The following is a 288,358-nucleotide window of genomic DNA, read 5'->3' as shown; positions in this document are numbered from 1 at the left end:
GCTAGCTTACATTCACCGTCAAAACAGCCGTTCCGACTGTTTTTACGGCTGGGGCCAAGTATGGCCGTATTTATGATAACATTCTGCAGGTGATTGTGAAGATCATTTGTTGATGCTTCTCCAGGATCTCTTTTGACTGCGGTTATTCCGGCATCCATTTCCCCATTATAGATGTTGCGGAAGGCTGTGTTGTGGATGGCTTCAGTGTTAACTCTAACCTAATTGTCAGAGAGGATTCTGGGTGGTGTTCTTCTTCGAGCTCGGAGCACCATTCCAACGAAATAGTGATCCGAGTCTATATTGACATTCATCATGGCTGAGAGGTGGCAGCGTTCGATCAACATGTGGTCAATTTGTTTGAAAGTGGTATGGTCTGGGGTGGCCCACGTATGTCTGTGGACCGCTTTCTGCGCAAACCAGGTGCTTCCACCAACCATTTCGTGTGCTAATTGAATAATCCGCAGTCCTATATCATTTGCATTTTGATGTAAGCTATGGGAGCCAACGTATCGCCTGAATACCGGCTCCGTCCCTACTTGGCTGCTAAAATCCCCAAGTATGATTTTGCTATCATTTCTGGAACAGGCTTCGAGGATTTGTTCTACTGCCTCGTAAAAAGCACGAACCCACGTTTCGCCCTGCGACCTATCCTACCCTTTGACCACCACTACTTACTTACTTACTTACTTTGATGTATCACTCACTGTATGCGTGGGATATCATAGTTCCCATATGTCCACCAAATTTCGTTCGGATCGCTTTAGCGGTTTTATGCGCGTGGCAGACAGACTGTGATTCGATTTTATTAAGGTTTTGTTTTACTTATAAGGTCGGAAATAGGAAGCTCAGTGCTCCAGCTATGAAAGGTTTTGTTTGTTTCTTGTGTAAGTACATTTGAGAGCAGAATTATTCCATTTCTGTGTAGCCCGTAATGTAATGTTGATATTTAGTATTTTGGGTTGCATCAATTTTCCAAAACTATAGTCACATAATGTAGTTTCTGAGAATGGGTCCGTTAAAGAAATCATCATTTTCGACCCCCGCATTCCTCGCCCCTCCAACAAATGTCAAAACTAAGACCGACTTCGAAAAGTACTAATCGAGATCTTTCATTTGATTCCCAGCATGGCTATATTCGACGAGAAAAATGTTACACCCCCTCTTGCATCTATGGGAAACCCCATAGACTCGACATAGAAAAATGTAACTTACTGTATGTGTGGGCGATCCAATTTTCACACCAAATTTCGTGTCAATCGGTACAGTCGTTTCTGAAAAAACGCGTTTGACAGTCAAACAGACATTGCACCGTTTTTTATAAGGTTTTGCTTTATAAACAATTGGGGGAAAGGAATTGAAATGTACTTTTTATATAATAATCGAGCCAACCAAAAGAATGAGGGGGATCGCCTGTAAGAAATGTGGAAGCTGCAGGTTCATTGGTCCTAACTCGTAATTGAAAAAGTCGGGGCTTTTGCGACTTCTTTAATGCAAACGATAATGTATGAACGTCTATGCTTGGTGAGATAATTTGTAAAACTTTCAAAATTCATACTATAGTCCAAGTCTGACTTAGAATAAGAATTATTTCTGCTACTTTCTGCGCTTAAAATTTCTAGTCTGAAAATATATTCAGTATGAAAGAATTTAGACTATTTTGAGGATTACGTGATACCTACCACGTTTCAATAAAATATGAAGCATCATTAGATCTGATGCCTTTCAAATTCACTTTGAATAGGAATATATGTAATCTAACCCAGCACGAACTAACCTTTTCAATGGATTCTACTCTTAGCGATCTCACATTTGGCCAGTTTTCATATGTAGTTCTAAAAATAAAATAGGAGAATCAAATGCAATATACACGCCCTTGGTTTTAACAGTCCTCCCCAACGAACTTCTAACTCATGCTTATCACGAAAGGCATGCCTCCATTGAAACGTTTCAACTTACCTCCGGGTCGATTTCTTGTATTTCGCGAAACTTATTCCGCAAAAGCTGTTTCTACTGAACATAGGAGTAACATATGTCATTGCTAAACCAGCTTCTTAGGGTCGATATGAGGTAATTGTTTAAGGGTTGCCGCAAGCAACCGCGAAGCTGAATTCAACCCCATGTTAGAAACGAACATTTAACGTCTTTCTTCGCGATTTTACACGTTAGCCTCCCGTTTTACCCCCAATCACAATTTCAAAACAATTGCGAACAGCCCGCAAACAACCCTATTAGCGATACCAGTTGCGATTTATATTTCAGTTAGAAATCGTGAACGGAAAAGACATAACGGCGACTAGAGAAGCTTTGAATGGCAGCAAAAGGGCGCAAAAATAGCTCTTTTGATGTGCGGTAATTGGATTGAGCGGAATATAGTGTGGAGTTTAAATTATATTTTTATCCTATGTAATATTATATTTTGTGTTTTAGATAAGTATGCCTTTTCCAAAAACGTGAATATGAGAAATGTGTTCGGTGCACTTTGTTTTAGAGTTAAGCAGGTTCTTACTACTCTCATTTAAAGTTGGTGAAAACACAATTATGAAAAATATTCGTGACTAACAATTTAAAAAGGTGTTTAATTAATTGAACCGTAAAAGAGGATACTATAATTCGCCTCCAGTTCACCTGGAATATATGAATGCCCTACAAATGAATTTCTATTTTCATCAATGAAATATCAACACAGCATACAACAAAACTTTTCAATTACTCGCTATCGACAACCATAATTCAAATGACTCCGGTGAATCAAGTATAAACTTATGAATTCCTAAAATTGCAGTGAAATTTAGTGACACATAGCATGATAACTGACAGAATTGTAGTTTTCAAAGCAGATAGAATTATGTTCCATCGCAAATTTATTTTCAAGTTAGTTTAATACATTATAGTGGAATTTGATATTTAAAAGAAAGTAGCATGAAAGCAACTATAACTATAAGGTAAGTATTTTCCAACTAGAAACTCAAGGTTAACTAAAAGAGTGAAAAAGAGTTAGCAAAAAACGAGTTTTACTTTATAAGTTAAGAAAAAATCGTTTTCATTACAAATCGGCCTACCAAGCAGTATTCTCAGTGAAAATCAGCAATAGTCTAAGAACTGATTCACTATCTGGCTCAAATTTTGGAAATAAATATGTGGTCAATTAACTGTCCTGCAAGATTTAAATTAAGATAAGCATACTTAAAGTAATGAATTTCGGTCAGTCAGGTCTGCTGGCACTTAGGTGCAGCTCCATTGCAGTTCTCATCGGCACGCAAAACCTTACATCTACCCTACAATTCAAGAAGACAAGGCATACATATAGAGGCCACATGCGTATGCGCTTTATACCAGGATGGGCAATACGACGTAACCAATACTGCGTCAAAAGATGGAAACAACCATCTCAAATACATGCACCACGATCGAGGGAGAAATATCTTCGACAAATTTCATGATCATTTGATGCGTCTTTCTACCTGTGATACTCCTGAGACGCAACCTATCCACCGTGCCCTAATATTTTATGGCCTATTTAATTTGAAGTATCCCTTTCCATATTAGAAGCCCACAGAAAATTAGAACTTGAATTCTATTTATTTCAAATCTTCAATTAAAAACCATTATCGCGATAGCCCGAAATTTATTCAAAGCCAAAATAAAAAAATTGTAATATTGTTAATCTAAAATGATAGGATAAATCGCTCAAACAAAATATCTAAAAGCTAAAAGCTTTATATTCAAAAAGCCCACGGACCCTCTTCCCGCCCAACCGGACCGAGGGGCGACCAACCTAAGGATGGGCTGAAGGCAACATCCAAAGGCCCGCATCACAGCGATGATGCGTTTTAACGCAAAGTGTGTGCGACTATGCGAAAGTGTATTGCTACATCCCGATTGTCGCAAACACTTCAGCCAATGACGCGGAGGTCCTACACTACAGAGACATGGATCTTATATTGAAGACAGTGCGGATCAAGACTGAACCCCATTAGGTCAGATTGTTACCGGACAGGACTCTTCGGACTATAGCACAGGTTGCAAGGATAACTGCTTTTTGCATCTCCATGTATAGTCCAGCCCTAAGATCGAGCGTTTTCAGCGCTTTATGTAAGTTCTGCGGGACTAATCCCGTCGCTGAAATTATTACTGGGACTACTTGGATCTTTTGTAGTCTCCAAGTCTGCTTCATATCGTCTGCCAAGGGTCCGTAGTTCCGGATTTTTTCGTACTGTTTTTCAACAGTGTTCCGATCCAACGGTACGGCTACATCGATTATAAAGCACGCTCGTTCTTCCTTCAGAAGCAGAACTAGATCGGGTCTGTTATGATTAACACTGTGGTCGGTGGCAATAGTGTGGTCCCACAGTAGTTTGACCCGATCATTTTCCAAGATTCTCTGCGGAGTATGCTTATAGTAATGATGGTAGGTTGCCACTAAGTTATACTTCAACGTAAGGTTTTGATGGAGAATCTTGCAGACGGAGTTATGACGATTGGTGTACTCGGTACCGCTCAACATCCTGCACGCAGATGTTATGTGCTGGATGGTCTCCTCTTCACAGTTGCATAACCTACAACTGGAGTTGGTGATTCAGGAGTCGTGAAGAATGTACCGTTTATAATTTTTTGTTGGGAGCGAAGCATCCTGAATTGAAGTTAGGAATGCTTCGGTCTCATAGAAAAGTACACCATTTGTCAACCATTTGTTGGAGGCTTCGATGTCAATGCCTGACAACAACAAATTTTTTATATGACCTCCGTGAATGGGTTTTTCTTTCCACATGTCGATCTTCTGTTGGACTGAAGTAACATTCGACATGGGATCCCATTCTCTACTTCTCAAGTTCAAAGGAGATAATTTATTATCTGCCATGACGGTAGCCTGATGTATTTGGCTAGAGGATTGTTTCTCATAGAAAAACTCACGAAGAGAATGCACTTGATTGTAGTGCATCGTTTTTAAATCAAGTACCCCCCTTCCTCCCTGATGACGTGGGATAGTGATCCTCAATTTTTCGGCAGCTCTATTGTGCATGTTGTTGTTTGCAAGAACTACCCTTACCCGTCTATTGACAGATTCTAAATCAGTATTACTCCACTGTATCACACCGAAAGTGTATAGAAGGACGGGAATGGCAAAGGTGTTGATTGCCATGATTTTATTTTTCCCGTACAGCTCAGTTTTAAGGACAAGATCCAGACGCCGCTCAAATTCCCCCAGCAACTTAGATTTAATTATTGCCACAGCAGGTGTTGTTGCTTGCAATATGCCGAGGTATTTGTAGACGTCGTCCGAATCCATGCTCTCAATTCGGATGTTATTTTGGCTGCATCCTTCGTTGTCGGTGTGTTTTCCCCGAACAATTGTTTTTATGCGACATTTCTCCAAATCCAACTGCATGCCGATATCCCTGCTGAACTGGATGGTGATATCCAGCAAGGAGCGAAGTTGGTTCTCGTCTTTGGCATACAATTTGATGTCGTCAATGTACATTAAATGGCTTAATCTACATTTCGACAATATGCCATGCTTGACTTGGAACCCGTATTTGCTTTCATGCAAAAGATGGGATAGCGGATTCAAAGCCAAACAAAACCACAGTGGGCTTAGAGAGTCGCCTTGGAAAATGCCACGCCTGATTGGTATCTCTCCTGATGTTTGCGAAGATACCGATAGCTTCGTGCTCCAATTCTTCATTACTGTTCTCAGTAGAAGAACAACATTCGGGTTGATTTTATACAAACGTAACACTTGTAGTAACCACAAATGTGATATGGAGTCAAAGGCTGATTTATAATCGATGTATGCTATCGAGATGTTTCGTTTTTGGTGGACAGCCTGCTTTACAGCTACCGTATCGATTATAAGCTGTTCTTTGCAGCCTCGGGAGCCTTTTGCGCATCCTTTTTGCTCCTCAGCTATCAATTTATGAACATCAAGATGTTTTGAGATGTTCGCGCACAGAACTGAAGTGAAGACCATGTAGATGGTAGGAAGACAAGTAATTGGTCGACATTTTGAAGGGCAAGAGACACCCTGTTCCTTGGGGATGAGGAAAGTTATCCCCTTGGTGAAAAATGGTGGAACTAAATCAGGATCGGAAATCATCTGATTAAATTGATTTGCCAATATCCTGTGAGTGCTCTTGAACCGCTTCAGCCAGAAGTTGTGAATCTTGTCAACTCCTGGCGCCTTCCAGTAACCTGCCTTGTCAAGGACTGCTTTAACGTCGACTTCAGTTACGTCAGGCATGGTCATTTCGGGGAGGGCCTCGCATGAACGCATAAGGTGTGGGAGCCACGCTGCTTCTAAATTGCAACGACTGGATTCGCTCCAAACACTTCTCCAGAAGTCTTCTGCCTGATCCAGATTGAGGTTACTTTTCCTACCTGAGTTGATGAGATTTTTGTAGAATCCCCGTTGGTTCTGGAAGAACAAGGTGTTTTCTGTCCTTCGCTGAAAGCTTTTCTGATACCTACGGATGCGATTGGAGCATACCGCAAGTTTCTGCTTCAGCACCTCGAGGATTTCTTCGATTGGCATATCATTGGACAGATGGTAGTTTCCAATGATGTTCGCAACGCATCTGTGCACTCTTGGTGATGGATTTCCAAGGAGTGCTTGCGTCACACGACCAATTTCCTTTCTCAACTTTTCGACTCTTTTGTTGTTGTTGCCTAGTTGGTAAGGCAACTCGGTTGTTATTCACGATCACTCGGTACTGGTTGACGACGTTCTGTTCCGGAACATGACTTAGCTCCGGAAATCGGGTTATGAACGCGTCATGTAGTCGATGTCTGTACCCTGATGGATTCCGTTCCAAATCTGTGACACGGTAATAGGCGCGGACGATAAATTCGTTGAGTTGGTTCGTCCAAACCATACGACGCCTAGGTCTCCCGTCCCTGGTGGTTGACGGCATAACCACCAAAACATCCAAGGGCGAAGAGCCGCTCTGATGTTGTTGAACGACCCTTAACCGTGTTAGGTACTGTCTTCGTGTCCCTGGGGTCCCATTTAAAGAATTTAAACCAAAGTCCCCAATTTTATTCCCACGAGTAATGGGGAACGAGTCAGCCCTGCAACAGAGCTCCAATGTTGCAATGCCCCATGGTTACCTCCAAAGGTAGGGAAGGTATTTGGAGGGGAGCCGCTGAAATACAGTGTAACGTCACTGCAATTCATCCGATAGGCGCGTCGATCCCTTCACCCCGGATTACGGATTTGTTAAGGAGGTTTACTCCCCCTGAACGGGAAGAATCGGTAAGGGAGGACGAACACAAAGGGAAACGTTCTGCTTGTCCGCGGCTACTTATTTACAAGATTAACTTGCGATATTCGTACCTGACCCGGTGGGTCATGTCATTATCCGCAACCCATGACACGCGCCTGGTCGCATACAGCTCTGCGTTTGCAACTCAGGTGAGGATAAACCTGGTACGCCAGGAAAGCTTTATATATATATATATGTCTGTTGAGGTGGTGAATTCAGTTATTCAATCAAATCTTTTCTATCATACACTATTTTTAAGTAATCTTTGCATCATCATTTCTGACTTCTAATAGTAAAATTTAACCACGGAGTGGGGATATATAGTATAAAATGCCAACTGTTTTCAAATTAGAATGTTGCAAGCTACATGGGTTCAAGAATTTGTTGCTCTACACCCTTTTATATTAATTAAGGTTTCTTCTTATGAGATTGTTCTCCAATGAAATATCTAGCGGTGATCAGCACTCAAATTGGAATTCCGACAACCTCCCTCCCAATGCCAATACCCTAACATCTTCTTGGAAATACTGATGTTGTTCATTCTTACTGCATCTAAAATTCCCAAAGCAAAAGTTTCAGAGAGAATCTAAAAAGTACCCCAGCATAATTTCTTTCAGATTTTTCTTTTGGGTAGTTTCTGAGGTCTTTCACACCCCGCATTCCTCCCCTTTGCAATCAATGTCAAAACTAATATCTGTTTCCAAAAGTACTAATTAAAATTTTTCATTTGATACCCACATGGATATATTCGGTGAAAAAAAATGTTGCACCCCTCTTTTAGTTGGGACCCTGGTGAGGGTAGGACTCTCACCCCAGCAGTTCAACGTGGAACAATGTAATTCGCAGGATGACCGTTCTACGAAATTTAATGTCAAGAGGTGTATCCAATTCTGAGAAAAGTGCATGTGACTGAAAGGCAAACGGACGAAAGGGCAGCAAACCGATTTTAATTTGGGTTTGTTTCCCATAAAAACTTAAAAAGGTCATACATATCTAACCAGAACGGGAAACGGGAACCGGGATGTCTCAAATATAAAACGTTTTGTGTATTTCTTATATGAAGCGCTTTATTTTCTAGTGCTTTATTTGAATTTTTCCATCCATAACTTCTTTAAAAAAAGTAGGATTTCCACAAAATTTACAGTATCGCAAGAAAAATAAAAAAATAAAATGTGAAATATGAAAATAAATCAACTATGTTGTTAATTGGAAAAGACAAAAAATTAAAAAATAAAACCCCTTTCCATGGATTAAGCATTTCCAATAACATCCAAATTTGGCAGAATTGACAAAATTTCACCTAAATACTATTTGATCGAGAAGTTCCCATAATTTATACGAGATTAAATTATTAACCAGATTTGACTAAGGTCCTCATTCACAGCTGAGTCAGATCCGACATTTAGTCAGGTTACAACTCCCTTTACCACCACTGAGATTTAAATCGGGGTCTTTCGCAATGACAGCCTAGCTCACTAACCGTGTATGTTAATGATGACAACAATTTCCCGAGCGTCCAGTTTATCGTAAATATTTTTGTAATGGTCCGCTCGAGTGATAACGAGTGCTTTCTTTGCTTCCCGGTTGGCATTCTTATAAATTTGCCAACTAGCCAGTGTTTTATCGTCGAAAAATTTGTGGTAGAGTCATTTCTTTTCACGGACTTACATTTCAACATCGTCATTCCAAAGCCAAGTATTTCGGTTGATATACCTGGCTTGCCGACTCCTAGAGTTGTAGATCGTGTCTTTCATTTGCTCCCACGATTCTCCCATATTCGTAATAGTTGGTAATCGCATAAGTGAGATCATTTCTTCTTTCTTTTCACGTGATCGACACCATTTAATGCGCGGTGGGCAATTGCGTTCCTTACGCTGTTTTATCGGTGACATATATTAAGAGAATCATTACTAACCATGAATTACTGGGCAAACCCTCTAGAAACCTGCTCACGTGAAGTTGATTTATTAACCAATGTAATATTTGCCAAATGTATACACACATGACTTAATGGCATATAACATTACATAGTATAACATCACATTAAATTACATTATCAATTGTTAAATAAGCCTCGAAAGCGGAAGCTAAACGCGTCAGGTATGAAAGGTTTTGTGTATTGCTTACATAAGCATATTTGAATGGGAATTTGTCCCATTTGTACCTAACTCGTAATGTTTATACATTTAATCTGTCAGACCATTCATGATACTATGATACTGGCATTTAAAGTCTTAGAATGCAAGAAATTTTCACAAAAGTTGCAAATTTGACCTATTATACGTTGACTCTTTTAGTAGTATTACTATTTCCACCAAACTTGGTAGTATCATGCTCTACAGTATAGTCTTTATTAATGCATGATGATTCTACGATTAGGGTCGTCCCCAGTCAATTTCCAAAAAATATACTTCTAATGAATATGGTAACATACTATTATTAACTTTAATTAAACAGGTGTCGTAGTGCTAATCGAGACCTTTCATTTGAGACCCAAAAGACTATACTCAGCGAAAACTCAACATAAAACTATGTTACTCACTACATGTAATGGTATTCATAGTATAGTAGCCGAAAATCTGGTGCGACCTCCGAATTCTTTCAGTCAAGATCGATTTAGTGGAGCCTTTTCTGTTACAATAAAATTGGAGATTTTTGAAATAAATGAATGAAATAAAATATGAATTTATAATATATTATATCTAAAAAGCAACATCAGTATCTTCAATTTATAACATACCTATACCCAAATAAATTATAACATTGAAAGTATTGGAAAGCAAAAGCTGAACTTGGGGAGTCCAAGCGTATAAAGCATGCTTGCATAATAAAAATTAAAATATTCATATTTTGTGCCGGATTTCAAGAAACTAATTTTAATAATATCAATTCCAAGTGAATGCAGTAATAAAAACTTGTTTCTTTTTCGTTGGTGTGGGTATTTATTCTTGCAAACACCGATATTTCGGGAACCACTTGTTCCATTCATCAGTGCTAACAAGTTACCTACTTAAAAACTAAAGGTAGGTCAGTGGGAGAATCCGTCGAGTACTCCCCGCAACATCGAGCACGTATGCAGAATGGTGTACTTCTGCATGGTTTGAACCAGACTGTGCGAAAGTCCCAGGACATCAAGGGAAGCTGTGAGGGATTTAGGTACAATACCTGTAGCTGACAATATTATGGGAACTACAACCACCCGCTCGAGATGCCAAATTTCTTTGATTTCCCAAGCCAATGGCTCATAGTTCACCTTCGTCTCCACGTATTTCCGTTCAATGCTGCTATTATGGGGGATAGCAACATCAATAATATACGCGGAGCAACCCGTCTTGTCAACTAACTAACTAAGTGCAAAGGGTTTAGAGGAAACCCCAGCCATCCCCAGTGAGACACCAGTAATTGAAATTCTAAAGCAGAAACTTTCTGTCGTGTGCAGTTCGTAACCGGTATAGCGAAAGTCACTCCAGACGTGTTTAGAATGCAATGTACGCGAGGAGCCAGATCTTTCAACGAATCCCCACAGAGTGTCCAGACAGCACAGTTTTCGACAACAGAAGCAAAAGAATACTGGGGTGGACCTTGGGGGTTACTCGCCCAGCATGCTGAGTAGATTACTATCTAAGGCACCCGCCATGCCAATACGTCTAACATGAATTTTACGGACGTTACCGAAGAGAAAGTTCAAAAAGCCATTAACAACTCGAAGAATTGGAGGGGCCGTGGTCTGGATCGAGCGCATAATTTCTAGGTCGACCGGACGAATTTCCACCCTTCCTCATTGCGAGGATTACCTACCTTATCTCTAAGAAGGACACGGTGCAGGCACAACACCGTTTACTTGCTTCCCAAACCTCTACAAATTCATAACGTCCATTATTAATGGAAGAGTCAATGCGCACGTTGAGACCAGCAAGACTAATAAAATTTTTGGCGACAGTTGTACCACCTTATCAGTGCGTTCATTTGAGAGTGCTAATACCTCAGAGCCGCATCTTCCAGGGGAATTCGTTGAGTCCCCATGGTTTTTCATAGCACTGAACCCACTTTCATGGCTACTGAATGATGTTAGAGGGCATGGTTTCGCAATAAAATATGGCCTACGTGCCAAGTGTGAGCTGGCACACTTGATGAACTTAGATGACGAATGTCGCAAGTGTCGAATCCAAGCCACCCGCAAAAGTCATCACGAGCCGCATGCACATCCAACGTATGACTGATACAGACTTCTACATACACATACAGTATCTAGGAAGTCTTCAAGGAACCCATGCTCAAGTCGCTAATTTGAAGGATGCTCTGCTGTCCGAATTTCTCCGACGTGCAAAACTGATGCTGAAAAACGTCCAGCGGATACGGACAATAAATTCTGAATGTTTTCAAAAGGTTCCATACCCCAACTACAGAAATCTTCCGACGTATTCTGCCAAGTAATGCATACTCACAGACCGATCGCTGCTTTGATAATTTCAATCAATAAAACTGACTAGGTTGAAATATATCTCCTTCAACGTTCTTATGACTCTGAAATTTTAATTAAATTTAGTCCAATTTCTAAGCAAGTTAATATCTTAAAAAATTTTGTTTTCCAGCTAGTCTGAAATAAATAATTCAAAAAATTTCTAATTACATAAGTATCGCTATAGTTCGAACTAAAATTATTATTTTATATTGAAATATAACAGAATGCGTGCTCTTTTGTGAACTATTCAAAAAATTTCCTGTTTTAACTTATTTAGACAAAATTGTAAGTTAAGATTAATATTTTTTTATAATTCTACATACATACAAAATAGTTTTTACTGCATTGCAAAGGCCATTTTGCCGAAATCAACAACGCTAGGTAAACAAGTTTTTTTCTAGAAAAACTTAAGTAAAATGGACTTGTAATTGATCAGCAATATCAGACACCCACACAATTCCAGAATTATATTACCAAAATTACAGGGAAAATACGCAAAGTATGTGTATTTATTCTCGTAAAATTTCAGTCGGAATACCCGAAGCTCGCGCTTCAGGTATGAAATAGACGCTACCCGCAAACTTCATTAGCACGTTCATACACACATAAGTCGGTATGTAATAATCGATGTTGATAAATGACTGAAAAACTAAAACAAAATGTTTCTTTGCGATTCCCCATTCATATGAGCTCACTTTGTTATGATATTGATGAATTGATATGTAATGATGACGTCATTCACGCTGTAGAATAAACGAAATTCACAAAAGTGGAAAAATTTCACCTTCGTTAATGATATTTGGATTTCTTCAAACTGACCCAATTGTGCTTTATGTTATGCCTTATACTAATACCAAATTTCATACTTCTTGGATGAACTTAAAGGCGTTGCCGGGTTCATTTCAAAAATATGGAAATATACTATTATGAACTTTATTGGATGTATTTTGAGGGCCTAAATTTCATAGAGATGCACTACTGTGTGGAGAGATTCTGTGAACGAAACTTTTTTTTCTTTACTTTTTGAGCCCTCACTCCTTCCTGTTTCACCCAACATCAGAAACAAGATCATTTTCGAAAAGTACTAATCTTTCATTCGTTTGATACTCCACATGAGCATATTTGGGAAAAAAAATTTACGACACTAAATGGCGCCATTGGCTATATCTAAAGGGATTCATAGACCGCATTTTCTCACCGAATTTCGTGACAATCGGTTCAGCCGTTTTCGAGCAAATCGAGTGTGACAGACAGACATTCAATCGATTTTAATAAGGTTTTGTTTTACATAAAACCTTAAAAAGCTGTTCCTAAGAGCTACCAAGGACCCGTTACAAATAGGCAAACATAAGAATCAAGTACACCTATTTTGATGTGCCCTACACAGTCGGCCAAATTAAAATCGGTTTTATCAACCAATTCTACAATCAAAGCATCTATTCTCATCCTGTCATAGTAGAAACTTCATCCAATGTCATCGAGTTTGGTGACACTTTCAGCACCAGCAAAGCTACCTAGATATACAAATTGATTGACAATCTCAATATTCTGGTCATTAATATAAATAGGAACAGCCTGATGAGCTGTCGGGCTGAGAACATTAGTTTTGTTGGCGTTTATTTTCAATCCGGCACCATCCTTGGTTCCCGATAGTGACATGTATTAAGGAGGGATATATTAGGTTGTTGGACAAGAAATGGGCGATTTGGTACTAAAATTTGAAACGACTGTAAAGCTTACAAAAATTTGTTTAATTAATTAAAATGGGTGCCAGTTGGTTCAAAACACTTCTCCCAGCCAGTTTCATAGAAGTCCAATTTTCGGGTGTTGATAAACTCGTCGAAGGCAATTTTGATGGCCTCTTCATTCCTGAATTGTTTTTCCGCCAAAAAATGATCCAAATGCTGAAAAAAAATAATAGTCGATTGGCGAAAGGTCCGGTGAACATGGTGGATGAGGCAGAGCCTCATACTGCATGTCATTCAACTTTTGAACCGTTGTTCTGGATACATGAGGTCGTACATTATCGCGAAAGAGAATGACACCATCTCTGTTAACTAATTTCGGCCCTTGAATACTAAATTTCTGGTGCATTTCCTCGAGTTGGGCACAGTATTTGGATTAGATGTATTTCTGCACATTTATCGTTTCTCCAGGTGCTAAAAAAAAATAGTGGATAACTCCAGCTATAGATCACCAAGCAGTCCCCATTACCTTCTTCGAATGGAGGCTCGGTTTCGGCATATGCTTCGGTGCCTCATCAGCATCTATCCAATGTGCTGATAGGCGACAATTGTCGTATAATATCCGCTTTTCATCACATGTTACTATTCTTTGCGAAAAGGGATCGCTTCTATTGCGGGAGATTAAAGAACTGCAAATTTCCATTCGAAGCGCCATGTTTTACTCCGTAAGGGCATGCGGATCCCATTTGTCGGGCTTTTTCACCTTCCAAGTTGTTGCAAGTGCTGGGAAACTATCGAATAGTGTACGCCCAGTCTCTCGGCAATGTCTCTTACAGACTGACGTGTGTCGGATTCGACTAGCAAATGCAGTTGGTCGTTGTCAATCGATGGTCCCGGATATCCACGTGGCTCACTTTGAAGGTTTACGTCTCCTGGCCGGAATTTTTCGAACCACCACCATGTGGTTCGTTCGCTTACCGTATCAGTTCTAAATACGCTGGTAATGTTCCTGGTCGCCTTCGCTGCTTTATGACCGAGTTTGAACTTATACAAAAAAGTATACGTTCTTGGCCCTTTTCCATCCTTTTTCCGTTTTTATTCACTGCTATCACAACGATGGTCAAAACTGAAAACTTCATTATCCGAAACCAACAGCGCCAACTGGTGGTGGTTTGATATAGCAAAATCGCAACTAACTTCACTTGTTTGCCAAATCGGCCATTTCATGTGCAACAACCTAATACTTGCAAACTGCAACCAATTTTCAAGATTTTTTTTTCTTCTTAGTCTTAATTAGGTTTACTTAAAGCAAATATTTCATTTTCGCTTTACTCTTTTAAAAATAAAATAGCGGCAAAATTTTCACTTCAAAGGTCACTATCGGAATGCCAAATCGGTGTTCAACCTCTTCAGTGGATTAGATGTTTGCCACCGATCAGTGGAGACTTAAACGATTTCTTGGCAAGTGCTGCCACTAACCAGGAGGAGAAAGTTCGACAAATTTTCGATCATTTTCGACAGACGACAGACGACAGACGACAGACGGCAGACGACAGACGACAGACGACAGACGACAGACGACAGACGACAGACGACAGACGACAGACGACAGACGACAGACGACAGACGACAGACGACAGACGACAGACGACAGACGACAGACGACAGACGACAGACGACAGACGACAGACGACAGACGACAGACGACAGACGACAGACGACAGACGACAGACGACAGACGACAGACGACAGACGACAGACGACAGACGACAGACGACAGACGACAGACGACAGACGACAGACGACAGACGACAGACGACAGACGACAGACGACAGACGACAGACGACAGACGACAGACGACAGACGACAGACGACAGACGACAGACGACAGACGACAGACGACAGACGACAGACGACAGACGACAGACGACAGACGACAGACGACAGACGACAGACGACAGACGACAGACGACAGACGACAGACGACAGACGACAGACGACAAACGACAGACGACAGACGACAGACGACAGACGACAGACGACAGACGGCAGACGACAGACGACAGACGACAAACGACAGACGACAGACGACAGACGACAGACGACAGACGAACCTATCCTAATTTCATCTTAAGGAAATTTCTCCCGAACTGGCCTTTACCTATCATAGTTTAATATTTCTCTCACACGATAGCTTTTACTGGTGTGTAACATTGTAAATATTATTAAGCACCTCTTTACCCTGGAAAATTTTTGTTATGGAAAAAAAGAACGTAGACAACCAAGAACTATTCAAGTGCACTGAAAAGCAATAGAATTTAGGAATGTCCGTGATACATATTGGTCCACCCCTATAGATTTATTTTTTTAAATATTATATCGCTTTTCCTTTTCAGAAGGTTCCTTTGAAAACTATCCTCTTGCAATAGTTGACTGCGTTTACAATAAGTTGTCTAAATATGCTGAAACGGTTTCTAATTAGTTTCCTCTTTTCTTCTTTGAGTAGCTTTATAATTGAACGTACTATATCCATAAGTCATAGTCGAATATCTTTGAACGATGGATCTATGCATGCATGTAAGCTTTGCCATTTATTCATGAATGCACAGAGTCCAATGCGGAAAAAGTATTAGAAGTGATTAACGCGTGGATATATTGATATTTTCCTACTCCCACTCAATACACATATATTGGTATTGTAAGGCAAATATTTTTGCTGAAAAGAATCGGATTAAAATCGCGGTCACTCGATTTTCAAGTTCAGGTACACGAGTTTATATGTTCCGGAATTCATATGCATACATATATTCACCACATATGGAATGTATATTGAAAAGAAGGTTCACACTGGCACACCGCTTTTTAAACTTTTCTTGATATTGGTAAATCCCAATATTTAGCACTCCAAAGATACGTTATGACACTTTGCTTGAACTAATGCATATTATGAAACGAAGAATCTGTTTATTTCCTTAAATGCTTTCAACAGACGCATTTATTTGGGTTTTAGTTGCACGTAAAGTGTATATTCCGCTGGCCTTGACTCGTAGGAACTGATTATTGTCGTCTGCTCATAATATCTTCCACTTGAGTAAGCTGGAAAATATAATATTATCGGTTTACTAATTAGGCAGAAAAATTTGTTGGTTTTATTTAAATCTGTGCTTTGCCAAGTGGAATATCGACTTTGCAATATATTATGCTACAGATAAGAGCATGCATTGCGTACTTAAAATTTATGTGCAATCATTTGAAAATAGTCTGATTTCGCAAAGGTTGCGCAAGGACAATTGATGAGAGAAGCAAAAGCTGTCACAAATAGCAACAATTCCATCAATGTATCCGTATACCCCATTTCGAAAAGGGTTGTAACCGCTTCCATCCACGACGATGAGTAGCTACAACTCTGAAGAAAGTCTAAAGCGGTGCCGGCCACGGTTGCGTCTTGTCACCGATAGTTTTTTTTCTTGTTATCGGGGGAGTTCTTCATGTTGTCTAGCCTGAAGAATATAAAGGGGTTTAATGAACTATGTCCGTCTTCTTTCCTCAAATACCTTAACCCAGCCAGGGATATCTGTTTGACCTCTCGCCCAGTGATGAACTTGGAGAAGGAGGCAAGTAGAATCGACCTGAACGACAAACAACCGGTATCCGGTCTAGGACTGCTTTAATAACAAACTCCAGACATCCCGGTTTAACGCCGAGGTCCACCAATTCGATATCCCTAAAAGCTCCCTGGCATCCTGGCCTACCCCATCCTTCCATCTCAGGCAGGGTCTGGCACGTCGTCTTTTTCTACCATACATATTGCCCTTATAGACTTTTCGGGCTGGATCAATCTCATCCATACGGATTAAGTGAACCACCCACCACAACCTAAGACATCGGTGGCGCCGAATGATTTGTAAATCTAGATGGCGGTGTGTCTACTAATGGAGGCACCGAACTTACTGTTACTCGACACTTAGTTAGCAGTAAATCATATTTTATCTAAAATTTGGAATTGAAACTACCTCATAACAACATCAACGAAAAGATGAAAAGCAAGAAAGTTTCAGGCTTTCACGTCTTCGTCGTCTCATCGGAATATTCAGCACTGACACAACAACAAGCGAAAGTCGGAGTGGAAGTGGTAGTAGATAAGTCGCACATTAAGGAAGGGCGAGAACTCCATTGCAGGTTAGCCATGCAAGTAAACCCACTATCCAGGATGTCCGACCTAGATAAGTTCCATACAATTCACGAGAAATTACGGGGATGTTGAAATACATTGCCCAGAACTAATCCAGTCATTAAAGCTTTCAACCTCCGAATACTTTCAGTCAGGACCGATTGACATGAAATTTGGGTTGGGGGTAGAGGGTGACATATGTAGCGCCGATGTGCGCTTCAAAAGTTCAGGTTATCACATTATTTTTATCGTAGCTCCGTTATCGTTTATCTTACTGACTTCTATCATACCTTATTTTAAAGGCTCTTTCAAGGACTTTAAAGGACCTTTAGGTCAATTTCCACGTAAAGTTACTGATTTTGTGTTATTTCACCTTGAAACTATTAATTTTTTTAGACATTATGAATTTACTTAACTCTGGCCAAATTCTATCTACAAAAACATAAACATAAACATATTTAATATGGTTTGTTTCTGCGTAACGTGATTTCTACATAAAGTGCATGGTTTTCGAGTTATTTGCGAAAAATCGGTGAAAAACATGCATCTTCCCATGTTTGAACATGAATAACTCGAAAACTACTCCTTGTACGAAACATTTTTGCTCAAAATCGACCATTTAATCGATTTCTGTGGTTATTTCGAAAAAAAATCCACTTCATTGGGGGATGCCACACACCTTCGGGTGGGAAGCGTAAACCGTCGCTATCTAACTTTTGTTTCTCCCTCTACCCCCACCAGAAAATTTCATATCAATCGTTTTTGACTGAAAGAATTCGGAAGTCGCACACGATTTTCAGCTTTAATGACTGGATTAAACTGGCAGCAATGGCGCATAAAAGGTTTATGGCAACCGTATACAACGGACAAAGGGCATGCCAAGTGACTTCTAATGAGATTCTAACCAAAGGACAGAAAGTATTTTTTTTCTCCGATTTTTTAACCCTTTAGCTACCACGGGCATTAAAATTAAAGAACAAAATTACTAAGTTAACAATAATTCAAAACCTATGGTAATTAGGGCATTGGAATAATCGCCGCATCGTAACTAATAATTCACTCTAAAATATGCGTATAAATTTATATAAGTGAAGTGAACTGTTTGGAAGTAATAAATTTCTAAATGCCAAAATTATGTTTTTCTCTTCAAAAATTTTGCTGTTCAACACAATTTTTCTCGAATTTTAACAGGACAATGTACTAATTTTTCTGAAAAACAATTAATTTATTCTAGCAAAATCATGTTTACATCATTTTATCGTAAATCATAAACAGGAAAAAAATTCAAAATCCAGAATATAGGAGCGAAGAAATGTGCTCTTAACAGGCGAAAAAGAACCTGGCTAATATTTTGATGATATAGTTGTGTTCTGAATGCTCTTTTTAAAAATGCTAAAGTTCCGCACCCTCCATTAACAAACAATAGAAGGCTCTCTTGCGAAACCTACGTATGCCTCTGATAACATTCCTGTTGATATGTTTGCAGTAACATTAGTGCTTTTAGAAGAAACAGATACCCTTACATTCCCTATATGAGTAAACCATTCAAGTATCAAGTATCCCGGCAGAAAGTAGTCCAGCGCTAATAAATTGAACAGAACCTCCGCAAAGAAAAATGTACGCCCTTCATATCTTAATCAGTTTGGAAGAATAAAAGGTTCGGTAAGTTGGTCTCCAATAATTCCTCCCCAAGCTCCTGAATTCCATCAGTTTTGATAATATGCTCCACGTTTCAGTCCATCTCTTACAACCGCGATAATAGAAAGTCCGTTTTGGGCAAAAAGACTTTCCTCTGGAAAATAACAAAAAGGAATCATGTGAATTATCTTACAGTTGTTGTTTTACCTATTTTGTATCTTTGAGTTCAGATATTTGGGGTATTTTTTCCATGAGTGGGTTTCCATTTAACCTATTTAACTACTACAAAGTCAGTACTGACTTGTTAGCACTGATGAAGGGAACAAGTGGTTCCCGAAATATTGGTATTTGCAAAATAAAAATCAACTATAGCGAATAGGAAAAACAATTTTTATTATTTCAAAAAATAATGTTATCAAAATTTCATTACAGTAAAGCAGAAATCCATTTTTTGTAAGAAAATTAATACATTGGATATGTTAAAATTTTATATAGAACAATTTGGTTAAGTAGCAATATTTTGGGAGAGAAAAACAAAATTTTTGCATTTGGAAATTTACTACTTCCAAACGACACTTCATTTATTTAAATTTGCAATCATATTAGAACGAACTCTTAGCTACGATGCAGCGTTTTTTTCTATACACCACCTATCAAAATCCTTGAGTTATTGCGAATGATTTTCTTTGAAATTAATATGGCCATGGCTAAATCGAGAAAAAAAATTATATTTTTGCTGAGAAATCACCGTCATTGTTTGTCCGGTTGTTTTGAAAAGTCCAGTATACAATAAGCATGAACATCTATCAGCATAACAACATAGAAACATTGGTCGATTTGTGTCTGCATCATAGTTATTTTCCATTGAAAATGTCAGCTTAAGAACAAAATTTACGTTATTTACGGGGATTCTAGTTTTCTACTTCAATATGGAAAAATGTGCGGCTAAAACTCATCTTTTTCAAACGCATATAATAAACTCATTATTAGCACACCAAACTTTTGTTGTCAAAGACCGACATAGCGATGAAAGGTAAAGATTTGCACCAGGACATGATCATCTTATGTGAGCAACTCTCTATGCACTTTTCCCATTAGTACATAGCTAAAAATGCAAAATATTCCGTCATATATTTTGACAAGCAAAATATACGTAGATACGTACAAATTAAAGGCGTAAAAATGATGCCCAAAATTTCATTGCCTCCAGTAACTGATACTAATATCCAAATAACTCAAAAAGCCAAAAAGAAAAGTGAAAGTGACTCCAGCAACCCTGTCGTTCATATAAGTTCACTTTATACAACTGGTAATGACGTTATACACGTCCTAGAATGCGATAAAGTTAAGTGAAATGCAATACTTTGACTTTGAGTTTTAAAAACTTTGTTAATATTAGTTGGATTGCGTTTAAACGCTCCGAAGTTATTTCCTATATCATCGACTAAAAATGGTAATATGCTATTATTAACTTTGTTTGTGGAGATTTTAGACTTGGTAGAGATGCATCACTGTGATTTTTTCAGATTGTTTGGTTGGATAATTTCTGAGAACAAGACCTGGTTCACTTTTTATCGCACACATGTTGACCCCACTCCCCTACGTTTCACCAATCGTCAAAAATAAGATCAGTTTTAAAAAGGAGTAATCGAGACCTTTTGAATACCATTTCAAAACGGGTCAAAAACACAGAAATGATTCAAAGCATGGAAATTGGGAATGACCCAAGTTAAAGCTAAGAAAAGTTGATATTTTCATTACTTTTCTTGCTTACAGCTACTTGAACGGTAAAGCCAGAAAGAATTTCTAGATCGCATTAAAACTCGCCATAAAAATTGCGCAATTAATTACCATGAAACCAATCTCTCCCTTCTTATATCAGTTTCGCTGACTCTACTGCCAACTCCCCCCAGCATAGAATCTACAACAAAAGTCTAGATGAATGCTATTTTCCCCGCCTCTGGAAAGAGGCCCTTATCATCCCTATCCTCAAGAGCGGAGACCCTTCTCTGCTTTGAACTACCGCCCCATTTCTCTTCTCTCCTCTTGCTCTAAAATCCTCGAAAGATACGTCAACGACTGGTTAACCGCGCACAGCGGTCACCTCATTGTCAAAGAGCAGCATAGTTTCGTGAAACAAACATCTACGGCTTCAAACCTTCTGGTCTTTACCAACTTTGTTGCTAAATGCTTGAGTTCACGACAGGAGGTACATGCTATTTATACTGATTTCTCCAAAGCCTTTAATACCGTTGAACATAACATCCTCCTCTCTAAACTTTCATTACTAGACTTCCCTCCCTCAGTCATCTCCTGGCTTTCCTCCTATCTCTCATACCGTTCCTGCAAAGTTGCGGATTTTGATATCATACTTGGGACAGGCTTCGAAGGTGCGCTCAACCGCCTCATAGAAGGTACCCTTCTCCGACTCTGAGTCTCTCTCGAGTCACCTCTGCAGGGGGGTGAACGTTAATGAGGCTTATATTTCTCAACTTGCCTCGCAAGCGCAGAGTGCATAGCCGTTCACTTATGTTTTCAAAGCCGATAACAGCAGGTTTCATTTTTTGGCTGACTAAGGAACCTACTCCGAGCACATGGTTTACAGGATGGTCACTATAATATATGATGTAGCGGCTCTTCTCCAGGAAACCGGTCCCTGTCCAGCGCATCTCTTGCTACGCTGTTGCATCAGCCCTATTTTGGGACAGGATATCGGCTAACTGCTCAACAGCTGTACAGAGAGCGCACGTTCCATGAGAAAATGCGCAAATTATTATTCCGTTGTCGTTGCCGGTTTCGTCCAAGGCTTCTTCCATGGCTTCGTAACTTTGGTTTTCCGTGTAGGGTTGTCAACCCCCAACCTGGAGGACCAGTTGGTACATTTTGTTCCATTTTTATGCGCCTGCATCCTCCTCCGTCCGCAGTTTCTCATAAAGAAAGAACTCTCAGCGATCACCATGTGGAAGTGGAGATAGGGTTCGGTAGTAGTACTACCCTTTGACCGCCATACATAAGTATGTACATGTACATAGTGTGCTAATCCTAAATAAACAAAAGTTGCTCATCCAAATTGATCTAACGGATCTTCACACATTTCATTTCCACTTGCACAAAAGCATGCATATATGTACTTAAAGTAAATAACCCTGGTACACACATGTCTATCCTAGTGGACACCAATTGCAAACTTAATTGGCACAAACATACACTTATCTGTCCCGACTAATTCATACTGATATATAAATAACTAAAAAAAGGCTAGAAAAGGAAAACCAAAGTGCCCCCATGGACCCCACCGTGCATATAACTTTACTTTATATGATGATGAGGTTATACACCTCTTACGAGTGCAAGATTCCTTTCATGAAATGCAAAAGGGGGTTTTCGGGTAAATTTATAAAATTTAGTGATATGCTATTATTAACTTTAATTGACCAAATATCGGAGTGAGATATATTTTTAGGCCTAGTTTTCGTAAAGAAAGAGCATAGAGATACTGTTACCTTTTTTCAGATTCTTCTATTGGATAAGTTCTGAGAACAAGCCATGCTTCACTTTTTGGGGCACACATTTTGAGTCCCCACCCCCTGCTTTTCACCCAATATAAGAAAGAAGATCATTTTCTACTAATCGAGCCCTTTCATATTATACCCCACATGACTATATTCTGTGAAAAAAGATTGCTCCCTTTGCATATATAGGGGGCCTCCTCAAATTCTACACAAAATGGCGCCACTTGCTATATGTAAAGGGACTCATACACCACATCATCTCACCAAAATTCGTGACAACTAGTTCAACCGTTTCCGAGTAAATCGGATGTTACAGACAGTCAGCCATTGAATCAATTTTAATGACGTTTTGTTTCACTCTAAACCTTAAAAAAATATACCAGCTTTACCAGTTTTCTCTGTTGTCAATTCAATAACGGGCACAATCTTTTCATCGACGATCAGTGCGGAATACCGACAGTCGACAGCCTCTTTCCTCCTTAAGAAGCACAGATTCAGCGTCAACGTTATACTCCTTGAATATAGGACCTTCTCTAGAGCCTTATTTCTAGTTTACCAGATGCCAGCAGTGTGGACGCCACTTCAGTCTACAATCTGATAGTAACAATTTGCTTGCGTCCGTATGCTGTCCTTCATTCCCTCATGGCGGACTTATGCTCAGATACTCAAAGATATCTTCCTTCGTCATCAATATTTTTACATTGTATGACAACCTCCTTCGTTTTGGTGCTACTTGAACCTCTTTCCCTAAAAACATCTCCACCTTGCTCAGCTTTAGCATTAAATCTCCGCTTTGGGAAAGTCTGATTTGAATAACGTTTTTTTTCGAGGTCAATCAAATCCTGGTCGATTTAACCTTACTTTTCTTTTGTGTGTTGCTTTCTACTTCGCGCCAACAATGATCTATGGCAGCTGTCGTTTGTTTTCCTTGTGCATTTTTCGTCTCTAGTAATTCTGACCATGTTTATATTCGCCTGGTGCACATTATACCTATATTTGTCCTATATCAATTTTAATAACTTTATTATTTTCCTTTCAGTCAGAGGGTCAGAACCATATTGAGGCACTGCGCCTCTCCCGGGTTTTGTATTCCTATTAATGATTTCTCCCAACTTCCACTTTCTACCGATTTTGTCATCGGAGGAAATCACAGGTTCGACGAGCGATTTCTCCCGGCTAAGTAGAGCCCTTTGAACTGAAGAATGACTTCCTCTTGAATTTTGGAGTGTAGTTGGATTTATGGGGACTTATTCTCAGTTAGATTCAACGTCATAATCATTACACTTAACGCTGAAATCATCATCAACGGCGCAACAACCGGTATCCGGTCTAGGCCTGCCTTAATAAGCACATCCAGACATCTCGGCTTTGCGCCGAGGTTCACCAATTCGATATCCCTAAAAGCTTTCTGCCGTCCTGGCCTACGCCATCGCTCCGTCTTAGGCAGGGTCTCCCCCGTCTTCTTTTTCTATCATAGATATCGCCCTTATAGACTTTCCGGGTGGGATTATTCTCATCCATACGGATTAAGTGACCCGCCCACCGTAGCCTATTGAGCCGAATTTTATCCACGGCCAGCGGACGGCCATGGTATCGCTCATAGATTTCGTCGTTATGTAGGCTATGAAATCGTCCATCCTCATGTAGGGGACCAAACATTCTTTGGAGGATTCTTCTCTCGAACGTTCATCATCATTGTACAATAAGAGCTTTGATCCTACGGTGGGACGCTTCGAGCGGAACAGTTTTTGTAAGTTCAAATAGGCGCTGCTGACTGACAACAACCGTGCGCGGATTTCATCATCGTAGCTGTTATCGGTTGTGATTTTCGACCCTAGATAAGAGAAATTGTCAACGTTCTCAAAGTTATATTCTCCTATCCTTATTCTTCCTTGACCAGTGCGGTTTAATGTTGTTGGTTGGTTTGTCTTCGGTGCTGACGTTGCCACTATATATTTTGTCTTGCCTTCATTGATGTGCAGCCGAAGATCTCGCGCCAATTGTCGCCTGCTCGATCTGGATGAAGGCAGTTTGTACGTCTCGAGTGGTTCTTCCCATAATGTCGATATCGTCAGCATAGGCCAGTAGTTGGGTGAACTTAAAGAGGATCGTACCTCTTGCATTTACCTCAGCATCACGGATCACTTTCTCGAGGGCCAGGTTAAAGAGGACGCATGATAGGGCATCCCCTTGTCGTAGACCGTTGTTGATGTCGAATGGTCTTGAGAGTGATCCTGCTGCTTTTATCTGGCCTCGCATATTCGTCATAGGCGGCTTTAAAGTCAATGAACAGATGGTGCAACTGTTGTCCATATTCCAACAGTTTTTCCATCGCTTGCCGCACTGAGGGAATCTGATCTGTTGCTGATTTGCCTGGAATGAAGCCTCTTCGGTATGGGCCAGTGATGTTCTGGGCGTATGGGGCTATCCGGCCTAGCAAGATCTTATAGATGGTACTCAGCAACGTGATACCTCTATAATTGCTGCACTGTGTGATATTCCCTTTTTATGTATGAGACAGATAATGTCTCGTTGCCAATCGTCAGGCATTGATTCGCTGTCCCATACCTAGAGCACAAGTTGATGAACCACTTGGTGTAACTGGTCGCCTCCATATTTAACCAATTCGGCTGTAATTCCATCGGCTCCTGGCGACTTATGATTTTTTAGCCGATGAATTGCACGGATGGTTTCTCCCAAACTTATTGGTGGCAGTATTTCTCCGTCGTATTCAGTTGGCGGGACCTGAAACTCGCCGATGTTCTAGTTGTTCAGTAGCTCATCAAATTATTCAACCCATCGCTCCAACATGCCTATTCTGTCGGAAATCGGATTTCCCTCTTTATCTCGACGGGACGAGCATCGAGGTGTATAAGGCTTCATCCTGTTGAATTGTTGGTAAAACTTCCGAGCCTGGTGCGTTTGCTCAATGTACTTTTCGAGTTCACAGACTTGTTGGTTCACCCAGGCTTCCTTTTTCCATCTGTGAAAGCGCTTCTCCGCTCGACGGAGTTCGTGATAAATCTCTGCGCATGCCCGCGTTCTTTGAGAATGCTACATTACTCGGTATGTGGCATTCTTCCGTTCCGTTACTAGCTTATATTCATCGTCAAACCAGCCGTTCCGACTCCTTTTGCAGCTGGGGCCAAGCATGTTTGTGGCCGTATCCATGATAACGTTCTTCAGGTGATTGTGAAGACCATTTGTTGATGCTGTATCTCCAGGTCTTCTGTTGACTGCGGTTATTGCGGCATCCATTTCCTTCTTATAGGTGTCGCGGAGGACTGTGTTGTGGATGGCTTCAGTGTTCACTCTCACCTAATTGTCAGAGGGGATTCTAGGTGATATTGTTATGCGAGCTCGGAGCACCATGCCAACGAGATAGTGATCCGAGTCTATATTGCCCCCCCCCTCCCCATAAATGTTCTGACATTCATCGAGGCTGAGAAGTGGCGGCATTCGATCAACACGTGGTCAATATGGTTGAAATTGGTCCCTTCTGGAGAGGCCCACGTATGTTTGTGGACCGCTTTCCGCGCAAACCAGGTACTTCTAACAACCATTTCGTGTGACCCTGCTAATTGAATAATCCGCAGTCCTATATCATTTGCATTTTGATGTAAGCTATGGGAGCTAACGTATCGCCTGAATACCGGCTCCGTCCCTACTTGGCTGCTAAAATCCCCAAGTATGATTTTGATATCATATCTGGAACAGGCTTCGAGGGTTCTTTCTACTGCCTCGTAGAAGGTATCCTTCTCCGACTCTGCAGTCTCCTCTGTAGGCGCGTGAACGTTAATGAGGCTTATATTTATCAACTTTCCTCGCAAGCGCAGAGTGCATAGCCGTTCACTTATGTTTTCAAAGCCGATAACAGCAGGTTTCATTTTTTGGCTGACTAAGAAACCTACTCCGAGCACATGGTTTACTGGATATATAATATATGGTGTATCGGCTCTTCTCCAGGAAACCGGTCCCAGTCCAACGCATCTCCTGTAACGCTGTTACATCAGCCCTATATTGGGACAGGGTATCGGCTAGCTGCTCAGCAGCATTCGGTCTGTACAGGGAGCGCACGTTCCTTGAGAAAATGCGCAAATCGCTAATCCGTTGTCGTTGCCGGATTCGTCGTTGTAAGATCCCTCCTGTCCGAGGCTCCTTTCGTGGCTTCTTAACATCGGTTTTCCATGTAGGGTTGTCAGTCCTACCCAACCCCCTACCAGTTGGTACATTTTGTCCCATTTTTAGGCGCGGGAGACTCGCCTTCATCCTTCTCCGTCTGCAGTTTTTCATAAAGAAAGAACTCCCAGCGATCACCACGTGGAGGTGGAGATAGGGTTTGGTAGTAGAGCTGTTGTTGTTGGTTCAGCAGGCGTTTCCCAGATTTGATGCTCCATTGTGGGTACCAATCTACGTTTTGCCCTGGGACCTATACTACCCTTTGACCGCACTTCGCCACGCTGTAGATCTTAAAATAGTAGCGAAGGGACTGATGTCCTTCTCAAAAACTGCCTAACCCACCCAAACAAAGTTCAAAGGATGGAACAAAAACAGTAACATAAACCATAACAAAAAGCATGATACTAAAAAGGTTTCTGAAAATCGAACTATTGCTTACAATACATAGACACATTAGGTCAAATTTGTCTGTTTAGATTATAAATTGGCTGTAACCCGACAGGTAGAATGCCAATATCAGAATAGAATCAACAGCCTGATGTACTGAATGCATATACATTATGAGCTACATGCAATTTAAACCATCATGTATCAACATATTTTACTTATTATATTCTGTATCTGGAACATCAAGCTCGCGGTTTCCGACTTTATCTTAAGTCCTTGAGTCCGTATCTACTCTTTTCCCGGTTTCTTCATGGTGTACGCTTCTCCTCATCAATCGTGGTGTATGTGTCTGAAGTGTCCAAAAGACCTAACCTGCATTCTTAAATCGGTTAACGTGGACATACTCAAGCATGCTGGGACTTGAATGGTCGAACCTAGCCACTTTGTCAGGTTGTTCGTTAGATTTTCACTTGGGAATAACAACAGCCAATTCGGTTAGTAGTTTGTACCATTCCCAAGCATCCAATTCATTTAGCATCTTTCATTTCCTTTACATCAGAAGGAAAATTTTGACAGAGTAAGCTTATTCCTAAATTTAGCATTTATAGTTATTATGAAAAACTTCTTCGTCTCCATTTTCTAACTAACCCTCCAAAGAGGAAACTCCGTAAGTAGGTAATAAAAGGTGCTCGAAATTTTATAGCTAATTTACGTACGGTCGCGTGCCCAACTCCAGAATGGTCATACATAAACTTCAGCGCTAACCTTGATTTTGAACTCAAAGTTTCTTTAGCTATAACTTTCGGTTGAGTTCTTACGGAAACGGCCTAGGAAAAGTCAACCCTTCCGGACGCCGATGCGACAGTTTTATAAGGACATAAATTCGGAATTTACCATTTGTTTTAGAAACTAGAATGTGCCCATAGGCAATAAGGAAATCGCTTTTTTCAAGTAAATGGAGTCAGTAATCTATTGTGCAATGTGCAATAAAATCTTTGATAAATCCTGATGATAGGTTGAACAAATACATTCATCATTTGATTCTTTTAGGATTCGATTATTTTACTCTCCGTACTTTACAAAAAACTATTGCATATATATGTATGCACATGTTCTTGTTCGAAATTATCAAACCAATTGGATATATGCATATAAGTTTCCCTCTTATTTATTTTATCCAATATTGCATTTTTGCGTCATTATTTACATTGTTCTCTACTCGTTATCCTTTCATTATTATAGAAAATCCTTATTTGTTATAATAACAACATTAAGAAGAAGTATCATTTTCAAACGTAACCACAGGGTTTTTCCTACAGTAATAATAATAATGAATTATTCGAACTCGACTCTTATATATGTACATATGTATATGTGTCATGAATACTTCAAACGCTTTACTGAACCTCATTAATTACTGCAGTGCCTGCAACGCCTTATTGCTCAGCTAGTAATTGAGATAAGCCACAATTTGCATTTTAAAAGGACTTTATGAGAAAATGATTGCATGGTTTCAAGTATGAAAACGCTCAAATTCAGATACCGTCTATTGTAAGGCCTTTGATTCAGCTTAGCCTTAAGAAATTCCCTGACAAATTGCGTGTTGTAGTGCTGCTCATATCGTAACGGATTAGAATAATGCGGCAGGAATTATAATTAACAGTTGCAATGAAATTTACACGATTAAAAATGCTAACCGCACCGCAAATTCATCAAAAATACCACCAATATCGGTTAATCGGTAGTAAATGCAAATTTTTTCATCCTTAACGATTAGCACTTTTTGAAAATGTGTTTTCGATCAAAACTACATAAAAGGACTAATACATTGAGCCCATAATGCAAGTATGTATGTTTTACAATAAATAGACCCATACAACTACAGTGAAGTTTTTATTTCTTTCAGCATTAATCCTGCGTTTGATCCTTATGACTAATTCATTTTTAACAATTACCAGGTGGCAAAATCACGTGATAAAATTTCATTACCGCCTTTTCAAGGGCAAGGTGTTCCATTGCAGGACTTGAGAAGTAATTTCAACGGAATGGTCAGTAGGAACTTCTTAATAGTAGAGCGTAGAATTAATGGAAGTGAACAATGCAATCCATTCATGAAGCAACTTAATTTCTTTCCGTTCTTATACGTATATTGTTTACATAGGCAAAGTCGTGCGCAAAAACAACCTCGTTTCATTTTCTATTTCAAATTATATGATTTTTACATGGCGTTTTGAGTTTGTAAAGAAATTCATTTGTCTAAGTCTGCTCATTTTTCTGTCAGATATGCAAGGATTGTCTGATGAATAGTGGCACAAATTGTTTAACACATATAAAAAGTAATACAAATTTTCAGCACCAAAGCTTATATAGGATGGAACATAATGCTCAAGTTCACCGTAGCAATAATATCAGCCCAGGCAGACAAGATAGACAAGTGTACTTGTACATTTTGTAATTGTTTTCTTCACCAATATAGGAACCATTGATTTCTTTTTTTGAGTAAACGTGAAACAAGTCAGAATACTGGAAGCTGGGCGGTTCAGATATAAAAACTTTCTCATCATTTTATGTGTGAAACTTATTATGCACGTTTTTCGCTTCGCAGATAGCTACAAATTCTAAATATTTCTTCTTCTTTTTTAGGGTTTTGTGAAAACCAAAACCTTATTAAAATCGGTTTGCTGTCTGTCTATTTGTCTGTCACAAATTTTCACAGAAACGGTTATAGTTATGACACCAAATTTGATAAAAAACGTGGGAACTGTGAACAATTACGCATACAGTGAGTTACATCATTCTACGTGGAATTTAAGGGGGTTCCCATACATGCAAAAGGGAGTTGCAAATTTTTTTACCAAATATAGTCACTTTCCGAAGCCGGTGTTAGTGTTGACATTTGTTGGAAAGATGGGAAGTGCGGAGGGTGGAAAGTGATCATTTCTTTCACGGACCCATTCTCAGAAACTACCTAACCGACAAATGATGTCTGGGCTCCAAAATACCCTCCATACCGATATTTATTCAAATAAAGTTAAAAATAGTATATTAGTATAATTTTTAGTAATTGACTACAAAATCCTCTTTAAGTTCATCCTAGAATCCCGAAATTTCGCACCAATGTAGACTATGACATAGATCATGGACCTATCAAGTTTTGTCAGTATCACGCAGAAATGAATTATCTCACAGAATATATGCATATATTATGTGCGAGGGAACAGGCGGGAGGACAGATGTTCACTCAAATCCTTTTACAGAAGAAATACAAGAAACCTTTCGTACCTGAAACGTCCAGCTTCCAGTTTCCCGACTTGTTTAGCCTTTGTCCTGTTCAGATGCGAGGTCGCTCGTCGTGATCGATTGTGCCATTTTATTTTAACAAATGCTCGATCTGAATGTACTCCCAAGGACTTCAAATCACCATGAACCCACCTTGTTTGTGGCCGACCTATTGGTCGCTTAGCATCGACTTCGATAATCAGACCAATCTTCACAATTCAATTGTCATTAGCACGAATTACCCACCATCGAAGACGGCTCTGTCGCAATTTTTCCACGATCGGTGCAACCTCATATCGATTACAGATGCTCCCATTCGGATACGCTCAAGGTCACGCCACTTGCCTCCCGCAACATGCTCTTCTCCATTACCGCAAAACAACGTTTATTGTCTTTCGTATCTGGGCAACAGTCAAAACCATAGAGGGCGACAGGGCGGACGACATTGCACCAATTTTGGATCCGAGACGCTCGTTGATACGTCGATCACAAAGAGCACCAGTTGTGGAACGCCAATTTATCCAGGTGGGGTTAATGCGTGAAGTAATTTCGAACCATAGTTCTTCACTGGTTGGTAGCATTGAGCTAAAATATTTAAACCGCCATGATAATGTCTATTTCATCGGGATCCGTTGTCAAAAATTCAGTTTTATTCACAATCTGAAACCGTGTTGCATGAGGCCATCATTTCACGTTTGGACCAATTGCTCGAGATCAGTTTTTGCTATAAAACGTCAGGAAAACATTATCTGCAGTAGCAGCAGTGTATAGAGTGCGAGACGTTGGATGTCTCATGCGATGGTGTTCATAACAAGAACAAAGAGGAATGGTGAGAGGACGCTTCCTCGAGGAACACTAACAGAGACACGAGGCAGTTTTAATAAACCCACAACACTTCAAACTTTACTTTTCGGATCGTGATAGATCAGTTGAACCCAGCGTACGAGTTCCTCTGGTACTAGGTGTTGTCGTAGATGACCAAATACAAGAGAGTTCATGAGGCACGTGGTCAAACGCTTTCTCTAGATCCAGAAATGCAAAATAACGGGGGCGATGTTTCTAACGGTGTTTCTCCATGAGTAATGGCGCCGCGTATATTGCCTCAGCGGTTCCGCCAGCTTGATTCACGGTTATTATACTAAATTATTCCTAATCCGTAAGATGATCAACGGTCGATGTTGCCTTGCAGCCAGTGATGGTGGTAAAATGTCTTATGAAAATGTAGTCAATTTGCGCTACACTGTTCCCACTATAAAAGGAAAAGAAGATGAGACAATCGTTTGATGAACCATCTTCATAATTACAAAGTCATGGGAGTCTGCAAAAGAGACTACACGCTCACCACCCTCATTGCGCGCTCCAATAGGATAGTCACCCTCTGAATTCTTTCAGTCAAGAACGGCATAAAAAACAAAAGTTATAAAGTCCGATGTGCGATGTGTGATCTATCCCAAAAAATATTTTAATATTTCCGAAAAACTTACTGTTCTTAAATATCTTAAAAAATAAAGACGATAGTGAAAAACAGCTTACTTAATAAAAGAAGAAGAACAGAATTACTCACGGTTCCATCCGGTTTAATCTTTTAGCGAGAAAATGGCCATATTTTTGTACTTTAGCGCTTTTTTACTATCTTTTTGATTTTTTTTAGATATTTTAAAACAAATAATAAGAGAAGCAGTGAGATTTGCATTGTAATTTGATGTCGGATACCAGTCGACTCAGCTGTGAATAAGTACCTGAGTCAAATCAGGGTAATAATCTCGGGCGTGTACTGTAGTGTACCGTTGCGGTCTTAAATGAAGTGCTTTAATATACTTCAAGGCCCTCATCCAACGCGCGCCAACGATTATTATTTCCGAGTTATCACAGTCTCGGCAGATGCCGGATTTTACCTAATACTAGCACTAAGTGCCAAGCATTTAGGCTCGGACGATCCTACCTACTTAAAAACCGAAGGGGCGCTGGTGGTGGTGGCCGGTGGTAGGTCAGTGGGAGAATCCGTCGAGTACCCCCCGCAACATTGAGCACGTATGCAGAATGGTGTATTTCTGCATGGTTTGAACCAGACTGTGCGAAAGTCCCAGGACATCAAGGGAAGCCGTGAGGGATTTAGGTACAATACCTGTAGCTGACAATATTATGGGAACTACAACCACCCGCTCGAGATGCCAAATTTCTTTGATTTCCCGAGCCAATGGCTCATAGTTCACCTTCTTCTCCACGTATTTCCGTTAAATGTTGCTATTATGGGGGATAGCAACATCAATAATATACGCGGAGCGACCCGTCTTGTCAACTAGCAGTACGTCAGGCTTGTTGTGTGCGGTATGGCGATCAGTCAGAACTTGCCGGTCCCAATACATGCTGTAAGCAGAACTATCAAGTACTGCTTGCGGCTCATATCGGTAAACCGGACATGTTCCCGTGATCAGCCCATGCTTATATGCAAGGTTTTGATGGATAACCTTACATACAGCATTATGTCTGGTGATGTATTGCACCGGTGCCATAACAGTACAGCCAGAAATGAGATGGTCCAACGTCTCTAACGCCGAACCACACATTCTGCACTGGTCGTTCTCCACCCGTTCTTTCATGATGAGCTTTTTATAAGCTCGGGTGGCGACCATGCCATCCTGAATGGCACACATGAACCCCTCCGTCTCAGCAAAGAGCTCCCCAGCACACAGCCATCTGTTCGACAGATGGAAATCGACAAATGGCTGCCAAAGACAATTCACGTGTTTACCGTGCATTGCCTTCGACTTCCATTCATCGATCCGCTCTTGGTACGACTTCACCCCACTCAGAGGATTGAAGGATCGATCCTTCAAGTTAAGTGAAGTCAGTCCCCAGTCTGCCTTACAGTCAGCCGCATGCAAGGGACTCGCCTGCTCTTTGCTGTAAAAATAAGCGCGCAGCGAGTCGACTTGGCGATGATGTTGTACCGCCACGTCAACCACGCCTCTACCTCCGATGTCACGAGGCAGGTTCATCCGCTCCACGCAGACTTTGGGTGATGCATTCGGAATTTGGACATAGTTGTCCGTATCCGCCGCTGGACGTTTTCCAGATCGGTCTTCGTCCACGGCAATATTCCGAATGCATAAGCCAGTGAAGGGATGGTGATTTCAGCACCAGCTTTACACGTCGCAGGAATATTATATTTTTACCCTTTAGCAATTCTTATCCCGACTTCATATTGCAAAAAAATGTTAACGTATTTTCAATATTACTGTATAAATGATCATTTTAATTGCCTTTTGAAATTTTTATCATAAAAAGTTTTGTTTAAAACCAGCATACTAATTGTTTTTCCAATATTTACATAAATATTCTGTTAAGGGAAAGTCGCACCGCGTCCTTAAAGAACTATTGTCTAATATAAATATAGTATATATATCTGGCATATACCTTTCAAAATACATGAAGGAGCGGCTGATCGCACCCTACGTCCATGATTATTGTGGGTGTGCAGGCGATGACTTGTAAATTATAATAAAAGTACCGCTGAAGCTTTCTTTGAGTTTTGAGTTTTAGCGGATGAAAAGTGCACCGAAGATTTCACTTTTAATGCGCCGTGATTGATTGATTGTTAGGGGGAATTAGGATACTTTATCACTTCCAACAAGCCGCCTTGGTTGTACATAAAGTGAATTTCCAGACGAATGTCAAATTAAGAACAAGAGATAAAAGTGTTCACGTATAAGTTGGGGAACCCATTAGGACGCTTACTTGAATAGTTTAGTTTAGTATGGTAATTAGACAATTGAAGGATATTTCGCACGATAGTAACATTTCCCGGACGTCACTCGCAAGCGAAAAGCAGAGTTGCACCTCAAACTTTGGAAAACTCTCGAACTATTTTTGATCACAGCATATATCTTCCGTAGTCATGAGGTCCTAATTCGATCGATTGTGCGGATTAGAGGCTATCGGACGACAGTTTCGTCTCACACGACAGGCACGAAACAAACCAGTTGTCCAAGTCGTTAAATGAAGAATGGAACACCAAGAAAATTTGGACGCATTTATGCACTATATACAATTTAGATTTGCTGTTTAGGTGAGTTGAAAGATTTTCTTTTCTGAAAATACGAAACTTTGCAGTTTGGTGTCATGGAAAGGTGTCGAAATTGAAGATAAGAAGAAAGGAGACAAAGAAAAAATACTTATTCGTTACCAGACAAATATTGCCAGAAGATTTAAACAAAACGGTATTCATTTAACTAGTTTCTGCTGATATTTCTAACAGAACTCTAAAAGAAACACGTATTTTAATGTCCAACAGTTCTTCAACAACTAAGAGAGAGCATTGTACATATACATATATTATCATATATCATAGCATAGCATGATACGCTCTGTAGTCATTCGAGAACCTCTACCTGTGTCAAACAAAACCTTATGAGAATCGAGTCGATATATACGGATGGAAAAATGTGCGTAGAAATTTTTCACATAGCAAAATCCTTTATACCCGAAATACCAGCTTCCGGTATTCCGACTTGTTTATATTTTCGCGTTGTCACAATACTGAATTTAGTTGCAGCAGCAACATATCAGCATACATTCAAGACACAATCTCATCATTAATTTGATCTTTAGAATTCGTTCTCGGCAAAGACCGACAAAGACGGCATCAGCGAGTACTGAAACTGTTGCCCGCAGTAACATGTACCTGCCCCAGCCGTTGTTATTTCGTAGTAGGAGCGAATGGTAAAGAGGTTCTTTTCCTTCGTCCACTTCATGCGCTGCCCGTGCATACCTGAGGATTATAGTGGAACAGCTAAAGCAGGTGGAGCCTGGTAGTCGTGACGTCAAGAAGTCAAGCCGCATTATCTATTACGACAGACGACTTCTGTCGGTTATCCGTACCAGACCTTGAATTTCTCCTTCTCCTCACTTGACAAATTGGCATTTGATACTTTAATGCCAGGTGTAGTGAGAGCTTCCTCAGTGAGTTGTCTGGAAAACTACAATTTCCTCATCGACCCCCTAAGACGCTACGGTGACGTAGAGCCATTCAGTTATCTACGGTGGATTATTTATTATTTTATTCTTATTTCTCAAACTTATTTCACTTTTATTTTATTTTTGTTTTCGTTTTTTAAGGTTTTGCAAACAAAACCTTATTAAAATCGGTTCAATGTCTGTCTGTCTGTATGTCTGTCACACGAAACTTTTCTCAGAAACGGTTATATCGTTTGACACGAAATTTGGTGAGAAGGTGGGAACTGTGAACGCCCAGACAAGCAGTCAGTGATATCTTTCTACTTTGAGATTTAAGGGGGGGGGGGGGGGGGGGGGCGGGGGGTGGAGGAGGTCATACATGTGAAAAAGGGATGAAAATTTTTTTTTCACCGAATATAATCATCAAATGAAAGGTCTCGATTAGTACTTTTCGAAGCCGGTCTTAGATTTGAGATTTGTTCAAAAGGCGAGGAGTGGGAGTGGTGGAAAATGATGATTTCTTTAACGGACCCATTCTCAGAAACTCCAAAACCGAAAAATCTTAAAAAAATTCATGAAGCTGCCTTTATATGGTGCCCCGGCCACAAAATACTCTCCATACTCCATACTCTCCCGTTCCAATTAAGTTAATAATGGTATATTACCATATTTTTCGGAAAATTGAGTAAAACCCCCCTTAAGTTTACCCCAGGGTTATAAAAGTTGGTAGTAGTGTAAAATATAATACGAATAAAAATAAAATTAGGTAGCTTCCTCCTACTACAATGTATTTTAATAGTTAGTAAATACGTGGGTAGCTTAAGTACTGAGGAAGAGAGTAAGTAGCTCTCGAAATACTTATTTACTAACTATTAAAATACATTGTAGTAGGAGAAAGCTACCTAGTTTTATTTTTATTTAGAAGAGCTACAAGCATCGGAACGATAACTATTTTTATAATATGAAGCTTATTATCGCCAAGTTTGATCAAAATCATACTATTACTAACAGAGTTACAGTAGTTCAAAGTTGACTTTACCGTGTAAATTTACTGCAACTAAATTTCAATATCACACTCAAGGGGGTAGCCAGACATACTAAATGCATATACATAACGGGCTACGTACATGGAATAATTCTACACACAAATATACTCACAGAAGAAGCAAACAAGACCTTTCATACCTGAAGCGCCCAGCTTCCGGTTTCTCGACTTGTTTACCTTGCTTTTATTTCGCTCTGCGGCATTCAAGTCTCGAGTTTTCCGTCCCCAGGAACGTCGTCGAACCGGTATCTTTCTATTTTCAATTTTGGACTTCGGCATTCACAATAATTGCATAATCTCATGCGATATCATTGTGTTTATTATGTTCTTTTCCGGCCCTAGTATTGTGATGTCTAAAAGGACCTCCTCCCCCGATTCAAAGCTAATTTCACCATCTCTTTGGGTTTTCCAGTTCTCAGTTAATGTTAGTCGTCTTGAATGGTCTTTCGACAATCGCACAATCCAATAAGTCATACCCATGTATACTATATTTTACGAAACTGATCCCATTCCTAACTTGCTTACTTTTATCTTCTAAAGGAGAGAGCTAAACTATCTACTACCTTCAGACGATCACAAACATCTATACTTATTACCGGAAATTGATACCAGAGCAAGAGATCAAAATCACAAACCTAATATTTCAGCTAGCCAGACCATTGCATCCTCATTAATGTGGCTTACTAACAGCGGATTTATCCACAGTTGCATTTTCACACCTTTATTGTGGAAAATTATGAATTTTATGCACTAGCCTCTCGATCTCGTTAAGCCAGATTTGAATCCCTGTATTCAAGGACATTTGTGATCGTGTTTGTATTGTCAGGTTTATCAGCTGCCTAGCATTAAATTAAAATAAATGTGATTATAATGAAAGTAAAGGAAAATCCATTGAAAGCTCTGAATGTGTGAGCGTCCTATTCGCCAAAAATGAGTAAACAGGAAACACAGATGTATATTATTAAGAGCTGTTTGGTCACCCCATAATAATCTGTTAATCTACCGTTGGTTGACAAGCTATAATAAAATCGCCACCTTCGTTTATTCCACAGGACTGCCCGTACGCTAGTTGATCGCGGGGTAGTATTAGCTACTAACCGTGGTTAAATTAACTTATTACGTCAAATTCCTCCTTTCCTCAGCATATTGTGTATCGCTTTCATGGATTTTGCCACCGCACTCCAAATTGTATCTTAGACTAGCATGGTCCACAATATTCGACGGTGACAACAGCGCCCCAGCTCAGTTTCCACCTTCGGCCCGAACTGTCTAAATAACGGTAACATAATCCATTTCCTCTGCAATCATCTCACAGGTAAGATGATAAGAGGTCGCCATGGCCGAAGCGATAAAGGTATACTCGAAACCCTCCGTGCTGCCTTATGAATTAAATTACGTCGTAGATAGTACTTTAAAACCTTCGGGATAATTCTGAAGACCCAGCGTTCATTTGATGAATGCACTCCAAAATGGAATCAGTCCCTGTTATCTACCGACAATGAATATGGGACTCGCCGATTAGATATGTTGGGTCACAGACGCGTGTCGACGAACAAGAGTCGTCTTGTTGTCGAAAATGTCTATAGGAGTGATACCTGTCATTACAGAATCTGCGTCGTCTATTGTTCTACAGTAGACTAATAACCGCAATGTGCTTAATCGATATGGAGATCCATTTTTTCCTATTTGTTTTTTCTCCAGTGCCAGCACCCATAAAGCAAAGTAGAGCTGGTAACATTCAAGATAAGAAGCTGACCACTTTACCTATAATTGACAACAGAGAGGCGATAGCATTGTACTCACTCCAGATACTGCTTGTTCTGTTGTCATGATGTGGCTTGAAATTTAGTATGTGGTCAATCATGACTCTTAGTTATTTGAGAACTAGCTGGGAAAATATGACTTCTTCGTTTTGCGATTAGAACTACTTCGGTTTTCTACTTAGCGAGGACGAGAAAAAGGTTTTGAAGCTAAGACTCCAATTAGGCTCCAATTAGGTAGCTGCCTAACATCTCATGCCAGAATAGTCGCCCCACCCTCATCCCCACACTGCGCATATTGTCCGAATCAATCAATCAAAAATCCTCACCAAAATTATAATGATATGCCCCAGATATTTGGAATTGAAGGCATTCCTCTTATCCAGAGTAATCACCACGAAGATTTATTGCCCTCTATTGGTGTCTCCGCAACTTCAACAAACAAATTGTATTAACTGGAGTTCTCACCTATCTGGGAAATCAGCCAGTCCAATGGCGTTTAAGAATCGCCCAGAGGCTTATTTGACTTCGGAGTCCTTATATCTTACACGTAATCGCCTGCATGGTCACTAACAAAGCTTTATTTGGGATTCCATCTTAGTTCGTTCTTTATCCTCAGTAATTTTCTTCACAGCAACAAAGACTTCTCCGTCGGAAACTTCATGGGAATCTTCTAGAAGAGTGGGTAGGTTTGCTTCATTCGGGGCTTACAAGAAAAAATGCTGATAATATCCCACAACAAACCAGGGATGACACGACCGCCGCAAAATTGTTTTTAACCGAATATATGTTTAGTATCAAATGAAAGGACTCGAATAGTACTTTCCAAAGAAAGTCTTAGTTTTGACGTATATCGGAAAGGCGGGAAGTGTGGGGTTTGGAAAATGGTCATCTCTTTAATGAGCCCGTTCTTAGAAACTACTCGACCGAAAAATTTGAAAAAAAAATCATGAAGCAGGTTTTGTACGGAATCCAGCCTCCAAAGTCCTCAACATATCAATACCTATCAATACCTACACAAATTAAGTTAATAATAGTGTAGTAAAGTGTATTACTATCTTTCTGACTAAAAACTCCCCTTAAATTTATATAGACTACACTATGAAGCATGACATCCCCAATAATAATAATCGTTGGCGCAACAATCCATATTGGATCAGGGCCTTGAAGTGTGTTAGAGCACTTCATTCAAGACCATTACGGTACATTGTAGGAGGCAATGTGGTCAGCATTGGGCTCGCCCGAAATTATTACCCTGATGTGACTCAGGTACTCATTCACAGCTGAGTCGACTGGTATCCGACATACAGCCATGATAACAAATCTCCCTGCCACTAGTGAGGTCTGAACCGCCACCTTCTGCTACGACAGCCCAACGCTCTAACCACTTGCGCCATTCGGACACCCCCAAGTTTGATCAAAATTGTTCTACTATTGATAAAGCCAAAGTAGCTCAAATTATTTTTTCGTTGCTAAATGTCAATACCACACTGAAGTGAATAGTCTGACATGCTCGTGCATCGTTCTACTTGAAACTTAAGGGGGTCTCCATACGTGCCAAAGGAGTATACATTTTTTTTCACCGAATATAGTCAGGGGTATCAACTGAAAGCTCTCGATTCGTACTTTTCAAAGCTGGTCTCACTTCTGGCTTTCATGGCGCAAGAATGAAATGCGGGGCTGAAAAATGGTCATTTCTTTCACGGTTTCATTCTACTCAACCGAAAAATCTAAAAAAGAAAATCACAAAGCTGCCAATATATAGTGCTGGATTCCAAAATACCCTCCTTACCGATATCTCTTCAAATAGAGTTGATAATAGTATATCCTGACATAAATATACGCGTGCACATTTGGTTTTCCGACTTGTTCGTGTCTTAATTAGGTTATCTGCTCCCCACACCATTATCTATTCAAATGAAGTTAATACTAATATACTGCTCTATTTTGGAAATTTTGACATACAAACTGTTCGAGTGCATCTCAATATCTCAAAAAAGCAACTACTAACAGTAGTTAATACATACGCACTACGAGCTCTATCGAACACTTAAATATTCTTACATAAAAAATCTACAACATTTTTCATACTTGAAGCATGGAACTTCCGGTTTCTGTTTTTAAGATTTTGTGTAGAACAAAACCTTATTAGAATCGAGTTGGTGTCTGTCTGTCTGCCTGTCTTTTTTTTGTTTTTGTTTTTTCTTTTGTTTTTTGAGGAAGTGGAAATCTTCAAAAGACATTGGTCTGGACACACCAGCGTATGGGATTTTTTCACTAAAACCACCCCCGACTCCCTTCCTGCCCCGCGGAACTACCATAAGGTATTACATCACGGGGCGGAGTCAACTCACTTTAGCTTAGCCACCTTACTTCTATACGCGGCGCACGTGACCGCATTTTTATCTTCTCCTCTGCTTTTCGCAGTTTAGTTTGGATAGATGCGATTGACCGCAGTTGACCGCATCCCAATTCTCTTGATGTGCTAGCATTTTCGGCACAATGTTTTCTGGTACCAGCACTTCTCCTAGAGTCTCCTCTAGATTCCTACTTTCTTTCACAAATCTCGGACGCTGGAAGAATACATGCTCTGGGTCCTCTGGGACTCCATCGCAATTTGGACAGTCGGGTGAGGTCTCCAATTTAAACCTGTGAAGGTATTGGAGATATCCTCCATGCCCAGTGAGAAACTGGGTGAGATTATAATTAATCTCACCGTGTCGTCTCTCCAACCACTCCTTGATGGCAGGAATGAGCCTGTGAGTCCACCGACCCTTTCCCGAGCGTTCCCACCGCTCTTGCCATCTATTTATGGATCTCTCCCTTTCAGTCTTCTTCATCCGCGATGAGGAAGAGGTTGGCTTCGTATTGTATGTGTTCGCCATCTCATCTGCCAAGATGTCAATCGACATCATTCCAGAGATGACATGCAGCATCATCTGAGACATTCTGAGGTATTCCGACTTGTTTTTGGTTAAAATGAGCCAAGAACTTTTCGCAACGACTTTACTTTATTTTTCACTTTCCCACACTGTCTTCAATATTTGCTTCATATGTGAACTTGCTGGAGATTGTCTTCTTTGTGAATATGCTTCATTATATCAGAAATCATTCTTACGTCTCTGGAAGTACATATGGATGTATATGTTCGTTTGCCACAAATACGAATGAACAAATCAAACTTTTGTGTTTTTTTGTCTTGAATATTATTCACTCAGGTGATGATGAGTGTCGTATTGCAATGTAAGTTTTCCGCGTCAGCAAAGAAGATATAAAAGAAATAAATATCATACATTTTCAAGCACTGGGGAAGCCCATCATAGACTTTCGTCTATCATAATTTATTGGAACCAACCTTTATTTTCTTTTCGACGAATATTTCTTCAGGAATATTATGGATTCTCTTTTGTCTTCTTTATTTCCACATTATCACATTTTCTATTAAATATTTGGATTTCTCTGAGGATATTGTGAGCATTTTTTTCACTCGTATTGTTAGCTTTGATACTCACCTTGTTTACCGTGGTCGGAATGACCCGTCTCATCTTTTGCAACTCGACGACCCTTTGGTTTACTTGCAATATTTCTCTTATTCTTACGTTTTGCAATTGACCACCACACTTACTGGGAACTTAACTTGTAAGGTAACTGCGTGTTATGTGATCCAACTTAGCATTTTTTTTCTAGAGTCTAGTATAGTGTATTTTTAACAATTCCTATGACCTATGCGGTTAGAAAAAAAACCAACCAGAATTATGGAAAGCCATGGTTAAAACACAATCCTCTTCATAGCAACTCCTTCATACCTTAAATAAATATCGCCCACTTTTAACAATCGCAGCAGCTCAAATTTATAGGGTAATTGCCGCTTAATTAACGACACGCTTTCATATTTTCAGCCTACTGTTCTTCCTGCTTAATATGAATTTCACGTCAACAATGTCGCAGCAACGTAACTCATCTTTGGACTATGAAACTGATGAAGGATACGAAAAAAACCAACGACCCAGTAAGTATTAGATCTCAGTAGGCAAACACGGTATTATATCCACCCATATACTTATGTACACATCTAGTAGGTATCTATATGTATACCAAGCAAGTTCATTACAACTATCACATTCATTTTCCGTGCTTCACCCCTATTCATCCTTTCACGATTTCTGCTCGTGAAGGAAGTATTGAAAGGTGAGTGGGAAAAGGAAACGATAGAAAGGCTGGAATGACGTTAAATAGAAAGGTCAGTATCATGTTGTGACGTACAGTTGGGATAGTGTAAACGGAAATTGGTTTTATTGAAGAAATTAACTTGATAACCATTTCATGGCCGCGATGGCCAGTTCCGCTGTATTGAAATCTATAAATATTTATGGTGCAAAGGGTAAGGATAAAGCTGCATGAAGCACTTCTTCAAGGTGCAGTCTTATGGGTTTTTGACACTTGACTTCCATTGTATTTATCGAAAATGCATTACAAAAAAAAGATGCAGCGGCAATCTGTATCCCTTAAGTGATTGCCAAAATCTTTTCTTTATTATGAAAGAAGTAAAAACTCCTCTTGACACTAGTTCCGAAGATTTCAATCCTACAATAGCTAAGAAAGACAGTAAGTATCCAACTGCAACTCGAATATCTTAGAAGGTGAACTTTCAAATCAACGCTGGTGTTAGTATGCCCACGTTTTGAATCTCACAATAATTAGAAATGTCCCTCGATAGAAAATTGGCGCAAATTGCTCCACGCTGCTTATAAAGTCTTTTCAAATGGTTTCTGTTCTGCATTTTCTCAAGACTAGATACTAAAATCTTCCTCCTACCATTCATGTGCATATGAAGGCACTTGTCATACTTGAAAATCCGTTCAGCCCTGACCTCGATCTAAATGATATACTCGTACATATTTCTGCCCCTTAACATGAACACAAAGCTCATTGAGTTAATTTCCATTTGACAAATTGAGAAGGGAATACTCAGCAAAACTAAAGTCTGCCAAACGAACTTTTCAGTGTTCTCTGATACAGAAATGTCAGTAACGATTTTCCGGCGGTATCCAGACGTACACAGCAGAAGGATTATCGTGCGAGCATTCCATGTCTATACCAGCATGAAACTGATAAAAGTACTGTAGAGCAAACAACTTACCATGTACTGAGTAATAACTTTTGTGAAATGCACGTACCGAATCTCTCTAATGGGCCACACCTAAGCAATTTCACAACAGCCAAGCCTCTCATCCTTTCGCAATAGTGGATTTTGCTATTTTCGGGATAGAATGAATCATAAATGGACGTACATGTTACCGCCGTAGTCTTCTGTCAGGAGAGCTAGGACTAGTTTTTTGGGAGTATGTTGGTTAGTGGGTAATGATTGATCAAGGTAAATGGACGTATCGAATTTCCAAAGTCATTGATTACCAATTAGATGTAAGCATCGATTAAGGGTTCAACGTATCGTGACCTTTGTTCAAGCGCCAGGCATGACTGTACGATTGTCGCACAATGCTTCCAACGGATGTCGAATTAAGGACAACAAAAAGATTGAAAGAAGGTTACTACAATATATGAAATACTATCAAAAATCGAAATGGCGCGCTTAAATTTGTCTCCAATATATAAAGAATGTGGGAAAAATAAGTTCCCAAACTAAATATCAGAATAGACCTAGAGATATTTCATTTTGGAGAGAATATTTGTGAATTAGTTTCTTCATTTCAAAGGAGGAGGAACTTTCTATGCACGTTTTTCTTTCCGTACATAACCAAAACTTTAAAATAAATGTTACGTCCATTCTAAACATTATCTATTACCGTATTCTGATGTGTTATGCGAACATACCTATCTAAATTTAAATATTTCCTCTTTACTTTATCCGCCAAAGCGTACTTTGTACATATACGTATAAGTACAAACTCCTATATTATCACTTATACGGATTCCAAGTTTTCAACTTCTGGGACAAATTTAGAGTTGGATTTGCATATAAGTCTCTAAATCATAGTAAGATGCTATTATTTACTTGATTTGAACAGATATTGGCATGGGATGTATCTTGAGGCCTAGATGTCATATACCTAAACGCATCATTCTGACTTTTTTCAGATTTTTCGGTTAGATAGGTCCTGTGAACGAAACCTGTTTCACTTTTCGGGGCACAGATTTTGAGTCGTCACTCCCCTATGTTTCACACAATATGAAAAATAAAATCATATTACTTGCGACAACTATATTAGAGCTAACGTTCTAAAGCGTGATCCCCTACATCACTGTCAACACGCTTACCAGGCAGGACGGTCAACTGAAACTGCTCTGTATCAGCTGACAGAAGTACTACAGGATACCATAGAAACAACAGAAATTGCACTGTACGCGTTTTTGGATATCGAAGGAGCATTCGACAACACATCGCACACAGAGATACAAGATGCCCTGAGCCGCAGGGAAGTGGGAAACACCCTAGCATTATGGATAGGCAAAATGCTAGAAAGCAGGCAAATAGAAGTACCGACAGGTACAAATTCTATTGACATGAACACCATTCAAGGCTGTCCACAGGGTGGGGTACTATCGCCGCTGATGTGGAGTATGGTAGTGGATGAACTCCTGAACGTGTTAACAAATACTGAAATACAAATCCAGGGTTACGCGGGCGACATTGTTTTAATCTGTAGGGGCAAATATGAAGGTACCCTATGTGATAGAATCCAATCTGGACTGCCTGGAATGCCTGGTGCAAGAAGCTGTAGGTGTAGTACCATTCACTAGGAGGCGCACGCTTAATCACCTGAGAGCCATAAGATTACATGATATGGAGATGAAACGAAAAACGGAGGTCAAATATTTGAGAATTACGCTACACCAAAAATTACTCTGGAAGAGTCATGTCGGAAACACTTGTCGGAAAACCACGAGGGCTTTGATGACCTGTAAATCCATAGCAGGGAAAAATGGGCTTGCAGCTCGAAGATACTACTTTGGATATTTACTGCAATAGCAAGCTCCAAAGGCTGGCTTGCGTGTGTATCAGTGAGGCAATGAGGACATGCCCAACGGTATCCCTGGAAATCTTTTTGGGGTTAACCCCTCTCCACCTGCACATACAAATGCAGGCAAGGAGGGCAGGATGGCCGGTAGTATCAGTGCGGCGGGAAGCTGCCTAAATGGAAGGAAGATTGATATTCTTTCTAGGCGGTATCCCGAATTGCTGATACCAAGGGATAACATGACAACGAGGTTTCACTTCGATAAGAAGTTTGAAACACGTTGGAGTAACAAGGCAAACTGGAACAGCGTGGTTGCGACATACAGCTTAAACCAGCAACTGATTACTTGGTACACTGACGGATCCCTCACAGCAGAGAGAGCGAATGCCGGTGTCATTGGTCCAAGGAAAATGTACTTTGAGCCAATGGGCAGGTACACTAGCATATTCCAGGCGGAAATATACGCCATAGACAAATGTGCCTCCTTTAATCTCCAACGGAACTACACGGGGCAGAACATAGCTATCACCGACAGCCAAGCAGCGATCAAGGCACTTAGGTCCAACCAGGTGGTATGGGAATCCAACAAGGTCTGAATACTTTGGGACCCAGGCCATACTGGGTTGGAAGGCAACGAGGCAGCGGACGAACTAGCCAAGAAGGGGGCAGGGACACCTTTACACGGGCCAAAACCGTTCTGTGGAATCGGAAACGGTTTCATGGCTATGACTCTAAAAAATAAAGAGGAATCGTTGAGGGAACTTTATTGGGCGGGCCTACCAGGGATGGAGCAGTCCAGGGTGCTCATTGGGGCATACGAACCCATGCGCACAAAGGATTACTTAAACCTCACCAAAAAGAACCTCCAAATCATAGTGGGAATTCTCACTGGTCATTGTCGGCTGAACTATCACCTGCGGATGCTAGGGATATTTACGGACACTGCCTGCAAGTTTTGTGGGGATTATGACGAAACCTCTATACACGTTCTGGGACAGTGTCCGGCACTTGTGCAAAGTAGGTCGAGACATCTGGGAGAACACTTAATACCAGATGCATAGCTGAAAGATCTGGGAGTGGGGAACATACCAAAATTGCTGACGGTTATTAGCCTGCTTGAGATACTATGATCAATAGGTACACTATAACCAGTAAAAGGGACACAATAGTTCTTTAAGGACCCGGTGTAACTTTCCCTTAACAGAATAATAATAATAATAATAATACTTGGGGTTTCGTCCAGGGCAGAGGCAACTCATCAGACGCTGTCTCATCTCCCTAGGAGCAGAAGAGTGACCGAAGTGCTTACAAGGTGGCATTTGCTCCCTTATATTAATTCAAAAAAACGGCATATGTATGAATTATATTAAACACAAAACCGCCTTGTAAAATTTTACACCTAAGCCGGCTAAACTAAAATTTTATTTGAGGATTCAGGGATTCCTAATTCCGCCATGAACATAAAGGCGGACCGGACCAGTTGAAAAGCAATATGCTTTCTCGGTTGCGGTCCACGGAACCCTTGGGCAAGCAGCGAAGTTACTAAATATATGAATTGCGGTTTCCCTTGGTTTCACACAATGTGAAAAATAAAGTCAGGTTTGAAAATTACTAATTGAACTCTTTCATTTCATAGCCCACATTACTATATTCGGGGAAAAAATACTTCATCCTGCTGCTTGTCACTCCCAACCAATGATGTTACTCGTTGCATGTGAATGGACACACAAACCATATTTCATCACCATCAACGGCGCAACAACCGGTATCCGGTCTAGGCCTGCCTTAATAAGGAACTCCAGACAACCCGGTTTTGCGCCGAGGTCCACCAATTTGATATCCCTAAAAGCTATCTGGCATCCTGACCTACGCCATCGCTCCATCTTAGGCAAGGTCTGCCTCGTCTTCTTTTTCTACCATAGATTTGCCCTTATCGACTTTCCGGGTGAGATCATCCTCATCGTGATTTGACGCCGGATACCAGTCGACTCAGCTGTGTCAAATCAGGGTAATAATCTCGGGCGAGCGCAATGCTGACCACATTGCCTCCTAGTGCACCGTTACGGTCTTGAAGGAAGTGCTCTAACTCACTTCAAGGCCCTGATCCAACATGGATTGTTCCGCCAACGATTATTATTATTATCATCCTCATCAATACGGATTAAGTGACCCGCCCACCGTAACCTATTGAGCCGGATTTTATCCACAACCGGACGATCATGGTATCGCTCATAGATTTCGTCATTGTGTAGGCTACGGAATCGTCCATCCTCATGCAGGGGGCAAAAAAACCTTCGGAAGATTCTTCTCTCGAACGCGGCCAAGAGTTCGCAATTTTTCTTGCTAAGAACCCAAGTCTCCGAGGAATACATGAGGACTGGCAAGATCATAGTCTTGTACAGTAAGAGCTTTGACCCTATGGTGAGACGTTCCGAGCGGAACAGTTTTTGTAAGCTGAAATAGGCTCTGTTGGCTGACAACAACCGTGCGCGGATTTCATCATCGTAGCTGTTATCAGTTGTGATTTTCGACCCTAGATAAGAGAAATTGTCAACGGTCTCCAAGTTGTATTCTCCTACCCTTATTCTTCCATTTTGACCAGTGCGGTTTGATGTTGTTGGTTGATTCGTCTTCGGTGCTGACGTTGCCACCATATATTTTGTCTTGCCTTCATTGATATGCAGCCGAAGATCTCGCACCGCCTGCTCGATCTGGATGAAGGCAGTTTGTACGTCTCGCAACAACAGAAACCACATTTGCTCACCAAATTTCGTGACAATAGGTTTAGCCGTTTCAAAGGAAATCCGGTGTGATCGAATGACGGACAGACAGACACTGATTTTGTCTCACACATAACCTTAAAAACTAACAAAAAATAAATTCATATTCTATTGTTGTCGAAGGTTGATAATAATATGTGATGAAAGCATGTTACCAAATTATTCAAGATCCACCCTGTCTACTTCAAAGCGGCACTTTCATTTATCGATCCTACACTGCGTCCACCAAATTTGCCACTTTTCCACACAGATTCTCATATTTGATACTCTTCTATAGAAGTAGCAATTTTAAACGTTGTCTTCGGGACTTTGAAGAGCCTTTTTAAGGTTTTGTGTGAAACAAAACCTTATTAGAATCGAGACGGTGTCTGTCTGTCCGTCTGTCCGTCTGTCTGTCTGTCTGTCTGTCTGTCTGTCTGTCACATCCGATTTATTCGGAAACGGCTGGATCGATTGTCACGAAAATTGATAAAAGTATGTAATCTGGTGTTCCCTTTACATGCAGTAAGTGGCGCCATCTTGTGTTAAGTTTAAGGGGGGGCTCCCCATACATGTGAATGGAGGGTACAAATTTTTTTTTCACATAATGTAGCCGTGTAGGGTATCAAATGAAAGGTCTCAATTAGTACTTTTCGAAACTGGTTCAACATTTGATGTTGGGTGAAACGTAGGGGAGTGACGGCTCAGAATATGACCCCCAAAAAGTGTAACAGGCCTCGTTCTCAGAATCTATCCAACCGAAAAATCTGAAAAAAATCACAGTGGTGCATCTCTACGAAATCTAGGCCTCAAAATATATCCGGTTCCGATATCTGCACAAATAAAGTTAATAATAGTATATTTCCACATTTTAGAAATTTACCCGGCACCCCCCTTATGTTCATCCCAGAAGTACAAAATTTGGCATGCGTGTAGAGAAGAACATAATGCACAGTTTGGTCAAGTTTGAAAAAAATCCAACCATTACTAACAAAGTTATAGGGGGTGAAAATTTACAAGTTTTTGTGAATTTCGTGCACTCTACAACCTGCATGACGTCATCATCACATATCAATTCGTCAATACCACAACGAAATGAGTTCTTATGAATTGGGTCGCAGAGAATTATTTAGTTTTAGTTTTTTAGTTATTTGTCAACCAGACATGTGTGTGTAGGTATATAATATATGCGTGCTAGTGAACTTTGCGGGTAGTGCCTAATTCAAATAGATATAAGAAGTAGATCGGAAATATGGGTACGATCAATTTATATACGTGCATATATGTGTACAGTATTCGGAAATAGGCAGTTTGTTTGTTTAGGGTGAGCGTAATATCTATGGATGTAATATGTACGTATGTCTCGTAGTTTGGAAAAATATGAAGGATTATGTTGGATTTGTAGCTATATACGGATAGAAAAATTTGCGTTGAAATTTCTTACATAAGATGAACACAAAACCTTTATATCCGAAGCGCGAGCTTCCGGTATTCCGACTTGTTTTAAATATAAACACAATTAATAGATTTATTAGTAGGTAAAATAAATTTGTATAGCACTCCTTCCTCACCAACATAAATCATGCGCCAGTCATCGGTTGATCAATCCGTGGTACTTTCTTTCAAAATTGTCTGGGCTTCAAAGCCTACTTTTAATATAACTACATTTGTTTTGAAAGTTTTGTGGTGAACAAAACACCTTATTCAAATCAGTTCACTGCTCGCCTGTCTGTCTTTATTTCTTGTCGTTGAAAGATAGAAAGGTCGAAAGCCCGCCTACAGCTTTTGTCATCCTATTATGTGCGACTTCTACTCACCAAACCAGCGGCCCTCTCGCTGGTTTACCCAGCGGCACTGGCATTTCGGTATTTCGTGAAGCAGAATCAGTTATAAGCTGCGACTCGTGTTGTTATTTGCCAATTTCCCCCGAAGCCCCCAAAGCCACATCCTCAGCGTATTATGAATCCATCCATTAATTTTTCCACCGCCCATCAAACTGTCTCAGAAACCAGCATGTGATCCACGATATTCTCGGATACAAAAGCGTCCCGGAGACAATTTTCAACTCCGCCCTGTTCACGGCGAATTTCGGACAGTTAAATACATGTTCCATATCCTCCGAAATCATCTCAAATCTCGGACAATACGTCAAGTCGTCAAGCGCCAAGCGGTAAAGATATGCACAACACCCCTTGTCTACTTGGATTTGGGTTCTATCGTAGCAAACTCCTGAATCTACTTCTTTCTCTTTAGCCTTTTCCCGTTCGGCTCGTCTTGATCGGTTTTTTCATTTTTCTCTGTCTTTGCTCTGACCTGGATGCGAGACATTCTAACCCCCATCCAGCGTATGAAGCTATCGTTGCTTCAGGCGGCCTTTTTGTTTTTCCCATCGACTTCGATCTTCAGACAAGGCAAGTGAATTGTCGTTAGCATGAAAAACGTGACCATACCATTGGTCGATACAACCCCATATCGAATATCCTCATTTTGGATGTGATCAAGCCGTGTAACGCCAGTAGTCCAACTTAACATCTTCGTTTCCATTACCACCAAACGCCGTTCCCCATCTTCATAAAGTAATGTATAGGGCGCTCCATAACAAGAACAAAGAAGAGTAGTGAGAGTACGCTTCCTTTATGAACTCCAACGAAGACGCGAAGCGGTTTTGATAACTTTGCCCGTCACACTTAGAACTTTACTTTTCCGATGGTGGTAGAGGAATGTACCCTAGCATATTGGCACTAGGGGTTGTCGCAGAGCATACCAGATGAGTTCGTGTGGTACACTCTCAAACACCTTCACTAGATTATAAAATGTAACGTAAGGAGAAAAATCCGGTTTGATTCACTGTTATTTGAGCGATGTCCCGAATTAGGTTGCCAAGAAAAAGTTCAAAAATCTTTATTTCATGGAACAGTAATGGGATCGGACAGTAACTTAAAGATTCCGCTTCTTTCTCCATAAGGGAACGGCGGTGATTTCTTGCCCTTCCAATAGTGTTCTACCTTCCTGAATAACCCGATTGAAGAAGTCATTAAGTCAGTCTAGCTTTTACTTTTCAGAGCTCAGATGCGATGTCATCAGTTCCTGTTGCTTTCCCCGATTTCATTCCTTTTATTGCTCCAAATGTCGGCAGTACTTGTGGTATTGGAAGATGAATAAATTCTTCAGTTGAAATCTGCTCGAAATATTCTCGCCATCTACTTGTCGCTGCTCGTCGACCAGCAAGCAAAATACCACTCCTACATTAATGCGTTCGATATCCTGTATGCGTTGGTATCTGCTTTTGAAAAGTCGATATAAATCTCTCTCTACATCCCGAGTGACCAATTTATCATAAAGATCTTTGTTATGGATCGGGTAACAGCGATCTCTTTCTTTACTTCCCGGTTGGTATTCTTGTAATTTTGCCAATTGGCTAGTGTTCGTCGAGAAGCTTGTCGGGGAGGCGTTTCTTTTCAGGGACCTTCATTTGGAGATCATCATTCCAAAGCGAAGCATCTCGATTGATGAATCGCTTACCTGGCTTGGAGTGTTGCATAGGCCGCTTGATGGATCGTTTGATGAGCCATGTGTTCATAATTACAAGGTCATGGGTGTCCCCAAAATCGATTATACACTCGTCACCCCCATTGCGCGCTCCAAACCCTTTTCCCCATGGAACCTGTTGCCGTATGCCTTTCCACTCACATGACCATTGAGGTCGCCTGCAATGCCGAAATGGTGATCAGCAGGCCCGTTCCTGCCCCCGTTCCCTTTCTCGGCATTAGGTCGACCTAGATGTGGTATGTATGTGGTGAAGAAATTAATAGTGCGATTCACTTTCATCAGTCATCAAATCGCTCGACTTTTCTAATGGCATCAAGGAAGCCCTCCAAGATGACAATGCCAGCACCGTATTGAGTGTGCGGGCTACCGCAATAGAGAAGTTTATAGCCATTTTTACTACGTTTGCGTTCTACATACGACACAACGTTTCTTGAAGAGCGCAAATATCGACGGACCTTTTCTTAATCGCTCTTGTGAGTTTGTCAATCTTTCCAGCTGTATTTGTTTTGTTCGGACCAATTTACTTACGTCCTGATCCCATCCATGTGTCAAAAACCTTTACCCATTTCTTGACAAGTCCGGGGCCGTCTTGCCACGTCGACTGAGCGTTTCTCTGAGGCTTATGATCTCTTATCATTTTATTTTTAACAACATTGGATGCACTGTCACCAAGAGAAATCAAATACGATTTAGCATTGTGGAATAACTCCAACTATACTTGATTTATCTCTTTCACTGATCTAAGCATTTTATTTTTGTTTTACTGAAGATAGTACAAGGTAAGTTGCTTCAAACCCTCCTGCTTTATCTAACCTTGGGACCAGCATGCTATATAAATAACATGGCCACCTCTATGCGGCAACATTTTAATTAACAATGTGGCTCCTCTAAATGTTTGTGTTACTGTAGCATGAGGTTTTCTTTTTGGTCAGTCATCACTACCAGATATTTGAGTACGGTATAGTTTGTTCATCATCATCATCAACGGCGCAACAACCGGTATCCGGTCTAGGCCTGCCTTAATAAGGAACTCCAGACATCCCGGTTTTGCGCCGAGGTCCACCAATTCGATATCCCTAAAAGCTGTCTGGTATCCTGGCCTACGCCATCGTTTCATCTCAAGAGGAGTCTGGCACATCTTCTTTTTCTACCATATATATTGTCCTCATAAACTTTCCAGGCTGGATCATCCTCATCTATACGACCGATAATCACCGACAATGATTTTATAATGTTACCTACTTCTAAGTATTTCAACCCGGCATCTGTTATGAAGTGTTTTCCAAGGTGCCTCAACCTACTTTACACAAGTATTGGATATTGTCCTAAACATGTGGGGAAGTTTCATCTTTCCTCATAGAATGTACAGTGTCCATAGATATTCCTAGCATCGTCAGGTGATAGTTTAGTTTGCAGTGACCAGCAAGTATTCCCACTATGATTCGGAAGCTCTTCTTGATGGGGTTTGGACAATCTTTCGAGCGTTGGACTCGTATCCCCCCATGAGTACCTTGGACTGTTCTACTCCTGGTAAGTTCGCTCAGTGCAGTTCCCGTTGGACCGAATGAAAACATCTCATTCTTCATCATCAACGGCGCAACAACCAGTTTTTTGGTCTAAGCCTGCCTTAATAAGGAACTCCTGATATTCCGGTTTTGCGCCAAGGTCCACCAATTCGATATCCCTAAAAGTTGTCTTGCGCCTACGCCATCGCTCCATCTTAGGCAGGGTCTGCCTCGTTTTCTTTTTCTACCATAGATATTGCCCTTATAGACTTTCCGGGCTGGATCACCCTCATCCATATGGATTAAGTACCACCGTAACTTATTGAGCCAGATTTTATCCACAACCAGACGGTCATGGTATCGCTCATAGATTTTTTCGTTATGTAGGCTAAGAAATCGTCCATCCTCATGTGGAGGGCCAAAAATTCTTCGGAGGATTCTTCTCTCGAACGCGGCCAAGAGTTCGCAATTCTTCTTGCTAAGAACCCAAGTCTCCGAGGAATACATGAGGACTGGCAAGATCATAGTCTTGTACAGTAAGAGCTTTGGTGAGACGTTAGTTTTGTAAGCTGAAATAGGCTCTGCTGGCTGTCAACAACCGTGCGCATATTTCATCATCGTAGCTGTTATCGGTTGTGATTTTCGATTCTAGATAAGAGAAATTATCAACGGTCTCAAAGTTGTAGTCTCCTATCTTAATTCTTCCCGTTTGACCATTGCGGTTTTATGTTGCTGGTTGGTCGGTTTTCGATGCTGACGTTGCCACCATATATCAGCAGATCAGCATTTTCATGCCAAGATTTTATTTCTCAAATTGTTTAGTTTGAGTGAATCTTAATCCCCTTAATATATTGTACCACGATAGTCACTTCATTATTTTTCAGAGGAGAGGACCGAGGTCCAATCTCCACTGATTGTGCAACACGTTTTAGTACAGCAGCCTCTCCAAGACAAGTTCTATAATGATGCACACCAGATATGCTGATAATTTAACTGCAGGGTGAATTGCTTTTCACCATCTCGCATAATTGATGGCTTTCTTCAAATCGAGAATAATGTTACCGTACTGATCGCAGCAGCTATAGATCTTACCTTTCGGAATCCGAAATCCTATTTGGGCGACCATCCTCCCTTCCTCCGACTGACATAAGCCGCTCTGATTGTCATCGCACTCTCCCTATCTACATTAATGAGCAGAGTATCGAAGGCGTCGACCAATTTGTATATCTATGAAGCATGGTTTCTGCCTACGGTGGCACTGAACTGGATGTCGTCCGATGCATCAATAGTGCTCCATCCTCTTTCGCTGCCCTGTCCAAAATCTGGCAATGTAATTTTCTCAACATCAAGATCAAGTTGAGACTGTTTTATGCTATTGTTCCTTCTCTCTTTCTATACGGGAGTGGCACATGGAAAGTGAACCCCACTGTTACCCAAAAGCTCACCTCATACAAGAACCGTGGGTTGTTGGTGGGGCAGTCAGGGGCCTAAACTTCCAACATGCTGACCCATTGTATGCCAATGGAAGCGATCGACCCCGCACCTGCATGGTAGTCTCCAAAGACTTCCAGGCTAACCTGGTTAACGACCTATGTGATGGCGACACCACAAGCTAACCATAAAAAGTCAACAGGGGGATAAAGAGATACTATGGTGCTCTGCATATTTCCCCTACGACGCAGAAAACGCTCCCAGTGGAACATCCATCAGAGCTATCCAATATGCCAAAAGTAGAGGCATGGGGTAATAGCAGGATGTGATGTCAACGCTCACCACATATGCTGGGGAAGTTCGAACATCAATGCAAGAGGATCGAGACTACTGGAGTATCTAGTAGGAACCGATTTGCAGATCTTAAATGTAATGTAATGTAAATGTAATGAACCCACTTTCTTCAACGTGGTCAGGCGAGAGGTCATCGACATCACGGTGGCATCTCCTGACATCGTGGCTCTGTTCGGAGAGTAGCGAGTATCAAACGATATCACACTCTCGGATCACAGACGCATTGATTTCGTTATGGACATGGATCTACCTCCACCCACTCCATTTCGGAATCCGAGGAAGACAGATTGGGTAATGTATCAAACAGAATTGAGCGCCCGAGTCACGATCCCTGGGAAGCGCATCAAATCCATTGCTGGAATTGAGAAGACAACCCAGATGATCAAAACTAGCATGAGAGAAGCTTTCGAAGAAAGCTGTTCACTCAAGATCCCAAAGAAGAGTAAAACACCATGGTGGAACTCGGATTTGGCAAAACAGAGGAGAACGACAAGGATGCTCCTTAATCGTGCTCTGAAGGGTGAATGAAGCACTAGCTGGAATCGCTATAAAGAGGCACAGAAGGCTCTAAAGGAGAGTATAAGATCGGCTAAACGATCATCTTGGAGACGCTTTTGCGAAGAGACTAACTCTCTTGAGGCAACCTCAAACCTGAAGCGGATTCTGATCAAAGAACGTAGCCAGAAACTGGGTTGTTTACGTTTACGGAATGGAAAGTACACAGAAAGCAATGAAGAAACGGCAAACCATTTGCTTGAAGTGCACTTCCCAGACAGCATCCAAAATCTAATCTCGGGGCCAACAGGTGCATACAGCCTTAAACGAGAGACTGGAATCTGGCATGCAAAGTAGTATCACTGGAGCGAGTGAAATGGGCATTTAACTCGTTCCATAGATACAAGTCTGCAGGTCCGGATGGCATCATCCCTGCATGCCTAGCACACGGTTATATTCCAATTAAATGGCGGGATGTGAAGGTGTTGTTCATTCCCAAACCAGGAAAACCCACCTACACAGACGCAAAAAGCTTTCGACCGATCAGCCTAACGTCCTTTCTGCTAAAAGGACTAGAAAGATTAGTAGATCGGTTCATAAGGGATACACACATTCCTAAATAGCCACTTCACCATAGGCAACACGCCTAACAGAAAGGCAAATCCACGGAGACAGCACTCCATGAACTTACGGCAAAAATTGAAAAGGCGATGTCTGATAAAGAATACGCTTTAGGCGCATTCATGGACATCGAAGGTGCCTTCAATTATGCCTCATTTGCGGCAATTTGTGATGCGGCAAGACAGCATGGAATCAAACCGCTGCTAATCAGTTGGATCCTTCACATGCTAGAGTGGAGAAAAATCCACATATCGGTCGGCCAGAAGTCTATTGAAGTTGAATGGCTCAGGGGCTGCCCACAGGGAGGGGTTCTCTCTCCACTGTTATGGCTCTTGGTGATGGATACCCTGCTGTGGCTCCTGGAGGACAAAAAAGTCTTCGCGCAAGCATTTGCGGACGACCTAGCCGTAATAATTACCGGCAAGTTTGCGGACACAGTATGTGACCGCTTGAATGCAACTCTGCATGTAATCCACAGCTGGTGCCTCCGCAATAGACTCACGGTGAACGCTAGGAAGACTGGACTAGTTATGTTCACTAGGAACGTCAGGTAGGGCAGCTATACGCTACCCACCTTAGCAGGGGCGGAAATCCGGCTGGCACAAACAGTCAAGTACTTAGGAGTACATTTCGACTCCAAGTTAACGTGGAAGCATCATATCCAGGAACAATGCCAGAAATCCTGCAGATTGCTCTGGTGCTGTAGGAATGCGATAGGTAGGGATATATTGGATGTATACATCCATAATAAAACCCATTTTAATGTATGCATTCATCGTCTGGTGGCCAAGACTGAACTTTGCTAACAGCAGGAAGCTGCTAACGCAGATTCAGAGACTTGGTTGCCTAAGTATTACTGGAGCAATGAGCACAACGCCGACTGCGGCACTTGAAGCTATCCTAAATTTACCCCCCATTCACTTGAAAGTGAAACGGAAAGCAGCCAACGACGCATATAGGCTCGATACCATTGGGGCGTGAAAAGGCGGCCAATCCAACGGGCATACGTCTATCTGGAAATTCCTTGAAAAACATGCGGTAGCCCTGATGCCGACCGATCATATGGTTTCCAGATTCATCTTTGAAAAGACATACACTGTCGTAATCACCGAAAGAGAAGAATGGTCGACAAGTGGCCATGAGCTTTTCAGATTACAGACCTAATAATCTTCACCGACGTGTCAGTCACGGAGGATGGATCGGGTGCAGGTGTGTTCTCGGAGAATCCGATTATAGAACTGGCCCGACCCCTCGGAAAAATGACGACCATATTCCAGGCGGAGATATATGCCATTTCATTGGCAGCAGAAGAATGTCTGCGACAAAAATGGAGGGGTCGCACCATTCGAATCTGTTCCGACAGTCGGGCGGAATTATCAGCAATAAATGGCAACAACATATCAAGCCAGTTGGTGTTGGTGTTAGAGTTGTCATCAGGTGCTGCTGAAACTTGGCCGACTGAACGAAACATTCCTGATGTGGGTGCCGGGGCACTCTAACATCGCCGGTAATGAGGGGGCTGATAGACTGGCTCGCCGAGGGTCTGGATCCACAATGGTGGGACCAGAACCAGCTCTTGGAATCCGACCATCTACTGTCAAGTCTACTCAGAAGGGTGAAATTGCAAGGATTCACGCAACCGGAGAAATTTGGACTCTTGCCGGCAGGCGAAAATCCTTGTGAAGGAGCCTAGGGCCACTAGAGCGCCATTTTTGTTGTCCTTTAAGAAGTGGGACATGAAAACCCTAGTAGGGCTTTTGACGGGACACTGCCCCTTAAACTACCATATGGAAAAGATTGGGGTAGTGGTTTCGACTGTGTGCAGCCAATGTGAGGAGGAGGAGGAGACAGCCCTGCACTTTTTATTCAGCTGCCCGGCATCCTCAGATCTCAGACGAAGATCTGCACACTCTCTGCCTCTTGAGAATGTTCTCAGATTCGCTAAAGCCTGCGAACACCGTAGGCGGGAAGCCATTGAGTAGGCAACTTACGGGGATAGTACAATGGGCCTAATAATGGCCTGAGCGCTCGGAGCTGCGGCTCCCCCCATTTAACTAAACTAAACTAACTACCCAAAAGCTCCATGTTTTCGTGAACATCATCGGAGTGCACTGACTTGACACTATCTCAAACGAACAATTTGGATTTCGTAAAGGCCTGTCACTCGTACGTACTGGGATCGGAAATCGGAAGTAGCAGTGGATAGGTCACACATAAAAGAGAGGTGACAATTCCATTTCCATTCCACTCTCCCAAGATGATTGACGAATGGGTCGCGCCAATGGCACTTGCCTTAGCAGAGTAGGGGAAGACTGCGAACATCTCGGGAAGCCGGGGGGAACTGAAGGGCATTTCGGGCAACCGAGAACGATGGCGCGTAGGTGTGGTTTATGTGCTACACCCCACCAAAGGGTGAATGGCAACCATATTATATTAATAATTTCAGAATTTCACTTGGACCACCTTTTATGCAAACTGTGCACTTCAAAATGCCATCTTTTGTTTCGAACTGGTAATTTGAATAATATTATTCTGAAAGTGTTATTATTTTCTTTGTATACATACATATCTATATTTATATATATTATTTCCACTGTTTTAAGCACAAAAACGATTTTTAAATTGATACATTTCGTCATATTTGCGCATAATATCCAACCTCGCTACTTTATGCATATTTCTCCTATATACATAATATATATAATACATATCTATGATAGATAAATGCCTTCTCTCACATGGTGGCAACAAGTTTAATACTAAATATATCTTCCCCCAATAAGCTCCAGCAATAATGCACGGCAGGATTTCTCTGTTTATTTTTTCTTTCTTTGTTATATTGCACGTACGTGATATTTCGGCTACCCTAGACGCTGTCTCGTGTTTCTATGAACCAAATTACGCTTCCACGTCTAAACAACAACTATCGATTAAACAATCTCATAAAAATGTCGCATGCTTACAATTTCCCCTCGATATTTTTCGCAATCAACCTGGAAATGCCATTTCTATTACTTTTCCACGTTTTCAAACTTCCTAATTGCCAACCACCCATATTCCAAGCAATCAAAGCAAGGAAGCTCAATTAGAAGAGTTCTCTTATTGGCTTGTGGTGTTACACTTCCAATGACTTACCAATCTTCTATGAAAGATGTCTGGCAATTCAAAGCAACATACCCTCTCCCGATTTCAATCCTGCACAAAAGTGTGTGCCCTTGCTGGCAAGAATGCCAAATTCTAAATTTCCTTTTAATGAAAACTGAAAGGCGTGTAGAGCTGGAAAGCATTCACAAACGTTAATGTATCACAATTAGTATAATGGAATCAAGAAATCTGGCTAGGAAATCTTGTGTTAGCACGCATGGGGTGCAAAGGGGGAAAAGTTGGAAAGTCCCAAGCCAAGACCCACCCTAAGATTTCTATTCATAGATAACTGCTGAGGTCAAATTCGGATAATAGAATGTATCGCGAAAATGGGTTAGGCAGGTCACGGGTTAACAATGGCTAATCGATATTAATCAAAAGATTTGTTGGTATATCTTAAATTACAGGCCTTCAGGTTACGATGCACGTAATAGTAATGCAGGGGAAAAATATGCCTGTTCACATTCAACCGACTAAAAAAATTGTAATTAAGACGGGAGATGGGTAACAATAAGAAATCAAATCAAAATAAAATGTCCCCAAATTATCCCTTCTTTGATTAAGGATGTAAGGTTTCTCATCTCCTCCAGCAAATGAAACAGATGAAAATGTTGTCGATCCATTATATGTATTATAGAACATTGACTGAATGTAACGGTTGTAATAATAGGTTAATTAGGTTTTGGAATCCAACTAACTTAACTAGCCGTAACAAGGTTGCTTCTAGTATCCTACTTCCGACTATTTCTCAAAGGCTGGTTGTTACGTATCCATTGATATATGTAGCTTTCTACTTGCCTCCTTGATGTATAGCGGTTCCCTGATTCTGACATAATACCACATATTAATGGGGGTATTTCCTCTTTCACGCGGTGACACCAGAATGTGTTAGGCTACATAAAAACACCAAGAGAAATGAGAAAAGGCTTTTTGGAATACCCATGGCAAGGCTGCTAATTTCAATATGAACTGTTCTATTATGCTGGACATATTGATATTTAATTCCACGTGATTTGAGGCAGTCCCAAAGTGGTAGATCGAAGATATTGTCAGGGAACAAGCCTAAACTAATGTCTAAATCAGGCGAGATTAAACAGTGTCTGATTTCATAAAACACTGGCCCTTTTCGACCAATTCCTTGCGCACTTTTGAGAAGATCCACCAACCACCCACCCTCCTACCCTATTCGGTGACTCGTACTCGTAAGCATGCCATAAGTAATACCAAGCATAATCCGGCATTCGGCCTGGTTGTTAAGGTAAGCTCACAACAGCTACGGTCGCGTCTAAAAAACCTACCACACGCTAAAATATCATTGAAGCATGCTGCTCTGAACCGAATTTTACGGAATCTACATCTCAAGCCGAGGAGAGTGCCCCAGTACAATCTTGTTTGAGATTTTAGTAGTAAATCCGCCATTCACTTGTTAGCGGGCCGTCCCCTTAGGGGAGAAATATTCTACGGATTACAACTAGCGGCGTCGTTCAAGGCTGAGGCAGTTCATCCGGAGCAGTGCTACTGGAGTAACTACAAGCTTGTATTTGCTCCCTTCTATAAATTCCTTAACACAATATATATACACATATATACATGGTTCCCATTTACCCTTTAGGGGGATATGGCCACACCTATGTGGCATTGTTCGCGGTTACTTGAAATGCTCTTCAGGACCCCCACGACTTCCTGACACGCTCGCACTCATCCTCTACTGTTCTACACCAAGTACCATTGGGGCGACCCATTCGTCAACGATTTTAGGAGAGTGGATTTCACTGCATGGTGTATGAATGTCAGGCCTGTGAGCCGACCAAGTTTTTCGGTTGAGATAGTGTCAGGACAACATAGTCCGATGACACGACGCAGACTGGTATACTCCCATATAGTAACACAGAACAGTCTCAAATTGATCTTGATGTTGAGATAACTGCGGTTCCATATTTTACACAGGCCAGCGAACGCAGACCAGCGCTTTAATGCGACTGGCAACATCCAATTCGGTGCCACCGTCAGCAGATGCCATGCCCACCAATAAAATCAAGATTCGATTAATTTGTATATTTTCTAGATAAACAGATTGATCGACGTCTTCGATGCTCTGCCCATGAATGCAGATAGGGCGAGTGCGATGACCCGTCAAACTGAGAACCTTGATTTTATAGGTGTTATCTTCAGTACTTGCCTCTATTTTCAAATCCACAGGCATTTGGTCAAGGTCCATGGCCCTTCCAAAAGCTCTGCGATGCCGGCAGAGACCATGCTATTGATGAAACTTTAATAAAGTGGATCTGTGCAATGCTATCACAGAGATTACTGTGTGCTGAAGTGGGTGCTGATCGACACTTAACAACGGAAGCAACGAAAGGCTGCCCTCAAAGAGGTGTGCTATCGCCACTTCTGTGGAGTATGCTGATCCACTCACTACTATGCGAACTGCAAAATCTGTCAATACACGTTCAAGCGAGTCATGGATGTGCAAGTTGTTGGTGGCGATCTTAGAACGGTGTGTAAAAATACGCAACGCGTCGTTGATTTAATTAATAGTACATGCTTAAGGTATGGACTCGCAGTAAATCCAAATACAACCACAATAGTACTATTTACAAAAAGAGGAAACTGAATGGTCTTTGCATTCCAGAGATGAGGGGTACAATTCTTGAACTCTCCGAGAAAGCGAAATATTTGGGAGTTATTCTAAGCAGGAAGGTTTTTGGAACAATACAGAAATAAAGATGAAACGAGTTTCCACAGCGTACTGCCACACTGCGGCTAGTTGTTACCAACAAATATCCACATTACTACTATAAGTCCCCATGTCGAGACTAAGTTCCGCCTACACAGTCCATAATGTAAACACAGAAGATCTCTCTCCGGACAACATTGTCTAGGAGATATTGAGGAGTGCTGACAAGTGGTCTCGTTGCTAAGAAGGTAGAGCTCGCCCAGTGAAATAGCCGGATGGCAGGGGGTTCCATGAACTCACAGTTCCCTTCCTCCTCTCCCTTCTCGTTGGTGAAGGGAATTCCCTGATTTGAAAGCTCCGCAAGGTGGGAGTTCGGGGACTAGCCCGAAGTAATGCGACAAACGGTTCCAGGCAAGCTCTCTGACGATGGAGAGGTGTTTAGTTGGTAGTCCGACGATGTACCGAACCGGGAGTCCACCTACCCTACTCAAAAAAAAAGACCCGGTGAAAAAGCAAACAAATGTCATCAGCTTAGTTAAGATGTTTGAGGAAAGAAGTTTGAGGAGAATGGAATTTACGACCATCGAAAGATTTGCGAATTCATGCCAGCTCTTTCGTGATATGGTATACATTTCTGAAATCATTTCGAACTGTGGCATCTCTCGCTTCCCGTATTAGCAAATTTTCTCTTGCCACGGCGTTCATTACGCTGAATTTCTCAGGATTGCGATCGTTATCGGAGTTCGAGCAGCGGTCAGTAGAGCCTTCAACGCTTTTTGTTCATCGATCTGTTCCACGATTCCGCCAGAGTCAGGTGGATCTTTTGACTCGCCTTCGGGACGTGGCGGACGACCTCTGTACCACCAGAAAAAAAGTCATTTTCGATAGCAGCCCAATGCTCGTAGATGCTCTCAGGCGTGTTACTCAAGATATCTGCTGTCCGATCTGCGAGATAACTCTCCCACTATCGAACGACAACTGGATCATACAAGCGGTTGATGTTGAACTTAGAGGGTCGCAGCTCCCTAACCCTGCGAGAAGTGACGGCCGTAACACGCAAACGAAAGTAAGCGACCATCAAATGTTGATGTTGATCAATTGAAACCCAACTGACCTTTTAGCAGGCTCTGGGCTCCAAAAATGTGCCACCACTGATGAAACGGTGGATCACAATGTTACATTTAGGAAGCCTCGCCCGCGTTTATTTGCTTGTAGGATGCATCCTTATTTACTATATTGGAAGTTTCCGTTGGTCGTAACATTGTACTATTGCACTATTCCTTAACCTGGACTGGAATCTTGCAGTTTGAAGTGGGGCAGAAATCAGTTCCCAGCTCAAGGCGGCGTGCCTTGCGGTGACCGTCTGAAACAACCCGACACCGGATCCGCCTCTACTACCACTAGACTTCCTGAGTACAAAAACACATTGCCACAAGAAGATCAGCTTATGTCGCAGGAATTCCTGCGCAAGTTGGAAAAAGTGAGCATTCTGTGGACCATCGCAATTGTTGTCGAGGAGCCGACGCATATTTTAGGTTGTTGCCCTGGGGTCAGTTTTAGTCGCCTCTTACGACAGGGGAGACTTTGAGGGTATTCTTAAGCTCCAACTCACAGGGTTATCGCGTAAACGCAACATAAGTATGGAGTATAACCATTCATCTTGTGTAAGAAACTTTCTGTGCAGATTTTTCCATTCGTAAACAACTCATATGAATTCATTTTGCATGATGATGGCGTCATATGCCCCTTAGATTACGATACATTCACGTAAAATACATTATGACCTTCTATAACTTTATTAATAATAGCCGCATTGCCTTCTAACTTATGTGTTACATTATAAAATTTATAAATTTTGTACTTCTACGGTGGACTTAAGGGGGGTTTTCCAGTAAATTTCTAAAATATGGTAATATGCTGTAATTAATTTTATTTATGCAGATATCGGGATGGGATGTATTTTGAGGCCTAGCTTTTGTATGTGCTATATGTACAGGCATTCACAGACCGTATATTCTCACCAAATTTTGTCACAATAGCTTCAGCCTTTTCCGAATAAATCGGGTATGACAGACAAACCGACAGACAGACATTGAATCGATAGTAAAGTAAACTCCTAGTTGCATATTGTCCTCAGAGGATAAAGCAAGTAAGTGACTTATCTTACACTTAAAACTAAGAAAGGAAACAGGCCCCACGTTGTAGTGCATTGTAGGACCGACACAGTCTTAGGATCGGGGAGTGAAAGCAGATGTCGAGTTCCGAGAAAGTTGAGTGGAGAGAGTTTTGAGAGGTGAATATTGTGGTCGGCAGCATTAAAGACTTTGGCGAAATCGGTATAAATAGCATGTACCTCTTGTCGTGAATTAAGGCCCTCAACAATGAAGCTGGTAATGACCAAAAGTTTGCGGATCGATCTTTCACAAAATCATGATGTTTTTTCGATGTGACCGAAGGGCAAAATCAACCAATAGTTGACGTATCTTTCGAGGATTATGGAGCAAGTGGAGAGAAGAGAAATGAGGCGGTAGTTAACAACTACTGAAGGGTCTCCGCTCTAATGGTTCCAAAAATGAGGAAAGGATGATTCAACTTTTGTTGAAAATTATACACAGAGAGAGGGAAATGTGTTGTTTGCAGTTAACAAGGAAGAGAGTTGATGGGGTGCCAAGAAGTTCTTGAAAGTGTTGAAAATCGGGACACAACAAGTGGTGATGAAAGAAGAGAGTAGAAGGGAAAGTGGAAGAGGTTGTTGGAGGGAATAAAAAGGCTAGGATGATTAGGCCTGCTGAGGACAGGGAGTTTAAAATTTCCGCTTGGGAAAAAAGGCGCAAAGAAAGCTAACAGTAAGGAGCTCCGACATGCCATCAAAAAATTATTCGTACATGTGAGAACAAGCACAGGGAGCGTATATACATATAATAAACGGGAGGGAGTTAGGCGGGGAAACGCGGGGGGTAAGACAATCATATGGTGAGCCAGAGGAGGAATAAACGGGTTCCGCCTAGAGTTGATATTTTATTGTAATCAGAATTCAACCGCCAGTGGACTTACATGACACAGCCTCCTGTCCCTATCGCAGCGGAAAATGATGGGTTCAGAAATGGTGTTGCTGAGCTAGCGCGGATAAATTGAAGGCTGGTTTTTCAGCTCCTTACATTTCGATAAAACAAGCGCACAGTAAACACGGAGTTACATGTTAATAATTGAGGGAGTCCTAGACTTCAACAATTAGGAAGCAACTGTCATTAACTTTTTAAAGTATAAACCCACCCGAACCAAACACATGCAAGAATCCCACTCTGCATTGGTGATGTCCAGTATCATGAAACATCTAAATAACCTGGGAGCAGTTCTTCGCCATCCCTTCGATAACCGCCACGAGAATACCTCTGGAAAATGTCTAAATGGTAAGAAAATGAATTTTGAGCTTCTCACGCTACTTTGTTTTCCTTGTAATTAAGTTCGAACTGCATTAAGCAAGCGCACGGGAGTTTGTTGTACTGATAGTTAAAAGAGTAATCTCATTTTATCCCCTCCTACTCCAGATCACCGTATTACCTTGGTATTTTTTTCTTCTGTCGCACTTCCTTTCATTATGTGGTGTATATATTTCTCACCCCCTTGATATCTGTACCACGAGTTTTTTGGCACACTATCTGAAATACTAAGTGATATGTTCTCCTCTGTTCTCTGCATGCTTTATAGGGATTTCAACCCAATCATGCTCAACTGACCTAATGATCCTGGCTTTCTACTCCTTTGTAACAAGTCCTCCTACTCCCGCCTTCCCCACATTCTTAAATGCTTGTTACATTCACATGCACAAAATCATATTAACCTACGTCTGTCTGTCCGTCTGTCGCATGAGATCTACTTCGAAACGGCTGGAGCTATTGTCACAAAATTTTGCCAGATTGTTTGTTTCCGTGAACCGCTTCAGGGCAGAAGTGAGGCAGCATCTGATGAGTTGCCTCTGCCCTGGACGAAACCGTCAGTCAACTTTTTCGATCAATTGAAGTAGCCTACATTGTGCTCTTTTGTACCAAGAATGCAGTGAATCTAGAGCACTTGAGGATTATTGAAAACCATCCGGTTACGGCGTATATGAGTAGCATATTTGGGGAATAATTAAAGCCCGAGAAATTGTGTAATTTGTGTAAGTTTCAATAAAGTTTACCATTTACTAGTTGCGCCAATTATACATTTAGGAAATGTATATCCGCTTAATTTAATATATGTTACAGTAACTTACATTTATAAAGTTGATAATGAATTAATGAAGTTGGTGTTGTTCTAGCCATCTCGCAGGATAGCGTCGGTCCTCCAGTTTATTTAGGTTTCCCCCATTATATTGGAAGCAGCAGGGAGCGAACGATTAGGTTGGAGTGGGCTACCGCAGGGCCATCTTATTTCTCTTTCGGTGGTATCACTCCGCCTCGAGACCTCACGTCTCTAATAAAGTAGTTTATCCAGGGGGGTTTAGTTTTATTGAACCCTGAGTCAAGGCTAACTAAGTGATTAAGTCTCTGTGTACTGGCAGGCAGATAATCTGTGGGAACGAAGAACCCTGACCCACATCTCAACGAACTGCTAGCATTCGGGTTAGCTCCAGCACGTGCCATCCGGTTCCATATATTATCTCGCGCAGTCGGTGCTCACGACTGGCAAGCCTATTAGGGAAGATTGGTTGCTTTACAGCCTTGGTTAACGAGTTGGTGCCAAGGTGCCAATATAGTCAAAATGAATTTGCTAGTGCACAACAGGCACAGTATGTATAGAGGGGACATGCAATTTGTTGGTAAAACAATAACAAAACAGGTTAAAGATCCATTCCGGATATTTGGAAATTTCACTATTAAAACTGACAGGTGGGAGGGTTTTGTGATAAAAATTTAACTGATCATGTGTATATTGCTATTTAAATTACGTGTTTTCCTGTAATAAGAAGTCGAAATAGGAATTAAAAATTTAAAATGAAGAGAATAGAGATGCTAAAGGCCGCTAAATAGTAAGAAAAGGAAAACGTAAATGGATCTTCTCGTCAACTCCTTAATAATATAATAATAATCGTTGGCGCAACAATCCATATTGGATCAGGGCCTTGAAGTGTGTTAGAGCACTTCATTCAAGACCGTAACGGTACACTAGGAGGCAATGTGGTCAGCATTGCGCTCGCCCGAGATTATTACCCTGATTTGACTTAGGTACTCATTCACAGCTGAGTCGACTGGTATCCGACGTCAAATCACGATGCAAATTCCACTGCCACCAATGAGATTTGAACCGCGACCTTCCGTATGACAGCCTAGTGCTCTAACCACTGAGCTATCCGGACACACGTCAACTCCTTGCCGAACAAAAACATAACGAAATGATTTACACGCTGCAAACCACAGATACTACAAACTAATCTGGCTAATTTACATCCGCGTTATTCCTTCATTTATACACATAGGTATACACTTGAAAATGTATATTTGGACCCAGTATTTAGTTATAGACAGGACGATCTAGGGTAACGTGCTTCTGATCCTCGGAACTCGATTAAAAGAAAACTTTCTTAAACGATGACATTATTGGTAGTGGATACTCGAAAAAATTGTATTCCTAATCAATTGATTAGACAATATCAACATGAATGGTTTACGGGAACTAATTGCTTTCCATTTCAGCCTTACAGACCAACGTATCCATCGGGCTTTATATTAACAGGATATCAGCGGTAGATGAAAACAAGGAAGTATGGTCTTAAGAACTTTTATTTCCTCGGTAGCAAAATTTCGCTAAAAATATCTTTTCCCAATAGGAAATATCGTTTGATGTATTCCTCCAAGTGATATGGGAAGATCGACGAATACGGCCGCGAATAGATGAGAATCGCACGACTACAAAGTACGTTGAGCTTAAAATTGACGAGAGACATAAAATCTGGGTACCTGATCTTTACATTAGACAACTTCGTGAAATGAAAGTCCTTAGTCTATTTGAAGAAATTTCGAGTCTTCGTTTGTATAAAAATAGTACGGTTGCTCTTAGTATAGGGTAAGTAAAGTCCATATTCCTTAAATCCGGTTAATCCTTTTTGCACTTTGAATTTGAGTAACTGCAATTCTTTCTTTCTTTTTAACTTTCAGTGCTACAATAATTATAAAATGTGATATGGACTTCGTACTGTATCCGTTAGATGTACAAAAATGTCCAGTAGATTTTAGTAGTTGTGAGTATTATGCCATAACACATAAATCATGTTTCCAGACAATATTGACAATAATGAATATTTATACCCCTGCAAGAAGAACTCAACATTCCTCAACGCAATAATTATTTCTTCAGCTGACCTTCCTTATTAGTTTCAAATTAGTAAACAAAACTACTTCCATCTCTTCCCTCCTCAATTATGGAACTATTTTTTTCTCGTTTGCTTGACCTGGCGAAAATGAAAAGCCTTTGTTTCCTTATTTCCATTCCTGACTTCCATTACATGCAAAAGCTTCATTGGCTTGAAAGAATCTGAAAAGAATGTCACGAATCTGTTTACTACGTGGTCAACTCTATAAAGAAAATCAATGACCTTTCCGAAGAGGGAAACAAGAATTGGACGAGTAATAAATTTCACGTTAGCTTAACCTTGAAAGTCGCTGAACTTGTATCCGTAGCTCCTTCTTAGCTCCTCATTTTTTGCTGCTTGTTCCTTGAGAACCCACCAACTATGTGGTAAGGCATGCACTACTGTTTTCGATTTTAGTTTCTATAGAATTTATTTATAGGGGAAATAGTATAGAGTTAGAGAAATCAAGATTTTTTAGGTGGTAAAGCTCACGTTACGTCAAATCCACTAGTAAGGGATTAAATGCACAAAAAAGCAAAATGTTTTTCAGTTTTGGCTAAAGAAGAATTTATTTTAGAATTGCGCATTAAAATCGCTATTCCACTATTTTCTCCAACGTAGAACTTAATTGTTTCATTCATGCTAATAACATCTCTTTTAGATATTGCCAAAATGACGCTACATCTATGTAGAAAAAGACAAGGAAATTGGAATCGAATATACCGATTCTACTGCAAGAAAGCCTTCTCAATCTAATTGGTCACCGCACTTCTCTTGAATTTATATATCTATCTTCCTAATATGACATTATATCACTCAAAAGAAAACGAGCGTTAAATCTGGTCTCACTATCTTTCACAAAATCTATTCTTCAACACATCAAATTGAAGTTTTTCCGCCCTAGTAAAGTAAACGCCAAACAAAATAGTACAAACGGAGTGTTGGCTTCCTAGGAAATCTTTGAGAGAGCCAAGGCACATTAACAGAATTAAATTAATTGAAAATTAATTGAAAACCTGAATGTCTACCATAGTCGAAGAACGCTCAAGCTTAGATATAAAAGAAAGGAAAGAAGTGAAAAACAGAGCAACATGCAACGGATGTGAATGAATTTCAGCAGATAAATCAATTCGTTTGAAGAAATACCAACTTTAACGTAGATGGTCGTCCATATGAATACATTGGGGAAATCGACTCTGCGAGCCTATCACTATCACAATATTAAGTGTGATAACAAAGACGGACGATATTGCGGTAAATTTAAGATTTGAGATGTTCGTTGATACGTCGATCACAAAGAACACCAATTGTGCAACGCAGGTCACTGCCACTGACAGTGTGCCTGTTTCATGGGAATCGGTTGTCAAAAACTCAGTTTTATTCAGATTTAATTTGAGACCGTGTTGCATGAGGCGATCATTCCATTTTTGGACAAATTGCTCGAGATCATTTTTGTTATTGGACGCTAGGAAAACATCATCTACATAAAGCAGCGTATAGGGCGCTGGGCGTTGGATGTCCCGCGTGGCAGTGCCCATAACAAGAACAAAGAGGAGTGGTGAGAGAGAGCTTCCTTGATGAACACCGACAGCGACAAGAAGCAGTTTTGATACACCCGCCACACTCCGAACTTTACTTTTCGGATCGTGGTAGAGCAATTGAACCCAGCGCATGAGTTCTTCTGGCACAAGTGTTGTCGTAGATCATTCCAGATTAGTTCGTGTGGCACACGGTCAAACACTTTCTCCAGATCCAGAAATGTAATGTAAAGAGAGCGCAGTTTCTCACGGTGTTTTTCCATGAATAACCGCGCCGCGTGTATTGCATCAGTAGTTCCGCAGTTCTTGACAAATCTGGCTTAATTCACGGTTATTTAAAAGATTTCGCGAATACTGTTATCGAGAATTCTTTCAAAACTCTTCATGATATGGGAAAGTAACCGCTCTGCTGGTCTACCTTTTTTTTCATATTGGAACTGTGGTACTTTTTTGCCTTTCAGATGGTGTGAATTCTCTGAGCCACAGTGTTGGGTCCCAGCTCCTGTCGCTTTCCTTAATTTCATTCGTTTTATTGCTTCCCCGACTTCAGTTGCGCTGACAGGTGGAACTGCTCCTACTGAAGATGACGGAGAAATGATGCTATCACCAAGCATGCATCCGGGCAATCCACCGGCTTAAAATTCATAAGTCGTAAGGAGCCGATGGTCTTAGAGCCGAATTGGTTAACCCATTCAACACGGCAGCCATTTTGGTGGCTTCATTCTGGAACTGCATTTTTTTTCGGACTTTCTTAGCCGACGGTAAATTTTTTACTACGGGATCGGCATTGTTAGGCCAAGTTAGTAGCAGTAAAAATAGTTAAAAAATCATTGATAATTAATTTAACATCAGAAAATTTAACATCAGAAAACGTCCGTCTGGTCCGAGCCTAAAAAATTCACGGCAAAGATTTTACATTAATATAAATTACGAATTAATATTATAGAAAAAAGTAAAATAATAAACAGCCTATTAAAACTTACCACAGACGGAAATTTCTCTAAAAAATATTGTGCTGCACGGATTTCGAAACGGCCAACGGCACAAGGTCACCCAAGAACTTCTCTAACCACTGGGATGAAACTGAAAGCTTTCGTCAAACCCTGTTCACTCTACAAACGTTTAAACGAAACTAAAGGAGGACGCGTTTGTGAGCGCTCCGTGGCTGAGTAGGGGAGGGGATCCGCTCGAGCGCGCTCTCAGTGTCTCGAAATGGACTCCATGACGCGTCAGTGCGCTCGCCGTGTGGAATGGGTTAAATTTGGAGCCCACCAATTACACCAAGCGGTTAATCAACTCGCTCCTTGTACAGAGATGAAACTGCTGAGCAGCTAACCGATACCCTGTCCCAATATAGGGGGAACGGGACAAATTGTATCAACTAGTCCTCCAGGTTGGGGGTTGGGTAAGGCTGACAACCCTACACGGAAAACAATTTGTTACGAAGTCACATCAGGAGCCTCGCACTGAAAGGATTGCACAACGACAAAGGAATAACGATTTGCGCATGGAACGTGCGCTCCTTGTACAGAGGTGAAGCTGCTGAACAGCTAGCCGATACCCTGTCCCAATATAGGAATGGAAAAGTCTATAAGGGTAATATCTATGGTAAAAAAAGAAGACGAGGCAGACCCTACCTAAGATGGAACGACCACGTAGGTCAGGCCGCCAGACAGCTTTTAGGGATATCGAATTGGTGGACCTCGCCACAAAACCGGGATGTCTGGAGTTCCTTATCAAGGCAGGCCTGGACTGGATACCGGTTGTTGCGCCGTTGATGATGATGGTGAAGTACCGTCAGTAAGAAATTCTCTGCTATCTTGCTTAGCGGGATAGCCCCGTCATTGGGCCATACCAAAAAGACTTCACTCCAGGCAAATCAGCAACAGATTAGATTTTCTCTCTGCGGCAAGCGATGGAAAAACTGTTGCAATATGGTTGTCTATCCAGCCATCTTTTCATCAACATCAAGGCCGCCTTTGATAGTATCGCCAGGGTAAAACTGTACACGGCTATGAGAGAATTCAGTACCCTGAATAAATTGATAAGACTAACTTAGCTGATCCTAACAAATGTGCGAGGCCCGATAAAAGCAGCAGGATCACTCTCGAGACCATTCAATATTAACAGCGGTCTACGACAAGGAGATATCCTATCATGCGTCGTCTTTAACCTGGCCCCGGAAGTCCACCCAACGCTTGACCTATGCTGAGGATATCGACATCATAGGAAAAACAACCTGAGATGTACAATCTACCTTCATCCAGATCGAGCAGGTGAGGCGGAATCTTTGGCGGCACATTAATAAATGCAAGACGAAGTACCTGGTGGCAACGTCAGCACCAAAAAAGAACATAAAAGTTGCGATGATGAAATATGCGCATGGTTATTAGCAACCAACAGAGCCTATTTCAGCTTACAAACTGTTTCGCTCGAAACTCGCATCATAGGGTCAAATTTCTTACTGTACTAGAAAATGATTTTTCCAGTGCTTATGTACTCCACGAAACATTGGGAACCCTTGGCCTCATTCTAGAGAAGAATTCTCCGAAGAATTTTTGGCCCCCTACTTAGGATGGACAATTTTGTAGCCTACATAACGGCGAAATTTATGAGTGATACCATGATCGTCTGGTTGTGGATAAAATCCGGCAAAGCAGCTTGCGGTGAACGGGTCATTTAATCCGCATGGGTAAGGATGTTCTAATACAAAAAGTTTATAAAGGCAATATCTATGGTAAAAAAAGAAGAAGTGGCGGAGTGGTATTGACGAATAGATAAGTTATGATGACGTCATACACGTTTTAAGATGCACAAAATTCACATAAAATTGAAAATTTTCTATAATTTTGTTAGTAATAGTTGGATTTCCTTCAAACTTCCCAGAGTTATTCCTTATGTTATCCCTTATACTACTGCCACTTTATTCTTCTAGATTGAACTTTTCTAAAATATACTAATATACTATTATTAACTTTATTTGTGCAGATATCGGAACATTATGATTTCGTTTAGATACACCACTGTAATTTTTTTCAGATTTTTCGGTTGGATAGGTTCTGAGGCTTTTGAGGCTCATATTTTGAGCCCCCATTCCCCTATGTTTCCTTCCCCCTCCCCCTTTCCCTGATATCAAATATGGGATCAGTTTCGAGAAGTACTAATTAAACCCTTTTATTTAATACCTCGTATGACCATATTCTGTGAAAACTCAAAACAAAATGGCGTGTGACAATCGGTGCAGTCGTTTTCACAAAACCTTAAAAAGTGGCGTGATAGAATTTTCCCAATTAGTGACTTTCATTAGTAGGAACTCGTATAATAAGAAAATAAATATGACACCAAAGTATAAAAAAAAGTTAAAATTTTTAAACTAGTGTCATTATTTCTTTGTAATCTTAGTAAATTTAATTTTCTATTACAGATAAGTATTCCAAAAAAGATATGATTTTCAACTGGAAACAAGGAAATCCGATATCATACCCCAATGACTTCGGTGACGGGTTCTTCCGGCTACCTAAATACGTAGTTTCATTCGCAACCAAACCGGAACCTCATATCGTCAATTATAGAGATTGTATGAAACATTCTTAAACAAATAAGACTAATTTCCTAACTGATTGAAAAATGCAAAATACTTAATAATTTCAATAAATCATGTTTTGCCACATTCGAAAATAAGTTGGCGGCTTTCGGTGGTGTTTTCACTGACTGCTTACGCTTCCCATAAACACTTTTCCTACATAAATTTCGACTACTAAGTTTGAAAGGTACACAAGTATAATTGCATCATAATCTCTTAGGAAATGGTCGCCAACAGTCGTTATTACTATAATTACCATTAACAGCCCCTCAATCATCGTTACAGCGGATCACGCCTCAGCCAGACTGGAAATAACATTGTCACGTGAAGTCAAAAGCTATCTCCTGGAGAATTATTTGCCTTCCACATTGTTCGTCTCAATGTCATGGGGCAGCTTCGTAGTGGTGCCTGAGGTCGTCCCAGGACGTATGGTGCTCCTCGTGACCACCCTCCTGTCGCTGATTACAATGTTCGACACGGTCCGCAATAATTCTCCGGATGCACTCGAGCTAAAGTGCATTGAGGTAAGTTACTTCATTACATGCATTCACAACTTATGAAAGAACGTTCGTCTGTATAAATGTACTCATAAATGCAGTCTGTACTAAAGGAGAGCTGAGGTTCACCCCTTAGTTTCCAGGCGAACCTGAGTTCGCAAAATCCCAGTGAGTAATTTTTATTGAAACGGAAGCAATGCAACTAAAATTAACTTCTCATGTCGTGAGCTCCAGCTCATCCAAACCGTAGTATAATTTTAGCACAGATTGCATGTCTGCATGTGTCCGCTGAATGTGCAGGTGATTCTCACCCTCATCCCAGCCATTTCACCATAATTAATATTAACAATGTTACAATGTTCGCCACTCCATTCGGGCGAGCATTTTCACAAGCCAACTGCTGCCAACGATTGTACAAGTCGTTTTCTCCGCGTTCTTTTCCTCTTTCTAGGTGTGGCTAATATCCTGTACGATATTTGTATTTCTAGCGCTAATGGAATACTTTATTGTGCTTTTTGGTATTCGTTACGATAAACACTGGCGCAGCGCGAAACGGAGGATTTCGTCGTTATCACCACCGCCGACAATCAATTTAGCCGCCAGCGGTATGAGCTCTGAGACGCCAACGGTAAGGAATTGAAAAGACTTTTTCATGGAACTCTCGATTTGATCTGGTTATTTTAGTCCTTGCCCAGACTGGCGTCAGTAAATAAGTTTCCACTTAGCATTCATGGAAGAACCGTTTCAAGTCAGAATTTCCACTTTTGATAAATTTGATTTAAATTTCAGGAATCAACTTCGTTACGTCTATTTTGCGATTATGATAATCATCAGGTAAACACCTACTTTTTCCTAATCAAAACGTATTTAGAGCCAAACGTGCATAAACAACCAGCTAGACCCGATAATAGTGTTAATTTCCTGATTATATTGAACCTTTACTAAGGATTACCTTTTAGAATTTTCCTATATCCAAACTGCAACATATTCAAACATTTCGAAGCTGACTTCTACGGTCAACCCCAGTAGCTCCATTAATTGGCTTACATGGAAACTTATTTATTTCAATTAGTTTACTGATTCCATATCCTTTATATAAAAAAAGAGCCAAGGAAATTAGCATGCTAATTAATATTGAATTTTTCCGATAGGTGACGGTTGTTCAAACACAAAGAAAGAACGGTGTTGAGCATGGAGCTCGCGTTTTCAACTTCAACAAAGTTAATCCGGAAAACTCGCCCAAAGCGCTTCAGTCTGACATGAAACAGGATCCAAACCGATTACAGGTGCCGCCACTACAATCACCTGACGATTCGGGTGATGAGCGAACGCCAACATCATCAATGCACCGGAAAAGGTAGGGAACCATTGGCGAAATGTGTTTTCATAGCATAAGAATTACTGAAAGGACCAAAAAACACTACTTCTCATATGGTATTAGTTGGAAAGTCAGAAGTTAGTGACTTGTTATTGCCAGACACTTAAGTTATAATAAATCTGCAAGCAAAAAATTGCATTCAAAGAAACTTGAAATCCTACCAGGCTACAAAAATAATTTGAATGAAGATTTACATTTGTAAATATGCATTACGAAGTTCATTCATCATAGAATCATTAAAAACCAGCAAGGACATACGATAAGCTGTTTACATGCTATTTATTCATAAAACTTACACCTTCGGACCTTTATGAAATCTCCAAATGAAATGAGGGTCTTTTACATAACCAAGTCACCGCTAGAAAATTAGAAAAAAAATGTTGAGCAATTTTATTATTTTTTTCCTAGCGTTCCTAGCGTTTGCAAATAAAAGTCCGCGACTACATTTTAAAAGAATTTCATGCATAATTAATAATCCATATGTACTTATTGGAAGAATTTATAATGCATAAAATAATGAGATTAGGAAGTGAAGAAATTATTGGCTTTGAATTGCCTTTTGCTAGCTTTTGCATACTACGGTTTTGTCTCTAATATTTTATAAAGCAACAATTTTGGACACTGGTGGCTTATCCAAGCTAAACAAACCATTAATCATCATCAATGGCGCAACAACCGGTATTCGGTCTAGGCCTGCCTTAATAAGGAACTCCAGACATCCCGCTTTTGTGCCGAGGTCCACCAATTCGATATCCCTAAAAGCTGTCTGGCGTCCTGGCCTAAGCCATAGATAGGAGAAATTATCAACGGTCTCAAAGTTGTATTCTCTTCTCTTTATCCTTCCCGTTTGACGGGTGCGGTTTGATGTTGGTGGTTATTTCGTCTTCGGTGCTGACGTTGCCACCATATATTTTGTCTTACCTTCATTGATGTGCAGCCCAAGATCTCGCGCCAATTGTCGCCTGCTCGATCTGGATGAAGGCAGTTTGTACGTCTCGGGTGGTTCTTCCCATGATGTTGATATCGTCAACATAGGCCAGTAGTTGGGTGGACTTAAAGAGGATCGTACCTCTTGCATTTATCCCAGCATCACGGATCACTTTCTCGAGTGCCAGGTTAAAGAGGACGCATTATAAGGCATCCCCTTGTCGTAGCCCGTTGTTGATATCAAATGGTCTTGAGAGTGATCCTGCTGCTTTTATCTGGCCTCGTCGGGATACCGAATTCTCTCATGGCCGTGCACAGTTTTATCCTGGCTATACTATCATAGGCGGCTTTATAGGCGATGAATAAATGATGCAACTGTTGTCCGTATTCCAACAGTTTTTCCATCGCTTGCCGCACAGAGAAAATCTGATCTGTTGTTGATTTGCCTGGAGTGAAGCCTCTTTGGTATGGGGCAATGTTCCGGGCGTATGGGGCTATCCGGTCTAGCAAGATAGAGGAGAATATCTATAGATGGTACTCAGCAACGTGATACCTATATAATTGCTGCACTGTGTGATATCTCCCTTTTTATGTATGAGACAGGTAATGCCTCGTTGCCAACCGTCAGACATTGATTTGCTGTCCCATACCTTGAGCACAAGTTGATGAACCACTTGGTGTAACCAGTCACCTCCATATTTAACTAATTCGGTTGTAATTCCATCGGCTCCTGGCGACTTATGATTTTTAAGCCAATGAATTACGCGCACTGTTTTTTCTATACTTGGTGGTGACAGTATCTGTCTGTCGTCTTCAGTTGGCGGATGGCTTCAGTGTTAACTCTCACCTGATTGTCAGGGGGGATTCTAGGTGGTGCTGTTATTCGAGCTCGGAGCACCATGCCAACGGGATAGTGATCCGAGTCTATATTGGCCCCCCTATATATTCTGACACTCATCAAGCCTGAGAGGTGGTCGCGTTCGCTCAACACGTGGTCAATTTGGTTGAAAGTGGTTCCATCTGAGGAGGCCCATGTATGTTTGTGAACCACTTTCCGCGCAAACCAGGTACTTACAACAACCATTTCGTGTAACACTACTAATTGAATAGTCCGCAGTCCGTTATCATTTGTATTTTGGTGTAAGCTATGGGAGCCAACGTATCGTCTGAATACGGGCTCCTTCCCTACTTGGCTGTTAAAATTATCAAGTACGATTTTGATATCATCAAACAAACCATTGGTAAAATTAATTGACTCTGCATGGGAGACCCGTATTTTCATTATGTCGTCGTTGAAATCGCAGCGTAGTCGATGAATTTAGCTTTTAGCCAATAATGTCATCATCCTATATTTCAACCCATATTGTGCTATTGGGAAAACTTATGATAAACCTGTATAAGCATTAGAATAGCAAGTGCAATTTTGTCTTCCTCTCAAAAGTCACTTCTCTGCGCCTTATTAACGACAGTACTACAGGCACAGTGATCCAGACATTCTTCCAACACGACTGCAGTGCTGCCAGACAAACTGAATCCCAAGCGGACTTTAGAAACAGTATAACTTTACAAATAACTTTCTCCAGCGGCGGAGGTCAAAACGGATCCAGTGCTAATCAGCCAACAATACTGGAAGAAGGACTCAGCCACATAGCGTCCTGACTTATTACGAACCTCTGTTGTTGGACTCGGGACGGCGCCTGACTTCGGGTTCGAACCCTAGGCCGTGAGGCTTTGTCTGGATTTAGTGTTTGAGGTAACGTTTTTCAACGGCTGTGTGATCAATAACGGGGCACGAAATTTTAAACACTGGATCCACACCAAAATTCCACCTCGGAAAAAGATTCCTGACCTTCACATCGGAATCAATGGCCTCGTCAATGGACAAATTGCGATTTTCCTGTGCGTGAAGTGTCGCAAATGTGAACATCGGAAAATTCATCGAAGCTCTTAGGATAGGCAGAGCCGCCCTGAAGGATACTTCGGGAGGTAGTAGCATTGCAGCCGCTATTGTCGTAAATGCGGCTATGGTAAGGACAGCCCACGAGTGTTTTATGCCCTGGGGACACCTCCTATTACAGACCTGCAGAAATTGTAATTAGCTTCGCTCTTTTGTATAAACACAAAACCATATTAAAATCGGTTTACTGTCTGTCTGTTTTTTTTTTCTGAGGAGGTAGAAATCTTCAAAAGACACTGGTCTGCACACACCAGCGTGTGGTATTTTTACCCACTAAAACCACCCCCAAACTTCCTCCCTGCCCCGTGGAACCACCATAAAATATTACATCACGGGGTGCATGTGACCGCGTTTTTCTCCTCTCCTCTGTCTTTCGCAGTTTATTTTAGATAGATGCGATCATGCAGTTGACCGCATCCCAATTTACTTGATGTGCTAGCATTTTCGGCACCGCATTTTCTGGTACCGGCACTTCTCCTAGAGTCTCCTCTAGATTCCTCCTTTCTTCCACAAATCTCGAACAATGGAAGAATACATGCTCTGGATCCTCTGGGACTCCATCGTAATTTGGACAGTCGGGTGAGGTCTCCAATTTAAAGCTGTGAAGGTATTGGAGATAGCCTCCATGCCCCGTGAGAAACTAGGTGAGATTATAATTAATCTCATCGTGTCGTCTCTCCAACCACTCCTTGATGGCAGGAATGAGCCTGGGAGTCCACCGACCCTTTCCCGAGCGCTTCTACCGCTCTTGCCATCTATTTATGGATCTCTCCCTCTCAGTCTTCTTCGTCCGCGATGAGGAAGAAATTGGCTTCGCATTGTATATGTTCGCCATCTCATCTGCCAAGATGTCAATCAGAATCATTCCTGAGATGACGAATGCTGCATCATCTGAGACAGTCCTGAAGGCAGAGCATACCCTCAGGGCTGTCCTCCTGTAGACTGAACTCATTTTGATAGCATTCTCTGACATCCGCAACGCCTCCCTCCAAAGTGGGGTTGCATAGAGCATGATCGAGGTCACCACCCTGGCTATAAGCAACCTAGAGATATGCCGTGGCCCTTCCACGTTCGGCATCATCCTTGCCAGGGCCATATTTGCAGTTGATGATTTGTCGCAAACATACCGCACATGTTGCTTATAGCTAAACTTCATGTCTATCACCACCGCCAAGTATTTGATGGTCGGCTTGGAAGTGATGACATGATTCCCGATTCTAATACAGGTGTAACTTCTCTTCCGGCGCTTAGTGATGAGGACCGCTTCCGTTTTTTCCTCCGCAGGTGTCAGACCTGAGCTCTTTAGCCAACTTTTAACAGCATTGATTGCCTCGCTTGAGTGTAACTCAGCATTTTGGAGATGCTTTGCGACAACAACCAGCGCTAAGTAGTCAGCGTAACCCATCACTTTGGCTTCCCTCGGAAGGGGAAGATTAAGTAAATCGTTGTACATGATGTTCCACAGTAGTGAGCCCAATACGGAACCCTATAGGATATCCGCGGAAACAACATATTCCTGGGGTTCGTCATTGGTGTCATACCAGAGCCTCCTTTCTCTTTTATGTTATGTTCTCTCCGTCTGTGCGTCATACGCATTTTTCTCGGAGACGATTACAGCGATTGACACCAAATTTGGTAGAAAGATGGGAACTGTGGACGCTCACACATAGAGTGAGCTACATCCTTTTACGTTGAATTTAAGGGGGGGGGTCCCCATACATCGAAAAGGGGGTGTACATTTTTTTTTTCATCAAATATAGTCATTTGGGGTTTCGAAGCCGAACTTAGTTTTGACATTTGTTAGAAACGTGGGGAGTGCGGGAGTTGAAAGTGATCATTTCTTTAAGGGGGCGATTCTCAGAAACTACCCAACCCAAAAATCTGAAAAAAATCAGGAGGCTGCCACTATATGGTGCCTGGGCTCCGAGATACCTTTCATAGCGATATCTGTTCAAATAAAGTTAATATTAGTATATTACTGTATTTTTTATAATTGGCTGGAAACTCTCCCTTAAGTTCATCCTACCACCAATTTTGCAGTGATGTAGGCTATATAGAGCACGATGTTACCAAGTTTGGTGGAAATCGCACTATTACTAACAAAGTTATAATACGTCAAAGTTGTTGCTTGTTTGAAAATTGGAGGCTATGAATGTCAATATAACCCGAAAGTGGATACTCTCACATAATATATGAATATACTACGTGCTACGTACTACGAAATAGACAAAACCTTTCGTACCTTCCAGCTTCTGGTTTCCCGACTTGTTTTAAACTGGAACTCGTCGGGCCCGCAAGAGTCGGCACTACCTCTTTCTTTTTAAGAAATATTATAGGACCGTTGTCTGTTTTCCTTCTCCTCCGCTGTTTCGCTTCTTTCTTTCTCGAACTCCACTAGTACCACTTGCGCGTTCTTTCTCTTGGGTTGTTCGCTTCCGCTAAACGATGTCTTCCGGAATAAAGGCAAGTCCTGCTAGGTGCCCGTGAGCCAAGCCCATTGCTGTGTGAAATGAACCAATTGGGTGGTGACCAAATCGGCTACAGTCTTTGGGGCTGCAGAGGCTTTCGGAGGGCACACACGCGGATTCAGGGTCTGTGGATACGTTAACCGTCATGGCGGATAAAATCTATAAGGTCCGCGTGCAACCCATGGTTGGTGAGATGTCCCGCGATAATTTAGGACAGGCGTCTCACTTGCAGCAGACAGTAACCGATCGCTTAGTAGGTCGCGGGGACCTTCGTTAAGTACTGGGACATGCTAGTACCATCGTAGAAAAGACTAAAAAATAAACAAACAAATCAGACTTGCCGAGAGTTCTCGTGACCACGTCGCCTCACAATCTACGACCCTTTGAGCCGACGCAACTGCCTGGTCGATACACGCGCTGAAGTTTCGGTTCTTCCCGTGTCCCGGCATCATAATTTAACACCGCAGTTTTAGAACTCGCTGCAACAAATTCCTCGTCGATCCGCACATATGGCTACAAGCAAGTAGACTTGAGTTTAGGACTTAGACGAACGTTTTCTTGGCGTTTCATTATCGCGGACATGAACATTCCTATCTTAGGCGCGGATTTTTTGTGCCAGTATGGATTGCTAGTGGATATACATAATAGGTCTCTCATTAACCTCACAAGGTTCATTAAGTCATCAGGAAAAATCTTATCCTACTCACCCAGCCCTCTTCTTCTTCTCCCACCTTAAACTCCACCTAAATTTACTTTACTCGCCGTATGCGTGGAATTTCATAGTTCCCATCTGTCCATCAAATTTCGTTCGGAGTTTAGCCGTTTTGGAGAAAAGTGCGTGTGACAGACAGACATACAGTGAATCGATTTTAATAAGGTTTTGTTTTACACAAAACCTTAAAAAGATTGAAAAGAATACATTTCTTCTTATTATCAAAAAAACTCTACAAGATTAAAATATCAAATCCCAGAAAGGAAAACATCCTTAAGGGCCATGCGAACAAGTCTAAATATATATCCACATAATCTTGATATAACGTTACTTTTACTAGGAACATACACCAATATCTCTTAAGTCTTGATTAAACGGGGAAGTATGCACTCTAGGAACGTCGATGCTATTACGAAGAAACTTGTGACATTCTCAAAGATGCTTGTCCTGACACAACTAAAAAAGTCGAAACTACTTGCGGACATTTACGAATGGGTGGAAATGTTAAGGAAATTCAGCGAGTTGTTTGCTTCTATTTGTGTATATTTATTATCAATCATTCTCATCGCATCGAGACTATTTCTTGCGTCGTGATCTTATCGGAATTCTCAGCAGTTTGAATGAAACGATATTTTCTTCCCACTCAACGATCATTCGGAAATATGTTACTAGCTACTAATTAATCCTAGTTAATATCGTGTCCGGATAGCTGAGTGGTTAGAGCACCAGGCTATCGTATCGAAGGTCGCGGTTCAAATCTCACTGATGGGTGTGGAATTTGTATCTTGATTTGACCTCGGATACCAGCCGACTCAGCTGTGAATGAGTAACTGAGTCAAATCAGGATAATAATCTCGGGCGTGTACTGTAGTGTACCGTTACGGTCTTGAATGCAGTGCTCTAACACACTTCAAGGCCCTGATCCAATATAACAATCCATATTGGATCAGCATTATTATTATTAAGATTAGATTATTATTAGCATTTTTTCCGAGTTATCACAATCTCGGCGGATGCCGGATTTTACCTAATGTGTCAAGCATTTAGGCTCGGACGATCTTACCTGCTTAAAAACTAAACAGGCGCTGGTGGTGTAGGCCGGTGGTAGGTTAATGAGAAAATCCGTCGACAACTCCCCGCAACATCGACCACGTATGCAGAATGGTATACTTCTGCATAGTCTGAACCCAGGACATCAAGGGAAGCCGTGAGGGATTTCGGTACAATACCTGTAGCTGACAATATTATGGGAACTACAACCACCCGCTCGAGACGCCAAATTTCCTTGATTTTCCGAGCCAATGGCTCATAGTTCACCTTCTTCTCCACGTATTTCCGTTCAATGTTGCTATTATGAGGGATAACAACATCAATAATATACGCGGAGCGACCCGCCTTGTCAACTAACAGTACGTCAGGATTGTTGTGTGGAGTATGGCGATCAGTCAGAACTTGCCGGTCCAATACATGCTGTAAGCAGAACTATCAAGTACTGCTTGTGGCTCATATCGGTAAACCGGGCCTGTTCCCGTGATCATCCCATGCTTGTATGCAAGGTTTTGATGGATAACCTTACATACAGCATTATGCCTGATGATGTATTGCACCGGTGTCATAACAGTACAGCCAGAAATGAGATGGTCCAACGTCTCTAACGCCGAACCACACATTCTGCACTGGTCGTTCTCCACCCGTTCTTTCATGATGAGCTTTTTATAAGCTCGGGTGGCGACCACGCCGTCCTGAATGGCACACATGAACCCCTCCGTCTCAGCAAAGAGCTCTCCAGCACACAGCCATCTGTTCGACAAATGGCTGCCAAAGACAATTCATGTGTTTACCGTGCATTGCCTAAGACGATCGATCCTTCAAGTTAAGTGGAGTCAGTCCACAGTCTGCCTTACAGACAACCGCATGCAAGGGATTCGCCTGCTCTTTACTGTAAAAATAAGCGCGCAGCGCGAGAGATGCGATTTCAGCACCAGCTTTGCACGTCGCAGGAATTCGGACAGCAGAGCATCCTTCAGATCACCAACTCGAGCATGGGTTCCTTGCAGAATTCCTAGGTACTTGTAGAAGTCTGTCTCGGTCATAGCTTCGATATGGAGGTCACCAATGCTATGTCCGCCATGCGGCACGTGATGACCTTTGCGGATGGCTTGGACTCGACACTTGTCTAATCCAAACTCCATCCGAATATCAGGGCTTAGCTTGTCTATTATTCGCAACAGACTTCTAAGATCGTCGTCAGTCCCAGCATGTAGCTTGATCTCATCTAAGTACAACAAGTGTGTCAGTTCGCACTTAGCACGTAGGCCACAGTTTATTGCAAAATCATGCCCTCTAGCATCATTCAGTAGCCATGAAAGGGGGTTCAGTGCCATACAAAACCAAAAGGGACTCAACAAATCCCCCTGGAAGATGCCCACCCGTATACGAATGGGCTCTGAGGTATTAGCACCCTCAAATGTACGCACTGATAAGGTGGTATGCCAGCCTTCCATGACTGCCGCCAAAAACTTTATTAGTTTCGGATCAATACGATACAGATGTAGGATATCGACTAGCCAGGTATGCGGAACGCTATCGAAAACCTTGGCATAATCGATATAGCAACTAAAGAGGTTTCTTGCTTGTCCTATAACTACCGAGTCGATAATGAGTTGCTCTTTGCAACCCCTTGACCCAACTCGGCAGCCTTTCTGCTCCTCGTACAGAATCTTGTTGGTCTCGAGGTGCGCATGGATCCTTCCACTAATAATGGACGTGATGAATTTGTAGAGGGTTGGTAAGCAACTATCCGCCCTGTGTCTGCGGGGTCCTGCACCGTGCCCTTCTTAGGGATAAGGTAGGTAATCCCTGCATTGAGGAAGGGTGGAAATTCCTCCGGCCGACTCATGACCTTATTTATACTGTGAGCCAACCGACTGTGTACGCTAGTAAATTTCTTATACCAGAAATGCTGCACCCGATCCACACCTGGGCCTCCCCAGTTCTTCAAGCTGTTTATGTCGAACTTCCTCTTCGGTAACATCCGCAAAATGCCAGGCGTATTGGCATGGCGAGTGCCTTCGGCGGTGATCCACTCAGCATGCCGGGCGGGTAACCCCCAAAGTCCACCCCAATACTCTTTCGCTTCCGTCACCGAAAACTGCACTGTCTGGACGCTCTGTTGGGATTCGTTGAGAGATCTGAAAAAGCTCCGCTGGTTCCTTGCGTATGTTGCTTTCTGGACACGTCTGGAATAACTTCCGCCATTCCGTCGTAACCGACTGCATATTACAGAAAGTTTCTGCTTTAGTGTGTCCAGAATTTCAACTACGGGTGTCTCACTGGGGATGGCATAGTTCCGGTAAACCCTCTGCACTTTATTTCTCATCCTTCTGATAGCATTGTCCTGCCTTAGTGAGTTCCGCCGAAGCTCCAGACGAATTTTCCAGGGTGGATCCCTTTTGTCACTCAAACCAATAACACGAAAGTGAATCTTCTGACCGTGCAATCTGATAGCCGCAACTGCACCACAATACACAAGTGATTGTAGTTGCAGCAGCGACATATCAGCACACATCCAAGATGCAATCTCATCATTGATTTGAGATAGAATTCCCGGAGTTGCTGGAGATGCATAGAGCCTAGGAATACCTGGTATATGTAAAGGATCCATATCCGAGAATTCTATACATGCTCTTTGGAATTCGTCCCGAATCTCAGCTGGACGGTAAAGAAGAGTGCTTCGGCGAGTACTGAAACTGTTACCCGCAGTGCGGCGTGGTGTTGTTGATGCCGCCGCCTCTGTCTCCATCGACTCTCGGTCACGTTTCCCCGATGACCTCAAGTCAAGTACGCTCCCTGACGGTGGGGATTGTGTCGCTGCGAGTAATAAAGCGGTACTGGGACTCGCTGCACAGTCACGTGCGCGAATTGCGGGACACGCTCGACGAATCTAATCTAATCTATTAATATAGTAATAGTGTACAGTCGTAGTACACAGAATTCATTCTATTATAAATTATCTAAAAGCCTATTAAACCTGGAATTCCGCGGAACACCACAATTTTCTTATAACATGGCGCAAAATATCTTCTATATGACTATATTAATATAAAATCCATTAACAAATGAAGAAAAAAATATTATTTTACGAGGCTGATATGAGAATACATTTGGCTAGTTAAGTTAATATACTAGAATAATCCTTTCTTTTTTATAGGTTCCGCAACGTAGCCGAGTACGCCCTACTCTATGCCGGATCACAGCGTGGAAAACTTGACCAAATATCACTCATAGTTTTCCCATTAACCTTTTTTATATTCGCCGTTGTATATTGGATCCTATATTTAAGCGAATCACGGAAGAAAATATGATACAATGCATTAGAAAGTTGGTATGAAATTCTTTTTATCTCTAGATTCTAAGTAGTTTTTAGGCTATATTAACTCTTCATCAAAACCAAAAGTGTCTTCTGCTGAAAATACGGTAGCTTATATAGTGATCCTTCCAGAACATATCACGTCCAATCAAAATACAATTCAGAGAAATTCTAAGTGATAACAGACCAAGTCAATAGAAAATATGCATATTTTGGCAAACTAGTGCACTTCAAGGCAATTGGTAAAAATATACAAATGCCTGTATATATCATATATTTTTTATCCAATGCGAACGTGCAATTGAGTTCCAAACTCAACGCCTTAGTTTCTTGTTTGAAACGGGAGATCCCCAAGCGCATCTTAATAATAGTAATAAGACAAGAAATCAATACAAATAGTTTTACGATCATGCCACGTTTCAGTTTGTATTAAAAACTCAATTCAGCAGGCCAGCATTTTTTTTTTGTTTCCACAATAATATTGGGTTGGAGGAAAAGTAATATCGTATTTGTGGTCGAAATTTGGCGCTTTATTTAACATATTTAGAATTATCCGATTTAAGTCAAATATGCGCCGTTTTGTTTGCAAATTTGTTGCCATTTAGAAGGCAACTTCGTTATCCCCCCCCCCCTTCTTATTTGCAAAAAACTCAGACAGCCAGTTTTCGCAAGCCTCTTTTGAGGCCAACTTAGTAGGACCAAGAGTGTTTTGCATGGCCCGGAAGCGATCGTAATCACTTGGCCCGGACTGTACGATGGGTGCGATAGGGCATCCCATCCGAGCTCCCGTAGCTTCTGGCAGGTCATCAAAGATGTGTGAGCCCGAGCGTTGTCCTGGTGAACACAACACCATTCCTATTGACCAATTCTGGCCGCTTCTGGTCAATCGCCTGCTTCAAACGGTCGAGTTGCTCACAGTAGAGGACCAAATTGAGGGTCTGGCCATAGTTGAGCAGCTCATAGTGGATGATTCCTTTCCAATCCCACCAAACACACATCAAAACCTTCTTGGCCGTCAATCCGGGCTTGGCGATAGGTTGGGCCGACACGCCGCGCTTCGACCACGCCGTAGGATAACGTAGGTTATCCTACGGGATCCACTTTTCATCACCAGTCACTATTCGCTTCAAAAATGGGTCGAATTCGTTCCGTTTCAGCAGTGCATCGCAGGCGTTGATGCGGTCCAAGAGATTTTTTTGCATCAACTCGTGTGGCACCCAGACGTCCAGCTTTTTTTGGAATCCAACCTTTTGCAAATGGTTCCCAACGGTTTTATGGTCTATACCCAGTTCCTGGCCAATTGGCTAATCGAGCGAATGCTCACATGCCGGTCTACTTGGATGATTTCGATGATTTTATCGGTGTCTACGACGATTGGCCTACCAGTACGGGGACTATCTTTGACATCCACTACACGAGAACGAAATCGATCGAACCAACGCTGTGCTGTGCGAATTATTACAGCATCGGGCCCATAATCTTTACAAATTGTTTCGGCCGCCTTCGTTGCATTTTTACCTCTCAGGGAATAAAAACGTAAAATATGACGAATTTCTTGCCTGATGGACTCCATCTTTGACGCGCTATAACTTGAGGCTGAAACGTACGATCACAGCACTGTCAAAGAGACACTTGTAGCACAGATTGTCGTCTTCAAATCGCCGTATAGTATGAACCGATGCGATAAGTACACCATGTTTAAGTGTCGCCATCTATTGACAAAATACGACATTTCTTTTTCCCGAATCCAATAGAATGTCCTAAAACAAATTACTGAAATATTAAAGCAGCAGCACCTACCACCATGTCTTATTATCTCAGAAACTAGAATTAAACACGCCTTCGAGTTGCCTTTTACTTTTGAATTTTATTCAATAAATTTAAAATATATATTTCTATATATAAAGTTACGATATATCGTTTATATCTTTTTGTCTGTAAATATATGAAATTCAAATAAAAATATATGCATTTATTTTTAATAAAAAATTAACAAAAAAAGTTTGTTTCCTTTCTTCTCGGCATCATCTATTCACATAAATTTGTAAGCATAAGTGGAATTGGACACATTTCCTGCTTCAGCTACGCATGTAGGTACTAGACATTTGATAAGCAAGCTAGAATCCATCTAATTTTACAATCGTCTAAATACCTAGCTATTATGTTGCTTAAACATTTTGGCTTGAATAAATCGTCTGAGTCGATTTTTGAAAGTAATTATAACATAAACTTGTATAAAATCAACAAAAAAGTACAAATGGCCGCAATCATCTTTGATTTAGCTTTTTTCCTTCCAAAGCGAAGATTACCTTTTGGGGTTGCCCGTCTTATTCGCAACTATTGACAAATCCGAGTTGATGAGTTTGTATTTCCTCAAGGAGCCTATTTACCGCCCCAATAGCAAATTTTCCCATTTTCAAATGCTAGATTGATTCGTGGTTGAGGCAAAAGCTTTCCAATTTTGATCACTTCAACATCTTCGTCTTCGAAGTACTGTAAAGAAATTTAATAGTTTTAAATAATACCCCGAATGAAAAAATATAAGAAATATTGTTTTGCTTAAAAGTATTAAATCGTATCATAAACCGACTTCAACTAGTAGAAACCCAGTCTTAACGGGAAAAGTTAAGTGCAATGTGCTTCAACAAAACCATCGTCATGATTGGTTGGCGTCCTAAACAGTGTTCCCCTTCTTGTCGAACCCATTTTTTCCTTCCATACTTCCTTTTATGAGCTATATTACTCTACATATTTCTCCATGTATATTTCCCTTACACGATGGTCCTATGCTCACCTGACCTACCGTTCACTTTCTTTATGCACCTTCATGAACACATGTGCTGCCTTTCAATTCAACCTCAGTGTCCTGCGCTTGATTTCGCTAATCGATTGTCTAACGTCCTATGTTGGACATAAGCGAATTAAGTTCAACTTGCGACGGACCAATTTCCATAACACGACCAAGGCCTCCACTGGCTGCCTATAATTGCATGATTCACCGACTGATCACATACCCTCTTTCAGAATACGGTTTCAATAAGGAACGACAGTATATTATTGACACCGCTATTAAGAATGGGTATAATTCTCAGACCATTGAGAAATTGATTGGAAGGAAAGTCAAGCAACACAATAGGCATGCCTATACAATGCTATTTTCCCAGCAGGAGGTAACCACTACACAAATAAGTATCCCATATCATTCAACGCGAAAATCTTGAACTCTTGCGGCATACTAACCGAACGACAACCTTGGACCTTCGGGAAAGCCTAGAAATTCTGAGAGAAGATGCGACGCGGTTATTAAACACAGATTCCGGTAATTGCCCCTAAAATTAATAAGAGTTGCCGCAGTAATTAACAGATAATTAGGTTAATAATTTAATATTTTTTTTGTTAAAAAGTAAGTAGAATCGCAATTGTTTTTAGTAGCTTTGTACTGTTCAAGGGAGTAAGTTGCTCCCGAAATATATATATACATAATAAAATAAAATTGTAGTTTGGAGTAAGCTACTGGTCTATCAATTTTAGACTTAACTACAAATAGAAGACAATTTCTAACGTTTTAGGAAAGTTGATGTTCTAAAACTATCTTGTTCATTTACTCCGGACCAATAATTAAGTATCACGCCCTTTCCTCACCAGTTTCCTCCTGAGAAGCTTCAAAACAGAAGGGTTTAAATGAATGTTTCAAGAATGTCCAAAATCAATAGAAATTTATGGCAAATTCTGCTAGTTAAGGTCAATTTCTTTAAGCACGTCATTATTGTTCTCTTCGCTTTGTTTCTAGCTCGAATAAACTCCACTATTGATGATCCGAAGCTCATTTTAAAGAGAGGTAAACCCTAGACGTCTTAATATGTAGGTGGGTTCAACCTCAGCTGCTAATAGCATTTACTTTTTCTTCTTCTATTTTTTACATTGGCTTAAAATACGCTAAAACATACCCAGATTCATAATCAATAACGTTTTGTATAAGAACAACTTAGACACATTCTTAAAACAGAGGAAATCCTAAGAAGAAAACTTCATCCAAGCCGCTAAGTACTCACTTTCCGTATGGCAATGAAACTCGACGGAGCATTGACCGAAAAAGAGTTGGGGGAATGAGACATGGCTAGGAAAGATCAATTGTATGCCACTGGTATAGCAGACTGAAGTTGAAAAGGTAATCGCGGATCATATTATAATAGACATTCCGAAAAATCCTGAAAAGAAACCTTTTTTAGTTGTTTCAAAACAATATAACAATAACAATATAAGGGGAGCAGATACCCAGCTAAGGTATATGAGCTGTAGATTCAAAATCAGCTCGAAGTATTCCCTGCTTGTCGTGAAGGGCGAATAAAAGGTATAGAGATTTGTAGGCTAGTAAGTTGCAAGTCTTAAATTACGTTTATGCCGCAGAATCAGTAGACACACCTCAGAGGCGGACTGATTTGTTGGCAGCGACCTTTCATTTTCGTCAACGGCATGATTGAATTTTGGAATGTGCAAGCACTCTTCGACGCCCAGAATATACGTTTTTTACGCGATTGTAATCATAGTCGCAGGCCATAATTACGATTGTAATCATGTAATCGTAATCACAGTAATCATAATCATTCAATTATATGAAGTCATGAGCAGTGCCTTTTGTGCTTTACGAATCAGCTTGCTTAGTTACTGCGTAGTTAACCTTTAAACTAAACAAATTTGTGGATGAATTGATTTTTGGTTCTACTTATATATAGCTCTAGTGCATACACGTTGAATATATCTGCTATTCAATTCTATGTGGTACTGACATTTTATCTCGTGGGGAGCAGTAATTTAATGCAAAGCAACTTCGACCTACTGTAACTTTGTTATTAATAGCAGAATTTCCAGGAAACTTGCCAGTATCATGCTTTTTACTGCAATTTAACGGCGAGTATTCTGAGGCCTAGATAACATGTGCACGGATCACCATGATTTCTTTTCAGATTTTTAGTTTAGATATTTTCTGAGAACAAGTCCTTGAAATTTGACCCCTTCCGGACCCAGCACCCCACCTCTTTGCAGCCAATATCAAAACTAATATTTGCTTCGAAAAGTGCTAATCGAAACCTTTCATTTGATACTCCAGATGACCACATTCAGTGGAAAAAAAATTACACCCCCCCCCCCTTCCTTTTGCATGTATGGCCTCCCCCTTAAACTCAACGTAGAACAATACTACTCACTGCATGTATGAGGGTAGACAGCTCCCACCTTTGCGTCATTTCGAATACATAGGAGTAACTGTTTCTGAGGAAATGGATGTAACAGACTGACAGACAGCAAACCGATTGTTTTCAACTAAGACTGGAGAGAAGTCAATTCTTCACAAAACGAACTTTAATATTTCGCTCGAATGTCAATTATTCTCGTTAATTATGACATCAGCACCTTATTTGCAAGGTCGGGATGGGACATAATTTGAGGACTAGATTTTATATAAGCACATCGCTCTGATTTTTTCCGATTTTTGGATTGGGTCGTTTTCGAAAATGAGCCCTTTCTCACTTTAAATGTGTACATTTTGTCTACTTATCTGCACATTTTGCAATTTACATCAAATCTAATAGTTTCAGGAAGTACGAATCGAGACCTTTCATTTCAGACATCACATGACTATATTTGATAAAACAAAATTTTAGATCCCCCCTTTGAATGTATGGGGAGTCTCCTTTAAACTCCACGTAAATTTCGTTTAGGAGAAAATGCGTGTGACATCTATGTATTTTATAAGTGGTTTGACTAGCGTTAGTTAAATTTATTACAATTTTTATAGTGAAATATGTGGAAATCGGAAGCCGTACGGAAATTAATCATAGATGCGCAGAGAAAGGGTGAATCATATGGAAACATAGCGAAAAATATTCGTCTTTTAACAAGATAATGACTCCAAGCACACATCTCGCGTTGCCATGCAGTACTTTAACCTAAACTTAATAGAAAACTTGATTGGCCAGCTCAATCTCCAGATTTAAATCGGATTGAGAATATATGTTCAATATTGCAGAGCAAAATACCCATGGCAAGCCGAACAAACCTTCCAACTTTCTGGAATGAAATATAGCGGCAATGGAGGGATATTCTCCAACATATTGTTGAAAATCTAGTAGGCAGAATGAATAGGTATCTTCGAGCTGTTATAGAAAATAAGGGGGTAAGACTAGATATTAACAGCAATACTGCCATTTTTCCCCACTAAGTACTTTTTTCAATACAGAAAAAGATCGTAAACTTCCATTTGTCGGTTTGTTATTTTGAATAATTGGTTTTTTTTTCAATGAAATTTATTTTTTTTTTATTTTTAAGACAAAAAATTATTTTTATTACTTGTTTTCGTTTTACCTCTCTTACATGTAAGCTATGAAAATTAATTTCAAAATAATAACATTAAGCAAAATCGTAAACTCTCTTTTGTCGCCCAGTGTACATATACGTTTTTTAATGGGAAAAGTTGCAACTTGCCCCTAGTTGACGCTCCACTGGATCAACTTATAGAACTGTCGACCAATCGTCATGACAAACAATGACTGTGATTGATGGGACGTCAAATTCTGAAACTGATTGAAATTTCCACTCAAAAAATCGAACATTGAAAGATCATCCAGACATACACGGCAACTGCCAGCCAGTGGAGCTGCTTGAATATCTGAAAGACGAGACTCGCGAATGGAAACAGAACGAATCAGAGTCTCTACTTCAAGAGCTGCTGAAACATGGAATGAGAAATAGCAACGCCGAAATTATGACTAGATCAGAACTTCTACTTCAAGATCTTTTGGAACGTTAGAAAAGCGAGATATATAAATTGATAACCTGTGAGTTTGAACTTCCACTTTGAATTCACAGCTGCTGCAATTCCCGAAGAGCAAGGCACGCGAAGTAAAGCTGAACGCTCACGATCAAAAATCGATCCCAATAAGGCAATTCTTAATTAAAATGAAGACTGCGATTACCAAGTCAATCGAAATATCCTCAGTAACCTAACTGCTTGTACTTACATTTTCATTTTGAAGTTTCAGTAAGAAAAACCTAGGATCTATTATTTCACTGGCAAAATCAATTTGTCACCACGGACTGAATCGCCAGAGCCATTTCTAACTCATATTGCTGGAGCTACTCAAGAATCCGAACACTTTTCACAGCATATGCGGAAATACAATGCACGTTTTCAAATTGTATCGTTTAGAGCGATATTCAACGTTCCGATGATTTCACTCCCACATTCAAAGCGAAAAGACAAGTGTCTTATCAGATTGTTTCTTTTCTTCCAATAGCTGAATAAAATCCGCAGTTTTTGCAAATACGCACAGTCAAAGCAAGATCTGCCAGGTTCAGCTAGTACATATATACGCGTATTTCGTAACTGGCAATTGCTTATATGTACGTACTATGTGAGTGGCGAAGTATAATCCAGATGGAAACATTTGTCTGACTCAGATACACACATCTGTCTGGTGTCCGCGGTAGACATAGGCATTTGCCTCGTAATTACGAGAGAGCCATTATTATTACAATTATGCAATCATGAAATTCGTAATCATAATCACGCAATCACGATTATGAGTTCTCCCAACTCTGCTCTTTTAAGCCTACCGGCAGTAAAGATGCGCTTGTGAACCTGCCAAAAAAGTCATCGGCTGCGAGTGTGATCATCACTTGAAGGCTGTTTCCCCTTGCTTATGTTGTCCGCAGATGAGTTCAACAAGATCCGATGTTCTCACCAAGCTGTCGTTCGTGGTAGTAGAACTATCTTTCTTAACGAACTGCTAAATAATGATGAATGTTGGTCCGCTAGTAAAAGCATTCTTTTCTTTGAAACAAATCAAGTTGTCATTGATGTCCGGAAGGGATGCTATAAAGTCTGACTGACTGCGGAAACATAGATTCGGATTGACGATCATTAGGAGCCGACTGCTCTTATTCCCGCTCCACCATGACAAAAGGTAGTTCAGTATTGTGCTCATTATAGAAGCAGAAGTTGCAACAAATAATAATGCAACCGTACAAATATATGGATCATTCCTAAATACTGGGAATCCGAGATCTTTCCTAGAAATTGGTAGAGGATGTCCGTTAAGTAAGTTGAAAGTATGGTCGAGTAAGTTGGTTTCCACCGGATCCGTATGACAAGTTCAGATCCCCTATATTCTTTAACAGCTTCAAGAAAGCTTTCAACAGCGTGAAAACGAAAAGCATTCTGGACTAACTAATGATTAGCTACAGCGACGTATGGCAACGCAAAATAGCACGTACTGCATTGATCTAAATAAAACCTCTGGAGAATTTGAAGTTCGCCAAGTTGCATGCTGTCACCTGTTTGTTATCGGTGACGTTCTTCATGCTACATTGTTCGTATGGAAGGTTTTTCCCAAAAACCTTCACTACGCTAATGATACACGTTTGTTTCCAAACCCTCTCGACCCTTGGTCAAATGCCTTCCCCCAAATCCCATGTAGCCACAAAAAATTGTATCATCATTGAAGAGCCAAATGCAGAAGTATTCCATCTCCCTTCCTGCGTCCACAACTAGTTATGCATCGACTATCATTGTATCATTCTTGTAAATAGAATAATTTGAAATTGCTAGTAGTAATTATTGCATCGATTTGCCATACAGACAGAGATAAGAAAACACAACCCCATATAATAGCCAATATGTTAGAATCGCATAGAAATAGAATCAATTCTGCCAATCCAAAATAACAGATTAATAAAGTATATGCGTTTGTTTCGTTGACAGCAAAAACTTCTCGCAATAGAATATTATAACGATGTATGGCCTCTATCTAGTATTATTCAAATTATGACCCTGGCTTCTTAATTATATAGCCAAGCAACTGTTGTTTTACCGGAGCAAGCCACATCAAAATACCAAGAACATTTCTACTTACCAAACATTGCTTAACAAATCGCAAAAATTTATTATTCATCTCTGCATTAATCGAAGAGAGTCTTTCCAAACTGAAATCGAAATCAAAATAAATATTTCCAAAATGAATCTAGAGCAAAATACTTACTTCTCCTCCGAGCATAATTTCCTAACAATATATTCACATATTCTCGTATTACAGTCTACATCGAAAAGTGGAATACCGAAATTGACGTCGAGCAATGTCCATTCTTCGCCGTAATATTCATGCTTGGGCGATTCACACACCGTGTCCTCATCCTCATTTGCCGAACCAATTTCCAATGGAATCTCAACCGACGCTTGTGACACTAATTCTTTCGTTCCTTTTTCGTCTTCTTTATCAGGCGAGACACTATCTAATCGCGCTAGTTCCGATGCTAAGAGTTCATTGCAGTCGTCACTGCGAAACACATTCGAAGGTGATGAGCTTTGTGGAGTCACTGCAAAATAGTCCTCATCGGGCGTTTTAAGATGATCAGCTTTCGTCTTTACTGCATTGAATGTGGAAACTTCAGAAGCGTTCATGTCTGGTCCATTGGATGCTGATGGATGGGATTCACTTGCCGACGACCTAGTTAGGTTTGCATTATCGAGAACACCGACCCCCGGAGCACTCTTTTTTCGTTTGGCTTGTGGTCGTTGTAGGCAAACGTCGATCTCATAACTTTCACATCCAATATCTGGAACACCGCTTTTAACGAAAGTGACATAGCCGCACGTTTCTGTTAAATTTAAATGCTCTCGGAGCTTTTCGACCGCTCTGTGACTTGCCCACTTACTCTTCGCTGAATCATTCATGTCGAAAGGAAACGCTTCATAGCAAACTTCAGCTGATTGTCGAATACCGTACCCTTGCACGAGTACGCATCCATTCTTCAGTTGTTCATTTAGCGAACGGAAATTCTCCGAACAAATTACATATGAATCTGTGTGCATGAGGGTCACTAGCAATTTCCCGTAGCCCAGAAAGAGGCGTGGTAACGTTTTCAGGACGGTTCCTTTCGCGAGCAAAAGAGCTGGCAATCCGTATCCTGATATGTGATAATAAAACATTTTCGACCATATATGCGAGTTATCCGAGCTTCGGTAAAATTGACCAAAAAATGGAATGCTGAAGGTATGTGTGAGCGGACTTGTTATTGGGGACGCTGATATGATAAATCTGAGGGAATTAGTTAAATGGTTAATATCGGAAATAATGAAGGATGTTTGTTGGAGGGTAAGTGAAAAAGGCAAATGCTTACTTGTACTTCTTTTCTAAGAGGCGATCGCGAGTTTTACAATCCAAACTCTCCAAGCATTCCAGCCGCAACAAGTCTAGACCAGCTGGCAAAATATTCCTCAGTGCGATAATGGTTGAGCGCAATATTATCTAGATTATGTAAATCATAGCACACTACATTTATAAAAATAACTTAAAGCCTTACCGCATGCGCAAAATATCTGCTAACTTCTCCTTCACCCTCAGCATCTAATAAAGAAACCTTCTCCAATTCAGCAAGGAATGCGTCAATACTTTCATCACATAACTTCCCCACCTCGAACATGGTTACTGCGTGATTTTTCAACCCCGGCGATAGGTTTCCCATCATAAGAAATGCCGTCAGAGTTGAGTCGAATAGAAACCCTACTCTTTTTCCACTTTTGAGTGTCGTATCTACTAGCCTAACAGGTTTCACTTCATTCGTAAGGTCTTCGATTTCCGAATTAGGCTCGTTTTCAGTGCTTTTCGGCTTACCCTCGTTTTCTGATGGTATCGTAATATTCGTGAATGAAAAATCACTCGCATTGCCATCTGACGATATCCCCTCGACAGAATTTGAACTTTTCAATTGTTTTGGACTGGGGGTCGTCTGATCAATCAAACCAGTGCCGCCTTCATTTACAAGCAAGGAATGGTAGTTTAATGGCGTAATTTGTGGCTGTTCACCGCTCGACGTTTCGCGAGCTTCCCACGATGCATGCACTGGAGAAGCGTCGCTTTCACTTTCCTTCTTCTTGGCAAATCCTAATCGACAGAAAAGGGAAACGGCTTGTTTGACGGCATTCAATTCAATTTGTAACATTTGTGCTAATTCAGACATGGTCATATGTTCATCCGTGCTGACAAAAACTTTATACAAAAGATTCTCGAAATAGTCACCGCTAACACGATTCATTACGAAATTTCGAAGAGGTGGAATGCAAATTTTATCTTCGCCGCTAATCGGCACATCTAGATATATCAAGCCCTTTCTGCAAATAAGGAAACATTACAAATTCCATTCCAACTCATCTGAATACAATTTGGACAAACCTATAAAGGCTGTGAATCACATTATAGTCGCACTTTCCTGCAATTTGGGATCCAAAATCAATCAAGTCGTCAATTAGGCTACGCTCGTTCTCATTAACATACTGAAACCAAGGAAAATACGTAAATCCAATCATTGGTTGCAGAGAAACTAAATTTGAACACTCACTTTTATATCACTTTCCAAAACATAGCCAACTTCAACTTTCCACCACGGCTCAATATTAATTTTCACAGGGAATTTTGGCAAAAATTGAAGTGGGTTTGGGCGGCGGAACAATTTTGATGAGTTCGTTTTCAACTCACTGATTAAAGCTAAATACTCATTCCTTCCAATTCCAAGGACTCGCAAGCCTAAGAACAACCACATTTTTTAAAAAGATCTATGCAGACACATTTTAAGGACTCACAATCAGCTGCAGTAAAATTAGGTAACGTATCGTAGCTTTTATCATTTTTTAAAAGAGTGCTTATCACATCGATATAATAATTGAACGGCGTTACGCGTAATCCTTTCGTGACGATATCGGCTAAATGATAGGGGAACAAGCAAAGATCTTCGATACTTTTCTCCACCAGCAGTTCGTAATAGCGCTGCTCATTTTTGAATACCTTACGTACTGAAACAGAATTAAATGGTAAAGCTCCAACTCAATAACACATATCGTCACCAAATTAAATTTACCTAAATTGCCACGGTATCGTAATTGGTTTCTTAAACTGTAGTCATATACATGTCGGTCGTAGTGTAGCGGTGTGTTCCTTAGTATCTGAAAATTAAACGAAATTCTTACATGTTAATTTTAAGAACGAAAAAGTTGACTCGTTTTGCATGTTGAACTTAATCGATCAACTTTGTTACCATCATCAACACTGTATGTTGTACCCCAGGGTTCTGAGAACCTGAATAGAGAGACTCATCGGCGACAGGAAATTGAGGCTGCGATAAATTTCAACACATTGCCCGTCAAGAACTTAAGTTCTTAATTAATTATGAATCAGATGAGTTCCATTTGTTTGATTGATACCTCAACTACATGATGTTTTTTTCCAAAAATGATTACAAAAATTGGAAAAGGTAAAAATGAGAAGGATAACTAAAATGCTAAGTGTTAAGATATTTAGATAGGATGTTGTGATTGTGTAAATGTTTTCAGATCGACTCGTAGTTATGAGTTATCAGGGATTGCCGAATCAGGGTCGTATATGTTATAGAAGATTTGATGATACTGCACGTCCTTGTATTGAATGATGGAGATCAGTACTTGAACTGGGTTCCGTAATAAGCGTTGGTGTCTCCTTTGACTTCTTGATTTCCTCTTCGTTGTCGGTGTGGAACGAAGACTGCTCGGATATTTCAGGGTATGGTATTGATGAAGGGCAAAAATTAGTGACTGCTCGTTTTGTAACGCGTCCTTTCAGTTTTATTGCTGCAACACGAACTATTCCGTCTACGCCGGAATGAAATTCTAATAGTCTAGTAGTTTTCCAGAAACCCCCAACGATTCGATTGATTAGCTGCCACCGGTCATTAGCGGAAAGGGTTTCGCTAGAGGTCCCTTGAGAGAAAGTCATTAGAGGGTAACCAGTCAGGAAATGTCCCGGAGCATCTTCATCATTAATGTCGTTGCTGATCGGGGTTAATGGACGGCTGTTAAGGGAAGCTTCAATTTGGACTAACGGATTCAACACCAGCCTCCCATAGACCTCCAAAACAAGCCCTGAAAGGTGATTTGTTCGTTGGCTAAATACGCACTTGTTTATCAAACTGGTCCTTTAATTCTAGATTTGCTCCGATGAAATTGGTTGCACAATCGCTATATAGATTCCGACAAAGACCACCTATTCTATTGACGGCACAATGGTTGAGCGGGTAGAGCGTTAGCCTCCCAATCTCGTTTCCCTGGTTTCGAATCCCAGTCGTCATGAATATCTGTGTTCATCTTGTGTTTGTCTCGCTGCTGTGAGCTTATCACTTGCACAGCGTTAAAAGTGATGACCGTGCAACTGAAGCACAATCTTACTGTGTGGATGTCCCAAACTTCATCAAGGAGTGAACGGGAAACACCGGGGATACACAATCCAATGTTGCAAAGTTCAACTACTGTAGACAACCACAGATTGTGATCGATAATGCGATGACACTAGCCCCCGCAAAGCGCAGTATGCCGGATTGTATTTAGATTCCACGTACCTCCAATGGTTTGCATCGCTTCTTCCATTTATTAGGATGATGGTCAAGTCATCCCAATACTGCTGAAGAATCTGTCTAGAATACCTTCTCAACATCTTGTTGCAAGCTTGTTGTTTCTAAGATTTGTTTCATTAATCGAGTCAATAGTTCTGCTCCGCAAAGTCTTGGAATACTTTGTACCTTTCAAGGGCTGACACTTGATTTTGATGTCAGTAGCTACACCTGTGCTTCGCCGATTCGATTTATAATTTTCAATTATATCAAATCGGCGTAGGCATCCATGGAGGCAGAAGCTGCGTATCTCAATAACGCTGTCTCAGGTGGTACCTAGGTAGCGAGTTATATTTAGTTTCTCAAACTGGTAACAGACACTAATATATGTTCGCCAATCTTTGCTTATAACATTTGGAAACTCCTTGTCCCAATCTGCTTTTTAGTGAGGATGAGGATTGATGGCTGCAACCACCCGATTAGATCAAATAATCTAACATGCTAGAAAAGATTGGCCTCTTGGTTGGCTTTTGCCCTTTGATCTCTGGTAAGGATACTTGGAACGTAAAAACATCCAGTTGGGAGTTCCAATAAACACCCAGTGTGTTAAAGGTTCATCAAGGTTGATTTGAATGTTATCCGATGAAGCGCGATATTCTTGAGATATTGCTTGTAGAACCACGGGGTCATTGGAGGCCCACTTCTTATACGAAAACCACCAGCAGTAAATAAGTCTGTGGTTTCTTTGTAAAGAAAAATAGCTTACTTGCTGTCGTGAGCAGATCGTCGACGTAGAAATCCTTGCATACAACTTTTGAGACAGTTACGTGTGCAAATGGTTCATCGATTGCAAACTTTTGTAATATTTTGATTGATTGACAAGATATGCATCCCAGTCCCATATGTTACGGTAGTCAAGCGGTAATGTTTGACGGGGCCTAGGTTCATGGGCCTTCGAACGATTCGGAGAAAATCACGATCTCTAGGATCTACCTCAATTTTCCAGTGCATTTTTTTAATGTCCCCGGCTATTGGGATTTTGTGTATACGCCATCGTAGCAGTATTGCAAAAAGACTGCTTTGGATGGAGCATTAGCAAATCGTTCAGCGAATGATGAAGTTTGTTGGGAAGCGTTAAAAACTACCCTGGCGGAGGTAATGCGCATTAAGTTATCTTCAGCGTAATTGGAGAGGTTGCCTGCACCTGTTCTAGCTTCGCAATCTCGTCCAAAAATGTTGTGGAATTTTTGACAAAGTTGGAATTTTGTTGCCTTGTTAATGCGCACTATGTGTTCTGTGTTAGACGAGGGAGGCGAGTACAATGGGCCAACACGGCCTGAGTGCTCAGAAGCTGTAGCTTCTCCCCCACCATACACACACACACATGTGTTCTGTGATATTGAGACGTTCGTCTCAAGTTTTCCTGGCTTCCAGAATTACGAGCCGCTAATTTGTTTTTTCGCTTGTTTCTGTAGGAGCATGTCAACAAACCACTAATAAATTTCTGCCATAAGTATAAGTTTCAGTGTTCAACTTCTCCTGCAACAGATACAGAAGGGCAATATCAAACTACTTGACACCCAGCTCATTAATGTTATTCAGGACTTCGTTGTATTGAGCATATTTTTTATGTAATTGGCTTAATTTCCCACAACGACTTCATAATTACGTTGGTTATTAGGCGCTTATCAAACCGCTCGCATATAAGCTTCGATGCATAATTATCTTCCATGGTGTTAATATGGTTCCCACTTTGCTTTGCTTGCCCCGTAACAGATACTGAATCTTTTAAACAGGACTTAGTCGAGTATTTTCATGAACCATGACTGTGAACAGATCACTGAACTTGGCAATCCTTATTTGTTCCGAGTAATTTGCGGATTCAGTCGCCCGAGCAGTTGCACATAAACCTGCCCCAGACGCAGAAGCTCCTTCTATCCGGTAAATTCGAAAATTAGCCTTGAATTTCGTCGTTAGCTCTTCAAATGCTAGTTTTGCTGACTACACCAAGTGCCCTTGGGGGAAACCAACCCGTCGGTCATTTTGGGCCATTAGATTCCACTGCAAGCCTTTGCGCCGACCATGTCCTTCGTTTGGCCGGCGTACTCCGATGATACGACACAGACAGGTGTTCACAAAAGCTTGGAGCTTACTGGTGACAATAGGGTTCACTTTCCATGTGATACTCCCACATAGCAACACAGAATGGATATTAGCACAGAACAGTCCCAACTTGATCTTGATGTTGAGATAGCCACATTTCTAGATTTTTAACAAGGCAGCAAAAGCGGATCTAGCACTGTTAATATGTCGGGCATTATCCAGTTCGGTGCCACCGTCAGCAGAAACCACATTTGCTAGATATACAAATTGATCGGCGCCTTCTATGCTCTGCCCATTAGTGCAGATAAAGAGAGTGGGTTGACCCGTCAGACAGAGAACCTTAGTTTTGTTGGTGTTTATCTTCAGTCCAACTTTACTTTGGCTTTCTTTCGAAATCCAGAGCCATTTTATCAGGGTCCATGACCCGGCAACATGAAGAACGTTAACGATAACAAGAAGGAATAATATCGGTGATGCAACCCTGGCAAACTCCGCTTTGGTCCTAATTTTACCTCGGTGAAGCTCGTGATATTTTGCGCCATCTTATATCGCTCTAAAAATAGCTATCATTCGCTAGTTATTCCTCCTGCGTAGAGCCCGCCATATACACTCCCTGTTCACACTGTCGAGAGCCTTCCCGAAATCGCCGAAAAGCAGATGAAGTGAAGATTTAAACTTCGCGACTGTTCCAAGATTATCCACAGGGTGCTGATGTGATCAATACAGAAGCATCCAGAGCAGAAACCAGCCTGCTCTCTGGCGATCAAGCGTACTAGATGTTCTTTGCTGCATTCCGATATTATTTTGGACATTCTTTGCGAATACAAGGAAGCACGCAGATACCCCTCGAATTGTGACGTTCGAAACGGGTGTCTTTCTTTGGAAGCTTCCCAAGGTTTCCCTACGGATGCAAGGAGCAGATCAGGAGTCAACCGCTAACATTTTCCACAGTACCATCGAAAAATGTGTCTTTCGTAATACGGTATACACTTTTGAAATAATTGCGTTTTGCATCATCTGTCGCTTTCCTGACAGCGCAATAGCAAATTCTCCCTTGTCATGGGGTACAATACGCTAAACTTCTCGTGATTTGGCTCGGTACCGGAGTTCGAGCGCGTTCATCAATCCGCTTCCACCATTCAGCAGTTAGTCAGATCTTACGACATAGCCGACGTCCTGCGCAACACCCGAGAATGATGTGATGGCAGCCCAATGCTCCTTTATTGTCAGGCGGGTTACTCAATATACCTGCCATCCGATCAACAAGATAGCTCTCCCACTGTCTCCAATCCTGCGAAAGTGACAGGCACAACACGCAAGCGAATGTAAGCGACCATCAGATGGTGATCCCTTTTAAGGCCAATGTCAGCGTGTCTCGTGACAAGCATATCCAGAAGACAACTCTTAACTCTACCACTGGTCGCATAGTGGTAGATCGAATTGCCCGTACAGTCGTTCCCCAACCCAACTGGTCTTATGGCAATGTGTCATCATCCGATCCCCTTCCACGATTCCGTAGGCAGCCAGTCTTATGACGCCCCTTCAAGACGTGGCCAACGACCTGCGCAGCACCCGAGGAAAGAACATTTTTGATGGCAGCATCTATATGCTCAGGCGAGTTACTCAGTATATCTTCCATCTGATCAGCAAGAAACATCTGCAACTGTCGCAGCGGAAAACGACCTGCCGATCCTTTACTAGAAAGACGATTCAGTAATTAATCCCTGAACGGGATAATAAGCTTGGAAAACGCTTGAGAACACAGTAAATTTCGGATAGGAATTGAACGGATGACTGTAACGGCGCGGTCTAAAGCGAACGCATACCTCACGGTTGTGTAGTGGTTCAGGCATACTTCGGTATGAGTTTAACGGTGGCGTAGGACTCAGGGAGTTGTCGTGTTACATAAGTCAACTGCTAGTGCTGCACCTCCGGTGAAGGTTCGGTAAAGGCGCATCCTCCGAGAAATGCTCCATCTGGTCCGCCAGTAAATTGCTATTCCTTCGGATGGGAACTGCAGCCGAAATTTTTAGATATTCCTAATGGCAAGCGAAGTAGACACTGACTACCTGCTCCGCATGGACATCTTGAGCGTTTATAGCCTCCCTTGAAACTCCGGGTGTCCTATCAAAAAGTGCTGCGACTATTTGATCTTCTTCTTGAATGGTTCGATTTTGAACTTCGAAATATAACCATTTTGAAGACCCAGCCAACAACACCAATGCGACCAGTAATTGCCGAAGTTGTCTCTCAATCATGGTTTCTAGGTCCAATCTTAGCCCCGTTCATGCATTTTTATATTGAAGGATTATTTATTACTTGGCCTATTGTTGGAAGCTTACCAATTGGTTCTTAATTACACGAGGGAAGACTATGTGGGTGCATAGTAATCAGCAAAACAGTGGAAATAAGCGCCAAACCCACCTTGTTATGCCAGAAGACTAAGATTCAAAATATTGGATTGGACTCATCTCCACACTTGTCCTGTCCAATGGATCACATCATGCTGTTTTATATGTATCCAGAATGTGCCATATAAATCGTCGAATTTAGCGCTTTTCGAGGCAATGAAACTGCTGAGCGTCCACTTCTCAGGAGCGGGGTTAACATGGCTACACCAGCAGCAGATCAGTCGTCGGATGCCATAAAGCTGTGGCTGAAGGCATCGACAGCCGAAAAAGTTGCTTGCACTATTTCTAGTTGTTTACACGCACTCGCTACGCAGATGTGTGACCTTAATAGTCACCTGCCATGCATTGGATTGCGACAATGTCAACAGACTGGAATAGTGACCGATGCTGCAACAAACGAGTACGCGCTCGGGGTTCGCACGCACATCTAAATCCTCTAAATTACTTTTATAAGAAAAATGTCGCAATACGGAGAAAACAAACATTAATGCCGCGGGAAGGGGTGGATTGCATGAGAATCTGCAAGCGTTATCTCTCAAGACGGAATGGCCTTCGGGTAGGTGATAAGACGACCGACTCCAAAGAACAGGAAGCGGCGCAGATTTCTTACCACGAATCAGTCAACCAGCGAAGCACACCCTGTGTCGCTGACTACTAATCGGATTTAGCCCTTAGCAGCGGACTCACCTGTTTCAAATGGATCGGAAGGTTCTGCCAAGTCGTGTTGTTGCGGATGCACTCCTCAATCTCGGCGACTATTTTGCCACTCATCGCGCTCGTATTGTCGCCGGCAAGTCTCTGGATTTTCACTAAACACTGCTCAGTCAAACTCAGAGGAGCAATCCAACATTTTCCGAACAAATAATTCCACACATGTCACTTGTCACACATTCATTCAATCTTGAATGTTTTCAATTTTCATTTCACCCACTCCTTGCATCTTTTGACATTTCCCTTGGATGTTTTCATTTGCCACATGACGTTTGCAACGGGGGGTGATAGTTGTCTCTTTTCCGCGCTGTTATCAATTCGCAATTCCCCAGATTTAGGGGTTTAGTAATAGATTCGGAAACGTACTAATGGAATCATATGATTGATGCGGGAAAATTTAAAAGGAAATAAACCAGTTAATTTATTGCATATGTAAAATTTATTTTAATTTTCGAAAAAAGGCTATGCTCATCGCACCGAAATGAAGCAAAATGCTTCTAGTGAAATTAAATACATTTGCAAACATCGTCCCTTCCACTAGACAAGTATCTTTTATCTTGAAAATGGCAATTTTTCGCGAATTACTTCTTCCCATCTTCAGTGCAAGGAGCCGTTGCCTAACGATGAAAAATGTGCATATGGTAAAATAATCTTTGGTCGTGTTATAGCTTTAAATTTGCATGTACATTCGGCGACAATACTATCCAAATTTTTCAAAATTAAAGGAGCCGGCTTTTATGATTTCATATATTTTCACTAATTGTGCATAATCAAATGTTCTGACAAATTCCCTTGGACGAAATCGGAAGCGGTTTATGTCTTTTAATAACCTGATACGAGCTCAAAGAGTAGAGAAAAAGAAAAAAATGGGGATCACGTTTTTTCCCAGTTGTTCCGGCCCGACTTAAAGTGGTGGATGGTGGTCCAAGACACCTCATATCTTAAACAAGAAATGTATATTGTTTTATGCTGGTATTTAGGAATTAAAAGATTGTAGCTGGTTCAATGGATGCCGCAATAACCGCAGTCAACAGAGGACCTGGAGATGAGGCATCAACAAACGATCTTCACAATCACCTGAAAAACGTTATCATGGATACGGCCACAAATATACTTGGCCCCAGCCGCAAAAGGAGTCGGAACGGCTGGTTTGACGATGAATGTAAGCTAGCAACGGAACGGAAGAATGCCGTATATCGATTAATGTTGCATTCTCAAAGAACGCGGACACGCGCAGAGACTTATCACGAACTCTGTCGAGCGGAGAAGCGAGTTCACAGACGGAAAAAGGAAGCATGGGAGAACCAACAAGTCTGTGAACTAGAAAATTACAGGGAGCAACCGAGCCAGGCTCGGAAGTTTTACCAACAAGTCAGCAGGATGAATCATTATACACCTCGATGCTCATCCTGCCGCGACAAAGAAGGAAATCTGATTTCCGACAGAATGGGCATATTGGAGCGATGGGTTGAGTACTTTAATGAGCTACTGAACAACCAGAACATACGCAAGTTGGAGGTCCCGCCAACTGAAAACGACGGACAAATACTGACACCACCAAGTTTAGGAGAAACAGTCCATGCAATTCATGAGCTAAAAAATCATAAGTCGCCAGGAGCCGATGGAATTACAGCCGAATTGGTTAAATATGGAGGCGACCAGTTACACCAAGGAGAAAAGGGAGATATCACACAGTGCAGCAATTATAGAGGTATCACGTTGCTGAGTACCATCTATAAGATATTCTCCGCTGTCTTGCTAGGCCGGATAGTCCCATAACCTCAGAACATCATTGGCCCATACCAAAGAGGCTTCACTCCAGGCAAATCAGCAACAGATCAGATTTTCTCTCTGCGGCAAACGATGGAAAAACTGTTGGAATATGGACAACAGTTGCATCATCTTTTCATCGACTTTAAAGCCACCTATGATAGCATAGCCAGGGTAAAACTGTACACGGCCATGAGAGAATTCGGTATCCCGACGAAACTAATAAGACTGACTAGGCTGACCCTGACCAATGTGCGAGGCCAGATAAAAGTAGCAGGATCACTCTCAAGACCATTCGACATCAATAACGGTCTACGACAAGGGGATGCCCTATTATGCGTCCTCTTTAACCTCAGTCAGAACTTGCCGGTCCCAATACATGCTGTAAGCAGAACTATCAAGTACTGCTTCCGGCTCATATCGGTAAACCGGACATGTTCCCATGATCAGCCCATGCTTATATGCAAGGTTTTGATGGATAGCCTTACATACAGCATTATGCCTGGTGATGTATTGCACCGGTGCCATAACAGTACAGCCAGAAATGAGATGGTCCAACGTCTCTAACGCCGAACCACACATTCTGCAATGGTCGTTCTCCACCCGTTCTTTCATGATGAGCTTTTTATAAGCTCGGGTGGCGACCTCGCCATCCTGAATGGCACACATTAACCCCTCCGTCTCAGCAAAGAGCTCCCCAGCGCACAGCCGTCTGTTCGACAGATGCAAATCGACAAATGGCTGCCAAAGACAATTCACGTGTTTACCGTGCATTGCTTTCGACTTCCATTCATCGATCCACTCCTGGTCCGACTTCACCCCCTTCAGAGGATTGAAAGATCGATCCTTCAAGTTAAGTGGAGTCAGTCCACAGTCTACCTTACAGACAGCCGCATGCAAAGGGCTGTAAAAATAAGCGCGCAGCGGGTCGACTTGGCGATGATGTTGTGCCGCCACGTCAACCACGCCCCTACCTCCGATGTCACGAGGCAGGATCATCCGCTCCACGGCAGACTTTGGGTGACGCATTCGGAATTTGGACATATTTGTCCGTATCCGCCGCTGGACGTTTTCCAGGTCGGTCTTCGTCCACGGCAATATTCCGAATGCATAAGTCAGTGAAGGGATAGCGAACACATTCAACGCGCTTATTTTATTCTTCCCCGAGAGATGCGATTTCAGTACCAGCTTTACACGTCGTAGGAATTCGGACAGCAGAGCTTCCTTCAGATCACCAACTCGAGCATGGGTTCCTTGCAGAATTCCTAGGTACTTGTAGAAGTCTGTCTCGGTCATAGCTTCGATGTGGATGTCATCAATGCTATGTCCGACATGCGGCTCGTGATGACCTTTGCGGATGGCCTGGTTTCGACATTTGTCTAATCCAAACTCCATCCGAATATCACGGCTGAACATGTCTATTATTCGCAACAGACTTCTAAGATGGTTGTCAGTACCAGCATACAGCTTGATGTCATCTAGGTACATCAAGTGTGTCAGTTCGCACTTAGCACGTAGGCCATATTTTATTGCAAAACCATGCCCTCTAGCATCATTCAGTAGCCATGAAAGGGGGTTCAGTGCCATACAAAACCAAAGGGGACTCAACGAATCCCCCTGGAAGATGCCCCTCCGTATACGGATGGGCTCTGAGGTATTAGCACCCTCAGATGTACGCACCGATAAGGTGGTATGCCATCCTTCCATGACTGTCGCCAAAAACTTTATTAGTTTCGGATCAATGCGATACAGATGTAGGATCTCGATTAGCCAGGTATGCGGAACGCTATCAAAAGCCTTGGCATAATCGATATAGCAACTGAAGAGGTTTCTTTGGCCTACAACTACCGAGTCGATAATGAGTTGCTCTTTACAACCCCTTGACTCAACTCGGCAGCCCTTCTGCTCCTCGCACAGAATGTTGTTGGTCTCGGGGTGCGTATTGATCCTTCCACTAATAATGGACGTGATGAATTTGTAGAGGGTTGGTAAGCAAGTGATCGGTCTTGTGTCTGCGGGGTCCTGCAACGTGTCCTTCTTAGGGATAAGGTAGGTAATCCCCGCAGTGAGGAAAGGTGGAAATTCCTCCGGCCGACTCATGACCTCATTTATACTGCGTGCCAACCGACTGGGCCCCTCCAGTTCTTCGAGATGTTTATGACACGTCGAACTTCCTCTTCGGTAACATCCGCAAAATTCATGCCAGGTGTATTGGTATGGCGGGTAACCCCCAAAGTCCACCCAAATACTCTTTCGCTTCCGTCACCGAGCACTGTATTGTCTGGGCGCTCTGTTGGGATTCGTTGTGAGATCTGAAAAAGCTCCGCTGATTCCTCGCATATTTTGCATTCTGGACACGTCTGGAATAGCTTTCGCCATACCGTCTTAACCGACTGCATATGACAGAATGTTTCTGTTTTAGTATGTCCAGAATTTCAACTACGGGTGTCTCACAGGGGATGGCATAGTTCCGGTAAACCCTCTGCACTTTATTTCTCAACCGTCGGCTGGCACTGCCAGTGCTGATCTGAATTAGTCTAGCAATGTCCTGCCTTAGTGTCGCTGCGAGTAATAAAGCGGTACTGGTCTGTGACTCGCTGCACAGTGACGTGCGCAAATTTCGGGAAACGCTCGACGAATCTCTGGTGCAACAAGGGGCGGTAAGGTGTTGTACCCGCCCCCGCCGTTATTTCGTAGTAGGAGCGGATGATGAAGAGGTTCATTTCTGCAGTCCATTTCATCCGCTTCCTACGCGAACTTGCTGAAGTGGTCGCCACAGATTGTGGCGAAACAGCTGCAGCAGACGGAGCTGTGCTGCTGGTCGTCCTGGCGCCTAGACGTTGAACCGCCCCAGGACTAGCGGTTTCGATGCCGTGCTGTCCATTACGAGAGCCCGACCCAGTCACCAAGTCAGACGACTCCCGCCGGTTATCCGTACCGGACCTCGAATTCCTCCTTCTTCTCATTAAATGAATTTGCATTTTATACCTAACTGTCAGGTGTGAGGATAGCTTCCTCAGTGAGTAATCTGCAGGACTGCAAAGTTCCTACACTTTCCTCACCTACCCCTTGAGATGCTGCGGTGGCGTACAGCCATTCAGACTGAAGCTATCCATCTCTCTTCCTTTCACAACCGGACTTGGGATCGGCTTCGGCGTGTTTTATTATTATTATAATGGGAACATTGAACCGCCAATATTGGAAGAAATAGAGTCAGCAATCAAATGTCAAAAAGTGACTAAGACGCCTGGTATAGATGACGGGTGATGCGGGGAACTGAACTCATAAAATCAGGCGATCCCATGGACCATGAAAGCTATCCATAATTAGGTTCTCTTCCTCAGGAACCACGAATTGGTCAAAAAGTGTGATATGCCCTATCCAAAAAAATGGTGATAAGTTAACATGTGACAATTACAGAGGCAACTCGCTACTTTGTTTGTCCTATAAAATTCTAGAGAGAAGAACTAGACTGTACACCGGTAAGATGATTGGCGAATACCAAGGAGGTTTTTGGACTGGGAGATCGAAAAAATTGCTGCGAACAATATCGATGTCCAATATCGATGTACTGTACAAAGTAATGCTTGACTGAAGAGTTCCTGCAAAAATAGTAAGCCTTACCAGAATGACAATGTCCCACATGATACCGCAGGTCAGGGTCAATGATGGCCTGACAGCTGCGTTTGACACAAACGTCGGATTAAAGCTGGTGCATTTACTGTTCAATCTAGCGCAGGAGCAGGTTATACGCAGGTTGCCTGTTGACACAAAAGGAACGCTGCTCTGTAAGTTCTACCAAATGCGGACAATATGAACATAATAGCGCGATCTTTCACATAAGCAAAGGAATTCTTTATCAACTTCGACAAAATGGCAAACGAAGTTGCATACACAGGAAAGCAAAGCTCCGAGTATATAAAGCGACAGTAAGACCTGTGCTATGTCACGCATGTGAAACATGGACCCTAACACAAACTTTCGAAAAACTGGTCAATACATAAGAGATTAGGGTCCTGAGGAGAATAATAGGAAGTAAAGCAGAGGACGACCAATGGCGCCATGAGTTGTACCAAATATTTGACGACGCTTAAATCTCCAAATTCATAAAACTTCGTTGTAACGGCTTGACCATGTTCAACGTATGGGCGACACTCGAATACTTAAAAGAGAATCGGAAAGAAGAGCAGAAGGACATAGACCGGTAGGAAAACTCCGAAAGCGTTGGGGAAATTCTGTTGACAAAGAGAACGCATCGCTGCTCGGATTTGAGGACGCGATGGATGGATCAAGATGGTTGGAGGAAGGACATCCTGAAGGGCAAGGCCCGAAAATAAATAATAAAATAAATTCAATAAATAAAATCTAATTTATTTGTTTTGTCCTGCCTGTTACCACCCCCTGCAAAATAAAGGTATTACGCGAAAGAGAGCTCCCGCGGCATCAAAATACATATATAAAACGGCAAGTCTGGTTAGGTAATAAATTTTGTATCTAAAAGAACCATAAATCTTTCATACCTGGAACTGGCAGCTTCCGATCGCTTACGATTCTGTGATTCTTACTGCAAAAAAACCTTCGGTCCACTAAGTTTAAGCCGGCAGTAACGATTTAGCTATTTTGCAAGTTGACCAAACTCGTGGGTGGTTTTCATTGAATTATTTTACCACAAAGCGGTTATTGCAAAATAAAATCGGTCAAAACTGCTATAACATCACTCATGTTTTATAAATGTTATGAAAATGGGTACTAATACATAAAAAAAACGGATCGACCATTTTCAATGGTGCTGGTGGTGCAAACTCAGGTCATATTACATATCCTCACATTTGTTTTCAACCGAGACCATGCAGCAAATTGAAAAAATGAAAAATGAATGATAAAATTAGGAATTCAATCTCTTGAAATTAAATCCAGTCTTTTCCCATTGTATCTTGCTCAACTTTAGCACTATTTACTTTTTATGTTTTGCAAATTAAAGCATCTCAAGACATGAAGGTTCTTTGTATTCATCTTGAGTGTGTCGGGAGATCTAACAAGATTACGTAGAACATTCGTCAGCACCAAACTAGACCAGATGTCCAGATACCAGGTGAACTCAATCTTAATCTTTCCGCAATTAACGACAACACTATCTAAATTTAATTACCAATTAGTTTGATTCTGTGCTCATCAGACCGTCCCATGCTAATGGAGTCACAGCGCCAAACAATGAGGTTGTGGAAGACTAGAAAGAATGGAGTAAGAACTCAAGCCCGAAGCAAAAACATCAAGAGCTCGGGCTATTGTATTCAACTTAACCTGGACGACGAAAACAAATTAAAGCTGAAACTTTGCGCAGATACGAAGGTAGGACTGGTTGGCTCTAGAATGCTAATTTCAAGCCTTCATCTGAACGACACAATATGTTCACATATGAATGGGTGAATGTAGCCCAAGACTGACTCCGAATCGAATCTGAAATGTTGGGAATGGGCATACTAATGCTTCGTTACTGCGACAAAGCCACTCCTAGCTATAATCCTGCACTGGAATGACTTAATTACAATAGAGCCTAACGCGATGGTGGCATTGAAAGTTCATTTACTTTCATTTGTTCCGTGTTGAGAAGGTCCCCACCTTGATAAGGCTAATGCATACTTGCTACCCCAATTGCTAGACGAGGAGTGATATTGATAAGAATTATCATATCTCCCAAATGGGAGAATTACCTTCAATACAGCTAAAGGATGGGATCCAACTTGCAAGAAAATTCCATTTGATGTACGTATTTCTTCCAATAAACAAATCACTGACTCATCTTAATTGGAACTTCTGAATGTTCGTTTCCTTATTAAAAGTGTGATCGGAGCTCAATGTACTATAATATATACGCAATAATAATAACGGACAAATAACCTCAACTCGACGGTGACCTATTTTAGGCGAATTCGGGTTTTATGCAGTTTCACCGGAAAAAATTAACTTGGCCGATTTTACGCAAATCACCACACTCAGAAATTTTGCCTATAAACTCATCTATTTCGGTCTCCTGGTGCCATCTTGGCATTCGAGAGAAGTTGTCTGTAATATTGCACTTGGGAATAACTATAGTCGCCATTTAGTGTGCCTTTTGGATGACCTAGAGAAAGTTTCGTCATCCATTCAGAGGCGACTCGCTAGATTTGTATATTTGGTATGATGAGGTGGACTGAAATTTATTAATCAAATTTCTGAACAGAATCTCAAGATGCTTCCATACTTCGCCGGCTGATGAGATCACTCTGATGGAACCCACCGTGCATATCAAAAGTTTAAAGATCTCATTATTGAAACGGCTGAACGGTCTGGAAGAATAGCGTGAATAGTGGGTCTGGGTCTGAAATCTGCCATCATTTCGTTTTCTTTTGGTCGGTCCATAGCTAGTTCAAGTGATCTCTTATGGCTGCGCTTGTTGTATCTAAAACAGTTAATATTCTCCTTTGAATGAATTTGGCAGGTCATTTACATCACTGCAATTAAAAGTTGCTGAATGTCGGTAATGTAGCCACATAAAGATGGAAGTCTATCTTCAATTGTCAATAATACGCACTAAATTATTATTTCATTAATACGACTTTTGGGCATATATTATTTTTTCGTTTGCTTCTTTATGGATGGAGGTGGGCCCCACTAAAATAACATCTATTTTTTCGGCCCATATTTCCTGGGATAATACTTCGTAGGGAGACCTCTGGACCACACCAGCACGTTCAAGTCACTCATCCTTCGTGCTTCCGAGCTCGATCGAGTTACGGAAGCTTCCTTTGTATTGCGGTTATTGTAGCATTTGCTGCGTTCAAATTTACTTCCCCCTTTAGCTTCTCTTCTACGAGAATATGGAATCCGATAACTATTTTGAGGACGTCACTGCTCTATGAACCTTGAACAATGAAACACAACATACTTGGGGTACATTCTGGACAACCCAGGAACTCATCCAATATGAAGCGATGCAAATGTTTCCTATAACGACCATGCCAAGGAACTGTGTTAGTTGGTAATTCAACTCTCTGTGTTTTTGATCCACTTATATCTCAATACACGGGATCAGTGTATTACTTCAATGGCTTTTTTCGAATTATCCCATCGTTGCTACCGCCTAGAGCACCTTCCTAGTGGCATTTTAGAAATTACTTCGTACTAAATCGCCTTCTTTCTCTTGTGGAGGCAGAGTGCCTCATTTATTAGAAGATCCAAGGGAATGATTCCCGCGATGACATATCACACTGACCGCAGACCACTATAAAAAAGATATTAAAAGAAAATTAAATAAAACTCAATATATTTAAAGTATGACAAGGCAAGATTTAAGTGTAATTTTTATATACTAATTTAAAAACTGAAGCCATTAAAATATACATCATTATCGATCATCAGCATCAACGGCGAAACAACCGGTCTAAGGTTTCTTTAGTAAGGAACTCCAGATATCGCGGTCTTGTGGTGAGGCAGGGTCTGCCACGTATTTCTCTTCTTTTTTTCCTATAGATATTGCCCTTATATACTTTCCGGGCAGGATTAACCTCACACATCCGGATTAACCTGTCACCCCAATTTCATCTTGAACCGGATGCTCGTGGTAACGCTCATAAATTTCGACGTTATATAGGCCACAGAATAGTCCTTCCTCTTGCAGGAAGCCTAATATTCTTTGGAGGGTTATGCTCTCGAACGTAGCTTAGGATTCGCTATTTTTCTTGATAAGAACCTAAATATGAGAGGAATACATGACTGGCTAGCTCATCAACTTGTAGAGTAAGAGCTTTGACCCTGCGAGCGGAATAGTTTTTGTAAGGTGTAAGCCCCTATACTCCGTTCGCAGCCAACATCCTTGCGCGGATTTTGCCGTCGTAACCGTTAGAGCAAATTAACAAGGATTTTTCAGTTGTATTTTCCTATCTTCATTCTTATTATTTGACCAGTGCCATTTGATGCTATTGGGCTTTTGATTTTTGATGCTGATGTTGTCGCCATGTACGTCGTCTTCATTAATGTGCAATCCAAAATATTGCGCCGCCTTGCCCATCTGGATGAACGTAGATTGTGCATCTCTGGTTGTTCTTCCCATAATGTCAAAATCGTCAGCATGGGCCATTATTTGAATTTGATTAAGAAGGTGCGTTTCGCATTTACATCAGCAGCAAAGGATGCATGATAGCATATCCCCTTCTCTTACACTGTTGCTGATGGTGAATGGTCTTGGGAGTGATCCTGCTATTTTTGACCAGATCAGCCTAGCCAGTTTTATCATTTTGGCTGGTATCGAATTTTCTCTTTCTTTGTTTTCAACAAAACCTTACTAAAATCGGTTTACCTTAAAAAAACATTGGCCTGGACACGCCAGTATATGAGATTTTTACCCACTGAAATTGTACTTAATCTTCCCATGTTTTCTCGCCAGTCACTCCCTGATATTAGGGATCAACCTGTGTATCCCACGACCCTTGTTTGAGTGGTCCCATCGCTGTTGCCATCTAATTATAGATATCTCCTTTTCGGTTTTTTTTTCGCTTCCGATAAAGGAAAAATGGACTAGATGTTATATTGTATATGTTCGTCATCTCATCTGCCAAGGTTCCAATCGGCACCATTCCTGAGATGACGAACGACGCATTACCCAAGACAGTCCGGAAAGCAGAACGCACCCTGAGGGCTGCTGTTACGTAGACTTAGTTTATGTGCCAAACTGAGACTGCATAGAGCAAGATAAAATTCACCACCTTGGTTATAAGCAGCTTGCAAGCATGCTGCGGACTTCCTACATACGCCATCATTCTTCCCAGAGCCATACTGGCGGTGGTTCCTTTTCGCAAATATACTCCATGCGCTGTTAAAACTGATCTTTACATCTGTCATCACTCCCCCCCCCCCCCCCCCCCTCATTAGTTGATTGCACGCTTGTAACCCTCTCCACTAGTTGCATTTGCGCCCAAGACATTAACTAATTTGACGGCACCAATGGTTGATCTGGCTTTACCAATGACCGGGAACAATCTTTCTAATCTAATTTCACGGACCTCCGGCATTTTTTTCACTGTAGAAACAACAAATTCAGACTAACTATACTTTTAAAAAAAAATCAATTCATTAAGTGTGTTGTGTCCAATGAGACTAAGCAATCTTCCAGATTCGAAATAGCTTCCTTTCTAGGAATACTGGGGAATAGTACCGTTACGTCGTAAGAAACCATTACTTGGTCGTCCTGTAATTCTATATTCTTAAGTTTATTGACCACTTCGTTAGAATTCTGCACTGAAGTTTCGCTGTAGATGTTTCGTAGTTTGTTGATTTTTTTCAATTACCCGTTTTACGATGTTGTTTTTTATGAGGGTGAGTTGAAGTCGACAATAATTTCCCTGGTTTCATTGCCTGATTTATGGATTTTTTATGGATCCCTATAAATGCAGCTACTTCGAACCTAGAAGATTGGTTAGTCTCACTGGACACGACACACGAAAGGTTAAACGAGGCGGGAAACCGGAAGCTGGATGCTTCAAGGATGATAGGTTTTGTGTACTTCCTATAAATTTAATATAATAGCATTTGAGTGGACATTTGTCCCATTAGTACCTATTGTATATATTATGTCAAAATATTCACTTTCGCGTAAGGCTGATATTCAAAGTTTTAGAATTTGCACTGAAGCGATAACTTTGGCATATTATAACTTTGTTAGTATTGGTGCAATTCCCATCAAACTTGGTAAGATTATTCCTTATATTATATCCTATATTACTCATGATTGTAGGATGAACTTAAAGGGGTTTTGCTTTCAATTACTAAAAATTATAGTAATGCACGATTATTAAGGGGAGACCAGTGTGGCGGTGCAGCGGAGGCGCGAACCTGGGCGCCATTGTGGATTCGCCTCCGCCGCTGTATTAATGATCGCGTATCTTCAACAAATGGTCTGGCATCGGCTGAGGGATAAATGTCATGAATGACATTTTTGGACAGAGAAATGTGAGGAACTCATAAGGAGTCTTGTCGGGCGGCCAACAGTTTAGTCGCTATTTTCAAATAATATAATAATTAAGAATAAACAAGTCGGAATACCGGAAGCTCGTGCTTCGGATATAAAGGTTTTGTGTTCATCTTATGTAAGAAATTTCAACGCACATTTCTCTATCCGTATATAGCTACAAATCCAACATAATCCTTTATATTTTTCCAAACTACGAGACATACGTACATATTATGCTCACCCTAAACCAACAAACTGCTTATTTCCGAATACTGTACACATATATGCTCGTATATCAATTGATCGTACCCATATTTCCGATTTACTTCTTATATCTATCTGAATTAGGTGCTACCCGCAAAGTTCATTAGCACGCATATACAATATACCTAAATACACACATGGGTGGTTGGAGTAATTGATATTCACATACAAATGATTAAAAAACTAAAACAAAATAATTCTTTGCGACCCCATCCCTAACAACTCATTTCGTTGTGGTATTGACGAAATTATATGTGATGATGACGTCATGCGGGTTGTAGAGTGCACGAAATTCACGAAAAATGGTAAAGTTTTACCCCCTATAACTTTGTTAATAATAGTTTGATTTTCTTCAAACTTGACGAAACTGTGCATTATGTTCTTCATTATATGCATGCCAAATTTTGTCCTTCTGCGATTAACATAAGGGGGGTGTCGGGTAAATTTCTAAAATGTGGAAATATACTATTATTAACTTTATTTGTGCAGATATCGGAACCGGATATATTTTGAGGCCTAGATTTCGTAGAGATGCATCACTGTGATTTTTTTCAGATTTTTCGGTTGGATAGCTTCTGAGAACGAGACCTGTTACACTTTTTGGGGGTCATATTTTGAGCCCTCACTCCCCTATGTTTCACTCAATATCAAATATTGAACCAGTTTCGAAAAGTACTAATTAAGACCTTTCATTTGATATGCCACATGACTACATTCTGTGAAAAAAAAATTTGCACCCTCCATTCACATGTATGGGGAGCCCCCCTTAGACTTAACACAAGATGGCGCCACTAACTGCATGTAAAGGGAACACCAGATTACATACTCTCACCAATTTTCGTGATAATCGGTCTGGCCGTTTCCGAATAAATCGGGTGTGACAGACAGACAGACAGACAGACAGACAGACAGACAGACAGACAGACAGACCTGTGAGGAGTGGCCAGATCTCCCATCAGGCGCGACCCCAGCTGGCGGATAGGGGCATACCTATTGATGTGTAAATATGTGTTCATGCACTTTTCTTTTTTGATTGTGCATGGGCTAGTGTTTGCTCATCTCTGGTGCGCGGACCAAAATGGCTATGGGAAGGATACCCAGAACATAAAACCACCATGGAAGACGAGAGAAGGAGGAAACTTACGGTGCAGGGACTCGGAACCCCAGTACCGGCGGCTTTTGGGAGTGAGCAAGCGGGCTCCCGGTCGTCGATATCCCTCGACCGCAGTGCCTCGGTGGTGGACAACTTGGCCACCTTGGCATATAATGCTACAAGTGATTTGGATCTGGAGAAGGAAGTATTCAAGCGAAGTACGACTTTACCGAGAACACCAATAACAAGACCAAACAAAAATGAACTAAAAGCAGCTTTTTGGACAACAAAAACCGTGACAACACCCACCGCACACGTTCAAGATGTTCGACAGCAGGAGGTGCTCCAGGAACAAGGAAGAGATCCATTCAAAAGAAGCTCATCAACTTTGAGATCTCCACCAATGCCAAAGACGATGAAGGACAAAGTACAGGCAAGGTCAACAAACGCCAAAAGTGAAGGACCGTGTAAAAGGGGTAACCCTGCCGGGACTTATAGGGAACAGAGTCCTGATCTGGAGGAATTACCCTTCACCCAGCTTGGGGCAAAAATAGTTGAGCTGTCCGAGTTTATCAAGGACAAGCACAACGTGCACCAGGCCATAAAGAATATGGTGAGGGCTATTAGAGTTCTCTATAATAGATCACAGATGGAGGAAAAGAACGATAAGAACACGCCGAACCACGCTGTGCCAACAGTATCACAAGCGACCCAAGTGACGCCTAACCGTACTACCATCGAATCCCAGCGAAATAAGCGAGTACGTGAAAAAGAGGGGGATCCTTTAAGTAATCAGCAGGCGCCTAAGAGAAAAAAAGGCGGAGAGGACATCCGGAAAACCAACACCAACAGGTCAGAAGGAGGAAACCGTACAGCGAATCTAGGAAACTCGACCAGCGTTGCGAAGCCTAAGACCAGCGAAAACGATGGATGGACTAAAGTTACCAACAAAAAAGCGGAACGAAAGGCAAAAGTGCGAACTCGTCCAGATGTAATTGTTATCTCCAGTAAGGGCAATCTGTCCTACGCGGAGATACTCAAAAAGGTCAAAGCGGATCCCGGCCTAAAAGATCTGAGCGGAAATGTAAACCGAATCCGAAGAACCCAGAAAGGGGATCTCATGTTCGAGCTGAAAAGATCCAGCGTGGGCAAAACTGATGACTTTCGCACTCAAGTGAAAAACTCACTTGGGGAGAATGCCGCAGTGCGTGCCCAAAAACATGAGATCTACCTTCAATGTAAGGATCTCGATGAAGTAACATCGAAAGAAGAAATTTGTATTGCTCTGAAGGAGCAATTCAAGTTGAAAGAACTCACCGAGGAGTCTATTGTGGGCTTACGAAAAGCCTATGGTGGTACTCAAACAGCCACAATACGAGTACCAGCGGAGGCAGCACAGATGTTATTGGCTGCCGGAAGGGTTCGGATTGGATGGGTTGTCTGCCGTTTAAGGGAACAAATTTCACTGAAGAGGTGCTTTAAATGCCTCATGTTTGGACACTTCGCGAAGGCATGCACCAGCAGCATTGATCGATCCGATCGATGCAGAAGGTGTGGGGAGAAAGGCCATATTGCCAGAGAGTGCAATAGGGACCCCAAGTGCCTATTGTGCGAAGTAAAAGAGGGACAGGATAACCGGCATATTGCTGGGAGTGGTAAATGTCCAGAATTTAGGAAGGCGCTCACTGCAATGAGAAAATGAGGTTTATTCAAATAAACCTCAATCATTGCAGGGTCGCTCAGGATTTACTTGAGCAGGCCACGTTCGAATCTGAGATGGAAATCGCCATCATAAGCGAACCGTATAGACACCGTCACGGTGGCATATGGGTCAAAGATTCGACTGGTGGAGCGGCGATATGGGCTTGCGGTCGACAGGCCATACAATGTACTGCAAGTCAGGCAGGCAGTGGCTTCGTGTGGGCGAAAATAAGTGGTGTATATGTTTACAGCTGCTACGCCCCGCCAAGTTTGACACTGTCTGAATTCGAGCAAATGCTTGATAATCTTGTTCTCGACGCGAAGGGACGAAGTCCAAAGGTGATTGCTGGTGATTTCAATGCTTGGGCCCTAGAGTGGGGTAGTAGGGAATCAAATGCTAGGGGGCGCAGTTTATTAGAAGCTTTCGCGCAGATGGACATAGTTTTGGCTAACGAAGGTGCTGTAAACACCTTCCAGAAAGGGGGATCAGGCTCGGTTGTAGACCTGACCTTTGTCAGCCCTTCGCTGGCGCGTGGTATGTCCTGGTGCGTCAGTGAACGCTACACCCACAGCGATCACCAGGCAGTTTTCTTTGAGACATGTGTCGAACCTCAAGGCAAAGAGCTATCATGCCCGAAACCGAAAAAGATTTCAGGCTGGTCTGCAAAATCTTTGGATGAGCAGAGCTTCTTAGAGGTGTGGTTGGATCAACCTGATATAGCAGGCGCCTCTACGGAAAGAGCTGTCCATCTGGCTCAATGCATCGCCAAAGCATGTGATGCGTCCATGCCTAGGAGGTGCGCATTCCCCCGTAGAAGACCAAACTACTGGTGGAATGATGAACTGACCGGCCTTCGATCAGCCTGCCACCGAGCGAGAAGAGCGGCTCAGAGGGCGGTAGGTAGAGTAGATCATGGGCAGAAAGAGTGCGCCTACAAGGCAGCCCGCAAAACCCTCAAGCTCGCCATCCAGCGAAGCAAGAGGAAATGCTTTAGGGAGCTCTGCTCAGAAGCGGACGTAAATCCGTGGGGAAGAGCTTATGGAATCGTGATGGGACGATTTAGAGGCCGTTCGTCTCCGCAGATCACGTGCCCCGCCCTCTTGTTGAAAATCATCCAGGGGTTATTCCCCCAGCAAGAGGAGAACACCGACACATTCCAACCACCTCTGAATGTGACGGCAATCCCGCCAGTCACCAGAGACGAGCTCCTCGAGATCTGCGGCAGAATAGGAGACAATAAAGCACCGGGTCTGGACGGAGTACCGAATAAGGCCCTTAAGCTTGCCGTGAAATCCAGGCCGGACATGTTTGCTGAGTTGTTCGAAGCGTGCATGTCCGAGGGAATATTTCCAGCGGTATGGAAGCGGCAGAAGTTGGTGCTTCTGCCTAAGCCTGGTAAACCACCAGGTGAACCATCCTCATACCGACCCATATGTCTTTTGGACACGGTGGGGAAAATGCTAGAGCGGGTAATCTATAATAGATTACTCCCAGTAGTTGAGAGCCAAGGCGGCCTTTCACATCGGCAGTATGGATTCCGTAAAGCCAGATCAACCATTGATGCCATCAAATTGGTTACTGGCTTGGCCGAAGATGCAATCCACGGAAAGGGTAGTACCAGCAAATATTGCGTGGTAGTAACCCTGGACGTGAAAAATGCATTCAATTCGGCCAATTGGAATCTAATCCGGAAATCCCTAGCGAAGGTTGGTATTCCCGCCTACCTCGCCGCAATTGTCGATAGTTATTTAACTGAAAGGAGACTCTGGTACGACACTGATGACGGACCGCAGGAGTACGTCGTTTCCGCGGGTGTCCCGCAGGGCTCCGTATTGGGCCCACTACTGTGGAACATCATGTACAACGATGTACTTAATCTTCCCCTTCCGGAGGAAGCCACAGTGGTGGGTTACGCTGACGACATTGCACTGGTTGTTGTCGCAAAGCATCTCGAAGATGCTGAGTTATACTCAAGCGAGGCAATCAGTGCTGTCAAATGCTGGTTAGAGAGCTCTGGTCTGACGCTTGCGGAGGAAAAAACGGAAGCGGTCCTCATCACGAAGCGCCGGAAGAGAAATTACGCCTGTGTTAGAGTCGGGAATCATATCATCACTTCCAAGCCGACCATCAAATACTTGGGGGTGGTGATAGACAGGAAGCTCAGCTATAAGCAACACGTACAGTATGTTTGTGATAAATCATCCACTGCCAGTATGGCCCTGGCCAGGATGATGCCGAACGTGGGAGGGCCACGGCATACCTCTAGGTTGCTTATAGCCAGGGTGGTGACCTCAATTATGCTCTATGCGACCCCAGTTTGGAGCGAGGCGTTGCGGACGTCAGTTAACACTAGCAAACTGAATGCAGTCTACAGGAGGACAGCTCTGAGGGTATGCTCTGCCTTCAGGACTGTCTCAGATGATGCAGCATTCGTCATCTCTGGAATGATGCCCATTGACATCTTGGCAGATGAGATGGCGAATATATACCATGCGAAGCCAATCTCTCCCTTATTGCAGACGAAGAAGGCTGAGAGGGAGAGATCCATAAATAGATGGCAAGAGCGGTGGGAATGCTCGGGAAAGGGTCGGTGGACTCACAGGCTCATTCCTGCCATCAGGGAGTGGTTGGAGAGACGACACGGTGAGGTTAATTATAATCTCACCCAGTTTCTCACGGGACATGGAGGATATCTCCAATACCTTCACAGGTTTAAATTGGAGACCTCACCCGACTGTCCAAATTGCGATGGAGTCCCAGAGGACCCAGAGCATGTATTCTTCCACTGTCCGAGATTTGTGGAAGAAAGGAGGAACCTAGAGGAGACTCTAGGAGAGGTGCTGGTACCAGAAAATCTGGTGCCGAAAATGCTAGCACATCAAGAGAATTGGGATGCGGTCAACTCCATGATCGCATCGATTCAAGATAAGTTGCGAAAGGCAGAGGAAAGCAGAAAAGCGCGGTCACGTGCGCCGCGTATAGAAGAAATGGGATTAAGCTAGAGTGAGCTGACTCCGCCCCGTGATGTAATACCTTATGGTGGTGCCGCGGGGCAGGGAGGGAGTCGGGGGTGGTTTTAGTGGGTAAAAATCCCACACGCTGGTGTGTCCAGACCAGTGTCTTTTGAAGATTTCCACCTCCTCAAAAAAAAAAAAAAAAAAAAAAAAAAAAAAGACAGACAGACAGACGGACAGACGGACAGACAGACACCGTCTCGATTCTAATAAGGTTTTGTTTCACACAAAACCTTAAAAAGAAAGGTGTTTTCTTTTAACTGCCTCCAGCTAAATTACATCAACTTTAGGGGTCGCTTCTTCAAAATAACCAAAGGAACTGCCAAAAGCTATCACCTCTGATAAGTGAGATATTTAAGGCTAATCTAGAGAAGAAATTGGGAATCAATAACATAATGCCTAGGGTACGGATACGGTAAGTGGACGATGTACTTGCTATAGTTAAAGATAGCGAAAAGGAAATAGTTCCACAGTAGGAAAATCAGATACATCATCATCAACCGCGCAACAACCGGTATCCGATCTAGGCCTGTCTTAATAAGGAACCCCAGACATCCCGGTTTTGCGCCGAGGTCCACCAATTCGATATCGCTAAAAGCTGTCTGGCGTCCTGACCTACGCCATCGTTGCATTTCAGGCAGGGTCTGGCTCATCTCCTTTTTCTACTATAAATATTGCCCTTATAGACTTTCCGGGTGGGATCATCCTCATCCATACGGATTAAGTCACCCACCCACGGTAACCTATTGAGCCGGATTTTATCCACAACCTGACGGTCATGGTATCGCTTATAGATTTCGTCCTTATGTAGGCTATGGAATCGTCCATCCTCATGTAGGGGGCCAACAATTTTTCGGAGGATTCTTCTCTCGAACGCGGCCAAGAGTTCGCAATTCTTCTTGCTAAGAACCCAAGTCTCCGAGGAACTGGCAAAATCATTGCCTCGTACAGTAAGAACTTTGACCCTATGGTGAGACGTTTCGAGCGGAACAGTTTTTGTAAGCTGAAATAGGCTCTGTTGGCTGACAACAACCGTGCGCGGATTTCGTCGTAACTGTTATCGGTTTTGATTTTCGACCCTAGGTAGGAGAAATTATCAACGGTCTCAAAGTTGTAGTCACCTATCTTTATTCTTCCTGTTTGATCAGTGTGTTTTGATGTTGTTGGTTAGTGGGTTTTCGGTGCTGACGTAGCCACCATATATTTTGTCTTGCCTTCATTGATGTGCAGCCGAAGATCTCGCGCCACCTGCTCGATCTAGGTGAAGACAGTTTGTACGTCTCGGGTGGTTCTTCCCATGATGTCGATATCGTCAGCGTAGGCCAGTAGTTGGGTGGACTTAAAGAGAATCGTTCCCCTCACATTTACCTCAGCATCACGGATCACTTTCCCGAGGGCCAGGTTAAAGAGGACGCATGATAGGGCATCCCCTTGTCGTAGACGAATGGTCTTGAGAGTAATCCTGCTGCTTTTATCTGGCCTCGCACATTGGTCAGGGTCAGATTAGTCAGTCTTATTAATTTCGTCGGGATACCGACTTCTCTCACGGCCGTGTACAGTAGCAAGATGGTACTCAGCAACGTGATACCTCTATAATTGCTGCACTGTGTGATATCTCCCTTTTAATGTATGAGACAGATAATTCCTCGTTGCCAATCGTCAGGCATTGATTCGCTGTCCCATATCTTGAGCACAAGTTGATGAACCATTTGGTGTAACTGATCGGCTCCATATTTAACCAATTCGGCTGTAATTTATGACTTATGATTTTTAAGCCGATGAATTACACGGACTGTTTCTCCTCCTTGGTGGTGGCAGTATTTGTCCGTCGTCTTCAGTTGGCGGGAGTTCCAACTCGCCGATGTTCTGGTTGTTCAGTAGCTCATCAAAGTACTGAAAGTACTCAACGCAGCGGAAATCAGATTTCCCTCTTTGTCTCGGCAGGATGAGCATCGAGGTGTATAATGATTCATCCTGCTGACTTGTTGGTAAAACTTGCGCGCCTGGTGCGGTTGCTCCCTATACATTTCTAGTTCACAGACTTGTTGGTTCTGCCAGGCTTCCTTTTTCCGTCTGTGAAGTCGCTTCATGGCTCGACGGAGTTCGTGATAAGTCTCTGCGCGTGCCCGCGTTCTTTGAGAATGCAACATTACTCGGTATGCGGCATTCTTCCGTTCCGTTACTAGCTTACATTCATCGTCAAACCAGCCGTTCCGACTCTTTTTGCGGCTGGGGCCAAGTATGTTTGTGGCCGTATCCATGATAACGTTCTTCAGGTGATTGTGAAGATCATTTGTTGATGCTTCATCTCCAGATCCTCTGTTGACTGCGGTTATTGCGGCATCCATTTCCCTCTTATAGGTGTCGCGGAGGGTTGTGTTGTGGATGGCTTCAGTGTTCACTCTTACCTGATTGTCAGAGGGGATTCTAGGTGGTATTGTTATTCGACCCCGGAGCACCATGCCAACGAGATGGTGATCCGAATCTATATTGGCCCCCCTATATGTTCTGATATTCATGAAAGCTGAGAGGTGGCGGCGTTCGAGCAACACGTGGTCAATTTGGTTGAAAGTGATCCCGTCTGGAGAGGCCCACGTATGTTTGTGGACCGCTTTCCGCGCAAACCAGGTACTTCCAACAACCACTTCGTGTGACCCTGCTAATTGAATAATCCGCAGTCCGTTATCATTTGTTTTTTCGTGTAAGCTATGGGAGCCGACGTATCGCCTGAATACGGGCTCCTTCCCTAATTGGCTGTTAAAATCCCCAAGTATGACTTTGATATCATATCTGGGGCAGGCTTCGAAGGTTCTACTGCCTCGTAGAAGGTATCCTTCTCCGACTCTACAGTCTCCTCTGTAGGGGCGTGAACGTTAATGAGGCTTATATTTCTAAACTTGCCTTGCAAGCGCAGAGTGCATACAACCTGCATGCAACCTGGAGGACCAGTTGGTACAGTTTGTCCTGTTTTTAGGCGCGGGAGACTCGTCTTCATCCTTCGCCGTCTGCGGTTTTTCGTTCCGAAAGAGCTCCCAGCGGTCACCACGTGGAGGTGGAGATAGGGTTTGGTATTATAGCTGTTGGTGTTGGTTCAGCAGGCATTTCCCAGGTTTTATGCTTCATCGTGGGTACCAATCCACGTTTCGCCCTGGGACCTATTCTACCCTTTGACCATACTACCCTTGTAATTTATAACAAGAATAAAAGAGAATTTGATATCTTTAGGAAAGATAGCTCTACACAAAGGACTATCATAAGTACATCGAACCACTCATATCAACATAATGATCAATGATACACCATCTCTTAACAATACCCCTAATCAATGAAAAATTCAACAAAGAAAGGATATTCATCAGAGATACTGCAACCAAAAACGGATTTAACCCCTGGATGATAGATCAAATAATAAAGAAAAGCAAACAGCAAGGGTAATCGAGATACAACTACACCCTGTATGAACGAGAGAAAAGCAAAAGTGAAGCATATAGGATAGGTATCACCTACTCCAAGGAATTTTTCAACGATACATCTTGGTCCTTCAGCTCCCAACAACCTTAAATTATTCACTTTTAGAGTGCTTTAAAAGACACAGCGTTTATATAAGAGGTTTGTCTGTGAAACGAGACTTCGTTAAAACATACCGCGAAAAGCTAGAAGGCGAAAGGAAGTCTTCAAGGCTATATAGAGTTCTTGAAAGTGGGTGTTGATCACTGCCTGACAACAGAAGCAATAAAAGGTTGTCCCAAGGAGGTGTGCTATCGCTACTTCTGAAGTGTGTTAGTCGACTTACTGCAATAAGAACTGCAATATTTGACACTATACGCCTAAGCTAATGTTGAGGACATGATGATGGAGATGTCGGAATGAGGTGTAGAAAGATACATATACCGTTGATTTGTTTGACATTTGGTAGACACGGACTTTCAGTGAACCCAAATAAGAACAGAATAGTACTATTTATTTGCTTTTCAGATAAGAAATTTCTTTGGAATAAACATGGAGAGGTAATGATGAAACGAACTCTCGCAACCTACGGGCTGTGCAGACGGACCTTTACCTTGGCAAGGCGGCTTAGGCCTTATGTAGTAATGGGCGTATACATACACTGCTATCACTATCCTCATATATTCATCGTAATCTTGGGTTCTTTGCAAGAAAAATTGCGCATTTCAGCGAATAATTCTTTAAATAGTTTTTGGCCTTCCGCAAGATGATGAACGATTTTGTAATCAAAAGATTTATGAACGATACTATGGCCGATTGGTTGTTGATAAAATCCGGCACAGCAGACTGCGGTGGGCGAGTCACTTAATCGATACGGGTGAAGATTATCCAGCCTGGAGGTTTCCAAACAAACTAATATGGTATTATCAACTTAATTTGAGTAGATATCGGTATTGAGGGTATTTTGTGGGTAGTTTCATGATTTCTTCAGATTTTTTAGTGGGCAGTTTTTGAGAATGGGTTCGTTAAAGAAATGGTTAATTAAGATTGGCTTCCAAAAATACTAATCGAGTCCTCTCATTTGATATCCAGTGTGGCGGAACGAGAAACATGCGTGTCGGACACAAGTATGAATCGTGGCGGCCATGACATCAAAAAACAATTTTTGACAGCGGAAGGTTGTGCGGAAGGTCACGGTTCAAATTGCACTGGTGGCAGTGGCATTTGTAACATGATTTGACGTCGAATACTAGTTGACCCAGCTGTGAACGAGCACCTGAGTCAAATCAGGATAATACTCTTAGTCGAGCGCGATGCTGATCACATTGCCTCCTATAGGCTACTGTAATCCTGTAGTGTACCGTTGCGCCCTAACACACTTCAAGGCCCTGATCCAATTGGATTGTTGTTTCAATGATTATTATTATTAATCTTATTTATCCCATAATTGGTAACCCCGCTCATGAAACTACAGAAGCGGACGGTTCGTGCCAAGGCACGTATGCAGTGAAGTGTTTTTCGGAAGGTTTTGTGCAACAAAGCAGGAATAATCCAAATTTGAAACAAGCTGACGGAAAACGGAATCCTTGGATCGATTGCTCGTGCAGTGAAAGGGAGAAAAGTACAAGTGAATTTTCACAACTACTGCATTTCCCGAAATAATATGAACGGCCTGCCTTCAATATTTAATTGCGAAGTACGCGACCAGTAACTCACGATCATAAGTCCTGTAGTTCCGTTGAGCGGGATTGAGTTTTTTGGAGAAGAAGCATCAACGAACGCGGCTACACCAGGGGAACTACACAATCAGACGGGAATCTCTGGTTTTCCGCGTTAAGGGTGGATTGATGGTGGACAGTCTTAGGCAAGACGATAGAAGTTTAACCTGTCCAAAACCCTTCTCAGATCCTCAACAGTTTTTGGAAGCGAGAAGCTCAAAATCGCTTGCACCTTGACTGAGTCCGGTTCAATGCCTTCAGAGGTAATCAAGTGGTCGTGGATTCTCACCTGCGATTATAGAAATTTGAACTTTTCAACGTCAAGTACTAGATTGGCCTCAAGGAGACGTTGAAAAATGTACTCAAGGAGCTCTAAATCCTCGGAATCAGAAGAAGACGCGACCAGATTATCATCCAAATATATAAAACAGAAGTTGACGTTTCGCAGCACAGAGTGGATGAATCTCTAAAAGGTTTGCGCCGCGTTATATAGTCCAAAAGTAATCCTAGTGAACTTGAAGAGTCCGAAAAGGGGTGCATATTACCGTTTTCGGAATATCTTCTACAGGTATCTGATGGTATGCCCTGACTAAGTCCACGGTCGAGAAAACACGATAGTTTGCGTTAGAGTGTGCAAAATCGTGGATGAGTGGGATGGGGTAACGGTCTGGAATCGTCTGTGCATTTCAACGTCTGTAGCCGCCACAAGGTTTCCCTTCGCAATTGGATTTAGGGCCATTGTGAAGTGGCGAAAGCAAACAACTGTCTGAAGGTCTGCAAATACCCTGCTTAAGAAGTTCTTCGAAATCCTTCCGCGAAACTGCGAGCTTCTGCGGTGGTGATGGACGTACTTTAGAGAAAAATGGGGAGCCAGTAGTGTTGATGTGATATTGAACATCATGCTTAACGACTCAGAGAAATTACGATCGGTAGTGATGTTGCGGTATTTTTGAAGAAGTGCACGAATACGTGCGTCGGCAACGTCTTCAAAAACGATGGAAAGAGTGCTGGGTGAGCGGGAAGAGGTTTTTCCTGATGACTTAAGGAAAGTTGTGGGGTCAATCAGGGAACTATTATATATGTCCACTAGAAATCCATAGTGGCATAAGAAATCTACGCCTATGATTGGAATGCTTCTGTCCGCGATAATGAAACGCCAAGAAAACTTTCGTCGAAGTCCTAAACTCAAGTCAACCTGCTTGTAGCCATACGTGCGGATCAATGCGTAACAGACAGGCAGACATATCATATATTGAGCCGTTTTTAATAAGCTGCTTTTAATAAGGTTTTGTTTATGAAAAGAAGACGCGGCAAACCCCGCCTCAGAGGCGATGATGGCGTAGGTCAGATAGCCGCTAGATATAATAAATTATGGGAAATCAGTTCGGTTCCTTATAATACTCGATCTAAGCAGTGCACTGGTTGTTGTGCCGTTGATAGTGATGATATGTAATCTCTCTGTTCGTTATCGCCTGGCCAATTCGCGATTCGAAATGGTGTTTACCCAGAATACTATCTTAGTCAGCGGGTTGTAAGTGATTGTTGATGGAAGCAGTGTCGAAGTGGGGGAGAGAATATAACAGAATATAAACTCAAGCCTTAGCTGGAACGCTACCCAGACTTATTAATTTCTCCCTCAGAAGAATATCTCTGTGTGATCTCACTACAATTAATACTGTCTACTAATTAGTTTCACCTGCGTTTCGTGATCACAAAAACTTTACTAATTGAGCCAAAGTCTATTATATTTCCACTATATTTGTCGTAAATCAAAACATCTTTTCTGGATATAAATTAGATAAAATTGAGGTAACTCTCGATCTGTACGAGACCTTGTGGGGCAGGGGTTTAAACGCTTTGTAACTATCTATGCACCACATAATCTCATATTAATTTAATTTTTTATTGGGCGTAGCTTCAAGAAAACTCCCATAGTAATAGTGGAAAATTTGCATGGAATTAAACACAAATCATTAAGCAAAGCGCGTTATGTTCATCACACCTAAAAGTGCTTAATCACACTCGCATCAAAACATTGTGATGCACATTTTCGACACAAATTTGAAGTGGGTTAATGCAACTCATAAACATAAATTTTTCCTACATTTCTTCATGAAATAATCCATGATTAGTGCAACCAAATGGTTCGAAGCTGACCAATATTCATAATGAGATTTGAAAAAACTTTCGCGGCTTTTTGGTAGTAAAACCGCTTAGAAATTAATGCTAAATTCAGGAATATGCTTTATCATTCTTTTTCGCAGTCACCTGGTATGAGGCTTCTTAATTGCTACTAGAAAGCAATGAAAATTTGTAAGACCAGATGAAACGATGGCGGCAGAGGCAGATCGGATCTATGGATGCAACTACAGTCGATAGAGGAGTACCCAGACGAATCGAATCATATCAAATTGCTGATGATGAATACACCATATTATGTGCAATACCTCAACGGCAGCTGCATATATGATTAAATGAATGAAATATGGTAAAACGCGTGAAAGGTTTGTTCTAAATATAGAAATCGTGGGAATTGATTCAAATGCTCCATAAGTAAGCGCCAAAAAAATCGGACCAAATGAAATTCTTATATTATATGATATGAAATGTAAATGTACCATTTTCCTTTCAATGGATTAATATGAATAAGTGAATTTTGAATAAACAATTTCGTGCTCCTGTAAAATTACGCGAGTAGCATGAATTGATAGTTTCATTGAATTCCAAATTTCGATACGTGTTGAAACTGCAAAATTGGAAAACCCATTCCTACATTGGTCTAGCACTGGATAATTCCGCAGATGTACTGCTGAGATTACATAGTCTTAGCCTACCTGAAATCAAACTATCATATTCTCTTGACTTGGTTAAAGCAGGTCAACGTTGTTCACACATCTCGGCGCTGACGATTGTTATTAAGTTGCTTTTGTTCTTGTTCAATTATTCTATGAATTTAATCCGTTCAGATTTAGGTTTCTGGTGTTCTGAAGATGATCTGCGCCAACTCAACCATAATTCAAGATTACCCATTTATTTTGGATAGATCTGTTTGCTTCGGTTGAAGATATATTTATTAAAATATTCTGTTAAATGTTTGTAGCTTCGTAATTTTTCAATAAACTTGAATAGGTTTTATTTATAGACAATTGAAAATTTTCCAAGATGATAGCCTAATGGCAAATTTATGTCTTCCGGATTCTCAAAACATCTGTACCATCTGTTTAAATGGTAAGAAGTCGGAATACTGGAAGCTGGACGCCTCCGATATAAAGGTTTTCTTTTCTTATGGTTCTGTGAGGAACATTCTACGCACATTTTTCTTTTTGTAGATAATTAAAAATCGAAAATATTGGTTCAAATATTCCTAAAATTTCAGATATATGTACATATTGAAAACGTAAATGTTATGCTCATCCTAAGGGAGCAATCATTGCCTATTACCACATGCTGATGTTCTAAGACCATAAGACCGAGAGCTTATGTCCTGACATAAGACAGTTCTGTTCCCAGGACTTAGTTACGGTCATCCTGAAATATCAGATTAGTGGCGAGAGGAGAAACATCATAGCTGCCTCCGCTTATTTACCGTATTATTTTTTGTATCCTCCACCGAAACAAGAACTTAGGGATCTGGTAACGTATGCAGAATCAAATGGTATCGAACTCTTAATAGGTTGCGATGCGAATCCTCTACATATTTGTGGGGCAGTAGCAAATGCAATCCAAGAGGATTTCATCGCTTCAGCTGGTGTCATCACTGCGAACGTAGGGTGCTCCCCTACGTCCTTGGGACCAAGGAGAAACGAAGTAATTGACCTAACAATCTGTACCTGAAAAGTGATCAGATCACCGATACCTTGAATTCAATCTGACTATTGCGGTCAAACGGTCTGCAGTACAAAGACGGAACCCTAGGAAAATGGATTGGACAAAGTTCTGTGAACTTCTTGGCAATACAGAACAATTCCCTAAGCGACTAAGGACTCCTTTGGCACTGGAAGACGAATTGGAAACTCTAAACTGCATACTTTTGAAGTGCTATGAGGAGGATTGTCCTATTTATCGAGACCAAAGCGGTAAAACCGTTTCTTGATGGAACCCGGAACTATAAAAACTCAGGGAATCAATCGGGTGACTTCTGAACCGAGCTTGAAAAGTAATAAGAACGCAGACCGGTTTAATTTCAGGAAATCACAGCGTGAATATAAGGGACTCTTTAGGTGTCCAAAACGAAACTCTTTTAGAGCGTACTGTGAGGAACTGGATGGCGAAAGAGAGACTTCAAGACTGTGCAGAATCCTTAAAAGGGACCCGATGGTACTTTCATGAGCTCCAGACTTGAATCCTGGAAGTACACTACCCGAGAGAACGAGTGAGAGAAGTGGTAGGGGGAGAGTTGACGGTTCTTGCAATCCCTTCAACATGCAAGTGCTGCAAGGGAAACTGGAACACTACGAAAGAGGCTCCCACCTATGAAAAGATGAGAGCTGTCACACTGTCCTTTGGACACTTCAAAACACCTGGCATGGATGGCATCTATCCAGCAGTGCTAAAGGAGATATGGAGCACTTAGATCAACCTCTAAGAAATATTTTTCGAGGATGTCTTGTTTTGTGGAGTATGCTGATCGACTCAATACTATGCGAACTGCAAAATTTGCCATTACACGCTCAAGCTTATGATGATGACGTGGCTGTGCTTGCTGTTGATCGGGATCTTGGAAAGGTGTGTAGAAATGTGCCTCAGACATGTTCTTTCAGTTAATCCAAATAAAAACCCAATGGTATTAATCACAAAAAGGAGAAAACTAAATGGACTTTGACTCCCTGAGATGAGGGGTACTACCCTTCAAGTGAAATATCTGGGAGTCACTCTAGATAAAAAGCTTCTTTTGAACAAACATGTAGAGGTAAAGATGAAACGCCTCATGTGGTAATGTGGATATACGTTGCTTTCATTAGGCCAATGTTCGCTTATGCATCCGTAGGGTGGTGGGTTAAGGTGAGACAAAAGGGTTTTCACCGTAAACCAGCCGCACTGCAAAGAACGACATCCGGCGCAGCTCGAAATTTACTATTCAATTTGCAGCACCTGAATATGTTTATTCAAAGCACTGCAATGAGAGCAGCTTTTAGAATAATTCGATTAGATCTATGGGGAACAACGAATGTGGGGGGCACAGAGCATTGGAAGAATTACTGGAAGTACTGAATCCAATTCTTACAATGCCTTCCGATTCTCGTGTTCCCTTACATCCGTTTTAGAAGAAGATATGAAGCTACCCTGAAGCCTAGAGAGAACTGGGAAGTCCTAGAGGAATGCGTGGCGGGATATACGGAAGTCTTCTACACCGATGGCTCAAAAACAGAACAGGGTGCCTCTCGAATAAAAACGAGAAGTGGGCTTTTCCTTTGGGACAATATGCAACGGTTTTTCAAGCCGAAATTCATGCGATCCTAAGGGCGGCAAACTGGGTGATTGACGAGCGGTTGAAGGGCAGGCGCATCGTAATCTGCAGTGATAGCCAAGCTGCATTGAGCGCGTTGAGTAGCCCTTTGATCACTTCGAAAATCGTTCAGGAATGCAGAAACCGCTTGAACTCTATTTCTAGATTCAATACGGTAGAACTACTCCGGGTACCTGGTCACTTTGGCGTAGAGGGAAATAAAATCTCGGATACTTTAGCAAAAGAGGGGTCAATCTCCTCCATGCCGGGACTGGAACCAGCAATTGGAGTACCAGTAGCATTGGCTAAGGCTGTCTTCAAAAACTGTTAAGAAGCTTCCCACAATGACAGGTGGCAGAGCCTAAATGCTGCTAGAAACATTAAAGTTTTCCTGCCAGGACCGAACATGCGTACCGCAAAGTTTATTCTGTCGAAAAGCAGGAGGACTTGCAGGTGTATTGTGGGCATTCTGACAGGCCATAATTCACTAGCTGGACATATGTCCAGAATAGGAATTACTCAAGATGATACGTGTCCCTTCTGTAATGAGGAAGCGAAATTCACGGAGCATTTCCTATGTGAATGCTCCGCCTATGGACGCATCAGGCATCAGATCGTTGGTGCCGATTTTCTCCAGTTGCGACGGGTAGCATCACATCCACTAACGGAAATCCTGCGATACGTTAACGACTCCTTCCTTAGATGGGGGATTCGAAGTTTCGAAGATAATAAACTCAAGACTAAAATTGAACTATCAGTTGTTCACTAACTGAACTTAGTTGGATTGGAGGTCTATATTTAAATGATTAAGAACAAAAGATGCATTTTGCATGTAGAATGATCTACTGATTAGCTATGCAGTTGTGAACAAAGATTATTGGTTACCCATACTTGATTTGAAGTTAGAATGTTTACTTTATCCGAGGATGTTTATGAAGGTATTATATTACTTTAGAAGATATGAGAAATAGTGATAATTATTACAATTGTTGACAATGTTGTGATTACTTTTTCTATTTGCATCCATAATAATTTATTTTCAATATGTTTGGAATATTGATTATTATATAGTACAGTACGTTTTATATTGATTTGATTTAAAGTTCAAAATTGTTATTGGCTACTTGTCTAACATAGTATGATAATAATGGATTTTCTATTGAATCAAAGTATTTAATGGTTTTGTCTTTAAAGTCTACTATGACTAGAGTTTAATGTAAATTAAGTACGTGTACTGGGAATATAATTAGGTCGCATGGAAATACGTTGACTTTTTTAGTCCAATTGCTAATTGATGAATATCTGTTTTATAGAAGACGGGGTATGAAAAATGTGTTCATACAATATACCCTAGGTAAGTCAACAGAATGTTGACTTCTTCCGGTTATAAGATTTAGATAGAAATTTATTCTTCGGTCATTAAGCCAATTGTTTTCCTTTAAGGTATTAATGTAACTTTGAGTAATTTTAAGTTTGAATTTTTCGATTAGAGTGTCACTTGGAGATCCGTTATTCAATCCGATCCGTCAAAGGTTTATATATTTCTACACAATCTTTTGGTTGTTTCTTTTTTTCAAGGGGTTTGTTTGCAAAACAAAACCTTATCAAAATCGGTTCAATGTCTATCTGTCTGTTTGTCTGTCTGTCTGCCTGTCGGTCTGTCTGTCGGTCTGTTTGTCGGTCTGTCTGTCTGTCTTTTTTTTAAGGAGGTGGCAATCTTTAAAAGACTTTGTCCTGGACACGCCAGAGTGTGGAATTTTTGCCCACTAAAACCACCCCCGACTCGCCCCCCCACCCCGTGGAACCACCATTAGGTATTACATCACGGGGCGGAGTTAGCTTACTTTAGCTAGGTCTCCTTCCATCTTCCTGCGGGGTTCTTAACCGCGTCTTCCTCACTTCTTCTGCTTTTCGCAGTTTCTCCTGGGTTACTGCGATCATGGAATTGATCGCATCCCAGTCTTCCTGGCAAGCTACCATTCTTCGGACAAAATTTTCCGGTGATAGCACTTCATCTAGAGTTTTCTCTAGGTTCCTTCTTTCTTCCACGAACCTAGGACATTGGAAGAATACGTGTGCTGGGTCCTCTGGGATCCCGTCGCAGTTTGGACAATTAGGTCCGGTGTCCTCCTCCTCGGACACCACCTTGTCGTGGTGGGGGAGCCTGTAGTAGTTTGCTACTACACTAAGGGTGTCCAAAAATATGAATATGGAAACGATGGATTTAAACTCTCCAAGTGGTAAGAAGTCACAGACTTCGAATCCACCCGCGACCATGAGCAATCATGTCGCGGCCGAGGCGCGGATTTTGGAGGCTTCACCACATTTATACTCGCCTACAGATCAATCTGTAGAAGGCTTGCTTTCCGACTCAGTGGAAAGTTTGCACTTGGTGCCTACGGCGAAGCTAGCCAGAAAGGAGAAACTGGAAATCCGACTACGGCTGAATTCTGCCTGTCAGAACCTTCTCCTTCATCCTTACCAGGAAGAGCGTAAGAACGGGAAGCTGGTGACGTGGACACTACTGGTTTAACGACGGTGTGTGGAAATGGATCCAAGCGGTCCGGACACCGTGAACCTGGAAAGGCCCGAAGCCGACGGCAAGGAAGATGAAGCACCTTGGGAATGAGGACATGGACGTGGCTGTACCACTAGGCGCGGTAACGCCCAGAGAAATCGGACACAAGGAAGCGGAATCTCCGGCGGAAGGTGGAGACAAACTGGAAACCCCGGTAAGATCAACACTGGACGCACCAGACTCTTCTGTCAGCGACAATAGACTAAGTTTATGTCGAAAAACATAAAGATTGGTCAAATCAACCTGCAGCATGCCAAAGCTCCCTCCTACCTGTTGGCAGCGAGAATGACAAAGCTGCAGGATTTCCCCTATATCTTTCTGGTGCAAGAACCGTGGGTTCGATTTAACAGAATCTGTGGCATTGGATCAGTAAAGGGGGCTAGGATCTTCTACGACGAAAGATCCATAAGACCGAGAGCTTGCGTCCTGATGTCAACACGGTTAGAGGCAACTATGCTGAGACAATATTGTTCCCAGGATTTAGCTACGGTCATCATACAATACCAAATAAATGGCGAGAGGAAAAACATCATAGTTGCCTCCGCTTATTTACCCTATGATTCTTTGTATCCTCCACCGACGCAAGAACTTAGGGATCTGGTGGCGTATGCAGAATCAAGTAGTCTCGAACTCTTAATAGGTTGCGATGCGAATGCTCAACATATTTGTTGGGGCAGTAGCAAATGCAATCCAAGAGGAGAGAAGCTATTTAATTTCATCACTTCAGCTGGTCTTATGACTGCAAACGAAGGGTGTGCCCCTACGTTCGTGGGACCGAGAAGAAGCGAAGTAATTGACCTAACAATCTGTACCCCAAAATTGTTAGAGTTGATTACACACTGGCGAGTGCTAGACGAGGTCTCACTGTCAGATCACCGATATTTAGAATTCAATCTGACTATTGCGGGCGAACAGTCTGCAGTACAAAGACGGAACCCTAGGAAAACGGATTGGGCAAAGTTCAATGAACTTCTTGGCAATAAAGTACAGTTCCCTAGGCGACTAAGGACTCCTTTGGTGCTGGAAGATGAATTGAAAGCTCTGAACGGCACACTTTTAGAGTGCTATGAAGAGGCTTGTCCTATTTCCCGAGGCCACAGCGGTAAAACGGTTCCTTGGTGGAACCGAGAACTGCAAAAATTCAGGAAATCAACCAGGCGACTTCTAAATCGTGCTTGCAAAAGTAACAAGGACGAAGACTGGTTAAATTTCAGGAACTCACAACGTGAATATAAGAGGCTCGTGAGGTGCTCGAAACGAGACTCCTTTAGAGCTGTGCAGAGTCCTCAAAAGGGATGAGTCGGCCAAGTTGGATTCTCTTAGAAAACCCGACGGTACTTTCACGAGCTCCAGACTGGACTCAGTACAGACCCTCCTGGAAATACACCACCCGGGAGAACGGGTGAGAGAAGTGGTAGGGGGAGAGTTGACGGTTCTTGCAACCCCTTCAACACGCAAGCGTTGCAAGGGGAACTGGAACACTGCGAAAGCGGTTGTTACCCATGAAAAGGTGAGAGCTGCCATACTGTCCTTTGAACATTTCAAAGCACCTGGCATGGATGGCATCTATCCGGCAATGCTAAAGGAGGGTATGGAGCATTTAGAGCGACCTCTAAGAAATATTTTTCGAGGATGTCTTGCTCTGGGCTACCTGCCTTCTTCTTGACAACAGGTTAAGGTAGTTTTCATACCGAAACCTGGGAAAGATGACTATTCTAATCCAAAGAACTTCAGACAGATCAGCTTGACTTCATTCTTGCTAAAAGGTTTGGAGAGACTGGTGGAGCGTCACATTCGTGGAAACGCACTTAGGTCACACCCACTTAGTGAAAAGCAACATGCTTACCAACGTAGAAAGTCCTGTGAGTTTGCTCTTCATTCTTTGGTCACAAAGATAGAGGATGCAACTTTGAATGGTGAGTACGCGATGGGGGTGTTCGTGGACATTGAAGGGGCTTTTGACTGTGCGCCTTTTCAAAAACTTTGTGATGCCGCCAGAGCGCATGGTGTTGATGATGCTTTAATTAAGTGGATCCATGCTATGCTAACGCAAAGATAGTTGTGCGCTGAGGTAGGGGTCGATCCCTACCTGACTACGGAAGCGACGAAGGGCTGCCCCCAAGGAGGTGTGCTTTCGCCGCTTCTGTGGAGTATGCTGATCGACTCATTGCTTTGCGAAGTTCAAAATTTGCCAATACACGCTCAAGCTTATGCTGATGACGAGGTTGTACTTGCTGTTGATCGGGATCTTGGAACGGTGTGTAGAAACACACAGCGTGCCGTTAATTTGATAGACAGCTGGTGCCTTAGACATGGTTTGTCAGTTAATCCAAATAAAACCACAATGGTTTTACTCACAAAAAGGAGAAAACTGGATGGACTTTCTCTCCCTGAGATGAGGGGTACTACCCTTCAACTCTCTGAAGAAGTGAAATATCTGGGGGTCACTCTAGATAAAAAACTTCTTTGGAACAACCATGTAGAGGTAAAGATGAAACGAGCTCTCACAGCTTATGGGCTGTGCAGACGGACCTTTGCCTCGACATGGGGACTCAGGCCTCATGTGGTAATGTGGATATACGTTGCCATCATTAGGCCGATTCGTATATGCATCCGTAGTGTGGTGGGTTAAAGTGAGACAAAAAGGTTTTCACCGTAAACTAGCCGCACTGCAAACAACTGTTTGTCTGGATATCACTGGTGCCACGACATCCGGCGCAGCTCTGAATGCACTACTCAATTTGCAGCCCCTGGATATATTTATTCAAAGCACTGCAATGAGAGCAGCTCATAGGCTAATTCGATTAGATCTATGGGAAAACAACGGATGTGGGGGGCACAGAGCATTGGAAGAGTTATTGGGAGGACTAAATCCAGTTCTTACAATGCCTTCCGATTCTCGTGTCCCCATACATCTGTTTGGTAGAAGATATGTAGTTACCCTGAAGCGTAGTAGCCCTGAAGGACTGGGAAGACCCAGAGGAATGCGTGGCGGGATATACGGAAGTCTTCTACACCGATGGCTCAAAAACAGAAGAGGGTTCTGGAGCCAGAGTCTACCTCTCGAATAAAAACGAGAAGTGGGCTTTTCCTTTGGGACAATATGCAACGGTTTTTCAAGCCGAAGTTTATGCGATCCTAAGGGTGGCAAACTGGGTGATTGACGAGCGGTTGAAGGGCAGGCGCATCGCAATCTGCAGTGACAGTCAAGCTGCACTGAAGGCATTGAGCAGTCCTTTGATCACCTCGAAAATCCTTCAGGAATGCAGAAACCGTTTGAACTCTATGTCTAGATTCAATACGGTGGAACTACTCTGGGTACCTGGTCACTGTGGCATAGAGGGAAATGAAATCTCTGACGCTTTAGCGAAAGAGGGGTCAATCTCCCCTATGCCGAGACCGGAGCCAGCAATTGGGGTATCAGTAGCATTGGCTAAATCTGTTTTCAAAAACTGGGAACAAGTTTCCCATAACGACAGGTGGCAGAGCTTAAATGCTGCTCGACACACCAAACTTTTCCTGCCAGAACCCAACATACGTACCACAAAGTTTATCCTGTCGAAAAGCAGGAGGACTTGCAGGTGTATTGTGGGCATTCTGACAGGCCATAATTCACTAGCTGGGCATATGTTCAGAATAGGAATTACCGAAGATGATACGTGTCCCTCCTGTAATGAGGAAGCGGAATCCACGGAGCATTTCCTATGTGAATGCCCCGCCTATGGACGCATCAGGCATCAGATCTTTGGTGCCGATGTCCTCCAATTGCGACGGGTAGCATCACATCCACTAACGGAAATCCTGCGATACGTTAACGAATCCGGAATATTCCGTTAGACGGGGGAGGCGAGTACAATGGGCCAACACGGCCTAAGTGCTCAGAAGCTGTAGCTTCTCCTCCACCATACACACACACATACAGGTCCGGTGTCCAATTTAAACCCGTACAGGTATTGACGGTATCTTCCATGGCCGGTGAAAAACTGGGTGAGATTATAATTGAGATCCCCATGTTTTCTCTCCAGCCACTCCCTGATGGAAGGGATCAACCTGTAAGTCCAGTGACCCTTTTCTGGCTGTTGCTATCTGCTTATGGATCTCTCTCTTTCGGCTTTTTTCACTTGCGATAAGAGAGAGATGAATCTGGTGTTATAAATGTTCATCATTTCGATTGCCAGGATGTCAATTGGCATCATTCCTGAGATGACAAACGCCGCATCGTCTGAGACAGTCCTCAAGGCAGAACACACCCTTAAGGCTGTTCTTCTGTAAACCGTACTCAGTTTATATGCATTTTCTAAAACCTGCAGCGCGTTACCCAAACTAGAACTGCATACAGCATGATAGAACTCACCGAGATGCTCGAGATGCTTTGCAACTACAACCAGTGCTATGTCATCGGCGTAACCCACCACCGTGCCGGAAGGTTAAGCACATCATTGTACATGATGTTCCACAGTGGTGGGCCCAGTACAGAGCCCTGTGGGACACCCGCGGAGACAACGTGCTCCTTGGGTCCACCATCGGTATTTATACCACAGTGTTCGCTCATGCAAATAGCTATCTATAATAGCGGCGAGGTAGGTGGGAACACCAATCGTCGCCAGAGACTTTCGTATAAGGTTCCAATTGGCCGAGTTGAATGCATTCCTCACATCCAGGGTCACCATCACACACCATTTGCTGGTGCAACCCCTTCTGTGAATTGTATTTTCGGCCAAGCCAGTAACCATTTTGATGGCATCAATGGTTGATCTGGCTTTACGGAACCCATACTGTCTGTCTGTCACAGGCACTTTTCTCAGAAACGGCTATACCGATTGACACGAAATTTGGTGAGAAGATGGGACCTGTGGACCCCCAGACATGCAGTGAGTAATATCTATATACATGTAATAGGGGGGGTAATAGGGGGGTGTAAAATTTTTTTTCACCAAATATAGTCATGTGGGGTATCAAATGAAAGGCCTTAATTAGTACTTTTTGAAGTTTTGAGATTTGTTAAAAAGGCGGGGAGTGGGAGGGGTGGAAAGCGACGATTTGTTTAGCGGACCCATTCTCAAAAACTACTCAACCGACAAATCTGAAATCATGAAGCTGCCCCTATATGTTGCCCAGGCCTCAAAATACTCTCCATATCGATATCTTGTCAAATTAAGTTAATAATAGTATCATATATTACCATATTTTTGGGAAAATTGAGTAAAACCTCCCTTAAGTTTATCTCAGAGTTATAATAGTTGGCAGTAGTTTATATATATATTATCTCCAAGTTTGATCAAAATCATGCTATTAGTAACGAAGTTACAGCAGCTCAAAGTTGTCTTTATCGTGTAAATTTACGAAGTACTAAATCTGACATGCTAAATGCATATTCTTATCGGGTTACGTACTAATGGGATAGTTCTACACTCAAATATGCTCACAAAAGAAGCAAACAAAACCTTCCATATCTGAAGAGCCCAGCTTCCGGTTTCCTGACTTGTTATGCGTTACATACGTTCTGAACGGATAGAATTTTATTTTTCAATATATTTTTTATATCTAATATTTTTTCGTTATTATTTTTTTTTTTGTAATATGTTCCTTGCGATAGTTTGGTTGTTCCTTATTTCTCTAGCTAGTGTAATTTTTAATGAAGATTTTATTATGGGGTATATCCTGTGGTTCCTATCTATTTTTATTACCATAATCAATCCATTTAGTTTTTCAGTTTTCCATATTTTACATATATAAAATATTTGATTACTTTTGTTGTTATTTCTAAGGGCTTATATCCAGTTCTAGAATTTATATAGTATTATTATAATATTTTGTAGCTCTGAGAGTTCTTTCACGCATATTTAATTCAGGATTGGTGAGTGTTAAAACTCGAATTTGTTCGATGAGTGTTCTATGACAATAACTCATGTCTGAATTTCCAGTGTGAGAATTTAGAGATGTGAAATTAATTTCCATGTTTTCATTTCGAAGGTAATCTTTAATGTTGATTAAGTTAAACTCATTTTCTGCGATAATTTTTAATGGTTTACACAAGTTTGCTATCTTTCATGAATTAAGTTGATAAAAGTTACTGCGTTTTTATTCATAGTTTTCTTTATATAATATATAGGTGTTTATCAATATTGGTGAAGAATAGTTTTTTGCTAATAAAGAATATATTAATGGGAAGGATTTTATTCATATGAAATGGGGTTTCTGTGTGATGAAATTTGGGTTTTACAGGATTTCTGTCATATTTCTCCAGGTTACAGATTTCACAATTGTTAATATATTTAGTGACAAATTTTAATATATTATGAAAGTAGTATTGGTTTCTGATTTCTCTAAAGTTTTCAGTTATTCCACGATGGTCACCATTCTCGGTATTTATTTTATTATTTGGTTCTGTTAGTGAGCTTTATGAATTTTAGATTCTCGTTGTTAGAGTATAGATTCACGATTTTTAATTGTACTTTATTCCAAAGATGGTCGCATAGTGCGCAATATATTCCAATGTTTCTTTTTCAGGGATGTAAAGTGGAAGTATATCCGTTATTGCGTTTTCGCTATTAATGTCGCTCAAATCAATAAATTTTTGTAGACAAATTGACTTTCATTTTGTTTTTCTCAACAATAATTGTTTGTGTTTTATAAATGATGGCGATTTCCTCTTTAAGAGATACGAAGTTATTTTGATTTTGATCTTTCCCGAGTGAACGGTTCAATTCAACGTTTTTTACGTTTGTTTCGTATTTGCCAACGTTTCTTCTACTAGGAATGTCTGTGACTCGGTTTTCCCTTGTGTCGGATCCGAGGAATCGATTCTTTTGGCATCAATTGTATCTAGATATAGTGTAGAATATATTAGTAAAATAATTTGTTGATATTCGGAGTCGTTCAGAAATTACAGTGTTAAACAGGTAAAATGTCGCATGCCACGTTTATGTTGATCGCCGTAAAAAAGCGCGTATTTATCGGTCCGAATGACGTTCGAATGACTTCGCTAAAATCATAACAATTGAAATCAAGGCTTTACATGTGTTTTTTCAAGAAACTTCTGGTTTATGAACTAGATATAACAGATTAATGGTCAGTTAAAATTTTATGGTTAAAAATCGCATTCTGTTTTTTAAATGCGTTTTTCTCGAAACCGCATGTTGAAAATCTGCTGCCACCATAGTCCAAAATCTATCCAACGAAATTCTTTGAAATTTTGAGGACTTGTTAAGAATATATTTCTACGGTCCACAAACTAGAATAATTACGATTCATTCAGTAGTTTTTTATGCATTAAAAAAGCCTTGAAATAACATCAAAATTCAAAAAAAAAGGTTAACAGGGCATAAAAATTGACCTTTCAATATTTTTTGATAATCCTATTTTGCGGACTGAGTTAAGTCCGCACGTTAAAATCCCGTTTACATTTTTTCTTTAAGGTGATCACAGCGCCCTCTAGCGTGGCAGCAGAAAAACACATTTTTTCGAGATGGGTGTATAGGTTGCTCTGTTTTTCAATCATGAACTATGTTGTTGGGCTGGATGAATTACTACACATGTTCAAGATATTAATAAATATTTGGTCAAAAATTCGTATTTGTGCCTTCATCCGGTTCTTCACAAAAAATTTCTAAAAAAGGCGAAAAAAACCGCCTTCACACGGGATGACCCCTTAACCAAACAGGGGTCGTGACCTGGTTTTATATTAAACTTTACTCCGTATAAGTATGGTTTAAAATATTTAGTTACTCAAATTGCGAGATCCAAAGTTGTAAAACATTGGGCTTTGTCCAATTTTTCGAAGATTAGTTCAATATTTGGTATTGTGTCTTTATTGAGTTTACGGTAATCGATAACGATTCTCCATTTTGTTTTTCCCGTATTGTCTATTTTTTTAGTGACAATCCCTATCGGTGAATTGTACGGTGAAGAAGGAGCTCTATTTATACCTTGTTTTAACATTTCAGATATTTGATTTTTGACTTCAGTTGCATCTATCTGTGAAAATCTATATATTTTTGAATAAAGTGGTTTATTTGACTTGGGTGAGTGTTTTGTTTGAGTAGTAAATGTGAGATTGGTACCCTCTTTGTAGAAGAGATCCTTATTTGCTTTAAAGATCCGACTTAATGCGCTTATTTGCTCAGTGTTAAGAGCTTCAAACAATTTTTGTTCAGGATTTATTTCTGGAATAATTTCTATTCGCTGATTAGTACAGCGTACGAGAAAAATAAATTTTCGTTATTAATTTCTAGGTTGCCCTCACCAATGTTGAATATTGCATTCTAAGGATATAATAGATTTTGACCTATTGCTGCCTTGAATGTTTTGTTTTGAAAGTCCATTTCGTTGCAAAGGATTTTATATGAATCCAGAAGTTTGAACTCAGACGACGTTCCGGTTTTAATTTTAGTTTTAATGAGAAATGTTCCTCCTAATCCACTTATTGAGATGGGGATTTCTAATTTTATTTTAATTTGTGGAAAGCAATTTTTGTCAATTCCGGAAGTGGATGCTTCGTCGTCTAAGGCGACTATAATTTGGTTATCAATTTTTAAATTGATTATTGGAAGGCAGTTTCCGAGGCTGTTGCTAGAAAATTTGTATTCGTATGTTCTGTCGACGAAATCCGGTTTCTTTGCGGTCGGGCTCATATTGTTAATAATATACGTCTGGATTATAGAATTAGAATTTTGTGTCACTATCATTCATTTTTCATGTTTCAGTAGAAAGTAGATCTTGCGAATTTTATGCAGTTCTCATTAGACGAGATCCTACTTTCAAAACCTCAGAAAAGTTCATCCTGAGAAAATTCAACCTGCAGCTGCGAAATTGCAGAGGAAGGAGAAGATGAATGAGCTTAATTCAAATTAAGTTAGAAGAGATAAGAATATTCAACCTGACCAAGGTTCGAATACCGCTCAGCGTAAATCTAGACAGATATTAATCAACATTGCAACACTATTATGCTACTTAGTATAATTAATATGTGGTAAACAAAATATTGAACTGTTTTTTTTACACCAACCACTCTCCCCGGACAGCAGTGCCTCAGTGGTGGATTACTTAGGCACCGTTGAGTCGAAAACTGCAAGTAGCCCGGAAAAAGAGGCATTAAAAAGGAGTACATCATTTCCGAGAACGTCTGTCCCAAAACATGGAAAGATGTTTTACACATTCTTCAGCTCACAGCTCACCTGGTCAGTAGATCTCGCAGAAATTAGTGCGTGGGGAAGCTTGGAAAATCGGGGAAGTTCCCAGAAAGCTAATAAATACGGAAATGCACAGTGGAAAAACCATACAGAGGAATAGTGTCAGAATATGGACGAAACATCGTTCGCCCTACTCGGAGGAAAAATAACAGAGCTTTTCAAATAAACGACAAACTTAATGTGTGCCAGGCCATCAAAAACATGGTCAGAGCCATTTGTATACTATACAATGTTCCAAAGTCGGAAAAACTGCTTTGGAAAAAAGTAAGCATCATTTAGGCAACTCAGGTGAAGCCCCTCAAAATCCATAGGGCGGTAAGCCCGAAAGGAGGAGTAGAGGAGGAGCGAACGACTCTTTTGGATCTTTGCAGGGCACGAAAAACCAAAGTGCCCCACACCGGAAGAGAATGTGACCAAAATCGTGGAAACAGTGGCGTCATCGGCTTCAATCGACCCAAGAGAGGTAAAGCCCCAAAAAGGAGCACGCAACATCCTCAGGCAGAAAATTTCTTCGGCAAGGTGGAAAAGTTTCTAGGGGAACAGGCGATTGTGATACAATGTAAAGACATTGATGAAATTGCGATCAAAGAGGATATCCATGAGGTCCTAGAAAAACAGTTCGGGCTGCTCGGTTTGCAAGATTCTGCAATCAGAGCACTGACGAACAGCATGTGAACGACAACTATAAATTAAACAGCTGAAGCTACATTCAAAGTGCTGGCAGCTGCTTAAGTAGCAGATGTCTTTGCAGTCCTGCTTAAGATGCTCCGCCATATGGCGGAGAAATGCGCTAGTGGCTTTGACAGGTCAAAAGGTGAAGAAAATGTAGGGGAAAAGGTCAAAGGTCATATGTACAGGGAATGGAAAGCTAACTCTAAATGTATGCTTTGCAAGGGGAGAAAGGATGTCGACTGTCGGCACGTTGTAGGCATAGTAGTTGCTCATGTTTAGCAGCGCCTTGAATGCAGTGAAGAAGCTAGGTTAATACCAATCACACATTGGCGAGGAAAATGGTCTAGTTTGTCAGTGAGCACTTCACTCATAGCAACCAGGTAGTTTCCCACAAAATGGAATATGGGCCGGGTAGGGATGTAGAGCTTGAAATCAGGACTGCTCCCTGAACAAGTTTGAAGAGAATGCATTCATCGAGGTGCTATTGTGAGGCCACAATCCCGGTGTTGGGGCTTCCGAAACGGTAGCGGAAATAATGAGACGCATAATGAGAGCACGCGATGAAGCCATGCCATCTAGAAGAAGATCAGACTTCGACAAGAACCAGCTAGTATATGCGGACCTTCGAGGTATGCTTAAGTAGCTATACGGACCAGCAAACAAGATTGCTTAAGGAACTTTGCAGACCTAAACCCCTTGGTAATAGCGCACGGGTTGGTTATGGAGAAGATGAGAGGGTGAAAAACACAACTGATCTGTCGCATCTTCTGCTCGACATTGTGATGGTCCCGGATAAAGGGGAGCACGAAAAACATAAACAAGCATTAGGCATCTATACCATACTTGAAGAGGAACTTTGCCGGAGAATCGGTGATAATGAAGCTCCTGGTTTGGATGCTGTTCCCAACAGAGCTCTTAAACTCGCTGTTATGACCAAATCCGACTGGTTTATCAGAGTATTTGAAACAAGTATGGTAGAAGGAGGTGGAAGAGGCAAAAACTAGTTTTGCTCCCGAAGTCCAATAAGCAATCACGACATCATCGTTATACCGCCCGATTTGCTTTATCGACACGGTAAAAAAGATGCTCCAATGGACCATCTACAATATGCTTCTTCCTATCATAGAATATAAGCACGGTTCATCGAAGCGGGAATTTAGATTTCGACAAGCCCACCCAACGATCGATGCCGTGGACGTGGCTTTGAAACTGGCTCAAGACGCGATGTCGTCTAATAAATGATGTGGACGTGAATAAACAAGTCAGGAAACCGGAAGCTGGGCACTTCAGGTATAAAAGGTTTTGTTTGCTTCTCCTATGAGTATATTTGAGTGTAGAACTATCCCATTTGCACGTAGCCCGTTAAGAATATGCGTTTAGCATATCAGATTTAATACTTCGGGTTGTAAATTTACACGGCAAAGACAACTTTGAGCTACTGTAACTTTCTTACTAATGGTATGATTTTGATCAGATAATATGCTTCATATTATATGTCATACTACTACCAACTTTTATAACTCTGAGATACACTCAAGGGGGTTTTACTCAATTTTTCCAATAATATGATAATATACTACTATTACCTTAATTTGAACAGGTATCGATATGGAGAGTGTTTTGAGGCCTGGGCACTGTATAGAAGCAGCTTCATGATTTTTTCCAGATTTTTCGGTTGGGTAGTTTCTGAGAATGGCTCCGTTAAAGAAATCATCACTTTGCACCGCTCCCACTCCCCGCCTTTTTAATAAATCTCAAAACAAAGTCCGGCTTCGAAAAGTGAGACCTTTCACATGACTATATTTGGTGAAAAAAAATTGTACACTCCCCTTTTACATGTATGGGGATCCCCCCTAAATCTCAACGTAGGAGGACATCACTCACTGCATGTCCGGGGGTTCACAGTTCCCACCTTCTCACCAAATTTCGTGGTATATCGGTATAGCCGTTTCTGAGAAAAGTTCCTGTGACAGACAGACAGACAGACATTGAACCGATTTTAATAAACAAAACCTTAAAAACTCACTGGCTAAAATGGGTGTACCTAGTTATTTGACTAAGCTTCTGGAAAGTTGCCTCTCGGAAAAGACACTTTGGCACGATAGGGATGAGGGACCCAAGCCGTACACTGTCACATGGCTGTGTTGGTTCCTCTCTTGTGAGGTACAATGGGGTTCTTGTTTCTCCCGTGTCAAAGGATCTGGTGCAGCAGCGTCTTTTTAAGATTTCCATTCAATCTAAAAAGGACAGACGGACAGACAGACATTGAATTGATTTGATTAAGGCTTTGTTTCATGCAGTTGTTTCAGTTTTCTTTGCACTTAAGGAACCACATTAGAAGGCCTTTTTTCACGTACTTTTTTGACAGTTTTTTTAGTGCGGAAAATTATTCGGAATTCAATCAAATTTGGCATTATATTAATCATATTTTCAGCATCTTTTGAGAATTTTCTCGAAAAGTTCAGGCTAAAAATAAAAGGGTTACGCGACAATATTCGAATGAATGTCGTAATTGCAGTTCTACAACTTCAGGCGTGTAGCGACTGCGATTTTAACTGAAACTAAATTTTTTTAATTTTACATCAATAACTTATTTTCTAAAAATGTGAACCTTAATGCAGTTGAAAATAATCTAATTCAAAAATGTTGCAAGTTCTCAAAACAAAAATTCCGATTTTCACCTTTTTAAGGTTTTGTGTAAACACAAAACCTTATTAAAATCGGTTTACTGTCTGTCTGTCCGTCTGTCTGTCTGTCTGTCTGTCCGTCACACGCATTTTTCTCGGAGACGGTTATAGCGATTGACACCAAATTTGGTAGAAGGGTGGGAACTGTGAACGCTCACGCATACAGTGAATTACATCCTTTTACGTCGAAATTAAGGAGGGGGTCCCCATACATGCAAAAGGGGGGTGTAAAATTTTTTTTCATCAAATGGTCATGTGGGGTATCAAATTAAAGGTCTCGATTAGTACTTTTCAAAGCCGATCTTAGTTTTGACATTCGTTGGAAGGGTGGGGAGCGCGGGGAGTTGAAAGTGATCACTTCTTTAAGGGGGCCATTCTCAGAAACTACCAAACCGAAAAATCTGAAAAAAATCAGGAGGCTATATGGTGCCTGGGCTCCGAAATACCTTCCATGCCGATATCTGTTTAAATAAAGTTAATAATATTTTTTTTTGTAATTGGTTAGAAACCCCCCTTAAGTTCATCTTAGTACCATGAAACTTTGTAGTGATATAGGCTATAATATAGAGCATGATCTTACCAAGTTTGGTGGAAATCGCACTATTATTAACAAAGTTATGATACCTCAAATTTGTTGCTTCTTTGACAATTGAAGACTATGAATGTCAATATCTCCCGAAAGTGGATACTCTCACATAATATATGGATATATTACGTGCTACATACTAAGAAATACACAAAACCTTTCTTACCTGAAGCGTCCAGCTTCCGGTTTCCCGACTTGTTTGACTAATTATACAAAAAAGGCACCCTTAAAAATATGATTTCATCCCAAATATTGGTTTATATCTACATAAATAATAAATACGTTTAAACAATAATTGCTTCAAAAATCCCCTTTCGGGTACAAAGACAACACCCTTACATAATTACGAACAAAATGCAGTTACAAAAAAAATTGTACTCGTACAAGGGGCTGATGCCTGATGTCTTTATAAATATATTATTTACATAATACTACCAGATTTCGTAAGGACGTGAGTTGGTGGTTAAGAATGCATTCAAAGAATTCCCTAGTTGTCGTGACAGGTGACTAAAAGAAAAAAAACTTTGTGGGCAAGCAACCTGCAAATTTTCGAACTTTCGACATTTCCGCACAATCATGCGCCGAGGCTCCACGCTTTGGAGTTCCTGACAAAGTCATTACTGACCAGGGAATGCAGTTTGAGTCAGAGTTAGACAAACTCCCAGGCTTCAAACGCTAACGCCGCCGGTTGCGTACCGCCCGTTGGTATAGGACGCAGAAGGCCATTATAAGGGCACATGATGACTCTTCGTGGTTGCAAGTCTTGCCTTTCTTTCTACTTGGCCTCCGAATAGTCCATCGTGAAGAATTTGCCGCCAGCTCCATCTAGTATACGGCCAGAACTTTCCTCCCCTGGGCTTTTGTGCTTGCTCTGGGACACGGAGCCAAGCTAAAATTAAACCCTAAAGCCCTTTTCCAACTGCTTTCAGTGATAACCAGGCATCAAGTTCCTTGTCAGTAAGCTTTTTGTCGAAATTCAGTCCTTTCATCAATGTGCGTCTTTGTGGTCCAACAAATATCTCTTCTTTGAGATTTGCTTCACTTAACTTTGAATTAAATATAAAACTCTATCTCCCTCCCTATTCATAGCCTTGACAAAATTTTTACTCAAATCAGGTTTTATGTGGAGTGACGGTATAATGACATTTTTGGGATCTATTAACAGTGCATGTTTCACATTAGATTTTCCGCAAATAAGCTCTGACCGTTCGGCCACACTTTGGTAGTATAGTGCTCTTCAGTATCCCACATATAAAGAAAACAACAATATTTAGTAAATCCACACTGTATTCCGAGCTATAATAACTGTGACTTTGAGATGAGCGCATACTTTCCAGCAGAAATATTTATATTTTGAGTCTTCGTTGGCTCTTCTGAAATCGATTTCATTTTTGATGGGAGGTAAAGGAGGAGGCGTTTCTTCACTGTGAGGTACTGGTTTCGACATTGGGGAATGTCAGGATACTCATTTGATTTTCTCTGTAAAACCACTTATATCAGCCATGCAAAAGTGAATGCTAGGTTAACGCCACAAAGCTGGTACGGCAAATAGCATGGACGTCTTGGTCCCTTAAAACCAAGATATGAGAGTAGCTTAACACAAGACACAAAAAACTGTAGTATCCATGGTTTATCTTGATTAATAGTACGTCCATCCACTTCTCACTTCTTCGGAAGCATTTTTTTTATTTCACAATATATTGTCCACAAACGTGACAAGACTTAGTTGCGACGGCCACTAAGTTCAGTAGTTATGTTGGATTTTCAAATAAATATGTACAAAAATATCGACGTTATCAAATAGAAACTGTTTGCAAACAAAACAAAACAATAAATATAATATAATACAATAAATACACCAACTGTGTCTTATACGCCTAAAGTGAGGGTAGTTGAAATAATGATTAACATGTACCTCGAAAACTAGACGTGCTGGATACCACATATATTTGAAACTTTTCATCTATGACTTATAACCTATTCATTCCAGCTATCAGTTAAGTGGGTACCAAATTCGGGTAATGTAGTAATATTATAACATATTTGAACCAAATTAATAAGATCAGCCTTTTGGTACACTGAAAAAATTACGCTTTTCCTCCAGTCGTCAGGTATTTATTCTGTTGGCCAAATTCTGCTGATTAGTTTGTAGAGTCCACTGGTGAGTTCTGTTCCCCATTCTGTTAAGAGCTCTGCTGGGATACTATCGATTCCCGGAGCTCTATATGATTTTAATTTAAATAAAGCTGCCTCTACTTCGTACTAAGTAGAGAGTTTGAGCACTTTTGAGTTCTTTGTTTAGGTCATCTGAAATGACAAAGGGTTGAAAAAGTGTCGTCTTTGGGTTCAAGAGATCTTGAAAATACTGAATCCATCTTGCTTTTATTTCAGTCGGGTCGCTGATGATATTGTCATTCTGCGGTTTAAAACCTATCTTCATCCGTTTCACTGTCCTAAATGTTACTGGTACCACATTCTTCTTCAAGCTGTGGTCAAGTATTAACATTTTGTTGTTATTGATCTTACGTTGTTCTTGTCTTCAGATCCTCTTAGCGTATCGCGTTAGTTCGTGACACTTGTCTTCTCTGACTCGGGTTCGTCATTCGATTAATAGTCGGTATTCTTCGTTTTTCCTGGCAGGCATGTTTAAACGGTTCGTTACGGTTCCTCCGTTCTACAATCCCAAGGGCTTTTAGCTGCACTTTGGATACAATCCTTAATTTTTCGCCACATTTCGTCATTAATTTCGTCAGGACCAGCATGAGGTGATGTTTCGAACTATCCCTTGATTATAGACATGTAAGCCACTTTGATCGTGTTATTTTTCAAGTTTTCGACTTTGATTTTAAGAGTGCAGCTACTAAGGATGCTTTTGGTTATTCGACAACGGTACTTCCCTCTAATCAGGAAAATGTCCGAGTCACAGTTAGCACCTCGTAGCGTCCTCATATTAGTAATACTTTTGTAATTCATCAATTATTGTCTGAACAAGTCGGGAAACCGGAAGATACACGTTTCAGGTATGAAAGGTTTGGTGTATTTCTTTTATAAGACTTTTGTTCAATTAGTACTCTGATCTATTATAACTTTGTTAGTAATAGTGAGATTTTCACCAAAAACGCCGCCATGCTACGCCCCCATGTTAACATAGTATGCTGGTCCCAGGACCCAGGTAAAGGAGGAGGGTTTGAGGAAACGTACTCTGTACTATCCTCAGTAAAACAAAAATGAAATGCTGAGATCAGGGAAAGAGATAAATAGAGTAAAGTTGGAGTTACTCCACTATGCTAAATCCAACCTGATTTCTCTTGGTGACAGGTCCCGCGACAAGCAAGAAAATGCAGACAATGTCGTTACAAACATGATGATCGGATTGAGTCACAAGCCTCGGAGAAATGCTAGGGCATCCACCTCAGTCGACGCGGCAGGATGGGCCCCGGTGCTGTCGAGAAATGGGTTCTTGACGCATGGATGGCCTAAGAATGTATGCATGTTAGTCCGAACAAAACGAACAAAACAAATACGTGTCTGCACGCTAACGTTGGTACCGTAACTGGAAGGACCGAGGAACTCGCAAAAACCCTTCGGAAAAGCGCATTGATATCTGCCCTCTCCAAGAAACCCGATGGTTTGGTGCCAAAAGCTGCGACATTGAACGTGAACGCGATAAAAATGGATATAAACTTCTCTATTTTGGTAACCCACATACTCAATATGGTGTTGGCATCGCCATCTCAGAGAGTTTCTGTGATACCATTAAAGAAGTCGAACGATTTGATGATCGGCTAATGAAGCTCACCATTATATCAGCTGATTGCACTATTCACTTCTTCACCGCGTGCGCACCACAGACAGGTCGACCTGATACCGGACCTGATGTCACGTGCCTGCTGTCGACTATATTATTATTGCCGGCGACCTTAAGGGTCATGTGGGTGAAAAGGCAGACGGTAACAGGTGTCATGGGGGAAAGGGGTTCGGAGCGCGCAATGAGGGTTGCGAACGTATAATCGATTTTGCGGACACCCATGACCTTGTACTTATGAATACATGGTTCATTAAACGATTGTCTCATCTTCCTATATTTTATATTGGGAACAGTAAAACGTAAATCGACTATATTCTCATAAGACGCAAAGTCGTTCCCTATGAGACCATCGCACCTCGACATCGGCCGTTTATTGTCGTCCTGCGAATTAAGCAACCGATAAAACAGCGTGAGGAAAACACTGGCCCGCCGCGCATTAAATGGTGGCGATTTGGTGAGAAGAAAGAAGAAACGATCTCACTCATACGAATACCGACCATTACGAATGTGGAAGAATCGTGGAACCAAATGAAAGACACCATCCGCAAAGCGGCCTCTGCAACCCTCGGGATCACCAAGCCGGGTAAGCGGCGGTACATCAACCGAGATACTTGGCTTCGGAATGATGATGTTGAAACGAAGGTCAGTGAAAAGAAACGCCTCTACCACAAATTTCTCTACGATAAAACGCTTGCTAATTGGCAAATTTGTAAGAATACCAACCGTGAAGCAAAGAAAGCGGTCGCTGTCAGCCGAGCGAACCATTACAAAAATCTTTACAATAAAGTGGACACTCGGGATGGCGAGAGAGATCTGTATCGACTTGCTAAAAGCCGTAACGAACGTACACAGGATATCGTACACTTCTGTTGCTTTAATGAAAAGAACGGTACTTTTCTTACCAAGCGTCGAGCCGCAACGGATAGATGGTGAGAATATTTCGAGCAGATTTCAACTGAAGAATTTGCTCATCCTCCATTTCTTCAATCATTGCCGACATTTGGAGCAGTTCCAGCGCAACTGAAGTCGAGAGCGCAATCAAACGAATGAAATCGGGGATAGCCACAGGACTTGACATCGAGTCTGAGCTCTGGAAAGCGAAGAGCTGGGACCCAACATTGTGGCTCAGTGAATGCTTTAACCGGGTTATTCAGGAAGGAAGAACACCATCTGACTGGTAAGAAAGTACCACTTTCCAATATGGAAAAAGAAAGGTAGTATAGCAGAATGTTCAAATTACCGTCCGATCCGGTTACTTTCCGATACCATGAAAATTTTTGAACGCATTCTTGACAACCTTATTCACGAAATCGATGAAATAACCGTGAATCAAACCGGATTTGTCAAAAACTGCGGAACCAATGACGCAATACACGCTGCGTGGTTACTTATGGAGGAACACCGTCAGAAGCATCGCCCTCTTTACATTGCATTTCTTGATCTAGAGAAAGCGTTTGACCGTGTGCCATACGAACTCATCTGGTATGCTTTACGACAACACTTAGTGCCAGAAGAACTGGCGTGTTGGGTTCAATTGCTCTACCACGATCAGAAAAGTAAAGTTCAAAGTATGGCGGGTGTATCTAAACCGCTTCGTGTCTCTGTTGGTGTTCATCAAGGAAACGCCCTCTCACAACTCCTCTTTGTTTTTGTTATGGACACAGTCACACGGGATATCCCTACACACTGCTTTATGCAGATGATGTTTTCTTAGCATCTGATAGCAAAAATGATCTCGAGCAACTTGTCCAAAAATGGAATGATCGCCTCATGCAACACGGTCTCAGATTGAATCTAAAAAAAACTGAATTTTTGACGGCCGATCCCCATGAAACAGGCACAATTACTGTCAGCGGCAGTGATCTGCCCAGAACTGAGCGATTTAAATATAAATTAAAAATTGGGTCAACGCTATCAGCCAATGGAGAACTGCATTATGAAATTGCTTCACGCATTAACGCAACCTGGATGAAGTGGCGTTCCAAACTGGTGTTATTTGTGATCGACGGATCAACGAACATTTTAAATCTAAAATTTACCGCAATGTCGCCCGTCCTGAGTGTTGGCCAACTATAAAAGACAATGAACGGCGTCTTGCGGTGAGGGACAAGAAGATGTTACGTTGGACTAGTGACGTCACACATTTTGATCACATCTGAAATGAGGATATCCTTGATCATTATGGGGTGTGCCGATCGTGGAAAAGTTGTGCGAGAGGCGTCTTCGATAGTACGGTCACGCAATTCGTGCTAACGAAAATTCAGTTGCCAAATTTGGTCTGAACATCGAAGTCGATGGTAAACGACCAAAAGGCAGACCGAAACAACGGTAGCTTGATACGCTGGATGGGGATTTAAAAGCCTCGAGGTTGCACCTAGATCAGGCATTCGAAACCGATCACGAGGAGCCGACCTCGCTGTGAACGGGACAAAGTATGAAGAAAAAGAGTGAAATTTTCACCAAACTTGGTAGAATCATGCTCCATATTATACCCTACATTGAATGAATTTAAGGGGGGTTTATTTGAACAGATATCGATATGGAAGGTATTTCGGGCCTAAGCACCATATACTGCCAGCCTCACGATTTTTTCAGATTTATCGGTTGGGTAGTTTCTGAAAATGAATCCGTTAAAGAAATTATCGCTTTCGACCCCCAAAAGGTGGGGTCTTTCCAGCAAATGTCAAAACTAACACCGGCCACGAAAGTACCAATCGAGACCTTTGATTTGATACCCCTCATGACTACATTTGATGAAAAAAAATGTTGTATGTATAAGGACCCGCTCTTAAATTCAATGTTGAATTATGTTATTGTATCCGTTCACAGTTCGCACTTTTCCACCAAATTTGGTGAGAATCACTATAACCGTATCAGAGAAAAATGAGACAAACGGGCAGACAGTAAACCGATGTTAATAAGGTTTTGTTTCACACAAAACCTTAATAGAAATGAGCGAAGGAAGCGAAAGATTAAACGTCCTATCAGTTGTAACCTCCGGCATGTAAAAATTTCGTCACTAAATTTCATCTTAAACACACATATATGACAAAATAATGGTATACAAACAGCATGCCTAGCTAGAATCAACATGCATCGCTTCATTTGCTTGTTCCAGCATCCAATCTAATTATACATTCATTTATTTTACAATTTTGTGAAAATTCATAACTTCAAGTTTTACACGGCGCGGGTCAACGCGCTCTTTACATAATACATATCTTGTCACAAACATGGATGATAAATTATTCATTCATCCATTATTAATGCTTGCTTTCATGTAAGAATCATCGAAAAGTTAATATTTACACAACTCCCTTCCAAATAGACGCAGCAGCAGTTTTCTGATTGATCATCGAAACGAAGCGGAGGAAAGCAAATTCGTGTTGGATATGCGAAAAGTACAAAAAATATAATCTTTGGTTTCATTAGATTCGCGAATAGATTTTTACACTTTATCGACCCGAGACCCTAAGTTATCTCAGCTATGTGGTCTGGAAAATATCTTACGAACACAGCGTTTTTGCACATTGGTCAAGGTAAAATTATCCGGACCTGGCTAGATTTCAGGTATAAATTCCTGGCTAATTATCTTGTGATGTGTCACCTTATGTGGTTGTTGCCAGTCCACTTGGCAATCCCTGTGATGTGCCACCTTATGTGATTGTTGCCAGTCCACTCGGCAATACCTTATTCTTCTTTCTTTCTAGATTAGATTATGGTTAGTCGGAGCAGCTAAATGCCAAAACTCCAGACTAACCAGTTATGGGAGCAGCAATTGCCTGAACTCCACAATGACCTAATCAAGCAGTGTAAATTATGGGAGCAGCGAATTGCTTGGACTCCACAGAATGAAACACGTTAAGCTTGAGTTTGATAGTTCCAACGAACTACGTATTTTTAATTTATATTTCCTTTTTTATACAATTTTTACCTATACTTAGTAGGCCGGTACATATCAATTTACAGTATTTTAGGAAAAATATTACATAGTAGGCAATGATAAGTTTACAGTATTTTTAGAGAAAATAATACATAGTAGGCGATGATAAAGTGAATAAGTTTACAGTATTTTACAATCTCATCGGGGAAGTAATGGTCGGTGAGAATCTGAATGCGCTATTTTATTCGATTCCAATGCAGTAGCTGTACATTGCGACACGACGGATCCGCAGACGCAAAATATATTTACCTAGCAATATAGGTATTTCCGAAAGTTTTTCCTGCAGACGAAATGGAAATGGTGAGGAAAGAAATATTTGACTGCGAGATAAAATTGGGCACTATTGATTGAAAAGCGAGGAACTTCGCAGCAACGATGACTACCTGGAATTATTATATATGTATATTTTATACTTATATTAATAATTTCATGGGACTCGTATTCAAAGGAATTTTGCTATTATTCCACTACGTGTTGGAAGATTCCTCATTCCATTCATTTTACAGCGCAGTTAACATCGAATCAAGGGACAAGATAATAGGATACGCTTGCAAATAGTTCTTGCCGGGCGAAACAATTTACCTTCAATTGTAACAGTCATAGAATCATCATCAAGCTTTGGTCCCGCAATCCATATGATCACTCAATAGGCTGACTCCAAAAGTACAAATAATCCTATCTATCAACACCATTATTTGACTTACCTGAAGCCACCTGTATGGTATGGGAATGGTAAGAAGCTCTGCACTTGGGGCCTGAAGATACTCTTCACCACGAAAACCGAGAGATGCCTTCGAGCGGCCTCCTAGAGCCAACGCAGTCTTCATCTCTGGCTTCAGTCTTCTCTAAGCGTTTGTTTACTGACTATCGTGGCTCCGTCTTCTGCTGCGTTTACCTGTTCTTGCACCAGGTGAGCAACTTCGTCTGTTCTATCATTCCCTAGTTGATCAAAGACCCCAGAAGTTGTGTAGATATTTCCGATCGACATCTATATTTCTATTGCTATCAAAGCCGAGAACACAGTGGCAAATACATTATAAAGAAAAGCAGTGGAAAACAGTGAAAACTACGACGCGAGTGAATTTTCCTTTCGAGTTCAACCACATTCCGAGATTATTGGAAAACACCGTTCGGTTCATTAGCCATTGCTACAGTAATCGCTCTCGAACCGCTCCGGAACCGCCTCAACGCCAAGCGGGCGAGCAGCTCCCTCGCCAGGTGCTCATTAGCCAGGTGAATGCAGTGAAATTTGCGTGATTGTGCGATCGTCTCAATGAAAAGTTCCAACAATTGTTATTGAGTTTTGTGCAGTGAAATTTTTTTTGCAGTTCGCTTCCAACAACTTGAAATTTAAATTAATTTCATAATTAGCCGGTGCGGCCGTAATAAAGTGAGAAATTTCATTACGTCTTCGGATCGAAAGTCATTCGACAAGAAATTTCTTTGGAATCGGGGAGTAATTAGAAGAAATCGAATCTCAGGCATGTTATCATACCTGGATCGTTAGTTCATCAACGTGCAGAGATCGCTTCTATTTTTTACCTTTTGCGCCTCGCCTGCTGCTGCTCTTGTTGTTTTTGGATTAACCTATTGCAGACGCAGTTGCGATACAGTTGCCCGGGGAAAACGTACATGCACTCAACAGAAACAACACAAGAGTAAGAGCAAAAACAAAGAAAAAATCGTCGAGAAACGGACGAACAGGTGAGTGTATAAGAGTTCAAGTGTATAAGGTGGAATTCCATCCCAGCGGGAAGGAGATTAACCGATTATTCAGAAAACAGAGACTGGTGCATTCAAACATGTTGAATGGTCTGCACATATGGCTCACTCATATGCATAAAATTAGAAAATCACAATTTCGGTTAATAATAACACACAAAAAGTAAATGGAAATTAAACTCGTATCTTATTTATGACCTAAAAACGAAAGAGCTCAAAGGCAACCCGCTAAGAAACAGGGGATGGTTTTACTCCTCAAGAATTGGTAATCCATGGAGTGACGTGCACTAGAGTGATGGTCCTTGGTCATCTACACGGGTGATGTTAGTTTCCTGGAACGCCGGAGAAAACTCAAATCAGACCCTGCAATAAAACACTACTTCAGGGTATGGAGGAAAAACTTTTGCCCAAGCGCGCAATCAGAAACACAATTGACCGTCACCAGGTAGAACTTTATTGCATTAGCTTTGATTGAAAGGTATTTTCTCATCAAAGTTGAAAGCATAAGACATAATTCTAAAACATTAACAAAGTGCAACTCGCATCTTATACCCGAGCTTGATCTTTGAAGGGAGGGTTGATTCTTCAAACGCCTGGGAATATTTATGGAATTCTGTATATTATGATTCCCGTAGATTCGCTGAATAATAATCATTTTCCGTCCGGAATTTTTTCAGCCTTTCGTAAAATAGAAATTAACAACGAAAAATTGAAAGTCCTTCCTTGACGATGATATTAAGGCGCTCCAACAAATTGTTGTAGCCAAGTCCTTGTTTTTTCAAATCTGCGAGGGCGGCGTATTTTCCTTTCCCGGAATTTGCCACACAGCCAAAGAAATATCTTAATTGTATTTTTTCGGGAGAGTCTGAAGAGATTCAATGACAATCAGTTCTTATGGTAAAGAATATGCTAATAGAATACGCTTACTCTTTCATCGGGGTAAGGTTACTTCGCTCCAGGATGCTTCGGACCTTGGGTGTGTTGCTGTATGACTGATTGATTGATGAATTATAGAAAACCTAACTTGCATGAGTTGAGTATCACCTTATAATTTAAATAGGAAATGGAAGTGACAATTGATGGGCCAACCCCCTGAAAATGCAGTCAGATTAGAACTCACTCTTTTGGAAAGTCTGATCAACTTCTGCCCATGCAAGTATGGGGAATAGCTCATCAATATAGCTTCATCACTTTTGGAACGAAGTTAAGTGTGTGTGTACTTTGACAATCAGAAAAAATCGAATCGAATATTGTTGCCTATATGTCCTAGTCAGTCGCTGGGTTGGTTAGGTTTGATCGACTATGCCATTTTTTCAGTCACGGGCCTGATCTCGATGGGATTGAAAGACAATCTGGCGAATCAATACATCGTTGCTTCGAGCAGCCTGTTGGAAATATAATTAAGTGAATCCTCGACAGTGCAAATTAAATGTCCGCCGAAACGACTCTCTCGCAAGTTTTTCACGATCAGTGCAACCTTACAATTGTTTCGCCACTAGTCCAACTTAAATTTTTAGTCTCCATTGTCGCAGGCCGGTGTTAATTGCCGCTGACAATCGGCCTACTGGCCGATTCAAAACCGTAGAAGGCGATTTTGCATTTGAGACGCTATTTAATGGGGCGATCACAAGAAACGCCAGCTGTGGAACGCCACTTCATCCTAGTTGCACTGATGCGTGAAGCACTTTCATAACGTAGTTCTCCGTCGGTTGATAGCATTCATCTAATGTACTTCAATCGACCAGTTCTTGGCAGGACGCTAAAACTGATAGCGATAATTTCTGTTTCATTGTCCATTGTTAAAATTTCTATTTTATTCAAATTCAATCTCAGACCGTGTTGTATGGGGCGATCATTCTACTTTTGGGCAAATTGCGCGATATCAGTTTTGTAACGTGACACAGGGAAAACGTCATCTATATTGACCAGTGTGTACGGCGCTGCACTTCGGATGCCCCGCGTGACAGTATCCATGACCAGAACAAAATGGAGTGTGAGGGTGGTTCCTAGATGAATACCGACATAGATATGAAGTGATTGTAATAAAGCAGCCACACATCGAACTTTGCTCTTGGTATCACTGTAGAGCGATTTAACACAGAGTACGTATTCCTCTGAAGCTAGGTACTTGCCGCAGAGCATACCAGATGAGTTTATGTTGTTTATGTTCTTAAATGCAATGTAAAGGGGGCTTGCTTCACGAAGTGTTTCTGTATTGTATGTATTATGTCAGTAGTTCTGCAGCTCTTGGCTTGATTCAGTGTTATTTGAAGGATGTTGCGAATACGGGTGTCAGAAATGCTTTCAGAAATCAGTAACACTATCGTATCTGACGATTATTTGAACATTCTGCTGCACTACCTTCCTTTTCCCACATTGGAACGGTGGTGCTCTTTTGTCAGTCAAATGGTGTTCTATTTTCCTCTATAACTGGGTTGAAGAATTCACTGGGTCACAGTGTTCAGTCCCATCTCATCGTTTTCCAGAGCTCACATGCGATGCCATAAGCTCCTAATGCTTTCTTCAATTTCATTCGCTTTATTACTTCCTCGACTTCAGTGGCGGTCACAGATGGAATTGCTCCAAACGTCGGCAGTGCTTGTAGAAGTTCAGTTGAAATCTGCTCGAAATATTCGCGTCATCTCTTCGTCGCTTCTCGTCGGTAAACAAAGTACCGTCCTTGTTATTAACGCAACAGAAGTGTACGATATATGTGTCCAGTCTATGGGAAAGACCTACGTAATGAACCGCTCGGGTGACAGCGATCACTTTCCCGCCCGCCCGATTGACATTTTTATCAATTTCTCAATGGGGCCAGTGTTCTATCGTCGAGACACTTATGGTAGATGCGTTTCTTCTCATGGACATCCTCAATCCAAAGTTAAGTTTCTCGGTTGATAAACCGCTTACCGACTTGGTGCCCCCGAGGGTTGCATAGACCTCTTAGTGGATCATGCTTTCAAGTTGTTTCCACAATTTTTCGACATTCGTAATGGTTGGTAATCACGCAAAAGAGACACCATATTGAGTGTGTGGGCTACCAAAGTAGAGAAGTATATAATCATTTTTATCGCGTTCGCGCCCTATGCCGCAGCTTTTGGCACCACAACATCGAGTTTCTTGTTGAACGCATCTCTTCCCAAGGGTTCGTGCGAGTTCTTTCGTGCTTCCAGTGGGGTACCAATATTTAACATGCAGGTACGGTTTTGCTTCGCTGGGGCTGATTTACGTTTGTCCGAACTCTTTTCATGCACCATAAACCTTCCTTATTTCTCGACACGACGGAGGGGTTAAACTTAACCCTGGCCTGGAGATCAGAGAGGATTTGTCACAGTGGAGTCATTTTAACTATAATTCATTTATCTCTCCCCGTGATCTCACCATTTTATTTTTGTTTTATGGGGTCATTTGGGCTTGGGATCACCATGTAAATGTAAACAAAATCCCAATTGTAATTCTAAGACAAAACAACAATGGCGAAATCATACCATGGGTTACCTGCAGTGGGGTGCCACAAACTTTATACTCCCTCCAAATTTCGCAGTCGTCGTAACAAGTTTAGTAATATGAAAACTTGCGTGTGGTAGGAAAAAAGAAGGAAGTAAATGATTGTTTTGAATTCCTGGAGGTCCCTAGAAGACAAAAGATCCTTTTCCGAAGAAGTAGGAAGGCAAAAGAGATTAGTCAAAACACCAGACCCTATTATGCTGGCCACAACGATTGAAAAAGTGGAAAACTAAAAGAGAATCCCGGTTATGAAGGTTTGTAAAAGAGACAAACAGGAGCTATTCATTTGTCAGTAGCAAGTGTATGTGCCCCATAAGGTTTAGATGTCTTGGATTTATGCACATAATGGTAGTATGCTCTAGAAACTGCGACAAAATCACAAGTGCGGGAAATGTGGATAAGAATATCAGTTTAACAAATCGGAACAAGCTGCAATATGGGCGTATGGCAGTCAAGCCGAGTTATTGGGGCAAGCCAGCAATATGGACGTACGAAAGTAAGGTCAAGTCAGTCAACATTCTCACCCGGATAATAAGGAAAACTAAGGCCGATTAGTTGATGAAGAGGACACTGCCAATAGAGAGACACAGACACAGAAGCCTCTTCATCTCAAAGGGACTACATAACAGTGGCCATGGAAAGGCAAATTAGAAATGTTTTGGAGGAAAACTATTTTTTATTTTCAAAAGACAACAATGGAGTGTAAAGATCTGGACAATGCCACTTCCAAAGAATCAGTTCGACGTGCGGGAACTGAAGAACTCTGCCTTGAAGTGGAACAAAACGAAAAAAGAATTTAAAGAAAGTGCCCTATGTTGGCAAGGTAAAAGTTGGTTGGGTTCTTTGTAGGCGTAGACGAAAGCTAACGTCGATCAGATATTTTGGATGTCTGGAGTGGAGCGAAATAGCGGCAGAGTGAAAGTGAATGAAACCAAAAGTTGAAAAATTACATTTAGAGATCGAAAACTGACATGGAAGAGACACGTAGAGGACAAAAGAGGAAACTAAATCTCAAAGCAAAAAGTTTCTACGAGTACTAACTTTTTCACGAAAGTTTTAAATTGCAACCAGAATGGGAATTTTTACTCCGCAAAGCTATTTTAAACTATTATTTGGACTTATGGAGCTCAACTCTGGGCATCAGCAAGTATCTAAAATATTAAGTATCTTAAATTAAAGTTAAAAGTTTAATGAAAAACATTGCGGGATGATATCTAATGCCCTATGGTACGTAAAAAAACTCGAAGTTCCATGAGGACCTGAAACAGTCAACCATCTATGTAGAATCAAATTGCTAACTTAATACATAGATGTAAAATAAGACTGATAAACTACCAGAATATGCTAGCTGGAAGTTTGTTGGCTCATCCTAAAAGCAGTGACGTAAACTGGTTAATGTCATTCAATTCATCAAAACCTTGCAGACAAGCATGGGCTGATCACGGGAACATGTCCGGTTTACCGAGAAGAGCCACAAGCAATACTTGATATATTGAGATATATTGGGACCAGCTAGTTCTAACTGATCGCCATATTCCACATAATAAGCCTGACATGCTGTTAGTTCACAAGACGGGTCACTCCGCGTATATTATTGATGTTACTATTCCCCATAATAGTAACATGGAACGGAAATACGTTGAGAAGAAGGTGAATTATGAGCCACTGGCTCGGGAAATCAAAGAAATTTGGCGCTTCGAGCGGGTGGTTGTAGTTCCCATAATATTATCAGCTACAGGTATTGTACCCAAATCCCTTACGGCTTCCCTTGATGTCGTGGGATTCTCAAACAGTTTGGTCCAAACCATGCAGAAATACACCATTCTGCATATGTGCTCAATGCTGCGATGAGTTTTCGACTGATTCTCCCACTGGCCTACCACCGCCACCAGTCACCAGTCTTTCAAGTAGGTAGGATCGTCCGAGCCTAATTGCTTGGCACTGCTTATATTAGGTAAAATCCGGCATCTGCCGAAATTGTGGCAACTCGAAAAAATAACAATATCATTTTTAAGCCGATGCTTATTTGCCATAAGGCAAGTTTTTCATTTCTCTCAATAAATTTTGGGGCTTGGATCGTTTGTTTATACAGAGCATTGAAATGAGAGCGGCTTATAGACTAATTAGATTAGATCTATGGGGAAAAAATAGGCGCGGGGCATAGAGCATTGGAAGAGTTATTGGGAGAACTGAATCCGGTTTTCGCAATGCGTTTTGATTCTCGGTTAAACTCTGTTTCTAGATTCAAAATGGTGGAAATACTCGGGGTACCCGGTCATTGTGGTGTAGAGGGAATTGCAATCTCGGATGCTTTAGAAAAAGAGGGTTCAATTTTCTCCATGCCTGGATCAGAACCAGTAATTGAGGTGTCGGTAGCATTGGTTAATGGTGCTATCAAAACTTGGGAATAAGCTTCCGAAAATGACAGGTGGTGAAGCTTTAATGCTGCTAGACACACCAAACTTTTCCTGTCAGAACCAAGCAAACATTCGACAAAGTTTATCCTATCCTAGACTTGTTGAAGTATTGTAAGCACTTTGACTGGCGAATACAATGGATCACTAGAGCCTGAATGCTCAGAGGCTTTGCCTCTGCCCCACCTCAAATACACATACAAACGATACATCGTTTCAACGTAATCGAAATTGAAAATCGAATGCTAAATTCATTAGGTAAATTTGGTGTGTCCTGAGTGTTGGTGCTTCAAAAGTAGTTCATGAAATATTTCAAATAACATTTTCTGGAAAATGAAAAGCCTTCTCCGATGAAGATTGCCATTGAAATATCACTTTTCGCAACTATAACCAGACATACCGAAAAGTCAACCACAAAGCAAAGAAAAATGTGCAACTTCGATCGGTTTGGAGCTTCAGAAGTCTTAAGAATTGTTCAATGGAAACTATTCTTGCAGACTATCAACACCAATTCACTCCATCAATCAGTTTCTTCCCATTAACGTGAACTTCGAAACCGTTTTGCACTTACGAGTATTTTCGATAGACAAGGGGAACTCTTGTACCAAAGAGCTGGTTCACAGCAAACAGCTTTCCAGCTAGCCGAGGGGCACTGAGTTTACATTTCTTCAACTCATTGCGGTTCTATTACGTACCAATTGCATAGAAGAGCATACGTGGTATACCGAAACAGTAATGGAATTGCAGACAGTTATGTAAAACCTCTCAAATTGGATATTATTTCCTCAAGCTAAATTGCTGGAAGTTAAAGTAAATTGTTTTCACTTTTAATCGACCAAATAATATAATTTCGCAACAATTGGTGGCTATTTGGCGAATTTTGGAGGTAACGTAGTGTCCGGGCAAACATATGATTATGATATACACGGTGCAGGTTGGAATTTCTTTGTTCATAAGTACGGGCGAAGCACCTCTAAATGAAGAGAAACAGGAAGTTAGCGGGTAATTGGTTGACTTAATTGAAGCAATGTTGCAAATGATTCTAGCCAATGTGAAAGTGAAATATAATGCAAGAGTTGAAATTGCGTAGGGGTCAAAATTGTGATCCACCATCTTTTTTCAACAAGCGCGATGGGGTTATTACACGTATATGATGTCGAAAATTTTGGCAAAATTGGTAAAAATTTAAAATGTTAGTGAAACAATGGAGCAGTTCATTTTATTAGCAATACGGTATGTTAATATCCCTTATTTACTAAGTTGATAGTAATAATGCTTGCCGACCTGAAGATGCCTGTATACTAAGTATACTGGGAAAATCCGTTTAGAATATAAGTTAATCTCCTTTTCCTTTTAAGCCAGTGGTCTTATTCTTCTCAAGTAGTAGTGACTATCATCACCATCATCATCATCATCAACGGCGCAACAACCGATATCCGGTCTAGGCCTGCCTTAATAAGGAACTTCAGACACCCCGGTTTTGCGCCGAGGTCCACCAATTCGATATCCCTAAAAGCTGTCTGGCGTTCTAACCTACGCCATCGCTCCATTTCAGGCAGGGTCTGTCTCGTCTTCTTTTTCCAGGCCAGTAGTTGGGTGGACTTGAAGAGGATGGTGCCTCTGCATTTACATCAGCATCGCGAATCACTTTCTCCAAGGCCAGGTAGAAGAGGACACACCCCCTTGTCTTAGACCGTTGTTTATTTTGAGTGGTCTCGAGAGTGATCCTGCTGCTTTTCTCTGGCCTCACACATTGGTCAGGGTCAGCCTAGTCAGTCTTATCAATTTCGTTGGGATACCGAATTCTCTCATGGCCGTGTACAGTTTTACCCTGGCTATGCTGTCATAGGCAGCTTTAAGATGATTATCAGCGAATAACAAGCGGGTAGTTAAATTCTAAACAAGAAAAAAAACTACAATTTATAATAGAGTTTCAACTCTACACCGTTGGGCCATGACCGAGAAGGGAAGATCCATGACAGCATAGCCCGCACTAAGTTGGAAAATATTCAGCACTACTTCAACAAGACCCGGTAGCGAGAGTTTTGAGCCAGACGCAAGCAAATTCTTCCAGAAATAAAGCGGTCTAAAGTTGGTACAGGCCTATAGGGAATCTAGCCGTTAGACTGGGCATACTACAAATAAGCATTGTCAGAATTATGGAAAAGCGAGGAAAATTCGCAGGGGCTTCCTATGCGATTGCCTAGGTCTAGTTAGAGTCAGGCTGCAAATACTAGGCAAACAATTCCTCAAGGATCTCAAAGAGAGGGTAGGCGAGCTGCTATACTTTGGGCTGGTTGCAGATCTGAGTCGGTGGAATTCTGTTCCTCTTGCTCTTCCTACAGCAGACATTGTCTTAGGAGCAGCAGGCATCAAAATAGTTTATCACAGTGCTGATCAGGCTCCTCAGAGGGGCTACTGATACCTACCTACCTACTATCCCTAGCTATTGAAACGACTTTATCAATAACAAACATTCAATCAAATCACGAAAACTTAAAAAATTTATGGGTCGCTATTACCGCCACATAACGTCACACCATTAGCATCGCTAACTACTACTCCAACTACTAACTACAATAATACATACTAACTGTGATTCGATGCTAGAAAGGCCCGCATAAGCGATAGTGCTCGAGCTTAAAGTCGCATTAAAACCATGCAGTTGCCGCAAGATTTGTCTTTACAGCATTCTAAAAATATTTATGTTCAATGTGGAAAACAAAGTAATCATATGGAAACAGAAAAGGGGAAGCGTTATTAAATACAGTAAGTTCAATGAAGCTTTGGCTATATTGATCAACTGACTGTATTGTCAAGGCAAGCTTAGACCATTTTTATTTGAAATGAAATACTCTAACAAACGCTTCGAATTGTTCATTCAACATCAATAGTTTCAGGAACGGGCGCCTCATGCGCTGCGATTATTTTGGCCCTGTGCGCGCATAGTTTAGTTTAGTAGGGGGTGCTGCAGATCAAAACACTCAGACCTTTTGGTAGGCCCATTGTATTATCCCAGAAGACCGCCTATTCAATGGCCTCCCGTCTACGGCTTTCGAATGCTTTTACAAATCTGAGAATATTCTCCAGAGGCAGAGAATGCACAGACTCCTCGTTTAAGAAAAACTTACATATGTAGGTATCTTCGTCTGAGGTCTGAGGAGGTTGGGCAGGTGTATATGAAGTGCAGAGCAGTCTCTTCCTCTTTCCCGCAAAGCCCCACTAAGGTTTTTATATCCGGCTTCTTAAGGGACAACAAAAGTTCCCCTCTAGTGCATCGCGTTCCTTCATAATGATATTCGCCAGCCGACAGAAGTTCAAATTTCTTCATTTGGCTGCGTGAATTTTATAATTTCACCTTTCAGAACAGACAATGGATGACCACATTCCAAAAGTTGGTTTTGGCCCCACCATTGTGGATTTAAACACGAGCCAACTTGTCAGCTTCCTCAACGCCAGTGATGTTAAAGTGCCCTGTCACCTACATCAAGAATGTTTCGATCAGTCAGCCAAGTTTCAATAGCAACTGATGACAACTTCACACAAACTGGCTTGATATGCCATTTCTGTTTAGTGCTGATAATGCTGCCCGACTATCAGAACAGATTCAAATGGTGTAGCCCGACCATTTTTGGAACAAACATTCTTCTACTGCAATGCGATGACATATATCTTGGCCTGGAATATGGTGGTCATTTACCCGTGAGGTCGGGTCAGTTTCATAATCGGATTTGCCGACAGCATCCCCGCACTTGATCCATCTTCCATGACTGACCCGTCGATGTAGATTATTAGGTCTGTAATCCCAAAAGACTCGTAGCCATTTACCGAACATTCTTCTTTTTTGGTAATTAAAGTATGTCTTTTCAAAAATGAATGTGAAACCATATGATCGGTCGACATCAGAGCCATGCATGACCTTTCCATGCAGCAATAATATCAATCCTATATGCGCCGGTAACTGCTTTCCATTTCACCTTCAAACGAATAGCAGTAGTTTGAGAACTTCGAGTCCCGCGGTCAGTATAATACTCATTGCTCCAGTAATACTTAGGCAACCGAGCCCCTGAATCTACGTCAGCAATGCCCTGTCAGCAAAGTTCAGCTGCGGCCACCAGACGATGCACGCGTACATCAAAATTGGTTTTATTATGAATGTATACACCCAATGAATTCGTTGTGGTGAAAGTCCCCAGGTATAATGTTCCTAGTGAACTTCACTAGTCAATCCTCCTAGCATGCAGAGTTGCATTCAAGCGATCATATAATGTGTCCACACACTTGCCGATAATAATTACGGTTAGATTGTCTGCAAATGCTTGGGGACAGACCTTTTTGTCCTCCGGGAACCATGGCAAGGTGTCCATTACCAGGAGTAAAAGCAGAGGAGAAAAACCTATCCCTGTGGGTATTCCCCAAGTCATCCTGCTTCAATAGTTCGTCCAATATGTGGATTTTTCTCCACATCAGCATATGAAGGGTCCAACCGATTAAAAGCGGATCGATTCTTTACTGTCTTCCCACGTCACAAATCGTCGTGAATAATTGAAGACGCCTTTGATGTCCTTGAATACGCCTAAGGCGTATTCTTTATCGAAAATCTCCTTTTCAGTTTTTGCCGTGAGCCCCATCTCCGTAGATTTTCCTTTCTAGATATGCCCTTCCTTTCAATAGGAAGGAAGTTAAAATAATCGATCGGAAACTTTTTGCAACCATGTAAGGGGTTCCCTGGTTTAGGAATAAATATCACCTTAACATCACGTCGGTTAATTGAAATAGAAGTGCATGCTAAGTAAACCTGGAAAATGCACTTCAAACAAATGATTTGCAGTTTCTTCATCGCTTTCTGTATACCGCACTATAGTGTTTCCTCCTTTTTTGGCGTCTTGAGTAAACTTTTCTGGCTGATCCTCTGGGTTGTTTTCTCAATTCCTAACTCGTGCGCTCAGTTCTATTTTGTACGTCGCCCAATCTTTTCTGCGTAGATTCCAAAATAGAGTGATTAGGTCAATGCGAATGTGATCCCATGATATTGTTTCATACTCTTCACTCTCCGACAAGAGCCGCAATATCCGCGGATCCCACCATGTCAAGGACCTCTCGTCTGATCACGTTGAAGAAAGTGGATTCATTGCCCAAATTGAGAATCTGCAGTTCGGTTCCTACCAGATACTCCAGTAATCTCGATCCTCTTGCGTTGATGCTGGAACTTCCCTATCATATATGGTGGGCGTCAACATCACATCCTGCTATTAACCCCATCCCTTTATGCTTGGCATATTACCTCTGATGAATGTTCACAACAAGCCAGCATATAGGAAGTTCAAGCCATTGGTTTCCCCGCCAACAACCCATGGTTTTTGTATGAGGTATAAACATGTGTTGCAACTATTGACATGATGGCTGATAAGCGCAGTGACCGGTTTACAATGCTACTAATTTATTTGGGAAATATGAGACTTCATCTACGATTCAGATGAAAATGTCGTGAACTGCACATCCCCTTCGATGGTTTTAAGGAGTCAATACTTGTAACACGATGGTCCCAACCCCAGGGGAGAGCCGATAGTCAATTTGTTCTCGAACCTTCTTACTATACCGAACGCCGATAGTAAGAAAAGTTCCCGGACTAACGGTTCTTTCTTCTGCTTTGCTGTCTAGCAGCATCCAAGGGGAAGTGTTAAGATTATTCTGGACACATTATTGGCATTATTACGCTCCCTTTCTGGAAGCCAGAGAAAATACGTTTTAAACGATTATAGCTCAAAGACCGTCTTTACATATCGTTGAGGGAAGAGCAGCACTCTCTCAGCTACTCGTTCGCGATTTCATCCTAGCATTTTAGGATATAAACCTACCGACTCAAAGCGAAACTTAACGCCTTGCGTGGATGCCGGATGGACACAAGACCCAGCCATTGGCTTCGATATCATAGGCAGCAAATGCTAGCTAAAAGTTGGGGTCATCAAAGGACCGCTGCGGCTTCAATTTTCCTTTTGCTCTAAATCCCCCGACCCTTCGACCTTGGCACATCCTGGGGTCTTCATATGCGTGTAGGCGGCTTGCTGAAGGCAAATGCTTATTTGTAATTAAGATATTGGCCTCGACAGGTGGTGGCGACTGCTGCCCAGGGTCAGCGGTGCCAACAAGCCTCCTTCAGCTCTTCCAATAAGGACTGAGTCGAAGTTGGATTGGTCCCCAATTGAAAATTGGAGAATCTAAGTTCAGACTCACGCTCACCATGGATGGGCTCAGTGTTAGGCAATTATTAATATTTACTGGATAACTTTTATGTACGATCGAAAGAATTTGATTCCATATTATTTGAATCTTGCACCATTTTCTATTGCGTCTCCAAGTAATATCCTAATATGACTAGATGAAGCTCTTCTTGTCATTTTAAAAACATTCAAATCATTCAAATGCATGGCATATAAATCTAGAATTTCAAACTTTCGCTACCCCTTTCAACCACGAGGGAGGTTGACGAGGAAGTTCCGCCTCCTTCCTTGGCGTCCAATGTATGAGAATTTCGGCAAGATAATAAACGCCAAATTCAATAAACAAACTTTTCTTGATGGAACAGTAAGTTTGAAGCCCCCGCCACCCCGTTGACAGATTCTTGGGCACAGTGGTAGAAATTTGTATAAATCATTTCCCGATTGAATTGTTACCGCTTGATATCTTCACAATAATTTTCAGCTAAAAATAAAACAAAAAGTAAAATTAGACGCCCCTGCAAAAAATAACATCGCAATATTATTCCAAAATAACTCTTATTTTCATTTTAAAGTCAAGGCGACTTATAAGGACTTGACAAGAAAGAATTTTGAATAACGTAGTTTGTTATTATTAATAATTAAAAGGAAAACGGTACTCATCTTAAACGACCATGACAAACCGGTCCATTCACATTTAGTTTGAACCCACTCGGCCAACCGAATAAAATCAATTAGCATATGGAATTTATTAAATACTCCTGACGTCATATAGGAATGCATTTAAAGTGGACTTTCGGATCATTATCATAAGAAAATTAAAAATCAAGGTATACCGACAGTATATCAGGAGTAATTAGTCTTTTATCTCACCGTTCCATACGAGTATATTTTTGTGCGTCTCATAAGGTACAATTTATAATGAAATCACAAACAAGATTTGTGATAAATAAAACCACCTCACTGACAATTTATGGTATGCCACAAACATAGCCAAACCAAGCCAAGTCAACAGCAAATAAGTTTTCAAAGGTCTGTGAAAATACAAACTCTCTAACAACGGGCACCTACCTTTCAATTTTCTTTTTCTGATTACATAAAGTCATAAATGCATTTCCTCTAATGATCTGGGACTTCCCATTTTTAAAATTAAAGGGAAAAGAAGCGATACCGACATGCGTTTTACATAAAAATGCATTTTGTGTAGTCTATTTTCAGAAACCAGTAAAAATGTTGGGCTCAAAAAGCAAACTGCCCAGGCAATATCACTTTATATAATGAATTAGTTGATATGCACATGTAATCGATTTAGACATGCTTTCTCACGTTGATGATGCACACGGTTGTGCAACCTTTGCAGAAGTGTAGCGTCACTGTAGATCTTGACCCAAATGAAAAATCGAATTAAAGTATTCAAATGCATTTTTTAAGATGCTCCACATTTTAAGGCTGTCTGAAGAAAAGAGTTTTTTCTATTTTTGTAACATTTGAATGTTTTTTTATAATTAATTGATTTGTAAATTCCATTAGGATGAAAATAAATAAATATGCATCTTCCATTAAATTAAAATGAGCTGCTCTTATTACAGGTCAATGGCAGCGTTAGTGGCTTCATTTTAATATTTTAGCTATAAAACGCAGAAATTTTAACTGAAGCATCGGTGCACTAACCGTCTTAGCATTGTACAAATATATGAATGTACCTACCAAAAAGAGAACATTTAAAATCTTGCAATGAGATAAATTGACCAAGTGCAGACCATCAAAACTGAAAATTTTATTTTGTTCAGATTTCGTTTTTGTTACGGACCCCCAAGCACCATTAGGTATTTGAGATATGCCTCGCTGTTGGCAATGTTGGCTGAATTTTCTTATCGCTTCCATAGCTTTCTGACGGGTCTCTATTAATTTGGTTACTGTTTCTGTTGCGCAAAGTGTGTTGAATTTTCTCATTGAACATTCCCTTTTTTCAATAAATTTTAAAAAAAGTGTGTGTTCTCCGGGATCCCTTCTCAAACTCGTCAACCATCCAATTTAAACGGGCGTATTCGGGTATTTTCCACATCATTTTCACCAGAGGTGTACACAACCTCAAAGTGGAATAAATCAGGAATTAGGTTGAGTCGCACCACTCTTACATATCCCTTGATTAATTATCTACAGCCTTCGACAGGCTTCCAGTAACGCCAATAATTTCGCTCCGGTCTTCCAATCTGCCCCGGTTGGAAAGCACACAGCAAAGTTTCTCGTGAAATTCAAGAAAGGTGAACCACGAAAGCCTTTCGGGGACTCATGGCCGCGCGTGCCTGCTTTTAGTATGAAAACCACGTGCGAGCATTTACAAAATCTAATCCAACCTCGACAAATCACGACACAAATCTTCCTTGCCGTTTCTGGGACATTATTGGCATTCCACCATCTGGGTCCGATTGGGATTTATATACGGAGAAGCTGTTTATAGCCCATCCGATTTTGTCCTCAGTAACTACCAATTTGATAGTCTCGCATAACTGGAACTGCATACTTTCCAAGAAAGGCTCTTTTTCCAGTGGATCCTCCTGGGGTGTTTGAAGGGATTGGAGACCTCTGTAGCGAGATCTAGACTGAAAAATATCTGAGAAAGACCTTTGGTTCAAGTTTTGCACCCTAAGAAATCCATTTCCGGCTAGTAGGGTGATATTAAGGAGACCTTCTCCTAACCGTCACAGTTCTCCGGGAAAATGTACACTGATATATTTGTGATAATTATAAAATAAAAGAATGATTTACCTCTTGTGTTGATTTCCTAGTATTGGCTTCGAAACCTATTAGTAGAGAGAAATATTGCCGTTTTCCATTTCCGTCTGCTCAAGTATGACTACGACTAGGTCACCGAAACTAAGGTCCGGACACAGGAAAGTGTGCAGGCTATTCATTGCTAGAATACATGCTCTACATCTGCCCCGATTATTGTATCTTGTGCTGTGGAATAAATCATAATATAATATTTGCTTTGGAGCTCTTTGATGTGTCGATACTTTCCTCTAGGAGGAAGACAAGCACATTAGCTGAGGCACACTTTGAGTGCTGCAGATTTATCTGCACTACCTTCAGCATGATCTGTTGGTTGCAGTTGGTAGTCAGTCACCGGGCCGTTGATTTTCATCTCCTCCCTGGAATCCTGGGGTTTTGAAGGCGGAAGAATTGGACCTGCTCGTCCTTTTCCATATGAATTTTCCGCAACCAGATGCTTGTGACCGGTCTCCTGGGGATCTCCTCTCCCATTCGTCATTGTCACGACTGTTGCTGAGTACCCGGTTGTGGAGGTTGCTTAGCGTACGTGATCTCGCATACTCAGATCCGCTTGTGTTGTTGTTCGATTTCGTTTGAAGATCGATTACGTTTGAAGGTGATGTGCTTGGCCTGCTGCTCATTTCCCAGGCATTTGTCATTATATTGTTTGACAATCGCCTGGTATTTAGCCTATTCGCCTATTCTTTGCAATCCTGCTCAGAATATGTATGACCTTCTAGTACTGGCCTTGGAACAGGACTCTAGTGGACCCCGCTTCTTTGCTGGTTTTCGGTGACCAACATTCTTGTCAGCCCTTACTTTTGAGAGACCCCTGACATCCACGGTTTGGGGTTAGGAGTACTATGGCTTGTACTCGCTACACCCAGCTCGACGACAGCTGATTCCAAGTTGGAAACCACTAGTACATCTACTGCTTCGCTCTTGGAAGTCCCTATTATTGGTTTTAACACGGCGGTACTACGGCTGACATTGACTATACTGCCCTCAATCCCTACTGTCTCCTGGCTGGATAGTAGCTGCTCATCCTCCGATGATACGCCTTGCACCACCACCTCTTGCAACCATTCCATTCTTCCATTGAAGTCCCCTACATCCCCCAGATAAGGCAGCATGGAAGACATAATCAACTACAATAAAGAATAACATTGATGACGTGGGTGCGTGGTCGAGATGGTTGCCCTTCAGCCTCTCCTTATCATTACCCCGGGTTCGAATCTTGCTTGCCTAGGAAGTTTGTGTTCGGATTTATGTTCTCCTGCTGCTGTGAGCTTATCACTTGCACTATATTAAATGTGATGGTTATGAAACTGAAGCACAGTCTCATTGAAATCTAAAACTCTATGATGCCCTATACTGCACAAAAGATGTGAACAGGAATAATACATGCAACAGCTTCTGCCTTTTTTACGAACGCAACAATGAATTCTTTTTTGAATCGGCGCCTTCTACGCTGTACTTCCGCGGTATAGAAGCCTAAGTGCTTCACGTTAACCCGCAGTCGCAATGGCAATAAGAGCTTTCAGTTCCCTAGGTATCTAGATCTGCGTCCATGTGCCGGCAGTCGAACAAACCTTATGACACTCCTTTTGGACAACCTTATTAAGCAAAAAAAGCATTTTTGATGGCCATCGCGTGCAGTTAGCTCACTGTCCATCGAAAATTAGGTCCCTTGAGGAAACGGCATTTAGTTTCGAGGGTCGAAATCCCTCATCCTCGCTAGAAGATGTGGGCGCTATAAGCCAGCGATTGATTGAAATCAATCAATCTTGTTTAGCAAATCTAGAATTTTTAAATCCCAGCAGTTGTTAAAGTTGAAGAATGGACTAAAGCTGACACAGAAGTAGGTGCGGCCATAGCTGCAGGTAGTTATGGAGAAAACGGAATTTGAGTTCTTTTTATTACACATCACATGTCCGGGCAAGGTCAGACTCCATTCAAGTCCTTCTCTCTTGATATTATACACTGTACTATTGAAATATTCCTCATTCTGGACCGGCATCTTGTAGTCAGTATCCAAAGCCGCCTGCCAAGCAATGAGAGCGTGTGAACATCAATCCAACACTAGATTCACACTTGCCTCACTAAGGCTTTCGAGTGTACGGTAATAATAAATAATAAATTCTGTTAAGGAAAGTGGCACTTCCTTCTAGAAGAACTATTGCGCTCCTTTTATAGTGTTTCTATTAATTATAGTATGTCAAGCCAGTCTATAACCGTCACTCATTTTAATATAATATATTCCCTATTTCCAAGTATTTCAACTTGGCATCTGGTACCCAATATTATATGGATCTTTCGACATACTACGCACAAAACCTACAGACAGTGTTCGCAGATATTCCTAGCTTTCTTAGGTGATAGTGACCAATAAGTTTTCTCACTATATTTCCGAGGTTCTTCGTGGTGAGTTTTAAACGCTCCTTTGAGCTGACCTACCTAGACTGCTCCATTCCTGGTAGGATCACCCGGTATATTTTCATTCGCCATTCTTTTTCATTTCTCAACATCGTAGCCGTGATACTATTTCCGATTCCACAGAAGAGTTCTGGTCTGTGTAGTGAAGTTCCTGTTTCTTTCCTAGCCAGCTTGTCCGTTGCCTACAGGTTCGGCTCGGACAATAAGATCTAGATACTCTGGGTTCCAGGATATATTGAGTTAGAAGGCAATGAGGCAACGTGTCTCAAGGCATTTCCATGCCAGTTTGAAGCTCATCTGATTAGACCGAAGTGTTTCGATAGATGTTTGGCTGTCGGTTCAAATAGCATTGGAGGTTGAAGGAGGCACATTTGTCTATAACGTATATTTTCGCCTGGAATATACTAGTGTGGCTTACCTTGATTCAAAGACGTTTTCTTTAGACCTTGGAACCCGTCGTCCGCTCTCTCTGCTATGAAGTATCCGTCAATCACTGTTACGCTTTCCCAGTTTTCCCTGTCAGAGCACCGTTTAATCTCATTTAACACTAGGATGATTTGGTTATGAAAATAGACCCTCTCGCCTAAAGTATATAGTTATTAACCCGAAAGTTATATTAATAGCTTTCTTTTTCCTCCAAAAGTCTAGTTGTTCGTAGGATCGCAGGACAAGTCAGCGCTCGCTGGACCACCACCAATGCTGATACTGCTGCTGATGAAAACTATATCGCGCATTGTTGACGATGACAGAGTTGGAACTTATTGGTTCATATTTAACAGAATGGAGAACAATCCTTATATTTTGAAGATTGGCAGAGGTGAAGTATCGATTGGTATCAATTGTTAAGTCCATCTATTCTTTCGTTTGAGTGACTCAAACTTGAATGATAAAACCATACACAACCTGGGTTAACGAAAGCGAATAGAGAAAACCCTTCTCACACAAACCAACTTTCAAAGCACCTAACTTTCAATACAAGCTATAATTATTTGGTTACAGCATATACTTTAACCATTTATGTATATTAATAGGCAAAGGCATAATTTGTTTCCAAAGACGACATTACATACTTTAAATAACTAAATTTATGGTTTCACCTTCTCTCTTAAATCCATTGATAAGTGCATAAATATGCACCAACGCCTTAGTTCATGTCAACTATTCATTCAGGCCACCATTCAGCCGGAATTCGATTTTACAGGAACGAAAGTCGAGATACGTTGATTTCATCCATTTCAAAAATCATTTCAGATAGTACATTAGGAAATGCCACAACACAACAAATTAGTATGGATGGAAATTATCATTTCAATAATAACGAAAATTGGTTGATGGAAAGATCTTTCCTGAACCAGCCTCGTAACGCTGCTCCGGTCAAAATACCGTTGGAAGGTACCGATGGGCTCGAAAAATGTTTATCGATGAAATATTCAAGCCGGTTGGAGAAATGTGATGCTCTCTTCGATCAGGCATTTCGATAGTATCTTATCTAATAAATTTCAACACTCATATGCCACGTTTATGGAATTATTTCTCAGTTCTGGATATGCTGTTGAATTTTTATGAAATTTGATGGGCAATTTAATTTGAATATGAAGATAAATAGCCGTAAATATATAGATAGACTACGATCTTCACCATATTTCTAGGAGAGATAACTTTAAATGAAACGTCCTTCAAGTTTTTTCTAAAATATAAATAGATGGGTACAGACTACAGTATTAACATTTCTCCCTGGACTGAACTTGCTCCACAACTGTTAGTTCCTTTCGATTTATGGCAAGGCGTTTGCGATTATTGATGAATATGCCATCCATTTTGTCAATTCTATTCTGTTGGAAAGTTTTGAGATTGCCTCCATGTTGCAAATAGAGAAAATTTCTTTTGGAGAATACAAATCCATAACTCAATGCGGAAATATCACTACGGCTATAAAATGCACCAGTGAATCATTTTTCTAGAAAAATATAGTATATTGCTACGAGTATATCATATTTTCATAAGAGCTGTTGTTATTTCAGTTAATTTATTATACTCGCATAAATTTGTGATGAAAACGGAGTTTGCATTTGCTTTCTTTCTTCATCTCTAAATGTTTTTGGATGCTTGTTCAAGCTCTATTTCATAATTGTGTTGAATCTTATCATTTTAAAAGATCTGAATGTAAGTAACCAGTACAGGCCGATACAAGTATGTAAGTTCGTGAGGACTCAACTGCAGTTCGCCATAAAGCTATGTGCACGATCCAGCTCCCAAGTGATTCCGCTTGATGAATCCTAATCAAATAACTAGAGGAATCCAACCACTAAAATTGCCGGCCCCATGAAGGACATCTTTGATAGCTAGTTCATCTGAAGCACAATATCAGGGATCAGCTTAGTGTTCCCATACAATTTGTGATCTCAAAGGCCTGCATATGAGAAGCCTCTATGCCAACAACAAGTATTTAATTTCAGTTTTATTGCTTCCAAGCGAAATTCCTCTCCATTCTAACCCAAATTCCTAAATGATCCTAATGGTTCAGGTAGGAAAATCGCACTAGGAGCAGATCGCTGCAGTATAGCGATTATATTGCGATAGCAAAGGAAAGAGCTCGCCAAAAGGAAGCATAACTATAAACTCACATAAGTAGCCCGGGGAAGCGTTCAAAATATATACACATATGGTTGCACCCTGTGAGCTGGGGTTTAATCATACCCTCAAATTCCTCCCTGCTTGTCGTAAGAGGCAACTAATAGGGATAATTTTTGAGCAGACAGTCCGCAAAGTTTCAAACTTTGCTGCTACTGAAGCGTCAACAACGTCTTAGATAGTGACTGACTTCACGGCTACGACATTTGGCTCCCAAAAAACGGACTATGATTGGTTTCTGGAAAATTCACATGTTCCCCGACAACGATAGCAGGGCTCCCCAGATTGCTCGCTTTCTCCAACTCAAGCAGGAATTCCAACGATGTAAGACGGACATTCGTAGCCTGAGTGAGGTAAAATGGTGGGACTCTGGAAAGTAATCCTTTCCCCCTTACCAAACTAATGGCAGTGTGCTTTTGTGCTTTGCAAAGTCGAGGAGCAGCAGACGCGAATCCGGTGTCGGGTTGTTTCTGAAGGTTCTAACAGACATCTGACTGAAGAATTTCGGATTGGCTAGGCACCAAGGGAAACTTCCGATATAGCGGAGAAGATACTATCTACGGGCAACTTCATGCAGTTCAAGAGAGGCTTCCTAAAGGTGACATTATGATCGCGATGGGTAATCTGAATGCCAAGGCGGGTTCTGACAACACCTTGCTCATACATGCGATGACGAACACATAACATTGGCGACCATAATCATTTCCGCAGCTTCCACGCCTCGTCATTGGTGGCACATTGTTCAAGCACAGAGCTTGCAATAAGGTCAGTTGGGTTTCAACTAACAGAAACCCTACTAGATTTGGCAGTAGTCACCTGGATGTGTGTAACAAGAGAAGCGCTGGCATCGACTTTGAAAGGGATCACCATCTGATAGTCGCTGATCTTCACTTTCAATTCAATTCAATTTCAATTTACGACATATGGGGAATCACATTGATCACTTTGCGATCAGCAGCAGATTTAGGAGTTATCTTCAGGAAGCGCGTAACATGAGGAGTGCTGACATGGGCTTCAAAAGAGACCACCTTCTAGTGCTCACTTACGTGTTGACTTCGACACTATTCACAAGGTTGAAGAACTACGGCCCCCCAGATTCAATATCGACCGTTTATATGATCCAGTTGTTGCTCGATGGTGGGTGAACTATATTGTTGATCGGACGGCAGTTACACTGAATAATCTGCCTGAGAATATCAATGAGCATTAGGTGACAATCAAAAATGCTCTTTTCTCAGGTATTACTCGGCTGGCTGACTGCGGAATCGTGGAAGCAATTGAAAATTTTATTGTACGCTGCAACTGATAGTGGGTTGGATGTGACCACACTCCGAGCGTTCTTCCTTTGTTGCTATATAGGAGGAGCAGAAGACAAGTGACTTCCACTGTTACCCGGAGGTTCCTAGCCTTCACCTCACTACGTCGTATTATCGAAATATAATGGCGCAATACTATTACATATGAAAAACTCGCTCAGACCTGTTACTCATCCACCATGTGATCGGAAGGTGGAAGTGGCAGTAGATTGTTCACACATTGAGGGCGGGGGGACAGTTGCCTTGCTAGCTACCCATTGCAGTGGAATCCACTTGCCTGTGATTAGCACACTTGAAGCAGAATAGTGGAAGAAGTGCACTGCCTTCTCGGGAAGTCCAGGGGAGAGCTGAAACCCATCAAATAGCGTTAATGACAGCCAAAATGAAACACTCACAAGCAGATCAACTCACAAGAACTAGATTCACCTAAAAAATAAAAAGGATGCTTTAACAGGTGTCCGGATAGCTGAGTGGTTAGAGCGCAAGGCTGTCGTACGGAAGGTCACGGTTCAAATCTTACTGGTGTCAGTGAAATTTGTATCGTGATTTGACGTCGGATATCAGTCGACTCAGCTGTGAATGAGTACCTGAGTCAAATCAGGGTAATAATCTCGGGCGAGTGCAATGCTGACCACATTGCCTCCTAGTGTACCGTTACGGTCTTGAATGAAGTGCTCTAACACACTTCAAGACCATGATCCAACATGGATTGTTGCGCCAACGATTATTATTATTATTATGCTTTAAGAGGAAGGGGTTATAAAATTATGATACAGTATCCTTAAAACTGTTTATCTTCGCAGATTAATAATAATAATATTAATCGTTTGCGCAACAATCCATGTTGGATCAGGGCCTTGAAGTGTGTTAGAGCACTTCATTCCAGACCGTAATGGTACACTACAGCACATTGTACGAGGCAATGGGGTCAGCATTGCGCTCGCCCGAGATTATTACCCTAATTTGACTCAGGTACTCATTCACCGCTGCGTCGACTGTTTTCCGACGTCAAATCACGATACAAATCCCACTGCCACCAATGAGATTTGAACCGCAACCTTCCATAAGACAGCCTTATGTTCTAACCACTAGCAGATTGCTTGCCATAATATCCTACTGAAAAAACAAGCAGAGGTTATTTCTTCCGAAAGAGAAGAGTTCTGGTACCTTCAACAACTAAAAGAGAATTGCTCAAGTTTCGCTGTAGAATAGAGAATAACAGAACTTTGAGCCTAGACAACACATCAAATAAAGTCCTTAAAATCTAAATTTTGTGGATTTCCAGGCTATCTATTTTCCTATATATTTTAGGCACTGTAGGAAAAGCAAATATTATGTGGTAGTGACTTTGCGTATGAGAAATAAATTTGGTTCACGCGAATTGACGCTTAGTCAGGAAGCCCCTAATTGTGTTTGGTATTCCAAATTTTCTCAACGTCGAATACTATTTGAAGGAGTGGAGGCTTTAGTAAGATATAGGTGAACGATACAAACTATTCGCTGTCACCGCAGATATCAGGAACATCATTATTATAGAATATAAAGTAAAATGACCGACTTAATTTATCATTTTCGGAGGAGAAATATACTGGATGATATTAACGATACAACATCGGTTATGGCTTAAAAATTTCTCAAACATACTGATGTGGCTAACAAAAGCTTCTAATTACGCAGATCACCTCCAAACCGGCTATGAAATGCGTAGCAGTGATGACAGATGCAAAATCAAAGTTTAAACCTGCACCTGCAATATGTTTGTTACAAAGCAACCAGCGCGAGTGTAGTCCTGGAAAATGTAATGTCGAAGGCAGGAAGTGCAACGTATGTTGTTTATAGCCAGGGCTCTAAGCACTATTTTGTCCTATATAGCGCAAGTTCAAAAATTTCCGAGTGGTCTACTAAATTTCTCATTGACGAACACTGCGATGTTAATAGAGATCTTTACGAATTCCAATTCGCCAACGGAACTAAACACTCATTTAAACATAATCTTACTTCTAGATCTAAGAAAAACTTACGACTCCATATGGCAATGCAGACCCGTTTTTGAACATTTCAGAATCCCGCACTATAGAAGGCAACTTTTAGCGTTCTAGATAAGGAAATCAAAATCTTTCCTCTTCCCATCAAACCAAAAAATGTTTCCCCGCTGAAAAATCCAGCACGAAGATTCTGGCTGTTTGTTGAAGTTGGTCAAAGGGCAGTATAGGTCCCAGGGCGGAACGTGGATTGGAGCCCACGATGGAGTATAAAATCTGGCAGACGCCTGACTTCTCAGATGAAAAAAGGAAGCCTGGGAGAACCAACAGGTTTATGAACTCGAAAAGTGCAGGGAGCAATCGTAACGGGGGCGGAAGTTTTATCTACAAGTCAGCAGGATGCAGCCTTACACACCTCGATGTTCATCCTGCCAAGATAAAGAGGGAAATCTGATTTCGGACAGAATGGGCATATTGGAGCCATGGGTTGAGTATTTTAATGAACTTCTCAAAAACCAAAATATCCGTGAGCTGGAGGGCCCTACAAAGGAAAACGATGGACAATTGCTGCCACCACCAAGCATAGAAGAAACAGTTCGTGCATTTCATCAGCTTAAAAATGATAAGTCGTCAGGAGCCGATGGAATTACAGTCGAATTGGTCAAATATGGAGGCGATCAAGTACACCAAGTGGTTCATCAACTTGTGCTCAAGAACATCATTGGCCCATACCAAAGAGGCTTTACTACAGGCAAATCAGCAACAAATCAGATTTTCACTGTGCGACAAGCTTTGGAAAAACTGTTTTAATATGGACATCAGTTGCAACACCTTCCCATTGACTTTAAAGCCGCCTATAATAGCATAGTCAGGGTAAAACTGTCCACGGCCACGAGAGGATTCTGTATCCCGACGAAGTTAATAAGACTGAATATGCTGACCCTGACCAATGTGCGAGGCCAGATAAAAGCAACTGGATCACTTTCAAGACCATTCAACATTAATAACGGTCTAAGTCAAGGGGTTGTTCTATCATGCGTCCCCTTTAACCTGGCCCTGAAAAAAGTGATCCGTGATGCTACCACTCAACTACTGACCTATGCTGACGATATCGACATCATGGGAAGAACGACCCGAGACGTACAAACTTCCATCATCCAGATCTAGCAGGCGGTGGTGAGCGTGAGATCTTGGGCTGCACATCAATGAAGGCAAGACAAAATATATGGTGGCGACGTCAGCACCAAAAATCAAACAATCAAAAACATCAAACTGCAAATGGGAAGATTAAAGACAGGAGACTTCAACTTTGAGACCGTTGATCATTTCTCCTATCTAGGGTCGAAACTCACAATCGATAACAGCTACGACGATAAAATCTTCGCACGATTTTTGGCAGCCAGCAGAGCCTATTTCAGCTTAAAAAAACTGTTCCGCTTGAAACGTCTCGCTATAGGGTCAAAGCTCTTACTGTACAAGACAATCAACTTGCCAGTCCTCATTTATTCCGCGAAGACTTGGATTCTTATCAAGAAAAATTGCCGAACTCTTGGCCGCGTTCGAGAGAAGAATCCTCCGAAGAATTTTTGGCTACCTACATGAGGATGGATGATTTTTTAGCCTACATAACGAAGAAATCTAAGAGCAACACCACGACTGTCTCGTCGGACAGCTTTTAGGGATATCGAATTGGGGACCTTGGCCCAAAACCGGGATATCTGGAGTTCCTTATTAAAGTAGGATGATCTTTATTGAAGCTACATTCATGTCATCAAGTATGGTATAGTACACCATTTAAGCGGTCGGTCCAATTTTTAATTACTTACGGCTTTATTCTGGGAATAGCATCTTGAGTATTGGCATCGTGGTCGGAGTGGTTAACTTGATAGCAATTTGACATCACCCCACAAGAGATAATCGAGGAGTGTCAAGTCGCACAACCGTGACTGGCAATTGATGATCGTACTGAAGCCATGATAAGGACCGAGCTCAAAACGAAATTCACATTCCATAGTTACAACTAAGCTGGATTTTCGATAATATTTTTTTTGTTTATCTCCACACTTCCGGCAAGTGTGATTGATGATTCCATCTTTGTGAATAATTTGACAGTTGAATGCTTTGATAACTTTGGCAGCTACAGAAACATAATAACTGCCATTACGGTCTGGTGACCCAACACTTTAGGCCAGTTTCATGACGAAGGGATGATTCCACCGGGATGAAGTTCTACACAATGGTGTATCTAGTTGGTGCCTTTTGAAGATTTCCGCTTCCGATTAAAAGATGTGACGAAACATGATAAGGTAAAACACAGCTGCAAACGCAGTGCGGGGTTTTATCGGTATTTCAGGGCTGTCAGTTGAAAGCTTCAATGGTCTGAATCTTAAAGAACATATTGGGAAGATCATAATTACCGCCAAGGAATTTCCTCATGCAGAGCTAGTATATATATATATAGCCTTTAGAGGAAAGGTTATTTCTATCAATTCAATTCCTTTAAGCAGAATTCTCAATACATAATTTACTACTTATGTTTGTCGCGAGTAGTCAGGTTGCCAAAAAAACTTCGGATAAATGATAACTAATGGAAATATCCACAGAATATTGAATGAACTGGAAAACTGGCCTAAGCTTCACCGAAATATACAAAGAAACCAGAACAACGAACGAATAATTTTCACATAAAGATGATTACATGACGGAGTTTGCTGCTAAACACTCCATTCATGAAGTTGGTTTGAAATTCTGATTTAACAGTTAATTGCATCTGAAGCCTCCATTTAACTGCACGAAAATTCTCACTGTTTATTGTATTGGCAGCCATTCAATTAACAAGTTTTCATGGAAGTCAATGACAACATTGTTAATAACTTACGGCATAGTTAATTGGATAATAAAACCCCATTGAATTTTTCCAACAAGTTCCCTCCCAGCTGGTTTCCATCGAATTCCCACTGGACAAAACTAAAGTTTAATAAACATTTTATTACTGCAGTCCACAGTTTCTTTTGTCAAAACTAATAGCCATCAATGACGATTAGTGGATAAATTGGAAAACAGTAAAAAACGCTCCCCAACGGTAGGTCCAAATTAAAGAAGCACATGCCAAAAAAACGTTTGCATTCAGGTATTTGTTCGCCAAAAGGCAAGGAATGCAAATGATGTGTAAATTGAAAGGAATTATTTGTAATGCTAATACAATTTTTATCGTTTCGCCTTTGGGAAGATTGAATTATTTAGCGAAACCGTTAGCTGTAGAATGTTCGCACCTGGGGGTACTGAGGTTTGTTCAGGTGAATCAATAACACGAATAAAAAGTTAATTTCTTTGCAAAACGTTTTTGGAAGGTTCACATTGCAGAGGTTAGAAGCACGTATATGTGTATAAATATACTGTCAGAGGACTCAGATAGAAAGCAGATAATATGGTCATTAATTCGAAATGTGCAGCTAAGATTGATGCTTGAATAACGCAATAAGGTAACAGAAGAGCATACAGTTATGTGGAGCGTATAGCGTCTCCTTTCTTTGAGATTGCATTGAAAGCAATCAGCATCCGACTGTTTCGAAGAATTTCCACCATTTTACGGAGTTAATGCAAAGCAAAGATTAAAGTTCTTCTTCCGAAACCAGTGTATCTGTTATGAAATTGTCGATAACTAGGACAATACAATGTGATGAAAATCGCTTCTGTGACGTTAATTTAAATTCGCAGTAGTGACAATTAAGGAAGGCAAAAAATTGTATAAGAATGGCGAATATTTAGGTAGAGTACGTGATAGCAGATGACTCAGATATCGAATGTACAAAAGGGCCTGAGATCTGCCCTGGGTATGAGTACAATTTCAAAATTTGGAGAATACTTGCTGAATATGCTTCGAATATAAATAAATATTATATAGTTAATTGCAAAGAAAACGTTTGTATAAAATTTATACTGTGGATTTCTGTTAATAAGTTACACAATCCAGTGAAAAAGGTCCACGGAAACATTCGGAGGTGATTCGTACAAGTGTTGAGAGTTATGCTTAAAGTGAGGGAGACCAATAGTACGTTAGACTATGGCATTTGGAGCATATTGTGCGGCACTGACTTTGTAAACATGAATTGTGGGAAAAACGCTTCAATGTTTTGAACACTAAGAAATTTGGAATAAAATGTTCATAAGCGAATTTTATCGGCTTAGCTGACACTGAATCATCGATGCCAGCCAGGTCTATAAAGGATGTTACTACCATCTATGATGTCTAAAGCATCTTTTTGCTCCTATCTACGACGAATCCTACCTTCTTTAGTCCGATTTTCAGCTCCCGGCTCCGGTCGGATTATCGAGTCCGTTCAAGGACGCCTGATCCACTACTGATCAATGCCATGCATTAAGGTTAGTAAAGCTAAGAACCTTCATTGAAGATACAGGATGCCTCATAGGCTGCAATCTCAACGATGACAGAGGCTCCACTCAAGTGCTTTGGTAAGATTTTCCAAACAAGTTATTTGAACTCGTTGTTCTGCGTAAAGCCTCGACACATCCTTACAGGCGGGCATCTTTGCTCAGATCTTCATAGATAAGCTTGATGGGATCCAAAACATTCTTGAGAAAAGCACTATACGTGTAATTGAATGAATCCAATGCAATAGCAGCTGCAACTTTTTGCCATTTGCACCATGAGTCCGTGCTGAGCTATGTATGAGACGTGGTTGCTTACACCGCTGTGTCTTCCGAAATTTTATTTCGACTCATTTTAAATTCAAATTCTCGAAAGATTCCATTAATTCATTCATCAAATAAATGACAAATGCAAAAGAAAAAAGTCTAAGACCGCTAACAACCTCCCCCCCCCCCCTTTAAGGCTTTAAGTTTGTAACAAAAAGGGCAGTCTTTCCCACTTCTGGAGATACAGCAAATAATCTAATGCATGACGAAATGACTCGAGACAAACTGTTAAAAGTAATGGGACCTATCAAGTTATCTGAATCAGTCAAAGGCGTGTAGAAAGAATACACTCTGACACAACGCGGAAAGAAACGGAAAAATCTCAATTTACAAAACGGCTCTCAACTTTTGTTCTTTCGTAATCTTTTGGACGAAATTTATTATACTTGATGGGAAATCTCTCTCTCTTTTTCTTCCTCCAATTCTTTATAATATAGATGTATGTAGTTCAGTTGTCATCAGAGAATAAATTTGTGGAAGTAATTGCCTCTTTATTTTATATACTAGGTAAGATTCGTATGCTAACTTACATCCTATGCACCTGCTTGATTATACCATGCTAGACCCTCAATAGTAAATTGTCAGTAAGGAGATCTTCACCTAAGTTGAATCTTAGTTTTGGAATGGAATTTAGTTTAAAATGCAAATTTCGAAATTTTCTTACTAACAAAAAGTTAACGACGTCTCGGATAGGGATTGGCTTCACGGCAACGATGCTCGAAAATTCGTTCCTAGAATGCAACACGTTCTCCGCCAACGGTATTGAGGGTCCTTAGAATGCTCGAGCGAGAATTTAAGAAGATATAAGCTTGACATTCTGGGACTCTAGAGAGTACTCCTCTTCCTCTTTAAGCAATGATGTAGTATCAGACGCGTATCCAGAAATTATTACTGTCCGCTACCACAAAGGCTTATAGCCGGATTTTTGACAGTTTCTTGACTATAAGATTCTTGAGCATGACAATTGTGTAGTGCTATGCACCAACAAATATTTCCGATATAGTGGAGAAGGATGCTTTCTATGAGCAATTAGTTGCAATTTCGGGAACTAAAGGTGACATTGTGATGGTGATCTGAATGCCAAAGTGGGCTCTAATAACAACTTTCCCAGACATGTGATGGGAAACCACAATCTTAGCGAACGTAATGATAATGGTAAAAGGTTTGTGTATTTCTGCTCCTTCCACCGCCATGCCATTGGTGGCATAGTATTCAACCACATAGTTTGCCATAAGGTTAGTTGAATTTCAATTGACCGGCACCGTACGAGCAATCAAATCTTGTGGGTGTGCGCAACAACAGGGCGCTGATAAGGGATCACCATTTCATTGACGCTTGCCTTCGTTTGCGCGTTGCGTCCACCAATTCTTACAAAGTTGGCGAGGTTGCGCACCCCAAGTTTATTATCGACGGCGAGAATGTTGATGAACATTCAGTAACTCGCATCAAAAATGAGTTTATTTGTGTAATTCATCACCAAAGGTTTTGCATCTGCTCGTAAACTTTTCGGTGGTCTCATCAGATTCGTTAACGGTAGGCTTTTCATTCACATAGTAGAGCCTAAGGTTAAAAATTATCCATTTTCTCCCTGGAATGCTTCTGAAAACATCGCTAGCATTGCGACGATTACTTCATAAGTTTCCCAGGGACTTAGCAAATTTTTGTTTAGAATCTTTAGGGTAGGAGTAAAGACATAAGGCTTAGTAGGATTAAGGTGAGCAGAATTTTGGGGTATTACAGGTACCTGACATGTTTTCTTGAATTAAGTATGGGAACAGAGTTCGGTGTCCTGCCTACAGGCTTTCATAAGTTCACTGCGCATTTAGTAATAATCATTATCATCAACGACCGGTATCCGGTCTAGGCCTGCCTTGGTAAAGAACTCCACACATATCAGTTTTGTGCGAAGGGCCATCAATTCGTCTGCCACGTCTACTGTTTTCGCCAAAGATATTGTCCTTATAGACTTTCTGGTGATTTTTCTCGCACATGCGGCTAAGGGTTCGTAATTTTTCTCGCTGCAAACTCAAGTCTCCAGAGAACATATAAACCCTGGTAAGATCATTGTCTTCTACAATAAGTGCTTTGCGCCTATGGTGACATGTTTGCTGCGGAACAGTTTTTGTAAGTTGAAATAGGATCTGTTGGTTGCATGAATTTTATAGTTGTAGTTATCATCGATTGTGATTTTCGCAAAAAGAATAGGAGGAAATATCAACGATTTCAAAATTATATTCTCCTGTCTTCATTGTTCTCACTGCATCAATGCCATTTTATGCTGTTTATTTTCATTCGTGGTGTTGCCGTTGTTCCATGCATTTCGTCTTGGTTCTATTAATTCCAGGCCAACATCACGCACCGCCTGCTCGATCTTGATAAACGCTGATTGTATAAAGTAAATATAAATACTGAAACTAAAATGTCGCCCATTGCTCCACAACTGTGGGTACTACTCAAAGTCCATTTACACGCCACTGCAGACCGGGTGGCTAAGATGCAACAAGCAATTTTCATTGCATTGATTTTTACCTGACGTCTCTGTTTAACCACGCACAGACGAGCAACCAGGCTGGCAACCAAGTTCCAAGTTATGGAGAAATTTCAAGTATGTGGTCAGGTTGGAGCAACGGTTGCAAGAACGCCAAACAGTTTTGATATTTGTGAGCGGGGCGTGAGGTTGAAAACCACGTTACAGTGTGTGTAGCAGGATTCGCAACTTGGTAGTTAGGTTGCAAATGAATTTAGGTTAGATTGCAAATGAATTTCAACTTGGTTACCAACCAGGTTGCTTGTGTAAGGCGCCTATTATAAAAAAATCATTTGTTTATGCGTATTAGCGTAAATGAGTTTTTGCGTTTTGCGTTTACTGATCAGGCACCATAGGGTTTCAACCTAAGTTTACCTGAGGAAAAACAGTTGTTTTTCTTTTTTTTTTTTTGAGGAAATGAGCTTTCATCAATACAGTAAATGTGGAGTGTACGAAAGCAACTACTTCCCATATAAAACTCCCAATAAATATGGTGATGGTGGATCTCCAACTGATAAAGGCCGCCATATGGCAACTTGGGAATGTATTGACGCTTCCGAAATTATTGTAATCCTTCCAATCTAAATATTAACTGCATATTCGAATTGTTTTAGTTTCTGATCCCTCCACTCCTAATTCCAGCAGCTCCAGTCGAATTTGTTATGCTTACGTTTGATATTTTTCCCAGACAAAATTTTCAGTTGTTGAATATGTTGTCGCTATTCTTAATATGCCAGAGTATACTTTTCATCAAGGCCGAGTTACTAGTACCTAATTAATGTTCACCAAGCTTCTTTATTTGCTGTACTACTTATGTCCTCTACCTCCCAATAGTTGAGGTTCATTTGAGTCAATAACTTAGTTTTAAAACAGCTGTACTGGATTTTACCCTCTAAATACTAAGTAATTGCGGCATAGCTCTATACCTTGTACATATTTTCTTTCTTGTATTGAATTCCTCGGAAACAATCCATCTAATTGTCCTGAATTTTAGTGTGAGAACGAGGGTTCTAAAACGATATGGAATCAATTGTGTTGCTTTTAATCAGGAGCCTTCAAAATTTAAAATGTGGCGAATATCAAATAGAAGCACTAGGCCGAAAAATTGTTTAAAAAACATGCGAATGCGAACTCCAAGAATGATATTTTTTGAAATAACGAAAGTTTTGTCTTGATAAACCGCTCAATTACAATGCATTTCACGAAAAAGCACAGTAGGTCAAAATTATACTTTACAAAATTCAATAAAATGCTTTATAATCATACTTCACCGAATTTCATTAGATAACCTGATCACAATAAAAAAGTGCTAGTATGCATTATCCATATTCATGCTTTTTATTTATTTAAAAATTTTCTATAGACATACGTACATCCCCATATTATAAACTGAAAACGAAAGACTTAAGCCAGTAACCCTATAATAATTTGAAAACCAATTCACGTGCGCAGTCAGCAGCTGCCCCTGATCGTAATTAAACCGAATTATCAGATTGATTCTAATCATATTACTGCGGAATTCGGTTTCAAGTTTTGGAGCTTCCTTTCAATGGAAAGATGGATAAACCTAGTAGCGAAGAGAAAGTAAAACAAACGAGAAAGTGTTGCATTGAGTGTGTGATAAAACCCGAACCTTCAATGTTGTATTTATAACGCACCATTACCATGCTTGATTGCTCTTAAAAACTATGTAATTTCACTGAAAGTAAAAAAATACAAAATGAAATTATTTTCAGGGCCACCGAAATACAAGCTACTGTTTTTCAACTTCTCGGTAATTATACTTTTCCAGGTTAAGATATTTTAATCTCATTAACCTTCTTAGGCAGTTTCTTGGATCAGCTCCATAAAACAAAAAGGTACTTAATAATTTTCAGAGAAATGATGGTTTCAGCAATAAAAGAGACTATTCTGACAATGCGTTATGAGGATCATCTCCTCTTTACCTTACATTTTCTGGTAATAAATCTATTTCATCTTCTTCTCGGGATTGAATAAAAATTTTTAACAACAAATTTACGAGTACAATCCCATTTCCGTGTTCAATTCAATTTCCCATTTATATCTTTTCCTCTGCTGACAAAACGCGCCGGAAATTTCCTTCTGGTGGCATGGTGCAAGCAATGAAATAATAATTACGTATATCATTGCATAAGTTTCTGTCAAGTATGTGTGGTGGATAGTTCAACTAGAGAAATTTCGAGGAGCTTTAATGCACATATATTAGTAACGATTCAAGTTGGGCTTTGAGTTGAATGTCTTCGGTTAGCAATGGTAATTAATTCACCATGTCTTCCATGGCAAAGGCATAGAAACGTAAATAAAACGAGAGGAATAACAATAGAATTCGAAAAATGATTATTAAATAGTCAAATGCTTCAAAACGTTTACGATAAATGGAATTACAACAATGGTGAATGTTTCTCATTTGATTGAGATTGAAAACAGCGATTTAAAGATAATATCGCATAACAACCTGTGGGAAAATTAGAGGCTACCAACTAAACAGACATTTTACTGTCATGTCTTCGCACGGTCACTAAATTTGTACGAAGTTTGGATTTAGGCATGATAAATGAGATTTCCAAAGTTTAAAAAGAAGTACATCCAAGAGGTTGCATATTTACACCAATTTCTTGTTGTGTGAGCTCTGAACATAGTCAAATAGGAGAAATTATAGCTGATGGTTACTGTTTAACTTCACCAAATATGGTTTATTTTAAACTTGAATTTTTAGCAATATTTCGAAAGCAATGTCGATTGAAAGAACACCCGTATATCAACCTAACCCCTGAGAGAACATTAACATTAATGTTCTATGCAAAAAAACGTGAAGCTATTGGAACAAGAACAATTTTATTTCAACTTGGTAGGTTTTAAAAGCCAGTTGCATTAAATTACGCCCCGATTTTAGAGCAACTCTTCTTGTGAATGTACCTTCCTTTGTTGTTGATGACATATGCAACAGTTCATCATAAAAATTTGCGTAATCCCCATTAGAACTATATTCAGCTCAAATTTTTATTTATATTCCATTTCTTACAAATAAATCTCATATCCCATATTTAGGCGCAAAGAGTTAAGATTTAACACTTCTTAGAGAATCTCCGTGTCGAGTTCTTTAATATGCTACTCTTCAATAAATGCAACATTTATGCATAGTCTACTATCAGTTGAGAATTAACGCTTTCGTTAGTTCTTCCTAGGACGTTCTTAATTAGTGAATCCGAAAAGGTGTAGGTGTCGTAAAGAAACAGCAAGAAGTAACCGTACAATGTTTTACCTCCGTACGAATGGGCGTACACTTATCTCCGAGAAATATTCGCTACTATTATAATAATTTGATGTAACATTTCTGATTCCCTAGCCTTTGTTCTGTTCACTAGCGAGGTCGGCTCATTCAGATCGAATTCGTCATTTTTGTCGGTCATAGGCCTGATTTGGGTGGAGACAAGGGGCACATAAATCATTATCAAGAGAATCAAGCCGCTCTTGCTTCGGTCGGCCTTTTGGTCGTTTTGATCTTCAGGTCAATGTTAGCAAGCAAGCTCCCATCGGCGCGAATTATACTCGTATAACCGCACCATCGAAAATTCTTCTCTCACAATTTTTCCATGATGGATGCTATCACTGATCCAATTCAATACCTGCATTTCCACTACCGTGGGGTCTTTGATATTTGACCAGCACTTAGAACCATAGGTACGACAGGGCGAACGACATTGCTGTTATTTTCGATGGATTTGAGGCGTTTGTCGATGCGTCGATCACAAACAACACCGGTTGTCGAATGCTTCTTCATGCAGGTTGGTTATGACAAAATATTCTTCTTCTTTATTAAATTAATAATAACAATCGTTCGCACAACAATCCAATTGCATCAGGGCTTGAAGTTTGTTAGACCACTTCATTCAAGACCGTAACGGTACAGGATTACAGTACCCGTTCGCCCAAGATTCTTACCCTGATTTGACTCACGTACTCAATCATAGCTGAGTCCACTTTCCGTACGACAACTCTAATTAAGAAAGAAGAAAATCATCAAAAGACAAACCTGACGGTTCACCATGGCTGAGAGTGTGGGTTCTTTATCCATTAAAACCACCTCCCGCCAAGCTATCACTAAGATTTCCCCATTCAGCAGCTTTCTTTGCATATTTAAGTTTGGTTTTTAATGGGAGAAGTTCCTGTGTTCCAGACCAGCACTTTGATTGTTCCCGTGAACCTTATTTCTTTAGGCGTCCTTTATGTTAGCAAGTCGTTTGGCGTTACTCTTTTCAGTCGTCTCATTATATTATCGGACTTCGGTATTCTCACGTGAGCATAATGGGTGGCTATGTTTAATTGCTTAGTCTTTGATCATTTCACCAACCTTCAGGCCCCTATGCAGACCCTCATTGCAAATGAACCAGGAAGCGTCTACTATGCTTCTAAGCACTTTATTTTGGAACGCTTGTGTTACCTTCAGGTTCAAGTCTTTCGCACAGCCCCAGAGCTGGATGGTCAGCTGTGAATTCCTCCCCAATAGCCGGTACATCTGTCTGCATCTGGCATTTAGCTCCTTTTTCTTTCTTAGCATTCGCCTTTTCCACCTGAGTTTAGCATCGAGTGTCATACCTAAATATTTGACCTCACTCGGCTGTGGCACATCTTTTCCGTTTATAATGACTTTAATAGAATTCACTCCTTTGTTTGTGAAGTTAAAGTACGTTGCTTTGCTTTCGTTTAATTTTTATTTCTATTTCTTGGTTCATTCAACAATGTTGCCAATAGCTTCTTATAGCTTTATTTTTGCTTTTGCCGTAGTTTTACCCGTGGTAAGGCTAGCAGTATCGCCCGCAAATGTCACTATTTTGGCTTCTTCACAGGAAGATATATATTTGTATACAGTATAAACAATGTTGAGCCCAAGACACTACCGTACACCAGGTGCAATTTTTTTCAGTTCAGAGTAGGTTCCTTCGTATTTCACTGTGAATAAACGCTCTAATACATATGACTTTAAGATATCAAAACCGCGAAAACGGAATTGATGAATTAGATTTCGATCCACAATGATTTGCTTTAATCTCTTAAAGAGAAGCCTTTCACATAGCTTGGCTGTAGTAGAAAGTAGCGATATTGGTAGATACGATTTGACTCTATTTGGCTCCTTCCCTGTTTTGGGGACCATTATAACTGCGGTCAGTTTCCACTGTCAAGAGACGTATTTTAATCTGAAAGCCGCATTAATTAATTGCAATAATCTGGCAATTCTTCTAGTATTTTCCCTGTAATAAGCTTACATTTATTAAAAGGTGCATTTGTTTTAATTTTTGTCCTCAGCTGATTAGTTTTATATGGCGTATTAGGTAATGGTCCACTTTTCTGACTAAGTTAAGCATGTAGATGCCTGTGAATCTAGCGGCTGAAAGGTACTTTCTAGATCCTTCGCGAACAGATCTGGCTTATCTTGTGCAAAACGAACCGATTGCCAGTTTTCCTGTTTAATAGGTGGAATTTGTTTTCTGGATCTGTTTAGACCTTTTGTGACCTTCCACAGATAGTAACCTGTGTCTTTTGGTGCTGTCAAATTTGAGATATACCTGCTGAAGGACCCTTTTCTACCTTTCTGTTGTGCGGTTTCTTTGTCATAGTTTGCGAGCTCTACATCTCTCTGTAATTAGTTTGCTAACCTCTGCGGGATAGTCAGTATATTTTTTATTCAGTCCATGATGAGCAGGAGTGCTTTTCCAAATCGCGTCTTGTATCTTAAGTGCAAGCAGATAAATCTACCCCTCGAGTTGGTAAGCAGTGTTGATTTGATCGTTTATGCAAACGTTTTCTTGGATGTACTTTTTGAATACTGCCTACTTTGTTTGTCTATTAGTCAGCCTCGAAGGATACTTTTTCTCCTCAATTTTTCGCAAACCAGCATTGTAACACGCGAGCATTATTGACAACATGGATGTATTCGTCTAAGATCTCCGTATTTATAACGAAATCAATAACGTCGGATGTTTTTGTTACGCCAGTATGTAGGCTTACTCCTTGAGTGGAAATTGTACTTTTGAGCTCTTTCTGCTTCAAATAATGCTCTGCCTCTGGATGTTGTTAAGCCAGATTCCCATTTTTTGCTTTAAAATCACCTCCTGAACTGAAGAAGTTTCCGATGAACTTAAGCGGGATCTTCTTCTTTAACACTCCCCTCTGGATTTTCAACCGGGAAATGTTCCATAATATGAGCAAAAGCCAGGTATTTTAGCATTCGCACGCCCTGTAAAGTGGCTTTCTGAGATAAAGCATATGTCTGTCTTGTGTTTGCATTGTTTGGTTTGGTGTGGCTCAGTTTGTCGTTTTTCGGGAGCAGCCAACTTTGGTGACAGCGATCCTTAATTTGGATCTTAAAATTATGCTCAAATTACAATTTTTCCCCTACATCTCATTTTTAGGAACATGTCCTAAAATATTGTCGAACCCCTGCTGGTCTGGTAATCTGTTATTCTAAAATTCAAAAAATCGTTTCACAAAGTTAACTATGTATATCATGTCAAATTATACAGTAACCAAAAGATTTAAGCCAGTAACCTGCAATTAGTTTATAGTTTAGTAAAGTAATATCCACAGTTTAAAATTTGTTCATATTAGGAATAGTGAGAAGCATTGGATTTATAACGAAATTTATGGCGCTATATTCTTGAAACCCATGTTACACCAGCAAAGGCACTGGTGTTGGCTTTTTAACCACGATGCTCATGGGAAATTCAAGCTGTTATCATTAGTTTACCATCTTTCTCCTCTCTTCTGCAATATTCTTGTCCACATGAGATTACAACTAAAAGCCATTAATTAAGCCAATTTTCAAAATTACCCGCTGATTCATGGTCTTGATGTAAATCAGTTTAAAAACAGTGCAAGAAATTCTCACACCAAAAGTGTAGAGAACACCGCTTTTAAGGAAACCTTACAATGGTTTACCCAAACCGAGCACCGACTTCTTAGATTTTCTCCCTCATCATTGTCATGCTTGTCGTCGGCGCTTGGTGTGTTGTTGCTGGTATCATCAAAGTATTCCGTTCCATTTCAGAGTCCCATTTTTTCAGGCAATTGAAACGGTCGATTTTTTATATGTTTTTATTGTTTTTTTCACGGTTCTTCCGCCAGAACAATGGGAAGAAGGCACAACAAAAAAGTCAGCAAGAAAGAATGGGCACCATGCTGCCGGATTCAGTCCAGTATTCAAATTCGCGCGAAATTCCCATCATACACTGGCTACATGTATCCATTCTACACACGGAAGGTTCCGGAGTGTGATGCCACCGATGGTAATGAATGGACGAGAAACACGAAGATACGAGTTGTGGTAAAGACCATTGGAATGGAATGTTTGTAATCATAATTAAGATCAAGATTTAATGGGGTTGCACCCAGTTGTTTCCAAAGATATCCTCTCAATTCATAATTTCTCAGTAAGTAACCTATTCTTAATTATCAACCAATTGGAAAGTATTATGCCTTATTTAGTACAAACAATTTTTGTCGCCCACCCAGAATCGTGCTTGCCCTAAATCTACCCGTTTGATACATACCTGTTATGCACACAGAGAAAGAGCCCATCCGTAGTTTTCCTCTCCACTTACCTAACCAAAGGCTTCATTCACCCTGGAAATTTTTAGCATTGCAGGCGGTTGATGCGGTCGAAGAACTAATGTCATTGTTGGCCATGAAGAACGCACCTGTTATAAATTTTTCCTCCATTTAGGTACAAACAGATAGTGTGTACATATCTACTGGCATTTACACATACATGAAGGGAGATATGAATTTCTTTGTGCACAGCCTACATGTGAAGATTCAATTGATTATATGAATGGGGTCGGAACCTTTGTAGCAAATGATGCTTGCGCATGATGTCTTTATGCTGAATGAGGGCAGTTTTTCACTTTTAAAGTCTTATAACTTTACTAAAATTGGGTTATTCTCTGATGTGTGTCACACACATTCTATTCTCTTCTATTCGGAAATCTGTTGGTTAGAATTTTATTGAACATAAGGAAACTATGACCTCCCGCGCATGCACCGACCACGATAAATTTGTGCTGTGTTTGCCTATGAATATAGCCATGTGGGGGACCAAATCTAATTCAATTTGATTTTTCCTGTGAGTAGCTAACATATCAACGGCAAATGCTCTTAAACTAGTATCTTGAGGTGTATCTTACTTTATTTTACTTAAGTCGGTGCCTATTACAATTGGCGTACCGGCACTTCTCTACACTTTATTTTGCATTTGCATAATTGATTTCTATATGGATCACAACAGTTTATCTAAGCAGCTTATCAATTATAAAAACGGCCGCACTACAGGCGTGAGAAGAATCGAAACCAAATGCATAGTTTCCGGTTGGATATAAACAAAACCCTATTAAAATCGGTTTATTTTCTTTGTAGTCCGTCTACCATGTGCACTTTTCTTGGAAATGGCTGCGCCTATGAAATCTATCTAGACTATGGAACATGCTATTAAAGGCCTTTCTGTGTGGAGTTTAAGGGAGGTCCCTTTATAAAAGAAGAGGGCGCAATAAACCTCGATTATTACCTTACAGAGAGAGCTTCTGATACTGATCGCAAGATTGAAAGTGAGGGACCAAAAAATAAAAACGTAGAGTAAGACAGGAATCATTTTTGAGACTGCCCAAATGACGAAAACGTGAATTACAATAACATATAAGACATAATATTGTAAAGTTTAAAGGGAATCGTGTTATTATTAAAAAAGTTTTAGTAGGTCAAAGTTAACTATTTCTTGTGAATTTCCTGTATCTTAAAGCAGCATAAAATGTCATTATCAAATTAACGGGGTGTCCGGATAGCTCAGTGATTAGAGCAGTAGACTGTTCTTGCAGAAAGTTACAGTTGAAATCTCACTGGTGTCAGTGTGATTTTTATCGTGTCTTGACGTCGGGCACCAGTAAAATCAGCTGTAAATGAGTACTTGAGTCAAGTAAGGGTAATAATTATGGGCGAGCGCAATGCTGAGCACATTCGGCATGACCATTATCTTGTATAGTAATAGCTTTGACCCTATGGTGAGACATTCCACGCGCAATAGTTTTTGTAAACTGAAATAGGTACTGTTGGCTTTCAACAACCATGCGTGGATTTCGTCGGCATTACTGTTATCGATTGTAATTTTCGACCCTATATTGGAGAAATTATCAACGGTTTCCAAGCGGTGTTTTGTTTTTCCATCGCTTGTCTCTTTGTCGTGGACTGATGACGTTCTGGGCATATAGGGTTATGGGGCCTAGCAGGCTAGCGCTGAGTGTGTTATGGATGATATTTAGCAACCTGATACCTCTATAATTGCTACACTGGGAGTATTCCTCTTTTTATGTTTTGGATAGATATTGTTTACTTGTAATAATCAGGCATCAATTCCTTATTCCATCCTTAACTTGAAGTTGATGAAACACTTGGTGTAATTGGCGCGTTCGTATTTGTCCAGTTCGACTGTAATTGCATCAGCTCCTGGTTATTTATTATTCTTAAGCCGATGTATTGCACGGACCGTTTCCTTCATGGTTAGTGGTGGCAAAACTTGTTCTTCGTTTTCAGTTGACAGAAACTCTAACTAGTCGCCCGATGGCGAGTTTGTGATAGGTCTCCGCGTGCATTTTTGTCTGGTATGCAGCATTCTTCCATTCCATTGCTAGCGTACAATCATCATCTTTTTTTACGACTAGTACCAAGTATGTGTGTGGGCGTATCGATGATAACATTCTTCGGATGGTTGTGAACATTATTTATTGATGCTCTATCTCCAGGAACTCTGCTATCTGCGATTGTTAAGGCATCTATTTCCCTCTTAAAGCTGTTACGGATGACTCTCGTATAGACGGTTTTGGTGTGGTGATGTGGTGTTGTTCTTCGATCCCGTAGTACCGTCCGAATACGGGCTCCATTGCTACTTGACTATTAAAATCTTGAAGTATGATTTTCATATTTTACCTATGCCAGGTTCCAAGTGTTGATTCCACTGTCTCGTTGAAGGTATCTCTACGATTCTAAGGTCTCGTTTGTGTGAACGTTTATGAAGCTTTTATTGCGGAATTTTCCTCGAAAGCACGCTTTGAACACATGGTTTACTGAACGATCACTCTAATCTATGTATATGGGGTAGAACTCCTTTTCCAGAAAATCCGTCCGTGCCCATCGAATCTTTTGTAACGTCGTAGCATCAACCTTGCGTTTGGGCAGATAGCTGCTTGGTAGCTTCCACTCTGTACTGGGAGCTAAGCTTTGCCAATTTCTTTTTCCGATAAATTAAAGGTGATAAATATTTCTTTCAAACTTAGTTTTGGTACTGTTTCTAATTGATTTTGTTTCAATTAGTGTAGGCGAAAGATTTTATTGGTAAACCTGATAGCATCTCGCATGATTTCACGTGAAAGCGTTGTCTAATTTTATCAGATAACAAGAGATAGTTACTGATGAATTGACTTGCGGGTCTTCTTGATAAATCCAGCAAGACCATCTGAAGGTACCATGAAACAACAATTTTTTTCAAAACTGAGTGCTACCCTAAAACAGGGAAACCTGTGAATCAAAAACCGTAGGAGTAAATTTCTTCCCCATTGTTCCGGTCCGTCATCAAGTCGAGGGCGCACTCAGAACTGTCTTAATTCCTAAACAAACAAAAATCTGAAGGTAGGTTGGCACTAATGGAACCATTCAAACAAGATTTCTCTATTCTGAATAACTACCTATCGCCCTACGAAGTATAACTTAAACGGAAGCTGCTACCAAAAAGGAAATATTGGGTTTTTGCTTGCCAGCTAGGGATGTACGAGGGTGGTTCCAAAAGTAATGCAGCGCGGTGTAATCGGAATAAAACGCCATGATCCATACTACATACAGCCATACTAAAATGTTTCACTCAGTCTCCTGAACACGCTAGTGTGTTTCGTTCGTTCGTTTGCTTCAGTGAAAAAAATGTCGTCGGCTCGCGTAACGAAACTCGATCAACGGTCATTTATAAAAATTGAAACTCTGGAAGGCCGCACGCCAACAAAAATTATAATGGATTGCGGGAGGGGTATGGTGAGACCACCTTGTGGTGGAAGATGACCCACGTTCGGGAGGACCAAGCACGTCCACGGACCTCACCATGGCGGCAATTATCGACAAGGATGGACGCTTAACATTAGAAGAGATAGCACAGGAAGTTAAGCTGTCGTTTTTTTTCACGTAAAAAGTCACTTCCACAAATTCGTAAATTACAAACGTTGTTGGAAGTGGGTATCATGATTTTTAACGATGATACGCGACAGTATCTTTATGCTTCTGTTGCGTCTGCGGCGAATATCGTTGGGAAACTTTGCCACATGCTGCTTACTCTCCCGATGCGACCCCTCCGGAATACGACTTCTTCCAGACGCTCAAGGAATCGATGTGGGAGTCCGTTTCACAGATCTGAGTCTAATAAGCTCAAACGGTATTCGGCGGATTCCCGAACGCTGACGCCGTGTAATCGACAGCCAGAGAGATTATATAGAACGGTTGTTAATAAATTTTGGTATTCATGTAAAAAAACAATGCTTAAACCATGTGCATTAGTTTTCAAACCACTCTGGTACTTGTGATGTAGATGGAAACTGTCAAAATTCGTCTATTACCGGTGGCTGTTGCAGCAGCAGTACATGCGAGCAGGGTTCCGATAGTGATTTCCGCGTTTGCTGAATAAAAACGATGTCCAAATAGATTTTACATCCGGTAAAGTTGATATTATACCAGTTCTTTTAAAGATAATTTGAAAGCAGGATATGTAAATTCATGATATAGCACGAACGTCGTTAAAAAGGGAGTAGGAACACCTTGAGCGGCAATTTTGCGAAGAGTTCCCCTAGCGTCTTGGCTGTAAGAAGCACTGCCAGCTTCCTATTAGGCAACTATTCAATTGTACGCTGGCACTGGGTGGATATCCCCTTTAACTGCAAGCTGGTCAATGTGATTCTCTTAGGTCTTAGATATTTCCAGGAGAATGGCTTTTTTTACACTTAAGGCAGCTGTGTATGATCGAACATTTCTAAGCAATGTGCCGCAAGTTTTGGCAACCAAAACACTGAAAACCAATGCTTTTCTTCCCGTCAGGAATAATCTTCTGGTGAAGCAAATTAGCAACCAAATGCTTTTCCAATTAACATATAATAAAATAGAATCCCAAAGAATATACTGAGGGTCCGTTTCCTTGTGAATTCCTGTAATGAGGGACTCAAGCGGCTCAATCTGTTGTCTCTGACAAGAAAAAATATTTTGGTTTTCAATGGCCCTTATAATAATAACTGTTATCTGCTTTTGGATTTTTCACTGACGCCGTAAGGATCTTCTCTTTGAGGTCTTTTAGGAACGTTTACTTATTAGGGAACGATTACAGAAGTTCTTCATTTGGTGGTTTCGTAGAATCCCAAGGAAGAGATTTGCTTTTTGAATTGGCATTCACATTCTTGATATGGACCATTTCTTTTTTTTCTTTTAAATACATTGAATCGTTCCCTTCTCTGCCCATTTTTTCGCAAATTTCATGTTGACTCTGTCGACAGGCGGTGTTTGAGTTGGTGAATCTGGCTTAGATTTAGATTATTTAAGTGCAGGTAGTTGGTCGGTGATACTTGGTGTTTTGAGGTTGTTTGTTAGCTAGTGCTTAAACGGAAGAACCAGATTGAGAAGAGTTTCAACACGAAAAGCAGTATTCGTAAATTTCAACAAATAATTTTAACCATGAAAGAAGGCTCTTCATAATTTGCTTCTTTTGCTTGAAGTTTGAATTCCGGTTATTTCACTATATTTCTTAATTCACTGACTAATTTGATCAGCTCAGCAATTTCCTGCTACTTCATTGTAATTTTCGCTCAGTTGATCGGATTACCGAACCTCCTCTAAATTGCCATCCTACTGTAGGGGGCAGAATATGGCACAAAAGCACTTACGTCAGGTAAACTCTTCACTAGTAGGGGCATGCATTATGGTAATAGACTAAATATACCCAGCTCGCAGCTTATGTTGTATATACTCTGGGTTTCAGGCGACGTTAGGCTGAAAACGCAACAGATGAGCTGGTCAGAGACGAAGTCAGAAAAGGTTTATGGCTATGCCGCTAAGCAACGAAAAGGGACGTTTGAGGGAAATACACTGGGTGAACTTATTAGAAATGGAATAGTCCCACTGCAAGCACTCGCAGGTTATTAAAGCCTCACCAACGGACTAAATTATCACCTGGGAAAGCTAGGAATACCTACGGACATTGTCTACAAATACTTTGAGGGAAGTGATTAAGTAGGTTAAGGCATTTAATACTTAATACCAATTCATCAGCATCAACCACGCAAAAGCCGGTATCCGGTCTAGACCAGCCTTAACAAGGAACTCCAGACACTCTGGCTTTGCGCCAAGGTGCACCAATTCGATATCCCTGAAAGCTGTCTGGTATCCTGGCCTACGCCATTGTTTCATCTCAGGAAGGATCTGCCACGTTTTCTTTTTGTATCATATATATTGCCCTTATAGACTTTCCAGGCTGGATCATCCTCACCCATACAGATTTAGTGAACCGATTCTATTGAGCCGGATTTTATACAAAACCCGCGCGTCCTGGTATCGGTTATAAATTTCGTCGTTATATAGCCTACCGAACCGTCAAGCCTCATATAAGGAGTAAAAAATTCATCTGCTCTCGAACGCGGCCAAGAGTTGGCAATTTTTCTTGCTAAGAACCCAAGTCTCCGAGGAATACATAAGGACTGGCAAGATTATTATCTTGTATAGTTAGAGCTTTGGCCCTATGAGACAATTTTAGCGAAATAGTGTTTATAAACTGAATTAGGCTCTACTGGCTGCTAGAAACCATGCGCGAATTTCATAGTCGTAGTTGCTACCAGATTGAAAAGCGTGAATAGTAAAAAACTCCTGTCCATTATAGGCGTGATCGACATACTATGGCGTGAAAAAAAGTTGCAATTTTAACGATTATTACTATTATTATTTGACTTCGACTGCGATGAAAGTATTTTATTTACTTCTTTCTTAGAAGAAATCAATCACCACAAATAATTACTAACGTAGTGCATGACACGGGAAAATTTGCAGCAAGTTTTACTATTATTAATTGAATTATATTTTATAAAAAAACTTGTTCTTTCTTATAAATTTACTCGAATTATCGTAGAATGTTATTATCATAATATAGTGGATAGTCTGGCATATTGAATGCCTCACTAGCTACTAACTATTGAACAGTCATTCTAGAACTTGCTTGCTCAACCTAATAAACTGGAAAAGAATTTTGAAGTAAAACCAGCTTTCGGTTTCAAAAAAAGCCTTTATTAATAGAAGCATCAGGCTTCCGGTTTGCTACTTGTTTTTAAGTTGATTTACGTTTTCAAGTAACAGAATTAGTCACTTTTTGGAAGAGAGAATAGCATCCTCTCACGACGGATTTAATAACATTGTACAATAGCTCTTTGGAAACGGTGGTAATATGAACTCCAAATTGAATCTTGATTCGACGCAGTCTCTTTACCTATTTTTTACTTTGGTAATATTATATTATAAATCATAATCGAAAGATACATTAATTTATCCTACTGAAAGTAGCTAAAGCGAAAACCAGCTTGGAAATTTAATCCAGTTCCATGCATGGAAAGCTACTCGTATTACTAAAAACGTAGATCACACATACTCGAACCTCGATGTTCTCGATTCATTAAGAGAAAGTGATCGATTTAGTAAAGAAAGCAGGAAAGCCCAGTAAAAAGTGCATTATTTTGCAAGTCAGTTCATCTTTCTCACTTCTGTGGTTTTTTAATCAATTTCGAAATTGCTCGTTACTTCGCGAATCAACAACAAATTGAACACCCGTTGAGTCCGAGAAAGAACACATTAAGAATTTTTTTGCAATATTTTAACGAATGAGCTTGTTAGGGAGCTAAAAACTTCAATTATTTTGCGTTAAAATCACTTTATTATTGTTACCGATATCCCGTTCCCTTGGCCGATGAAAGTTCGGAGTGAAATACTAAATGGTGATGGTATTTTCGCAGAAAATTTAACCAGAGCTTTATTAGAACTTGTACTAAGATACTGTACTCTATTGAATATTTTAGAGAACCATTTGATCGTAATTTGCGAAAATGAATTGCGTTTACAGCATCCGGAGCAAAATCGGAATTTTTTTAGATTAATGCAAGAAGATGATAAATTTGTTGGGAAGTTTGTTAAGGTTATAGAGTCATCAATTGAAGAATTCAACGTTGAAAGTTCAGATAAATTTCTTTGTGCTGAATCTTTTTTGCCATGGAAGACCGTTATTATGAGCAAACGTGTTGGCTTGGCGGAATGTCAGAATAAGCAAACTTGTATCTCTTTATAGAGTTATATAGTATATTGCTATTGTGCAAATTAAGAGTTATCATGTGTAATATTGCTTTGTAGAATTGGTTCCCTTCGATATAAACAAACAACATGAAAAATTTATGGACCTTTAAGGTTTTTCTACATACTTCTTTCTGATTTTCCAAATTGAGGTTTCTGATTTCTATTTAGGGTTAACAAAAAATACATTGGTTTATCGAGAGATATTGGCTATGCACTACAAATTATCTAAATATGTAGCTTAATCTAACTTATGTCAACAATAATGCAATAATAAATGTACTTTTATATGTAATATACATAAAAATGTACATGGATATGTCTTACCACCAGTTTTCTTCCATTTTCATTAAATTCGCTGATTCGATTCATCATTAGTCCTGTGAAATGCTATTACTTACCTTTCTTTACCTCAGTCGTCCTACTGCATTCATTCCCCTTCTTACTTCTTCCTCCCAGTTGGCCTTTCAAATAGGTATCATATTAAACGTGTACCACATAAAAAAATTGAACATCTCAATGGAATCTGGAACTCTAACTTTAGAAGACGAAACTTTTACTTTTCTTCTCATTCTTTATCCTGGCACTACAGGCCAGTTTTAGTTGGTGTTACCAAGATTTTCAGATTCTCAATTCGGTTGCCGGCCTATACCCATCCTTTTTTTTCAAGGGAATTCCCGTTTCATCCATGCTTTTCGCGAGTTTCCCCTGCTACGATTTTTGGATCCAAAAAAAGATGAGGCTTCTTGTTCATACTAAAAGTAGTAACTTTTTGCACCTACTATAATTCGCAGTCTGCCATGCTTCTTAAACGGTGCAAATATCCCCGTATTAATCTGGTCCACTTCTAGCTTTCCTGGCATAGGAGAGACTTAATGAGCGTCCTCTATATCGTCAGTTTAGCCTTCTTATGTTAGTTTCTACTTTTTAATATGCCTTACTCGCCGTTTGATACCCTTCACCTGATTGCAATTACTGTGCGAAGGCTAGGTGCATAAAACGATACATCTCTTAAAAATTCTGTTCGTATCATTTTTTGTCTCCTTTTCTATCATAGTTGTGGTTTTTTAGTCAACAACTATTAAGCCGATTGTTCTCGAGGTCTTAGTATGCACCAGAATAGGAACTTTGCTTGGAAAAGCCACTTCTCGCTCAGATCATACGATGTTTTCCGACACATGTTACATGTTTTAAAAGCTTTCGATTCTTCTGTCCAGATGCAATCGAGGCCTCATAGAGTGTTGCTCACTTTTCTTATTTTTCCCACCTTTGATGAAATTTCATCAATAGCTCCGCCTCTCGTTGCTTTGTTAGACCAACAACCTGCAATGGATTTATCCGAAGTGGCTCTTACCAGGAAACGTTTCTGAAATTTATGGGGGGGGGGGCGAATTTCTAAATGATTTGCTTTAGGCACCCGGTTGACTTCCTTAGTTACGCTTCTCATCTCGGAAGCTTTACCTGTTAATTGTGGCAAAGTGTCTAGATAAGCCTCGCATCCACTGTCATAAATGTTGAGCCTTTACTCAGTATAAACCAGTACTACTGTTCTACTCACAGTAAAGCTCTGAATGTGGTTCTCAGATCAATTGTGTTCCGAAAACTACTGTTTGATTTTGCTTAAATGGCAAGGAATAATAATCGTTGGCGCAACAATCCATATTGAATCAGGGCCCTGGAGTGTGTTAGAGCACTTCAATCGAAACCGTAGTATGTACTGTAGTGTACCATACACTACAGTACACTGTAGGAGGCTATGTGGTCAGCATATGATATAAGAATGAGTAGCGTTTGTATCTCTTTGTTGGGTTTCACTTTCTCACGTATTTTTTTGCCGTATCACTTTTTTATGGATGGCGCTGGAAATCATAGAAAGACGCTGATGCGCTGATGCAATTACTAAAACTGCTCAACATTTATGATACTGAGCAATCTCCTCTTTTACTCTACCGACCTAGGGCAAGCGACATAATTTTCTGCAGAATCTTCGATGTAGCGGTGAATTCAAGACACTCGGAAAACTAAAGAGTCCACACCCAAATGAGGGGAGCGTAGGTTTAAGGTGGTTTCAAGTACCGCCTGCCATGTCTGCATAAATTAAAATGGTCCCTTTTGGCGACAGGTACCATTTTTCTTATGCAACATTTTAATTTTAATATTTCCACGATCGCTTCAAGTCAAGATAGCATCCTAAGTAATGTGAGCTTTTGAAATCATTGGGCTCCGATTCCCTCTTTTTAGTCTTCACCAATCTGACTTACACAGCTGTATCCTCACGAACGCATATTTTGCTGAGCAGCTAGGCCATTAGCAAAAAAATTACAGAGGATTCGTCGTCCTCTTTATGAAGATAATTCTGACGATCACAAAAAGATGGAGGGAAGATTTGAGAGGATATCGCAATGGAGAGTGTTTTGCGTCCTAGATACTATATGCATGGACCATCATATTTTTTTAAGATTTTTCGGTTGGGTAGTGTCTGAGAACGAGTCCTTTAAATAATTGGCCCTTTTCGAATACTCCCACTAATACATAGTTACTTTGAAAGTGCCAATCGAGGCCTTTCATTTGATACCTCAGATGGTTACATTCGGTGAAAAAAATGTACGTCCCTCTTTTATGTGTATGGGGACCCACCCTTAAGTTCAACCTGGAAGAATATAATTCACTGCATGTGTGGTGGTTCACAGTTCCAATCTTTCCACGATATTCCATGGCAATAGGTCTAACCTTTTCTGAGAAAAGTGTATGTGACAGACAGATAGACAGTAAATGGACTTTTCTTTTCAGCAAAACCTTAAAAATTGACAAATTAAAGAAGCGTTCACAGCTGGATGATTTCGATGCAGTGTCTTCTAACGTTTTCGAATTTAAATTCCATCCAACCGAAATTTTGCTATATCGTAAATACGTAAAAGGCGACTGAAAGAGATTAATTGCTATCTCACAAACAAGACAAAGTTCGAATTTTTACTGCTATCGGCAACAGCTCTCGAAAACGGCTAATAATTGGTTGCTCAAATATGTGCACGATTCTCGATAACGGTATCAGGGGTCCTCAGAATGATCGCTTTCTTCAACTCGAGCAAGAATTCCAACGATATGAGCTAAACATCCTGGACCGCTGTGAAGTAAGATGGTGGGAATCTGGAGATTACTCCTCTCCCTCTTGCGGCATCTATGGCATTGCGATTTTGTACTCTGGGAAGCCAAGTAGTAGCAGCCGCGAATTCAGTGTGGGAAAGTTACGGACGGCTATCGCAAGGCGCGCTCTCTTCGCCTGGCAGCGCGTTTCTGACAAGCTGCTGATTGCAAGATTCCGGTACAGGTTAAGGAGCATGGCAATTGTACAGTTCCTCCATAGAGTCAGTCCATAGTCAGTTGGATTTCAACTGACGAACATCCTACAGGCAATTAGATTGTTTGCGATCGGTAATAAATTTAGGCGTTGTCTTCTAGATGTGAGTAACAAGAGAACCACTGACATCGGTCGCGCGAAGGGGATGATCAGCTAATGGCTGTTTACTTTCGCTTGCTTGTTGCGTCTGGCGCCTTCCGCAGGGCTGAAGAGCTGCAACCCCCCGAAATTCGACATCTACTACTTGTATCATCCAACTTTCGCTCGAAAATAGCTGAGCCACCTTAGCTGATCATGTGGCAGATACCTTTAATATCCCGCCTGAGGAAACTGATGAGCCCTTAAAAATGCTCTTTCCAAGATCTGGCTGTATGCAAAATCATATAATGGGATCGATTAACCGAAGAAGTTAAAAGCTCTATTGATCGCCACGAATGATAGCGAGCGAAAAAGACAAAAAATCATTTTGGAACAGTGCGCGGAGTTTAGGTCCCCACTTCACCTGCTCTTCATTGATTTCGAAAAAGCTTTCAACAGTGTGAAAAGGGAGTGTATCTGGAGTGTTCTAAGTAGGAGGGGTATTCCAGAGAACAACGACATATTATAGCGCAAAATGTTATATGCTGCACCGAAGTGAAATCTCGGAGAACTTTGAGGCTGACTACGCCACTGTTGCATCTTGTCATCGATATTATTTCGTCTTATTATCGGTGAGGTCTTGTCCAGAGGACGACGTGGGACAACTCATGGACCCTGGTTTCTTTCCTCAAATACCTCAACTACACTAATGACATCTGTATGCTCATTCACTGAGTCATTGCCACTGCCCAATTCGGAAAAAGAGGGAAGTAGGGTCTGACTTCAGATAAACACCAACAAAATCAAATCAGTCTGACAGCCCAACACACTCTTCGTGAACGTTAACGATAACGTAAGTACATCCGAAATCGCAACCGGTTTCTGATTGTGTGTTTTAGTTCCCATTCGAAATTACCTCACCTTAATGTATTTATCTACCTCCATTTAATAATTTTTTCCACTTGTATTTGGTCAGGTCCCAACACTACATTATTGCAAATAGCATTACGGTAGAAGATAAGTTACAAACGTTTGACGTCTGTTTAGAAAAAAAAGCAAACTTAATTTTTGTGTTTTCTATGTTATTAATTTTTCAGATTATTGCTTCTTGAACCCTCCAAATTATTTGCCTCTCTTATTCACACACTTTTCCCAATTATTTTTCCATTTCCCGGATCAATATTATTAAAATAGCTTTAAAGGTCGATTGTCCTGCATTGCATTGATATCACCAAAAACCTAAAAACACCCAGCATACTTCCTGTACTGATTTCAACTTAGAGAACGTGAAGAAATCAAACTCAACTCTGCTAAAGAAGGACACATTTTTAGCTAAAGTGAGTAAGTTCAGCAGGAGTTAAAAGGAAGTGGAAGCATAATCCTCGAATCAGAGAATTCACCTCTAGCAATTCATATGTGTATCTCAAAGCAAAGAGGACGAGTTGAGGTAATAAACAAAAAAAGATGAAGTAAGTATACAAATGAACTAAGGGGAATTAGTAATAAAATACTCCTCAGAATTAAAAGAGAAATAAAAATTAGATTATATTAAAAATAATAACAAAACCAACGAAATGAAAATAAAACAAAAAACCAAATAAAATAAAAAGGAGGAAGGGTAGTATAAGAACGAAAATAATCAAGAGTGGAATACTTGGGTAACCAGGTAGGACTGCGTTATATAATTTGCTGAGAAGCTCGTCCGGATTTATGTGTAATTGCTTTCTTCATGTAAAATAAGGGTTCGTTTGAAATCGATTCAATATATGTTTGCCTTTATGTCGTGCCCAATTCGCCTATCGTCACGAAATTTGGTGATTAAAATGATTTAGTTCAATTTATAGAGTTTATGGTATATAATGTTAAATTAACAAATATTTTTCTTTGTTTTTGCAGGTGGTCCATTTTTTGGGTGAGTTGATAGTCAGTTTTCCTGTTTTTCCATTTCGGCTGCAATCCAGGAAAACAGGCAAATGGAATTATAGCACAGTGACAATTATAATGGCATAAACAAAAGCAAAGTGCACAGCGTAGAATACATGATCATCAAATGATGAAGTTCTATCCTCGTTATACGAAGTAACTTAGTCTTAATTTTAGCAGCGATAGTATTGACAGAATGAACTAATAATTTTCCCCTAAATGCATTTCGTTCATATCTGTCTGGTTAATGCGAGAGACCAACTAATCTGAATACATCACGATAATAAATTATTGGACCGGAACTCCTAAATTCTAAAAATTGAAAATAAATTCCCAAGCGTTATTGTAAGAATTTTATCATATGTGGATTTCTTGGTAGAATAAAAAGTAACATTAAATCACTGCTACGAGACAGGCTTGATACTATGGAGACCTTAGCGTCATGTATTAAACCCAAGATTTGCTGTCCAGTTAATGGAAATTGAATGATGCGTTCTACTGACTGTCTAGCTTCTTCTTCATTTTGTACTTTATATGTGGTCACCAGTTGGGATACTTTACCTTGTTCAGTCCACTCTTGTCAACCACCGCTGCATAACTACACTCTATTCAGAAATTTGGCGAATAGTTGTTCCGTACACTACTGTGTATATCTCCACAAAAGTGTCCATTTGTAAGCGTTTTTAGGTCGGATTGCTATTTGTTCGGGAATTTATGTGTGATCCTTAATAATTTTGCCTAGAGCGAGAGTATTTTGAAAGCAAGCAAGGTCTAGCAGCAAAACCAAGTGTCACACCTTCCACTCCAACCTATAGTTTAGAGTTTCCTGTCGCCGATGAACCTCGTTCAGACTCAACTCCCCATTTTCCATCTGAGTCTTCAGCATGCTACTCCAAGAATAACATAATCCCCATCCTTTGACCGCATTCTACAATTCTTAAATTAGAGCACAAATAATGCTGACTTCGTGAAGTGAATTTACCCAGTGATTTCTGAGATTTTCTTCAGGGCTCCATCTGTCCTCTTGCGGATGGAATACCTTTCTAGGTATCAGAGCATCGTCCATGCTATCTCATTGAAGCTTCCGCACCGTAATGATCCTGAATACCATGAATCGCTCCAACAGCTGGAAACTCTCCCCTTGAAAATATTCAGCAATTTCTCGGAAGTTTGCAAAAGGGTCACTGTTTCACGACCATTACATAACACATATTTTATTATTAATTTATGTTATCGAGGCTTTGTGCTAATGTGTATGCAGCTGTCTTTTGAAATCGGTTCGAGCAAGTAAATGACCCTAGTTCCGAGCTAGATGCAGCGTTTGACTTTGTCGGGTTCGATGCAATTTTTTGTCGGTTGCATGCCAAGGTCTATGTTTGTATTCGTTAATTCTAATATTTTATCTAACAAGCAACATTTTTAAGGTGCTGGGTAAAACAGAATCTTATTAAAATTAGTTTAATGTCTGTCTATCTATCTGTGCACCTGTCAGTGTGCCTGTCACATGCATATTAATCAAAAATAGTCATATGTTGGCGTTATAAACCCCTGCATAATGTAGTTGTTGGCATCGTTTATTGTTTGTTTTAATGGGGAGGATTTGTTCTTTGAATGTAGCCATGTGGGGTATCCAATGAAAGGATTGAACTAATCATTTATCCCCAAAATTATGAAAAGGTCCTGAAAGTGGCTATATAGGAGTTGCAAATTTGATTCCGAGTTTTCCAAACCATTTCAGAATTTTTCAAACTAACTTCACAACTTCCAAATTACCTTGAGACTCTCAATTTCGGAATTTCGGAATTTTCCATTTCGAATTGAAACTTTTCCGTTTGCAATTCAGATTTTTTTCAATATTTGAATATCCGGTTTTATACCAACTTTTTACCACTGGATAAGGATGGAGCTGAGATAATTTGAAAAAAAATCTAGTCAGCTCATCACTTTTCTATCATTGGAGAAGTCTTAAGTTAGTTTGCAAAGTCCTGACATAAGTTTCGAAAATTTTGAATTGATTTGAAAAATTCTAAATTTGACTTGTGAAACCTATATACGACGTTCAGCTCAAATAAAGTTAATAATAGAATATAAATTATAGTATAGAGGCTGATGTGCTGATTATATATATATTCATCCTGCTATTCAGAAATGGGACCGTCATGCATCCAATTATTCCTACCTAAGAAATATGCAAAACTTTTCATACCCAAAGAACCGAACTTCCGCTTTCCAATTTATTCTTGTTTGTATTCGAATTTTTGTTTTATTTTCAATAATGTTTTATTTTCAAACATTCATTCAGTCTTCTGACGAAATATACTGCTGTTAAAAACCGTGCAAAAATGTGCAAGATTTACATTACTATTATTATTATTGTCCATTGGCGAATAGGAGAAGAGCGAGTCTGTTCCCTTACTTTAGCCCGATATTTGCCGCAAACACAATTGTTAAATAGACATTGATTCTGAGCTCATTCAATGTTCTTAACACTTTTCTATAAATTGTTTGACCGTAAATAGTTGACTAATTATAATTCTTTCAGTACCAAAATGACATTAGTATCCACAAATTGTCTTATCGTCATACAATATGTATTGTCCGCATGGCATTATCAATGACTTTTCTCGTTGCTTTAATATTTTGATTCCAAGTTTCAAATGACACTAGGTGCGGGACTTCTCAGGCAATTCGGTTAAAGCGGACTTGATTCTTCTCTCAGTTTAGGTCTCTACTGTTCCTCTCTCATCTTACTTTGAATAAACTCCATCAGTCTTTCAAATTTGACCCCGATTCGAGGGATACTGAACAAAATGGGGGACGCCTTTTAGTGGCGAGAATGCGGTCTATCTGGGTGAAAGTAATCTCATCTAGGTACACTCGTGTTCCTTGATGAATGAGTTTATCTGGTAAAAATGCCAACTTGTTACACAAATTTCTGCTATTTGTACTAATGACTGTTTCTCGATGCATCATTATTCCCAACTTTAATGTTAAATCTTCAAGAAATATTTTTACCCCAATGGAAGGCAATGGATGTAATACCAAATTTCCAAAGAAAGAGTTATTTGATTTAACATCTTTTTATTTAGTCAGGGCATGCATAACTATACGGTTTGCTTTGATGCGAATTAGTTGAGTCGAAATCCTTATTGACGATTTTCTGATCTTTTCTGATCACTTTCCACTTCTCCTTTATCGAAGGAGTTGGGATCCGGTAGCGCTTATCATGAGTTATTCCAGGTATGCATTTAATTTTTTTACCATAACGGGTGGCGAATATTGTTAGGAGGAGTGATTTTATTAACAATATCTCTCTCTGGTACTGGATGACGGATTCCAATCGACTCAGTTGTGAATGATTATCTGAGTCAAATCTGTTTAATAATCACGGGCGAGTGCAATGCTGATCACACTGCCTCCTACAGCGTACCGTATTTCTATAGTGCGTCGTTACGGTCTTGAGTGAAGTGCTATAACACAACAATATAAACATAATAGATTGTCGCCCAAAACATTATTATTATTTTCCGAGTTGTCACAACCTCGGTAAAATCCGGATTTTACCTAATACTAGTACTAAGTACGATCATTGAGGCTCGGATGATCCTACCTACTTAAAAATGTGTAGGGACTCTGGCGGCGGTGGCCGATGATAGGTTAATGGGACAATCTATGGCTCATATGAAATGGTGTATCTCGCCGCGGTTTCAACCAGACAGTGTCAGAGTCCCAGAGTACAATACCTATAGCTGACAATATTATGTAAACTACAATCACCCTCGCAAAACCCAAGATTTCTTTGATTTCCCGAGCCAGTGGCTCATAGTCCATCTTCTTCTCCATTTATTTCCGCTATTATGATGGATAGCAGCATCAATAATATACGCGGATCGACCCATCTTGACAACCAATAGCACGTCAGGCTTGCTGTGTGATTAGAACTTGCCGGACCCAATACATGCTGTAAGCAGAACTATCGAGTAGTGTCTGCGAGTCATATCGGTAAACTGGACATGTTCCCGTAATCAGGCTATACGAGGTTTTGATTCGACCATTCACCATTATCCTTGTTCATGTATTGCACCGGCGCTTTCACAATGTAACCAAATGAGATAATGCACTGTCTCTAACACTAAACTACTCATTCCGCAATGGACATCCTCCACTCATTCTCTCATTCGTTTCATAAGCTCAGGTGGCGGCCACGCCATCCTAAATGGCACACATAAATCCGTTCGTCTCAACAAAGAGCTCTTCCGCACACAGCTACCTGTTCGAAAAATTCAAATCGACAAATGGCTGCCAAAACTACGTTGCCTTCGACTTCCATTCATTGATCTCCTCTTGGTCTAACTTCACCCCACTTAGAGGATTGAAAGCTCGAGCCTTCAAGTGGAGTTAGCCCGCAATCTGCCTTATAAACAGCCGCATGCAAAAAATTCGCCTGTTCTTTGCTATAAAAACAAGCGCGCAGGGGTGGTAATGTTGTGATTCTATGTCAATCACGCTTCTGCCTTCGATATCAAGGGGCAGGTTTATCCACTTCAGCGCAAAATTTGGATGATGCATTCGGAATTTGGACATATTAGTCTGCCGCGGACGTTTCCAGATCAGGTGTGTGTTAGTTGTGAAAACACGCCCTCTTGTATCGTTCAGTGCCTATGAAAGAGGGTTCAGTACCATAAAGAACGAAAGAGAACCCAATGAATATCCCTGGCAAATGCAGATGCAGATGGGCGATGAGTGCACCGAAAACTGTACTATCTGAACGCTCTTTTAAAATTCGTTGAATGATCTAAAAAAATTCCGCTGGTTCGTCGCGTACGTGACATTCTGAATACGTCTGGAATGACTTTCACATACGACAGAAAGGTTTTGCTTTAGTGTGTCCAGAATTTCTACTACTTTTTTACCCATCTGCTAGCACTGCCAGTGCTGGTTTGAATTAGCCTAAGAATATTGTATCGCAATGATTCACGTCGACGTTCTTGATGAATTTTCCGCGAAAGCGAATCTTCTCACAGGGCAATCTGACAGCCACAACTGCACCACAAAACACAAGTGATTGTAGATTGAGGAGCGACATATTAGCATACGATCGGGGTGCAATGTTATCATTGATTTGAGGTAGAATTCTCGGGGTGCTTGAGATGCATAGAACCTGGGAATACCTGGTCTATGCAAAGAATCTATTTCTGAAAATTCGATACCTGCTCTTTTTAACTCGTCTCGCACCTCAGCGAAGACTTCAGCTGGACGGTGAAGAAGAGTGTTTCGGTGAATATTGAAACAGTTGAATGCAGAGCTGCGTGGTGTCTTTAAAATCGCCGCCTGTGCCCCATCGACTTTCGGTCAACAGTTTCCGCGATGACCTCGAGTCAAAAATGCATCCTGATGACGGCTGTAATTGTGTCGCTCGGAGTGATAGAGCGGTATTGGTTTGCAACTCCCTAATCAGTTACGCGCACGTATTGCAAGGAGCACTTGATGAATTTTTTATGCAACAAACGGTGGTGAGGTGTTATACCTGCGCTTATCGTTAGTCGACCTTATCCGCTACCTTCGCGAACAGCTGAAGTGGTCGTCACAGATTGTGCCGGAACAGCTCCAATAGGCGGAACCATGCACCTGGTCATCTTCGCGCCTATACGTCGGCGGTTTCGACGCCGCGCTGTCCATTACGGGATCCCGATCTAGCCACCAAATCAGAAGACTCCCACCCGTTATTCGTCCCAGACATCAAATTTCTCCTTGTTGTTATTCAATGGATTTGCATATACGTAACTGCCAGGTATGGTGATTGATTCCTCAGTGAGTAATCTTCAAAACTGCCTCACCTACTCCCTGAGGCACTGCGATGGCGGACAGGCTTCCATTCCTTTCAAAATCGGGTTTGGGCCCCGATGATACCCCTGGGACACTGCGATGGTTGGCAGATTGTCTAGACTTTAAGATCAAACCTTCTTCGAGCAAATCAAAGCAGCCGCGGACAGGGCTGCAGCAGGAGTCGCGGCCTTGAGTCGGCTAATGGCGAATGTGGGCGGCCCTATATCAACTAGGAGACGTCTCCTCATAGGAGCAACGCAGTCCTCCTTGCCAAGGAGCGCAAAGCTATCTACCGCCGTAAGGGCGAAAACTTAAGACAAGTGGTTGCCCGTGAAGAACGTCAACGTACCCTTAACGAGTGGCAACTTTCTTGGCAAAATGAGCCAAGAGGCAAATGGACTGTGCGGCTCATCGACAAATTCCACCCATGGTTGAACAGAAAGCACGGTGAGATTGATTACTTCCTTACCCAACTTCTGAGTGGGCATGGAGGTTTTCAGTCTTACCTGCACAGGGTTGGGAAGGCGCGATCTCCTGATTGTGTGTTCTGCAAAGAGTGGCGGATGACGCTGAACACACCTTTTTCTCTTGCGAGAGGTGGCACGGCCTCCGCCAGCAGCTTTATACAGACACAGGGGTGCTCTCTCCAGACAACATTGTCAGAGAGATGCTGAAGAGCGCTGACAGCTGGAATCGTATTGCGCATTATGTTCGGGCTCTTCTTACTACGAAGAAGATTGAACTCGACCGGCAAGGGGTTCCCTGAACTAACAACTCCCTTCCTCCCCTCCCCTCCCGTTAGTGAAAGGAATTTCCTGACTTGAAGGCTCCCAAAGCCGGGAGAGCGGGAGGGCTAGCCCGAAGTAATGTGTCGAACGGTTACAGACTAGTTCTCTGATGACAGTGAGGTGTTTAGTTGGTAGTCCGCCAACGTGCTGTTGCGGGAGTCCAACACTGTGCATAAACGCATTCACCTACCCTACTCCCAAACCTTATATTGTTTTTGCGGCATCAAAAATATTTTCCCAGCTTTGAGTTTCTAAGCCTATTTCGACGCAAATCCCCTAGGGGCATTATATTACGAGAATCTATCCTTGAATGATAATCGGCCTTCATCGTTTTCCCAGTTTTTAATTTGCCTTGCCCTTCTATCTGTATCTGGACAATTATTAAAGACTCACTTCTCGATAAGTTTCATTTTTCTAATCAGGTATTTTTGATTCCCCTAGTGAAATTGAAATGCGCATGAGATCAACTCTAAAGTCCATGTTTTCTAGTAGTTTCTCACATTTGAAAATTATGTACAGTTTCATGTCGATAATCTCATTGCCTACTTATTACCATATTCATGAATTCAATATTTCCTTGATGAGTCCATGGCTACTAATAGTTTTTTCATGACCTACACGAATAAACTGATGTCCGGGCGGAGATAGGGCTTGCCATCTCCTTCACCTTACAACACCAGTTCCTTCGTATCATCAGGCGATGCTTTTCATTACTTGAATTCAAAATTCTTTCATTTGTATGGTAGCATCGGCCATATTTACCACAATTTTCATTGGATATGCGCCGTTTACCCCAAGCACTCACTTATTTTAATAAAGAAATACCTCCAATTTCGTACGCTCGTTTAATAATCGTAATTGAATGGCAATATCGCGATATCCAAACAAACTGGCTACCACCACCTCATTGCTACTACCAGTTCTATTTCATCTTTTAACTGTTATCTAACCTTCATTATTATAAATCTCCATCCAATTAGTAGGTTAAAACCGCATCTATAGCTGAAATTAGCCTCGCCGACGACTCCTCAAGCCATTCCCAGTCGTTTCACCCGACCAGCCACTATTCAGCTCATGTGCGTGGAACATCTAGTTTCCGGAGAGGTCATCCGAACCTGTGTTAAGCTGCTTCACAAAACTGCTTCTAGATGCTGCCTACAAGAATACAAGAAAGATGATGATGAGCCTTATTATTATCACTATTATTATTATCGTCATCAGCAGCGGCATGTTGATCCCCGGAGAACTTGTTCATTTTACGACTGGTGTATGCCGCGCATATGGAATTTTCTTAATGATGTTTGTGAATTAAAGTGTACACGCTTGTTGGCGATATACGCGAAACCTTCTTTAAATTAAGAAAAAAATGTACGAAAGTCGTGGAATCAACGAAGAGATGGTCAACTAAATTTGACTGAGTTAACTAACTGACCTCGCCTCCATCATCGTCATCACATGTTCGAACAGGTACGATATCGAATCACAGGTTCCATGGGGAGATTTCTTCCAAACTAGGAGTGTTACCGGTCAGATTCGAAAGTGTATTCCCCTGTTGGAATAAAGGCTTGTCTTCCTGCCTGTATGCAGTTCTGATTAGGGAATAGTTCGAACTATTGATGTTCACACAGTCCTGCAGTGTTGTAACATATCGGGCCCAAAGTGCATGACACTTATGTTACCTTTGCCGCTTATATTGCATATGTTAGCAGCACCATCAGAACAACACGAACTAATGATGAGATGTCTCTGCCTAAGTTCTGCAGTATGTTGAAGCCTAATTTGCTGCTTCTTACGCAAGAAATTCATTCGATCACCACCCCACATTTAAGTGGGAATGTCGTTCCTAGAATTCATTTCTGCACTTCACCAAATATTGGAGTACTTGATAGACAACACTGCGTTCCACTAGCATCTCAACTCCGCAGACCAGCCATAGAAATTAAATTCCATCTTTAGATGAGCACACGCATTCATTGATGGTATGAGTTCGGTGAACTTTTACTATCTCTTGGACGCTTCTACTCTTGAAGCGGAACCTCCAGCCAAGTCCAATTTCAAACCTTGAACGAAATAGTTGAAAATTTGAAATACAAAAGCAAAGAACAACAATCACATTTTAAACAGGTCTAATCGCTGGATTTTGTGAAATGTGCGATATTTCCAGATTCAACCAGGTTCTAGTTTCTGTTCCCATTGTTGTTTAGAGACTGTCGAAAACATTCCAGTTTATGGGGCATAGGATAGATTAGGTGCAGACCTCAGTGTTAGATAAACAGCCAGACCGTTTCGTCTGCCAGTCTCATACTGGAGAACCAGTGAATTACTATGGTTGGTTTTGTAACCAGTAATCTGCACTTAATTAAGTACCATGGTACCTACGTGGGATGATAAGACGCCTGGGAAGAAATAATTGCTGAACCTCATGTGGGCAACATTTACAGTAATTGAAGCTAACCTAATGGCTAGATAAATCTATTACGCGTAATATGGTAAGGCGTTTATGTAGTAATACGTTACTCCTCGAAAAGTCATGCTTTTCATCCGTGACCTAAGAATATGCTGTTCACCCAGCTAGAGGCTGATGATTTCAAAATATCAGTCACGAAACAAATGCAAGTGCAAATTCAATATTGGATACTATCCTTAATGCAGGCAGTTACTAAAATCTGCGAATAGTTTTCAGATAGGGTGCTGTTTGCTAGTTTCAGAACAAATCGGAGCAAATATAGTGTCATTATAGTGGCGTCGCCTTATGTAACAACGGAGACTTCCAACGGAGAGAAAAACAACCTTTTTGTGAGCTGTTCTATGCAGTCAAATAGAAGCTCAGTATAATCAACATATAGTGATCGGTAAGGGTAAGTTGAGCTCTGAAAGCACTCCCCGGGACAATGTTGAAATTTAAGTAAATGGTGGAAGCTTTATAGATTTCCTCCTCATTTTTGCCATACGTTGTCCAATCAAAGAACTAGCAATGAAATCAATTGAGTTTAAACCAAAAATTATTATGCGCTATTGAAGGAATCGGCTTAGCAAAAAGATGACTAAAATATCCTATCACGGTTCATTGTATTTTCTGGGCTAGCTCTAGTTAATGGAGTCACTTTTAAATCACGTGTCTGAATAGCTCAGTGGTTGGAGCACAAGGCTACCGTACCGAAGGTCGCAGTTCAAATATCATTGGTGGCAGTGGGTTTGTATCACGATGTGACGTCGGATACCAGTTGACTCAGCTGTGAATGATTCTTGCGCCAATGATTATTATTATTATTATTTTAAAATTGCGACTATTTCGGCGCGTCAACGGCGTCTTGTACAATTGAATATAATTTGCTCATGGTTCTTGTGCATAGTGACTCATTCTGGACAGCTGGAAGACTTGTTCAAGCTGAAGATACGCAAATATGCTTCATAACTGCCAGATTGTAATTTAATCTCCTATGTCTTCGCTCGACACTACGCCACCCCATGCTTTCCCTCAGTTCACAGCGTTGCATATTGTTCCCCCCAGAAAAGGCTCGCATAAAACAGGATAAATTTCCCCACCTGTCAAATAAGCATTCTGTGACTAATTTTTTGCTCTCCGGTGTTAGACATCACCCTTGCTAAACATGAATACTCCCTTTTCTCGCGCTAAGTATCACATAAAACTCAACCTGGCATCGAATCGAAAGTTTTTTAGAAATTTCAACCGATCCCGGAGTCTTGGTATTCCCAATACGTCGACAGATCTCCTGTAGGAACTACTATCTGCCCATTCACCAATAATCTCACAAATTGATAAGAGGTACTGTCCCGACGTCAGCCAAGTTTTAGCCTCGTACTGCTGTGGAAGAGCCATTGCTATTATTTATAGCAAGAGCCGCCAACTGGTTATTTTTACCTATTTGTTCATTGCAATTTTGTAGGCGGTGTTCCATGGTTCGTATCTGTCTGTATATTTGTGAGCTAGGTACGAGGTAGCTAACTGGCGCAGAAACAACGGAGCAAAAAAAATGGTCTTTTCACTTACTCTGAATTTAGACATCAACACGAAGTGGGTATAAATCATATTGAACAACACCCAGCAGGTTCGGTTAATCCTCTACTAAAACTCTTTTTGGGGTACTAGAAACTAAGGCTCAGCTGTTTTTCGAAATTAGTATGGTTCACCATCAAATTGAAGGGGCATCAAGACTAATTCAAGTCCTCAAATAAAAGTTTTTTCTCTCCCTCTATGATTGATGCGGCTCAACCAATCATTGAGGTTTTGGATCTGCTTTTACCCTTGAAAGAATAATAATAATCCATATTGGATCAGGGCCTTGAAGTGTGTTAGAGCACTTCATTCAGGACCGTAACAGTACACTACAGAACACTGTAGGAGGCAATGTGGTTAGCATTACGCTCGCCCGAGATTATTACCCTGATTTGACTGAGGTACTCATTCACAGCTGAGTCGACTGGTATCCGACGTCAAATCACGATACAAATCCCACTGCCGCCAGCGAGATTTGAACCGCGACCTTCCGTATGACAGCCTTGTGCTCTAACCACTCAGCTATGCGGACCCTTCAAAGAATGTCACGTCTTGAACATAATTATGGTTTACGGGCGGATATTCTTTTCGTTTCTTCTCCTCTCTTTAGTCACCATTATCCATACTTCAGGTTTTCCAGTATAAATTCAGCCGTAGTTGGTGTTGAAACCACTGCCAAGAATCCTAGGTGTTACCAAAAGCAAAAAACATCGAGATGATTGAATTGGGACTTGAGAATTTAGTAATGGACCCAAGAGTTGTCACGCAAAATATCAGTCACGTTTACTTCTTCACGAACAAGACATCGTATGATTTCGTGCACAAGAAAGAGGACCTTCTATTGCGTCCGCACCGTGAGAACTGCTGAAGAATGGGCTGAAAGTATGAAACAGCTGGCGTCCCCCAAATTTTGTGTGAACAATAAAAACACAGTGTCCAGATAGCTCAGTGGTTAGATCACAAGGTTGTCGTACGGAAGGTCACGGTTCAAATTTCACTGATGGCAGTGGGACTTATGCCATTTGTACCTTGCTTACAACGTATGTGCATATATCATGTAAGACTATCCACTTTAGCAAGATACTGATATTCAGACTTAGATTGCAGTAAATTTGTCCAAAAACCTCAACCTTCACCTATTATAACTTTGCTAGTAATAGTGCGATTTCCACCAAGCTTTATAGTATAGCCTATATTATTGCAAAATTGTATATTTCAAGGGTGAACTTACCTCCTTAACTCCTGAGTAGAGGTTCACGGTTCCGACCTTCTTACAAAATTTTTTATCAATAGAAGTATCCGTTTTTAAGAAAATTACGTGTGATTAACAGACAAACAATAAACCAATTTTAATGAGGTTTTGTTTTACTGGAAGACATAAAAAACACACTTGACCTTGACTTGCAGATAGTCTAGGAAAAGTAGATCTTAGTAGGGTCATATCTAACTTTCTAAGCTGAAGGTGCGAAAACTGGAGATACGATTGGGAAAGATATCATCTACTTCAAAACAATAGTAATCCGAGCATGAAAACTGATTAGGTAAGGCAGTCGCATAAAAAATTGAAGTCTATATCATAGACAACCTCTCCACAGAAAAGTGTAATAATATTGACATCCCGCATATTTACATATAATGTTCCACAATAGTTGACCCAGCAGCCTTGCAAGATAACCGCGAGAACTGGATACTCCTTGAGCCCATCAATTGTATCATAGCAGACTCGCATTTCAGACAAAAGCAACAAGTTACGGGTATTTCAATTATCATTAGAGAGCTCCCAATTTTGTCTCAGTTGCCAAATGTCATATTTTTTTCATATTCCGACCCCTCAGTAAGGGTTCGGTGACGTTCTTCACGGGCAACCAAATCTCTACCTTACTTCATGAAACAAGTAACTTAGAGTTTTATTAGGCTCATTTGTATCCTCTTTTTCCCTGCGTAATAAAACTATTGCCCTCTTGGCTATTTTTCGGCCACGAGCCGATCGAAGATTAGTCAGTTCACTGTTCAACTAAAAGATGAATTTCATTCATTTTGGTTATGTAAGAAGCTCTCTTTGTATGAATACCAGATTTAACTATACCGTCGACTTAGCTGGCCCGCTTGACAGCATGCACTTTTGGCATTGCGCGTTTCCTCCCTAGTCGGACCACAATTACTTCGTGATTCGCTAGAAGATAAACCTCATAAAAGTGTTAAGATATACATATGTACATGCACAGGAGTAACGAAAATTACTTTCAACATTTCCTTTGGCCAGCACCATGTGCAACTACGAAAAAACCTCATAATGAACTACGCTTCTTAGGAATTTCGCTGTCATTACCAATTATAGGCGCCCGAGTGCAGGCTGCCGAAATATACAAATCCCGAGTGATTTTTCAGAAGCTAAGGTCGAATTAGTTTTGTTTTTTCCATTCCAGGTAACAACTACCTCAGTTTCAGGTATTTCGCCCTAGCAACAATGTATTTTCTACAATATGTAAACCATCTACTCCTCTACACAGCAGTTTTGTACGCTTTTACAAAACATTCATATGCTTGACCGGAAAAAGAAACCTGAGCCCAGGGTGAATACCGCCGCCTCTATTTGACTAAAATATTGATCTACATAATTTTTTTAAAGATTCTATTTTGGAAAGTCGCCTTCAATTCTAGCTTTCTTACATCCGTTTTGTTTTTCATTTTAACATTAAACGCAAGTCTTATTGCAAGGTTCTATTCTATTGCGCACTACCAAAACCAGTATTCTAAAAATATAAATGTAGCCAGTCAACATTCCATTTCCTTAACCTCTCACAATTGGATGTAGAACTCAATCGCTACTTCAGCAGACAAGTATCTGCCTGAAAGAAAAATCGAGGAAAATCATTACAAATTAAACAATAACTACCAACTTGGAACAGATTTTTAAACGCTACTTTATTCACTTGAAACGCTTTTCTCCAACTTTCAAGTCAGATGATCATTTAATTATTGCTACCGCCAAGTGCACGACTTTACGACTCCATGACTCAATTGAGTGATATTTATCGCCAGCCGCTGAGCAGCATTCGAGAGAAAGCGCAGGTGATTTATCAATGTAACCTTGACTCATAGCTGAATTCATCTTATCCTCAATGTAATAAAATTGAATGCAACATTTTCGTTTAGTATTAATCTTTCCTCATGAAATATTAATGCAGGTTGCAAAGTGTTGCGCAGATGAGCCAGACATTAATCCAATCAAGGTTGCTGTGCGCATAACTCAATCTACTGGTTGGAAAGATGTTTTTGAAAACGGTAAACTACATCCTCACGGCGAGGAATGTGTTACTATCGACTGAATTGGGCACATTAATAAATTTGATTACCCAATTGTGAAAGAATTCAGAATAACAGAAAGAAAGTATGAAGCAGGAACAGACAGGGTGTTTGGGCAATACTGACTACGAGTGCGCTTACATTGAATAAGGACAGCCATCAACCTCATGCTAACGAAAGGATAACGATAAAATGATGGCCATTTTGTTAGATACCCTATTTCCTTCTACTTTATGGTATTGCAGTTCATGTGTGTATAATAAATTCAATCGAAGGCTACCACACCTACGCACCATCGCTTCAGATCACTAAAATTCATTAAGTGGAACTCAGCAATGACCCATAGCAGATCAATACTCTAATATTCCAAGTAGGTATCTGAACTGGGAAAATACGAAAGGATCAAAAGCGAAATGAGAACAACATTGCAATTGTACTTAAAATAAAATAGTTAACTCTTGTCATGAAAGGACGTATGTATAGAATTAAGGTTGAACGATTTCAAATGGAAGTTTACCAATAAGCACTCGGGAAATATCTTCCAACAAGGAAACCAGAAACTAGACGCTTCAGGTATAAAAGGCTTTGTGTTTCCCTATGTGAGGAACGATGAGTGAATGACAGCTCCGTGTGTACATAGTCAAAAATTCCATTGCCTTCTATTTTTTAAAAAGCAATTTACACAAATAATTTGATCACTGTATTGAAAATAGTCTTCCTAATTCCCTTTACAATAGGAGTTTAATATTATTAACAAATGTTAAGGAGTTAACCTACCACAGATACAAATGAGTCGGAATACCGAAAGCTGATGCTTGCATATAAATACATACATATGTCTGCCTCGAGTAATTGATGTTGATATATAAATGATTAAAAAACTAAAACAAAAGGTTTCCCTGCGACTCCCCATTCATATGACCTTACTTTATTGTGGTATTGACGAATTGATATGTTATGATGACGCCATACACGTTTTAGAGTGCACGAAATTCACATAAAATGTAAAAGTTCACCTTCTTTAACTTTGTTAATAATGGTTGCATTTCCTTCCTTCCTTCCCAGAATTATGTCTTTTTTATCCCTCATACCGCTGTCAAACTTTGTACCTCTAGTATTAATTTAAGGAAAGTTTCGGGCTAAATTTCAAGAATGTTCTAGTATACTATTATTAACTTTATTTGCACGGTAGTATCGGAACGGAGACCTGCTACCCTTTTTGAAAGTCATATTTTGAGCCATCGCTCCCCTACGTTTTACCCGATATCAAATTTGGGACCAGTTTCGAAAAGTACTAATTTAGCCTTTTAATTTGGAACACCACATGGCCTTATTCTGTGAAAAAAAAATTGCACCTTTCGTATGTATCGGGAGCCCCCCTAAATTCAATATAAATAGGTAGCACTTGCTATATGTAAAGGAATTCACAGACTCTACGTTCTCCCCAAATTTGACAATCGGATTAGCCGTTTTCGAGTAAATCAGGTGTGTCAAACAGACAGACAGACGGATAGACAGACATCGAATCGATTCTAATAAGGTTTTGTTTCACACAAAACCAGCATCTTATTTGGTTGACCTAAGATGCAGTAAATCGGCGCGAAATTAATAAGTTTGAACTGGTATATGATGGTGATGCCGGATTTCCATGAAATTTGCCAGGCGTATGCACAATACCGTTATCTATGCTGTTACAACTAGGATGAACTTAAGAGGAGGTATTCAGTAAATTTCTAAAAGTTGGTAATATAGTATTGGTAAGATTAGTAGTATTAGTGTATTAGTGTAGTATTAGTGAGGAGTAGACGAAGTTCAATGAACTTCTTGGCGACAAAGTGGAGCTCCCTAGGCGACTAAGGCGCAGACGGTAAAGTGGTTCCATGGTGAAACCGAGAACCGCAAAGATTCAGGAAATCAACCAGACGGTTTCAAAATAAGCAATAAGGATGAAGACTGATTAAACTTCCGGAACTTACAGTGTGAATATAAGAGGCTCGTAAAACGTTCGAAACGAGACTCTTTTATAGCATACTGAATGGTAAAATGGAGACTTCCAGGCTATGCAGAGTCCTTAATAACGATGAGTCGCTCAAGTTGGACTCTGTTAGAAAACCGGACGTTACTTTCACGAGTTGAGTATATACAAAATCTCTTGGAGTACACCATCCGCCAGAACGGGTTTCAGAAGTGGGGAGGAAGAGAATTGGTGGTTTCTGCAAACCTTTCAACACAAACGTGTTGTAAGGGGAATTGGGACACTGCGAGAGCGGTTTTTACCAATGAAAAATCATTTGAATACTTCAAACCACCCAGCATGGATGGCATCTACCCAGTGATACTAAAGGAGGATATAGAGCACTCAGGGCAACTTCTAATAAATATTTTTCGAGGATGTCTTGCTCTTGCAAAAGGTTAAGGTGGTTTTCATACTTAAGCCAGGGAAATATGACTATTAAAATCGAAAGGACTTCAGACAAATCAGCTTAACATAATTTTTGTTTGGAGTGACTGAATCAAAACCAATGTGGAAAGTGCCGTGAGTCTGCTTTTCATTCTTTGGTTTCAAAGATAGAGCACGATTTTGCAAGACGAGTACGCAATGGGTGTGTTCGTGGACATTGAAGGGGCGTTTGACTGTGCGCCCTTCCAAAACTTTTGTGCTGCCGCCAGAGAGTATGGTGTTAATGTAACTTTAATAAATTGGATCTACACTATGCTAACGCAAAGATTTATGTGTGCTGAAATGGGTGTTGATCGTTACCTACCTTCTAGATTCAATAATAGTCGTGGAATTACTCTGGGTACCCGGTCACTGTGCTGTAGATGGAAATGAAACCTCGGATGCTTCGGCAAAAGAGGGTTCAATTTCTCCCATGAACGGACCGGAACCAGTAATTGGGGTGTCAGTAGCATTAGCTAATGCTGCTATTAAAAACTTGGAACAAGCTTGTCACAATGACGGGTGGCTACACCCTAATGCTGCTAAACACAGTAAACTTACCCTGTCAGAACCAAACAAACATACTGAAAAGTTGCCAAAATATAAAATATAAATAGTGGCCTTTCATGATACCGCACATGACTATATTCGGTGAAAAAAAAAGTTTACATTCCCCATTTTCACGGACGGGTAGTCCTCCGACGGGGGGCTCATCTTTATTTGCGATGAACAGACGGGAAGATTCATTTGCTTCTATGGAGCATCCCTTTTTTCGCTCCTTGCATCCTTTAGCCCCTGCATGTCCTATCCAACCATATACCTGCCCATAGATGTATGTGCATTAGCAAATGCGGCTTTAGCAATGGCATGGGTTATGATATGGGAAGCCCCAGTAATAGGTTCGGACACTTTGGTACATAGTACTATCTCGAAGCAAGCCAGTGTAGGGAGTAAATGAATCTCCCATAATGTCTTGCTCCAAGTACTCGCACGCCCACCCCTAACCCACGACAACCATGAATATTCTGACAAACACTAACTTGAATAAAGGTCTACACTCAGCAAGTTGGTCATCAGCTGGCTTCAAGCCAATTTTGAAACCCTCTGACGATAGAATTCTGCTGACTTCATGCCCATGGCTCTATGTTAGGAAAGGCGTAACAACTGCAGTTGGCCCTGAGCCAAGGGTAGTTGTTACGCTTTCGTCCGATAGATCTCTTGAGCTCGTCAGCCATTAGTTGTACTACAGACCATATACTTATGTAACCACGGGCTTTGTGTTGTTGCACTTCATCAGCACCCAATTAGTTAAATCATTATAGATTGTATGGTCACCAGCACCATCCGTTTGGGTGGAAGTTTCCCTTGATCCAACCCATTCACATAACAAGAATAAAAATCTAGGCTGTGTTTTATATTCGGGACATACAGTGCTAATGGAAAGTTAAATAAAAAGTTAATGAAAAACTAAACTCTACCGGAGAAGATGTAAATAAGATGACCTTCCACTACCACTCGATGGCTATTCTATTCTCTAGATATTTAATAGCGATAGATAACCTAATCAACATCAATATTAGTCTGTATTAGTCTGTATTCATATGGTTGCGGTCTATCTATAAGCAATTCATAAAATGTGCTATACAAGGTACAGTTATGAATGAATACGTACTGTCGCTCACACACCGGTGAAATCAATTATAAACAAACAAATACAATATAATTAATCTTCACCTCTGTCAACAACTCAGTGGTCGGTGCGATAACTACAATTCATGCCGTGGTCATTGTGCCAGTATGTAAATAAATAGTGTAAAAATAAATACGGTAAAAACGCTAGGTATGCAGATTATCGTCAACACCTCACTGACGAGAATGCTAACATGAGTTGAATGGCTTGCGATTTCCATAAAATGACAAATTAACGACTTCAATAAAGCGATGACTGTAACTTGTCAGTGTTGGATATGAAAAATAAGATCGTTATGAATCTTTTTATTTAATTTTTTTTCCTAAAACAGTAATAATAGAAGACTAACCAACTAGGGTCGTTTTTTGTATTAACACTTTTGAATTGTTTGGCTATGGGTTTTAGGTTTCACTGTCGTTATTAAACTACACATCATTTCATTGTAGAAACCTTTGCTAAAACAGGTGGCCAGTATATGTTGTCCTCAAAATGGCTGCATTGTTGCGAAAATATAAAAAGTTGACCTGTGTCTGCATTTGAATATATGTATGTACACACATAGGTATATCATGCTAACCTTTCAGAAAAAACTGCAATAAATATGCTCATTAGGGAAATATTTATCTTGCACATTATGTCAGTAGTTACGAACTTCAAGCCACCTGGGGTATCAAATGAAAGGCCTTAATTAGTACTTTTCGAAACTGGTATCTTATTTAATATTGGGTGAAGCGTAGGAGAATCGTAGCTCAAAATATGACCCCCAAAAAGTATAACAGGTCTCGTTCTCAGAACCTATCCAACCGAAAAATCAGAAAAAACTACAGTGATGTATCTAACCTAAATCTAGGCCTCAAAATATATCCCGCATCGATATCTGGACAAATAAAGTTAATAATAGCATATTAGTATATTTTAGAAATTTAGCCGGGAATCGCACATGTAAATTAAGCGGTAATGCATAATTCTGATAGATATATTTATACATTGAACCAGCGTACTTCATATGTACATATGTATGATTTTATGCACGAAGTAAATCGAAAATATTTGTACGATCAATTTATATATATATAGTATCCGGTAATGTTCGCATTTCTTGTAGTTTGAAAAAAATATGAAGGAATCTTTTGGATTTTTAACCATAAAGGAATGGAAGAATGTGCGTAAAAACTTTCAACATAAGATGAACACAAAACCTTTATATCCGCAGCGCCAGCTTCTGGTATTCCGACTTGTTTTTAAGGTTCTGTGTGTAACGAAACCTTATTAGAATCGAGTCGATGTCTGTCTGTCTGTCACACCCGATTTATTCGGAAACGGCTAGACCGGTTGTCACGAAAATTGGCGAGAGCATGCGGTCTTTTGTTTCCTTTACATATAGCAAGTGGCGCCATTTTGTGTTAAGTTTAAAAACGGGGTCCCCATACATGTGAATAGAGGGTGCACATTTTTTTTCATAAAATGTGGCATGGGGGTATCAAAAGAAGGGTTTCAATTAGTACTTTTCGAAACTGGTTCCATATTTGATATTGAGTGAAACATGGGGGAGTGAGGGCTCAAAATATGACCATCAAAATAACATAGTGCACAATTTGGTCAAGCTTGAAGAAATTCCAACTATTATTAACAAAGCTATAGGGGGTGAAACTTTACAATATTTTGTGAATTTCGTACATTCTACAACGTGTATGACATCATCATCCCATATCATTTCGTCAATACCACGACGAAGTAAGTTCATATGAATGGGGTCGCAATATTTTGTTTTAGTTTTTTAGTCATTTGTATGTGAATATCAGTTACGCCAGACAGACAAGTGAGTATGTATTATAGATATATAGTATATGCGTGCTAATGAAGTTTGTGGGTAGTGTCTAACTCAGATAGATATATTTGTACATTAAAAAATCCGTATTTAATATACGTACTATGTATGTACATATATCCGCTTTTGTGCAAGAAGTAAATCGGAAATATGGATGCGGTCAATTTATATACTTACATGTATATGTGCAGCATTTGGTAATAGGCGATTTATTTGTTTAGGATGAGGATAATAGGGCTGTAATATTTACGTATGCCTTGTAGTTAAGAAAAATATGATCGAATATCTTGGATTTGTAGCTATATCAGATAGAAAAATGTGTAGAAGTTTTTCACATAAGATGAACACAAAACCTTTACACCCGAAGCGCGAGCTTCCCGTACTTGTTTATACTGGGTAAAACGTAACATAACAAAACAAGAAGTGGAAAACGCAAACTGTGTGCTCCAAAAAATGAAACAGGTCTCGTTCTCAGAACCTATCCAACCAAAAATTCTGAAAAAATCGGACAGATGCATTTATATGACATACATCCTATTCCGATACCCGCTCGAACAAAGTTAATAATAGCATATTGCTATATTTTAGAAATTTACCCGACTTAAGGAAGCCCTTAAATTCATCCTAGAAATATAAGACCAATGAAATCGAGCTATTATTAATAAAGTTATAGAAGGTCAAAGTTTTGCATTTCACTCTGACATGCTCATCACATAAAGTGAACTTATATGAACGGCGGAGTTTCGCAATGAATGAAGGAATATTTTGCACTTTTACCTATCTACGAATGAAAAACCGTGCATAGAGAATTCGTCACATAAGATGAACACCTTTCTTATCAAAGAGCCCAGCTTCCGATATCCCGTCTTTTTTGTTTTGTCTGTGCTTGTAGAAAAAAATATGTGGCGCAATCACAGTGTGCAAGGTGACCTGGCCTAACGACAGGAGGGAAGAAAGGAATTTTCTCGGAGGCTTGGAAAGATCGAAGACGATTGAAACCATAAGATTAATTACTAGTTTCGCTGAAAAATCTCGCCACTTGAACCGAGTTGGAAGATTCCTTGCGACACTTGATATTCGCAGCTACCTTATTGCTTTTAGTCCAGTTTCAACCTCCGAAATCTTTCAGTCAAGACCGATTGACATAAAATTTGGGGTGGGACGTGACATAAGAAACAAAAGTTATATAGTCGTGATATGCCCTTCCCCTTGGGAGGATGTAGCCGAAATAACCACAAAAATCGATTAAATGGTCAATTTTAAGCAAAAAATGCTTTATGTAAATCTTTCGTACAAGTAGTAGTTTTCAAGTTATTCATGTTCAAATATGTCATTTTTTCATCGAAAAAGTATATGTTTTTAAAGTTTTTTTCTTAAATAACCCGAAAACAATGCATTTTATATAAAAATGAATCGCAGGCGTTTCATAACCGGCCGTGATGATGCAGCTACCAATATGAATGCCAATAATATTCCATTGAGAATCAAGACCGCCTTCTTTTTTTTGTTCCGCTAGATCAAGCGGAACTATCTTTTTATGATGCTCATGTTTCATTAACGTACACTTCATCTTCAGGTTACTTAAGTGTAATTTCACAGTGTTTCTAGGCATTAATTTTTTTGAAATAATTGATTCTTGCCTTTTCTTTTCGCTAATAATATCATCTTGAAGGGAACAAGTGGTTCCCGAAATATCGGTATTTGCAATAATAAATATTACTAACGAAAACAAGAGGTAAGTCTAAATTATCTCAAATATCTTCAGATTGTTCTACGCCAGCGACCACAACGGATCACTCCCGAAACCAATTATCATATCCATTATCATGGTGTACAATAGTGTACACCATGCCCCATAGCCCATACCCTGCGAGGTACTGCTTAGGCTCTTCATCCACTTCGTATCAAAGTGTTTTTTCTGTAAGGTTAGTTTATTTTTATTGCCGTCGAATCTCTGGTAATTCTTCGTTGGTTAGCATTAGTAGTGTAGTGAAGGCATTCAACACCTGTACATATTTTTATTTGGGATATGAGGAATTCTAAGTTCACATCCACTTACTGTTGAAGTAGACGAAATGGAGAGCAACTTACTCCCAAGTTCTTTGGTCCTTGCACCCCTCGTTTGGGGCATAGCACCCAAGTATATAAAAAGAAAGATGAACGGTTTCGTCCAGGGCAAAAGCAACTCATCAGACGCTGCCTCACCTCTGCCCTGGGAGCAGCCTGACCGAAAGTGGCAAGAGATGGAAAACGCTCGTTTATATAATCGTAAAAACACGACAAGGATGTGAATTATATCCAAGTTTAAACCGCCAATAGTTTATGTTAAAGCTAGATTTTTGTTTGGGATATGAGACATCCTAAGCCCACATCCACCTGATGTTGGATCGCACCAAATGGTGAGCAAATTAGTTCCATATTTTTTAGTCCACGGACCCCTCGTAGTTCAAAGTTTTGTGCTCCCTTTTATGTGGGGGAATAGCGCCGCCACTATATGGAGAATAAGATGTGGGCAAGTTAATTATAATTATAATAATGGTGTTCGCGTCCTCATATTCTCCATAACAACCCTGTACGCTGTTCCCCAGGGATTTAGGTCAACCACCACGCAAAGTTCTTTAACGCATTTTTGGCTGCTGCCAAGGGGGGTTTTCTAAGTGACGGTTTCCAGAAATCGATTTTTTCTACTGCAGAAAACAGAAGGCCGAAATTGAAAATATTTAGCAAGTAACAAGAAACGCATACAAAACGAAAACTTTAAACGAAGAGGAAGCACATTTTTTTAATTAGTGGGAACCACAACTAATATTGTGTTCAACCGATCGGGCTGAAATTTTTACACATTATTCAACATATCAATAGTTCGGGTGCGAACCACGATTATGTGTTTTGATTAATGATTTCTTCTAGAGTTTCAATGGAAAGTAGACACGTTTTTGAAGACTTTATTATTTAAGCCATTTTAATATTTAGTAAGATAAGATTATAATAGTGGTTTGGACGATAGGGACAATTACACAAAATAAAAAAAACAGTAATATTTTTGGTTCCAGATTACCACAAATGGATATGTGTTTCCCACCTGCCACCCACCTTTTTTCAGAGGACCTCACTCTCACCGGATAAAAAGGGGAAAAATTATCAAATTCGTTAATTGTAACAGCAACTCATAATTCAAGTCTCCAATAATAACATATAAAAAGATTGCAAATTATTATTACATTTATTTTATTGCCAAATTCTAAAAAAGGGTTAAGTGTAGAGCATCACATAGGAAAACCCCCTCAAGCATACCTCAAAGGTTTGCATATATTTTCCGTTTCTCGCTGAAGTCTGGCCTGAATTGTTAGCAGAACATCCTTGTTCGAAAGCACACAGCTACAGTATACCACATTCACCGCCATTTCTTCCTTCTACCAATAATTTGACCGCCCATCCGGCTAGGATTTGCCGGCTCTGCATGGCAACAACGTTTGTCCTTGTTATGCGTTTAATTATTTATACTATCTTTTTACTTAAGATGAACGCATCCACTTCAAACCTTTTCACAGATCAGCTTTGATTTCCAGCTCTCCATCTGAGGTAGTGCACATCACCACATGGCCCCTTTTCTTTCTGAAAGAAAATTGTCTGCTATGGTTTGACTCCTTGCATCCGAAACAAGCATACGTTTCCTCGTATTGCGTGAACTTTGTGCATTGTGGAGGATAGAAACAGTATATTTAAATGCCAGCTATTTATGCCTCATCGAATCCAACTTTCGGAGGTTCTCTCAATTCTTAAATGGCTTGATTTTCATACGCCTATATTGCCGCCTTACCAGTTATATCTTTGGCCCAGACCCAGCCGTCATTGTTGCCAAATGTTCGCTAATTGTAGCCGCTTCGAGTCCGTTCTCATAGATGGTGTGCCAGAGTGGATCATGCATTGCCTGCGCAATAGTCGAGATTAATTTTTATAAATTCTGTCGTTTCTTCGTAACCCTTTTTCCACATATCCACGTCCGCTTGCCATTCCCTGAGTATATGACTTTCCCCGCCACAAACGCCAACAATTCAACTCATTTTCACTTTCTCCACTGTCAACAGTTTGAACGCTGCTCCGATTGGTCAATTGACTTTTGCCAAATACTAAGTAGTCCGAACTGTTTTTCTAGTGCCCTGTGGATATCTTCTTTCATAGCAGCACCAATTTCCCTGTATAATGATTTACTGCTTTTTGACATGTACTTATCCCTTTTCCCCTAAAGACCTCTCCATCTTGTCAACGAAATGTTCAGCCGTCTTGCAGAAAACTTCTTCAGTTCCAGCAATGAGTCCCCTATTTGGAAGATCCGAAACGACTAGGTTCATCAATTTCGGATTGGACTGAACCATCTTGCATCTCGCCGTATGTCTTATCACCTTTTGTGAGGATGATGATCAATTCGGGACATTTTTGGCTACAAATGCACCTTTGCCTCCCATCTACCAGACTTGCGAGTAAACGTGCTTATGCGTGCGCACCTCCGAATACGTACAAATGCATGTTTATACGCATTCCCGTATCCAGACGACGCGATACCCTTGATGAAATCTGACAACTGACACGAAGTTAGGTTAGGCGTTCTAAAAAATCATAAGTTTAAACAGTAACATGTAATTGTCTTACCACACAGTGTAATAGTAAGTCATAGTGTACTGGAAGTAGTCCTTTGAAAATATACCATAGATTACTATTTCGGCAAGTGGATATTCCGATAAATCCGAAATTTAGACTTAATTCTTTTTCTATTGGTATATATGCATTTCTAAGTTAAAATTTACTATAAACCAGTATGAGCCAAACTGTTTAGAATGCCTGATCAGGTTCAGAGTAACTCTTTGCTTTTTTGCCAATGCACACGACCTCTCCGTTTAAGTGGCACAATAAGCTCAGTAGAATTGAGAAACTACAAAAAGTAACCTTATTCCGATCGTATATTATGGTGCCATACGTCTTTGTATCTGTTTCGTTTGATGTCTGAGGCATCAGTAGTTACGAGAATGTCATCGAGCCGCCGAAACAATTAAGTCGCTTAGATAGGGTCTTCCATTCATTCTTCTATTCTATCCATTATGAGTCTTGCACAATCGACTAAATAATACCTACCATTTGAAGAGGCTAAAAATGTTTATGTCAAATTTTTTAATACGGTCTATCCTATTTTCTAACTCCAACTTGAATATTGTAACATAAAAACTTTCGGTTATTGTGTCACGCTTCCAACAAAATTTTCCCTTACCTGCGCCTGTCAACAATAATTACGACAAGATTTGCCTCATTCTTCACGGATTGGCATGCGGCATACCGATATGTAGACCTGTTGGACCAGTGCTGGTTGTTATATCCTCACTCGACTGGTGCTAATTATGTCAAGAAATATTGGCTACGCGTATTACATGGTCTTAAGTATGTTATGCTGGATACACGTCGGTGTACAATGTCTCAGCTCCCCTTGTCAACAAATATTATGAAGCTGAGAGTCATTGAGTGCCAACCCAATTGACTACATGTTACGACTGTTGGTTTGGAAAATAATTTGCTGGATGAAGAAAAAGCAGCCAAGAAAAAAGAAAATTGTACACAGAAGTTCGAACAGCTTGCTAACAACCAGCTTAAGAAGATTAATTTAATTGCTGCTGAGTGGGCCATCGTTTTTATAGCAGAACATTAAAAACTTGCATTACAGTTGCGAATCGATATAGGTAAATGAGAACGCGTCTTTAAAATACTCCTATCAAGGTATCCAAAATTCCGTGTTTTTATACAAAGACTAACGAAATAGAAAACAACCAAGCCAATTCGCTGAGCTATCTGGGGTCATGCGCCGAGCACTTAATTAGATTCTCCAAATAGAAATGTTCGCACAGCTCACAAATAAATGCACACTTTTTTCCGACATTGTTACGGCGAATGAGCGTGAATTACGAAGAATCTTCAAAAAGATACATCGTCGGAAGTCTTACATCACTATAATATAATAGTTATGCAAAATATCGAGGAATGTTCCCATTAATTTACCAATAAAAACTCAATAAAAACTAATCGATGCAGTCTAATTATGACTAACACTTAATTCGCCATTTCTTATAAAAAGTAAATGGCGTGCTTTGCAGAAGAACTTTTTTTTACATCGAGTATGATCATGATAGACCTGAAGCCTTTAAATTAGTTAAAATATTTATTCCAATTTGTTACCAACAAAACTTATAAAGCTTCCAAAATCTTCATTATAATGATAGGTTTTAAAATCGATTCCGCCCAAAATCCATTAAATGCATAGTTCAATGTCAAAGAAATTAACTATTGGGGAATATCTTGGATTAAATTGCAAAAAAGTCCTAGAGAATGTTAATATAACAGAATATAAGCGAGTATATAGAGATATTTCCATCTCCTGCAAAAAACAATGTCTTGGGTTGCTAAAGAATAAATTTACTTTCTTACAACATGTATTTAGTGCAGGCAAGAAGAAATTGATTCAGAGAAAAATATGTGGCGTATCTCTCGGTTCAAATCGAAATACTGTGAGCGTCAAAAATAAGTAAACACCCATCTTTTTTGTATTTAAACTTTTATTGCACAATGTTTATTGATAGAAATTAACATGTTTTATCATAGCTTGAAAGGCTCATTTAATAGAAGTTTATGTCAGCACAAACACTTAAACAAAACAAAACATTTTCAAAAATAATTCATCTTGTCTTAAAATACTCATGAATTTACGCGTCAAAAGAAAGTATACAGTGGCAACACTTCTCGTTTTGTTTTTAATTATTTCCGGGAATCACACAAATTTCTTTGAAACTGTTTATAAGTGAAGTAAGCAAATATAGTGCACTAATATTTTTCGTAGATTTTCTTTGTTTTTGTTTGAATAAGTGCAAAAGTATAACATTTAAGATAATGGGTAAGCAAACCACAAACGAAACACGAAAAATAATTTTAGATTTGCATAAAGAAAAGAAATCTTTGCGTGAAATTGGAAAAATCGTTAGAAGGAATCATTGTACGATAAAAAAAATTATAGATAAATATACGACTCGTCATACTATTGAAAATTTACCGCGGTCTGGGCGACCTAAGAAGCTTACTGACTCCGAAGTGCGCACAATTGTACGAGAAGTAAGGAATAATCCAGTTTCAAGTGCAGTAAACATATCAAAGAAAATAGCTGAGACTTCAGGCAAATCAGTGAGTGCAAGCACAATTCGAAGAGCGCTCCACAAAAATGGTCTACATGGCAGAGTGCCACGTAAGAAACCCTATATTTCTAAAGCGAATCAAAAGAAGCGTATAAAATTCGCCAGAAAGTACCAAAATGAGGCTCCACACTTTTGGGAAAACATTTTATACTCCGATGAGAGTAAATTTTAAATATTTGCGGCGAAAAAGCCACCAAAAATATGGCGAGCGAAAAATGAAGCATTTCTCGACAAGTGCGTTACAAGCACCATAAAGCACGGTGGAGGCTCAGTTATGGTCTGGGGATGTATGGCGGCATCCGGAGTTGGAAATCTAGTTTTCATCGAGTCTAAAATGACTAAAATAGACTATTTAAATATACTGAGGGACAATATCACTCCTAGTGCTGACAAATTGGGGCTGTCGGGAAACTGGATCTTTCAGCACGATAACGATCCGAAAGATACGTCCCACATTGTTAAGGAATGGTTGTTATACCGAACGCCAAAAACCCTTGATCACCCACCGCAGTCCCCAGACCTTAATCCTATCGAGCATTTGTGGGAGCACCTTGACAGGAAAATCAGACAAAGAAGCATTTCCAACAAGGACGACCTAAAAAGGGCTTTAATCGAAGAATGGAACAACGTTTCTCCAGATATTACAAAAAATCTTGTCAAATCAATGCCTAAAAGACTGAATGCTGTTCTAAAGTCACATGGAAAACAAACTAAATATTAAAAATTATTTCTAATTAATTATTGGATATTATTTCTTAGAGAAGTAAATTCTGTATACTTTCTTTTGACGCGTAAAATCAGCAGTATTTTGAAGCATTAATAATTTTTTTAAACGGTATTTTGTTTTGTTTAACTTTTTTTCAGATTTAAACTTCTATTATATAATACTTTTAACCGGTGATGAAGCATGTTAATTTTTATCAGTAACTGCTATGAAATTAAAGCTTAAATACGAAAAAAATAAGTGTTTACTTATTTTTGACGCTCACAGTATATGGTAATTTCAGCGCTATGCTTTGCATAGGACAGCATTGTAAACTGAAATAGATGCGTCATGAACAGTGGCTGCTTTTGTATTTTGAATTGTCGACACGCATTGCTACCGCATGGGTATATCTCTGAAAAATAACCCCGAAAAAGAGCAAAGAAAGAGATTTAAAACATGTTTATAGTATTCTCTGCTTGGTTAATTGGAGGTTAATTGGGTTTTGTGTAAAACAGAAACCTTTTTAGAATCGGTTTGCTGTCTGTCGTCTGTCTGTCTGTCACACCTATTATCTCAGATTATCTCCTATTGATACGAAATTTGATAGAAAGGTGCGACCTGAGAATTCACTCGTATAAGGTAACATAGTTCTACATTAAATTTAAAGGGGTCATCCAGTGTAAAGGCCATTTTTTTTGGCTTTTTTTAGAAATTTGTTGTGAAGAATTGAATAAAGATACAAATACGAATTTTTCAGCATATATTTAATAATATCTTGAGCATGCGTAGTAATTTTTCCAGCACGATAGCATTGTTCGTTATTGAAATACAGAGCAACTTATATACTCATCTCCAAAAAAGGTGTTTTTCTGCTGCCACGCTAGAGGGCGCTGTGTTCACCTTAAAAAAAAAGTAAAGGGTACTTTAACGACAAGATTTAACTACAGTCCGCAAACTAGGATTATTAAAAAATATTAAATACTAAATTTTTAGCGCCGTCTTAAACTTTCTTTTGTGAATTTTGGCGTTTTTTAAGGCTTCTTTATTGAATAAAAAAAAATTACTGAATGAATCGCAATTATCCTAGTTTGCGGACTGTAGAAATATATTTTGAATAAGCCGTGAAAATTTCAAAGAATTTCGTTGGATAGATCGCATTTAAAAAGTAGAATGTGATTTTTAGCCATAAAATCTTAACTGATCATTAATCTGCTATACCTAGTCCATAAAACTTAGGTTTCTTCAAGAAGCACATGTACAGCATTAGCTTCAATTGATGTCCTTTTAGTGAAGTCATTCGAACGTCATTCCCCCTCATTACCCGCTTTATTACGGTGATCGACATAAATCTGCCATGTGACTTATTATGTATTTAACACTATAATTTCCGAAAGACTCCGATTATTAAAAAACCCCTTGCCCATATATTCTACACTGTATCTAGATATAATTGATTCCAGAAAAAAAGATCGATTCCGAGGATCCGACACACGGGATGACCCCCTTAAGGTATGGTCCAAATACATGCAAAATGGAGTGAATTAGTACTTTCCGAAGTCGATATTAGTTAGACAAAGGGGAGGAGTGCGGAGTTCGAAATAGGTTAGTTACTTCTCAGAAATTACCCAACTTAAATGCCTGAAATAAAATATGGTGGTTCATGCGAGTTATATTACTTAGGTGTAATATATCAAAAAATAAAATTGGTTTAAAGCCTCTTACGCGAGACTGGTCTTTTAAACATTTCAATTCTTTTTATAACACTTTATTTATTATTATAATCACACTTGTATAACTCACTTAATAATTAATAACTTTAATAACTCTTTTAATAGAATGACTTTGACCACAGAAGTCGGCCTGATACTGTTTCGTAGAAAGACGCGATAAAAAAGAATCGGTAAAAAAGACTACCGTATTCAAAGACTCTTTGGTAAAAAAGACAAGCTCTCGAGCAATCACTCTATATTTATATATTCTAAGACAAAGGATGCAAAATACTGATAATGCATTTAGTATATTCAGTACTTTGATATCTATGTTCAATTCTGTCGACTATTCAGTTTTATTTATTATTCTGATTGATGATTCATACTAAGTTTGAGATAAGGTGCAGAGTCATTCTATGATCTTAGCTTTCTAGTTGAAAGATGTTTACATTAATATGGAGGATGTTTACATTTGTATTATGTTTCAATTTGATTCTAATATTCTATGATTTTGATGAATACTAATTATTTAGTATCTCTATTGTATGCTCTAATATCGTTAATAGGTTTGACATGCTCAAGATCAGTATTGGTATTGGGTGTAACTTGCGCGTGGTATCATGGCCTCAAAATATTCCCCATACCGCCTGTTTAACTTAAGTTAATAATCTTATGTTACCATATTTATTATAATTATATTGGGTAGTTTCTGAGAACGGGTCCTTGAAGTAACTGACCCGTTTCGGATTTCCGCACTATTCCCTTTTTGCAATCAATGTCAAAACCAATACCGGTTCCGCTATAGTATTGCTCGAGGCCTTCAAGTTGGTACCCCACATGACTATATCTGGTGAAAAAAAAATTAACACTCCTTTTTGCATGTACGGGAACTTCCTTAAACTCAACGTGAAACTATATTACTCATTGCATGCGAGGTGTTTCGCAGGTCCTACCTTCCTACCAAATTTCATATGAATAGATATTAGTGTTTCCGATTTAATTGTGATAGACAAACGATAAACAGACAGACAGATGGAGGGACAGACAGATAGATGGTAACGCGATCCTAATGAGGTTTTGCTTTATTTTGAAAATTCAAGTGAAAATTTTGCCTCAAATGCATTTATGAAACTGAACATTAGCATGGGTCTAAGTGCATGTTCACTTCTTCAACCTTGCTTTCAGGTGATATAATACGGCGATACCGGTATTCCACTGACGCATTTACGGTGGTTTTAGTGTGAGTAGAAATACTTCAAATATCCAAGTTTGAAGCCACAAGGACTGATTTATTCGACTAACCAAAACTAGCGAATTATCAATTACGAAATAATAATTATTGGGGGATTAGTCATTTTGACTATAGAGCTAGGCTTGGCTTGGCTAGACTAAAAAGAGCTCAAATTCCGTTTTCTTCTTGGTTACCAGCTGCAATGGCGGCTCCTACTCCTGTATCAGCTTTAGTGCATTCTTCAACTTTAGTAACTGGCGGGGTCTATTTATTGAAATTGTCAAATCAAGGAGTTATACAAGATTATTTTTTAAATCTGCTTTTATGGTTGATTTTGATTTGACAGTAGAACGCAATTTGAAAAAGAGAAGCTGAATCATTTTTAACTGGCATGGCCCCATAAGATTTAACACTAGCAGTTGAACTATGGTTTTTAAGGTTTTATAGGAAAGAACATCTTACTGAAATCCGTTCAGTATTTGTCTGACAATCTCTCTACCTGTCACATGCACTTTTCTAAGAAACTGTTGTGACTATTGACACTGAATTTGGTGGGAGGGTTGGAACTGTGAACCTGAACGCATGCAGTAAATTAAGAAAAAAATTGTTGAGTCTAAAGAAAAAGAGTCTAAAATAGAAGACCTCCTATCTTACATGCAAACAGTGAGTGAAAATTCTTCATACCGGACGCGCCGAATTTACGGCTCCCAACTTATTCTAGGAAAGTATCCTATGAAATTTTATATTCCCAGAGCGGCATAACTTAGCAACAATCCGAAAGGATTTCTCATTTATTATAAGGGAATTTCACAGCGAACTTCACAACCCCTGCCACCAAGCGAAATTATCATTCCCACTATTTTAGCAAAAATACCAAGGGACAACCAACCTAAGGATGGGCTGAAGGCAACATCCAAATATCCGCATCACAGCGATGATGTGTTCGCAATGCGTGTGTGCCCATTCGAAAATGCATTACCAGATATCCATTAAACTTCGGCCATTAGTGCCTAATTCGTCGTAGTTCCGAATTTCCCTTTGTTTTTTAAGGTTTTGTGTAAACACAAAACCTTATTAAAATCGGTTTACTGTCTGTCTGTCCGTCTGTCTGTCTGTCTATCTGTCCGTCACACGCATTTTTCTCGGAGACGGTTATAGCGATTGACACCAAATTTGGTAGAAAGGTGGGAACTGTGAACGCTCATGCATATAGTGAGTTACGTCCTTTTACGACGAATTTAAGGGGGGGTCCCCATACATGCAAAAGGGAGGTGTAAATTTTTTTTCATCAAATTAAAGGTCTCGGTTAGTACTTTTCGAAGCCGGTCTTAGTTTTGACTTTTGTTGAAAAGGTGGGGAGTGCGGGGGGTTGAAAGTGGTCATTTCTTTAACGAACCCATTCTCAGGAACTACTCAACCGAAAAATTTGAAAAAAATCAGGGGGCTGCCACTATATGGTGCCTAGGCTCCGAAATACCCTCCATACCGATACCTGTTCAAATAAAGTTAATAATAGTATATTACTATAATTTTCAGTAATTGACAGGAAGACCCACCTTAAGTTCACTCTAGAGTCGCAAAATTTTGCAACAATGTAGGTTACAGTATGGAGCATGATCCTGCCAGATTTGGTGAAAATCGCACTATTACTAACAAAGTTATACTAGGTCAAAGCTGTCGCTCCTCTGCAAATTCAAGACTATGAATGTCAATATCACTTGAAAGTGGCTATTTTCACATAATATATGCATATTTTACGTGCTACATGCTAATGGGACAAATTCACACTCAAATCTCTTTATAAAAGAAATACACAAAACCTTTCATACCTGAAGCGTCTAGCTTCCGGTTTCCCGACTTGTTTTCAATAGTCTTCTGGTTGAGCGGTACAGCTATATCATTTGACGTGATCATTTCCGAAAATTGTCTGGAATTAATATTTATAATAAGGATCTTAGTCGCGATTCTCCAGGGTATTCCGTTAGAACGGCTTAAAAATTCATTCGGTATACAAATTGACCATGCAAAACGTTGTATGTATGCGGAAGGAGACTATTTTAAATAAATAGATGATTTTTGAAAAAAAATTCCTTTGTTCTTGAAAAAGACTCTTTTTTGGCTCTTAAAAATATGTAAACAGATTAATTTCTTGAATTCAAGCCCATATTTCTCTTTCTGTTTAAGCCAAACGAGCATCTCACCATCACTATACTTCCAACCTGTCCAAAGTATTATATGCCAAAAGTGTTACGGTTTTATAGCATTATCTGCCTAAAACTTAATTTTTTGCGGCATTGTTTTATATGCGATATATTTGGAAATTTTCCCTTAACTCGACCATGTTTTCTGATTTATGGTCCTTTTCGAAAGAAGTTTATTTAAAATTGTTGGGGTAGAAAGCAGTGGATTTATTGCCCATATGCTTTTCATTCCTATTTTGATCCTTTTTGTTATAATTTTTGGATATCCACTAGAATATCTACGCTCAACACGTCCCTCAGTTGTCAATTTGTGAAAATCAAGATGTTTGCGATGAAGTAAAAAACCTTATAATGGGGATCCTTACCGATGAAACTGGTGAAATTAGTTTCGCAGCAGCAATCATATGATTAAAATGATTTGTCAATACCCTGTGAATACTCTTAAACCACTTTAGCCAGGAGTTGCGAATCTTGCTATCTACTTCCAATTATCGGCCTTTCCAAGGGCAATTGCATTGTCGTCTTAATTTACACCAGGCGTGGTGATTTCAAGGAAGGCCTCGCATGAACATTTAAAAAGTAGGAGCCATGCTGCTTCTAAATTGCAACGGCTGAGTCAGCTACAAACACTTCTCCACAAGTCTGCTGCCCGATCCAGATCGAAATTCATTTCCTTACATGAGTTGATGCGACTTTTATAAAATCCTGTTAGTCCTGTTGGAGAATAAGACTAAATTTCATTGAAAGTTCTTCTAATACTTGCGGATGCAATTAGAACATACCACACATTTCTGCTTGAGCACCTCAAGGTTTTCTCCGATTAGCATATCAATGGAGAGATGATAGTTTCCAATGATATCCACAACACATCTCTGCGTTCTTGGTGAAGTATGTATTTGCATAACACCGAAAATATGCTTTCCTAACATTTCAATACCTCTGGTGAGTTGCCACTCCCAGAACGGTAAAGTCCTCCTGCTCTTATTTCTGTTATTCACTCCAGGATGTTGATTGTGAAGACGAAAAAACGTGATAGCTGCAACATGACGCAATAATCTCAATAACCATCATAGATCCAAAATTCTGTTAACGGCAACAATCATGTTGTTAGTTGTCGAATAAACTTTTGGCCTAGTGTCTGGAAGAATCTCAGCAGTCTCATTATGAATTGGGTCAATATCCCCAATTACTAAGCTTCCCCTGAGTAATGAGTACATGGAGTACCTTGCGGATGGAGTATTTGAGTTGTTACTTCTAGTCAGCTCAGTTTGACAATGAATCCAGACTGAACTGAAGGGAAACTTCTTGCAAAATTTGTTATCTGTTTTACTATTGATTATTTTTCACCATCACACGGTATTGATTGACAGCGCTCTGTTTTGGCACATGATTTAGTTCCGGAAAACGGGTTATGAGTACGTCAGTAGAATCGATGCATGTACCCTGTAATATGTATGTACACAGTAATATGCGCAAAAAGTTCGTTTTATTTAGTCACTCAAATTATATGACGGCTCAGTCTTCGTCCCTGATAGTTGGCGGTATTACCCCAAAACGGCCAAAGCGAAGGGCCACTCTGATGATGTTGAGGGGCTCTTCATTATGTTGGGTACTGTCCCCGTATTAAAATGTTTAGTCTGCCTATCTCTTGCCTATATTTCCCTATCGAGACCACAGTACATCTAATAGGTAGTATCCACACTCAATGGTCCCTAACATAAATAGGCCCTAACATCTTGCAATATCTACCTGTCCACGACTATTAAGTGTGGATACTCCCTATGTGCTGTGATCCAGAGTGTATGTATTTACACAAATTTTTCATTATTATACAACAGTTTTTGTAAACACTAAGAAACAGAATAAAATAAACCTTCTTAAAATCGGTTAATTTCTGTCTGTTACACGCACTTTTCTCAGAAACGGTTACAGTGATTGACCCGCATTGCATGTTGAACTTCAACCTATACACCTAAACGAGGTGGACACAATTTTTTTCAATTAGTATAGTCATGGGGGGTATCAGATGAAAGGTTCCGATTAGTACTATCCGATGCATTTATTAGTTTTGACATTGCTTGCAAGAGGGAGGCGTGCGGGGATCCAAAAAGGATCAATTACTTCAAGCACCCATTCTCAGAAACCACCTTACCATAAAATCTGAAAAAATTAAATTAAATTAAAAAACTAATTAAATTATCTAGACTGAGAAAAACTCCACGTTATTTGCTCAAATAAGGTTAACAATAGTATATTATTATGAAAATTTACTGCGCACCCCCTTAAGTTCATGTAAAATTACAGTAATTGTAATAATGTAGCAGTCATCTGGAAAGTTTAGTGCAAATCCTACTACTATTATTGACAAAGTTATAGTAGGTCAAAATTGCTTGTTCCGCGTCTAGTTAGTACTCCCTAAGAGATAAAATGTCAGTACCATATCGAATTGAATATCGAGTATATTCAACGTACATACATACACTACCAGTAATATACAAACGAAACCATCGTGTAGCCAAATATTCTTACATAAAAATCAACAAATTTTTTATACCTGACGCGCCGTTTCTTAATCTTATTGGTTTTTATTCCTTACACAAATTTCACCTATAAAAATTAAAATGATCTCTCAGGTGCTTTCCGTGAATCAATTCTTTGGGCACTAACTATATTACAAAGAACGCTGAGCTCTGAACAATGATCGCTTTCTGCGTGCACTGACTCTTGTGGCAACCTCCGTATTTGACTTGCACGAGCTGCAGAAGAACACAAAACATTGTTCACTCCACGTCGGCTTCTTCATCAAATACTTTAGTAAGGGATCGTCAAAATGAATATTTACCTCCTCCTTAGTTGCATTAACTTTCTCATAAGAAGCTATCCTTTTCTCTGCAGTAGCAGAGGGGGAGGAATGAAATCTTATATGAAAATAGTTGCGTGGCACATGGAGATTTCCCTTGACCAGTCTTTAAGGAGTTGGCACTCCTATCTAACGTAATTCAAATCTGGCATCTGCCAAAACTAGTGCCTTCCACACTTCCTTTTCGAAGCAGATTTAAAACAGTTTCTGTTGCACTGTTTCGTCAAAGTTTTCCAGCCCAAATACAGACTGAAAAGAACTTCAGTTCAGTCCCTGAGTTGTAGTTGCATTTTTTAATCATGTACCATATCATGAGACATATGTACATACACACGTAAAATCTTTGAACTTCTGCTCAATGTGGAATACTAAAGTGAACTTTTCGAAAGAGGTCAAGCGCTGTCTTGATTGATAAATTCACAGTATTGAATAAAATAACATTCCAGCTTTATTCCGTTTTTTTATCATTAAACTTGATCAAGCGTTAAAAAAGAACGAAATAAACGGCTGAATCCAAAAATATTAGGTTCACTTCATTGTCTCGAAAGTTTCCAAATGCTAAATTCCTAAAAATTTCCATAGCCAATGTCAATGCGAACATGTTACCGTCGTCAATTCAACATATTCAAAAAAATACTTGATATTGAGACAAAATACCTAACGGACAGAACTAAAAATACCGCAAAATTTTTAACACTATTCCAGTAGATCTTAACTAGAAATAGGCATTTAGTGGAAATACTTAAATTGAGCGTTTTCCAAGTATTAATAGAAAGAGAATCTGACCCCGTTCTGTGCGTCACCGAGCGTACATTCAGCCTTTAATAAAAACCAATGACCCCGAAAAAGACATCTAGATAAAATGATCACTTAATGCTTGCTTCTAGGAGAGTCTATCTCAGCCGCTACTTTGACTTCAGTAAATAATGGGAATAATCACGGGTGCCTTTTATATTAAAATGAACGTCTTCTCGGGCCAATTATTCCACTCGATTTTTCTTCGCGAGCAGGCTTACACCTGCTTCAATTTGAGCATTGCCCCGGTAAGATTAACATTAAGTTATGCTAATTTCAAGTGTATACATTTACAAGTCAATTTATAAAGATACAAAAGAAGAGAAAAGTCGTCTTCATAATTTAATGTTATGGAGCTAATTTGAATTCGAAATTGTAATATTCCTACTTAGGAATTGAGCAGTTGCTGAGAGGATAAGTGGAGCTTGTTCTTCTTCAGCCTCGATGGTTGGTAACTGAAGCAAGTGAATTCCTGCTGTTGCGGCGGACGTGAGTGGAAAACTCAAGTTCAATGTCAAAGTTTTGATAAATGCCTCTCATGGTATTTGGTCACGCATATGGCTACCCAGTCGCTGCAAGTAGCCGCCACATATGATATAAATAGCTGAAAGTGAATTTCTGCGAAACATGGCCATTACCATATGCTCGAATATATGTACGTAATAAAACTACGAAATTAGAATATTTGATTCACAACAATGGGTGTGATAATTCACTTCATTTATGTTGCGTCATTAGATCTATTGAATGAATAAGCCATTGGGCAATATTTACACGTCCAACTTTTCATCTTAATCGGCAAAATCCGTTTGTCCTCAATTCTCGTCATAATAATACGCAATTATGAATTGAAATCTAAATTGGTATTATATTATATAGAATCACTGGCAATCAATTCTGAAAACGAAAGTAAATTTTGTATACAACAGACAGGCTCTGCATGAATTTCACCAAGGAGATAGTAAGAAAACAAACACAATTAGGGAACCAGAAGGCTGTAGTTGGACACTTTAAATATTTTTTTCTCGGGAGGAACTTTTATTACAGAACTTCTAGACAAATAGAAATTTTTAAAAACGATTTTTCAAGACCCGTTCTGGAGAATACAGTATTTTATACTAAATTTAAATATTTTCCCAGAACGACTTGAGTATTATGTAGCAATTATAGAAATTCAGAAGTATAATTAAGGAAGGACAATTTCCTTCATCAGTGTGAAGTAATTCAGCTGAGCGTGCCCATAATATCTCCAAACTTTTCGAGCGTCTAGAATAGTTATCTCTATTAAGTGTCATACATGCTTCCATTGACCACAGTTAGATACCTCATTAAATCTTGTGGTGATAAACTGCTTCGTTTGTCCGATATACATGCCTTTTCCCCAAGTCATTACACGTAGTAAGATAGATAACGCTTGCCTCGGGAGTAGTGGGCTTTTTTCACTTGTTAACCTTCACTTAGTGCCAACTCCGTAGTAATTGCCATAAATCCCTATGTTGGCGACAGGCCATTGCTGTCCGTTTCTGGCAATATGATTTACATACCTTTACGATATTCCGAAAAGCCTGCACTCCTTTTCCACTGCTTTACCCCACATGAGACAGTATTCCATTGCAATGGAATTGTCATCCTTCATTAATGTGTAACCTATTCACTGACACTTACCCCTTCTCACCAATAAGTCCACGAGTATCAAGCCGGCATGCAGACCAACTTCTTCATTAGTTATTGTCTTAGGCCAAAATACGCAGACATGGATTAATTAAGCTTGCAGCTTTTGAATAATTATGGTGATCACTTTCCTTTTACTAGTCTCATATAGTAACACAGAAAGAATATTGCCACATAATGGCCTCAACTTAATATTATGCTTGAGATAGTTGCATTTCCAAATGTTGAACAATCCAGCGAAGACAAGTTTACCGTTGCTAATGCGCTAAACTAAATTCAGGTCGAAGCAGCCATCGGCACTAGCAACGCTTTCTTGACGTACAAATTAGTTAACACATTTACGTAAATACGAGAGTGTGTTGGCCCGTCAAACTGAGAACTTTAAAATCAACGTGTTTGAGGACATTGTCTACTGAACTCCTGAAGAACATTATCAAATTCCTCTGAAATTTAACCTGGATGCTGTGAGCAACATTTTTCACCATCATACATCGCTCTGATAATAGTGATTAGTTTCTCCGGAATGCTCCTCCTGCGTGGGCCATTTCATATCAACTCCCTGTTTATGCTGGCTGGTGAAATGGCGATCGATACTCCGTGCACTGCTCCACAATGGTCCGAAGCTGAAACCATCTTCCCCTCTGTCGATCAAGCTTTCGAGGTATTCCTTGATACATTGCGGATGGGCGTCCTTCTTTAAAATCTTAACTGTTATCTCCTTGCTTCACTCATTTGGAAGGGTCTCAAATTATCAGTACTTATAAACGAATGCAAATACTTGAAGGCCCGCCCAAAGTTCTTCCTGGTCAATGACAAGACCGGCTTCATTATTTCGTTTGAGTGCGTTGATGGCAAATATAATTTAGCTCCTATTTGAAGGACCAGTCCGTATCTAGATATTATGGTGGTTTGCCATATCATACATAAAAGGTCAAATTTCACCGAATGCTCAGAATCGTAGAAAAGTGCGCCTTCCGTCTCTTAATGCTCATCATCGCGAATAAGAACCTTACCATTAATGTTCTCACCGCAGCATCGAAAGTATTACAATCATTTGTAAGCTTTTCCGTGACGCACTATACTGTCGCAAAATCCTTGTTATTTGCGGCAGGTTTTGATATCAACAGAACATCTTCTCCCATGCCTCACCCCAGGTTTTGTAATGTTCATTTGGGACTTGGCCGGCAACTTCATCATGAATTATTGAAACTTTGGGTCATTTACTCATCAATAAAATTGTCCCACTGCTGAACAACAGCCCGAGCAGCCCATATTGAATTCGACGATTGACACTCTGCTCTCCTGCGAGTAGACGCAGCAGTGGCATGCAAACAAAGAGAATCCACCATGAATCGATGGGCATTTTCGAAGTAGATATTCCACTTTTTTGTTCCAAACATTCAGAAGACATCTCAGTAGATTTGTTAATTACGATATGGTCAATCTGATTATATGTTCGTACCTGGCCAGTCGAAATCCAACTTACATTGTGGTAAGCCCTACATTCAAACAGTATGCCGCCGATGACCAGGCGGTCAAAATTGCCACAAACCTTTCACAATTGCAGTTACAGTCACCATCACCATGCCCCCATCACATGTCCAAGAACGTGGCTGTCAGAGCCTTTAGGCTTTCCAAAGTACAATAGCAGAGTGCCGTAAAAGAAAGAAGGGTACTCTCTAGAGTAATACCAACTGACTTCGCTTAGGCGCAAAATATCGCTCGAGTCGAAGAAAGCGAGCATTCTGAGGTCCCTCGAAACAGTTGTCGAGCACACATTCCAAAAACCAATCATATTTGCAAACATTTTCAATGGCCATAGATTATCATTTTGAGGTATTCGAGGCGTTGTCAACGTAACGTAACAATAGAATTTCAAAATTCTACTCACTTTTACGATAAACACAGGTGTAATCAATACTTGAACCAATTGCCTGTATGTTGAACCTTTGCCAGTATATGTTAAGCAAATAAAAGCTGTGGAAAAAAAAAATTTTTCTATTCTGTACGCTTGTTGAAATATGTGGAAACTCAAATATGGAAATATTTGTTCAAACTAACAAAATGGCGAAAAAAAATCAAAACCGTTTTATTTTTTATGCTAAATTGTTAAAAAAATATTCATTTTCAGAAAATAAATATTTTTGGGGTTCCACAAGTCCGCAGTGTGTAAGGGATTCAAATTTCAAATAAATTGGCTAAGTATTTTTTGCGAGTGCTTCCCCGAAATTTTAAAAACGTGATTTCGAGTAAAACGCGTCAAAATTTTAACAATAGATTTTTCATAACAAAACTTACTAATGAGATGTTCCGAAATTCGTTCTTGTATACTGTGTTAATTTCTTATTTTCTAATACTATATATTTTTCCAAATGTCTAGACCTTAATCAACTGACTATAACAATAGATTTTATATAGAAAGGACAATTAAAATAGCTGCTGCCGGCTAATTTCCACTTTCATACCTACTGCGCCGCGCTCCATTCGTTGTGCTGTTACGTTAGAAATATTTTGAATTTCAATCCGAGATTTTGACAGTAAATTTTCAAAATGTCAGGCTAAAATCATCACATTGTATTGTATTGTCTTCTAAATTCTAAATTTCAGGCCTATTTTTGGAATAAATGCAAAGCAAGCACTGAACATAATCTAATTATTTTTTTTTACTTAATTTGTACATGTTTCGACTTTTCAAAAATACTCATCGGTTTTTCTTATGGCCTTGAAGCGTCCTTACCATAGTCCTTATTGAAATGTTATGACCGACTTTGAGGCACCTGAACGGTCATTTTAGCTATCCGAAATCAACTATATTGGCTATATCTTCCTGCTGGGGATTTTTATTGTTTCGATATTTGGCAAAAATATGCATCATCCTTTAAATCAAAATTTTCAAAAACTGGCTTCGGAGGTCATAGCAAGATATTTACTGAACAACTGAAAAAAAATTATTGAATTCGATAAATATTTCTAGTAGAAGTGGTGCCACAATGTTCAAAAACTACTTTCGGAAAAACGCATTTAAATATAAAGTATGGTATAAACCATGATTGTAGAAACTTAAGATTTAATCTACAATTCCAGGGCCGTAGAGTTCCTCTACTTCCTCATTAACAAAATGTTCTCACTTGGACGCATCTTCCTTTCTCTATTGAATCGGAGCCCTTTTTGCACCATCATTGACCCTACGCTCCGAGCGGTCGACGTATTTCTTCGCATGAAGGTTATTACTGCTAAGTGGGTAGCAATTTAAACCACCCGTTTGCTCGAATGCAAGTGTTTTCGAGCCAAAATCCAAATACAAATTTTTAGGGATTCGTTGCTGTTTTGAGTGCAAGCATCTTTCTAATAAACTACCAAAAGACAGATTCTCGTGAGTCGATTTCATCAATTGTACAATCTGGAGTCTATGAAAATTCTGACATGCTGAACATTTGTGAAAGTCCCTTGGTCCTGGGTCTGACGCCACTTGATGAGCGGAACGGTCGAATGCCACTAAGCGCTCAAAAGCATCGCAGGTGTTCATATTCCAAACCGAATTACCCATGAAGGAGCATGCTTTTCACTAAATTCTTTTTATGGTGTCTTCTTACCATCATCCACTTTCAAAATATGGGGAAAAGTAATGATTTGTTGAAACCACGACGGTACAAGACTGCCTTAAACAGTTTAGAGTGCTTATTTCTGTTAGCCAAGTAGACCGTCCTTTGGATCAACCATTCAATTTCAAGTTAGTATCAGTTTCTTCGGGATCGTTTCAGACCTTACTTTTGCAGTTGTGGCCTGACTATTTTGACTGACTGAATATTATTTCTTGAAACTTATCCAAAACGAGTATAAGCATGTCCTGCCAGCTGTATGAGTGTGTTCAGGGGACGTTAACCACGATAATCGACCAACAAACCGTATTGGCAAAAGAAATCTTTGTCTATTAGGGGCTTTGAGTTGCTAGCCATCACAAATTTTCAACTAAAGTCGTGCCGCAAACCAAAGCCAAGTGAGGAGTTGATTTTCTAACGCTCTTATGATGCAATCATCTGCAATCGATAGCCCTTAATCTGATATTTCTTGTAGTTCACAAAGCATTCGTCAGAAATGTCGTCGTGTTAGGAGGAGCCATACCTGAAAAATGACCACGGTCAACACATTCGAGATATAAAATAATATAACTTCGGTTCTATCTAACACAATAGACTCCCTGGCTTAAAAGATAAACATGTTTTTTTGTGTCGAAATAATAGATTCATCTGTTCTATTGACACATTTTTTGAATTTTTTGAAGATTAAGTTCAGACAACGCGGAAAAAATACGTAGATTAATTGAGCCGCCAAGTTACGTCACTGAGCGGCTGATTTGAATATAAACTGTGACAAATTAAATATAAATTAATGTAAATCTTTCACATAGTTTAATAAAAATTAATTTACAGATCCCACCGTGCAAACTATAGAGATATAGAGAACACAATTGATGCATGTTAATAGCATTCCCTCTGGTTCATCATGTTTTTCAACAATTACGTGACACCATATATCATTAAATTTAAAAGAAATGATTTCCATCATTACTGAGAACATGGCGTCCATTAAGCTAACATTTTTCATAATGCTCAGAAAAGGTTACTGTTTCTATCTGATAGTTTTATGAAAGGTAGCGTAGTTAAGGTAATAGTACGGTGTGATGCTCAAAGTTTTAACGTTATTTTATTACCTTTTTAAATAAGAAGTTATTGCACAATCGCTCTAATGATGATTTTCTCAAAAACTTTAACCCTTCTTTTTTAATTAATTTGGCATTAATCAATCAATCAATAATGATGTCACTCGAGAAAGCATACAGTATTCTCTGGGGGTCGGAATTGGAAAAAAAAAATTTCTTTGTATTCTGTAGAGTTATTGCAATGTGTTTCAAAATCGTCGTGTGATTCCATGTCAAATTGTTTATAAAAAGTATTTATTATCAGAAAATTAAATATTTCTAAGGTTCCACATATCAGGATGCATGTGTAGAATAAGAAATTCAACTAAATCGACCAAGTAGTTTTTCGCAAGTGCTTCCCCGAAACTTTGAGAAAACGCGTTTAAAGTTTTAACAACAAAACATTAGATGTTCCAAAATTCTTTCTCGTATGCTATATCGATTTCTTATTTTCTAATAGTATATATTTTACATAATGCTAAGACCTGAGCCAGCTGCCTATAACAATATGGGAACCTCCATATTATACAAAAAATACGGTTAAAGCAGCTGCTACTGGCTAATTTGCATTTCTATATCTACTACGCCACGTTCCATTACATTTTCATTACCTTAAACCAATCTGAACCAGCGAAAAGACATTAACTAAATTTTTAGAAATGTTAGTCTTTCACTTTCAAGTTGATTTTGTCAAAAACTGAACTAGCAATCACATCCGTTCTTTTCTATCATTTATAATCTAATATTCTGCATGAAAATCTTTTGAGGAAAAAATTACTAGCTAGAAAAATAGGCAAGATTTCAAAATAGGTGCTCAGGTTTTGTCATTATTTTCAGCAACATTGTTTCTTATTAAGGTTTTGTGCGAAACATTTTTACCCACTAAAACCACCTCCGACTCTCCCACCACAAAGTATTACATTACGGGGCGAAGTTATCTCACTCTAGCTTAGTGACCTTACTTCTATACGCGCCGAACGTCACAGCGCTTTTCTCCTCTCCTCTGCCTTTCGCAGTTTGTTTTGGATAGATGCGATCATGGAGTTGAATGGGTCCTCTGGGACTCCATCGCAATTTGGACAATCGGGTGAGGTCTCCAATTTAAACCTGTGCAGGTATTGTCGATATCCTCCTTGCCCCGTGAGAAACTGGGTGAGATAATAATTGATCTCACCGAATCGTCTCTCCAACCACTCCTTGAAAGCAGGAATGAGCTTGTGAGTCCACCAACCCTTTTCCGAGCGTTCCCACCGGCCTTGCCATTTATTTATGGATCTCCCCCTCTCAGCGTTATTCGTCTGCAATAAGGGAGAGATTCGCTTCGCATTATATATGTTCGCCATATCATCTGCCAAGATTTCAATGGGCATCATTCCAGAAATGACGAATGCTGCATCATCTGAGACAGTCCTGAAGGCATAATATACCTTCAAGGCTGTCCTCCTGTAGACTGCATTCAGTTTGTTAGCGTTAACTGACATTTGCAACGCCTCCCTCCAAACCGGGGTCACATAGAGTGTGATTGAGGCCACCACCCTGGCTATAAGCATCCTAGAGGTATACCGTGGCGCTCCTAGGCTCGCCTCATCCTTGCCAGAGCCACACTTGCAGTGAATGATTTTGTCTGTCTGTCACACCCCATTTATTCGGAAACCGTTAGACCGATTGTCGCGAAAATTGGTAAAAGCATGTGGTCTGTTGTTTCCTTTACATACAGTAAGTGGCGCCCTTTTGTATTAAGTTTAAGATAGGACTCACCATACGTGAGAATGGAGGGTGCAAAATTTTTTAACAATATATAGCCATGTGGGGTATCAAATCAAAGGGCTCAGTTAGCACTTTTCGAAACTGGTCCCATATATGTTATCGGGCGAAATGTAGGGGAGTGAGGGCTCAAAATATAATAATAATAATGGTTGGCGCAACAATCCATATTGGATCAGAGCCTTGAAGTGTGTTAGATCACTTCATTCAAGACCGAAACGGTACCCTACAGTGTACTGTAGAAGGCAATGTGGTCAGCATTGCGCTCGCCCGAGATTATTACCCTGATTTGACTCAGGCACTCATTCGCAGCTAAGTCGACTGGTCTCCGACGTGAAATCGCAATACAAATCACACTGCCACCAGTGAGATTTGAACCGCGACCTTCTGTACGATAGTTTTTTGCTCTAACCACTCAGCTATCCGGACAAATATGACCCTCAAAAAGTGTAACAGGTCTCGTTCTCAGAACCTATCCAACCGAAAAATCCGAAAAACTTACAGTTAAAAGTTAAAGTTAATAATAATAGATTAGCATATTTAAGAAATTCAACCGAAAACCCTCCTTAAGTTCATGCTGTTATTACAAGATTAGGCATTTGCATAAGGGTTGTGATTTTTGACCCTAGATAGAAGAAATTTTCTACGGTCTCAAAGTTGTAGCCTCCTATCTTCATTGTTTTCGTTTAACCAATGCGATTTGGTGATTTCATTCTTTCGTTTTTGGTGCTGACATTGCCACCGTGTACTTCGTCTGGCCTTCATTAATGCGTAGTCCAAGATTTCGCGCTGCCTGCTCAATCTGGATGAAGGTAAATTGTCGGGGGGACATCTCGGATTGTTCTTCCCATGATGTCAATATCGTCACCGTAGCGTGGACTTGAAGAGGATGGTGCCTCTCGCATTTACATCTGCGTCGCGAATCAGTTTTTCCAGGGCCAGGGTGCATGATAGGTCATCCCCTTGTTTTAGACCGTTGTTGATGTTGAATGGTCTCGAGAGTGATCTCGCTGCTTTTATCTGGCCTCACACATTGGTCAAGGTCAGTCTTATCAATTTCGTTGGGATACCGACTTTTCTCATGGCCGGCCAGGCTATGCTTGTCTTCTATGCTGATGCGAAATTTAGTACTCTTAGGATGAACTTTTGAGAGGTCTTCCAGTTAATTTCTACATGTTTGTAATATACTATTAGCAAGTTTATGTGAGCAAATGTGCATCTCAGGTTATTCTTCCCATGATGTCGATATCGTCAGCGTAGGCCAGTAGTAGGGTGGACTTGAAGAGGATGGTGCCTCTTGCATTTACATCTGCATCGCGAATCATTGTCTCCAGGGTCAAGTTAAAGAGGACGCATGATAGAGCATCATCTTGTCTTAGACCGTTATTGATGTTGAATTGTCTCGAGAGTGATCCTTGTATCCGCCTCGGTCAGGGTCAGCCTAGTCAGTCTTATCAATTTCGTTTGGGTACCGAATTCTCCTATGTACCGAGTGTACCGTTTTATCCTGGCTATGCTTGTCTTCTAAGCTGGTACAAAATTTAACTCATAGAATGAACTTCCAGTTGATTTCTTCCTGTCTCACTTTAAGTGTGTAAGTTCTTCCTCCTTCCCCCCACCCCCACCCAGACAGGCAGTGAATCGACTTTCATAAGGTTTTGTTTAACATAAAACCTTAATAATAAAAAAACGGCAACAATTTCAAGACCAATTATTGCATTTTCCTATTTTGTAAATCTATCTGCCTTAAAATATACGTTGCTGCAGATGCCAAATTATTTCATTGAATGCTGATAACTGAAACTAGTGAAACTGGACTCAATACGAATTTTCAGCGCCAACAAACAAAACATACATCTATTTCACATTTTGTTTGCAAAAATAAAAAACAACAAAGGATTATACTGAATTAAACAATAATAATTCGTTGCCTTGCTTTGACTCCACCTCATCCTACATTAAAAGTTATAAGTTGATCTTGACTTTATAGTAAAATATCAAATTGTTTTCGTTTATCTGAAGCATGTCCATCCGCATACCTTTTAGACAAAATATTGCCCAAATAAATTGAATATTCATAAAAACGCCAAATTCGAAATTATAAAAGCATTTCTATGTGTGTCTAGAAATATCAAACTTAACAAACGCCTGCCTTCACAAATGACATGTTGCACTCTGTCCAGTTGTCCCCAAAAGGAGACATATTTGCAGATTGAAAAATGCATTATCTCGCACTATTTCATCGTTACAGATTCTTGAATCAAACGAAAGCTTTCATAATTTTACATTGCATCACGTAGCCTTCACAATTCTTTTGTTTTCAATCAAAGAAACAGATGGGAATTATGGAAATATGAATGTCTGAAAGTTGACATCTTTGAAAGTTGATACTTGATTGATACGAGGGACGTGGGTTCTCTGATATACTCAAATTTACATATGTATGGCTTATTATTGCCGCGGCTCATTGCTGATTTGCTATTCAAGCCTTTATTGTAAATTTATGGTGGAAATCCTGGTATCCATATGTTGCATTATTATTGTTCGTACAAATTAGCAATCTTGCGATAAAAGTATTGATAAAAATTAAGATTATGCATATTAAAAGTCGAATGAACATACATGTAACAACTGAAAGAACATAATATCCTATTTTCGCAAGCATTGTGAGTGAGAAAATCTTTTCTACATATGCGTATGCATAATTAAGTATAATTAAGTATAAAGCATTTTTGCATCTCTCTCTTTTAGGTCAAACATAATTGTTGAAAACTCATTTGAAAAGAAAGTCGGTTTGTTACCACAAAACTTACATACAGGTATGCACGTACAATTTTTACATATGCGTCTTTTTAAGGAGAATGGTGTTTTCGATCGCAAACTTTATGATGCAAATATAACTAAATGAGTATATAATATGTCTCCTACCCTTCGTCGCTGCAAAAGAAAACACTGAAGAAAGCAACAACTAATTCCCGAAAAATGGTATTTGTTTGAGAAATCCCTTTGTAACCAAATTTCATTACTTCAAATCTTATTAAATCACTTCAAAATAGTAAATATGATAAGCTATTCGTTTTCTGGAATGCTCTTCCTGCGTGGAATACTCCAAATACACTTCTTGTGGACGATGTCGTTAGAAATATCGAACTTAACCGAGCACTGTATTCAATTATAAAGCGCTAACATACTGTTTCATTTGCTCTGCAGTGATTATTAGGGGTTGCATCCGATTGAGTAAAGCACCATTAACCAGGGTGTATGAGCTTGCATCTAAGCATTGCTCCACAATCAAATTAAATGTACCACATTAATCAGAAAGTAATCGAAATGTCCAATGAGTAACAAAAATTTGCGTACAACCTAAAGTGGACTCCCTTTTAAACTTCCCTCCAAAAAAGGGTATAACTGTGTAACGCGGCCCAAATTTTGCAGTAGCGCAGAAGATAATTTCGTGGAAATACTCCTATAAATGGCAGTTCAAAATTATCAGTTTCGAGTGCATTTACTCCGTCGTAAGCCATGCAAAGAAGATGCGACGCTCCGCAGCATTAACAATTTCAAAAGTACAATTGAAGTTGCAACAAATGGTGGTAATGAACATTGCGCACTGTTAGAAAAACAATTGCGGAGCTAAATTGGAAATAAAAAAATAATGACCACGCTCATGCCGTGATGGAGGAGCGAAAATTCACCACGGTTTACATTTTGATCCAAGTGGGATGAAGGGCACTTCGATCTCTCACGTGTCATTATAGAAAAATTCACGCGTCCTTTCAGCCGATCCCCAGGTCCGCTCGGGATCCTAAAAATTCTTCAAACAGGGAATTGGTGCGGCCCTACCGACAGATCAACACGCGAACTAAATTTGGCAGATCAAAATAAAGAAAAATAACAGCTTGAACGCGCGCATGGGGCCGTAAAATTGCGGACCCGAGTGCCCCGATTCAAAGGGAAGATCCACGACGAACAGCATCCTCAATTGATGCTCCTCCTGCCTCTGATGTATTGTGAGGCACGGTCTGCCAGGTTCCTCCTTGGCTTGGCATCCTCAGGTCATTATATTGGAGGATGTCCCTTAGGACTCATATGCACTTGCGGTTAACAATTTCGCGGTTGACTACCGCGGCGAACCACCAGACGCAATAGGGTACCACGACTATCGCGTAGTAGTGCGGTTAGATTTCCGAACAATCCGCAATTGATTTACAAATGAAGTGGGTAATCATCATTATACATCATCACCTCATCAAAAATGCTTACTGTTAAAGAACAGATTGTTTTACCTGTGCTAAATTATTAGTGATATACACAGATATTAAAGCCCTCCCCCCATTTTAGACGTCATAACTAAGGCAGGCTGGCTGCCAAGATTTTCCAACGGAACTTGACAGTGGGAATCTTTCACTTGTCTTGTCACTTCTCTCCTTTGCCCTTGTGGGGTTGAGGTTCGAAGTTAAACCCAACCGTTGTGACATAAAAATAGCTTCACCTTGAGGTCCCATGATTTTTTTAGGGGGAAAACCGCTACAAGTATTTAAGGGGGTTAGTAAGGGGGAACCTTCTTCTTACTTCTTCATACACCCCTTATCCTCTCTTCTTTCTAAGGTGGGGTTGAAAATTCAAACTTTACCATGATGAAAACCCCACTGTGAGGGGTCATCAGTTTTTAAGTATTAGGTGCCCCTACGCGGTTAACCACAAGTGCGTATGAGTGGTTAGATAAAGAGAGTTTTTCCGATTAGAGAAGAATGGGAGTTCACTTTTGGAAGCGAAAGTACTCGATGTGTGTGCAGAAAAACCAGGGGAACTCTGCGACAAAATCACCCGTTTCCCCCAGCGCCAGCTGACAAATTTAATGCACCTATATGACATCTTATTTTATGTAGGTACTGATGGCCGCTTTAGAAGTGTAGTCCAGTCTAGTGTAGTCGACATGTTGAGCCGTAAATCCAAGCCATTTGCAAAGGTCATAACGGGTCCATTCAAACTCCTCGAATTCATCCTGGCAGGGCAAAGAAGAAAATCTAATTTCAATAACCAGAGTATCGACGAATTGAAGGTTCCGGCAACGGAAGACGGCGGACAAATGTTCCCACCACTAAACATAGAACAAGGAAAATTTCAGCTAAACTGGGTAAATATGTAGGCGATAACCTACACCAAGTATTACATCAGCTTATCCCGTACATAAGGAAGGAGAAATTATTTCCTAATTCAAACCTTTCCTTATTAGAATCGATTCGACGTCTGTCTGTCTGTCCGTCTCTCCGTCTGTCTGTCTATCGGTCTGTCTGTCTGTTACACCTGATTTATTGGGAAACGACTAGACCGTGGTGCCATTTTGTGTTAAGTTTAAGAGGCTCCCAATACATGTGAATGAAGGGTGTAAATTTTTTTATAAAATATCATCAAGTGGGGTATCAAATGAAAGGGATCAATTAGTACTTTTCGAAACTGGTACAATATCTGATAGCGGGTGAAACGGCTCAAAATATGACCATCAAAAAGTGTAATAGGTCTCGTTCTCAGAACCTATCCAACCGAAAAATCTGAAAAAAAATCACAGCACTGCATCTCTACGAAACCTAGGCCACAAAGTTGATCCGATTACAATATCTGTACAAATAAAGTCAATAAAAAAAAGAAAAAAAACGGTGCATTTCCACATTTACTTTACCCGGAAACTCTCCTTAAGTCCATCCCCACAAGTAAGAAATTTGGTAAGGCTATAAAGGATAACATAATGCATAATTTCGTACATTCTACAACGTATATGACGTCATCATCACATATCAATTCGCCAATACCACAACGAAGCAAGCTCATATTAATGGGATCGTAAAAAATTATTTGGTTTTAATTTTTTCGTCATTTGTATATGAATATCAATTACTCCACACAGACATGTGTGTATGTAGGTATATAGTATATGCGTGAAAATGAAGTTTGCGGGTGGTATCTAATTCAGATAGATATATTTGTACATTAAACCAGCCGTATTAATATTCGGGCTATATGTGTAGATACGTATGTTTTTGTACACGAAGTAAATCGGAAATATGGGTACGATCAATTTATATACGCGCATATATATATATATATTTAGTATTTGGAAATAGGCAGTTTGTTTGTTTAGGGTGAGGATAATATCTGTGTACGTATATTTTGTAATTTGGAAAAATATAAAGGAATATATTGGATTTGTAGCTATATCGGATAGAAAAATATGGGTTGAAGTTTCTTCCATAAGATGAACACAAAATCTTTATACGCAAAGCGCGAGATGCCGGCATTCCGACTTATTTATATAAAATTCAATCTCTAAATCGAATTCCTCTAAGTCGAATAACCCTCTAAGTGGAAAAACCGTCTTAGTCGAAATATTTTGTCGTAATTTTGGGGAAATAGTGCATACATCTGAATTCCTTTAAGTCGAAATCAAAGCATAAATACGCGGTGCAAATCAGAAATCTTTCTATATTCGTGTATGTAGATGTATATTCCCACCTAACATGCAACATAGAAATTTCAATGGAAAAAATAGTATTGCCCGCAGAACTTTCACCGCGGGTTCAGTTTCTGTGCATGATTTTCACCACGGGGCCGGATTCCGGTGCATGGTGTACGAAATTTTCTATTGTTAAATTGCAAATTCCTCTTAGTACGTTATCTCCCATTTGGGCGAGTAAGGGCAAACGATTTGAAAATGCTGGTTCTTGTAGAAATGTTGAAAGGAACAGAGCATGCAAACACCAAACAGTTGATAAAAATGAATTGTGTAATTTAGCGAGAGGCGGCATTCACAGGAGATAAATGTTTTGACAGAAGCATAGTAAGCAAAGCTGATTAGAACCAAGGTGGCTATAATAGGGAGAAGTAACAAGTCTCACTTGTTTTCTACGAATAAATTACCTACCCACCGAGTGTATAGGGAACAAGGAGTTATAGAGATTGCAGGGCATCTTTGACAAGTAGGTTGATAGGTACGGACAAAAATATGGTGGATAAAATTCAATCAAAGAGTGATGGGAATCATCAGAATATATTAGGAAAATCAACAAAATAAAATTCAGTCTACACCCAAGAAGCCAGGCCTACCATAATTACAAATTTTTGAGAAGTTTTCGGAATGCTGAGTGGAATGACTTCCAACGGAACTATACTGTGTCCAGATTGAAGACGATCTCTGATAGCTGATAATTTTTATAAACCTCAAATTCTGGAATACGTTTGTCAAATGCAAGAAATGAGAGCGACACGACGGTGAAAATAATAATGAAGATGATGAAAAATCAACCGATCATCATCGATCGCTAATTGGCAAATAATTTTGTCAAAGCCTAATGTACCGGGTGGAATACAATATTCTTCACACCCAAAAGAAAATTTGTTTGACAAGACGCGGAAACAAGACGCTCAAACAAAAATAATAGATTACCTTAAAAATTTATAATTTCTAACATATTTTGAAGTACGTACATGCGGTTGTGATTTAGTTTTTAGTTCTGATGGAAATCTACTGCTGTATTATCGATTTTTGCCATGTCTTTCATTGGAAAAATGCTAAAAAATTGCAAAAATTGATGTGATTGTCTAATTTTACCTATACCTGCAGTAGTTAATTATGCCATAAGTATGTAAAAAGAAAGTTAGAAGTTAATCGGTTCATTAGATGTTTCTCTATGCCTCCCAGAACATCAATAGAAACATGTTTTTAAAAAACTTCTATTATCATTTATACCTTTCGACGCAAGTAATATGTTTTTAGAATTAAAACGAAAGTATACATCAACAATCGAACCATTTTTCTTGGCAATTGAGAATTCAACAGCCCCGGCGAAACTCCACTGCAGGCACATTAGCAACAAGTTAAAAATTCTCCTTGCAGCAGTCGTTGGAAAATCTGGTGCAATATGGCCATCAGTTGCACCACTTTCCATTGACATCAAGGCCGCCTGTGACAGCGTAGTTAGGATGAACCTTTATAGAGAGGGAAAGAGAATTCGGTATCTTCGGTAACACGGTTGCATACCTTTGGTTATCCTCCAATGACTTTGTAACTGGATAGCATCTCGGTTTTTGAATTTCCTTTCTTCAGTTCTCAAGAAATTCAGTATTTCATTTACAACTAGAAAAAGAGGCCTTGTATGAGCTTCCGGAAATACGAGGAAAAGGTAAATAGGAAACTGAAAGTTTCACTTTCCAATTCTAATTGAATCTAACTTGATTGAACGTTTAGACACCGTCATCAGTTTTTTCTTAACTATCCGACATTCCTTGAAGATAACTAATAGTTTGACTTCAAGCAAATCTTTATAAATCTCAATGAGTCCATAAAGTTTCACATAAGCGATAATCATTGGGGTCCATGAATAATTTCCGTACAAGACTATCAACATGTTTTTATTTCTTCGCCATGTTCTTAGTTGTTTGTTTGCATTCCGTCTAGTTGCTCAGCATCAAATCTTGCAATATATCAAGCCATGTCATACGGCAAAATAAAGAACTATTTTCATTCAGTCCCTCCGAAATTCTCTCATGTTTATGCAAATCATCTAGGCTCATGCTGCAAGATATGTACTACCATCAACGTATACCTGGAGTCAATTTTCATTGTTACTGAACATAATCCTCAACGCAATGGTTGCTATTTCCGGACCTATGCTCACAGAACTCAATTCGTCAACGTAATGGAACATTGTCTTCTCTCTAAACGCATAGTCATTGGATTGGGGAAGGAATAATTGAAAGGTTCACCTTGACTTGCTCGATGTTGCTTGGATTACTCCGCCGAACTTATACATGCTGAATGCTAAATGCGAAGACCCACACACAAGAAATAAAGACATTTAAGGTGTCCAACCATAACAATGAAATTTACGACGACTGGAGATAGCTCTGCTTGCCCAAGATGTTCCAAACGTTTCAAAGCAATCGAAATTTATATCCATTTAACTGCCTTGAATGAGATGGTAAGATATCGATTCTATCTAGATATTATTAGTATATATGTACATATGTAATCCGCTAGCGAGAAGTGTGAGCCAGAGCTTAGGTCAAATGCAAATAGACAGATATTAGTCAATATGCTCGAGGATTTTATTCTGCAATTGAAGTGCAATATTTACATGTAGAACTCCCACTAAACTAGGTCGAAGTTTTCAACCAAGTACAATCAATTAACGACTGTTTTCAAAAGTGGGAACTGAAACAGTGCAAAGATGCAGTTGAGATTTTATTAATCTGAAACTAAATAATAATAATAAAGTTTATGTGAAAGCAGCTTACAAATACAAACGGGTGGGAAGTTTGAATCACAAAAGGAAGAATCATTGCGGAGGACTCAATAATTATTAATAAAACAACAAACACATGATAGCACAAAATGTTGGATATCACATGGAAACTGTATTCTGTTATTTGAAATAAATAAAACTTGCCTCTTTTCGCTAGTAATATTTATTGAACTTGCACTTGTTTCCTTCATCACTCCCTTTATGAGGCAACTAGTGGTTCCTAAAATATCAGTATTTGCAAGGTTGATAAATATTACCAGCGAAAAGAAAAGCTAAATCTTAATTATTTCAAATAATTTAATCGCTAAAATACCGCGAGATTACACTTAGGCATACTCTGTTGTCAATACTATTGCTACCCGTGATTGCTGATGTGCTTCACGCTCACTTGTCGGGGAAACCTAAAAGAAACAAAGCCGAGATTCTCAGGATGATGTTCGTCAATTTGCGTATCCAGTGTTTCAGCTGGCAATTATATCGGACAACAACATTAACTTTTCTCAATGTTGCTATATGAAAGCAGTAACCTAGTAGCTTCTACAGTCATGCAAAAATGATCGGCTAAGTTACTGGACTATTCTGGCTTAAAATCTGCATCTTCCTGTTGATTAGAAGACGGAAGTTACGCTCGCCAGTTCAAATCGCAATCTCAGTACTACCGACGAAAAGCCCGTCCTAGAACTCTTCCGCACAAGGCAAGGTGGAGGAGTGCATGCTTCTCAACGCTCCTGAAAGCGCTCTGGAAACAGGTGCTTCTAAATATTTGCTCAATCTTTGGCTTAGTGCATTTGAGACTTAGACCAGGAAGTAGGTCACAACGTAAAACAAAGCCAATCTCGCTACTTGCTGACTTATATGAAATATAAAGATAAACAAGGGTTTGACCGCAAGGATTACATTGAACATTTCATCTATATAGATGCGCGATTGAGGGAAAGAAATCCACAGCGACTGACATTGCTTTAGATCCAACAATCGAAGAGAGTACAATCCAACTACCTTTAATTGACAAAGCCAATACTAAAGACCAAACATTTCACCAACACCAAACAATTTTTCAGTTTGGTAGTTTGAGCCCTGTCTCATTTCACAGACGTGCAACAAAGTTGCAAAGCAAGTTGTTGTTTGGCGCAAGACTGTATGTGTGTGGGCAAGTTACGGTAGCTGCAAACTGATCGACCAAACGCAACTTGTCCACAGACGTGATAATCTCGCTGCAATCGCAACTTGCCGACAAACGTGTAATCTCCCTGCAACCAACAACCTACTTGACAGCTTGTTTGTACGTATGTGGCTCAATATGTTTGCCACTTGCCGCAACTCAGCGGGAACTAAAGGCAGAGTTTTCTTAAAGATTCATTTAGGATTAATGCCAATTGATCTTAATGGAATCTATGAGCCCATGATGCTTCAAATTTTTCTATAGGAAGCTTGGTGGAAAAACAGGGTTATATACATTTTTAAGGTTTTGTGTAAAACAAAACCTTATTAAAATCGGTTTAGTGTCTGTCTGTCTGTCAGTTACACGCATTTTTCTCGCAGACCGTTATAGCGATTGACACCAAATTTGGTGGAAAGGTGGAAATAGTAAGTTACATAATTCTACGTCAAATTTAAAGGGAGTCCCCATACGTGCAAAAGGAGGGCGGACATGTTTTTTGGTCACATATAGTCATGTGAGGTATCAAATGAAAAGTCTCGGTTAGTAATTTCCAAAGCCGCTCTTAGTTTTGACATTTGTCGGGAAGGTGGGGGAGTGCGGGGGTCGAAATTGGTCATTTCTTTCACGGACCCATTCTTAGAAACTACCCAACCGAAAAATCTGAAAAAAATCAAGAGGCTGTTGTTATGGTGCCTAGGCCCTGAAATACCCTCCATACCGAAATATGTTCAAATAAAGTTAATAATAGTATGTTACCATAACTGTTAGTAATTGACTGCAAAACTCTCCTTAAGTCCATCCTAGTACTAGGAAATTATGTAACCATGTACGCCATAATATAGAGCATGATTCTACTTGGTGGAAATCATACTATTACTAATAAAGTTATAACAGGTCAAAATTGTCACTTCTTTGCAAATTCAAGACTTTGAATGTCAATATCACTTAAAAGTGGATATTTGCACATAATATGTGCATATATTACGCGCTACATACTAATGGGACAAATGCACACTCAAATAATTTATAAATGAAATACACAAAACCTTTCATACCTGAAGTGTCCAGCTTGCGGTTTTCCGAGTTGGTATTTTTTCGCTTCTGTTTTCGCGGATGAGCTTCTTGTAAAATTGTTAATTGGTCTAAGTAGTAAAACTAGTAAAACGAATAAAAGTTTTAAGTACAACAGTGCGGTGCTATAAATATAAGTGGAAATATTATATTTTACAGGTATATTATAGAAAACACTAAACTTATGTGTTTTAAAACAAGTAAGCGCAGTTAAAATATTTTTAATGCATTTGAAATAATAGGAAAACTAATAATAATAAAAAATAATTAATCGCTGATCAGATTTTTAATGCATCTTTTTCCTGCTGCGAAACTCCAAACCGCCAGGAACGTGCGATGTGAGTTGCAACTCGCTTGCAATGCGTTCCAAGTCGGCAAGGTTCGTTCACCAACTGCAATTCACACTCTTTCATCTCGTACACACACGTTTTGATTTTCGCCAAAAAACAACACTCCATCGGATCGGCGACAAGCGCTAGCGAACGTACACATACCAGCGCCGCACAGTGTCGTGAAAGCTAACGAACGTTTGGCCTCACATTGGGCGCCGTTGGCAATGAACATCAGCCTTGGTAAGGGATGCAACAAGAGTGGCATGCGTAGCTATCTAAGAACGCGGCAATCGCTCCTCATGACGGAATACCAGAAAATACGAATATAAACCAAAAACAAAAAATAAAATCCAATAAAATAGGAGTGGATCAGTGAAGACGGAATAGGCAATGCAGACCGCGTTTCTCCGTGTTTTTATTAAAAATTCAAACTAACCGACCCTTTCTCCTCAACAAAACCTTCTTCAAAAGTTCAAATACTCCCCAATAAAAGCAGTATAGAGTAGGGGACAGTTAAGTCCTTGAGGGTTTTACGTGAGCAACTGTCTGGAAGACTTCATCCCACGGTCTTCTTAGGGCACGGATTGATTTTGTGACCACAATCAGAGCTCCGCTGTCACAAGCAACAACGGTACCAGTCTATATGGTGGATGCAAGACCTACTTAAATCTCTACCGCACTAAGGAGTACTGCACCCGTGTTGAAACGCAACACCACGCCGAGGCCCGAAGGTTTCTTTTCGCTTGAGCATCACCACAACCCTCATGAAACTCCCACTAGGGAGCCAACCGCGAACAACGGAGCTGTACTCACATACAATAGGAGTTCATCCGAAGTATGAGAGTCCAAGGGCTATTCCGGTTCTCATGGTACCAGTATACCCCTGGTAAGGTTTCGTGACCAAATTGCCACTTCAAATGAGTCCCCGTGCAGACTCGGATCTGATCGCCCTAATTAGGTCTTTGGAGAATTCGCCTACTGCATCAGGGCCGGAAAGCCAAAGTGAATACAGCGTCTCCGGGTGCCACCACTATGGAGGTTCTCCTCGGCCACTCGGTTTTCGTTCACCAGAGTACGGGACAAGCATATTCCATTGATTCGGCTATTAGATTGCGCACATTTCTTAATCGTTTCCGAGTTTCACACTTCCTATGCCTTAGCATTAATACCAGTGCATCCAGCTTAGAATCAAAACTATGACAGATGACGAATTATCTTCAAAACAAGAAAGATGTGCAATTATGAAAGCGGTATAATTGATTTTTACTCTTGAAGACTTCAGTTCAGCAGTTCCCCAATTCATCTCCACATGCTTGTCACCAATTTGAAGGAATGAGGAGAGCAAAGGGAGTGTAAAAGACTACTTCAAAAGGGATACCAACACCATCGTATCACTTGTGGAGTACATGAGAATATAGTCCATATGGTTATATGCGTTTGCTCGTCTAAGACAAGGGGATTCCCTATCATCCATCTTTTTTAGCCTGGCCTTGGGAAAAGTGATTCGTGATGCGAATGCGAGAGGCATTATCCTCTTCAAGTAAACCCAACTATTGTCCTATCCTGACGATATCGACATTATGGGAAGAACAAGCCGGCATGTATAATCTTCATTCATCTAGATCGATTAGGCTGCCCAAAAACCCACCAAAAACGAAAGAAGAAACAGCATCACATGGCACTGGTCAAATGAGAGCAATAAAGATAAGAGAATAGAACTTTGAAACGGTAGATAATTGATACGGCAACGAAATCCTCGGACGGTTGTTGGCTGCCAACAGAGCTTAAAAACTGTTTCGCCTGAAACGCCTCACTATAGGGTCAATTCCAGACAATGATCTGACCAATCCTGATGTATTCCTCGGAGTTTTGGGTTCTTAGCAAGAAAACTTGCGATCTTTTCGCCGCGTCAGATTGAAGAATTCTCCGAAGATTTTTTTGGCCCCCTACATGAGGATGGATAATTCCTAAGCCTTAGTAACGACGAAATTTATGAGCGATACCACGACCGTTTGGCTGTGGATAAAACCAACCTATGTATTGTCAATAGGTTACATCACCCAATCCATATGACCCAGCCTGTGAAGTCTGTAAAGGCAACTATGGTATAAAAAGAAAATGTGGTGAACCCCGTCCCACATGGAACGATGGCGGAGGCCAGGACGCCAGGAAGCGGTATATCGAATTGATAATTCTGAAGATTACCTTGGGTACACCTTGGAATAGCGAAGCTTTGGTGGTTGGCTAAGGTCTGACTTGGGAACGCGTCGTCATTCAACTTGATGGATCTAATTTTGTGCGGCATGTTATTCACGTGCAAGCTGATCTCCAGTTGCTAAACCAACCTTTCAATGTCCACTACTTTTACAGAATATAAATTGCTTGTCATCTCCATTACGATGCAATAAATTTGAAAATCCTTGTTTACAATTTCGAGCTTTGCTTAAACTCCTTGAAAATTAGACTTTTACATTTTTCCCATTATCACAAGACTGACTCCTAATTGCACTTCTCAAAATATTTCATTAATTAGAGGTGTTAGTCACCCTTTAATCTCTGGTTTCAGTAAGCTGCATTCCTTTCTATTATATATTATAGTGTTCATGAAAAACATGCGAAAATATGTTATATACTTCGCCCTTTTCAATTTTAGAAGTGTATTTAACTGGATTCAAATTCATACCCCTTTATTCAAGCATTTCATTACAGCATATTTTGGTCATAGTCTATCAGATGATTTCCGAGATGTAACAAAATAGTAAATAATTATTTTTGGAGTTAATTGGATATGTTAGCGCATTGAAAACTACCTTTAGGTCATTTTTTTTTGTGCGCATTCATTTTCTTGGCTCTAAAGGCGATCATTGCCCATTAGTTTCTTAATTGCATTTCAAATCCAATTAAAAACTACAGTTGCTATGTTTTCAAATTTATTTGCATTTTTCATTATAAAAGGTTTTAATAGCCGAAATAAAGCAACACCATGATAAATACTATTCCATTGAATAACCTCCAAGTAACATCTTCAAAACAAGAAAAATAAATCACTCAACAATAATCATGAATTCATTTCCTCACTTATGGGAATGAAGTTATTTCGGCGACCTATTCCAAAACAGCTTACAACATTACTAATATCTGCAATTAGTCTTGAAACTTTCAAATTAAAAGTAACTGTTATTGATATCTTAATAAATCATGTTTTCTATGATATTAACAGAAATTTGAACGAATCAAGTTAATTCAAAATCGTGTTAGGTCTGTAGGCGGTGCTTTCTCCGCAGGGGACTCTGTTTGTCTTAATACAGATTTATAATTGTTGACTAATGTTGTTTTTAGTAACACAAGGAACCAGCTATTCATTTGGACTCATTAGAAACTCTAGATGAATATATTCTAATCCACTTGGATTATATGTACATTCTGGTTCGGTTGGTTGGACCATTAATTCATAAATACTTAAGTTACGATTTTAGCACTAACAGTTGCTTTGAAGGTGAAAATGGTTTTAGTTGTTAATGATTAGTAATCAGCTGAAATGTTATATCAGAATCAACTTAAGGAAAGTTTAGGTAAATTTATAAAATGAGCATGGAAGATGGTAAAATTCAATTCATAAAAGCTTCTTTAGCATTGGGTGGATGAAACATAAAAGACAACAGTGTGCGGGATCCTCATCCCCTAAAACCACTCCCACTTTTTTCTTCTTCCTTCCCGGTGGAACCGCTGCGAAAAATTACGTCGCGGAGAGTGCTGCACTTTAAGCGACCAAGCCTTTCGTTCATCGCGCCCTCCTTGCGTGCTCCGCTTTTCCAAGTTCCGCCTGCATCCTTTTGATTGCGGAGTTCACCGCACACCAGTTTTCCTCCGGCTTCAACATTTCCCCGACGATGCTCTGCGGTCTTATGTTAATTTTCAGAGAGTCTTCTAGGTTTCGCCTCTCTGGGCAGAATCGTAGACTATACAACATGCTATGCTGCGGATACTCAGGTGTGCAACCATATGCCTGGCAAAAGGGAGAATCATCCAGCCTAAATTGGCGCAGATACTTCCTGTAACCATCATGCCCAACAAGAATTAGATCCGATGATAGTTAATTTCGCAGTGCACTCATCAATATGGGGAATCAAAGTGTGGGTCTAGCGACCCCATTGCGAGTCATCTCACCGTCGCTGCCACTATCCAACGACTTTCGCCTTGCCCCATTTTAGTATTCTGTATTCTTTTCAGGTGGATTCATTCTTCTTTTCTTGTACAGATTGATCTGAAGGCACCGTACGCTCCGCCCAGAAGCAATCTGCGGCTGTATATTGGGCCTCCAATGTTATCATCCGACGTAACGATACACTGGTATTTATCACTTTCTTACCGCCACAGCCCAGGTGTCCCTTGAAATTGATTTTAGCGTCAGGTATTTGATAACTGCTTCGAAATCGCCACCAACACGCTTTTATGGCGGTTATGGTTTGATTAGCGTGCAATTCAACATCTGCAGGTTGCTTCGCGACGAAAACCATAGCTAGATTATCTACGAAACCGATTATTGTGACATCTTTTGTCACGGGAAGGACAAGGACTCCATCATATATCGCCTTCCACAGGGGAGGACCCAACACTGAGCCCTGGCGTACTCCTGCAGTGACGGTGTACTGCTTGGGTCCCTCATCCGTATCGCACCAAACTGTCATCTTCGAGAGGTAACTTTTGAGGAGCTTAGTCAAATAACTAAGAACGCCCATTTTAGCCAGTGAGCTTTTAATCCACTCCCGGTTGGCTGAATTGAATGCATTTTTGACGACTAATGTCACCGCGACGCAGCATTTATTGGAAGACATCCCGTCTCGAGGCAACTTCGAAACTACGTCTACGGCGTCGATCATTGAATGAGCTTGTCTATGATAAGTAGTCTATTGTAGATGGCACTTTCCAGCATCTTTTCAACCGCGTCGATAAGGCAAATCGAGCGGTATGATGATGTATGTCCCGGTTGCTTATTTGGCTTTGGGAGCACAGCTACTTTTTGTCTTTACCACCGAGCGGGAAAACTCCTTCTACCATGGATGTTTCAAATCCACTGGTAAATCAGTCGGATCTGGTCTTAACAGCGAGTTTAAGACTTCTATTGAGAACAGCGTCCAAACCGAGAGCTTTATTTTCACTGATTCTCCGGTAAATCTCCGCAAGTTCCTCGTCAGTTACCGCAGATATGATGTAAGGATATCGCGGAAATCCTCCCTGGTCGTGATTTCATTAATGTCTTTACATTGTATCGCAATCTTCTGCTTTCTGGCCCATACTTGTGCCTCTTTCCCTAAAGACTTTCCATCGTGCCGAAGAAATTTTCAACCGTTTTGCCCGGAGGCTTCTTCAGCTCCAGCATCAAATCTCCTTTTTGGGAGCGTCTGATTCTGCTGACGATTTCTCCAACGTCCTCAGCTCCAGATCGACTTGATCCTCCTGAGGATGTCGCCATGTGTCATATCAACTTTTTCCGAAATGATAATCAATTGTTCTTTTACGTGTCGCACTTTTCTTTCCGCTAACCTTCGCCCGTGCTTTGCCGGTTACTCTTTGGGGCTTTACCTCCCTTGGGTCTATTACAGCCGTGGCCGCTGTTTCCACGATTTCGATCAATTTGTTGCCTTCCCATTTGCTTGTGGGGAGCCTTTTCATTTTTTCTTGTCCTGCGAGGATCCAAAAGAATCATTCGCACCTTCTCTACTCCTCTTTTCAAGCTTAACGCCCTTTTGATTTTGAAGAGGCGTCACTTTTGCTGTCTGAGTGACGCTTGCTTTCTTCGAGGCACAAAAATTGACTTCAGGAAAGATCGCAGGATGGTCGAACTTTTCCTAAATAGACCAAGCACTAGGTCCTGCAACATTTCCCAACCAAATGTAGTCACCCCACTGTGGGCTGATGAATGGCCAGACGTTCTTGAGAGTGATGTACCTTGTTTAATTACGTATTTCTCCACACTACTTGCAGTATGCGATGCAAAGGTTGCCAAGTATTAATCCAAATATATTTTTTAAATTTGCCGCCGACCCCGTTATGTTCATTCCACAACCGGAAAATTACATGAATATAGGCTTCAATATGAGGCAGCCTACTGGCAAATTTGGTGGAAATCTTACTATTATTAACAAAGTCACACTAGGCCAAAGCTGCTGCTTTTGCGTCGAATTGATACTCCCTAAGATTAATAAAACTATTCATACTTGAAGCGCCGAGTTTTAGGTTTCCCGACTTATATAAAATCTCGCTCTGGGCAATCCTGTCTTTGAATAGTTTCAAGTATTACTGATAATTTTAAAATATCTTGTATTTCTCCATTACTTCCTTGTTAGCTGACCAATCTTGATACAAACGGATATCCATCTCTTAAGCTCTTGGTAATTCTTTAGCTTATAATTACTTGGTAACCTAGGCATTTGCGAATACAATTAACTTCCACAAATTAGCCTGATCATCTACTAGAACTTTGCAATCCACCTTAATTACGTGGGTGCCCACTATAAATTTAAGATTGACAGGTCTGTCTTTCTAGTTCCAGCTAATACTTTAAGATAATGTCTAATCGCCTTGTAGGGGCCTTAGAGACCTTCCTTCTGGCCACTTTGGTATGGTAGACTACTCACATTAACATGATGCTAACATTTTACCATATCTTGACATATAAAGAAGTTTGCACTGAGTTTTCTAGTATCATGCATTTTGTAACCTTGAGTTGAAGTTAGCTTAGATGAAAGAATCGCCATTTATTGATCATAACTTAATAGAGAGACCAGTCAGAATAAGTGGTGGTACTAAGTGCCACAAATATTCAATATAGTGCTATTGCTTAGCGCAACTGAAAGATACATCAGTTATCAAAGTTGTCTTAGTCCAGTCATTAAAGCCGAAAATCGGGTGCGAACTCCGATTGACAGACCGATTGACATGAAATTTTGGGTGAGGGTAGAGGGTGGCCTAAGAAACAAAAGTTATATAGCGCCCTCTACCCCCACCAATCGATCTTGACTGAAAGAATTCGGAGGTTGAAAGCTTTAACGATTGGACTATCTAGTTGTCGCGTCGCGTCGCGTCTTCCAGGTAGATAAAAAAACAGAAGTGACAGATAGTAAACCTATTTAAATAGTATGTATTTTGTTTTCTATGAAACCGGAACAAATATTGCGTACCGCTTTTGATCTTGCGTTCGCAGAGCGCGTTAAGAGCTATCTCTACACTGGACGAAATTGTCAGCCATTTTTTTTTTTTTTGGATATTATTAAATTTCAAACAAGAAGACTATACTGCTTGGGTGCATCATTCTACGTGGAATTTAAGGGGTCCTCATACATACAAAAGGGGGTCTATATTTTTTTTCAACAAATATAGTCATGTGGGGTATCAATAGCAGGCCAGTGCGCCGACCAAGTTCTTCGATTGAGGTAGTGTCAGGCTCGCGCACTCCGATGAAATGACGCAGACAAGTATTGACGAAAACTTGGAGTTTTTAGGTAACAATGGAGTTCACTTTCCATGTAATACTCCCATATAGGAACACAGAAAGAACACTAGCACAGAAGAGTCTCAACTTGAACTTGGTATTGAGTTAATTTAATTTCCCGATTTCCCGGCAGCGAAAGCGGATCTAGTGCTGTTAATGCGTCGGACAACATCCTATTCGGTCCACTGTCGGTAAAAACCTTTTTCTAGATATACAAATTGATCGACACCGTCGATGCTCTGCCCATTGATGCAAATAGTGAGAGAACGATGATCCATCATACTGAGAACCTTGGTTTTGTTGGTGTTTATCTTCACTCCGACTCTACTTGCATCTCTTTCAAGATCCAGAACCATTTAGTCAAGGTCCATGGCCCAGTGAGAGAGTAAGTAGATTTCATAAACGTAATCGAGATGTTTGAGAAAAGATGTCATTGTCCATTGAACGTCATCTGGACAAGGCAGCATGAAGAACTTCACCAATAACAAGAAGAAATAATATCGGTGATTGGGGGATTCGGCTTTGGACCTCCAAATCCTCCGTGATTATGCCACACACATTTTGCACTATTATATCTCGCTCTGATAATACCTATCAGTTTCTCTGGAATGCCCCTCATACATAGAGCACTCCAGATACACTTCCTATTGACGCTATCGAAAGCTTTCTCGAAATCAATGAAAACCAGGTGCAGCAAAGATCGAAACTCCGCGCCCTGTTCCAAAATGATCCGTAGGGTATTAATGTATTCAATTCAGGAGGATCCGGAACGGAGACCAGCCTACTGTCTGTCGATCAAACTTTCGAGATAAATTTACTGTTGATCGGGAAGTGGTCGATCTGATTGCTCGTACGGCGTCGATTAGTTGAAACCCAACTGGCCGGTGATGGAGGCGGTAGAAGCTACAAAAATCCGCAAACCTGCCACCATTAGCCTTGTGGTTGCCAAGACCGTATTTCCCCATCACATGTCCGAGTAAGATGTTGTCTGATCCCACCTTGACATTCAGATCACACATCACGATCACAATGTCACCTTTCCTTGAACTACGTTTAATTGCTTGTAGAAAGTATCCTTCCCCAAAATTTCGAAAGTCTCCGTTGGTGCGTACAATTGTGATGCTTCTTATCGTGGACTGGAATCTTACAGTTAGAACCCGGTTAGAAACCAGCTCATAAGTCAAGAGAGCGCGCTTTATGGTAGAAGACAAAAGCGACCCGACACTGAATTCGCGTCTGCTATCAGTTAGCTTTCCAGAGTACAACAGCACATTGTCGCAAGAGGAAGAGGAGTACTCTCCAGAGTTCCACCATCATACTTCACTTAAGCTCAGAATGTCCAGCTTATATCGTTGGAATTCCCGCTGAAGTTAGAGAAAACGAGCATTAGCTACTGTTATCGTGGAGCGTGCGTACTTTCCAGAAACCAATCATAGTCCGTTTTCGATAGCCAAAGGTGCTGGGAGGTCAGTTCCTATCCGAGGCGTTCTCGACGTTTCGGTAGCAGTAAAGTTTCAAAATTTGCAGGTTACTAGCCCACAAATTTCTATCCATTATAGTTGCCTCTTATGACAAGCAGGGGAGGGGGAGTATTCTTATACCCCAACTCACATTTTAGTGTTGCTCACATACATTACGAAAAATTCCAGAGTTGAATGGAGTGCTGGTTATAATGACGCTTCCATTCATCATTACTATGTCCCCTCATCATATTCTCGAATAAATTGTTCTCAAATCTCCTCTACAGTGGCATACAAGGCTCCCATAAACACAATCTTTGGAAGTGATTTTTTCCATACTTTAGTTTATAGTTCGCCGCCAATATATGCCTGATGGGTTTGCAATTTGGAGGGTTAGAAAGCTGTCAACAATACAAACCCGTGCCAAGTTAAGAAGTAATTTATGCAGCGCGTCACGCCTGAACCCCGAATGTCGACGAATCTGGCAGTTTTTTTGCGGGATTTGCCATTTCTCTTTAATAAAAATACAAATGCCGCGGTGGTGAAAATCAAAATACATGAGAATCACAATCAGCACATGTCGAAAAGTGTGAAAATGTTAATAACGATTGAAGATATGGTGCACCAGTTGCAATTTATCAGAATATAAGGAATAGTGTGATGCGGTGCTTTTGTCATAATATATGTATGTAGCCCACGCATAAGTATACAATACTTGATGATCTTTCTGTATTGTGAGCCTATTATTAATTTGCCACCGTCTATCACATGTTACATCACGATAATCACCAAACTCCTTACGAAGTAATGAGATAAATACACAACCTTAAATCATCCCTTTTAGTTCCCACAAACATTGTAAGAACTCCATTCGAAAGGTATAATCAAAACCAACCTTGCCATATTCCTTTACAGATACCAATCGGGGCTAATCTCAAAGTTGTTATCGTTATTCAAATTCAACACCAACTCGATATCAAAGCAAGTCGACTGAATAGTACAATACAACAATGGCCGTAGATATTTCAAGAAGCCGAAGCCTATCAACTTGAAGAAACCGAGAAATTGAGGCTTGCCAAGAGCTTCAAACAATTGTCTGCCAGTGAAGACTTCTTGTCTTCTTGAAAGGGCCTATTACAGGCGTTTCAGTGTTCCTCCAGAAGCAGAAGACGTACTCTGACCGGCTAGCAACAACGGCGCTTATCATTGCAGCAATCTTCAAGTGTACATCATCATCATGAGGGAGGAAGAGTTGGAGATAGCAATTAAGGTAATTCGAACAAGTTTCACGTTTGTTTACAGCTTATAGTCACGAATAAGTATGTGCCGTTGCAACAGAAACATAGTCTGGCGATTGTAAGAAAAACGAGCAGGGTCGGTTCTATCAACAGCAAAATTAATAAATAGCTCATGTCGGGTGGCATGCAAATTCGCGCTGTTCAAAAACGTCCACCCCTCTTTATTGAGACGTTAGGAGATGTATTATTAGGTCGTTCATGTCTTCCCTGTTTCTTTAAGAATTGTTCGCTAAATTTACTTGAGCCAAGTCAAAAGTTTCTTATTTGAGACCTGTTCGCATTGCTTCCAACAACCAGTGAACTAAAAGCTCAATCGAAGATAGTTACAACTTCAGCTAATCCATCAGGACGCTGAATAAACATTCTCGTCAGATTTAGATCCTAACCCGACTCTGCTCCCAACAAACGCAACAATTATCATTGTTGCGTCCCATTGTGGTCGGCTATTGTTTTTGATTACACAGCTCTGCACAAACATTTCACTTTCATGTTCCTTTTATAATGAAAATCATATGAAAACCACAGAACATTTTTATCATTCGTTTTTTATCCATTTTTCCAACATAAAACAGGTGGTGATAGTTGGGAACGGCGGCGTCGGAAAGAGCTCCATGATTCAACGATATTGTAAAGGCATTTACACAAAAGATTACAAGAAAACAATTGGCGTAGACTTTCTAGAACGACAGATTGAGTAAGTATAATGATAGCCTGAACATTATATTAGTAAGTGTGCATCCTGTCTTATGGGAAAACCTCATTTGTATTATTATCAAGTTACCAATTAATATGGAATAATTATGTTTGTTGCAATGCTTTTGTTTAATTATTCCTCCTCACTATTAGCATCTTTAAGAATTCTTTTAAAGCATTATTATAAACATGCTTTTTTGATTTGATTTTTCCAATTAAAAAAATTATGAACTATAATTTGGATCTCCTATATTAATTGATGCACATGAACTTTTTCCAACCGCGATTCCAATCCTGACTGAAAGGGGAAGAGTTTCTTCTTTTTCTTCAGCCTTTACCCCGTTCAGTAGCCGACTCGACTGGTGCAGACTTCCCACTATTTTCGGTAATAAATTTCGTCCAGATGAAGTCAGGGGCTCTCAAATCACCTTCTAGGTATTATTATTATTCTGCACCGTATCATTAAAGAACTATTTTGCACCCTGGGCCTCGCTATCCCTGGTAGACCCGCCTAGTATAATTCCCTTAACCATTCCTCTTCATTTCTTAGTGTCATAGCCATGAAACCGTTTTCAATTCCACAGAAGGGTTCTGGCCCGGGTAAAGCCATCCCTCCTCCCTTCTTGACTAGTTCGTCCACTATCTTATTAGCTTCCAACCCAACATGGCTTGGAACCCAGAATATCCAGATCTTGTTGGACGAGCCAAGCCTATTCAGTCTCTCAAGGCATTCCCATATCAGTTTAGAGTTCACCTGGTCGGACCTAAGTGCCTTGATCCCTGCTTGGTTGTCGGTGAAAATAGCAATGTTCTGTCGTTCCTTTGGAGATTAAAGGAGGCACATCTGCCTATGACGTATATTTCCGCCTGGAATATGCTAGTGTACATACCCATTGGCCCCAAGTACATTTTCCTTGGACCAATGTCACCAGCACCCGCTCCCTCTGCTGTGAGGGATCCGCCAGTGTACCAAGTAATCAGTTGCTGGTTTAAGCCGTATGTCCTAGCCACGTTCTCCCAGTTTGCCATGTTACTCCAACGTGTTTCAAATTTCTTATCAAAGTGAAACCTCGTTGTCATGTTATCCCTTGGTATCAGTAATTCGGGATACCGCCTGGAAAGAATATCAATCTACCTTCAGTTTAGGCAGCTCCCCGCCTCACTGATACTCCCGGCCATCATAAATATTGCCCTCCTTGCCTGCATCTGTATGTGATAGATGAGGGGAGAGGGGTTAATCCCAGAACGACCTCCAGGGATGCCGTTGGGCATGTCCTTATTGCCCCACTGATACACACGCAAACCAGTCTTTGGAGTTTGTGTAATTCCCTAGCTTGTGTGCTGAGTTCGCTTCTTTCTGCCCAGATTGCCCCTCCCCCCCTAAAGTGCGGTATATATCCAAAGTAGTATCTTCTGGCTGTAACCCCATTTTTTTCCTGCTATGGACCTACAAGTCATCAGAGCCCGCGTGGCTTTCCGATAAATGTTTCCGACATGTAATTTTTAGTCTAGCGTAATTCCCAAATATTTGACCTTTGTTTCTGGTTTCTGGTTTCTGGTTTTCAGGTGATCAAGCTTATGTGTTCTAGTAAATGGTACTATGGTGGTTTTGGCTGGATTGATCCGCAGTCCCACCTTCGTGCACCAGGCACTAATAGTCGGTAGTCCAGTTTGAATTCAATCACATAGGGTATCTTCATATTTACCCCTACAGATCAAAACAATATCGTCCGCGTAACCCTGGACCTGTATTCCAGTTAGCACGTCTAAGGGTTCGTCCACTACCATACTCCACATAAGCGGCGATAGTACCCCGCCATGTAGACAACCTTGAGTAGTGTTCATGACAATAGAATTTGTACATGTCGGTACTTCTATTTGCCTACTTTCTAGCATTTTGCCCATCCAGAAAGCCAGGGTGTGTCCCACTCCCTTGTGGCCCAGGGCATCTTGTATCTATTTGCGATGTGTTGTCGAATGCTCTTTCGATGTCCAAGAACGCACCCAGTGCTATTTCCTTTGTTTCTATGGCATCCCGTAGTATATCTGTCGGCTGATACAGAGCAGTTTCAGTTTACCGTCCTGCCCGGTAAGCGTATTGATAGTGATGTAGGGGATTACGCTTTAGAACGTTCATTTTGATATAGTTGTCTATGATCTACTTTACCGTTTTGAGTACGAACGATGTCAAGCAAATTGATCTGAAAGATTTTGGGTAGAAAGGATCCTTTTTACCCCCTTTCGGAATAAAGACCACTTTTTGGCCGCGTCCATGCCCTTGATATATATCCCAGTGCTATGCTTCCCCTTACCACCCTCAGAAGAGACTCTAAGATGATTCCTAGGCCTCTCTTGATTAGTGCTGGGAAAATGCCATCTACTCCGGGTGATTTCAGTAGTTTTCACTGCCCACCTTAGCCCAGCTTCTGAGCATACCTCTTTTCCTAGGTCTAGGTATCGAACCATTGGCATTTCGGTCGGCCTTTTAGTCGTTTGGCATCGACTTCAAAGTTCAGGCCAATCTTAACTATTGAGTTAAAGTCAGTGTCAACTATTCATATTCTTATCCGCCGGAAGAACTATCCTACTGGAACTAAGACGCCTCTTTATCTTCCTTGAACGTTTGCAGTCATTAAATGCAATAGCTGACATGATTCAAAAGTAACCTTACAACAACGTTTGTTGTTGATATATAGGTTTCGCAAGTCCCATTCAGAATTTTTAACTCCAATTCAACATTTTCCAAACTAGTTTGACAACTTTTCAAAACTAATTTTAAACTTTTCCCAAACCATTTTGAGAATTTTTTATTTCAAATTCAGGCTTTTCCATTCCCAACTCAGAAGTTTTTCAATATTTTATTATAAAGTTCTATGCCAACTTTTTACCACCAGATAAAGATAGGCGGAATCTGAACGGCTCACCAAAAGTTCTATCGTTGTTTTAATGAACCATAGTAAAAAATGTAATTCCCTCAATCTGCTGGTTTTTTTCATGACTTCTCTATACAAATTCTGTACTTGTGACTACAGTTAATTCCGCCGTTTCCTGTGGAAACTCATTAATGTCTCTCGCCAATCGAGATGATTTCCCTCAGTTTAAGATTAAAGTTAAGTTTAAATTATGGCATTACTATTACTTTCAGACACTCACCCGTTCAAGAGGATGCCTTTGGGCCATTATATTCTCAGACCGGTTCATTAAAGCAAATAATGATAGAAAATTAAGGGGAAGCCTAAATTTTTTATCCAGCTGTAAAAATTTGGTTAAAAGGTAGTCAAAGTGAATGAATTGAAAATATTGAGAAAAAAATCCAAATTGGAAATGAAGAAGTCTGAATTTGAAATGGGAAAATCTGAAATGGATTTGGAAAAGTCTGAAATTGGTTTGGAAAGTCCTGAAATTAGTTTGGAAAATTCTGGTTTGGGAAACTTTGAATTCAACTTGCAAAATCTATATAAGGACTTATTGAAGCAATATGTTGCGACTCATGAATTCATCAATTAACACAGTGAGTTTACATCAAGCTGTTGTCGATCAATAATCTTCGAGTTAACGTATTCATCTCAAAGTAATCAGTGTGAATTTCTAGCCGAGCCTAGCCGAGATTTCTAGACGAGCCGACTTCGCTTGTGAACGGGACAAAGGCTGAAAAAAAAGACGAGCTGGTCTGATGATGATGTGCCCCTACGTCCGTGGGGCCAAGGAGAAGTGAAGTAATTGAGCTAAAAATCTGTACTTCAAAGTTGTTAGAGTTGATTAGAGCCTGACGAGTGCTAGATGATCTCTCACTCTCAGATCACTGCTCCTTAGGATTTAGTCTGACTATTGCAACTGAACAGTATATAATACAAAGACGGAATCCTGGGAAAATGGTTCAATATACTTCTTGCCAACAAGGTGAAGCTCTCTAGGTGACTAAATCCTCCTTTTGACGATAAAAGATCAATTGGAAACTCTGAATGTGCGCTTTGAAGATGCTTCTCCTATTTTTCGACGCCAAAGCGGTAAAACGGTTCCATGGTGGAACCAAGAACTGCAAAGAACTGCAAAACAACTCGACTATTTCTAAATTGTGCTTGCAAAAGCAATAGGAATGAAGACTGGTTAAACTTCCGGAACTCACAGCGTATATATAAGAGGCTCGTGTAACTTTCGAAACGAGAGTCCTTTAGAGCATACTGTGAAGAATTGAGGGATGAAAGAAAGACTTCCAGGCTCTGCAAAGCCTCCAATAAGGAACAGTCGGCCAAGTTGAGCTCTCTTAGAAAACCAGATGGGACTTCCACGAACTCCAGATTTGAGTCTATATAAACACCACCCAGGAGAACAGGTCTCAGAAGTGGGACAGATTCTGTGAACCTTTCAACATGAAAGTGTTGCAAGGGAAATTGGGACACCGCAAGAGCGGTTGTTGCCAAGAAAAAGGCAAGAGGTGCTGTTCTATTCTTTGAACACTTAAAAGCACTTGGCATAGACGGCATCTATCCAGCGATACTAAGCAAGATTATAGAGCACTTACAGCAACTGCTAGGAAATATTTTTCGAGGATGTCTTGCTCAGGGCTACGTTAAGGTAAGGTAATAAGGTAAGCTAATCCTGGGGAAGATGGCTTTTCAAATCCAAAGAACTTCAGACAACTCAGGTTAACATCATTTTCGCTAAAATGTCTGGAGAAATTGGTTGAGTGTTACATTCACGAGACGTTGAGCTCGCACCCATTAAATGAAAACCATCATGCTCACCAGCGTGGAAAGTCCTGTGAGTCTTTTCACTCTTTGGTTTCAAAGATAGAGGACGCAACTCTGAAAGGCGAGTCCTCAATGGGGTGTTCGTGGACATTGAAGGGGCGTTTGACTGTGCGCCCTTATAAAAGCGTTTCCCTTCGGAGGCTGAAGTCTATGAGAGCGACAACTTGGATGATTGATGAGCGGTTATAGGGAAGGCGCGTCGCAATCTGTAACGATAGCCACGCTGCAATGAGGGAGTTGAGCGGCCCTCTGATCACTTCAAAAATCGTTCAGGAATGGAGAAATCGATTGAACTCTGTTTCTAGATTCATTACGATGGAACTACTCTGGGTACCCGGTCATTGTGGTGTAAGGAGAAATAAACTCTCAGATGCTTTAGCAAAAGAGAGTTCAATCTCCCCCATCCCCTAACTGCAGGTTAAGAAAGCGTGTGTAGCCCCTTATGCCTGTGGTCTCCACCCGAGGATGGTTCTCTGGAGGTACACAGCTGCGGTGTGTCCCATCCTAAAACACGACTATTGACGATACTGGAAGTCTGTCGAATCTGCTCATACTAATTAGCAGCCGCGGCCTGGCTCACCACCTGGTCAAAGAAGATTTGGCCCGCTTATAACAAAACTGGATTACGAGAGCTCCTGTGCCAGACGCATGCAAATGCATACAAGGTTACAGCGGTTTGGACGGGGCACTGGCCTATAGGGGACCATACAACAAGGCTCGGCACGCCCTACACTGAGAAGAGGGTGAAACCCTCAGGCACTTTCTTGCAAGCTCTAGCTAGAGTCAGGCTACGGACACTAAGTAAACCATTCTTTGGGGACCTCTGAGCGATTTCTAGCTGCACGGTGGGACAACTGCTTTCCTACGTAAATGCTACGGGCTGGCTATGAAGATATGAGCTGGCTCGACTCTACCACCTTGCACTCATAACAGCAGTCACGGTCTTAGGAGTTTGTGGCATCAGAACGGCGTACTGATACCTACATACCTACCTTTCCCCATCCCGGCAACGAAATCAGCATTCACTAATGCTGCTATCGAAAACTGAGAACAAGCTTCCCCTAATGGCAGGTGACAGAGCATTAATGCTGCTAAACACACCAAACTTTTCCTGTCAAAACCTTGTTTGGTTACGGCAAAGTTTATCCTGTCGAAAAGCAGGAAAATCTGCAGAAATATTGTGGGCATTCTAACAGGCCATAACTCACTACTGGGCATATGTTAAGAATAGGAATTCTCCAAGATGATACGTATTCATCCTGTAATAAGGAAGCAGATTCCACGAAACATTTTCTATATGAGTGTCTTGCCTATGGACGCATCAGACATCAGATTTTTGCTGCTGATGTGCTACAACTGCAGCGGGATGCATCATATCCTTAACGGAAATCCTGCGATACATAAATGAATCCGGGATATTCCGTTAGGCGGCGTAATCGAGTCCAATGGACCGAATAAACTTGCGGTAATCAACACCTCGCTTCCATTCTTTCATGATAGATAGCATATTATCTGAGTAGAGTTAACAAGCGTAACATATGCCGTGACAAAAAGAGTTTCACCATTGCACTAGTCAGGAAATCAGAAGCTGCCGTGAACTTGCAAATAGCCTGTGAAGGACGTCAACGATAGCTTTCTCATCCACGATGATCAAATAGGTTAGTACGTTGAAGAAGTACTTCATTGGTATAAAATCCAGTGGAATTCCGTTTTTCATGGGTGAAATTAACACCAAGCGGATGAGGTCTGCTCCTCCGAATCAGAAAGAATTCATCGTCAGTCTTGACGAGTTTCCACGCGACATATTCCCTAAAACTCCTGCAAGATCCAAATTAAATTGAATTGAATTGAATTCTGCACGTAATAATGCAGAATATCGATATCATCGAAAAAATTTATATATCTAGAGAGTGTTGTTTCTACCGACAGTGTTATGAAACCCATTGTCATCCAACGCATTAAAAGTGCAAAGTATGCCTCCATTGTCCAAAATCAAGAAAACTATCTCAACACCAACCTCAAGTTGATGGTGGTCCGCGTCAGCGTCCTATTTGGGCTGCATATACTACATAGGGGCAGCACCACGAAAGCGTTCGTCACTCTTACCCAGAAACTTCAGGCTTTCATCACTGTGGTACTCTGGTCTGCGATACACGGTAGGCTTTAACAAAGTTGATATCAAATAGTCACAAACCCCAAAACAAACATCGGGATATTGTTTCTAATGCATTCAGAATAATATTCCCTTTGAGAATAAAGTCGTAGTATGGGCGCTTTTTTTAAATGAACAAAAATATTTTCTCCTAAATTGAAAGCGCAATGCTGACCACATTGCCTCCTAGTGTACTGTTACGGTCTTGAATGAAGTGCTCTAACACACTTCAAGGCCCTGATCCAACATGGATTGTTGCGCCAACGATTATTATTATAAATTGAAATATTCATTGCAAACATGGGTATAAGGCCTTTTAAGGTTTTGTATCAAACAAAACCTTATTAAAATCAATTCAAACGGCTGGAGCTATCGTCACGAAATTTGGTGAGAAAATGTGGTCTGAGAAGCGCTAGACAGGCGACGAGTTGCACTATTTCATGTTGGATTGGGCTCTCCATATATGCAAAATTTGGGTGCAATCTTTGTTCAGAATATGTGGGGTATCAAATGCAAGGGCTCAGTTAGTACTTACTCGAAAATGATCATATTTCTGATATTGGGTGAAACACGTGGAATAAGGACTCAAAATATGAGCTTCAAAAAGTGAAACAGGTCTCGCTCTCAAAACCTGTCCAGGCGAAAAATCTGAAAAAAATCACAGTGATGTATCTATAAAAAAGCTAGTCCTCAAAATACCTCACATGACAATATCAGCTCAAATAAAGTTAATAATAGCATATTACCATATTTTAAAAGAAGATTACTCGTAAACCTCCTTAGGTACATCTTAGAAGCACAAAATTTAGTACAATTATAGATAATAATATAGTACACAATTTTTGAAAGCCTTGAAGGAAAGGAAGCTATTATTAACAAAGTTACAGAATATCAAAGTTTTGTGTTTCACTCCAATGACGCCATCATCATATAAAGTGAACTCATATGCACGTCGGAGTTGCAGTTTGCAGACATCAGGGAATATTTTGATTTTCTAGCTGTGTATGAATGGGAAACGTGCATAGAAAGTTCCTACACAAGTTGAATACAAAACGTTTATGCACGAAAAGTCCAGCGTCCGATATTCTGACGTTCCGTTGTCCGTTTTTAAAATTGTAGTTATAGGTTATGCCCAAAATAATCCTCTATGTCACGAAGGAACTTAGGCCAATTAGGACTATTGTGCCAGAATATATTACGATGTAAAAGGAACGGGGTGAAATACTAGAGAGTATACTCTCATTTCATTTTTTCACAAATAACAGTTACCTAGATAGAGTCCATTGACAGAATTCATGATTCCATGGTGATTAATACCAAACTGTTGTGCCCCTTTTGCTGGTTATAGTATACCTATTAATCATAGCAATCAGGCAAGCCTTTAAGCTTAATCTTTCAACTTTGCAGCTGGTATTAATTGTTCTCCCAGATGCCTCGACCTAATTTGCACAAGTGCCACACTCCGCGCAGAACCTGCAGGCAGTGTCCGTAGATATATATCCCTAGTTTCGCTAGGTGATATTTTAGCCGACAGTAACCAATAAGAATTCCCACTATGATTCGGAAGTTCTTTTTGTTGGGGTATAAGCAATCCTTGTTTCGCATGGGTTCGTATCCCCCAATAAACACCCTGGACTGCTTCATTCCTAGTAGGCCCGCCCAGTATAGTTCCCACAACCATTCCTCTTCATTTTCTAATGTCATAGCCATGAAACCGTTTCCGATTCCACAAAATGGTTCTGGCCCGTGTAAAGACGTCCCTGCTCCCTTGTTGGCTAATTCGTCCGCTGTCTCATTGGCTTCCAACCCAACATGGCCTGGAATCCAGAGTATCCAGACCTTGTTGGACAAGCTAAACGGGAAGGCATTCCCATACCAGTTTAGAGTTTAACTGGTTGGACCTAAGTTCCTTGATCGCTGCTTGGCCTTTGATAAGAATAGCAATATTTGACAGTAAATTGCACTCAAAATAGACAGGACTCTTGGAGGATGGCATATTTAAAGGGCCGAGCAATTTATTTTCTAAGATTACATTGCTCCTGTTCACAATATGCATTTTTTCCGTAGTAATGTTTGTTTAATTTGGAGGAGAGAGATAGAGACAATATATTGCAATATTTCAGCTTGCCTTTATGATGATAAGCAGATAAGCTTTAGACATAAAATCATAAATCTTTCTGCCGGATGAAAGCAATTTGTACAATTCACGTCCTTTTACCCATGATGTTAATATCGTCAGTATAGACCCCTAGTTGGGTGGACTCAAAGAGAATAGTGCCTCTTGCATTAACATCAGTATCACGCATCACTTTTTCCAGGACTGAAAAGGCTGCATAATAGTTGATTCCCTTGTCTTAGACCATTATTGCTGGTGAAAGGCCTCGAGAGTCATATTGCAGAAGGTATTCTTCTCCGAATCTGTAGTCTCCTCTGAAGGAACATGAACATTAACGGGGCTTATATTTCAAACCTCGACTTGCAAGCGTAGAGTGGATAAGTGTTGGTTTATGTTTTCAAAGCCGATAATAGCAGGTTTCACTTTTCAGCTGACTAGGAAACCTAATTCGAGCACATGGTTTACTGGTCCCATGCGTTTCTTGAAACGCAGTGACGTCAGCCTTATATTGGAACAGGGTATACTACGATGAACACACGTTCCATGAGAAAATGTGTGATTCTAGTCCAACCTCCCTGTCGGCAGCATTAAGCCAGAGAGTTCTTAAGGATATTAAAGAGAGCCCTTTCTGACCACGAAGATAACATTTTTAAGCAAGAATGTCGTTCTTCTTTTACTACTTCACAGTTGACAACATTCTGTGTCTGAGTATAACTTAACTTTATTCCGTTCTTTTCGATTAACTGAGTACAGCATGAAAACTTTAATGTCTTATTTCATCGAAGAATTGATATGGAATATCCACCATTACTTTATAATTTCCCATCGACATCGCCGATATATCATTTGAACTCGTTATTAAAGTTTGGAAATAATTGCAATAACTTTTATTACTTCCAATTTACAGAATTGACGGTGAAGATGTTCGAATAATGTTATGGGATACGGCTGGACAAGAAGAATTTGACGCAATTACCAAAGCATACTACAGAGGGGCACAGGCTTGTGTTTTAACATTTAGCACAACGGATCGAATGTCTTTCGAGGCCATCAAAGACTGGAAAATGAAGGTATGGGGACGTTAAATTTGAAATAATTGCACACATTTAGAATAGCAAAATGTATTCGCCGTGATTCGTTTCCAAGTTGAATGTTCATCAAAGTGAATTAGTTCCACATGCGTAGAACCGCTTGCATGTATCCTTCTCATTGCATTTACTATTCTCTGATTGCAGGTCGAAAATGAATGTGGAGAGATACCGACGGTGGTAGTTCAAAACAAAATTGACTTAATGGACCAAGCTGTTGTGTCGCCGTAAGTTGACTATTGATAGAAAGTGCACTTTCCAGCCGCACTTATAGCAATTTAACGCAGATGTAATCATCTCGAATTGCAATTCCGCCTCTCATTAAGATCTGAATTTCACTGATTCTACTTTTTGACTCCGACAATATAATAACGAAGGCTACAGTAATTTTCTCATCAAATTTATTAATTTTACAGTGAGGAAGCAGAAACTCTCTCCAGGAACTTAGGATGCCGGTTAATTAGGACTTCAGTGAAGGAAGATGTAAATGTGGCTTCGGTATTCCGTTACTTGGCTACAAAATGTCACCAAATCATGACACAGTCATACAACACTATAGTGCCAACTGGTCAACCAGCGATAAGTAAGTCCTAATACAGACATCTACCACCCCTTGCTCTCTGCTGTTAAATTTAATTTCAATCATTTAAGTGAACGTAGAACTCCCTTGACAAAACGGACACCCATAAAACTACCTTAATCTTCTACTATGATACCAATTAAGCCAAACGTTGATTCATCATTAATATGCAAATTCTATTTACAGGTGCTTTCAGTCCAACATTTACGAAATCAAATGGAACGATAATTTTACGACCCGCGAAAAAATCATCGAAAAAGAAAGCTGTGCTGAAAAAATGTCGAATTGTATAGAACTGAACGTCTCCGTTATAGGACTAATATATAATTTGAAGTCATTTTGTATTTGTATTTTACTCTGTAGCCTAAGTTTACCTAATAGAAGTTATAACTATTAATTACGATAGTTTTTTGTAAAATAATTCAATGAACGCCTTATGTAAAATGTTTGCTATAAATTCAAAAAGAAAATAAAAAAAAATGATATTCCTTTTAAAAATCAATCATTTTCCGTTTTGTAATACTTTCATGAATGATGATGGAAAAGCAATCAAAAACGGAGAACCCACTCAATCATCACTGCCTTTATAGCAAGAGAGACACTTCTTCTTCTTTTGCCTGCGCTGCATTCAGTAAGTGACCAGCTCGCCCATATCAGGATCGCCGCTTCTATCGATCGTAAGCTTAACCTGGCCCAGCAGAGGTATACAAACTGGTATTCCAACACCGACCAGACCTACTGCTCGGCGCATTCAACACTTGCCTGAAAGAGGGCATTTTCCCTGCTCGTTGGAAGGTGGCGAGGCTTGCGCTGATCCATAAAGGGAAAGGTGACCCCGAATTGCCGTCTTCATACGGCCCACTATGCATGCTTAACACTGCTGGGAAAGTGCTCGGAAAGCTTATCAGAAGTAGACTCACTGAAGCGATATGCGCTGCCGTAGATTTATGTCC

The 288,358-nt window shown here is 40.5% G+C and overlaps 3 protein-coding genes across 5 annotated transcripts; 2 read left to right on the top strand and 1 right to left on the bottom strand.

The window, feature by feature from the left end:
• The first annotated feature begins 2,241 nt into the window (after nucleotides 1–2,241).
• LOC119661035 (glycine receptor subunit alpha-4-like) lies at nucleotides 2,242–86,498 on the top strand. 3 transcript variants are annotated; one of them, XM_038070218.1, is made up of 12 exons: nucleotides 2,242–2,349; nucleotides 2,428–2,942; nucleotides 42,234–42,343; nucleotides 67,525–67,592; nucleotides 67,659–67,894; nucleotides 67,987–68,069; nucleotides 73,143–73,295; nucleotides 73,587–73,825; nucleotides 74,250–74,426; nucleotides 74,588–74,632; nucleotides 74,950–75,155; nucleotides 85,451–86,498. In XM_038070218.1, the coding sequence occupies exons 2-12, from the start codon at nucleotides 2,920–2,922 to the stop codon at nucleotides 85,602–85,604; spliced, it is 1,494 nt and encodes a 497-aa protein (XP_037926146.1). In that variant the 5' UTR covers nucleotides 2,242–2,349; nucleotides 2,428–2,919; the 3' UTR covers nucleotides 85,605–86,498. The 3 variants fall into 3 exon arrangements, with proteins under 3 accessions (XP_037926146.1, XP_037926137.1, XP_037926157.1); XM_038070209.1 differs by having other exon boundaries at nucleotides 2,249–2,942; XM_038070229.1 differs by lacking the exon at nucleotides 74,588–74,632 and having other exon boundaries at nucleotides 2,249–2,942.
• A 1,062-nt stretch (nucleotides 86,499–87,560) lies between these two features.
• LOC119658235 (protein FAM91A1) lies at nucleotides 87,561–104,507 on the bottom strand. Its single transcript, XM_038065516.1, has 10 exons — nucleotides 104,218–104,507; nucleotides 97,517–97,601; nucleotides 97,242–97,451; nucleotides 97,001–97,185; nucleotides 96,835–96,935; nucleotides 95,966–96,773; nucleotides 95,783–95,910; nucleotides 94,645–95,700; nucleotides 94,519–94,588; nucleotides 87,561–88,102 (listed from the first exon to the last, which is right to left on the bottom strand). Exons 1-10 carry the CDS (start codon nucleotides 104,299–104,301, stop codon nucleotides 87,992–87,994), a joined length of 2,838 nt encoding a protein of 945 aa, XP_037921444.1. The 5' UTR covers nucleotides 104,302–104,507; the 3' UTR covers nucleotides 87,561–87,991.
• A 52,455-nt stretch (nucleotides 104,508–156,962) lies between these two features.
• On the top strand, nucleotides 156,963–287,884 carry LOC119647015 (ras-related protein Rab-23). Its single transcript, XM_038047754.1, has 9 exons — nucleotides 156,963–157,378; nucleotides 157,474–157,849; nucleotides 209,127–209,142; nucleotides 275,643–275,997; nucleotides 276,598–276,719; nucleotides 286,645–286,807; nucleotides 286,973–287,052; nucleotides 287,242–287,408; nucleotides 287,592–287,884. The coding sequence occupies exons 4-9, from the start codon at nucleotides 275,965–275,967 to the stop codon at nucleotides 287,696–287,698; spliced, it is 672 nt and encodes a 223-aa protein (XP_037903682.1). The 5' UTR covers nucleotides 156,963–157,378; nucleotides 157,474–157,849; nucleotides 209,127–209,142; nucleotides 275,643–275,964; the 3' UTR covers nucleotides 287,699–287,884.
• The last annotated feature ends 474 nt before the right edge of the window (nucleotides 287,885–288,358 follow it).

This window comes from Hermetia illucens, chromosome 1, assembly GCF_905115235.1.
Source record: "Hermetia illucens chromosome 1, iHerIll2.2.curated.20191125, whole genome shotgun sequence".
Taxonomy (NCBI): domain Eukaryota; kingdom Metazoa; phylum Arthropoda; class Insecta; order Diptera; family Stratiomyidae; genus Hermetia; species Hermetia illucens.
This window is presented reverse-complemented; position numbering and strand designations above follow the sequence as displayed.

What these genes read in the sequence shown, in the direction of transcription:
- LOC119647015 (XM_038047754.1), top strand. Translation starts at nt 275,965, where the DNA reads ATGAGGGAGGAAGAGTTGGAGATAGCAATTAAG. An exon ending in AGTTGGAGATAGCAATTAAG is followed by an intron (nt 275,998 to 276,597) that starts GTAATTCGAACA and finishes AACATAAAACAG; the next exon opens with GTGGTGATAGTTGGGAACGG. An exon ending in TCAAAGACTGGAAAATGAAG is followed by an intron (nt 286,808 to 286,972) that starts GTATGGGGACGT and finishes CTCTGATTGCAG; the next exon opens with GTCGAAAATGAATGTGGAGA.
- LOC119658235 (XM_038065516.1), bottom strand. Translation starts at nt 104,301, where the DNA reads ATGAGTGGCAAAATAGTCGCCGAGATTGAGGAGTGCATCCGCAACAAC. An exon ending in TTCCGATCCATTTGAAACAG is followed by an intron (nt 97,602 to 104,217) that starts GTGAGTCCGCTG and finishes TTTAATTTTCAG; the next exon opens with ATACTAAGGAACACACCGCT. An exon ending in GATTTGTTAAGCAATGTTTG is followed by an intron (nt 88,103 to 94,518) that starts GTAAGTAGAAAT and finishes ATTTCTTTACAG; the next exon opens with TACTTCGAAGACGAAGATGT.
- LOC119661035 (XM_038070218.1), top strand. Translation starts at nt 2,920, where the DNA reads ATGAAAGCAACTATAACTATAAG. An exon ending in CGGTAGATGAAAACAAGGAA is followed by an intron (nt 67,593 to 67,658) that starts GTATGGTCTTAA and finishes TTTTCCCAATAG; the next exon opens with GAAATATCGTTTGATGTATT. An exon ending in TCCAGTAGATTTTAGTAGTT is followed by an intron (nt 68,070 to 73,142) that starts GTGAGTATTATG and finishes TTTCTATTACAG; the next exon opens with ATAAGTATTCCAAAAAAGAT.